We start from the raw sequence: 243,793 nt of genomic DNA, 5'->3' as shown, positions 1-243,793 counted from the left end.
TCAGGGTCAAGTACGTCACCAAATAGCTGCGGGACATCCTGAGCTGGGAGGGCAAATGGTCAGAAATTGTGGTTCACATTGGGATCAATGACTTCAGCAGAAAGAGGATAAGGTTCTGCAACAAGAATCCAGGGAACTAGGATCAATTTCCCTTCTTCAATTACCTGCAACAAAGTTAATTTGAAAGGAGATCCTTTACCTTGTGAATACCTTCCTCCCAGACAAAGTGAATTCATGTTTTGAAAAAGGAGCTAATTTAACCAGGCTTTCTTGATTTCATAAAAGAGTGAACTTTTTAGTTACTGACTGTGAGAAGACATTATAACACAATATACACAGATTAGGAATAAGAAATTTGTCCAAAAAAGATAAGAAGTTTAAGATCAGTCTCTGAGACATTTGTGAAGAGCAGAAATTGAACTATTTTTTCACAAATTTCTCGGTTAAAAAACATGTTTATTTGCTTGTATTTCCTTTGTGAAGATATAGAGTGAGGATATTGGAAGTAGCCTTTCAAAGACAGGTTTGCTGTGCTCAATCTAAGTTCTGTAATTACAATAGATCATCATTTTTGCTCTGCTGGACAAAGAATTACTGGATGGAATTGGCATCTCAGAGCAACTCTGTAACTAAATATACAGACAAAGGACAAACACTTTACTTGAGAAGTGCCTGGCTTTGGTATTTGGTGATCTGAGACATTCTGGGAGAGGATAGTCTACTATAGAATGTTCCTGAAATTCATGCACAATAGAATAACTGAGAAACCGCTACTTTAGCCAATTAAACTCATGTGCTGTTCCAGGCTTTTTCTCAAATAATGTGTTCTTTGTTTCTCTGTAGATACCTAATGTACATTTTGATCTATGATCATCTTGAGGCTAAGTGCAGAGACCATGACGTAGCTGCAAAAAATGAACAACTACATTGCTGATAAAATTCAAGATCGAAACAAGAAGCCATGTTCTAAAAAGGCAGATTAAGTGGGCAGTACGGTGGCTCAGTGGTTAGCACTGCTCCCTCACAGTGCCAGGGACCTGTATTCAATTCCAACCTCGGGTGACTGTCTGTGCACATTCTTCCTGTGTCTACCTGGGTTTTCTCCGGGTGTTCTGGTTTCCTCCAACTGTCCAAAGATGTGCAGGTCAGGTGAATTGATAATGCTAAATTGCCCATAGTGTTCAGGGATGCGTAGGTGTATTAGTCAGGGGTAAATAGAGGATAATAGAGTAGGGGAATGAGTCTGGGTGGGTCACTTATTAGAGGATCAGTGTGGATTTGTTGGGCTGAAGAGCCTGTTTCCACATTGTAGGAATTCTAATTCTAAAACTAACATTTTGTGTTAATTTGTATGCTATTTGTGCATCATCACTTATATTCATATTTTGAGATTCTTTTACCAATAAAAGTTTAAAGCTGAATGTCTCCTTTGTTCCTTCCAATTCTAAGCAGGAGAACAATAATTCACGGACCTAAATATAACTAGCATGATACCAATCCCAACTGCTCCCAACCTGGGGAGAGATCTGCTCCAGTCACTGGGATCAACCATTGCCAGGTGGTCCCACTAACTGGAAGTGTTAGAAAGAGGTTCCAATGGCAAAGGGTTAAACGCAGAGAAATTGTTTCCTCTTGTGTGAGAACCTAGGACAATTTTAGAGTAACAGGATATCCATTTAAGACAGGGATAAGAAGGAGCTTTTTCTTCTCAGTGAATCTGTAGAATTCTTTACCACAGAGGGCTGTCGAGGCTGGGCCTTTCAATATCTTAATGGCTGAGATAGACAGATTTCTAATGTTGATTTTGCTGCACAATCATGCTTATCTCACTGAGTTGTATGTTTTAGTTTAACAGTCAATTTTTTTTTAAAATCGGGTTTTTAGAGATTTTTACTTGAAGATTTGATTTTCTTCCACAAAGTTGCTACTATGAGTTATGCGTTTAGTAACAGACTTTAAAACCATGCCAACATTTTGAAGAGGTTGCGAGACAGGTTGACTTTGTTGTGTAAACCTGCTTATCTCGCTTTTCAGTTAAAAACACTTCTGATTTTAAGAATATGCTAGCACTTTGGAGGGGATTGCAAGGAAGGTTAATTTTAATGTGCAAATATTCTTATCTCACGAAGATATGCATTTTAGTCATATAAAGTGAATTCTAAGAACATGCCAGCATTTTTGACAGATTGCTAGAAATGTTGATTTTGTTGTGCAAAATCTTGCTTATCTCATGAGCTTTGCAGGTGAATAGTATATTACACAGATTTTAAGCAAGTGCCTGCATTTTGGAAATTCTTGCTGACTGTATGATTTTGTGATGCAATATTGTTTATCTAACTAGGTTATGCATTTTACCAACATAAAGCAGCAAATTTGAAGATTATATTCAGACTGGAGGCCTATGACCAGCATTGTGCTGCAGGGGTTGGTACTGAGTCCACTGTTGTTTGTCACAAAAAAAGGATTTGAATGAGAATATCGGACACATGATTGGTAAGTTTGTGGATGACACCAAAATTGGTGACATGATGCACAGTGAAGAAGGCTATCTAAGAGTACAATGGGATCTTGATCAACTGGACCAGTAGGCTGAAGAATGGCAGATGGAGTTTAATTTGAGGTGTTACGTTTTGGATAGACAAGGCAGGACTTACAAAATGAATGGTAAAGCCCTAGGGAGTGCTTTTGAACAGAGAAATCTAGGAGTGCAGGTACATAGTTCCTTGAAAATGGTGTCACAGGTAACAAAGTATTTGGAATGCTTGCCTTCAGCAGTCAGAACATTGGGGACAGGAGTTAGGATGTCATGTTACAGCTATATAAGACATTGGGAAGGCCACATTGAGAGTACAGTATACAATTCTGGTCATCTTGCTATAGGAAGGATGTTATTAAACTGGAAAGGGTGCAAAAAAGATTTACAAAGATGTTACCGAGATAAGAGGGTTTGAGTTATAAGGAGAGGCTGAGTAGGCTGGGATGTTTTTCCCTGGAGCATAGGATGTTGAGAATGACCTTATAGAGGTTTATAAAATCATGAGGGGCATAGATAAGGTGAATAGAACCTGTGCGATGACCTTTTCACACAGATGGTAGTGCGTGTATGGAATGAGCTGCCAGACAAAGTGGTAGAGACGAGTACAATTACAACATTTAAAAGACATTTGGACAGCACATAGAGAAGAAAAGTTTTGAGTGATATGGGCCAAGTGCAGATAATGGGACTAGTTCGGTTTAGGAAATCTGGTTCAGCATGGACGAGTTGGGCTGAAGGGCCTGTTTCTGTCTGTAATGACTCTATAGTCAGGAAGAGAATCAAGGTTATGGGAATAAGGCAGGAAGGTGGAACTGAAGGCTAACAGATCAGCCATGATCTCTTTGAATGATGGGGCAGACCTGATGGGCCGAGTGACCTACATCTGCTTGTACGTTTTATGGCCTCATCAGTTCCATTGTGGCACTTGCTTTGGGAGGCAGAAAGCATCAGAGTTGCCACTTCCAATTATGGTCCAGCAGTCCCTGCTGGAAGTCTATGTGTCTCAGTTTTTGTTTACATGTACTTTTAAGATCAGGTGAGGACAAGGTCAGAACATTTGAGAAAGCTAATGAACTCTGTTAACCTTCACGGAAGCCATAACTATAAATAGTAAGCTCCACATGACTGACATATAAAATTACGTCTGTAGTGCAAATTTCTGATAGTGTTTGTGTTGTCAGTGTATCTGAAGCTCACTTTCTCATTAGGATTACTATGAGTGTGGTAATTGGTGCTGCGATTGATAATGGAAGTAGAAAGTCCACGAACTCGTGCGGCCAGAATACTTAAAGCAACATTTTTACAAGCACTGCAGAATAATGACTGTAAATCCCTGAACGAAATCCTAGGGAAGAAGAAGATAGATGTTGATACCATTTTTGAAGTGGAAGATGAAACCATGATTTTGGCATCTTATAAACAAGGTACAATTCATCAGACTAAAACCTAACTAAAATCTAAAGGTAAACGAGCTGCGTGTTCTATGTAGGTCAAGGTCCATCAAGTTACAAACTGTATTTCAATCATAACATATAAATTAATGAGAACTTGATGTCAAAAATGGCAAATTTAATTTTAGATAGATATTTCAACAATTATTAACTGTTACATTAAATTTTCATAAAATGATCACATTTGTTTAACCATTCAAAAAAAAGTGCTGACCTACATATCTAATGGATTCTGATTTTAAACTGATAGAAACAAATGATTTTGTCTATGACTGTGTTGTCTGTCACAACTTCCCAATTTATCATAAAATTATGCTGATAGTAAATCTACAGAACTCAGATTTTACAAAGTTATTGTATAAACAGCAATTACGTTTCCTACAATCATTTAAATAATGATTAACAAAGTTATTAATGGGTAGACTTGAGTTCACCAAACAAATCTGCCATTTAAAGTTCTTGAGGACATAAAATAACTACATAGAGGCTGGTATCCCATCATCATGTCATCCTTTATTTGCAAGTGGACAATACACTGGCTAAGTCCAGCCAGCTCAGAGTCAGTCCCTGAAGTGAGATGATCCTGAATCTCCTGTTTATTTTTTTTAATAGCATAGAGTCAATTCCCTAAATTGAGGAGACTCTAAATCTCCTGTTTATTTATTTTATTAAACAAATTACAAAAACAGTTTACAACAAACAGTTACATTTACAGCAATTTTACAAGGGAGAGGAGCAGCAAAGCCAGGCCCCAAACCCTACCATTCAAACAGTTTACAGGGATATGAGGACAAACCTCAAATCTCAGTTTCACAAAGATACAAAGAGACAACAGCAATGACAGTTGTACATTAGACAGTACTGTTACATACAGAAGTGCAGACAATACAGACTCAGCAAGCCCCCGCCCCTCCCACCTTCCGACCACTCTAAGGCAGCCCGCCCCTACCCACCTTCCGGTTCTCGGTCCACCCCATGCCCCTTCCAGTTCTCGGTCCGCCCTGACACACTTTTCGACCACCTCTAGGACAGCCCGCCCCGGTACCCGCCTGGGGTGACAGCGGTCAGGACGGCCTACCCACCATCCGGCTTCACTAACCATTCTCAGCACCTTCCAACCACCTCTGGGGCAGCCCACCCTGGTACCTGCCCGGGGTGACAGCGCTGAGGATGGCTACCTGCCTTCTGGCTAATCTCCTGTTGGAATCTGTCAGCCAGGGCTCCCTGATTGGTCCAGGTTAGTAAACCCAATCACGGATTTCATAGTCAATAAGATCGACCTGGCTCCAATCACTACATTACTAATGTCCATTCATAAGGTACTTTTGAAGAAGCGCTTAGTAGTTCTTGCATTAGGGAAGAATTTCTTTGAGATCCAGTACATATGGTAGCAGTGTATCAACATGATGTAAAGTATTTCCTGTGTGGCTGTTTCTATCTAAAATACTTTTTACATTAACACTGTGGTTACACTTGGTACATTGGCTGGAAGGTACTTCGGGACAACCTGTAGTTGTGGAAGATTTTTTTTCAGTGCAAACGCTTTTTGGAAAAAAATAAGAATTTGCTTACATTAACTGATCAGATACTGCCTGCACACTAAGCTGCCTGAGGGAATCCTTGCATAATTGACAGGAATGTAAAGGCCCAAATTCTTATCTGCACACCAAGTGGAGGAGGCTGAAGCCATACTATCTCTGAAATTATACTACCTCTGACAAATGTGCGGAGAGAAGGGAAAAAATGTTATCTCCATATGAATAGTCGTTCTTCTAGAAATTAGATGAAGGCAAAGAGGAGTGGACTAATTTCTTTGGTATTGTCTCAAAAGGAATGTTCTCAGATGCCTGACAGGTGTTATCTAATGGGAATATATAGGTCATTGCACAAAAGCTTGCGTAATTCTAAATATTTTCCCGTAGTTCTTTTCCTGCTATCCCATCCAACTATTCATACAACTTAACACCTCTTTGAATAGCTACCATTTATGGCAATGCTGCACATGCTGAAGCCACACCAGTGTATTATAGCCACTTCACACGGGAATTATAAGGTAACTTGGCATGATGAAGGTTTCCACATAATCAAATGATGAGCAGCAGAGTGGGACATTTATTGTGTCAATGGATATTTTTATGAAACTTGCATTGTCTCAGGAGGCGACAGGCCTGAACTATAAATGGATCCTGAAATTTCAAGTCATAATTTGCTTCAAAAGTGAAGGGCCTCCTTCAACTTAGAACTTGTACCCATCCTGTACTTATTTAATATCCCTCCTCCCATCCATCCACAGATACATATACATATAGGGGAGGCAATGGCCTAGCGATATTATTGCTAATCTAGTAGTCTGGACACTCAGATACTGTTCTGGGGACCTGAGTTCTAATCCCACCACGGCAGAGTCTAATGATGTCAAAAGTCTAATGAGGCCTAAAGAGTCAAAAGTCTAATGATGACCACAGAACCATTGTTAATTGTCAGGAAAAACTTATCTGGTTCACTAATGTCCTTTAGGGAAGGCAATTGCCATCCTTACCTGGTCGGGCCTACATGTGACTCCAAGCCCATAGCAACGTGGTTCACTCTGGACAATTAATGATGGGTAATGAACGCTAGCCTAGCCAATGATGTAAACTTCCTGTGAATGACTAAAATAAAATGTGCTATTTCTGTATGTGAATGTTGCCTTTAATAGAGTTTGTCTCTAAAGATTCCATGTGTTGTGCATATATAATGCTCTGCCTGGTAGTTCATCTGCTGTGGTTTGGAAAATTCCTATTGAAAAGCAGTTTAAGTCACATGAGGAAAGCAGATGATCATGGTGTGTGCAGGGTCATTAGCAAGCAAGGGAGGCTCAAAGGCATATTCTCAGAATGTCCATAAAATTCTCTACATTAGACCTCCTAACAAAATATAAAGTATTTAAACAGTATTCAGAGCAATGGTTTCTAGATTCAGATATATCTCAATGCAGAAAAACAACCCATTAAGATTTGCTTATCAATTGAAATGAAGATTAACACAGACTTAACTCATCAAAATTAACAGCAAAAAGCCAAAAAAGATCCCCAAAAGGTTATGGACCAAATTAGAAGATCAATTCAGATTCAAAATATACTTCCATGTTCATCAGCCATAATTAATTCGGTTTAGGCAGAAGTTGTAGAACTCATGGAATATTTTGTGAGCAGACGCAGAGAAAACAGCTCATTATGTGGTCTTTCAGATGGTGAGCTAGTGAATAGAATTGTTGAATTAATGCTCATATCCAATCCTATGGAAGCTTTCCAGAAACATTTATTCGACAAACTGAAAAGCTTTAACATCAACAAGCTATAAGAGAATGGATGTTAGTACAGAAGGATCCTTACAGGTTAACACAGCTTACATGTTCTAAGTACAAACACAATTGTTAACATAATCAATAGAATACCCAAATATAAAAGATGTGTCAGAAAGGGTGACCTTCATCACGTACCAAGGAAATGTTCCGTTTTCAACCAATTTTGCAAGGCATATGGCAGAAAAGCCCTTTGGCAGAGGCAGTGCACAAGGGTGAAGCCGAATGTAGCTACAAAGAGCCATACACTGACCTAAACTTACCTCACACAAGGAGAACCTTAAAACTACACTAAAGACAATATGATATTCTTCCAGAGGCAGCTACATGAAGCATTCACCGAACTATAATCTGGTGATGTAAACCAGGAGACAAAGAATAGTGAACACATTTCACACAGTCAATCTAATGGAAAGCGTCAATGTCATCACATCATCTGAAGTCTTTGCAAAAAAATTTAGCTATCCATTCTCAGAAAACTGGCAACGATTTGTTATTGACTCAGATTGACAGGGCAAGTGTCTCAGAGAGTTCCAAACATTAGTACCCATAGACATGAGAAGTCTTGACAAAACTCACTGCATTCAACAGTTCACCAGTTCCACATTAAACCGGATTTTTGTTGAGATAGATGTTTTATAGTTTATCAACAACACAAACTTATGACCTTGCTATAATTTTGCAGATTTTACAATAATCTGAGTTCTGTGCTTGAAGATACAATACACATCCGTAACAGACTTACTGAGGAACCAAAATGATTGTATTTCACTAAGAGCCTGACTGTAGATGTGGCAGGCATCTTTAAGCAACTTACTTTTTAAGATAGGTACATGTCATGGTGTCATGTAACTATCTTAAAAAGTAAATTGCTTCTCTGGTCTGGAATCAATGCAATAACACAATGTCCTTTCTTATTATCCAGGTTACTGGCTGCCAAGTTACAAACTGGGGTCATCCTGGACAACAGGCCTACACTTAGCAGTGATGCTTGGTAACCTGGAGAGTATGGCAGTGCTACTAAATCATCAAGCTAGTGTAAATTATCAACCAAACGGGAAAGCACCTTTACATGTTGCCATTGATGTGAGAAACAGGGACTGCGTTAGCAAATTGTTACATCATGGAGCTAAAGTAAATTCTTTTTCACTGAGTGGATATACACCATTACATTTATGCAGAACGAAGGAGTCAGTTTCCTGTGCAAAACTACTGATCTGGAATGGTGAGCTGTGATAGCTTTTTTGTTAAAATGTTTCCAGGTTTCTTTCTAATATTAAAATATTAAGCAAATATACTTCCAGGAACAAGAAAATAATGCACAACTTTTGAATGTTATTGTCTCCTTTAGAATGCATTTTCAATTTCTCTTTAGGACCCATTAAGCATGCCGACTTCCCATCCTTACTAATATGGGTAGGTAAAAATGGGGAGCCATGGGCACCCATGTGGGCCACAGCTACGCCTGCCTCGTCATAGGATAGGTGGAACAGTCCATCATCCGCAGTTACACTGGCACCATCCCCCACCGCTTTGTCTGCTACATCGTTGACTGTATCGGCACTGTCTTGTGTTCCCACGAGGAGGTGAACAGTTCCTCAACTTCACTAACACCTTCCATCCTGACCTTAAGTCACGTGGACCATCTCGGACACGTGCACCCCTTCCTGGACCTCTCTATCTCCATCTCTGGTGACCAACTCAACACGGGTATCTATTTCAAACCCACTGACTCCCACAGCTACCTGCACCTCCTCCCACCCCACCCACCCTCTTAAAAACGCTATCCCTTACTCGCAATTCATCCAACTCCACCGTATCTGCTCTGAGGAAGAGGAATTCCACTTCAGATGTCCTCCTATTTCCAGGACTGCAATTTCCCCTCCCTTGTGATAAACAATGGCCTCCAGCACATCGCCTCCACTTCCTGCACATCTGCCCATGAATCCCACCCCTCCAACCTCAATAAGGACAGAACTTAACTTCCAACCCACTAATCTCCAGATACAGTGCATAATCCTCTGCCATTTCTGCCAATTACACAATCAGGCGCCACCACCAGAGATAAATATTTCCTCCCCACCACTATCTGCATTCTGCAGAGCCCATTCTCTCCGTGACTTCCTAGATAGGTCCACGCACCATGCCAACTCAACCTCCACACCCAGCACTTTCCCTTGTCACCACAAGAGTTGTAAAACCTGCACCCACACCTCCCCCCTCACCTCTGTCCACGACCCTAAAGGACCTTTTCACATCAGGCAGAGATGTTCCTGCACATCCATCCACCTCATCTACTGTGCCTGTTGCTCTTGATGTGGTCTCCCCTACATCAGAGAGGCAGGACTCTAACTCGTGGAGTGTGTCAGGGAACATTTCTGGGAAACACACACCAAACTATCCCACCACCCTGTGGCTGGCCACTTCCACTCCACCAAAGACATGCAAGTCCTGGGCCTCCTCAACCACCAAATCCAAGCACCGGACGACTAGAGGAAGAACGCCTCATCTTCCAGGTTGGGACCCTCTAACCACACAGGATAAACATCGCCTTCACTTGTTTACAAACCTCCCCTCCTCCCACCTCATCCCAGATCCAATCCTCCAATTTGGCACTTCTCTCTTGACCTGTTCTACCTGTCCATCTTCCTTCTCACCTATCTGCTCCACCCTCCCTACCGACCTATCACAATTACCCCCCTGCATCCTCCTATTGCCTTCCCAGCTAGCTTACCCCCAGCCTCACCCCCACCCTTCTATTTATCTCTCAGCCCCCTTCCTCACAGTGGATGAACTGTTCAACCTCCTTGTGGGAGCACGAGGCAGCGCCGATACAGTCATCGATGTAGCAGAGGAAAAGGTGGGGGATGGTGCCAATATAGCTTCAACCAACACCTTCCACCCCGACCTCAAATTTACCTGGACCGTCTCAGACTCCTCCCTCCCCTTCCTAGACCTTTCCATTTCTATCTCGGGCGATCGAATCAACACGGACATTTACTATAAACCGACTGACTCCCACAGCTACCTAGACTACACCTCTTCCCATCCTGCTCCCTGTAAAAATGCCATCTCATATTCCCAATTCCTTGGTCTCCGCCCCATCTGCTCCCATGAGGACCAGTTCCAATACCGTACAACCCAGATGGCCTCCTTCTTTAAAGACCGCAATTTCCCCCCAGACGTAATCTACGATGCTCTCCACCGCATCTCCTCCACTTCCCACTCCTCCGCCCTTGAGCCCCGACCCTCCAATCGCCACCAGGACAGAACCCCACTGGTCCTCACCTACCACCCCACCAACCTCCATCCGTCATCATTTCCACCACCTCCAAATGGACCCCACCACCAGGGATATATTTCCCTTCCCTCCCCATCAGCATTCCGAAAAGACCACTCCCTCCGTGACTCCCTCATCAGGTCCATACACCCCACCAACCCAACCTCCACTCCCGGCACCTTCCCCTGCAACAGCAAGAAATGCAAAACTTGCGCCCACACCTCCCCCCTTACTTCCCTCCAAGGCCCCAAGGGATCCTTCCATATCCGCCACAAATTCACCTGCACCTCCACACACATCATTTACTGCATCCGCTGCACCCGAGGTGGCCTCCTCTATATTGGGGAGACAGGCCGCCTACTTGCGGAACATTTCAGAGAACTCCTCTGGGACACCCGCACCAACCAACCCAACCACCCTGTGGCTCAACACTTCAACTCCCCCTCCCACTCCACCAAGGACATGCAGGTCCTTGGACTCCTCCATCGCCAGACCATAGCAGACGACGGCTGGAGGAAGAGCGCCTCATCTTCCACCTAGGAACCCTCCAACCACAAGGGATGATCTCTGATTTCTCCAGTTTCCTCATTTCCCCTCCCCCCACCTTGTCTCAGTCCCAACCCTCGAACTCAGCCCCACCTTCCTAACCTGCAATCTTCTTCCTGACCTCTCCGCCCCTACCCCCACTCCGGCCTATCACCCTCACCTTAACCTCCTTCCACCTATCGCATTTCCAACACCCCTTCCCCAAGTCCCTCCTCCCTACCTTTTATCTTAGCCTGCTTGGCACACTTTCCTCATTCCTGAAGAAGGGCTCATGCCCGAAATGTCGATTCTCCTGCTCCTTGGATGCTGCCTGATCTGCTGCGCTTTTCCAGCAACACATTTTTAGCTCTGATCTCCAGCATCTGCAGTCCTCACTTCCTCCTCGTGCTTTTCCAGCACCTCACTTTTCAATAGTGACATGGGTGGTGTATGATATTGGCCAAGGGTGGGTTAGCCTGTGGAGGAGTAGCCAGCTTTGGTTGTAGTTGGACTAAACGCACTATGAAACTAGCCATTGGGAAAACTTAACATGGAAACCAGAGCAGGTTCTTGATGGGTTCAATTCTCCACTTGCTCCCAAATACTTGTTTGTTGGACACCAGACACCAGCACAGAGGCATGGTGGCACAGTGGCAAGCTCTGCTGCCTCACATTGCTAGAAACTAGGGTTCGATTCCTATCATGGATGACTATCTGATTGCATGTTCTCCCCTTACCTGCATGGGTTTCTGCAGGGTGCTTTGGTTTGGTCCCATAATGCAAAGATGTACAGATTAAATGGACTTGCCAATACTGTACTCTTCAGGGATGTGTAGGCTTGGTGAGTTAGCCTAGTAAGAATAAAATGGGCAGGGTTGTGGCAATTGAGTGAGATGCTCTTTGGAGGATTAGTTCAGCCAAGATGGACCAAATGGCCTCCTTCTGCACTGTAGGAATCAATAAAATCTATGAAAATGGAAGTAGAAAGTCCACAAGTCTGAGCAGCCAGAATACTTAAAGCAACATTTTTACAAGCACTGCAGAACAATGACTGTAAAACCCTGAACAAAATCCAAGGGAAGAAGAAGATACCATTTTTGAAGTGGAAGATGAAATTATGATTTTGGTATCTTATAAACAAGGCACCATTCATCAGACTAAAACCTAATTAAAATAAAAAGGTGAACTGCGTGTGCTATGTAAGTCAAGGTCCATCAAGTTACAAGTCTGTACTTAATAGTAAAATATCAACTAATGAGAACATGATGTCAAAAATTCCAAATTTAATTTTAGATAGATATTTCAACAATTATTAACTGTTACATAAAGTATTCATATTTGTTTAAATGTTCAAAAAAGTGCTGACCTACAAATTTAATGGATTCCGATTTTAAACTGAGACTGAGGTAAGTATTACGAGACATGAAAGTGGGAGGTTCAGCTATTACTGTTGGTGCAGGTAGAGGGATTTCCCAAGTGAGTGCAGAGGGAGGTAGAGTTAGTGTTGTTGCAAATTAAGCTGGGTGAAGGCTAGTAGGGGAGTTATTGCAAGAAATGAGTCTTGGTGAAAGCTGAAAGGTAGGTACAGTAGCAGAGAAAGAGTGTTTGTGCAGTACCTGAGAGAAGATGGTGAAACTTAGGCTGAAAACTTGAAAAGGATGTTGACCTTCTTCTTTCAGTACTGGGCATTCCTCCAGATGGCTGGGACTGGATGACAAACTTGCGCTAGGCTGGCACGGAATGGTGTCATAACCCCCACAGCTGATCCTGAAGGAAGACAAAGTCCCACCTGTGTACCTGGATACCAAGTTGTCCGGTGGATCTCCAGGACCATACCCAGAGCATGAGGTGCTGATGTCCCTCTATCTGCAATGTCTGTGCAAATGTCAGGAACTTGCAGGGCACCTTCAGATGGTCAGTACTTGTCTGGGTGCGCAACGAGTTTACAAAGTGGTGCCAGAAATGTTAGTTAATTCCAGAATATCCATTAAATGGTGAATTGGTCCAGGAATAGCGCATAGTAATCGGACATTGTATTCATCATTAGGCAGCAACAACAGTTGTGGTGGTTGGTTTGGTAACATTCAATAAGGAAGCTCACTCCGTTTTACGGTGAGAATACATCACTGCACCAAACCTGACATGACATTCACTAACCCCCCCAAAAAATGTTTCAGTTCTCTATCAGAACTGAGAAAGTTAAAGATCAGTCCAGATGTAAAATGCATGTCAAAAGAGGAATTCCTTAAAATGTTTAAAGATTCCGAATAAATAAAACTAGTCTAATGTAGTAAGCTAAGCGAAGATAGCAGATTATAAAAGAAATTAATAGAGTATATAAAAGGAAAATGCATACACGTAAACCACCAGGATACACTTAACCAATATAAATTCTTCAGGAAGGTGCTAGTTCTGATGGAATGGGAAAATCACTGCTCCTGTCTCTGGATTAACCAGCCAGCATGGCCTTCCCAACAGAAAACAGAACTCAAGGAATTTAAATATGCAAACATTAGAAATCTGAAACCGAAACAAATACATGGGAAATATGTAGCAGATCTGTAGCAACCAAAAAGAAAAGGGACAGACTAACACTTCCATGTTTTTGAAGAATTTTACCTGAAACATTGAACTGTCACCATCTGACCTTATAACTGCTGGTTGATACAATCTGTTTTTCCAGCAGCCCTGTCTTAATTCAAGTTATTATATTTATTTGCTCAAACTTGATTTCTTTTTCTGTTGAACCAGTCAGAGTATTTTCATGAATTAGTCTGGAGCTATGTGGCTGTGTCTCACCCTTCCCTTTTAACAGGTGCCAACCTGAATCTACAGGCTAACAATGATTATCAAGATACTCCACTGCACACAGCCGCACGCTTTGGTGTACCTGAACTCGTGGCCCTTTACGTCAACCATGGAGCAGATGTTGATAGTCTTAATGTCTATAATGAAACACCACTTATTACAGCAATTTACTGGGCTTTAAACATGAAGGAACAACAATATAGCACAGACCATCATCTGATCTGTAGAATGCTTATAGACTATGGAGCTTCTGTGAATGCTCGAGATCGGGATTACAAATCTCCACTTCATAAAGCAGCATGGAATTGTGACCATCTGCTCCTGAAAATGTTGTTAGAATCAGGCGCCCATATTGGGTCAATGGATGTCAATGGCTGTGCCTCTCTACAGTACCTCCTGAAGGTCACAGGAGTGCGTCCTGCAGCACAACCAGAGAAATGCTATCAACTGCTGCTAAACCATGGAGCTGCAAGGGTTTACCCTCCGCAGTTTCACAAGGTAAGAATGCAAAATCAGATTTAGACAATAATATTTTCAACCTATTATTGATTGTTGCATACTATTTCCAGAAATTGGTGTTTGAAATATTTACATGCAGAACACCTCATGTATGCTCATCCTTTGTCTTCCATTTATTACCAAGTCTATTTCAAACCAGCTTCTCCTCTGTTAAAATAACTAATTAAAGATCCTTCTTCAGTGCCAAGAAGTCACAAATATTCCTGTCATTTCCAAGCGGCAGTTCCTTCTTTAGGTTTTGATTTTTTCTTCATCAGCTGAAGGAAAATTAAGAGAAAAAGCGCTGTTTACACTTTTAACATTAGAATTCTACAATAAATACCATATATACTGGTGTAAAAGTTGAATTTTGTTTACACTATTTTATCAGATTAAATTTATGGGGTCGAATATTATATAGATAGTACTTTTGAAGGGCTGAAATTCGTGCTACATTCCAAACTATCGCATTGTAAGCAGAAGCCCAATGGATCTCGAAACAAATAAAGAAAGAAAACACAACAAATTACGGTAATTACCAGATAAAGACAATAAAAACAAAAATTAATTAATAAGCTTTTGTTTATACATACAAAAAGTGAAGTAGAAATATAATATGGCTTTAAATTATAATTGTATGCTGCATCTTAAATGAAACATATCAACTACAAACGTTCATTAAAATCCTGCTAAATCATACTGTTCGACATCTTCAGCACCGAATAAAGATTCTCCATCCACCTTCATCCATCCAGCCTTGTGGGTGTATGTGGAAGACAATTTCTTGTGGAAATTCCTCATTTGCCAAAATTTTTCACTTAAAACAGCCATCAGCTTTAACTTACTGCCCTCAGCCATACAAGCGTTTCTCATGGCCAGTGGTTTTCACCAATATTGCTTTTTCTCCTTTTTGGTTCACAGTTCGATTCTCCAGCATGTCATTTCATCCATGTTTCCAATCCATGATAACTTGTAGCCTTCCTTCTGCTGATTTCTGATAACATACTGGTGAAGCTGTAATATCTTATCTTCTAGTTCAGCAAGCAGCTTTAATTCTCTGCTGAAGTACTAAGTCATGCCTTCTCAAGAACCTCGTGCACCATCCATTTTAAGGCACTTACCTTAAAATCCAAAATTCCATTCCTTTTTGATTTGTGTCGTGCATGAATTTGGATGGCTTCACGACTAACACATTTTCCATTGTGACGATTTTTAAGTACCCACTCAGCAACATTTTTCTCCAGTTGTGGCCACTTGCTTGGGTTACCTCTATTGGCACACTTTTGTTTTGGCATTGTTTGAAGGTGGTTCTATATTTTTCTCCAGTCTCTCACAGGTTTCTCTGAATCACAAAATCCTCTTGCTGCTGCACAGTTATCCGTCTTCTCTCCAACTTCAATAACTTTCAGTTTAAAAGCTGCTGTATATTTTTTGTTTCATCTGGATGGCATTTTTACACAAAGTGATTAAGAAATTTCAAAACCTGAACTAGGTACATGACTGCATTCGACGAATAACATGGTAACTGAGCTCAGCTGAGCTGCACACAAAGGGAGGTTATCACCTGACTCTGATCTTAAACCTTCATGCCAAATTGGTATGAATTGTACATCAAAACACATAATAGCACAAAAAATTCCTCATCATGATATTTATGTACCAGATTATACCTTAACTCACAAATGTTGATCTGTTATCTGTGAAGAACTAGGGTCGATGTTTCCACGAGATATAAGGAGAATGCCAGATTTTTCGGCCAAAAATAGGGGGTCAACTTTTACATGAGATCAACTTTTACTCAAGTATATATTCAGTGCACCTAAGATTTGGAAAGCTACCTGGTCCAGATGGAATGAATTCTAGGTTGCGAAATGAAACAATAACAGAATAAGTAGATATACTGATCACAATCGATTGGATATAGGAATAGTGTCAAAGGTTTCCAAGAATGTGAATGCTATACCACAACTCAAGAAGGAGGAGAGGTATGAGCAAAGAAACTACAGGCAAATCAGCTTAACATCAGGAAATCATGGAAAATTATCTTGATTGAATGATAAGGGAAACATGGAAAGTTGATTGTGGTAGTACAGTAGATGTATATATGGATTTATGGAAGATATTGTATTAATGACACTCTGAGGCTTGTGAATACAATGTAAGTCCATGGAATTAAGGTAAAAGTGGCAGTATAGATACAAATTAGGCTCAATGACAGGGAACAAAGAGTAATGGTATTGAATGTTTTTCAGATTTGAAGATAGTTTGTAATGCTATTATTAAAAGTCAGTTTTGGTTCCTTGCACTTTTGTTTATAAGCAATCTTCATCCAGGTGTAGGAGCAGCATTATGAAGTTTATACAAAATTTGTCAAAGTACCAAATAGTGCTGAACGTTGTTATAGACTCCAGGATAAGATGATGAAATGTAAAAAAAAATGATAGATGGAGTTCAAAGCAGAGAAATGTGAAATGTCCAGTGGGAGGACCTCGTACATTAGACAGTACGTCATTAATTGCAAAATATGGTATCCTGGAAGACATTGGTAATGATTTATAAAAATCCCTGGTAGGATGCAGGTGGTTACTTAAGTTTGCAATAAGAGGATATGCTTCTGTGCATATATGTCTGTTGCCATATTTAAAGTCCAGTCACGTGCAATTTTAAATACTCGGAGTCAGGAACTGGCCAGCATGCTGTGGTGCTAGAACATAGAACATAGAACAATACAGCACAGAACAGGCCCTTCGGCCCACGAACATTTGTCCTAGCTTAAGCACCCATCCATGTACCTATCCAATTGCTGCTTAAAGGTCATCAATGATTCTGACTCTGCCACTCCCTCAGGCAGCGCATTCCATGCCCCCACCACTCTCTGGGTAAAGAACCTACCCCTGACATCCCCCCTATACCTTCCACCCTTCACCTTAAATTTATGTCCCCTTGTAACACTCTGACTGTCTACTCTATCTATTCCCCTGATCATCTTATAAACCTCTATCAAGTCACCCCTCATCCTTCGCCGTTCCAATGAGAAAAGACCTAGCACTCTCAACCTATCCTCGTATGACCTATTCTCCATTCCAGGCAACATCCTGGTAAATCTCCTCTGCACCCTCTCCAAAGCTTCCACATCTTTCTTAAAATGAGGTGACCAGAACTGCACAAAGTACTCCAAATGTGGCCTTACCAAGGTCCTATACAGCTGCAACATCACCTCACGACTCTTGAATTCAATCCCTCTGCTAATGAACGCTAATATGCCATAGGCCTTCTTACAAGTTCTATCCACCTGAGTGGCAACTTTCAAAGATCTATGAACATAGACCCCAAGATCCCTCTGCTCCTCCACCTTACTAAGAACCCTACTGTTAACCCTGTATTCCGCATTCTTATTTGTCCTTCCAAAATGGACAACCTCACACTTGACAGGGTTGAACTCCATCTGCCACTCCTCAGCCCAGCTCTGCATCATATCTAAGTCCCTTTGCAGCCGACAACAGCCCTCCTCACTATCCACAACTCCACCAACCTTCGTATCGTCTGCAAATTTACTGACCCACCCTTCGACTCCCTCTTCCAAGTCATTAATAAAAATTACAAACAGCAGAGGACCCAGAACTGATTCCTGCGGAACTCCACTTGTAACTGGGCTCCTTGCTGAATATTTACCATCTACCACCACTCTCTGACTTCGACCGGTTAGCCAGTTCTCTATCCAACTGGCCAAATTTCCCACTATCCCATGCCTCCTGACTTTCCGCATAAGCCTACCATTTGGAACCTTATCAAATGCCTTACTCAAATCCATGTACACTACATCCACTGCTCTACCCTCATCCACATGCTTGGTCACCTCCTCAAAGAATTCAATAAGACTTGTAAGGCAAGACCTACCCCTCACAAATCCGTGCTGGCTGTCCCTAATCAAGCAGTGTCTTTCCAGATACTCATAAATCCTATCCCTCAGTACCCTTTCCATTACTTTGCCTACCACCGAAGTAAGACTAACTGGCCAGTAAGTCCCAGGATGATCCCTATTCCCTTTTTTGAACAGGGGCACAACATTCGCCACTCTCCAGTCCCCTGGCACCACCCCCATTGACAGTGAAGACGAAAAGATCATTGCCAACGGTTCTGCAATTTCCTCTCTTGCTTCCCACATAATCCTAGGATATATCCCGTCAGGCCCGGGGGATTTGTCTATCCTCAAGTTTTTCAAAATGCCCAACATATCTTCCTTCCTAACAAGTATCTCCTCTAGCTTACCAGTCTGTTTCATACTCTCCTCTTCAACAATACGGTCCCTCTCATTTGTAAATACTGAAGAAAAGTACTCATTCAAGACCTCTCCTATCTCTTCCGACTCAATACACAGTCTCCCACTACTGTCCTTGATTGGACCTACTCTCGTTCTCGTCATTCTCATATTTCTCACATACGCATAAAAGGCCTTGGGGTTTTCCTTGATCCTACCCACCAAAGATTTTTCATGCCCTCTCTTAGCTCTCCTAATCCCTTTCTTCAGCTCCCTCTTGGCAATCCTGTCACCCTCCAAAGCTCTGTCTGAACCTTGTTTCCCCAACCTTATGTACGCCTCCTTCTTCCTCCTTACAAGACATTCAACTTCCCTCGTCAACCAAGGTTCCCTCACACAACCATCTCTTTTCTGCCTGACAGGCACATACATATCAAGGACACGTCGTATCTGTTCCTTGAAAAAGTTCCACATTTCAACGACATCCTTCTCTGACAGCCTGTGCTCCCAATTTATGCTCCTCAGATCCTGTCTTGCAGCATCGTATTTACCCTTCCCCCAATTGTAAAACCTACCCTGTTACACGCACCTATCTCTCTCCATAACCAAGGTGAAAGTCATAGAATTGTGGTCACCATCACCAAAATGCTCACGCACTAACAAGCCCATCACTTGTCCCGGTTCGTTACCAAGTACCAAATCCAATATGGCCTCCCCTCTGGTCGGACAATCTACATACTGAGTTAGAAAAGCTTCCTGGACACACTGCACAAACACCGCCCCGTCCAATCTACTTGATCTAAAGAGCTTTCAATCAATATTTGGGAAGTTGAAATCGCCCATGACTACTACCCTGTGGCTTCTGCACCTTTCCAAAATCTGTTTCCCAATCTGTTTCTCCACATCTCTGCTGCTATTGGGGGGCCCATAGTAAACACCCAACAAGGTGACTGCTCCTTTCCTATTTCTGACTTCAGCCCATACTACCTCCAAAGGCAGATCCCTCTCGAACTGCCTTTCTGCAGCCGTTATACCATTTCTAATTAGCTACGCCACCCCCCCTCCTTTTTTACCACCCCCCCCCCAATCTTACTAAAACATCTGTAACCAGGAACCTCCAACAACCATTCCTGTCCCTCTTTTATCCATGTTTCCGTGATGGCCACAACATCGTAGTCCCAAGTACCAATCCATGCCTTAAGTTCACCCACCTTATTTCTGATACTCCTTGCGTTGAAGTATACACACTTGAGCCCATCTCTGTGTCCGCAAGTATTCCCTGTCAGTGCTACCTTCTCCACAGCCTCCCTACATTCTTGGACATCCTGAAAAACAGCTAACCTACTTGCTGGACTACAAGTCCGGATCCCATCCCCCTGCCAAGTTAGTTTAAACCCCCCCCGAAGAGTGCTAGCAAACCTACCTCTCAGGATATTGGTGCCCTTCTGGTTCAGGTGCAACCCGTCCTGCTTGTACAGGTCCCACCTTCCCCAGAATGTAGTCCAATTGTCCAAATACCTGAAGCCCTCCCTCCTACACCATCCTTGCAGCCATGTGTTCAACTGCACTCTCTCCCTATTCCTTGCCTCACTGTCACGTGGCACCGGCAACAACCCAAAAATGACGACTCTGTCCATCCTAGCTTTTAGCTTCCAGCCTAACTCCCTGAGCTCCTGAATGACCTCCCCACCCCTCTTCCTACCTATATCGTTGGTGCCAATGTGCACCACAACTTCTGGCTGCACACCCTCCCCCTTAAGGATTCTGAAGACACGGTCCGAGACGTCTCGGACTCTGACACCCGGGAGGCAGCAAACCATCCGAAAGTCTCGCCCATGTCCACAGAACCACCTGTCTGTCCCTCTAACTATAGAGTCTCCTATAACTACTGCTCTCCACCTCTCCCCCTTTCCCTTCTGGGTCTCAGAGCCGGACCTCGTGCCAGAGACCTGGTCACTGCAGCTTACCCCTGCTAGGCCGTCCCCCCCAACAGTATCCAAAGCGGTATACTTATTGTTGAGGGGAACAACAACAGGGGATCCCTGCACTGCCTGCTTCCTCCCCTGCCCACCTCTAATTTTTACCCAGCTACCTCTGTTCTCTGGCGTAACTATGTCCTTGTAGCTTCTATCTATCACCCTCCCAGCCTCTCGAATAATCCTCAGTTCATCCAACTCCAGCTCCAGTTCCCTAACGCGGTGCTCAACAGTTCTCAGGGAAGAAATGGTCCCCACTTCTGAGACAGGGATCTGGAGGTATTGATAGGTGGAGTGGTGGAGAGGAGAGCAAATTTGTCTCAGGGAACTGCCACAACAGGCCATGCCACGAGACACAGCCAACGTGGAGACAGATTGCAGCATGGGCTGGTACTGTGTCCCAGATGAAAGAGGATGTCTAGCAATGCAGGAAGAATCCTCTTCACTCCACTCGGGGCAAATGCCACCATCATCTCTCTGTAATCTCACAACCACAGGGCCAACATTCGCTCTCATTCTGCCAATGAACACACATCTCACCCAGACCTGTGAACTATAATACTCACTATTGCTTGCATTGTGTTCGCTCAACAGATCTCATCCACCTCATCCTCTCAAATTACCAACCCTTCCACCCCTCTTTTGCTTTCTCCTCCCTCACTCGGGACAGCTTACCAACTCTCCTGCTAATGCATTAACACCAGTTAGTTTGTCACTCATTTCCATCAAACTCTGCAATAATCTTTGCTGGGGCACTTTAGTAAATGCCTTCTTAGTACAGTATGTACATTGGTTCCACTTAATCCACCGCATGTTACTTCCACAAAAAAATTTAAATGATTTTCCCTTTACAAAGCCATGTTGACTCTGCTTGATTACCTTGAACCTACCATGGTTCTAACTTCCTCCCAATGGCAGAGGTGAAGCTATTTGGCCTGTACTTTCATATCACTCCCTTTTTGAATAAAGGAGTTACATTTGCTATAATCCAAACTTTCCTCAAATTTAGTGAGCTTTGGAAATTTTAAACCAATACACCATCTAGCTCACTGGCCACTTCTTTTAAGATATTAGGGTGAAGTCCTTTAGGATCTAGGAACTTATCAGCTACCAGTACCAACAGTTTACCACTTCTCTGGTAATTGTAAATTTCCTGAGTTCCTCCCTTCCTTCCATTACCTGATTTATAGCTGCTTCTAGGATTTCATATGTATCTTTTGTTATGAAGACTGATCCAATATACCGACTCAATTCAATCTTCCATCTCTTCATTTCCATTATTAACTCACCAGACTCACTTCCTATGAGATGAAAAGTTCACTTTGTTAACTCCTTTCTTTCTTAATTTATTGTTAAAAGTCTTATTATCTGTTTTAATATTTTGTGCTAGCTTTCCTCATACTTCGATTTTCTCTGCTTAGTAAAATTTTTACTTATTCCTTATTTTTTTTATGTGCCCTCCTATCTATCTTTGGACGATAATGTGCTTTTTCTTTAAATTTGATGCTATCTTGAACATTTCTAGAAAACCATAAATGGTGGGTCCATTCTTTGGCATTTTTCTTACTCATTAGATTGTATCTATTTTATACTTTCTGAAATATCCTCTTAATCTAATTTCTAATTTGCTTCAGCCAACCCAGCTTTCATGCTCTCATAAGTGCCCTTATTAACTTGTTTAAAAATAGTTTTGGACCCATTCCTTTCATACTCAAGCTATTGTTGCTACCATAAGACCATAAGACATAGGAGTGGAAGCAAGGCCATTCGACCCATTGAGTCCACTCCGCCATTTAATGGGCATTTTGATTCCACTTACCCGCACTCTCTGTGGCCCTTAATTCCTTGCAGATCAAGAGTTTATCAATCTTAATGACACCCAATGTTCCAGCCTCCACTGCGCTCCGTGACAATGAATTCTACAGGCCCACCACTCTCTGGCTGAAGAAATGTCTCCTCATTTCCATTCTAAATTGACCCCTCTAATTTTAAAGTGGTGCCAATGGGGCCTAGTCTCCCCACCTATCACAAACAACTTCCCAGTGTCCATCCTTTCTAAGTCATGCATTGTCTTATAAGTTTCTATTAGATCTCCCCTCAACGTTCTAAACTCTAATGAATACAATCCCAGGATCCTCGGCCGGTCATCATATGTCAGGCTAATCTTTCCAGGGATCATCCGTGTGAATCTCCGCTGGACACGCACCAGTGCCAGTATGTCCATCCTGAGGAGTGAGGCCCAAAATTGGACACAGTATTCTAAATGGGGCCTAACTAGAGCTTTATAAAGTCTCAGAAGCACATCACTGTTTTTATATTCCAACTCTCTTGAGATAAATGACAACATTACATTTGCTTTCTTAATCATGGACTCAACCTGCAAATCAACCTTCAGAGAATCCTGAACTAGCATTCCCAGATCCCTTTGTACTTTGGCTTTATGAATTTTCTCACCGTTTAAAAAATAGTCCATGCCTCTATTCTTTTTTCCAAAGTGCAAGACCTTGCACTTGCTCACATCGAATTTCATCAGCCAATTCCTGGACCACTCTCCTAAACTGTCTAAATCTTTCTGCAGCCTCCCCACCTCCTCAGTACTACCTTCCTGTCCATCTAACTTCATATCATCAGTCTCCTTCTCCAGAATGCCCCCAGTCCCTTCATCCCGATCATTAATATATAAAGTGAACAGCTGGGACCCCAACACTGTACCCTGCGGGTTGCCACTTGTTACTAGCTGCCATTCCAAAAAAGAAGCATTTATCCCAACTCTCTGCCTTCTGTCAGACAGCCAATCCTCAATCCATGCCAGTAGCTCACCTCAAACATCATGGGCCCTCACCTTACTCAGCAGCCTCCTGTGAGGCACCTTATCAAAGGCCTTTTGGAACTCCAGGTAGATAGCATCCACTGAGTTTCCCTGGTCCAACCTACTTGTTACCTCTTCAAAGAATTCTAATTGGTTTGTCAGGCATGACCTCTCCTTACTAAATCCATGCTGACTTGTTCTAGTATGACCCTGCACTTCCAAGAATTTAGAAATTTCATCCTTAATATTGGATTCTAGAATTTTACCTACAACCAAGATCAGGCTAATCGGCCTATAATTTTCCATCTTTTGTCTTGATCCTTTCTTGAACAAGGGGGTTACAACAGCGATTTTCCAATCATCTGGGACTTTCCCTGACTCCAGTGATTTTTGAAAGATCACAGTCAGTGCTTCTGCTATATCCTCAGCCACCTCTCTCAGAACTCTAGGATGTAGCCCATCAGGGCCAAGAGATTTATCTATTTTTAGACCCTTTAACATTTCTAGCACTTTCTCTTTTGTAATGGCTACCATATTCAACTCTGCCCCCTGTCTCTCCTTAATTGTTAGGATATTATTCATGTCTTCCACTGTGAAGACTGATGCAAAGTACTTATTAAGTTCTTCAGCTATTTCCTTATGTCCCAGCACTAGCCTTCCTGCATCAATTTGGAGCAGCCCAATGTCTGCTTTCGCCTCTTGTTTGTTTCTTATGTATTGAAAGAAACTTTTACTATCATTCCTAACATACTGGCTAGCCTACCTTCATATTTGATCCTCTCCTTCCTTATTTCTCTCTTAGTTATCATCTGTTTGTTTTTGTAGTCTTCCCAATCTACTTCCAGTCAATTTTTGTCAGTTCCTCTCTCATGCCCTTGTAACTACCTTTATTTAACTGTAACACCATTACATCCAATTTGCCTTCTCGCTTTCAAACTGCAGACTGAAATCTACATATTATGATTGCTGCCTCCTTAGTGTTCCCTTACTTTAAGATCTTTTATAAAATCTGGCTCATTACATGGCACTAAGTCCAGAATAGCCTGCCCCCTTGTGGACTCCATCACAAGCTGTTCCAAAAGGCCATCCTGAAAGTATTCCATGAATTCCCTTTCTTTGGATCCACCAGCAACCTTATTCACAAAGTCCATTTGCAAATTGAAGACCCCACGATCACTGTGACCTTGCCTTTCTGACATGTCCTATCAATTTTCCCTATATCTTGCATCCCTGGTCCTGACCACTGTTAGGAGGTCTGTACATAACTCCCATTATGGTCTTTTTGCCTTTGTGGTTCCTCAACTCCACCCACACAGACTCCACATCATCTCACCCTATGTCATTCAGTGCCATAGATTAAATCTCATTCTTAACTAACAAGGCCACCCCGCCCCCTCTATCCACGTCCCTGTCTTTTCGATAAGTTGTAAATCTTTGGATGTTTAACTGCCCGTCCTGAACCCCCTGCAACCACGTCTCTGTGATGCCTACCACAATGATTTGTGCCGTTAATTCATCTGCTTTGTTACGAATACTACGAGCATTCAGATAAAGAGCCTTCATGCTAATTTTCTTATCCTCACGATTTCCAGCATCTCTAGTAATATGTCCTAAGTTATCATTCCTTTTTGCTTCATTCCTAGCCTGCCTTGAACTTAAACCCTGCAAGGTACCAGGGGCACTTTCATTATGAGTTTGTTAATTAATTCTATCTTGTTGCATTATACCAGGCCTAATATAGACTGCTCACTGGTCAATTCCAGGACATGCTGTTCTAAGAACTGTCCAATCACATCCTATGATGTCCTCATCTAGCTATCTTGGCCCATCTGACTTTTCCAATTGATCCCATGATTATCACTGTGTCTTTAAGCTCCACTCTACCCCATCCCTTTGCCCGAGGTATTGTGTCCTGCAGATTAAGCCACCACCAGTTGTGTCTCTCTCATGAGCAAACAGCTTTATGTCCTCTGGGACTATGACAACTATACTTACTTACTGTTTGGTTACTGTGAGACATCCTATACACCATTCCTACAAGTGACTTTTAGGTGGTAGGCCTTTTATCATCTCTCATCTCTCACCCAAATCGTTCCACATCCTGGTTTCCATAACTTAGGGCATCCTTCTCTCTTGTGCTAACATCATTATTAATTAACAAAACCATCCTTCCATAATTTGTTAGCTTCCTGCCATTCCTAATTGAAATATTGCCTTCAGATTCAGTTGCCAATGTTGCAGCCATGTTTCTAGAATGGATATCAGATCAAACCTATTTATTTCTATTTGCATGCTCTGTTCATCTGTTTCGAATGCTACATGCATTCAAATACTGACCCTTTAGATTTAATCTTTTTTCAAATTTCAATAATATCCATTGGCTAACTCTTAAATTTTCACTCGCTTTCCATCCTATCACAATAGGTTGCTCATTTCCTGTATGAAAACCGTATTCTTTTGTGTCTCCTCTTTGGTTTCCCATATGGTCCCAAATTTGATCTCTTGCCCTGAATATTTAGTTTAAGGCCTTTTCTAATTCCCTCGTTATGTGGCTTGCAAGAACATTGGTCTCAGCACATTCAGCGACATCCAGTTTCCCCAGTACTGGTGCCATTTCCCTACAAAGTAGAACCCACTTCTTCCATTGCAGTCCCTGAGCCAAGGCATTCATCTGTTGAAGCTGATGTGTCCAGTGCCAGTCTGCATGGCTTCCCTTTCATACCTCACCTAGAGTCACACTCTCCAGTCCCTGGACACTGATCAAATCAGATGACTCAATCCTAAAAAAGGTGCAATTATCTAATAATACAAAGAAAGAGTCTAGCAGCTTTCCCCAGACCTGATGCTACTCAGTGTTGATCAATCCCCCAGGACTGAGTGAGGGCCATGCACCAGATTGATTTGGCTAACTAACCACAGACTAAGCCCCCAGACAGACAACAACACTCCAACTGACCTACCTGTAATCCCTGGTGTCCTTGCACCTGACCTGCAGGATTGACCATGCTCAAACCTGGATTGCAAGGCCACACATCTGAAGACTCGAGTGGGGGCCACATGCCTGACTGATTGTAGCGAATGCCCTGTTGGGTTATCGGATGAGATCCTTAGTTGATTGTGGTGGTCACCCTTGACTAATTGTAGCTAATGCCCTGTTGGGTTCTCAGAAAAGGGTTACTAGGAACAGAATACAGCCCCTCAAAGGTCAGCATGGCGACCTTTGTGTGAAGCCACAGAAAATGGGGGAGATACTAAATGAGTATTTTGCATCAGTATTTACTGTGGAAAAGGATATGGAAGATATAGAAAGTAGCAAAATAGATGGTGACACCTTCCAAAATGTGCATATTACAGAGGAGGAAGTGCTGGATGTCTTGAAAAGCATAAAGGTGGATAAATCCCCAGGACTTGATCAGGTATACCTTAGAACTCTGTGGGAAGCTAGGGAAGTGATTGCTGGGCCTCTTGCTGAGGCCCCCCGCCGGTCTCCCGCCCCCCCGCCGGTCTCCATCACCATGTCCAACTCCGCCCCCACGCCGACCTCTGTCCCCGCCCCCTGGCCTAACCCCGCCCCCACATCCAGCTCCAGTCCCACACCAGGTCCTAGCTCCCCGCCCTGCCGTGTGTTCACCATCCCTCCAGACTTGCCCCTCTCTGAGGATGAAAGATCAGTCCTCAGCAGAGGTCTCACCTTCGTTCCCACACGTTCTCGGGTCAATGAATTCAATACACGGAGTGACACCGAACAATTCTTCCGCCGCCTTCGCCTCCGTGCCTTCTTCTTCAATCAAGACTCTCGCCCACCCTCTGACGACCCCTTCTCCCACCTCCAACACACCCCGTCCACCTGGACACCCCGTGCTGGCCTCCTACCTGCCCTCGACCTCTTCATAGCAAACTGCCGCCGCGATATTAACCGCTACCTGAACTCCCCCACCCCTCCCACCCACTCCAACCTCTCACCCTCGGAACGCGCAGCCCTCCACTCCCTCCGTTCCAACCCCAACCTCACCATCAAACCAGCTGACAAGTAGTAGTTTGGCGCACTGACCTTTACACCGCTGAGGCCAAACGCCAGCTCGCAGATACCTCCTCCTACCGTCCCCTTGACCATGATCCCACACCCCACCACCAAACCATCATCTCCCAGACCATCCATAACCTCATCACCTCAGGGGACCTCCCATCCACCGCCTCCAACCTCATAGTCCCACAACCCCGCACCGCCTGTTTCTACCTCCTGCCCAAAATCCACAAACCTGACTGCCCCGGACGACCCATCGTCTCAGCCTGCTCCTGCCCAACCGAACTCATCTCGGCATACCTCGACACGGTCCTGTCCCCATTAGTCCAAGAACTCCCCACCTACGTTCGTGACACCACCCACGCCCTCCACCTCCTCCAGGATTTCCGCTTCCCCGGTCCCCAACGCCTCATCTTCACCATGGACATCCAGTCCCTGTACACCTCCATCCCCCATCACGAAGGACTCAAAGCACTCCGCTTCTTCCTTCCCCACCGTACCACCCAGTACCCTTCCACCGACACCCTCCTTCGACTGACCGAACTGGTCCTCACCCTGAACAACTTTTCTTTCCAATCCTCCCACTTTCTCCAAACAAAAGGAGTAGACATGGGCACCCGCATGGGCCCCAGCTATGCCTGCCTCTTCGTAGGGTATGTGGAACAATCCATCTTCCGCAACTACACTGGCCCCACCCCCCATCTTTTCCTTCGCTACATTGATGACTGTATCGGCGCTACCTCGTGCTCCCAAGAGGAGGTTGAACAGTTCATCCACTACACTAACACCTTCCACCCCAACCTCAAATTCACCTGGACAGTCTCGGACTCCTCCCTCCCCTTCCTAGACCTTTCTGTTTCTATCTCAGGCGACCGAATCAACACGGACATCTACTACAAACCAACCGACTCCCACAGCTACCTGGACTACACCTCCTCCCATCCTGCCCCCTGTAAAAGCGCCATCCCATTCTCCCAATTCCTTCGTCTCCGCCGCATCTGCTCCCAGGAGGACCAGTTCAAAATACGTACAACACAGATGGCCTCCTTCTTCAAGGACCGCAATTTCCCCCCCGACGTGGTCGACGGTGCCCTCCACCGCATCTCCTCCACTTCCCGCTCCTCCGCCCTTGAGCCCCGCCCCTCCAACCGCCACCAGGACAGAACCCCACTGGTCCTCACCTACCACCCCACCAATCTCCATGTACAGCGCATCATCCGCTGTCACTTCCGCCACCTCCAAACAGACCCCAGCACCAAGGATATATTTCCCTCCCCTCCCCTATCAGCTTTCCGTAGAGACCACTCCCTCCGCGACTCCCTTGTCAGATCCACACCCCCCACCGACCCAACCTCCACTCCCGGCACCTTCCCTTGCAACCGCAGGAGGTGCAACACTTGCGCCCACACCTCCCCCCTCACTTCTCTCCAAGGCCCCAAAGGAAACTTCCATATCCGCCACAGATTCACCTGCACCTCCACCCACATCATCTACTGCATCCGCTGCAGCCGGTGTGGCCTCCTCTATATTGGGGAGACAGGCCGCCTACTTGCGGAGCGATTCAGAGAGCACCTCTGGGCCACCCGGACGAACCAACCCAACCAACCTGTAGCACAGCATTTCAACTCCCCCTCCCACTCCACCGAGGATATGCAGGTCATTGGACTCATCCACCGCCAAACCACAACAACCCGACGGTCGGAGGAGGAGCGTCTTATCTTCCGACTGGGAACCCTCCAACCGCAGGGGATGAACTTGGACTTCACCAGTTTCTTCATCCCCCCTCCCCCCACCTTGTCTCAGACGGATCCCTCCAGCCCGGCACCGCCTTCCTGACCTGCAGTCTTCTTCTTGACCTCTCCGCCTCCATCCTACTCCGACCTATCACCCTCACCTTGACCTCTTTCTACCTATCACATTTCCAACGCCCCTCCTCCAAGTCCCTCCTCCCTACCTTTTATCTTCTCCTGCTGAACACTCTCCGCTCATTCCTGAAGAAGGGCCTGTGCCCGAAACGTCGAATCTCCTGTTCCCTGGATGCTGCCTGACCTGCTGTGCTGTTCCAGCAATAAAGTTTCAACTTTGATCTCCAGCATCTGCAAACCTCACTTTCTCCTCTTGCTGAGATATTTGTATCATCGATAGTCACAGGTGAGGTGCCGGAAGACTGGAGGTTGGCTAACGCGGTGTCACTCTTTAAGTAGTAAGGACAAGCCAGGGAACTATAGACCAGTGAGCCTGACATCAGTGGTGGGCAAGTTGTTGGAGGGAATCCTGAGGGACAGGGTGTACATGTATTTGGAAAGGCAAGGACTGATTAGGGATGGTCAACATGACTTTGTGCGTGGGAAATCATGTCTCATGAACTTGATTGAGTTTTTTGAAGAAGTAACAAAGAAGATTGATGAGGGCAGAGTGGTAGATGTGATCTATATGGACTCCAGTAAGGCGTTCGACAAGGTTCCCCATGGGAGACTAGTTAGCAAGGTTAGATATCACGGAATATAGGGAGAACTAGCCATTTGGATACAGAACTGGCTCAAAGGTAGAAGACAGAGGGTGGTGGCGGTGGGTTGATTTTCAGCCTGGAGAACTGTGACCAGTGGAGTGCCACAAGGATCGGTGCTGCATCCTCTACTTTTTGTCATTTATATAAATGATTTGGATGCAAGCATAAGAGGTATAGTTAGTAAGTTTGCAGATGACACCAAAATTGGAGGTGTAGTGGACAGCGAAGAGGGTTACCTCAGATTACAACAGGATCTTGATCAGATGGGCCAATGGGCGACAAGTGGCAGATGGAGTTTAATTCAGATATATGTGAAGTGCTGCATTTTGGGAAAGCAAATCTTAGCAGGACTTATACACTTAATGGTAAGATCCTAAGGAGTGTTGCTGAACAAAGAGACCTTGGAGTGTAAGTTCATAGCTCCTTGAAAGTGGAGTCGCAGATAGATAGGATAGTGAAGAAGGTGTTTGGTATGCTTTCCTTTATTGGTCAGAGTATTGAGTACAGGAGTTGGGAGGTCATGTTGCAGCTGTACAGGACATTGGTTAGGCCACTATTGGAATATTGCGTGTAATTCTGGCCTCCTTCCTATCGGAAAGATGTTGTGAAACTTGAAAGTGTTCGGAAAAGATTTACAAGGAAGTTGCCAAGGTTGGAGGATTTGAGCTATAGGGAGAGGCTGAACAGGCTGGGGCTGTTTTCCCTGGAACGTCGCAGGCTGAGGGGTGACCTTATCGAGGTTTACAAAATTATGAGGGACATGGATAGGATAAATAGGCAAAGTCTTTTCCCTGGGGTCGGGGAATCCCGAACTAGAGAGCATAGATTTAGGGTGAGAGGAGAAAGATATAAAAGAGACCTAAGGGGCAACTTTTTCATGCAGAGGGTGGCACGTGTATGGAATGAGCTGCCAGAGGATGTGGTGGAGGCTGGTACAATTGCAACATTTAAGAGGCATTTGGATGGGTATATGAATAGGAAGGGTTTGGAGGGATATGGGCCATGTGCTGGCAGATGGGACTAGATTTGGTTGGGATATCTGTTCAGCATGGACAGGTTGGACGGAAGGGTCTGTTTCCATGCTGTACATCTCTATGACTCTATGACTCTATGTGCTCCTTGGCTGATTGTGGTGGTCACCCTTGACTGATTGAAGTTCTACTTCACCCCACCATGGACTGCTCCCTTTGACATTTATGCTTCGCCATTTGCTCCAAGTGCATGTTGTGTTTTCGCTACATAAAATGCCGACTCGTGCTGATGTTGACATAGCACAGTGCTAGACAGTGACATGTAACTACTGACTGATAGATTGACTGCTCAATATTCCCCACTCTCATGAGCAGCTGCTGGTTGGCAGACTGTAACCGAACCCTAAACAGCCTGTAATGTGATGTGATCCTGATAGAGACTGGCAACCCATACGTCAGTGCTGAGTCAACGCATGTGAAGAAAACAATGTGAATTGGACAGAGGCTGGAGCCTCCAGCTGAAGTGAGAGAAGCTAAGAGTCAAGCTGCATGAGTCAATGACAGAACAGCAACATCTTCTGTAATGAATGAGGTGCTTGTCTGTTCTTGCCTGCAAAGTACGCAAAGCAAAGGTGCCCTGATTCCAAAGTAAAGTGTTAAAAGACTGAAGTGGTGTCTGAGCTGGTCTGAGAGCGGGCATGATGATGTAGTGAGGGTGGCCTTTTGTTAATGTCAACTTGCCTGGATGAAGGGTTGAGAAGGATAGTGGTCGAGAGCATGGAGGGACATTGTTCTGAGGAAGAAGGTTCATGATGATCGAGTAAAGAAGGTCACTGCTCTCATTTACATATTGGGAATTTGCACTGAATTGTTTCTTAGTGGATGGGAGAAGAATTGAAAATGGCATATAAATAAGGCTTCAATGAAAATGCAACTGCATGGAATTAATGTAGTTGCCAGATAGTGGCAAGATTCTAAAGTTACCATTTAAGCCTTGTAGGTAAATCAGGAAAAGTTTTCTTCATGTCAAGATTCTGATTTTTTTTCATTCCCTTGGCTTTGTCCTCACCAGTTGACCTGTAGCAGATCCATCTGTCCTTGCCTATATTGATAGGAGTCACTGATGCACAATCCTTTGGAGAAGATATTTCATCTTCACATTGATGGTACCCTCCATCATATTGTGTAGTACTAACACCATGTGAATGGGTAGATCTGCAATACATCTGGCAAGGGCTCTCTGAGATTAGAGGATAGAATAACTAAATTAAAGAGCTGGAATGCTAAGATCGGTATTCAGTATAATTGTAAGCAAACAAAATAGGAATCAGTTAACAGTCACTCTTAGATAAGGCAGAGACAGAGATACAGCAAGCAGTTTAGGGATAGTATAGCCTGAGAGTAGCCTTCAGCTGGACTAAACATCAGTAGCTAGAATCCATAGAGAGAGATCAACTCAGGTATGTAACCATGGAGATGGATCAGTCTATCATGTCAGCTTAAACATGATGGCAGCTAGGAAAATTTCAATTCTGTCAGGGGAGTTAGAGACCAAAATGAATGAGGTTAAAAGCAGAAGTTGACAAAATAAAAATATCAGAAGAGCTACTTAGGTCGGAGCTGTACTGAAGCCTGTGGGTGGCAGCCCTGGTTAAGACATTGACTTTACCTGTAGCAGTTTGAGAATGCAGAGACCAATAGAAAGGCTTACATTGGGAAATGTGGAAGGATCGTTCCAATGAAGTGTATGCTTCCGGTTTGCATGCCAAGTTCCAGAAGTATCAGGTACTGTATGCAAATAGACCGATAACCAATGATGATCTTATGAGATGGGGGTCAAAGAAACCGCTGCAGATTTTGAGTCCATCCTAAAAGTATTTAACACATATTTCAGCTCAAAAAACCTTGTAACTGAGTGAGTGTGATTTCACCAAAGGTGTCAGAGGCAAGGGGAATCAATCAACCCCTGTACAGAGGTTCATCCCCAAGAAGAGAAAGATTATCCGGGGAGGGATTAGACAGCTATGGCTGAAAAAGGAACTCAGATAATCTATCAAAGAAAAAGTGAGATCCTATAAAGTGGCCAAGAGCACTGGGAAATCAGAAGATTGGGAAGGCTACAAAAACAAACAGAGGATAACAAAGAGAGAAATAAGGAAGGAGAGGATCAAATATGAAGGTAGGCTAGCCAGTAATATTAGAAATGATAGTAAAGGTTTCTTTCAATACATAAGAAACAAACGACAGGCAAGAGTAGACATTGGGCCACTTCAAACTGATGCTGGAAGCCTAGTGATGGGAGATAAGGAAATAGCAGGAGAACTTAATAAGTACTTTGCATCAGTCTTCACAGTGGAAGACAAGAGTAATATCTCAACAATTAAAGGGAGTCAGGGGGCTGAGTTGAGTATGGTTGCCATTACAGAAGAGAAAGTGCTAGAAAAGCTAAATGGTCTTAAAATTGATAAATCTCCTGGCCCCGATTGACTACATCCTAGAGTTCCGAGGGAGGTGGCTGAGGAAATAGCGGAGGCGTTGGTTGAGATCTTTCAAAAGTCACTGGAGTCAGGGAAAGTCCCGGATGATTGGAAGATCGCTGTTGTAACCCCCTTGTTCAAGAAAGGATCAAGCCAAAAGATGGAAAATTGTAGGTCAATTAGCCTAACCTTGGTGTTGGTAAAATTCTAGAATCCATCATTAAGGATGAGGTTTCTAAATTCTTGGAAGATCAGGGTCGGATTAGAACAAGTCAACATGGATTTAGTAAGGGGAGGTCGTGCCTGACAAACCTGTTGGAGTTCTTTGAAGAGGTGACAAGTAGGTTAGACTGGGGAAACCCAGTGGATGTGGTCTACCTAGACATCCAAAAGGCCTTTGATAAGGTGCCACACGGGAGGCTGCTGAGCAAGGTGAGGGCCCATGGTGTTCGAGGTGAGCTACTGGTATGGATTGAGGATTGGCTGTCTGACAGAAGGCAGAGAGTTGGGATAAAAGGTTCTTTTTCGGAATGGTAGCCGGTGACAAGCGATGTCCCGCAGGGTTCAGTGTTGGGGCCGCAGCTGTTCACATTATATATTAATGATCTGGATGAAGGGACTGGGGGCATTCTAGCGAAGTTTGCCAATGATACAAAGTTAGGTGGACAGGCAGGTAGTACTGAGGACGTGGGGAGACTGCAGAAGGATCTAGACAGTTTGGAGGAGTGGTCCAGGAAGTGGCTGATGGAGTTCAATGTGAGCAAGTGCGAGGTCTTGCACTTTGGAAAAAAGAATACAAGCATGGACTACTTTCTAAACGGTGAGAAAATTCGTAAAGCCAAAGTACAGAGGGATCTGGGAGTGCTAGTTGAGGATTCTCTCAAGGTAAACATGCAGGTTGAGTCCGTGATTAAGAAAGCGAATGCAATGTTGTCAATTATCTCAAGAGGGTTGGAATATAAAAGCACTGTTGTGCTACTGGGACTTTATCAAGCTCTGGTTAGGCCCCATTTGGAGTACTGTGTCCAGTTTTGGTCCCCACACCTCAGGAAGGACATACTGGCACTGGAGCGTGTCCAGCGGAGATTCACACGGATGATCCCTGGAATGGTAGGTCTAAAATATGAGGAATGGCTGAGGATCCTGGGATTGTATTCATTGGAGTTTAGAAGATTAAGGGGAGATCTAATAGAAACTTACAAGATAATACATGGCTTGGAGAGGGTGGACGCTAGGAAATTGTTTCCGTTAGGCAAGGAGACTAGGACCCGTGGACACAGCCTTAGAATTAGAGGGGGTAAATTCAGAACAGAAATTTCTTCAGCCAGAGAGTGGTGGGCCTGTGGAATTCATTGCCGCAGAGTGCAGTGGAGGCTGGGACGCTAAATGTCTTCAAGGCAGAAATTGATAAATTCTTGATGTTACAAGGAATTAAGGGCTACGGGGAGAATGCGGGTAAGTGGAGTTGAAATGTCCATCAGCCATGATTGAATGGCAGAGTGGACTCAATGGGCCGAATGGCCTTACTTCCGCTCCTATGTCTTATGGTCTTATGGTCTTAAATCATTTCTAATAAATATTTATGGGTTAGGGTGGGTTATTTGTTGTGGATATTGAGCTCTAAAATATGAACTTATTTGTGATTGGGTCATCATTAGGTTCCCACAATGAGTAGTTATCAAATTTCTTACAGTCGAGAGTGTGGTGCTGGAAAAGCACAGCCGATCGGGCAGCATCCAAGGAGCAGGAAAATCAACGTTACGACATAAGCCTTTCATCAGGAATGAGGCTTGTGGGTCGGGCTGAGAGATAAATGAGAGGGGTATGGGGTTGGGGGGGGAGGTAGCTGGAAAAGCGATTGCTGGATGAAGGTGAGGGTGAAGGTAATAGGTCAGAGAGGGCAGTGATGGACGGGTCCGGAGGGTGATGCTGAGTTGGAGGCTTGGGACTGGGATAATGTGAGGGGAAGGGAAATGAGGAAGCTGTTGAAATCCACATTTATCCCGTGTGGTTGCAGGGTCCCAAGGGAGAATATGAGAATATGAAATCTTCAGCTGACACAATATGATTCTACAACAGTCTAGATTAGAGTGATGCTGGAAAAGCAGGTCAGGCAGCATCCGAGGAGCAGGAAAATCGACGTTTTGGGCAAAAGCCCTTCATCAGGAATAGAGCAATCTACATACCCGTGATAATGTCACTGACAGCTAATGCACTGTCTGGGCTAAGTTGATCATGCTGACTTAGAGCGTTTACCCCTTCTGAAGAGTTGAAACATTTTCATCAGCCATAATAAATTCTCTAGCAGCTTCTGAGAAGAGATTACAGGAAATTTGAGAAGCTCAGAAGGCAGATGTAGAATGCACATACCTCTGGAGGCACTGTCTGGACAGTTGGTCCAAATATAGCCCAACTAAAATTCCTTTACACTAACATGAACAAAGCAAACATTCCTGATATTCATGATATTCACGTTTTCAGTCACAGTTCGACAACTGCAAAATCTATGAGGGAAGAAATTTTTTGTAGACTTCACTGACAACACTTAGGAATAACCATGTGTCGAGCACATGCACAGCAGTCTGTATGGTGGCCAGACATTCTAAAAGAAAGAGGAATTCCTTTTCCACTGTCATACATGTGCAATGGATAGTTAGTCATAAATGGAGCCCTCATTATTTTCTCATCTCCTTAACAGGTCTTGGAAAGTGTTGATACTAGACTTATATAATGTTCAAGGGAAAGCACACTTGATAGAAATGGATTACTATTCCAAGTGGATAGAGGTTACTAGTTTGCACACAACCACAGATAAGACAGTAATCACAGCACTGAAGAAAATCTTTTGTATATATGAGTTTCCAGATGAAATTGTTTCAGACAACAGTTGACAATTCATGAATGGTGTTTTTTATAATTCACAGCAGAATCAGGAATAAATCATATCATGATTTCTCCTCTTTATCTGTGGGCTATTGGAGAAGCCGAAAAAGCGATAAAAACTAAGGTGTTAGAAACAATGATTTGAATTTAGTTTTACTGAATGGATTTTTACTGGCAGAAGTTTTGATGGGTAATAGATTGAGAACAGAAATTCCATTACTATAGCAAAATCCTAAAACCAATTATCACAACTCAAGAACACAAATAAGGGAGAGAAATTGAGAACAACTGCAAAATGAAACAAATTTATTGAATTCCAGGCACAGAGTGTACTATATCAGTTTGGTAGCAGGCCAAAAGGTTTTGATAAGTGATAGGAAATGAGAAGTTGCAATTCTCCGAAAGTGTACAGCCATGATCTTACATTGTTCAAAGGCGAGCTCAAAGATTCAGAAGAAACAGAAACGCATTGTTTTCCCTGAAGCAGCTGGAACAAATCAATATGATTAACATATAAAATTTGGGGTAATGAGAATAGAATGGCCACCAACTATCACAAATAATGATATGATGGAAGAGTATGACCCTCATTCAGCAATGATGCAAAAAAGATCACAATGAGCTATCTAAGTTTCACAAAGACAAAAGTCAAATTTTATGGGAGCGTGAATGAAATGAGCTATGGTGGAATTGGTGCCAGAATCTTGCAAGAAGCCAACAAGTCTATCTTGATGTTGGGAACAACTCACTGCATCTTTTATGCATTTGCCAAGTGGCAAGCTGAGTTTCTCACTAGGCAGCAGCAATTTCCCAATTTATGGAGACTTACTCTTGTTAAATGCACTATTCAGGGTGCAACTCCCCTCATTAATATTCAGTTTCCTATCTTAGCAAACATGCCAAGAAAGCTAGACATTGTGAATTCTTACTATGGAAACCACAGCAAGTAACTGCTATCTTCAGCTTACCACTTGCTCCAAAGGACATCCATGTTCGACACCAAGTGTCAACATCTCAGGGCACTCTCACTCAGCACCATCCACATGCATTACATCTCCATGGGGATTGACACCTGACCTGTGTCAGCTTCTAAGAATCCTCATGACACATAGTCAATCTGGATCAGTGCTGCACCCTGGGCTATACTGCAAACTTGTCACGCTGCAGCAAGGATTTTATATGTTCAGAGATATACTCCTCTACACTCATCGCATGGAGCAGGCTGCGTCACCAGCCTGTTTACTTGCTGTCATAATGCTGAATCTTCTTGGATGCTCCCACCTTGCCTTGCATTGCCCTGTCTTCCCTTTTTGAGTTTTGCCTCCAGCCAGAGATACCAGACTCAAAGCACTGGTTGCCACATCATTTAGTGTGGACCAAAAATCAAGAAGCTTGACATGTTGGTAGGCAAGCAGGCCTCAATCAAGTCAAGGGAAGTAGCCTTCACTGTGGGGGTCTCAGCACAGTACGTCAAGGACAACCTCTATCAGCAGTGCAGGAACTTGGAGATGAGCAGGGTTGAAAGTGTGGTCCTGGAAAAGCACAGCAGGTCAGACAGCATCTGAGGAGCAAGAGAATCGATGTTTCAGACAAGAACCTTTCATCATTCCTCATGAAGGGCTCCAGAAAACCCAACACTACTGTCACTTTGCCAAAAAAAATGAGTCAGCTCAAAACCTCTGATGTTTGAAATTTGAGTGCAGGGAGATAGTGGCAATGTAAATAGCTTCAAGAAATTGATGAAATGATAAGTTGAGAGAAACTGGAGCTGAGGTGGAATTGGAGTTGTTATATGATGAGAATGCATATGCAAATAAAATAGTGATCTTTTGATGAAAACATTGACATCAAGATATTGAGAAGAGTGGAAGGAATATCAATATTAGAGAGAGATTATGAAAAGATCAGTTTTCTGTGCAATAGTTTGTTAATAAGAACATTTATTGAAACTGTTGAAAATCAAAGACATTACTCTCTGTTAGATAAGGCAGAGGCAGAGAAGCTCTGTTGTCAGATTATGCAAACAGTATAATCTACAAAAGCAGCTTGTATAGTGTAGAATCAAACCCTGAAGCCAAATCTTCATATTACTCAGATCAAATAAAAGTTGTATCCAGGGAAGTAAATCAATCCATGGTGTCAACTCAAACAGCTTTGTAAATACTTCAAAGAGAAATTGGAAAGTGTCCCAAAAATGCATTTTGACCACCCTCCTCTAGCTTATCTCTCCACGCTTCAGGCTCTCTGCCTTTATTCCTGATGAAGGGCTTTTGCCCGAAACGTCGATTTTGCCTGTCCTCGGGTGCTGCCTGAATTGCTGTGCTCTTCCAGCACCACTGATCCAGAATCTGGTTTCCAGCATCTGCAGTCATTGTTTTTACCTCATAGAACAGATTATGCTTGCCTTGCATTAACAAACAGTTAAAGATCCATCATCAGAACTGAACACAGATATACACTAGCTCTTCATTACCCCACTTTAACCATAGTTTAAGCAGAGAAGGACAAATGTGCAAAAGTCATGCTCCCAGTATACAGCTTACCCCATGGGTGTGCACGAGGTAATTTAGATGTTCCCACCTAATCATGTTCTGTCAATTATTTTTAATAGACAGAAAAGAAAGCAGAGGGCTCAACTGAATCCTTGATATGTTCTGGTGCTTTGCAGGACCTGATACTGGGAGTATGATTTGATAAAATGATCATAAATGGAACAAATTAAGCCCATTTACTAGACAGAATTAACTGCTGTGGTCCAAACTTTATATTTACATCCACCGAAAATTTCCTGGGTCTTTGATGCTGTTAAAGTGTTAGGATCTGGAGAATGTTTCCTAATTTAAATAAAAATGGAATGTGCCTGCATTGCCATATTTTGTGCTCCTGCCATTTGTAGTTAGAAATATGGGATGGATGAGGAAAAGCACTGATCTTCCCCTTCCTACAGTAGCAGAATCCTGATGAGAAGCCAGATAGTGAGGGTAAGAGTTTGTTGAATGTTCCAGAAGCCCAGAAGAAGACACAGAGCTTAGCTTATATTAATTCCCTTCAAAACTAGGCAAAAGTATTGTCAGACTGAGTGTTCAGTCTGCAAGCTAAATATTGTGGGCTTAAATTAAGTTATGATAGTATTCCCATCATTACTTCATGAAGCAGCCTCATGGATCATGAGAATTGATGAGATCTTTTGTCTTTGTTACCTAACTATTAATCACTGATGTAGATGACAGTGTTCGGAGTGTGTGGAACCCAGGCAGGTAAGTGGAGTTGAAATGCCCATCAGCCATGATTGAATGGCGGAGTGAACTCAATGGGCCGAATGGCCTTACTTCCGCTCCTATGTCTTATGGGCTTATGGTCTTATTTACAATCTGTTTCGCAGACCCTCAACTAGAATCCTGACAGGACTACACAAGGGGGTGATGGAGATTTGAGATTCATATCTTCAAATTGTGAGACCAGTAAATTACCCCTTAGAAAAGTTTACATGTTTACCCAGCTAATCGTATGCATCCATGTTTCAGATTCATTCTTCATTTAAACAAAAGAAAAAGTAAAATTTACTTCTTGTTTATATCCAGGTACTACAATCATGCTACAGCTGTCCAAAAGCAGTGGAGGTTATGATCAATTCATATGAATTCATTCAAGCCACGCCAAAGTGGAGGCAAGTTATACCAGATGAGATCCTAGAGGTAATTTTGTTCAACTTCTGTTTTCTTTGCTTGAGGATTCCAACCTTAACTGAACAAAATAAATCTTGTAAGACTGAATATTTTCTACAAACTAGTCATCACCAAACCCATGGCTCAAGCCAGAACAGGTCTGGAAGTTTAATATCCCAGATTATGAGGCTTGTGGAAACAGGATGGGTACAAGAGGAGCAAGTGTAGCAGTGTTGGTCAAAGATCGTATCTTTGCATTTGAACACGATACAGTTCCTGAATTAGAATCCATATGGTTGGAGGTAAGAAACAGGAAGGGTGGAGTAACCTTACTGGGTATTTATTCTCAACCTTCAAATAGTGGAAAGGAAGTAAAAGAGAGCATTTGTAGGCAGGTTGTGGAGATCTGCAGGACAAGTGATAGTTGTAATAGTTGGTAATTTTGATTACCCTGAGGTAGATTGAAAATAAAGGTAGACTGTAGGGCATGGAAGGGAAGAAGTACCTGCAAAGTGTGCAGGAGAACTTTCTGGAACAGTAAATTTCCAGTCCTACTAGGGAGAGGGCTGTGCTGGATCTGATCTTAGAAAATGAGACAGGCCATGTGGAGAATGTCAGAGTGGGGGAGCATTTGGGAAATAGCGATCATGACATACTAAGATCCAATATTAAGTTGGAAAATGATAAAAATCAGTCAATGATTAAGATCACAGACTGGAAAAGGGCAGATTTTAGGTATCTAAATGTTGAATTGGAACCTGTTGATTGGAAATACATTTTGGCACATAACACTATAGATGAAAATATGAGAATTTCAAAAGGGAGATGAATCGGGTACAAGCTACATACCCATGAGAAGTAAATATGGGGTATCCAAAGCTAGACTATCCTGAATGAGTAAGGATATTGATGAGAAAATAAGGAAGAAAAGTTATGATGCATACCAAAATAATAAAAGCAACAGAAATTAGGAAGAGTATCTCAAATGCAGCAGAGAGGCTGAGATTGGCAAGGAAGACTAAGAGGAAGTACGGGGAAAGGATGGCAGGTCACGCTAAAACAAATAGGTCTTCACGTATATGAGTAGTTAAAACGTTAGTGAAGGATAGAGTGGGGCCCATCAGGAAACATGCAGGGTAAGCTGCACACTGAAGCAAAGGGTATGTCAGAGATACTAGATGAATATTTTACTTATGTCTTTACCAAATTTGAAGATGATGATAATGGCTTAGTTGAAAACATGAGTGGCTAGCAACTGAGCAGTATAATGGTAGATAAAGAAGACACGATCAAAAGGCTGGCAGCACTCTGGATAGAGAAGATACCAGGCCTAGATGGGATACATTCTAGATTGCTGAGAGTGTTAAGTCAGCTAATTGTGGAGCCTTTGACAGAAATTTTCCAGGCCTTCCAGAACACAGGGACCTGGAAGATTGCAAATATGACACTTTTTTTTAAAGAAAAGGATAAAGGATAACCCAGGAAATCACAAATCTGTTAGCTTGATGTCACTAGTAAGAAAACTGATGGAGGCTATAATATGGGATAAGGTAAATATACACTTAGAGAAAAATAAGTTAATACTAGACAGTCAACGTGGCTTTTTCTAGGGCAGGTCATGCCTTACAAATCTAATTGAGTTCTTTTACAAGATGATACAGGCAGTGGATGAGGATAGTGACATGGATGTTGTATATTTGGACCTTCAGAAAGCATTTGGTACGGTGCTATAAGGCAGGTTGATTAGCAAATTGGAAACGTATGAGATTGATGAGTCCTTAGCAGCATTGATTAGGAGTTGGCTGAAGGATAGGAAACAAAGGGTAGATATAGATGAGCATTTCTCAGATTGGAGATGAGTTAGAAGTGCTGTTCCCCAGGGATTGGTGTTGGGACCCTTAATTTTTTGATTTATATAAACAATTGTGAGATGAGTGTTGAGGGCATAATCTCTAAATTTACAGATGATACTAAGCTAGGGAGTATAGTGAATTGTGAGAATGATGCTGAGCAACTTCAAAAGGACATTGGCAAGTTGGCTAAATGGCACCTGGCAGATGAAATTCAATACAGAGAAATGTGAGGTAATGCATTTTGGTAGAAGAAATATAGAGAGATAATACAGACTCAATGATATAACTTTGAGGGTAGTACAGGAGTAGAGGGCCCTTGGGGTTCACGTGTATGATTCTCTGAAGGAGGCCAGGCAAGTTGAAACCATTGTTAAGAAGGCTTATAGAATCGACTATAGGCTTATAGAAAGTGTTTATAAATAGAAACATAGAGCATAAAAGCAAGTAAATGATGCTACACTCAAACAAATCTTTGGTCAGACCATATTTGGGGTTTTGTGCTCAGTTCTGGGTATTTAAGAAATGATGTTAAAGCTCTGGAGAAAGCTCAAAGGAAATTTACTAGAAATATACCAAGAATGAAAGATTTTAGATACAAGGAAAGATTCAAGAGATTGGGCTTATAGTCTTTGTAGCAGAGAAGATTTAGAAATAAATTTATTAAAGGTGTTCAAAATTATTAACAGTTTTGACAGGCCAAAGAAGGATATTGTGTTTCCAGTAATTGGTAAATCAATAACTGGGGGTCACAATTTCAAGATTGTGAGTAAAAAAGTGAGGAGATGAGGAGAAATTTATTTACACACAAAATTGATAGGATTTAGAATTTGCTGCATGGGAGAATGGTGGAGGTGGATTCATAGGAGATTTCAAAAGAGAGTTGGATATATATTTGCAAGTAATGACCTTAGAGGGCTACGAAGATAGAACGGGAGGCTAGAGCATATTGACATGATGGGTCAAATGGCCTCCTTCCATACTGCAAAAATCTATGATTCTATAGTTCTATAAACTAAACTTGATTAAATTCAGATGGGTCAATGCACATGTATATGTGTGCACTTATGAGACCAACATTACTCAGTGATAATGATTTTTGCTATGTCTCTATTATTTTGAATTTTGAGCTCTGAATAATTTTTGAGCAAGTATGTTTGTGATGGGTATCCATCTTATGCTCCATTAAAGTCAGCAGAGTGTAAATCAACCCAAACACATTGCATACTTGGCAGGTACAGGTATGCTTAGATCAAGTCAGGATGGATATCCCTGGAGGACAACTAGGATGGTATATGAAGAAGACAGGAAAATCAGAGAGATGTGCAAGAATTTTGCAGATATGACACTTGGAACTTTGATTATCTAAATATCAGCTGTCATAATGTTAGAGTAAATGCCAAGGAAGATGAGAAATTTCTGAAGTGCACTCCTTGATGAATATGTTCTCAGTCCAGTTAGGAAGAAGACATTCATTTCTCAATTTGGTGCTGGGGAAATGAAGTGAGGCTAGTGTCTGTGGGGGACCACTTGGGACAGAGTAATCATCATATCACAGGGCTTAAGTTCATGTTTGAGAGCAGCAAGGAACAAGCTAAGTTTAAATTGGAAGAGGACTAATTTGAATAGGCTGAGTGAGGATCTAGCCAGGGTAGAACAGAACCAAAATTTGACAGGTAAACTGTAAAAGTACAATGGTGATCTTTAAGGGAGAGATGTTTCATGAGCAGGTTAAGTACTTTGAAATAAGATGGAAAGGCAGAGAATAAAAGTCAGGCTTCCTTGGATAACACAGGAGATAGAGAATATGATGAAACAAAGAAAAGAGTACGATGAGTGTCAAATTAATTTTTAAAGTGAGAATCCAGCCCAGTATGAGATTGCAAGTCTTGAAACTTCATATTCTCCAGAACTATAGAGATAATGAAATAATAAAGGGAACTAGTGACAACATGCAGGATGTAGGACAACTGAGGAGCATGCTCCAAGGTCTGTCCACCATAATTCCCCTCCACTCTGTTTGAGGCAAGGTCTATAATCATAGTCCATCCAGAAGCCTACAGTTGTGTGAATATACACTATGGTGCAACTGCAGTTGCCCACAATTTAGCACAATGGCTAGGTTTGTCCGTGCAGTTTGAAATGCCTAAATGATCACAGTATCAGTGTATTAAAACTAAGAAATTACCCTTTATTTAACAGTAGTGCAAAATGAAATGCTTCTCAATAAGTGATCTATTGATGCTAAAACCCATACCACTGCCCCTCAAACCCCTTCAACCCTTCACTTGCCTGACAGGAGCTTCTAGCCAGGACTCCAGCCCCGGTGAGACTGGACCTGCTCCCGTGAGACACCTTATAGATTGAATCTATCTCCCTTTCTCCATGACTGCATCATATTTAAGACATCATGAGATGGCAATCAGCTGACTGTACAGTATGACTCCATAACACGATGGGATTTCATTGGAATGTGATGTCATCAGCTCTGAAATTATAACTGGTTATTTAAGAATTGAACCCAATTAATCATGAATCTCCATCCACTGGGGTCATGATTAATAGGATATCTCTTCAGTCAATCCGAAATCTAAACCTTAATGACACTCACCCAAAAAACTCTCCTATTCCTACTTTGGGTGCAGTCTTTTGAAAGTGGAAGAAGTTTTGGTAAATTCTTCAAAATGATGAGATTTACTTTTATGGTTAGAATGAATTTGTTCAAACCTCCCCTTGTCACCCTCCAAGATCCCACCAGTCTTTACCTCACTGAATGCCTCAAAATCGCTGTCACCTTGGAAAGATAACACCCCATTAATAGTTCCACTGATCTCATTTATTCATTTGCCCATTTCTCCTCCTGAGCCATTAATAAAGCACATTCCAATGCTCCTCCTGACCTTCTACCCTCCTATCACCTGCATTTCTTGACACCACACCACACAAAACCATCTGATTTCTAAGCTTGACCTACTTATTCCTACCTAACCAGGTCCAACTCTCAAACCTTACCCCATGACTTCCGCTTCCCAGTACTGCTGCACACATCTTTGGACATGAGCTTCCCACAGCAAGGACCAAAACCTGGACCACCATCTCCCTGTGACTTTCCCATTCTCAATCCTCTCAGGACAGGTTGCTGTGAGGTCATACTTCTAACCTTTCTTAGACAATGCTGCATTCCTGGACAGCACTCACCTTTTCTCAATTGACTGCACTCCCCTTAGCTGTTTCAGCTTTAACCTGCCCTTCAGCCCCAAAGTCTGCCTCCCAGCTCTTAACCACTTGAGCTGTAACATGGCCTGTAGAGAGTCAGATTCCAACCTTTGACTGTACTTGATGAGTTTATGACATAAGTCTCCCAAGTACATGCAGGTCCTGGCCCTCTTCCATCACCAAACCCTTACCACCTGACGCCTGGAGGAAGAACGCCTCATCTCCTGCCTAAGGACCCTCCAACCGCATGGCATCAATGTGGATTTCATCAGTTTCCTCATTTCCTCTCCCCCCACCTTATCCCAGTTCCAACCTTCCAACACAGTACAGCACTCTGGAACTGTCCTACTTGTCCATCTTCCTTCCCACCTAGCCGCTCCATCTTCCTCTCTGACTTATCACCTTCACCCCCACCGTCATCTACCTATCGCACTCTTAGTTACCTTCCCCCAGCCCCATCCCCCTCTCATTTATCTCTAAGCCTCTTTGGCCCACAAGCCACATTCCTGATGAAGAGCTTATGCTCGAAATGTCGATTGTCCTGTTCCTCAGATGCTGCCTGACCAGCTGTGCTTTTCCAGCACCAAACCCTCGACCCTGATCTCCAGCATTGGCAGTCTTCACTTTCTCCGAGTTTATGACACAACTCAATGCAGCCATCATTTAAAGCTGTATTGTTATCAGGAATAGCAGTAAGTACTTACTTTGTAGTCCAGGATGAAGTGAAGGCTATCAGAAGCAAACCTTGTTTACGCTGTCATGTATTTAAAGCAAACAGTTTTCACAATTGGGTAGAAGGCCCACTTATTTCCAACAAATGGGATGCTTGTATATGCTTTTCAATATCTGCAGTAAGGATGATTGACCTGTCTTTTATAGTCAGATTACTTCACTGCAAAACTTTAGCCCAACTTGTGAGAATCTGATTTTTGGAGCTCTTGCCTAATTATGTTAACCCGCCCACCATTCATCTTACCTCCTACGACTGGAAGATTCCACCCTGCGACCCTAATCGGTAAAAAGGACATGATACATGCAAATTGTCACCAGTTTAATATATATCAGTTATATATTAATGTCAATATGCCAATGAGCCTTCACAAAAACAAAATACAGTGCTTGCTGGAAATCTGAAATAAAAATGAAACATGTTGGAAATTCTCAGCAGGTCAGCCACCTTCTTTGGAGAAAAAAAGAGTTAATATTTTAGGTTGCTGGCCTGTCATCAGAGCTTTCTCATTTTTGTTCCTTCACTCTTCAGACAGAACACAGACATTACATTTTTGTGTTACAATCTGTGCATTACAAATTGAATCATGAAGTGTAACTTGAATTTAGTAGTTTCAAAGGAGTAACAAATCAAATCTGAAACTATAGCATTGTTATTATTAGCAACAAAGTAACCCAGTAACCAAATCTATTAAATTTCGATTGGCTTGTTTGAACCATTTTCTTGAATTTGATCATTTCCTCAGCTTAAAGTTCACAAATAATAGCGGCTATCTGCAAATAAAATAATATGGCCAGAAGCTCATTCAAACTTTCAGGCCAGACTTAAATAACCTCGCCTTTCAGGCACTTCCTGTTCCTTCACAATACAGTCTTGACCTCAAAGCATGCTCAGACCCAATAAGATTACTTCTTGTTCCATTCTACTAATGCTTGTGGTGGACCAAAGGAAAATGCTTCAAATGAAATTAAATAAATAAAGCAAGTTTAAAGTTAAAATCACACTAAGTGTATTATCCCCAATAACTCTGTCATGCACCACTCACTCCCTCACCCAGTTTGTGAACCTTTGATTGAGAAAGTTAGTCTTTGATCAATATCGTTTTCTTGACTTTGCAGCAACACTGGGAATTTTATAAATCTCTGTTTGATGTCTGTGGAAGATCTCCACGCTCTCTGATGCACCTGGCTAGATGTGCTATTCGAGCAGTGTTACAGAAAAGGTGTTACAAAGCAGTGCCAAAACTTAACCTTCCACTTCGACTTAAAAAATATCTTCTATTAGAACCAGAGGGTGTGCTCTATTGAGTCTCAAAATTGATAAATGAGTTTCCACACATCACTGGATCTTATTCTTCTAGTTAAATCAACCATTGCACAAAGTTAATGGCCTGGATTTTGTGGTTAGTGATGCAGGAACAAAACTCACTATTCATTATTTATACAGCTACCCACAGACTTACTGTGGGTTTTTCAGCAACAGCTTAGAGTTACTAGAGGACCTTTTCAGTGTGGTGCCCTCTTTAGGAGAATGTGCGTTGTGAGCAGGAAAAGGTGCAGCACAACTCTTACAGAAGCAAGTATTCTCAACCAGGAAGCATAAATTAAAATATTAAATTCAATGTAAAGTCAGGAACAAAAGCAAAATGAAGTGATGTGAGAAACAAAAAAAACTTGAATTTACATACAGCTTTCCATGACCACGAGACATCTCAAACTGCTTTACATCTAATGATGTCCAAAGAAATGTAGTCACTAATATAAAGTGGCAGCCAATAGATACTGAACAAAATATGACTCACAATGTGATAATAAACAGAAAACCTGTTTATGTGACATTTTTTAAGGCATAAGTATTCACTGGTCACCAAGCAGCTTCTTGGAAATACTGCCATGGTTATTTTTACACTTTCCTAAGGAGTCACGTTTGGCCTCAGTTTAAAGTCCCTATTAATGCATCTGAGTGTCAGCTGTGAATGGATTCTAACCAAGCTGGCCAAACAAGAACTAAGAGACACAAATTTACTTTGTTTATTGACAATGTTAGTCCAAATATCTATTCCCCCTTTATATCTATATATCAATTCATTAATTCATAGACATCATCAGTTTCACTTCTAATCTTAACTGTGTTCAAGATGTAAGGTTAATGTCCAGGGATATGCAGGCTAGGTGGAGTGGCCATGCTAAATGTGGGGTTATAGGGCTATGGTGATGGTGGGGGATCTGTGTGGAATGTTCGTCAGAGGGTCGGCGCAGACTTAATGGACCGAACAGACTCTATTTGCACTGCAGAAATTCTATGATTCTATGAGTGCATTGTTGCTAACTTTGTGGATGACATAAAGATAGGTGAAGGGTCATGTAGTTTTTAGGAGGCAGGGAGTCTGCAGAAGGACTTAGTCAGGCTAGAAAGTGGGCAAAGAATGACAGAGGGAATATAATGTGGGAAATTGTGAGGTTCCACACTTTAGTGGGAAGACGAGGGGCACAGATTAGTTTCTAAATGGGGAAAGGCTTTGGAAATCTGAAGCACAAGGGGACTTAAGAGTACTAGGTCAGGATTGTCTTAAGGTTAACTTGCAGTTTCATTTGGCAGTTAGGAAAGCTATGTTTCAAGAGGGCTAGAATACAAGAGCAGGGATGTGCTGCTGAGGCTGTGTAAGGCTCTGGTCAGACTGCATTTGGAACATGGTAAGCAGTTTTAGGTCCTGTATCTAAGGGCAGATGTGCTGGTGGTAGAAGGGGTCCAGGGGAGGTTCACAAGGATGATCCTGGGGATGAAGAACTTGACACATGAGGAGTGGTTGAGAAATTCGGGTCTGCACTCCATGGAGTTCAGAAGAATGAGGGGGAATCTCAGCAAAACATGCAGAATACTGAGACGCCTGGATAGAGTAAGTAGGAGAACATCTTTTGACTAGTAGGAGAGATTAGGACCTTCATATAGCCTCAAAGTGAAGGGGCAATCCTTTATAAGGGAGAGGATGAAGAATGTCTTCAGCCAGAAGGTGATGAATTTCTGGAACACGTTGCCCAGAAGTCTGTGGAGATCAAGTCATCGAGTGTATTTAAGGCAGAGATTAGTAAGGTTTTTGATTAGTAAGGTGATCAAGGGATATGAGGAGAAGGCCGGAGACTGCGGTTGAGAAACGTATCAGCCATGATCGAATGGAAGAGCAGACTTAGTAGACTGAATGACTTAATTGTGCCTCTGTATCCTAATTATTTGTTATATTAATGTCAGCTTTGTCCTGTGAGTAAGCCCAGGAGTCAAACTTGATCTAGAACCTTGTGATCTAGTGATGAGATTTTTTTTAAAATGGATGGACTGAGAGAAACAAAACACAGAAAGTAAACATTACAAAAGATAACAGTTAATTTAAATCTCAATGAAAATTCAAGTCTGAAGAGTGAGACTCCGCACTTGTAAATGTAAAATTCAACACTAGAAAGGCTGTTTTGTTAGTAATCGCAATTTATTGCTGCATTAAAAATTCACTTACACTCAAATACATATGCCCTAACTTTTTTAAGTATGTTTAACAAATGCTACAGCTCTGTGCCTTGGTATTTTAATGCTGAATCTGTTGGTGAGGTACCATGTGGCAAAGCTGTGAAAGAACAGGGTACCTAGGACAACAACCCCTGGATTTTAACACTTAACTGTCCATATGTGGAAGTAGCGATCACTCTTCAATTTACTTTGTAAGAAACGTGAGCTTCAGTTATAATCCAAAATCCAGGCCATTGGATTTTCCTTCGATCTTTTCTGTGTATTAACTGCATGTGCTTATTTATTTTGAATCAAAACAATGTTCAAAGACAATGAGCAAATCTGATTGTGTCGAATATGAAATACACAAAATTAGAGTAAATTGTAAATTCTATTCTATTATTCTATTGTGTTTGTCAAGAAAATCATAATTTCAAAAATGTTTAAGTAACATTAAAAAAAGCGTGTAACTGTGAAATCTTCTTTGACCATCTAAGCTCACACATTTCATCTGTTTGTTAGTTGTTTTCTTTGACAAGTGATTCATCTATTTTAAAAAGTTCCAAGGGAGTCCAGGAACCACAGGTAATTGAAGTATATATTCCAAGATATTTCTCTAACATTGTTGAATTTGTATCTGTCTTACATTCAATATAAGATAACATGATATCAAACAATTAATGACCATTTCTATATGTAGTTCTACATGAGATTTGTTAAATTTATATTTGATTAAATTTATACTCTACCTGTAGTCATTGATGAACACGTAACCTCATACTTTAGTCCTTACGCTTACTTATTACCATCACCTCCTTAAGGTGCCACCCCCAAATGTTTTCATTATTCATTTATTCCATCCCAAATGCTTCCACTTAAAAATCATTCTTGTCTACTGCCTCCACATTCCTAACACCCACCAGTCCTTAGCAGATGGCTTCCTTTCTTTCCTCCTTCAGATCCTGTGTTGAGCAACTCCTCATCCTGGGTGATTTCATTTGCATTTCACCTTGAATCTCTCCTTTTATTTCCCTGCACTTTTGACTCCTTCCTTTATTTTGTTTATTTTTTCTGCCCTCTCTACTTCCATATGCTTGATCAAAGACAAGATGAACTCCTGGCATTCCTCACCCCCCACTTAATCCTTCCTTCTGTGTCCACTCATAGAATGACCCTTAAATGCCACTGCAACAGCACTTTTAAATTCCTAAACTTGGCTTTCTGTTTTTCACAACAACTCTGCGAGTGTCGATTTGTCAATCTCCTGCACATTTGCTTTTGTCCCTAATAAACCTTTAGACTTTCCAAGTGAAGTATTTCCACCTAATGTTATTTCCTTATATTAAGATTAGCCAAATTAGCTCTCAGATCTTAAAATATTAAACTTAATGTTCTCATGGCTCGCCTCTTCTTTGCTTTAAGAGAGGAGTTTGCATTCCTCTGACGCTGGCCAATTATATGCCACATCTTCCCTTTGCCTCACCACTTACAGCTGTACCCTCAGTCATTATGTCCCATTCTCTGAAATATCCCCTTTATACTTCTCTATCTACTGTTCCTTCTTTGAGATGTTCCTTAAAACACCTTTTACCAGGCTTATGAACGCCCCTTCCTAATATCTCTACTTCTTTTAATTTCAAAAATATACTTTATTCATAAAAAATCTCTTTGGTTATATTCATTGTCACAAATGCAGTTCAGTTCTGTACGGTTGCATATCAAGTAAATAAACAAAACATTGGACTCTATCCAAAAAACCATACACCTCTCATACACATATAATACTAATATTTACATATATTTGAGGCATTAAGAGAGTTTTACACAGCATCAAGCTTTATCTTATTTATCTTCACAGAAAGCACTTAGACATGTTTTGGCACATTAAAGACAGTACATGTATGTAAGTTTAAGTTCTTGCTATTGATGTTGCTTTATAATCATAGTTTATCTGCTTATCAATGGTAGCTGCAGAGAATGCTGTCTTCAGCAGGCCATTCCTTTTTTTTAACATTTCTGTTCATTCACTTGCAAGGAAGAAAATTCATGTCATGTTAATTATAATGCTACTGCAATTCCATGTATATCTTTGTTGTGACATTAAAGAAATACATCCTTTTAAAAATTCTAAATAAAATTTTCCGCTTTTTAACTTGTCATCTTTTTGTATTCTGTTTCTATGTTTGCTTTTAAATTTTTGTTCAGACTACTTCCTGTCATGCTATATATTTCATGATTTACTTTTTTTGTTGCTCATGTAGATTAGATTATTTACAGTGTGGAAACAGGCCCTTCGGCCCAACAAGTCCACACTGCCGACGCGTAACCCACCCATACCCCTACATTTACCCCTTACCTAACACTACGGGCAATTTAGCATGGCCAATTCACCTGACCTACACATCTTTGGACGGTAGGAGGAAACCGGAGCATCCGGAGGAAACCCACGCAGACACGGGGAGAACGTGCAAACTCCACACAGTCAGTTGCCTGAGGTGGGAAATGAACCCAGGTCTCTGGCGCTGTGGGGCAGCAGTGCTAACCACTTTGCCACCGTGTCGCCCACGGTGTAATCAGATGTATATATTTTTCTAGCTTCATTCTGAAGGTATCATTTATACCTCTAGACATTCCAATCCTGGCTGAATGAAAAATATCTCGCAGTCATTTGAGAGTACTTTACAACGTCAGATCATTGGAATTTGCAGTTCAGACTCTTATCTTGTTTTGCGATGCCCTTCACAATCAGTAGGTGCCTATTAATGCATTAACATCTCAAATGTGTGGGAGATCCAATGAATTATTTTCATTCAGTGTCCAAAATTGAATTTTAGAAGATTGTTGCTTACTTTTTCATGATTCATCTGTTAATCATCATGATCCTTTCTTCTCTAATGCAAAAGTAATTAATTCAGATTATCCTCACAAACTAGTGCACTGCATCCATTGTTCTTTTCTCTAAACTCTCCATCACACCATTTTTTAAAATAAAAAGGTAAAGAGGGATAGCGGTCTATATTTGGTGCACAATGCTTTGAGCAGTTGTGTGTCAGCAAGCAGATTGATACAATCCAAACATAACATTTATATTCAAATACTGGCAGCTAGCCAGATGCTGTCAGGTCAATACTGTGACCATAGTTATTTACAATCAATATTAATTGCTTAGATAAAGGTAATGAAATTAATATACACACGTTTACTGACAATGCAACGTTAGGTAAGATAGTAAGCTATGAGGCTAAAGGACAGGTTAAGCAAATGGGCAATGAAGTGTCAGATGGAGAATAGGGTGGAGAAATATGAAGCTTTTAACTTGGCTAAAATGAATAGAACATTAGAATAATATTTTAAATGGTGAGAAACTATTTAATGTTCATTTTCTGATATTTGCGTGTCCTTGTACAAAAAGGTTTCTAAGTAGCTACAGTAAATCAGTAGGAACAATTAACATTTTGACCTTTATTGCTAGAGGGCGGGAGTTCTAAAAATAAGGAAGTTTTGTTACAATTTATGCGGGGCTTTAATGAGAACACACCAAGAGTATTGAGAACAATGTTGCTCTCTTTACAATAAGGAAACATTTCTTTGCCTTGGAGGCAATGCAGTATGGGTTATCCACATCAATTCTTACGATAAGTAGGTTGTCCTGAGCATTGTTGGGAGTAAGTCTCTGGAATTTAGAAGAGTGAGATACAGGCCTAGTTTTTATGGGGAGCCATGGTTCCGCTCCCTATTCCCAGACGAAAGTCAAGGGGGTGGGTAACCTACCCATGATAATAATGGTCACCCTGCAGCAAGGTCACTCTGGGGACAGTGTTAATTGCTTTATCTCAGTAGGATGTCCAACTTAGAGAGCTGCTTGCCAAACAGGGGGCTGGCTGCTCTAGTACCAGCTACTCAGACTGGAGCTCACCACAATAATGCAGCCGGGTACATCTGGGGTGAATGGTCTCACCAAGGCCTGCCAAGCTGGCATTGACAAGATTGTGCCAGGGGTTGGAAGGCTGGATTAAAGAGGCTAGGGTGGAGGGATGGGGAGAAAATGACCTCAGCTGAGTGCCTCTGATGAATCCAGGAGGTCACTGGGATAGCTGTCCATTGAGATTGTTGATGCACGGTTTCTACTTTTCAAAAACACCCTTAATTCAGAGAAATTTCCATTTGATTGGAAAATGACAAACTTGGTGAATGTAGCAAATGTAACTCCTTCATTCAAAAAGGAAGGGAGCCAGAGATTGGGACAGTACAGGCCTGTTAAGTTAACGTCTGACCTTCAGGAGATGTTAGAAGTTATTTGTAAAGATGTTACAGCAGGTCGCTTAGGGACGTTCAGGATAATCAGGAAGTGTAAATTTGCTTTTGCGAAAGAGAAACCATGTTGAACCAATGTATTGGAGAACAATTCAGGGCATCTGTTGGATGTACTGCAGTTAACTTCCAGAAGACATGAATAAGGTGCCACAGGTTATTCTGAAAATTAAAAGCTGATGCTATTTTGGTAGTGTGGATTCGATGGGCCTATGTCTTCAACTCCTATGTCTTATGTCTTATGGATATAGAAACATAGAAATGGGAGCAGAAGGAGATGATTTGGCCCTTCAAGCCTGCTCCACCATTCAACATAATCACAGCTGATTGTCTAATTTAGTTCCCTGTTCCTGCCTACTCCCCACAACCTCGAATCCCCCCAGCTCCAAGAACTTGATCCAACTCCCTCTCAAAAACATTCAACGCAAACACTTTCTAAGGCAGAGACTTCCACAGGCTTACCACTCTCTGGATGAAGAAATTTCATCCATGTCATAAATGGCCACACCATATTCTTAGACTGTGACCCCTCGTGGTCCCCTAAGTCATAGGAAACATCGTATCTGTGTTCACCCTGTCTGGTGCTGTTAGAATTTTAGAGGTTTCTATGAGATCTGAACCTCCCACCCCATTCTTCTGAACTCCAGTGAATAGTACTGACCAATCTGGTCTCTCGCTATATGCTGGACCTGCCTTCCCAGGAATCAGTCTGGTAAACCTTCGTTGCATCCCCTCCACAGCCAGAACATCCCTCCTCAGAACACTGTACACATATTGTTCTGGACAGAAGGCTGGCTGAAAGGAAGCTGAGAGGTGGTATAAATGTATCTTTTCAGGTTATCAAGACATAATGAGTAGTGTAGGGAGAAAGTGAGGAACGCAGATACTGGAGAGTCAGAGTCGAAAAGTGTGGCACTGGAAATGCACAGCAGGTCAGGCAGCATCCAAGGAGCAGGAGAATCGATGTTTTGGGCATAAGCACTTCACCAGGAATGTAGAGGGGAAAGGGAGCTGAGAGATAAATATAGGGGTGGGTGTGGGGCTGGGTAGCTGGGAAGGTGACAGGTGGATGCAAGTCGGGGTAGTAGTGATAGGTCAGTGGGAGGGTGGAGCAGATCGTTGGGAAGGAAGATGGACAGGTAGTACAGGTCAAGAAGGCGATGCTGAGTTGGAGGATTGGATCTGAGATGAGATGGGACGCGGGGGAGTTTTGGAAACTAGTGATGTTGACGTTGATGCCGTGTGCTTGAAGGGATCCATAGGTGTTCTTCCTCCTGTCATTGGATAGTTTTGACTTGGTAATGGAGGAGGCCCAGGACTTACATGTGGAGTTAAAAGTGGCCAGCCACAGGGTGGTGGGGTTGTTTGATGCATGTGTCCCAGAGATGTTCCATGAACACTCTGTGAGTTGGTATTCTGTCACCCCAATGTAGAGGAAACCACATCAAGAGCAACAGACACATTAGATGAGGTTGGTGGATGTGCAAGAAAATCCCAGCTGGATGTGAAAAGATCCTTTGGGGCATTGAAGGGAGATAAGGGGGTAGGGGTGGACGCAGGTTTTACATCTTGTGCAGCAGCAAGGGAAGGTGGCTGGAATGGAGGGTGGGTTGGTGGGGGGTGCGTGGACCCAACAAGGGAGCCACAGAGGGAATGGTCACTATGGATGGAGTTGGGGAGGGAAACATGTCTTTGGTGGTGGGGTCTGATTGTAGGTGGTGGAAATGGCGGAGGATAATGCTCTGTATCTGAAGATTAGTGGGGTGGAAACTGAGGACTGGGGTGGGGGGTTCTATCCTTGTAGTATTTGGAGGGGTAGAGTTCAAGGGCAGAGGTGCAGGAAGTGGAGGAGATGCACTGGAGGGCATTGTTGATCACAAGGGAGAGGAAATTGTAATTCTTGAAATAGGAAGTCATCTGTGATGTTCTGGAGTGGAATTGCTCCTCCTGGGAGCAGATACAGCAAAGACGGATGAATTGGGAGTAAGGGATCGTGTTTTAATGGTTGGGGGTGGGGTGGCCAGAGGTGTAGTTCAGGTAGTTGTGGGAGTCGATGGGTTTGAAGTAGATGTCAGTGTTGAGTCAATTGCCAGAGATAGAGACAGAGACCTTTGGGACCCTTCAACCACATGGCATAAACATCGACTTCACTCGTTTCCAAAACTCCGCTCCCCCCCACATCATCCCAGATCCAACCCTCCAACTTGGCACCACCCTCTTGACCTGTCCTACTTGTCTACCTTCTTTCTCACCTACCCACTCCACCCTCCTCACGGACCTAACACAAGTAGCCTCCACCTGCATCCATTTATCACCTTACCAGCCACCTTTCCTCCCAGCCCCACCCCCTGATTTATCGGTCAGGTTTCTTCCCATTTCACATTCCTAATGAAGGGCTTATGCCCGAAACGTCAACTCTCCTGCTCCTTGGATGCTGCCTGACCTACTGTGCTTTTCCAGCGCCACACTTTTCAATAATGAGTAGTATACCACAGTGCCGGAGCCTCAATATTTACAATTTACAAGTGACTTGGTTGAAGGGTCAGAAAGTATGCTTGCTAAATTTACTAACAGCACAAATATGGGGAGCAATTGTAAAAAGAATGTAAGGAGACTACAAAGGGATATACTTGAAGTAAGTGGACAAAGATCTGGCAAATGAGTATGAATATGAATATTTTAACAGGAGAAATTTCAATCAAATACATATTATCGAAACACAGAGCTCTGGGATGTAGAATATTTTATGTGTCCTGATGCATGAATTTGTAAGGTTAGCAAGCAGAGAGTGAATAATTAGGAAAACTGATAGAATCTTATCTTTTATTGTGAAGGAAATTCAATACAAAAGCATTTTGAAAAGGGAGGTTATGCTTCAGCAATGCAGAGCATTGGTCAGACCACATTCAGATTACTGTGTATAGCATTTCTTACCTTACTTGAGGAAGGATGTTAGAAAGCAGCCCAGCGTATGTTTATTAGCATAATACCTGGAATGGTCTTATGAGGAAAGGTTAGACTGGTGAAACGTGTACCTACTGCAGTTTAAAAAAGTAAGAGGCAGCTTCATTGAAACTTATAAGATCATGAGGAAACATCACCAGGTAAATGTGGAAAGGGTGTTTCCTGATATGGGAAGTTCTGGGGCATCTTGGCCTAAAATGAAGAGTTGTACCTTCTAAGAAAAATGAATTTTCTTTTTACACAGAGGTATGGATTATTGGAACTCTATTTTCTCAAAAGGCAGTGAAAGCAGTGTCTGTGAATCTCTTTGAAGTAGAGGTAAACAGGCTCTTGGTAACCAAGGTAATGAAAGGTTATCCATGAAGCCCTACCTCCCCTTCCCTTTTGATGCTCGTATCATTCCTTGGAACTGGTAACTGGCTTCATGGCTGGTGATGGTGGTGGTGGTGGTAGTGGTGGTGGTGGTGGTGGTAGTTCAGAGTTAGAACCAAAAAAGGGTTCATTGTGATTTGTTGGTGGGAAAGCTGTCCGGTGGTGTATGAAAATATTTCTGGATACTTAAAAACAATGATAAACAAAATGAAAGTTTCTAAGGGTTCTTGTGGTGCAGAGGTAGTGTCCCTACTTCTGGACAAGGGGACCTCCAGAGGTGCATCGTAACATCTCTGACCAGGTTGATTTTGATTTGATTTGATTTGATTTGTTGTTGTCACATGTACCTAAATAGAGTGTTTTGCAGGCAGTACAGGCAGGTCATATCATACAAGGGCCTACAGATGGTAGGGGTTTTAGACAGAGCGAGGCAGACAAGGTTACAGCTGCACAGGTGATGCACAAAAGCAACATCAACATTAGATTTGAAATTAGTGAGGTCCACTCAAAAAATGGTTAGATTACTTACAGTTCTGCATGCTGTAAGGATGGTGTAGGAGGGAGGGCTTCAGGTATTTGGACAATTGGACTGCATTCTGGGGAAGGTGGGACCTGTACAAGCAGGTCGGGTTGCACCTGAACCAGAAGGGCACCAATATCCTGGGGGGTAGGTTTGCTAGCTATCTTCGGGGGGTTTTAAACTAATTTGGCAGGGGGTTGGGATCCGGACTTGTAGTCCAGCAAGTGGGCTAGCTGTTTGTCAGGATGTCCAAGTGTGTGGGGAGGCTGTGAAGAAGGTAGCACTGACAGGGAATACTTGTGGACACAGAGATGGGTTCAAGTGCGTATACTTCAACGCAAGGAGTATCAGAAATAAGGTCGGTGAACCTAAGGCGTGGATAGGTACCAGGGTCTACGATGTTGTGGCCATCATGGAAACGTGGATAGAAGAGGGACAGGAATGGTTGTTGGAGGTTCCTGGTTACAGATGTTTCAGTAGGATTAGGGTGGGGTGGTAAAAAAGGAGGGGGGGGTGGCATTGCTAATTAGAAATGGTATAACAGCTGCAGAAAGGCAGTTCGAGGGGGATCTGCCTTTAGAGGTAGTATGGGCTGAAGTCAGAAATAGGAAAGGTGCAGTCACCTTGTTGGGTGTTTACTATAGGCCACCCAATAGCAGCAGAGATGTGGAGAAACAGATTGGGAAACAGATTTTGGAAAGGTGCAGAAGCCACAGGGTAGTAGTCATGGGCGATTTCAACTTCCCAAATATTGATTGGAAGCTCTTTAGATCAAGTAGATTGGATGGGGCGGTGTTTGTGCAGTGTGTCCAGGAAGCTTTTCTAACACAGTATGTAGATTGACCGACCAGAGGGGAGGCCATTTTGGATTTGGTACTCGGTAATGAACCGGGACAAGTGATGGGCTTATTAGTGGGTGAACATTTTGGTGATGGTGACCACAATTCTGTGACTTTCACCTTGGTTATGGAGAGAGATAGGTGCCTGAAACAGGGTAGGTTTTACAATTGGGGGAAGGGTAATTACGATGCTGTAAGACAGGATCTGAGGAGCATAAGTTGGGAGCATAGGCTGTCGGGGAAGGATGTCGTGGAAATGTGGAACTTTTTCAAGGAACAGATACGACGTGTCCTTGATATGTATGTACCGGTCAGGCAGGAAAGAAATGGTTGTGTGAGGGAACCTTGGTTGACGAGGGAGGTTGAATGTCTTGTAAAGAGGAAGAAGGAGGCTTACATAAGGTTGAGGAAACAGGGTTCAGACAGAGCAGTGGAGGGATACAGGATAGCCAGAAGGGACCTGAAGAAATGGATTAGGAGAGCCAAGAGAGGGCATGAAAAATCTCTGGCGAATAGGATCAAGGATAACCCAAAGGCATTTTATGCGTATGTGAGAAACATGAGAATGACGAGAACGAGGGTAGGTCCAATCAAGGATAGTAGTGGGAGACTGTGTATTGAGTCGGAAGAGATAGGAGAGGTCTTGAATGAGTACTTTTCTTCAGTATTTGCGAATGAGAGGGACCGTATTGTTGAAGAGGAGAGTGTGAAATGGACTGGTAAGCTAGAGGAGATACATGTTAGGAAGGAAGATGTGTTGGACATTTTGAAAAACTTGAGGATAGACAAATCCCCCGGTCCTGATGGGATATATCCTAGGATTATGTGGGAAGCAAGAGAGGAAATTGCAGTACCGTTGGCAATGATCTTTTCATCTTCACTGTCAATGGGGGTGGTACCAGGGGACTGGAGAGTGGCGAATGTTGTGCCCCTGTTCAAAAAAGGGAATAGGGATAACCCCGGGAATTACAGGCCAGTTAGTCTTACTTCAGTGGCATGTAAAGTAATGGAAAGGGTACTGAGGGATAGGATTTATGAGTATCTGGAAAGGCACTGCTTGATTAGGGACAGCCAGCACGGATTTGTGAAGGGTAGGTCTTGCCTTACAAGCCTGATTGAATTCTTTGAGGAGGTGACCAAACATGTGGATGAGGGTAGAGCAGTGGATGTAGTATACATGGATTTTAGTAAGGCATTTGATAAGGTTCCCCATGGTAGGCTTATGCGGAAAGTCAGGAGGCATGGGATAGAGGGAAATTTGGCCAATTGGATAGAAAACTGGCTAACCGGTCGAAGTCAGAGAGTGGTGGTAGATGGTAAATATTCAGCCTGGAGCCCAGTTACAAGTGGAGTTCCGCAGGGATCAATTCTGGGTCCTCTGCTGTTCGTAATTTTTATTAATGACTTGGATGAGGGAGTCGAAGGGTGGGTCAGTAAATTTGCAGATGATACAAAGATTGGTGGAGTTGTGGATAGTGAGGAGGGCTGTTGTCGGCTGCAAAGGGACTTGGATATGATGCAGAGCTGGGCTGAGGAGTGGCAGATGGAGTTCAACCCTGTCAAGTGTGAGGTTGTCCATTTTGGAAAGACAAATAAGAATGCGGAATACAGGGTTAACGGTAGGGTTCTTAGTGAGGTGGAGGAACAGAGGGATCTTGGGGTCTATGTTCATAGGTCTTTGAAAGTTGCCACTCAGGTGGATAGAGCTTGTAAGAAGGCCTATGGTGTATTAGCATTCATTAGCAGAGGGATTGAATTCAAGAGTCGTGAAGTGATGTTGCAATTGTACAGGACTTTGGTTAGGCCACATTTGGAGTACTGTGTGCAGTTCTGGTCGCCTCACTTTAGGAAAGATGTGGAAGCTTTGGAGAGGGTGCAGAGAAGATTTACCAGGATGTTGCCTGGAAAGGAGAATAGGTCGTACGAGCTTAGGTTGAGAGTGCTAGGCCTTTTCTCATTGGAACGGCGAAGGATGAGGGGTGAATTGATAGAGGTTTATAAGATGATCAGAGGAATAGATAGAGTAGACAGTCAGAAACTTTTCCCCCGGGTACAACAGAGCGTTACAAGGGGACATAAATTTAAGGTGAAGGGTGGAAGGTGTAGGGGAGATGTCAGGGGTGGGTTCTTTACCCAGAGAGTGGTGGGGGCATGGAATGCGCTGCCTGTGGGAGTGGTAGAGTCAGAATCTTTGGTGAAATTTAAGCGGCAATTGGATAGGTACATGGATGGGTGCTTAAGCTCGGACAAATGTTCGGCACAACATCGTGGGCCGAAAGGCCTGCTCTGTGCTGTATTGTTCTATGTTCTATGTTCTATGTTCTATGCAAAACACTCTCCTTAGGCTGGTCTTGAACCTGTTGGTTCAAGCTTCTGCCTGATGGCAGAGGTTTGACGAGAGTATGATTGGGGTGGGAGGGGTCATTGATGATGCTGGCAGCCTTTTCCCAGCAACTGGAGGTGTAAATGGAGTCCATGGATGGGAGGCTGGCTTCCATGATGGTCTGGACTGTGCACACAACCTTCTGTAGTTTCTGATGATCCCGGGTAGAACACTTGCCGTCCCAGGCCATTATGCACCCGGATAGAATGCTTTTGTTGGTGCACCTGTAAACGTTGATGAGGATCCTTATAGGCATGTTGAATTTCTTAAGCCTCCTGAGGAAGAGGAGACATTGTTGTGCCTACCTGACCATCCCATCAATGAGGGAAATCCAGGACAGATTGTTGGTTATTGTCACTCCTTGGAACTAGACGCTCTCGACCCTCTCCATTTCAGCTCCATTGATGTAGAATAGGCTGTGTGTTTCTCCTTTCTTTCTGAAGTCAATAATCAGTTCTTTAGTTGTGCTAACATTGAGGGAGAGATTGTTATTTTTGAACCAAGACACTGAGTATTTTATGTCCTTCCTGTATTCTGACTCTCAATGCTTGATATCCACCCTACAATGGTGGTGTCATTAACCAACCTGCACCTGGAGCTCAGACGAAATTTGGTCACATAGTCATAAGCGTATAAGGAGGATAGTAGGGGGCTGAGTGTGCATCCTTGCAGGATGCCAATGTTGAGGCTTATCGTGAAGGAAGTGCTGTTGTCTATCTTCACTGATTGTGGTCTGTGCATCAGGAAGCTGAGAACCCAGTTGCAGGGGGCAGAGCTGAGACCTCGGTCTCAGAGTTTTGAGTTTAGTTCGGTTGAAGGTGGAGCTGTAGTCGATAAATAGGAGCCTGACATAGGTATTCTTATCCAGATGTTCCAGGGATGAATGTAGGGTTAGGGAAACAGCATCCGTTGTGGACCTGTTGCACTGGTAGGCAAATTACAAGGGATCGAGGCAGGCTGGGAGGTGATATGAGCCATGATTAACGTCTCAAAGCACTTTGTGATTATGGAGATCAGAGCCATCAGTGCAGTTGTTGTTGAGGTACGTTGCATGTGTTTTTTAGTACTGGGATGACAATGGTCTTCTTGAAGCAGGTGGGGACTTCAGATTGGAGCAAGAAGAGGTCAAAGTTGTCAGCAAATACTCCCGCCAGCTGGTCTGCACTTGATCTGAGTACACAGCTGGATTAAGCAAAATACTGAAAGATTATTAATTTGAGATAATTGGTTATGGAGTCAGGCCTTCCACATCTGGGTCTTGTCTGGCATTTATAAAAACCTCCAGAATCAACCTCAGTCCAGCATCATCAGGATGAGGATTGATAAGATCAAGCTGTGATGAGAAGAAATTTTTTCATTCGATGATTATCAATCTTTGGCATCCTTTACCTCAGAAATATTTGGATGTCCTCGTTTCATATATTCAGAGTTGAGATAGGCAGATCTTTATACCACATGAGTATCTGGAGATATGAGGTTAAGAAATAAAACTGAATTCAGGTCAAAGATCAACCAAGATCTCGTTGAATATTGGAGCAAGCAGAGGGAGGTATGTTTATAATTCTATTCCTATTTGGTAAGTCTTATTTTCATATACTTAATAGAAAGGGACAATTTTTTTTCAAATTTTTTAGGGCTGTCCCCATTTTGAGGTGATTATTCCATGGCATCAGTTGATTGCAGCAGGGATGTCAATGCTGTACATCTGACACACGGGCAATATGTACTCATGGAGCCTTCACACTGGTCTGCACCCAAAGTGTTGCAGGAACCCTGCTCACCACCTCCCGCCACTCCACTCCAATCCTTCAGGTTTGCTAGCACTGCAACCCCTTTCCCACAATTGCTGCAGCATTGCTGGTTGACCAGTAGCCACACCCTCTCTCCCACTGTATCTCAGATTCCCCCAGCACCATTATCCCTTCCTTCCCCTCCATTCTTGATGTTCATCAAAATATCCTTTAATTTATTCCTTGACTCACTTTGCTGTGAGTCTCAAGGGCAACTGGGGATGGCAACAATTCCTGCTCCAGCCAAGAGCGGCCACAACCTATGAATGAATTTTAAAAACTTCTCCATCATGATCTTAAGGTTAAAACTGAAAAAGGTTTTTGTTTTAGATGTATTCATGGACATGAAGATCGTTGGCTGAGCCAGGAATTATTGCCCATCCCTAGATATTTTTGGGAAACTGGTGGTGAGTTGCCTTCTTGAACCACTGCAGGCCTTTTGCTGCAGATAGCTCCACGATGCCATTAGGAAAGGAGTTCCAGAATTTTAACCCAGTGACGATGAAACACTGGTGACACATTTCCAATTCAGCATGGTCAGTGTCTCAGACCAGAATTTATAAATGGTGGTAATCCCATATATCTGTCGCCCTTGTGCTTGGACCAGGCCAGACCCCTTCAAAAAATTTTTAGAAGGTAGCCTAGACCCTAACTTTTCTTATTTTCAAGGCGGATGTGATGTGGATATTCCAGGTGTGATGCAGCTGATCAAACCACTCAGCTTTAAGCAAAACAGAATTTATTTAAGTTTACTGTTGAGACACGAACAAAAGAAAATGGAATTTAGAATAACTTAACTATTGGAAAACTTAACCGACCCAATAAAGCAACTTAACTAAGGAACTGATTCAATCCAGTAATATCTCATAAACGCGTCCCTTGGCAAAAAGGTAAATTGAAACACAGATTCTTACAGGCAGGAGATAATAACTTCCAAAGGGATTTCAGAGAGATAGTCAATCAGGAATCATTACTAAGCTTGCAACCTTTCCTGGACTCCAGCATTTTGTGACTGCCACAGCTAAATCAAACTAGAGAACTGGCCATTCTCTTGCCATTGCTAAACTAGGCTCTTCCTAGACCCCTCAGCACCTCTGCCTTTATGATCTCTCTTTAAAAAAAACACAAGGACAAAATAAATATGTTAAAGTGACAGCATTGTCACACTTGTCCTTCTAGATGGTAGCGGTTATAGATTTGAAAGGTGCTGTCTAAGTAGCCTTGATGAATTTCTGTGATGCATCTTATAAAAAGATATACACTGCTGCTCTTGAATGTTGTGGAGAGAACAAATATTTGTGGATGTGGTATCAGTCAAGTAGGCTGCTTTGAGCCGCATGGTATCAAGATTCTTAAGTGTTGTTGGAGCTGCACTCATCCTGGCAAGTGGGGAGTATTCCATTACAGTCCTGGCTTATGCCTGTAAATGGCAGTCAGGCTTTGGGGAGTCAGATGGTGAGTTACTCTCTCCAATATTCCTCACCATGTATTCCATTGTTAATACAGCTAGCTGAAAATGTTTTGCTGGAAAAGCTCAGCAGGTCAGGCAGCATCCAAGGAGCAGGAGAATCAACGTTTCGGGCATGAGCCCTTCTTCAGGAATGAGGAAAGTGTGCCAAGCAGGCTAAGATAAAAGGTAGGGAGGAGGGACTTGGGGGAGGGGCTTTGGAAATGCGATAGGTGGAAGGAGGTTAAGGCGAGGGTGATAAGGTGAGGGTGATAGGCCGGAGTGGGGGTGGGGCGGAGAGGTCAGGAAGAAGATTGCAGGTTAGGAAGGTGGTGCTGAGTTCAAGGGTTGGGACTGAGACAAGGTGGGGGGAGGGGAAATGAGGAAACTGGAGAAATCTGAGTTCATCCCTTGTGGTTGGAGAGTTCCTAGGCGGAAGATGAGGCGCTCTTCCTCCAGCCGTCGTGTTGCTATGGTCTGGCGATGGAGGAGTCCAAGGACCTGCATGTCCCTGGTGGAGTGGGAGGGGGAGTTGAAGTGTTGAGCAACGGGGTGGTTGGATTGGTTGGTCCGGGTGTCCCAGACGTGTTCCCTGAAATGTTCCGCAAGTAGGCGGCCTGTCTCCCCAATATAGAGGAGGCCACATCGGGTGCAGCGGATGCAGTAAATGATATGTGTGGAGGTGCAGGTGAATTTGTGGTGGATATGGAAGGATCCCTTGGGGTCTTGGAGGGAAGTAAGGGGGGAGGTGTGGGCGCAAGTTTTGCATTTCTTGCGGTTGCAGGGGAAGGTGCCAGGAGTAGAGGTTGGGTTGGTGGGGGATGTGGACCTGACAAGGGAGTCACAGAGGGAGTGGTCTTTTCGGAACGCTGATAGGGAAATATATACCTGGTGGTGGGGTCTGTTTGGAGGTGGCGGAAATGACGACGGATGACACGATGTATATGGAGGTTGGTGGGGTGATAGGTGAGGACCAGTGGGATTCTGTCCTGGTGGCGATTGGAGGGGCGGGGCTCAAGGGCAGAGGAGCGGGAAGTGGAGGAGATGCGGTGGAGAGCATCGTCGACCACGTCTGGGGGGAAATTGCGGTCCTTGAAGAAGGAGGCCATCTGGGTTGTTCGGTATTAGAACTGGTCTTCCTGGGAGCAGATGCGGTGGAGATGGAGGAATTGGGAATATGGGATGGCATTTTTACAGGGGGCAGGGTGGGAGGAGGTGTAGTCTAGGTAGCTGTGGGAGTCGGTCAGTTTATAGTAAATGTCCATGTTGATTCGGTCGCCCGAGATAGAAATGGAAAGGTCTGGGAAGGGGAGGGAGGAGTCTGAGACGGTCCAGGTAAATTTGAGGTCGGGGTGGAATGTGTTGGTAAAGTGGATGAACTGTTCAACCTCCTCGTGGGAGCATGAGGCAGCGCCGATACAGTCATCGATGTAGCGGAGGAAAAGGTTGGGGGTGGTGCCAGTGTAGCTGCGGAAGATGGACTGTTCCACATATCCTACGAAGAGGCAGACATAGCTGGGGCCCATGCGGGTGCCCATGGCTACTCCTTAGGTTTGGAGGAAGTGGGAGGATTGGAAAGAGAAGTTGTTCAGAGTGAGGACCAGTTCAGTCAGTCGAAGGAGAGTGTCAGTGGAAGGGTACTGGTTGGTACGGCGGGAAAGGAAGAAGCAGAGGGCTTTGAGTCCTTCGTGGTGGTGGATGGAGGTGTATAGGGACTGGATGTCCATGGTGAAGATAAGGCGTTGGGGACCGGGGAGGTGGAGGGTGTGGGTGGTGTCCTGAACGTAGGTGGGGAGTTCTTGGACTAAGGGGGACAGGACCGTGTCGAGGTATGCAGAGTTGAGTTCGGTGGAGCAGGAGCAGGCTGAGACAATGGGTCGGCCGGGGCAGTTAGGTTTGTGGATTTTGGGCAGGAGGTAGAAACGGGCGGTGTGGGGTTATGGGACTATGAGGTTGGAGGCGGTGGATGGGAGATCCCCTGAGGTGATGAGGTTATGGATGGTCTGGGAGATGATGGTTTGGTGGTGGGAGGTGGGGTCATGGTCAAGGAGGCAGTAGGAGGAGGTGTCCACAAGCTGGCGTTTAGCCTCAGCAGTGTGAAGATCGATACGCCAAACTACCACCGCGCCTCCCTTGTCTGCCGGTTTGATAGTGAGGTTGGGGTTGGAACGGAGCAAGTGGAGGGCTGCATGGGGTTAGGCGTAGGGGCAGGAATCGGGGCGGGGACGGAGGTCGGAGCGGGGGCGGGGTTACGCGTGGTGACAGAGATCGGCGTGGGGGCGGGGTTAGGCGTGGTGACGGATATCGGCGTGGGGGCGGAGTCGCATGCGGCGTGGTCGTTGTGCAGGTGAGTGATGTCACTGGGGGCGGAAGTGGCTGTGGCGACACTGTTAATACAGCTAGGAGAAAGTGAGAACTGCAGATGCTGGGGATCAGAGCTTAAAAATATGTTGCTGGAAAAGCGCAGCAGGTTAGGCAGCATCAAAGGAGCAGGAGAATCGACGTTTCGGGCATAAGCCCTTCTTTAGGAACATTCCTGAAGAAGGGCTTATGCCCGAAACTTCGATTCTCCTTCTCCTTTGATGCTGCCTGATCTGCTGCGCTTTTCCAGCAACACATTTTTAAGCTCTGTTAATACAGCTAGTCTAGTTCAGTTTCAGGTTAATGGGTTCTGAGGGGTTAAATCAAGGTTAAATCTGTAAAACTCCAAAAATGAATAATTGAGTAAAAAATGTCCTTCAAAGCATGGTGTATACATTTAAATAACGTTGAGGTTGAAGGATTGTTGTTAAACTTCATGCTTCCTTGAAACTTTCATTTGGTGCATTTTCCAATCAGTACTGTAGAGGGCAGCAAATCTCTACATTGTGCACCACTTAATGTTTCAATTTGAATTGTGGAAATCAAATATTTATATGATAAAATTCAAAAATTAAATTGATGAATCGAAATAAAAATATTTTTACTAGATACTTCACTAATTACTGCAGAGACATTCTGAAAAATAAGATGTCAAATAGATTGGCTAATGTATCCATAGAAAAGATGTCTAATTTTTTTTGTTTGGAAGCTAAGATTTTATTACTTTTTACATGATGGTACAATCTCTCTAAAACATTTTGTTTCTTAAAACTATCATGCGTTTTGCAAATCTAACTGCTTCTACTTCTCGCAAAATCGTCATCGTGTGCAGCACATTAAGGAACTGGGTGAAGCAAAAATGTTCAGATTTAATCTGATTGTTGGTCAGATTCCAGACAGGTAGCTGCCAAGAATGCTACTCTGCTTGAGGTCATTTGGTGAAGGAAACTAAATAAATATTTAATAAAAGAGATAATATTTAAAGGTTTATTTCATTACCATTGCAAAGTCTTTTATACAATTGAATGAATATTGAATTCCAATTACTATTTTTATGGAGACAGATGGACATTCAGTCTAGATGCCATATTATAACTATGGATTGGGTTAATTGCCAGTGTGATTGTATGAACACAGTACAGGATTTGGGACGAAAGTCTTTATAGTAGGTGCTTTGTTACAAATCGCCAATGGTTTATGATCTGTGCCAAAAAGCTATAGTAAGGGCAATCAATTTTAAAAGTACAAATATCAGTAACTTGGTTAAATTGGAGTATTGAGTCCTGTTTTGCATCCCTCACAACATGTTCCAGATTACAGTGTTTGAAAAGGTTTCTAACTCGGGTTGTGTGTCGTCATAGATTTGTTCGCAGAGCTGATATGTTCTTCAGCAAAAGATTCATCACCTCGCTAGGTAACACCGTCAGTGCACCTTTTGTGAAGTGTTAGTAGTCTGTTCCACCTGGTATTTATGTGCCACTGTTTTCTGGCATTTCTGGTTCCGTATCTGGTTGGGTTGTATGTGTTCAAAATGGCAGTGGAATAGCAACACAAAGTGCAGGCTCCTCAGGCCAGGAGATCGGAGTTCATCTACTTTGTCTGCTTTACTTTATTTTCTTTCTATGCTTTTTAAAAATGTTTCCATTTATTATGGTACCTTACCTTCTTTTAACAACTTCATGGAAGGAGTCTTCTCCTGGTCCAGGCCCAGCGACGAGCTGACTTCCAATGGCCCAGAATGGTGGTATAGGCCTATTGCCTAGTGGACCAGAATCCCAGTGTGGCAGTCTCAGCCAGCTATGTAGGTCTTCCTCGACAGCTTTTGGATCTTCCAACAGCCTTGGGTGGAGGTCTAGGCCTGGCAAGGAGGTCCTGTTTTGCTGTGGTGGGGTGGTCTCAGCCCAGCCCTGCGTGTCTGTTTTGGTCCAGTTTTCTAGGGCACCCCGAACCCAGGAACCACTCATTGAACTGTGATGAACCTTTACTGTTTTTTTACTTATTTATGACTTCTGTCATTAATTTAGCTGCTGTGGTATGGCGACTTTTAAACTTCTCACTGTCTTTTTGTAAAAATACAGGTAACAATAAATTGCTATTCTAATCTATTCTATGTTGAAGCAGAGGTCCTAACAAAGATCCTGAATAGGGCAATGGGATTAAAACCTCAGATGGCATCATACCAAGCTCTGAGTGGTGTGGGCTATGGCGAGATTAGTGGTAGAACCAGTGAGATGTTTGGAAAAGTCCTTCCTGACACTGAGATCACCTTGCCACATCTTGGAGCTTTTCCCAAGTGGCATGGTTAGATTCTCAGTAGGGAGCAACAAGTCCACAGTTGACATTCATTTTTGCTATCCAGTGCTATCAGTTCAACATGATGTGAATCCAGGTGCTGCCTCCCTGGTGTCTTTGGAAAGGATGTCACAGAACAGCTACAGGACATTTTTCTGGGGAGGCTGAACTACCAGAAGTTGTGCTCCATGTTGGTCGGAAACATCTCTGGGAGTTAGGAAGGAGATTGCAAAGCATAGCCTCCAAAGTATTAATCTTAGAATTCCTACCAGTCTCGTAATGTGAGCACAAAAACGGGAGAATGGAGTGTTTGAAACTGGGTTGGAAATCTAGTATAGGAGGGAGGGCTTTAGATTGCTGAGGTACTAGAACTAGTTCTGGTACAGGGGGGAATCTGTGCAAGATCAACAGCTTGCATCTTGACAGGCCAGTGCTAACATCCTCACTGGGAGATTTGCTAGCATTGTTTAGGAAAGTTTAAATTAGATTGGCAGGGAGTGGGAACCTAAAGAGAGCCTCCGTTTCAAAGAAAGACAAGCCAGGAAACAGAAGTATAAGGGTAAGCAGCAAAAATAAAGACCAGACAAAACGATGGTAAGCATTGAATGGGAGAATTTATCGGTTTAATTAAAGACACTCTGTCTGAATGCATTACAAAAAGGCTAATGATTTGAATCTATAACTGAAGGCAATAGATACAACTTAATTGCCAATATGACGATGTAGCCATAGGGTGAGTAGGATTGGAACTGAATATCCAAAAATAGTTGGCAATTAGGAGGCATATGCAATAAGGAAAAGGCAATGGGGAAAGCTTCCTAATAAGAGGTACATTAATCAGAGAGGAACTTAGATTGAAAGATCAAGAAGTGAAATTAATTTGGCTGGTGTTAAGAAAGAGCAAGGGGGTAGTGAACATTAATGGGAGATATTTACAGATGCAGCAAACTGTAGTGACAATGTTGGGCAGAGTATAAATCAAAAAGTTAGAGCTACATGTCGTGTGGGTAATAAAGGGCAACTTTAATTTACACGTCGGCTGAGTTGACTGGGTTAACCAAATCAGCAGTAATGCTGCAGTGGATAAAGTTCTGGAATGTTTTCGATAAGATTTTCTGGTTCAGAATGCTGAAGAATCAATTTGGATTCTGGCTATTTTTGACTTAGCGTGTCATGAAGAGGGATTAATTAATAACCTTGATTTGAAGGAGCCATTCTGCAATTTTGACAAGAATATGATGGAATTTCACATGAGGTTTGAATATGACTTAGTTCATTCAGAAATTAGAATTTTAAATCTGAAGAAAGGGAATTATGAAGATATGAGCAGAAAGTTTACTACGATGAATTGGAAAAATAAACTAAAAGCTTTAGTTATAAGCTTTAACACTAGAAAGACAATGACTAGTATTTAAAGAAATACATGATCCACAACAGATATACTTTCCTCTCGGCACAAACACCAAATGGGAAAAGTAAATCAAATGTGGCTAACAAAAGAATTTTAAAAATTGCTTTAAATCAAAGCAAGTGGCTTATAAAGATCTCTGAAAAAGTGGTATGCCTGAGGGTTGGGAGCAATTTAGAATCTAGCAAAGGAGGACTAAACAAAACCGATGAAGGGAGAAGTGAAGATGAATGCAAGCATGGAACATAAAGGCAGACTATTTAGTTATGCAAATTAACCTTATTAAGTAGTATTTCTTTACTTATACATTTTTACCAAAACAATTCCTCATTCTTCGAGCTACATAGCATAGAAACCAGCCCTTAGCCTACCATGTCAATACTGACTAACAAACACCAAACTATAATAATCCCTTTCAGTACAATGCCCTGGTATTTTAAGTGCTCATCCAGATGTCTCTTAAATTTTGCAAGCTCTTAGGCAGCAGGTTCTATACTTCCATCCCCCTCAGGATGAAATAATCTTTTCTCAGGTCTCTTCTAAACCAATTACTCTTCACCTAAAGCTTGTACCCTCTGGTCTTAGACACATCTGGCTCTGTCAATGCCACTCATAATTTTGTATACCTCAGCCAGATCACTCCCTTCAGCCTTGTCTGCTCCAGGGAAAACAAACCTAGCCCATATTGTCTCTTGTCATAACTGAGATTTTTCATCCCAGGCAACATTCTGATGGATCTCCTGTGCATCCTCTCCAGTGCAATCACATCCTTTTGGAAGTGTGGCAATCAGAACTGCAGTACTCTCCAGTATTGCACCTGAGGCCTAGCCAATGTTTTATAAAGTTTTGTAACAAAAGTCTCCTTGCTCATGTATTATACATTCCGGCTAATGAAGGCAAGCATTCCACATGACGTTTTCACTTACCCTGTCTACCTCTGTTGACAGCTTCAGGAATCTATTGACTTGTTTACCAAGGTCAATTTGTTCTTCAGTACTCCCCCCCAGAGACCTACTATTTATTGTGTAGATCCTTCCCTTATTAGACCTCCCATAAACGATCTCTCTGTTTGTTCCTTTGATCCCCATTGTTTATGGATTTTTTGTTGTATCTTCTACAAAGAAGGTAGATACAAACTGTGTTTAATGTCTCTACAATTCCTTTCTTTTCCATTATAATTTTACCAGCCTATGCCTCTAATAGACCAACTTTTATTTTCATTAATTCTTTCCAATGTACAAATGTATAGAAAGGTGTGCAACCTGTGTTGATCTCTTTCTCGTCTATTCTCATATCTTAGTCTGTTCCCTTATTTCATTGTATTGTTTTGCTGAATTCTAAAGTCTTCCAATACTCAGGCTGACTAACCTTTTTAACAATATTATAAGCCTCTTTGTTTTAGCAGTATCTTTAGCTCCACATTTCAGCAAGATGGGGAAGGAATTAATCATAGATGCTAAATACTGCACAGACTTAAACCACAGGTGAGGGAATTCTTTTGAAAATCCAATTAAAAATAAGACAAAAAAAAATCCAATAAAATAAAATACCAATAAATAATGTGTGATTGTGTGAAATATATCCTATAGATAAAGTAAAAAAATAAAATGTGCACCTGTCAATGATGATTTTAAGAAGCATTACTTCCAGGTCAGAGCCTATGACAATCTTGAATGCCAAGCATTTAAGTGAATTCAGCAGGTTCCATACATTTCATATGATTTAATTTTACATGAACTGATTTCTGGGCTTGATGTTCGATGTGCCAGGATGTATAATTCATAACATCTATGCCATATACAGACGGCAATACATTTTTATTTATTTATTCATTTGTGGGATGTGGGCATCGCTGTCTGGCCAGCATTTATTGTCCATTCCGAGTTGCCTTTGAGAAGGTGATGGTGAGGTGCCTTCTTGAACCATTACAGTCCACCTGCTGTGAGTTAAATGCTCTTAGGGAGGGAATTCCAGGATTTGGACCAAGCGACAATGAAGATATGGTCATATATTTTTTAGTCAGGCTGGACAGGAACTTGAAGGTGGTAGTGTTCCTTTGTATCTGCTGCCCTTATCCTTCTAGATGGAAATGATTTAGAAAGTGCTGTCTGAGGATCTTTGGTGAATTTCTGCAGTGCATCTTGTAGATAGTACACACTGTTGCTGCTATCAACAGTGGAGGGGGTGGATCCTTGTGGGGTACAGTGCCTATCAAACAGGCTGCTTTGTCCTGGATGGTGTCAAACTTCTTGAGTGTTGTTGGGGATACACTCAGCCAGGCAAGTGGGGAGTATTCCATCACACTCCTGACTTGTGCCTTATAGATAGTGGACTGGCTTTGGGAAGTCAGGAGGTGAGATACTTGCCACAATATTCCTAACCTCCGATCTGCTCTTAAAGCCACTGCATTTATGTGACAAGTCCAGTTGAGTTTTTTTCATCAATGATAACTCCCAAGATGTTGATAGTGGGGGATTCAGTGCTGATAATACCATTGAATGTCAAGGGGTGGTAGTTTGATTGTCTCTTGGTGGGGATGGTCATAGCCTGGCATTTGTGTGGCATGAATGTCACTTGCCACTTTTCAGCCCATGCCTGCATATTTCCCAGATCTTGTTGCATTTGGACATGGACTGCTTCAGTATCAGAGGAGTCACGCATGGTGCTGAACATTGTGCAATCATTGGCGAACATTCCCACTTCTGATCTTATGATGATGGGAAAGTCATTGATGAAGCAGCTGAAGATAGTTGGGACTAGGACACTACCCTGAGGAACTCCTACAGCGATGTCCAGGAGCTGAGATGACTGACCTCCAACAACCACGACTATCTTCCCAGCTCTGATGAAGAGCATCTGGACTTGAAATGTTAGAGTGCTCCCTCTTCATGGATGCTGTCTGATCTGTTGTGATTTCCAGCATTTGTTGTCTTCAGTACAGATCCCAACTTCTGCAGTAATTTGTTCCACCAACCTCCTATGTGTCAGGTATGACTATAACAACCGGAAATTTTACCCCTGTTATCCATTGATTCCAGGTTTGCTCGGGCTCCTTGATGCCACATTCAGTCAAATGCCACCTTGATGTCAAAGGCTGTCACTCTCACCTCACCTCTGGAACTCAGTTCTTTTGTCCATATTTGAACCAAGGCTGTATTAAGATCGGGAGCTGAGTGATCCTGGTGGAACCCAAACTGAGCGTTACTGAGCAGGTTTTTGCTGAGCAGGGGCTGCTTGATAGCACTGTTGATGACACCTTCCATCACTTTACTGATGATCAACAGTAGACTGTTGGGGTGGTAATTAGCTGGCTTGGATTTGTCCTGCTTTTGATGTACAGGACATACTTGGGCAAATTTTCACATTGTCGGGTACATGCCAGTGTTGTATCTGTACTGGAACAGCTTGGCTCGGGGAGCGGTAAGTTCTGGAACACAAGTGTTCAGTACTGTCGCCGGAATGTTGTCAGGGGCAATAGCCTTTACAGTATCCAGTCCCTCCTGCATTCTTCATTGAATCAGGCTTGATACCCCGGCTTGATGATAATGGTTGAGTGGAGGATTTGCTGGGCTGTGAGGTTACAGATTGTGCTGGAGTACAATTCTGCTGCTGTTGATGGCCCACAGAGCCACTTGGATGTCCAGTCTTGAGTTTGTGGATCTGTTCAAACTCTGTCCCATTTAGTACATTGATAGTGCCACACATGACGGAGGTTATTCTCAATGTGAAGGCTAGACTGTGTCTCAACAAGGACTATGCAGTGGTCGCTCTTACTGATACTGTCATGGACAGATGCATCTGCAGTCGGCAGATTGGTGAGGATGAGGTCAAGTATGTTTCTCCCTCATATTGGCTCTCTCCCCACCTACTGCAGACTCAGTCGAGCAATTATGTCTTTTGGGACCTGACCAGCTCAATCAGTAGTACTGCTGCAGAACCACTCTTGGTAATGGACATTGAAAACCCCAACCAAAGTATGTTTTGTCCCCTTGCCATCCTCAGTGCTTCCTCCAAGTGTTGTTCAACATGGAGGAGTACTGATTCATCAGCTGAGGAGGACAGTGCATGATAATCAGCCGGAGGTTTCCTTATCCATATTTAATCTGAAGCCATGAGACTTCATAAGGACTCCCAGAGCAACTCCTTCCTGACTATATACCACTGTGCCACCACCTCTGCTGAATCTATCCTACCGGTGACACAGGACATATCCAATGAGGGTGATGGTGATGTCAATCATACCATGGAGAGGGAGCACTCTAACATTTCAAGTCCAGATGCTCTTCATCAGAGCTGGGAAGATAGTCGTGGTTGTTGGAGGTCAGTCATCTCAGCTCCTGGACATCGCTGTAGGAGTTCCTCAGGGTAGTGTCCTAGTCCCAACTATCTTCAGCTGCTTCATCAATGACTTTCCCATCATCATAAGGTCAGAAGTGGGAATGTTCGCCAATGATTGCACAATGTTCAGTGCCTGGGCCATGGGAGGTGATGGCCTCATGGTATTATAACTAACTTATTAATCTAGAGGCCCAGGTAATGTCCTGAGGACTCAGGTCCTAATCTCACCACACAGATGACGGAATTTCAATCCAATTTAAAAAATTTGGAATTAAGAATCTACTGATGACTATGAAACTATTGTCGATTGTCAGGAAAATCCCATCTGTTTCACTAATATCCGTCAGGAAAGGAAATCTACCATCCTCACCTGGTCTGGTCTACATGTGACTCCAGACCCACAGCAATGTGGTTGACTCTGAACTGTCATTTGAAATGGCCTAGCAAGCCATTAACTGGTCCTGAACAGGGTTTATAAAAGGACACTAAGATGTCCCTAAGCATTGATGATAAACACTTTACTGACCCCAACCTTCTTCTTTGAATCATTTTATTTGCAAGTTTTAAGTGCGATTATGAAGCTATTTGGATGCACATACTAATAGCTTCTTTTAAAAAAATTACACTACTAAACAATGCACATAAAATCAGACACAAAGTCATAAAAGGTAACTTTGAATTAAAAGGTTGTTTCTAGAAAGCATTTTGGTATATTTTATCTGCCAGGGCATTCTATTTGTGGAATAGGAGTAACAATGTTCATCTGGGAAGGGCTGTAGAAACATTTTTATCAGCTCTTCAGCCCAATTTATGTTTTTGCAGATTATAAGTTATTCTGTTAGGACACTTGCCAAGTGTCAATTTGAATGGCACAGATCAGTTTCTGGTGACCAGGAATATGAAAGGATGTGCTGGAAAGGTCAAATAAATCACAGCCCGTACTGAAGGCATTAGCACTGATGTGACAATCCATTAGTAACAGCTTTACTGTTAACTTCCTTTACAAATCTTAAACATTAATCCATTTTCTGTTCCTGTAGGTACCTACTTACTATTTATTTTATTGCATTTAGAACATAGAACATAGAACAGTACTGCACAGAACAGGCCCTTCAGCCCACGATGTTGTGCCGACCACTGATCCTCATGTATGCACCCTCAAATTTCTGTGACCATATGTATGTCCAGCAGTCTCTTAAATGTCCCCAATGACCTTGCTTCCACAACTGTTGCTGGCAACGCATTCCATGCTCTCACAACTCTCTGTGTAAAGAACCCGCCTCTGAAATCCCCTCTATACTTTCCTCCAACCAGCTTAAAACTATGATCCCTCATGTTAGTCATTTCTGCCCTGGGAAATAGTCTCTGGCTATCGACTCTATCTACGCCTCTCATTATCTTGTATACCTCAATTAGGTCCCCTCTCCTCCTCCTTTTCTCCAATGAAAGAAGTCCGAGCTCAGTCAACCTCTCTTCATAAGATAAGCCCTCCAGTCCAGGCAGCATCCTGGTAAACCTCCTCTGAACCCTCTCCAAAGCATCCACATCTTTCCTATAATAGGGCGACCAGAACTGGACGCAGTATTCCAAGTGCGGTCTAACCAAAGTTTTATAGAGCTGCAACAAGATCTCATGGCTCTTAAAACTCAATCCCCCTGTTAATGAAAGCCAAAACACCATATGCTTTCTTAACAACCCTGTCCACTTGGGTGGCCATTTTAAGTATCTGCATTCTATGTACCTGCACACCAAGATCCCTCTGTTCCTCCACACTGCCAAGAATCCTATCCATAATCCTGTACTCAGCTTTCAAATTCGACCTTCCAAAATGCATCACCTCGCATTTATCCAGGTTGAACTCCATCTCAGCCCATCTTCGCATCCTGTCAATGTCACACTGCAGCTTACAACAGCCCTCTATACTGTCAACGACACCTCCAACCTTTGTGTCATCTGCAAACTTGCTGACCCATCCTTCAATCCCCTCATCCAAGTCATTAATAAAAATTACAAACAGTAGAGGCCCAAGGACAGAGCCCTGTGGAACACCACTCACCACAGACTTCCAGGCAGAATATTTTCCATCTAATACCACTCGTTGTCTTCTGTCGGCCAATTCTGTATCCAGACAGCTAAGTTCCCCTGTATCCCATTCCTCCTAACCTTCTGAATGAGCCTACATTGGGGAACCTTATCAAATGCCTTGCTGAAGTCCATATACACCACATCCACAGCTTGACCCTCATCAACTTTTCTAGTCACATCCTCAAAGAACTCAATAAGGTTTGTGAGGCATGACCTGCCCCTCACAAAGCCATGTTGACTGCATTTAATCAAGCCATGCTCATCCAGATGGTCATAAATCCTATCCCTCAGAATCCTTTGTGAGTCAAAGATGGTTAAATCACAGCTATGAGAAATTCTTGTGGAATTTGTTGGAATATTATGTGCAATTCTGGTCTCCTTCCTATCGGAAAGATGTTGTGAAGGGTTCAGAAAAGATTTACAAGGATGTTGCCAGGGTTGGAGGATTTGAGCTATAGGGAGAGGCTAAACAGACTGGGGCTGTTTTCCCTGGAGCGTCGGAGGCTGAGGGGTGACCTTATAGAGGTTTACAAAATTATGAGGGGCATGGATAGGATAAACAGACAAAGTCTTTTCCCTGGTGTCAGGGAGTCCAGAACTAGAGGGCATAGGTTTAGGGTGAGAGGGGAAAGATATGAAAGAGACCTAAGGGGCAACTTTTTCACGCAGAGGGTGGTACGTGTATGGAATGAGCTGCCAGAGGAAGTGGTGGAGGCTGGTACAATTGCAACATTTAAGAGGCATTTGGATGGGTACATGAATAAGAAGGGTTCGGAGGGATATGGGCCGTGTGCTGGCAGGTGGGACTAGATTGGGTTGGGATATCTGGTCGGCATAGACAGGTTGGACTGAAGGGTCTGTTTCCATGCTGGACATCTCTATGACTCTATAATTGATAAAACATAATGAATACAAAACAAATCTCAAAATGTACAAAATCTGGGAAAAATTGGCATTTTTAATCATTAGAAATGGATGATTGAAATTAAAACTTCAAACTTTAACAATAAGGTCGATTCCAATTGATGTCACCCCAAACTAAACTAAGTTGGACAATCATTTTTATGTGACATATAGTTAGGGTCTAGAATGCACTCCAACTGTGTGGTAGCGGGAGGTTTACTTGAGGTTACAAAAGCAAATTATGTTGTTATCTGAAAAAGAGCAGTGAGTGGAATCCTGCAGTCACCAAACGATATGTAAAATGGCTAGCAGATTGGAAAAATTATGCATCAGGAGTAAGGAGATCCCCAAAATTGAAACAAGATTCTCCATAGAGTGGTATTAAGCCAATTAGATGCACTAGTACTTATTTGTATTGTATTATTATGTCATCTTGCTTCATCAGGGAACTGTATAGTATTCCCCCACCCACTAGATAATTACACAACAGTTTCCAACATGAAAGTCAGAGTGCCAACCTGGAAACTCCAGCTTGCCATTTGCTCCACTGGCCCTCCATCTTGGACAGCAAGCACCTCAGGACACACTCCATGGACAGTGGCAGTGTGCACTCCCTGTCCTTCCAGTCCCGTATCAGAAAAGTTGGGTGTAAATTTCCCTCCCTCCAACAAATATGGGGCAATTGATCGGAACATGAAGGGCAACTGTGGACTTGACTAGGTGCATGACAAGCCTTTAAATATGGCGCCAATTCCAGGAATTCTGGGAAGTCCTGGCAGTGGCTGGTACTTCTGTTTGTGGTGAGTGAGAGAATGCAACAAGCAGGACACCATTGGGGCATAGTACATCAGTAATTAGGTAAGTTTGGGATATGGTGTGAAAAATCATGCTAGGCTTCATGGAGAGAAACCTTTCATGAAACTTGCCAAAAATGACACTTAGCTGATTTCTGGTAAGATTCAGCACAATATGGAGGATTATGAGGAGAAGGCAAGAGAATGGCATTCTGCAAAATATTTATTTGGAGAGGTGGCACAGACATGATGGACCACATAGATGCCTCCTGTGCTGTAACAATTCTCAGATTCTGCGATAAACATTTGTAGACAGCCTAAGTATTTGTAGAAAAAGAAATCCAGACAACCCAAGTAGTTATCAGGGGTTATTTTTTGGATTGCATGGCTCCTTTCTTCATAGTAATTTAAATCAATATGATTTAAGTAGGTTAAAGATTGAAATATCATGTGATAAATACTAGTTGTTGCCCAACAGAAAACTAACACTTCAATAGGGTACAAAAGTTTAGATCCACTTATTTGAATATTCAAAAATGAGATTTTTATTTCAGCACTCAAGTAAGTGCTTTTCTCCTGAAGATTATTCATTTTGATTGAACCTCAATTATCACATCTCAATAATTATGCACAGCTATCATAAATTTATTTGACATACAATAATAAAGTATGCAGTCAACTACATTTAAATTTCACAGTAGAGGCTTGATAAGTAGAGTCCAATCATTATTTGCACATAACTTCTCTGTTCCATTACATACAAGATATACTGGCAGATTGACACCTAGTGTTCAGTCTTTCACAGATCATTTAAGAAAACAGCTTAGTGTAACTTTATAACTATCCACAAGGCACTGCTGGTAACCAGTAATAAGCAGACATATACAAATACATACATATATACTTTGCTTCATGTCAAAAGAGGAGAATGAAAGTAAAAGCTAAATTCAACTGCAGGTAGAAAACGACATAAGCTGATAGTTTCCCTAATTCTGCCTTTCATTTCGGCTGCCCTAACCCAAGTCCAAAGGAAAAGTGATAAAACTATCTCATCTTCAAAACTCCTTTCATGCCAGAGGTCTCTAATTTACCCTCATTCAATCACACTTTTCTTGTCTCATTCAAAAAAAAGAGTCATGCCCGAGCCAAGTGTGACAGAGGGCTACGTACAGGAAAGCAAAGTTGACACCACTGAAATGGAAAAAAAATGCATTTATATTGCACTTATCCTAACTTGAGAATGTCCCAAAGTGGTTTACAGAAAATGGAGTGATTTTTGAAATGTATTTATTCTGTAGCCAATTTGCGTACAGCAAACATATACTGATCAATCCTTATTCTGAAAGAAAGAGAAATATTATCATCTGTAAAATCAATTAGTTCTAGTCCAGGCATTAGTTCAAGCTTGTAACTCCCACAATGGCAAGTAGTCAGGCACACAAAGAAAACACAATATCGCCACAGGATTGCATGTCTACATATGTTGGTCTTATTTCTCCCCCCTCGGACTCATTCCGTAAATACAGGATGCATTTCACAAATTGCTGTTTCTATTTGTCTAGAAAGTACTGGTCAATTAATGAACTTAACTGATGATAATTATATGAGGCACATTTCAATGTTTCATACAAGTCAGGACAGTTCATAGCATGCTGCCAACATTCATTTCTATACCATGGTAATTTTATTAGTGTGATTGTGAACATTGCTTGAATCTTCCTCTTCATAATATTTTTCTTCAAATGTGATTATTGAACTTGGCCAGGTTCTTGGGTTCACTGCTGGGAATACACCAATCATCTGCTTCATTCCTACTTTTGTAATGTTTCCAAGCAGATTTATTGAAGACAGGCAACCTTTCCACTGAATCAGTAGATAAAGCCTATTAAAATAATTGTAAAAGTTAAAAAAAAGAAAAATAATAAAGTCCGACTGCCGTTATTGCTGAAAAGGCCTGCATTTGTTACCAGTTTCTGACAGCCCTTGAACCAATGACTATCAAAGCATTTCAGAGGGCAGCTGAGAGTCTACCACATTGTTGTGGGTCTAAAGTGACAAGTCAATCAGATCATGTGACGTGATGGATTTCGTTCTTTAAAAGGAGGAAGGGACAATTGTGAACCAAATGAGTTTTTAAAAAATTATGATAGTTTCATGGTCACTACTACTCAGCCAAACATCCAATTTCAGACATATTAATTGAATTTAAATTCCATCAGCTGCCACGGTGGGATTTGAATCTCCCTCTCCAGGGCACTACCCTAGATCTCTAGATTACTCATAACATTGTCACTAAACCAACAACTATTTCTTTGAAATATAGCATGCATTCGTTAGAAATGGGCAGCTCATTTACACACAGCTGGTTCTCACAAACAGGAATGAGATAATGACTGGATTATTTGAGTAATGTTGGCTGCAGGGAACAAGGGAAGATTCCATTTGTTCGTCTTTAAAATAATTCATGGAGATTCTTACATCTACCTGACTTAGATGACCAGAGTCTTTATTTAATGTATCAACTGAAAGGAGGTACCCCCCAACAAGAAATCACTCTCTCAGTACTGCATTGGGGAGGCAGTATGTTTTCTAATCTACAGGATAGGAGTTTCTACAACATTGTTAATTAGTGTAAAATTTAGGGACAGTTTTGTGCTGAAAGATAGGGAGAAACTGGATTGAAAATATTTGAATTCCCATTACAAAAAATCCTTTTTGTCAGCAGAGGATCATAACTTATTATGTTAAAACACCTGCAAAATTTTCAGAACTTCCTGTATTTGCACACTTAGCTACAGAAAGGCAAGTCTAGGAAGCATGTTATTAATGACATGATCACTATTAATTACTGCCAATCTCTTTCACCCAGAAAATAAACAATCAAGGGATATGACGATTTTAGATGATTTACAAAATGTTATATTTTAAACATTTTGCCCTTCTGTTTATTTTTCTCTCTTAAAGCCAATCTTTGTTCTTTGTTTCTCTTTCTGTATCTGTTTTGATATTGAATTCATTGACTCTAATTCACTGTCCTTCATTCATTTCTGAAGTCTTGCCTGATTGATTGAGATATTGACTGAGTCCAGTTATTCAGTGAAGTTCCAGATGCCTTATTATCCTCACTGCGCTGTTCCAGTTCACACTTCACAGCGCAATTTCAAAACTAACCAAAAGGACTCACACCAAAAATATCTGATACAACATATTTACGATTTCCAGTTTCAATTTACTGCACACATGGAAGAGCTGTACATAAAACTGATCAATGAGGGTAAGGCCGTGGATGTTTTCTGAAGGATTTTAGCGAGGGTTTTAACAGGGTCCCTCATGGTAGGCTGGTCCAGAAGATCAAATCACATGGAATCCATGATGTGTGGCAAGTTGGATACAAAATCGGCTTGACCATAGAAGGCAGAGGGCATATGTGGAGGGGTGTTTTCCTGACTGGAGATCTGTGACCAGTGGTATTCTGTAAAGATCAGCACTGGAACTTCTGTTGTTTGTAATATATTTTAACAACTTGAATGAAAATATCACTGATCTAATTAGTAAGTTTGCAGATGACAAAAATTGGTGGAGCCGTGGACAGTGAGGAAGGGTATCAAAGGGTGCAGCTGGAAAGTTGGGTGGAGAAATGGCAGATTGAGTTTAATCCGGACAAGTGTGAGGTGATGCATTTTGGAAGGTCAAATGCAAGATGAAAGTATACAGTAAATGGCAGGACCCTTGGGAGCATTGATACAGGGGGATCTTGGGGTCCAAGTTTAACACAAATGGATAAGGTGGTAAAGGCATTCAACATGTGTGCTTTCCTCAGTCTAGGCATTGAGTACAAAAGTTGGCAATTCATATGCAACAGCAGAAGACTGTGATCAAGCCACATTTGGACTATTGGATGCAGTCCTGGTTGCCGCACTATAAGAAGGATATGGAGGCTTTGGGGAGAGTGCAGATTTTTAACAGGATTGAAGTGTATTAGCTATAAGGTGAAGTTGGACAAAATTGGATTGTTTTTGCTACAGCATCAGAAACTGAGGGGCAACCTGATAGGAACATATAAAATTATGAGGGGCATGGATAGGATGGATAGTCAGGGTGTCTTTCATAGAGTGAAAACGTCAAATACAAGGGGGCACAGGTTGAAGGTGAGAAGGGTAATGTTTAAAGGACATGTGCGAGGTAAGTTTTACACAAAGGGGAATAGGTGTTTGGAATGTGCTATCAGGGGAGATGATAGAAGCAGATACAATAGCAAAGTTTAAAACACATTTAGACAGACAAATACATAGGCAGAGAACAGAGGGATGCCGACCACGTGCAGGCACATAGTGTCACGGTTGACACATAGGCATGGTGGGCCAAAAGCCGTCTTCCTGTGCTGTACTGTTCTGTGTTCTAAGCAAAATTAACTTATCAAATATCATGTTATCTGGCTTCACATACAGCATCTTCCACTTCTTTAATGAACTGTACTCTGCCAAAATTAATTATTTTCTGTGTGTTTAAATTTTCTATAGGAAATTTAAAGGAATGGATAAATCTTCCATATTTACACATTCTTCGTATATATTTTGTATTACCTTTAAATAAATAACAGCATCGGTACCATATCCTTCCATTGAGTACAGGTTAAGGTCTCCTTGAAAATATTTAGCATAGAGGCGTGAGATAGGAAGACCATATCCAAAACCAGCCTGTTGACAAAGTAAAGCTGTTCATTCTTCCAACTTTCAATAAAAACACTTAAAATACAGTATCTTTCTGCAAGCTAGTATAAATTTCTATAACATTACAAAAAACAACTTTCAAATTTATTACTAAATACCAACACATTTAGATACAACGATTGCCTGGTGAGTAAAGACCTCTCAGACTCAATTGTGGAAGAACACATTTATTGTCTCAGGTCTCAGGGCAGAATTATCTGCTTCCTGACCTGTGTGGGCAATAAAAAATGGGAAAAGGCGGCAAAAGATCAGAATCTTGATATTGAGAAAAATACTTTTCAATATTTCTCTTAAAGTTTAAATGGCGAGTCCAGAGTCTTGCTGGTGAGCTGCAACTACCTTATTTCCAGACATTTACATCTCATTACAAGCTGAACTCACCTTATTTCCATACAGCTTTCAATTCCCCTCTCATTACTCAAGAAACTAAACTGCATAGTTCCCAACATGAAAGTCAATGTGGTTACCTTCTCCAGGCCTTCGTCCAACTATATCTGCATTATAACATTCTTGTATGCTCCAAGTCTTCCTCCACCCTTTATCCCTGTCAGTTGACATCAGTCCCAGACCAATTCACCTACCAATTATAGAGTCATAGAGTCATAGAGATGTACAGCATGGAAACAGACCCTTCTGTCTAACCTGTCCATGCTGACCAGATATCCCAGCCCAATCTAGTCCCACCTGACAGCACCTGGCCCATATCCCTCTGAACCCTTCCTATTCATGTACCCATCCAAATGCCTTTTAAATGTTGCAATTGTACCAGCCTCCACCACTTCCTTTGGCAGCTCATTCCATACACGTACCACCCTCTGTGAGAAAATGTTGCCCCTTAGGTCTCTTATATCTTTCCCCTCTCGCCCTAAACCTATGCCCTCTAGTTCTGGATTCCCCAACCCCAGGGAAAAGACTTTGTCTGTTTATCTTCTCCATGCCCCGCATGATTTTGTAAAGCTCTATAATGTCACCCCTCAACCTCCGACGGTCCTGGGGAAATAGCCCCAGCCTGTTCAGCCTCTCCCTTTGGTTCAAACCCTCCAACCCTGGCAACTTCCTCGTAAACCCTTTCAAGTTTCACAACATATTTCTGATAGGAAGGAGACCAGAACTGCATGCAAGATTCCAACAGTGGCCTAACCAATGTCCTGTACAGCCACAATATGACCTCCTAACTCCTGTACTCAATACTCTGACCAATAAAAGAAAGCATACCAAACGCCTTCTTCACTATCCTATCTACCTGCAACTCCACTTTCAAGGAGCTATGAACCTGCACTCCAAGGTCTCTTTGTTCAGCAACAGTCCCTAGGACCTTACCATTAAATGTATAAGTCCTGCTAAGATTTGCTTTCCCAAAATGCAGCACCTCGCATTTGTCCGAATCAAACTCCATCTGACATTTCTCAGCCCAATGGCTCATCTGGTCAAGATCGTGTTGTAATCTGAGGTAACCTTCTTCATTGTCCACTACACCTCCAATTTTGGTGTCATCTGCAAACTTACTAACTCTACCTCTTATGCTCACATCCAAATCATTTATGTAAATGACAAAATGTAGCACCGATCCTTGTGGGACTCCACTGGTCACAGGCCTCCAGTCTAAAAAACAACCTTCCACCACCATTCTCTGTCTTCTACCTTTGAGCCAGTTCTGAATCCAAATGGCTTGTTCTGTCTGTATTCCGTGAGATCTAACCTTGCTAATCAGTCTCCCATGGGGATCCTTGTCGAACGCCTTACTGAAGTCCATATAGATCACATCTACTGCTATGCCCTCATCAATCCTCTTTGTTACTTCTTCAAAAAACTCTACCAAGTTTGTGAGACATGACTATCCCGAATCAGTCCTTGCCTTTCCAAATACATGTACATCCTGTCCCTCAGGATTCCCTCCAACAACTTGCCCACCACCGAGGTCAGGCTCACTGGTCTATAGTTCCCTGGCTTCTCCTTACCACCTTTCTTAAACAGTGGCACCACGTTAGCCAACCTCCAGTCTTGCAACACCTCACCTGTGCCTATCGATGATACAAATATCTCAGCAAGAGGGCCAGCAATCACTTCTCTAGCTTCCCACAGATTTCTAGGGTAAACATGATAAGGTCCTGGGGGTTTATCCACTTTTATGCATTTCAAGACATCCAGCACTTACTTGTCTGTAATATGGACATTTTGCAAGGTGTCACCATCTATTTCCCTACATTCTATATCTTTCATATCCTTTTCCACAGTAAATACTTATGCAAAATACTCATTTAGTATCTCCCCCATTTTCTGTGGCTCCACACAAAGGTCATCTTTCTGATCTTTGAGGGGCCCTATTCTCTCCCTAGTTACCCTTTTGCCCTTAATGTATTTGTAAAAACCCTTTGGATTCTCCTTAATTCTATTTGCCAAAGCTATCTCATGTCCCCTTTTTGCCCTCCCAATTTCCCTCTTAAGTATACTCCTACTGCCTTTATATTCTTCTAAGGATTCACTCGATCTATCCTGTCTATACCTGACATATGCTTCCTTCTTTTTCTTAATCAAACCCTCAATTTCTTTAGTCACCCAGCATTCCCTATACCTACCAGCCTTTTCTTTCACCCTAACGGGAATATACTTTCTCTGGATTCTCGTAATCTCATTCCTGAAGGCTTCCCATTTTCCAGCCGTCCCTTTACCTGCAAACATCTGCCCCCAATCAGCTTTTGAAAGTTCTTGCCTAATACTGTCAAAATTAACCTTTCTCCAATTTAGAACTTCAACGTTTAGATCTGGTCTATCCTTTTCCATCACGATTTTAGATCTAATGGAATTATGGTCGTTGGCCCCAAAGTGCTCCCCCACTGACACCTCCGTCACCTGCCCTGCCTTACTTCCCAAGAGTAGGTCAAGTTTTGCTCCTTCTCTAATAGGTAACATCCACATACTGGATCAGAAAATGTTCTTGTATACACTTAAAAATCCCTCTCCATCTAAACCCTTAACACTATGGCAGTCCCAGTCTATGTTTGGAAAGTTAAAATCCCCTACCATAACTATCCTTACAGATAGCTGAGATCTCCTTACAAATTTTTTTCTCAATTTCCCTCTGACTATTAGGGGGTCTATTATACAATCCCAATAAGGTGACCATCCCTTTCTTATTTCTCAGTTCCACCCAAATAACTTCCATGGATGTATTTCCAGCAATATCCTCCCTCAGTACAGCTGTAATGCTATCCCTTATCAAAAACGCCACTCCCCCTCCTCTCTCGCCTCCATTTCTATTCTTCCTGTAGCATTTGTATCCTGGAACATTAAGCTGCCAGTCCTGCCCATTCCTGAGCCATGTTTCTGTAATTGCTACGGTATCTGAGTCCCATGTTCCTAACCATGCCCCGAGTTCATCTGCCTTCCCCGTTAGGTCCCTTGCATTGAAATAAATGCAGTTTGATTTATTAGTCCTACCTTGTCCCTGCCTGCCCTGACTGTTTGACTCTCTTCTGTTCTCAACTGTACCAGTCTCAGATTGATCCCTTTCCTCACTATCTCCCTGGGTCCCCCCGTCCCCCCTCCACCCCCCACCACCACCACCACTTACGAGTTTAAATCCTCACAAGCAGCTCTAGCAAATCTCCCTGCCAGTATATTAGGCCCCTTCCAATTTAGGTGCAATCCGTCCTTCTTGTACAGGTCACTTCTTCCCCAAAAGAGATTCCAATGATCCAAAAATGTGAATCCTTCTCCCATTCACCAGCTCCTCAGCCATGCATTCATCTTCTCTATCCTCCTATTCCTGCCCTCACTAGCTCATAGCACTGGGAGTAATCCAGATATTACTACTCTCGAGGACCTCCTTTTTAAATTCCTGCCTAACTCTCTGTAATCACCTGAAGAATCTCAACCTTTTCCCTTCTTATGTTGTTGGTTCCAATGTGGACAATGACCTCTTGCTGGCTCCTCTCCCCCTTCAGAACATTCTGCACCCTCTCTGAGACATCCTTGATCCTGGCCCCAGGAAAGCAGCACACCATTCTGATTTTTCGCTACTGGCCACAGAAACGTCTGTCTGTACCTCAGACGAGAGAATCCCCTAACACAATGATCTCTTGGAACCTGACATACCCCTCATTGCATTCGAGCCAGTCTCAATTCCAGAAACTTGGCTGTTTGTGCTACGCTCTCCTGAGAATCCATCACCCCCGCCATTTTCCAAAACAGCATACTTGTTTGAAATGGTTATTGCCACAGTACGCACCTGCATTACCTGCCTACCTCTCTTACCCTTCCTAGAGTTAACCCATCTATGTGACTGTATCTGAGACTTTCTCCCCTTCCTATAACTGCCATCCATCACATATTGTTGCTGTTGCAAATTCCTCATTGCTTCTAACTGTTTCTCCAACCAATCCATTCAATCTGATAAGATTCGCAACCAACAGCATTTATTGCAGATATAATCCGCAGTAACCCTTAAATTCTCTTTAAACTCCCACATCTGACAAGAAACACATATCACTCTACTAAAGGCCATTTTTGCTCCTTCACAATCTACAGACCCAGAAAATAACACCGTCTTATTCCTCTACAAAACACTGCCCAGGTTAGATTAATAGTTACGACTTATATTTTAAGTTTAATCAAGAGATATACTTCAAAAAACATATAATCAAGAAAGAACCCACTCTACTCACTACTGCAGACTTTCTGTAGGCCACTTAAAACAATTAACTTATCTGATTCTGTGCTGTGAATTTCGCCCAAACAGTTTCTCCAAGATCAGTTGTGAATTTCACTGTTGAATTGTTCATGATTTCAGTTTGGAGTTCAGGAATACCTATGACTTGTACTCTCTGTCATGCTGCTTTGCATGCAGGGACACACACAAATCTCATCTCACATAATATGCACCTTGCCACTTGGCTTATCAGATCCTTGAATTTATAAATAAAGGCATAGAGTGTAAAAGCAAGGAAGTGATGCTACACCTCTACAAATCATTAGTCAGACCATATTTGGAGGTTTGCGTTCAGTTCTGGGTATCTTATTTAAGGAACATTGTTAGGCCCTGGAGAGAACGCAGAGGAGATTTATTAGAATGATACGAGCAATGACTGTTTTAGATACAGAAAGGATTAGAGAAATTGGGCTTATTCCCCTTGGAGCAAAGAAGGTTAAGAGGTGATCCTATTGAGGTGTTCAAAATTATGAATAATTTTCACAGAGTAAAGAAGGATATTCTGTTTCCACTAGTTGGTGTGTCAGTAACTAGGGTTCTCAATTACAAATTGGCCAGCAACACAGCTAGGAGGGAGATGAGCAGAAACTTATTTACTTGGAAAGTTGTTAGGATTTGAATTGCACTGCCTGGGAGAGTGCTGGAAGCAGATTCCACAGGAGGCTTCAAAAGAGAGCGAGATGTATGTTTGAAAGTGATTAATTTAAAGGCTTATGGAGATAGGGCAAGAGAGTGGGACTAGCTGGATAGCTCTTTCAGGAGCCGGTACAACATGAGTTGATTGCCCTCCTCCATACATAAATTTCTATGATTGTTCTAACTTTGCTTCAAATTTCTGACACTTCAACACACCTATATCACTTGCTTTTTTTCCTCAGTTAAGGTTCACCCTTATATCTCTGACAAGTTGAAAATGCCCAACTAATAACGGTCATTGAAAAAGATGGAAAATGTGAGTTGTCTTATAGATAATAAGTGGCGAAGTAGAAAGTACACTGACAAGAAAGTTTAAGTACACATGTGCTATGAGTTATGTTAAACTGTGGGGTTATGATTTCTTTTTTTTCCTCAGTACAAAAGCAACATTGTTTAAACAGAAAATGCCTTAAAGACTTGAATGGTCACTGAATAAGAGTTAATAGTTTAAAAAAAGTGTTAAGTGCAAGAAGTATTGAAAAGTTTTCAGTAGCTTATTAGTACTTGAAAATAAAGTGGCATATAATTTTTAAAAATCCTGGAAATAAAGAAAACTACTACACATAAAAGAACCCACCAAAAATACAAAAATACAAAAATGTCAGCGTGGAATTTCTGGCCCGCATTGCTGATCTCAACTTTTCTTGATAATTTTTAAACTAACTCCATCAAAACTCCATCAAAAATGTCTTGGGTGTTCACATAGTCTGCTTACAGTAAAACTATCAATAATACTCAGAAAACAACTGCAGCTTACAACTGATAGATAAAAAGATGCATTCTTAGATTCACATAGAATGCCTTCATTCAGTTTTTTTTAGATTCATACTTAGAGACCTTTACAATCAGAGAAAAGTGATAGGGATTTGAAAACACAAACAAGGAACGATTACCATATATAGACCAGTTCGTCACACTGTGCTGCCAATGGCAGAAAGACTCTGCACCTCAAAGAACTTTTTTGGAATACAGCTACAAACTAAACAGCAAGGAACAGATCAAAGGATAAATCAGCCTCAGAAAAGGTGAAGTGGCTTTTTACAGTTCACCACATTTCAGGAGTATTCTCATGACCTGTAAAAAACTGATACACTGTTTGGCCAGCATGTTAAAACTGCTTCTGGGTTCTGTAGAAAGGTCACTGGACCCAAAAGGGTTAACTCTGATTTCTCTCCGCAGATGCTGCCCCAGATCTACTGAGTTTTTTCAACAATTTCTGTTTGGTTTCTGATTTCCAGCGTTCATAGTTCTTTTGTTTTTCTTCCATTAAAAAAACACTAGTACTCAGTGTAGCAACATCCAGGTGCACTCAACAGGAGTACACTGTACTAAGTTTTGTCAGTGGAGCACAGAGACCGATGGCCAAACTGTTTCGCACAATGTTGAAGCTGTTTTGCAATGGCACTGCAGGTCACGCAAGAGCACTCTGGAGCCAGTGATCAGCTCTCCAGTTTCTAAAGCATCATCCCCACTTACCAACTCAGAGAATTAACATACAAAGGTTTCTTAGGAATACAAGTTATGTTGAAATGTGCTTTCATGAAACAATTTTTAGAACTATTCTATAACTTAATGCATACATTTCTGCACATACAAATATATAGAAATGCTAAAGCTGAAGTATTTTCCACCACTGAACATATAAACTATAAAAAGAAAACAAAATACTGATGGGATTAAAATAAATTAATTAAATAGCTCTTTCAAAGAGCTGGCATATAGATGATGGGCCAAATGGTCTCCTTCTATACTGCATTATTCTATAATAATGCCTTGGACATACTCATTTTATAATAATTTACTTGATACTTTCCTATTTCCTTAAATTAAGTTTGTTTGTTTAGTTTTGCATCAAATAATTTTTCTCCCCTTTATGCCAGGAGCCAAGCTAAGTTCAAACTCATTTTAACATTGACCTACATATTTTCTTGAATGTAAATGTTTCAATTTCTTACAAAAGTATTGTTTTCCTGACTCACACTCTCTTTGATGGCCAGCGATCTAGGAGCAATAGATTACAAAATTTTCCTTATAATGCTTTGCCATTCCTGAGAAGCTCAGATTACATCTGACACCACCTCCATAATAACTATTTTACCATCAATTGAACATGTTTTGCTTTTAGACCTCCAACGTTACATGGTTTCCACCATACTTAGCTTCTATAATGGCCTCCGTAGGAAAATCCAACATGAATCCCACAGACTTCACATGGCTTTGATCCTTGTTTTCTATCTCTCAAAGCCTATGTACTTTACCTAAGTCTAGTAATCTTCTTCTTATTTGGTATGGGAAAGTTACAGACTTGGGAGTTTGGAAATGACTTGCTTTGCATGGTTGTCTGATGTTGAATAAATCTTAAATCAGAATATTTATCGGGTTCCACAAAGATTAGTACTGGGACCGGAACTGTTTTCAATACATGTAGGTGACTTGGAGGAAGAATGCGAATGTACTGTAGCCAAATTTGCAGACAACACAAAAACAGGTGGCAGGCAGGTTTGTGCAAAGGATACAGTACACACAGAGATATTGTTATGTTAAGTGGGCAAAAAGTTGACAATGGAATATAATGTGGAATTGTTCATTTTGGAAGGGAGAACAAAAGAACAGAATATTATTTCAATGGAGAAAGCTACAACAAAAATGAACTTGGGGGCAGTTGTGCTTGAAACACAGAAAGCTAGCACATAGGTGCAGCAGGCAATCAGGAAGGCTCATGGAACGTTTACCCTTATTTCAAGAGAATTGCAGTGTAAGAGTGGGGACGACTCACTGCAACTGTACAAGGTGCTGGCGAGGCCACATTTGCAGTACTGTTAGCAATTTTGGTCCACTTACTTAGGGGAAGATTTTATCTTATTGCAAGCAGTTCTGAGAGAATTCACAAGAATGATCCCTGATGTGGAGGGATTAAGCAGGTTGAGACTCTACTCACTGGAGTTTAAAAGAATGAGAGATGATCTCATTGAAACATACAGGATTCCTAAGGGGCTTGACAGGTAAATGCTGAGAAGGCACTTTTGCTCATGGGAGAGTCCAGGGGCATTCGACATTGTCTCTGAATAAAAGGGTGCCAGTTAAGACTGAGATGAGGAGGAATTTTTCCTCTCAGAGTTGTAGAACTCCTTGCCACAAACAGCTGTTGGAACCAATTTCTTGTGTTTATTTAAGGCTGAAATAGATAAATTATTGATCAGTCAGGGAATTAAGGGTTATGGGGAAAATGTAAGAAAATTTATATGAGGACTGTTGGATCAGCCATGATATGGCTGAACGGCACAGCAGGCTCAAGGGCCGAACATTTTATATCTGTTCCTAATTCTTATTCTTATCATATTCTATGTGCTGATATGTGCAATTTGAAATACGTGCATATTAATGGAACAAAGAATTAAATGAGTGCACAGTGCATTGAATGATAACAGAACTGGGTCATCCACAACTGAAGACTGGCATTCAATATTCAGGCATAAAATGGGTAAGGCTAAGAAGACTGGGGGCATCTATATATTGAAAAATGTGGTGCTGGAAAAACACAGCAGGCCAGGCAGCATCCGAGGAGCAGGAGAATCGACGTTTCGGACATAAGCCCTTCTTCAGGAATGAGGCTGGTGTGCCAAGCAGGCTGAGATAAAGGGTAGGAGGGAGGGAATTTCGGGGAGGGGCGCTAGGAATTCGATAGGTGGAAGGAGGTGAGGGTGAGGGTGATAGGCCGGAGACGGGGTGGGGGCGGAGAGGTCGGGAAGAAGATTGCAGGTCAAAAGGGCGGTGCTGAATCCGGGGGTTGGAACTGAGATAAGGTGGGAGGAGGGGAAATGAGGAAATGGAGAAATCTACATTCATCACGTGTGATTGGAGGGTTCCTAGGTGGAAGATGAAGCGCTCTTCCTCCAGGCATCGTGTTGCCATGATCTGGCAATGGAGGAAGCCAAGGAACTGCATGTCCTTGGCGAAGTGGGAGGGGGAGTTAAAGAGTTCAGCCACGGGGCGGTTGGGTTGGTTGGTGCGGGTGTCCCAGAGGTGTTCCCTGAAACGATCTGCAAGTAGACGGCATGTCTCCCCAATGTAGAGGAGACCACATCGGGTGCAACGAATACAGTAAATGATGTGTGTGGAGGTGCAGGTGAATTTGCAACGGATATGGAAGGATCCATTGGGGCCTTGGAGGTGAGGGGGGAGGTGTGGGCGCAAGTTTTGCACTTCTTGCGGTTGCAGGGGAAGGTGCCGGGAGTGGAGGTGAGGTTGGTGGGGGGTGTGGACCTGACGGGGGAGTCGTGGAGGGAGTGGTCTCTCCGGAATGCTGATAGGGGTGGGGAGGGAAATTTATCCCTGGTAGTGGGGTCTGTTTGGAGGTGGCGGAAATGACAGTGGATGGTACGATGTATCCGGAGGTTGGTGGGGTGGAAGGTGAGGACCAGTGGGGTTCTGTCCTGGTGGCGATTGGAGGGGCGGGGTTCAAGGGCGGAGGTGCGGGAAGTGGAGGAGATGCAGTGGAGAGCATCGTCAACCACGTCGGAGGGGAAATTGCAGTCTTTGACGAAGAAGGCCATTTGGGTTGTTCGGTAGTGGAATTGGTCCTCCTGGGAGCAGATGCGGCGGAGGCGAAGGAATTGGGAATACGGGATGGCATTTTTATAGGGGGCAGGGTGGGAGGAGGTGTAATCTAGTTAGCTGTGAGAGTCGGTCGGTTTGTAGTAAATGTCTGTGTTGAGGTCTAGGAAGGGGAGGGAGAAGTCTGAGACAGTCCAGGTAAATTTGAGGTCGGGGTCACAGGCTCCAGTCAACATCAACATTTTAAGGAAACAAGGAGAAAACTTTATGAGGGATGTGGAAGACAAAACCAGCAATGCAGATTTATATGTAATTATATATAAGGATTACTTACCAGAGGAGCTGTTTGGAGATTCTGTACTACTGGCTTGGGAGCTGTGGAATACATGTAACTGAACAGTCGATCAATTTTACGGAGAGGGACGCCACCACCCCTGTCAGAAATCTAAAAGCAAAGGTAATTTTGATCATCATAACTGCTGGTTCCATAAGAAAACCCAGAAGCAAGAATAAAAAACAAAGTACTAAAATCTATTTTTCCTTAATTGGAATACAAGTCAAAAGTATATTCTGCCAAATACACTCACAAGAATGGGGATTAGGAAGGCCATTTAGCCTATTGATTATTGTATTCAGAGATCCCAATCACACCCTTCATAACATCCAACTGCCTCATAAATGATTCAAGGGTACTTTCTAGACCGGATTATTTGTGTTTATTCCATACATTGATCACTGTACCTGGGTTAAAGAAAAGATTATGATACAACCTTATATGAGCCTTACTGAATACTTTAAGAGACTCAAATTTGCTTCCACCACTGGTTCCCCTTTATTTGTCATACTTGTTATCTCTTCAAAGAATCCTAATCAATTTTCCAGGCATGATTTCTCCTTGATGAAGCCATGTTGATTCTGTCTGATTATATTATGACTTAATACTATATCTTAATACTTAAGATCCTGAAGTGATTTGACAAGGTGGAGGCTAAGAAGACTTTTCCCTTGTGGGGATGTCTAGAACTAGGAGACATGGTTTAATCATTAGGGGCCTTTCAATCAAAACCGAAATAAGGAGAACTTATTTTCGCTCAGAGGGCTGTTAGTCTGTAGAATGATTGTCCCCAGAGACCAGTGCAAGTTTTGCCACTGAGTGCATTCAAGGCTGAGTTAGATAAATTTTTGATTGACAAAGGAGTCATGGGTTATAGGACACAGATGGTAGAGTGAAATTGAGGCCAGAATCAGATCAACCATGATTTCATCAAATGGTAGAGCAGGCTTCAGGGGCCAAATTATCTTCTCCTCCTCCCAACTTTATATATTCAAAGACTTCAATCTATTTATTTTAAAACTGTTAAGACCTTTGCGAGAAAAGAATGAATTTTGAAGAAAATGCAATGAACAATTGTGCTGTAATACCATATACTGGATTTGAAATGATTATAAAATTATATTCTCCTCTAGTTTAAATCTGTGTCTGCTAGCCTTGTTCTATTTGTGCCATTTAAAGTAAGGTGAAGATTATATTTTTCTTTACTATTTGTAATATGTACCTCTAGACAGCTACTATTCAGACACAATCCATGAATGCTACTCTACATTGGTTTCCATTAAGTTTCACCTGCAATTGTTCTGCTTACTTGATTATTTACTCCATCTTGCACTGTAACTCCTTAGTTGCTTCAGTCAATTTCAATTCCCTCCCTAGTGTCATCAGAAATTTTCTGAATCTAAGTCAAAAAAGTAAATTAGAAATACTGTTAAGCCCTGACTAAATGCTCATTCAGGAGAAAGTGAGGACTACAGATGTTGAAGATCAGAGTCGAAGATTATGGTGCTGGAAAAGCACAGCTGGTCAGGCAGCATCCAAGGAGCAGGAGAATCAATGTTTCGAGCATAAGCTCTTCATCAGGAATGAGGTTTGTGGCCCAAGGGCACTGAGAGCTAAATGGGAGGGGGGTGGGGCTGGGAGGGGGATTGTGGGGGTGGGGGAAGATAACTTGAAATGTAATAGGCAGATGAAGGTGGAGGTGAAGGTGATAGGTCGGAGCGGAGGGTGGAGCAGATATGTGGGAAGGAAGATCGACAGTTCAAGAGGGTGGTGCCAAGTTGGAAGGTTGGATCTGGGATAAGGTGGCAGGCAGGGAAATGAGGGAACTGGTGAAATTCACATTGATCCCGTGTGGTTGGAGGGTCCCAAGGTGGAAGATGAGGCATCCTTCCTTCAGGAGTTGGGTGGCTAGAGTTTGGCGGTGGAGGAAGCCCAAGACTTGCATGTCTTTGACAGAATAAGGGGGGGAGGGGGGGGCAGTTAAGGTGTTTGGCCAGGGTGGTGGGGTTGTTTGGTGCATGTGTCCCAGAGATGTTCTCTGAAACGTTCCGCAAATTGGCACCCTGTTTCCCCAATGTAGAGGAGACCACATCGAGAGCCACAGACACAGTAGATGAGGTGTGTGGAAGAACAGGTAAATCTCTGTCAGATGTGGAAGGATCCTACGGGGCTTTGGACAGAGGTGAGGGTGGAGATGCGGGCACAGGTCTTGCACTTCTTGTGTTGCAAGGGAAGGTGTCAGGAATGGAGGGTGGGTTAGGTGAGCATGGACCTAACAACGGAGTCACAGAGGGAATGGTCTTTCCAGAACACAAATAGGGATGGGGAGGGAAATATATCCCTGGTGGTGTGATCTGTTTGTAGGTAGCAGAAATGGCAAAGGATGATGCGATGTATCCAGCGGTTGGTGGGGTGAAATGTGAGGACCGGGGGGATTATGTCCTTGTTGTTATTGGAGTGGTGGGGTTCAATGGGCAGAGGTGTGGGAAGTGGAGGAGCACCGTCAACCACATGGGAGGAGAAATTGCGGTCTTTCAAGAAGAAGGCAATCTGGGATGTTCTGTGGTGGAATTGGTCTTCCTAGGAGCAGATGCAGCAGAGGCAAAGGAATTAGAAATAAGGGATAGTATTTTTACAGGAGGTTGGGTGGGAGTTGATGTAGTCCAGGTAGCTATGGGAGTCAGTGGGTTTGCAGTAGGTGTCTGTGTTGAGTCAGTCACCTGAAATGGAGATGGAGAGGTCCAGGAAGGTGAGGGAGGTGTCTGAGATGGTCCAGGTGAACTTGAGATCGGGGTGGATGGTGTTCATGATGTTGATGAACTGTTCATCCATCCCACTCAGTACTTCCCTTTTACTATTGATTTAAGGAATAAGGGACAATAAAGTTGGCAGGTACCAATGACTGCTGTCATGCCAATTTTGAATAAAAGCTTCATAGCAGCCTTTTTCTATTTACTTGTGTCTAATGTGTTGAATTATTTGCCATAATTAGTTTTGCTGTTGAACAAATCTGTTCTATCAGCTGTTTCAGCATTGTGATTAATGTCATCCATCTGTGGGGATACTTTTTAAATCAATCTCAAACTATTATCTCTTATAATAACATTAATCAGGTCTCTTTGATACTGTCTGAGCTGAATTAAACTTACTTTAATGGTAAGGTCTTCGTTTCCTAAAGCAACCATTACTTTAATAGGAGGGAGAGTAGTACTGGATTCATTATTCTCCACTGTAGCTCGCATTGCATTCTGAAATAGAACAGAAAACCAGACGCACAGCTTATAAAAATATTATATATTTGTTGGGTAATTTTCTGATTACACATATTTTCTAATCAAATTTCTGATAAGATTATCGCTCATTGTTGTCATTGTTCTCATCGCTCCCAGTTCAGATAAAAACCACAATGGTTGATAGTATCCACAATCTATAAAATTTAATTCTATAAAACCTATATTCAACAAGATTTTCTTCTTGCCAGATTAACTAGCCCCTAAGTGCTCATACATTTCCAATTAGTGGCCATTTCTATTTGAGAACATTCTTTAAAGTGGTTTTTGGTAAGATTTTCATAGCTGATGTGAATGAATTCCACACAAAAACAGAAAAACTAATCAATATTTCTTAACTACCAGGAATACTATACTAAATGTAAAAAGCATTTGAAATTCAAAGTTTGTGAGAAGATTTGTAGCTCGGGTGCTCGTTGTTGTGGTTCTGTTCGCTGAGCTGGGAATTTGTGTTGGAGACGTTTCGTCCCCTGTCAGATATGTGGATGACACCTTTGTAATCATTAAAAACACAGAAATAGAAAACACACACCGGATCATCAACGCCACACTCACAGGAATCAAATTCACTAGAGAGGAAGAAAAGGACAACCAATTCCCATTTCTAGGCGCGATGGTACAGAGAACACCGAACGGAGAATTCACCACAAAGGTATACAGGAAAGACTACACACACAGACCAAGTCCTTAACTACGAGAGCAACCACCCCAACGCACACAAAAGAAGTTGCATCAAGACACTGTTCAAAAGGGCCACAACACACTGCAGCACACCTGAACTGCAAAAAGAGGAAGAAGAACACCGCTACAATGTATTCGCCAAAAACGGATACCCCTGCAATTTCATCAACAGATGCCTAAGGGAAAGACAACGGAATGAGGACATGCCACAACCCAAAGGACTAGCCACGTTACCATACATCAAGAACATTTCTGAACTGACAGCCAGACTACTGCGACCACTAGGAATCATAACAGCTCACAAACCAACAGCCACTCTCAGACAACAACTCACCAGGACAAAGGACCCGATACCCAACATGGGCAAAACCAACGTAGTGTACAAAATCCCATGCAAGGACTGTACAAGACACTACATAGGACAAACAGGAAGACAGCTAACGATCCGCATCCATGAACACCAATTAGCCACGAAACGACACGACCAGCTATCCTTTGTAGCCACACACACAGATGACAAGCAACATGAGTTCGACTGGGAGAACATTACTATTATAGGACAAGCCAAACAGAGTACAGCCAGGAAATTTCTAGAGGCATGGCACTCATCCACAGATTCTATCAACAAACACATCGACCTGGACCCAATATACCGGCCACTGCAACGGACAGCTGGAACAGACAACCGGAAGTGGCAGAGACAAACCACTATAAATGCCGGAGGAAACAACACAGAAGCGCTTCACAGGAAGCTCCCAAGCACTGAGGATGTCACCTAGACAGGGGACGAAACATCTGCAACACAAATTCCCAGCTCGGCGAACAGAACCACAACAAGCATTTGAAATGTCTCAAAACTGCAGCAACATGAATTTCAAATTACAGAATTGAAGGGCATTCCCCATTCTCACTCTGCACAGCCATTTTAGATTTCAATTGTGACCACAGCATTATATTTCACTGAATTTTATTCATCAAACTCATGGCTAAACAACAGTACTAGACCTCTATGATTCTATAAACCACTGCCATGTTTCACACTTATCGTTACAGTAGACAGCAGCAGGTTGCCAATTCTTACCTTAAAAAGTTCAAAAAGCATGTGGTACAAATGGGAAGGAACATAGACAATTTGAATCGGGTGCCCTCGGGTTTTTCCTTTGGAAGAGAAGGGAAGAAAAATGTTTTGTTCTGCTCTACTTAAAAATTATTTCCATAATGTCAAGGTAAACAAATAGCAATGTTAACTGTGCTGCTAATTTGGTCACAGGCTTAATCACCTCCACTAAAAATCTCAGTGTTCAAAATTCACATATCATATTCAAAATAACAAGTTGGCTTTAGTAGATCTCTTAATTATAGAGCTTGATTAGAAAATACACACACAATTTTAGTTATAATTTACAGGGGAAGCAAGACAAATCAAATCTTTAACTTAAAAAGTTCTTAAATTCTAGTCATAATTTTGGTTTCGTGTAGGCTACATACACATTTCTAAAGCATAAACAGATTTTCAAATTAAGTTTTCTTATATATTTATATTAATCATGCATCTGTGGGTTCAATCCCAAATCAAAACATGAGACCATATACAAGGCGGATGTTTCAATGAAATACTGAACTTCTATTTGTTGAATACAGTAATCAAATGCCCTGATCCTTGTTCAGATGTTTGCATGAAATTTTTTAAAACAAAACTCGAATCATTCCTGTAGTTTAAACAACGGACCTATCTCAACCAACACAACTGCAACAGATTTAGTTCGGCATTCTGCTCACCATCCTGTATGCAGATTATGTTTCCGTATAAATTGTTGTGAAAGGGATTAAGACCCTGGAGCAACTTTGTGGGTGATGCCACAGAGCTATATATTATGGGTGTGAAATCCACAAATGGGTGGAGTCAGGACACTCTGGGAAAAGCTCACAATGAGACACACTTGAATATGTGACTCTGTGCAAATGGATTTGAATACTCAAAGAGCATTGATTAATTATTATCTCATGTAACTATTGGTCAAGGTCTGGTATGTATTGACTATGTATAGTAGTAGTAGTAAGTATGAGAGTATAATAAATGGTGCTACTTTCAAATATGAACTTAACGACAGTTCTTGACTTTGCCTTCTTCAAAACCAATCTGTCAGGAACTAATTGTGCCTCCCACACTCAAATACAAATCATTCATGTATACAACAAACAGCAGGGGTCCCATGCCAGGCCCTGTGGAACACCTTTTGAAACATCTTTCCATTCGCAACAGCAACCACTGACCATTACCTTTGAGTTTCCTGGTACTAAGCCAACTTTGGATCTAATTCAATGCATTACCCTTTATCTCATCAGCTTTTATTTTTTTTTAACCTGTCTGCCATGCCTTCTAAAATTCATGTAGACAACACCCACTACACTATCCCCATCGATAATCCTTGTCACTTCCTCAAAGAATTTAATTGAATTTGTAAGGCATAACCTCCCCTTAACAAAGCCATGCTGACTAACCCTTACTATACCATGTCTTTCTCAGTGACAGTTTATTCAATTTTACAGGACTGATTCTAACAATTTGCCCAAACTAAAGTAAGACTAACTGACCAAAATTGTTTAGTATTTCACTTATACCCTTTTCAAACAATGGAACCACATTTGCATTCTTCCTGTCCTCCAGCACCTCACCTATATCCAGTGAATGTGTTTAGGATGCCACCCACTGAACTGAAGAAGTGTCATATAACTTGAAACTTTAACTCTGTTTCTTTCTTCACAGAAGCTACCAGACCTGCTGAGTTTCTCCAGCACTTGCTGTTTTTACTTGAGATAGCCACCTCATCCGCTTAAAACAAAATGCAGATAGATGCCCCCAATGTTGAAATTCGCCTCAAAGGATTTCAGGCCCAGTGCTTCTATATAAATCTCACCAAGCCCTCTCAGATTCCAAACTAAGTTTATATTTACTTTTCTCGGTAGTATCTACATAATGTGTGCACTAAGCATTAAAACACTGGAGAGAGAAAAGCATACTTATTGCCTCAGGCTAACAAGAATCATCAAGTATTGCAGGCAAAAAAAGCACCGTCTTTCCTCTCAGTTCTGAATTCCCATATTGTCACCAAATTCCCCATCTTTGTGCTATATTTACATTGTTATTTTAAAAATTAAGTGCAATCAATCAGCAGATAGTTTTTGAAGTATGATTTTGTGAAGCTAAGCTGCACTGAAATACTAAAGAGATCCAATATTTTGAGTTCCTAAGAATGACTTAAGAGAAAAGCACTTATGGTTGAGTTTTTGGGGTTTAATGGAAACAAGGAAGAGGGTTCAGAGTGCCATTGTGGTATTGATGAAAGACAAGGACTCATCATGAGAAATGCTGGAACAACAGGGAAAAATTGGGTGTCATCCATTAGGTAATTTAAAGCACAAACCTGTTCATAGTGATTGAATAGACTGGAGCAAATAGAGGAAAATTATGTCAAAATTGGTTCGGAAAAATGTGAAACAATAAAAGGTCAATATTCTCTTCAGGAAAGTTAGCACTTTTCCATCAGAATGGTAGACAGATTGTGAACAGCAGTCACAGAAGTTACAGGAGAAAGCACCAGGGTGGTTGCTGAATGGGCAGGCAGATAGTAGTTAGTGTCTTTTGATTATTTCTCCATTTACCTGTTGGAAACAATTTTACAATACATGCCACCTCAGGAGCCTCCCCAACCAGTTGCTCAATTATCAGGAAATCACTGGACAGCACACTATATTCTGATGATTAACTTTAATGTGTGCACCATTTTTTGATATGGTTGCAGTGTAGTCAAGGGTCACCATCAAAAGAGTGCACTGATAAAAAATCAGCCTTGTAATTTTATATTATAGAATATCAGGACCACTGCAGTGCTACTGCTAGGCATAATGTACAATTGTGGGAAATATCACCCTGCAGACATAGGAGATTTTCATTTCTTTAGCAGACATGATTATAATTTCACAACTGCAATGAGTTATGTGTGGTAGCCTCAAAGGTTAAAACCTATTAAGAACTGTAAAATCTCATTTTGACACGATCACCTTCCACACTCATTTCAGAGGTTCATTTCAACTGTTCAAATTCTTGTTTCGAAGGCAGCTATAAACTGGGAGTTACTGTTTCTGCCTTCCTTCGTAAATAATAAAAATACACATTACTAAATGTGTTTACGCAGGTTTTCTTAATCAGGATTGAGGAAAATGTATCCTTGCTTCTCACTGCAATTACACATTAATATTATAACTCAGTACATAAAATTTGCAAATAGATAGAAGGCAGATCAAAATGCTATTATTCTGCAGAATACCACAAATGAGTTTAACTGTCTGTATATAGGACCATGAGAGGTAAAAGGAGTGGAGCATTGAGCCCGTCCAGTCTGCTTCACCATTCAATGAGATTGATAATTTTGTCTTTAAACATTCACAAGGTGTGGGCATCACCGGCTAGGTCAGCATTTATTTCTCATTCCTAATTGTCTATAAAGCAGTTAAGGGTCAAACACAATTAAAAATCTGTCTCTCTCAGCTTTAAATACTAAATGACCCCGCCTCCAAAGCTTTCTGCAAAGAATTAAAAATATTCACTACCCTCTGAGAGAAGAAATTCCTTTCCATCTCTGTTTTATATCTCAACTAATTTATACAATATTGATCTTGATGAAAGAACTGAGGGCATTCTGGCTAAATTTGCAGACGATACAAAGGTAGGTGGAGGGACAGGTAACATTGAGTAGGCTAGGAGGCTGCAGTAGGATTTGGACAGGTTAGGTGAGTGAGCAAAGAAGTGGCAAATGGAGTATAACATGGGAAAGTGTGAGGTCATGCACTTTGGTAGGAAGAATAGAGGCACAGATTATTTTCTAAACGGGGATAAAATTTAAAAAATCTGAATTGCATAGGGACTCCTAAGGTAAACTTGCAGGTTGAGTCTGTAGTTAGAAACGCAATTACAATGTTGGCATTTATTTTGCGAGGACTAGAATATAAAAGCAGGATGTACTTCTGAGGCTTTAAAAGGCTCTGTAAAGACCACATTGAGAGTATTGTGAGCAATTTTGGGCCCCATACTTCAGGAAGGATGCACAAGCCCTGAAGTGAGTCCAGAGCAGGTTCATGAGAATGAAATCAGGAATGAAAAGCTTAACATATAGGAACGTTTGAGGACTCTGGGTCTATACTCAATGGAGTTTAGAGGATGAGGGGGGATCTAATTGAAAATTACAGAATACTAAATGGCCTAAACAGAGTGGATGATGGGAAGATGTTTCCATTATTAGGAGAGACTAGGAGCCGAGGGCACAGCCTTAGAATAAAGGGAAGACCCTTTAGAACGGAGATGAGGATAAACTACTTCAGCCAGAGAGTGGGTGAATCTATGGAATTCATTGCCAAAGAAGGCTGTGGAGGCCAGATCATTGAGTATATTTAAGATAGAGATAGATAGGTTCTTGATTGTCAAGGGGATCAAAGGTTAGGGGGAGGAAGCAGGAGAATGGGGTTGAGAAACTTTCCAGTATCTGCAGTCCTCACTTTCTCCTCGAAGATTTTAACCTATTGCGAATCCTCTTACAAGGATGCCTTCCTTGAAGAAGCTCTCTTCCTCCCTCTACAAGGATTTCAGTGAGTCCCTCCCTACCTTTTATCTTAGCCTGCTGGACACACTTTCCTCATTCCTGAAGAAGGGCTTATGCCCGAAACGTCGATTCTCCTGTTTCTTGGATGCTGCCTGACCTGCTGCGCTTTTCCAGCAACACATTTTCAACAATTGAGAAACTTATTAGTCATGATTGAATGGCAGAGCAGACTCAATGGGCCAAATGGCCTAATCTCTGCTCTGATATCTTATGGTCTTATGATCTAAGATTATGCCCTCTCCCACAAGGGGAAACAACTTTTCCACATCTACCCTATTATGTCACCTAAGAATTTTATGTGTAACAATAAGGTCATCTTTCATTCTTCTAAACTGCAATGGTTACAGGCCCAACTTATTCAACCTATTCTCATGAGAAGGGATCAGCATATGAACCTTCTCCAAACTGCCTCCAATACCAATATTATCTTGCCTTAGATAAGGACTCAAAAACTGTTCACGCTATTTCTAATGTGGTCTGACAAGTGCCTTGTATTGTTTTAGCAAAATCACCCTATATTTTTACTTTATTCCCTTTGACATGAAGGCCAACATTTCATTTTCCTCCCCATACCTGAACAATATTGAAATTAACAGCAATGACTTAAAAAGAGACTAATGTTTGTAAAAGGCATTACAGGTTGCTATCGGAGGTGAAGGTGATCACTTCATCAACTGTCAATGTAAATTTATTGATGCTCAGTGCCAAATGCAATAAAAGTTGAATGATTGATCTGGAATAGAAAGGAAGTCAGAATGCAGCAGGCAATGTATTGTGCTGGTCACACAGTTAGCACAACACATTCACCAAATTGGTGTACATGCTGAGGGTGAAGAATGAACAGCATTGCTTTATGGTTTTTGTCATTACCCTACCAGTGAGAGGCAACAGCGGATTGCCAATGCTTGTCAGTGTACACGGCTGCCTTTTAAAGATGGCCTGGATGGAGGTGGTGCTGGTTTTCATCAAAAATCTTGTGAGTGGTGTGTCATTCTGGGAACTGTGCATGGTAAGGTGCACCGAGAATCAGATATAAGGGATGTCATAGCGAAGGGGTAGGTAGTTAGTGAGGATGTTTGATTAGGTACACCTTGAGGGGTTTTGTTGAGAGAATCCCTCCTAAAAATCTGACACGTGGTTAGCCAATAAAATGTAAGATTCAACCGAATGAAACTATTTTACCCAATGGCCCTGTTTCAGTTGCAGAAGCAACTGTTACAATACAATGGCTTTAAGAGGTGTATTTTGCCCTGGCCTTGGTTTTGAAGAGAGGTTTTGAACCATAGTTAGGGAGCTGTGTGGTCCAAGCCAATAAAGTAAACAGCTTATGAGGCCTTGGGTTTTTTTTAAATGTCAGAACAACAGAAGCAGGATGAATGGATGGAGCCAGGTTCCCACAGATCCAGAGTTTTCATTTAACTTTCAGCAGTTGCTGGGGTTTGAAGCTTGTTGTGGAAACTGCTGCATCTCTCCCTCTATTTCAGCTAAAAGCTTGGGGTCTCTTCCGGCTGCCAGAATTGCATGTGAGATGATCTGTTTTGCTGATTTTGCCTTTGCCAAGAATGTGTTTATTGGATGTTACTATATTGGAACAGTTATTGCTTAGAGGCTAAATAAATTTTCCAATAGAGTTAAAATTATACTGATTCTTCTTTTTTTGGTTTGTATTTTAACTGGAGTTAAGAATACAGTATGTTTTGCTTAAAGCCAAATCAAATTCCACCTGAAGTACAGCACCTTACACTTGCCTTTAAATAAGATAAAAGTTAGGGTCTAGACTATCTCCTTGATATAGTTGCAGGGGGTTTGATGTGGTCCGTAACACAAGACAATGTAAAAGTTATGCATATAAACTCACAGGGTGATTGTCCTATTCAAAATCGTTAGGGGAGGACACAAGACTGTTTTGTCAGGTGTATCGTGCCTTAAGGAGCACTTTGTGGTGCTATCTACTCTAAAAGTGGCCTGGACCATTAGTGTGGAACCCTATATGACACGACAGAAGTAGCCTGGGAAAGATCTAACAGAAACTCAACTTCAATTTAAAGAAGCTGTTGATCTATCTCTGTAAAGTAAGACTTATAAGATATTTTCATTCTCCACCCAGTGTTAACATGGGGGCCAGTTGGCAAGACAGATAGCATGTGAGTAAGATTTGTGCCAGCAGCATCGTGTCTGATCCTTGTTCAGGATGAGGCGGACTTAAAATCTATCAAGAGCAGTTTGAGGTATAGAAGATGCAGTCGCCAAATTTAGATTATTATGGTTATCCAGAGGCAATGATACAAAGTGGAAAGAAAAGCCATTGCTTAAAATAATTATACCATAATTGTATATTATTGCTGCATTAGTCATCCATTAATTCAGTGGACCTAAGTTAATGTCCAACCATGGCAGATGGTGAAATTTGAATTTTTAATAAATCTGGAAGTAAAAGTGTGATAATGATGATGAAACCACTGTTAATTATTGCTTGCTTTAAGGAAGGATATCTGTCAAACTTGCATGGTCTGGCCAAATTGAGACTCCAGACCTACAGCAATGCGGTTGACTCTTAAATAACTTCTGAAAATGGCATCTAACCGCTGAATTTTTTTTTTAAATTCTGAAATTGGACAGCTCATCTGGCATCAAATTAGGACCAGAAATGGCAAAGGCAAATTCAACCCTGTCAACTCTGCAAAGTCCTCCTTACTAACACTTGGGGGCTATTGTGAAAATTGAGGGAGCCATTTAACAGACTTAATCAAGTATCAATCTGACATTGTGATACTCATGGAATCATACTTTACAGCTAACTGTTCCAGACAACGCTATCACTATCGCGGGGCATGACTTGTCCCAATGGCAGTGCAGACCCATAAAGCTGGCAGCACAGTAGAATACAGTCAGAAGGGAGTTACCCTGGAGTTCTCAATATTGATTCTGCATCCCATGTTGTTTTGTGGCATCAGGTCAAATACAGACAAGGAAACCACCTGCTGATTACCATGTTCCAACCCTCCTTTAGCTGATGAATCGGACATATTCCATGTTGAACATCACTTGGAGGAAGCGGGAAGGGTGGAAAGCGTGCAGAATGTGCTCTGGGTGGGGAAATTCAACATCCATCAGCAAGACAAACTCAGCAGCAAAACCATAGACAGGTTGGTTGAGTAATTAAGGACATAATTACAAGACTGGATTTGCAGCAGGTGGTGAGGGAAGTAAGAAGAGGGAAAAATCTACTTGAACATGTTTTCATCAATCTGCCTGCTCCAGATGTATCTGTCTAGTACATAATGACAACCACACAGTCCTTGTGGAGACATAATCCCATGTTCACATTGAGGACACCCTCAATCATATTGTCATAGCATTGTAGAAGTCTACAACAAAGAAAAAGGTCCTTTGGTGTATTGAGACTGCACAAGTCAAAAGCAATCAATTCGCTATTCTAAAACTATTTTCCAGCATTTAGGTCATATCTTTGTATGCCTTGATATCGCTTGTATATATCTAAATACCTCTTAAATATTATGGGGTTATCTGCCACTACCATCTATCCAGGCACTGAGGTTCCCGTATCCAGCCCATATCCCTCCAAACCCTTTCTTTTCATATACTCATCCAGATACCTTTTAAATGTTGCAACTGTACGAGTCTTCACCACTTCCTCTGGCAGTTTATTCCATATATGCACCACCCTCTGTGTGAAAAAGTTGCCCCATAGGTCCCTTTTATATCTTTCCCCTCTTACCCTAAACCTATGCCCTCTAGTTCTGGTCTCCCCCACTCCAGGGAAAAGACCTTGTCTGTTTACCCTATCCATGCCCATCATGATTTTATAAACCTCTATAAGATCACCCCTCAGCCTCTGACACTCCAAGCAAAACAGCCCCAGCCTATTCAACCTCTCCCTGTAGCTCAAATCCGCCAATGCCGGCAACATGCTTGTAAATCTTTTCTGAACCCTTTCAAGTTTCACAACATCCTTCCAATAGGAAGGAGACCAGAATTGCACGCAATATTCCAACAGTGGCCTAACCAATATCATGTACAGCCGCAACATGACCCCTCACCTCCTGTACTCAATACTCTGACCAATAAAAGAAAACATACCAAATACCCTCTTCACGATCCTATCTACCTACTATTCTATTTTCAAGGAGCTATGAACCTGCTCTCCAAGGTCTTTTTGTTCAGCAACACTTGCTAGGTTGAGTAGATTAGGATTGTTTTCATTGGAAAGAAGGAGGTTGAGGGGGGACCTGATTGAGGCCTACAAAATAATGAAAGGTATAGACAGGGTGGATAGCAAGAAACTTTTTCTCACAGTGGAGGACTCAATACTAGGGGTCACAAGTTCAAAGTGAGAGGGGAAATGTTTAAGGGAGTTATACATGAAAAGTTCTTTATGCAGAGGGTAGTTGGTGCCTGGAAAATGTTGCCAGCAGACGTAGTAGGGGCAGGAACGAAGCGTCATTTAAGATGTATCTAGACAGATACATGAATGGGTGGGGAGCAGAGGGATACAGATCCTTAGAAAACAGACAACACGTTTAGATAAAGGATCTGGGTCAGCACAGGCCTGGAGGGCCGAAGGGCCTGTTCCTGTGTTCTAATGTTCTTTGTTCTTATGCACATCATAATTTTATACCTGTGAATCATGTCCCCACGCAATCTCCTCTGCTCCAGGGAAAACAACCCTGGTCTATGCAATCTCTCTTCATAACAAACTCTCCAGCCCAAGCAATATCCTGGTAAATCTCTTCTGCGCCATCTCCACTCCTCCTATAATGTGGATCCTAGAACTACAAACAACACTAGCCATGGCCTAATCAACTTTTATACAGTTCCAACAATACCTCCCTGCTCTTAAAGTCTATGCCTCGACAAATAAAAGAAAGTAGCTTAAATGTCTTCTTAGCCACTTTATCTACCTATCCTGTTATCTTTAGTGACTGGTGGACCTGCACATCAAGGTCCCTTTGATCTTTTTGCTTCCCAGGGTCCTACTGTTCATCAGGTATTCTCTTGCCTTGTTTGTCCTACCCAAGTGCATCATCTCACACTCGTCCAGATGGAATTCTACTTTCCACTGATCAGCCTATATAACTAGCCCATTTATATCTGTGGCTAGACTTTAAGCGGATCTAGCAACTCAAGACAGGGAAGTGAATGTACTACAGCCAGATTTGTAGAGGACACAAAAATAGATGGGAAGGCAAGTGGTAAGAATAACAGAAAATCTGCTGAAGGATATAGACAGATTAAGCGTATGGGTAACCACTTGGCAGGTGGAAAATAATGTGAGAAAATGTGACCTTTTTATATTTCGCAGGAAGAACAGAAGGGGTGAGCGTTATTTAAATTTAGACAGATTGCAGAAAACCACAGCCCATGGGGATTTAGGTGTCCTTGCTCACTCAGCAGGTCATAAAGGCAAATGGACTACTGGTCTTTATTTCAAAGAGAATAGCATCTAAAAATAAAGGGCTCACTAAAATTATACAAGGCACTCATGAGACTATAGCTGGAATTTGTGAACAGTTTTGGTCCCCTTAGAAAGATGTACTGGCATTGGAGGCTTTCCAGAGAAAGTTCACTTGGTTGATCCTGAGTAATGAGGAGGAAGTTTCTTCTGAGGAAAAGTTGAATATATCGGGCCTGTACTCATTGGAGTTTAGAAACATATACAATTCCTCGGGGGCTGACAAGAGATTGTTTTCCCTCGTGAAAGAGCTAAGGACCAGCATATACATAATCAAACATTATCTCAGAGTATGCGGTTGCCCATTTAAGACAGAAATGAGGAGAAAGTCCATCTCTTAGAGGGCAGTGAATGTGCAAAATCCTTTACTGCAAAGGGCTGCAGATACGGAGTCATTAAGTATATTCAAGACCAAGACTGACAGATTGTTAATCAGTAAGTTAATCAAGAATAATGGGGAAATGGCAAAAACGTGGAGTTGAGGATTATGATGTCAGCCATGGCAGAGTAGGCTTGATGGGCCGAATAGCCTTCTGCCTATGTGATCTTATCTCTGAACAGCACCTATTCCATCCATAATGATATTGTGCTAAAGAGTAAGCCAGAGGCCAAGAATCCTATAGCAAGTACCCTATCTCTTGACTGCCTAAAGTTTGTCCACCATCTACAAAGCATAAGGCAAAACTGTGATGGAATACACCTCGTTCCCTGGAATCTTGATACCCAGGATAAAGCAGCCCAATTGGTTGGCACAAGTATTCTCTCACTTTACCACCAACATAAAGTAACCCCCAGTGGTGTATACCATCTGCAAGAAACCACCATTTGGACAAACCCAGCAAAGATGGCGGCACAGCGGTATACAGTTGGGAGGGAGTTGCCCTGGGGACTCCTCAATATGACTGTGGACCCATGAAGTCTCATGGCTTCAGGTTAAACATGGACTAGGAAGCTTCCTGCTGATTACCATGTACCATCCACACTTGTCTGTTGAATCAATATATCTATGGAGAAGGCTCTGAGGATGCAAAGGGTGCAAACGTACTCTTGGTAGAAGATTTTAATGATCAACACCAAGGGTGGCTCGGCAGCAGCGCTACTGATCATGCTCGTCAGATCCTAAAGGACATAGCTGCTAAACTAGTGTGGAGATGGTGAGGGAACCAAGAGGGAAAAACATACGTGACCTCACCCTAATGAAACTGTCCGCTGCAGATGCATCCATACATGACAGTATCGATAACAGTGACCAGTATACAATTCTTGTGGACGAAGTCCCATCTTCACATTGAGAATACCCTCCATCATGTTGTGAGGCACAATCACTGTGCTAAATGCGATAGACTTTGGGCAGCTTTAGCAACCCAAGACTGGGCATCAATGAGGCACTGTGGGCCATTAACAGCAGCAAAGTTGTATTCCAACACAATCTGCAACCTCATGGCCCATCATATTCTCACTCAACCATTAACATCAAATTAACATCAGGGGATCAACTCTGGTTCAATGGAAAGTAAAGAGTGGGGCATGCCAGGAGCAGTACCCAAGAATACCTAAAAATGAGGTGTCAACCTGGTGAAACTACCAAATAGGATTACTTGCAGGCCCAACAGCATAAGCATCAAGTGATAGACTGAGATAAGTGATCCCACAACCAATAGATCAGATCTAAGCTTTGTAGTCCTGTCAGATCCTGTCATGAATGGTGGTGGACAGTTAAACAACTCACAGAGACAGAGGCTTCACAAAAATCCCCATCCTCAATATGGAAGAGTCCAGCACATCAGTGCAAAAGATAAGGTTAAAACATTCGTAGCAATCTTTAGCCAGAAACACCAAGTGGATGACACAATGGTCACTAGCATTTCAGATAATGATTTTGATTCTTTATTCACTCCATGTGATACCAAGAACTGTTGGAGACACTGAATACTGAAAAGGCTAAGGGCCCTGACAACATTCCAGCAAAAGTAGTGAAGAATTATGCTCCAGAATCTGCCGCTCCCCTGGCCAAGCTATTCTAGTCCTGTTACAATACTGGCATCTATCCAACAATGTGGAAAGTAGCCCAGGCATGTCCTGTAACACAAAGCAGGGCAAACCCAACCCGGCCAACTACCACCCCATTAGTTCACTCCTGATTATCAGTAAAGTGATGGAAGGTGTTTATCAACAGTGTAGCACATCAAGTAGCACATGCTCAGTGACACCCATTTGGGTTCTGCCAGGGCCACTCAGCTCCTAACCTCATTACAGCCATGGTTCAAACATAGACAAAAGACCTGTTTTCAAGGGGTGAGGGGAGAGGAATTGCTGTTAGCATCAAGGTCACATTTGACCAAGTGTGGCATCAGGAGCCATGGCAAAGCTGGAGTCATTGGGAATTGGGGGAAAAATCTCCACTGGTTGAAATATTACTTGCCTCTTGACAGCCCAAGCCTGGGTATTGTCCAGATCTTCTTACATTTGAACATAGACTGTTTCAGTATCTGAGAAATTGTGAATGGTGCTGAGCATTGTACAATCAAAGGTGAAGTCGTACCTGGCACATAGGAGGACGACATTGTTGGAGGTCAGTCAGTTCCGTTACAGAACATTGCTGCAGGAATTCCTCAGCATAGTGTCCTAGACTACTTTATCAATGACCTTTTCTCTAGAAGTGAGGATGTTCGCCCCTGATTGCACAATGTTCAGCACCATTCGCAATTCCTCAGATACAGAACTAGTCCATGTTCAAATGCAACAAGATCTGGACAATATCCAGGCTTGGGCTGTCAGTAGGCAAGTAACATTTGCATCACACAAATGTCAGGCAATTACCATCCCCAGTAAGAAACAATCAAACCACCACCCCTTGATATCAATGGAGTTATCGTCACTGAATTTCCCACTATCAACATCCTGAGAGTTACCATTGACCAGAACCTCAACTGGACTCACCTGGAAATGGGTCTGGGTGGGTTACTCTTCAGAGGGTCGGTGTGGACTGGTTGGGCCGACGGGCCTGTTTCCACACTGTAGGTAATCTAATCATATAAATACAGTGGCTTTAAGAGCAGGTCAGAGATTAGCAATACTGCAGTGAGTAATTCAACTCTGATTCCCCAAAGCCTGTCCATCATCAAAGCAGAAGTCAGGAGTATGATGGACAGGAGTATGATGTACCCAATTGGGTGCAGCAGTAATAACATTTAAGAAACTTGATGCCACTCAGGCAAAGAAGCCCACTTGATTGGCACTGCATGTACAAGCATCCATTCTCTCCACTACCAATGCTCTGTAGCAGCATTATGTACAATCTACAAGACCCACTATGGAAATTCACCAAGGCTACTCAGATAGCACCTTCCAAACTCATGTCGAAGGATAAGGGCAGCTAATACTTGGGAACACCACCACTTTCAAGTGGCTCTACAAGCCATTCATCATTCAGACTTGGAAATATATCACCATTCCTTGACTGCTGCTTGGTCTAAATCCTAGAATTCCCTCACTAAGGACATTATGGATAGCATGTGGACTACAACAGTGCGAGAAGGTAGCCCACCACCACCTTCTCAAGGACAACTAGGAATGGACAATAAATGCTAACCAGCCATCGATGTCCACATCCCACAAATGAATCAAAAAAAGATACACTACAGAAATTCACCAAGACTCCTGAAGACAACTTTCTAAATCCACAACTGCAGACATCCCGATGGACAAGGTCAGCAGATTCATGGAAACACCACCACCTGCAAGTTCACTGCCTAGCCACTCAACATCTTGACTTAAAAATGTGACAATTTTTTCACTGTTGCTGGGTTAAAATCGTGGAACTCCCTTGCTAGCAGCGCGATGATGCAACAACACAAAATGGACCGCAGCAGTTCAAGTAGGCAGCTCACCATCTTTTCAAAGGCATTAAATGCTAATCCAGCAGCAACACCCACATTCAATGAATAAACAAAAACAAACCTTTCAATCCAGAAATCTGAATTCACTAGTTGTTTGGAATTTGATCATCAGATCCCACAGCTCTCAGATCTACCACTCACAATGTTGCAATCATTCATTTTAGTAGCAGATTAGGGAGAGAAGGGATTAAGACAGAAAAATATAATAAAGGCTGTGATGTGGATAGGTAGATTTTAAAGACAATGCCTCCTGGAATTTAGAGTGGTGGTGAGGACACAGGTAAGAGGCAGCATTAATCCTGGAAATGAAGGGATCTGTATTTCTCTATCCTTGAGGATGATCCTGGAATAGGAGTACAAACTGACTATCTTGAGAGCAATACAAAAATGAAACAGGAAGACGACAACTGTAACTTACCATTGAATTGATTAATTAGCACCTCAGGAGAAGTCAAATAATATTGATCACAAAGCACTTTTGCACTTTCACAGGCATCTGTGAAACAACCAAACATAAGATCGTGTCACCTTCGACTTGATGAACTCTTAAAATCAGAACTAAGCTTACACTATAGATTTGGAATCCTTTATACAATAAAAAAATCAACACTATGAATATTGAAGCTTCAAAATACACATTCAGTATTACATTTCTCCTGAAGGATTAGGGTATGATTTTCAGATTGAACAGATTATTTTGTGTACTATTATTTACTTTACTTTCTTTATTTCATTTGGTTAAAGATCAACATTAGAAAATCATTGAGCTACAACAAACAGAATGGCTTTTGAAAACTTTCTAGTATATCTACAGTATAGCAGAAGACAGACAGCCCATTAGAATGACCCTGGAAAAACACAGCAAGTCAGGCAGCGTCAGGAGGTGGAGAAGTCAACGTTTCGACCTGACTCCACCACCTGATACTGCCTGGCTTGCTGTGTTTTTCCAGCCTCCTGCTTGTCTACCTTGGATTCCAACATCTGCAGGCTTTTTTTGTCTCTAACTAGTTAGAATCACCCTTACCTTCCAGTTGCTTGCAATTTCAATATCTTACTCTCATGCCAACATTTTATTATAGGCCTGCTGCAATATTCCAATGACGCTTAACTCAAGCTGGAGGAACAGCACCTCATTTTCCACAGGCATTTTTCAGCCTTCAGGATTCAGCATTGAATTCAGCAAAGCATGAACACTGTCCTTCAATGTGATAACCATATTTCCCCCATCCCCTCTCCCACTGTGTTTTGTTTATATCTTGTTGGCAAGAGCTGATCTATTTTGTCCTGTGCAAATCTACCATTCACATATACTCTACATCTCAGTATCTCCTTTACCACCATTAGCTCTCCCTTTCCTCTGGACACCCTCACCATGTTTCACTCGCATTACCTCTTTTGTCAGCAGCATTATAAAGATAATTTTCCAGGTCTCTTAACCGCCAAAGAAGAGTTTTTGGATTCAAATACTGTTTCTACCTCCAGAAATGTTGCCAGACCTACTGAGTTGCTCCAGCATTTTCTGTTTTTATTTCAGATTTCCAATATTCACAGTATTCTGCTTTTATTATCCAAGGTCTGGATGTGAATGCAAACAAACACAAGTGACAATATGTCGACTCAGTCTCATGCAGTGCTTTAATCCTGGTGAAGCCTGAGATAAAAAGTTTTATGTTAAATCTGAATGGAACAATGCAAAATATAGAATCTAGCTCGGAAAGAAATCATTTGCCATTTCAATCAGGATGTTGGCAGTGGAGGTGAGTTAAAACATTCTGAAAATTAGTGGCATGGAGAAAGATATGGGGACAGAATTTTCTCAGGCACTGAACAAGATGGTCAGAAGTCACATGACACCAAGTTATCGTCCAAGTGGTTTATTTGTAATCACAAGTTTTCAAAGCGCTGCTCCTTCATCAGATGAAGTGAACGACATGAGCATTGGCGAGAGAGTTGGGAAAATACTCCAAGAATGGAAAAATGAGAATTTTGACATTGAGAATAAAATGCCTAATTGTCCACATATAGTTTTATAACTAGCTAAGAATCTCACTAGTGAGTAATGAAGGTCCTATCTGCACGCATCTAAGTATTAACTAATCTCACTTTATTTCTATGGAGGTTGCTATTTTAGGCAGACACTGAAAGAAACTAGATGGTGACAATTCCTGACATGAATTGGTACCTGGCAGCAGCAGCTCATTGACATGTTCTCCTGACTTCCATTTTGGTGCATCTCGGGGCTCTAAACATGCTTTCTTAGCATTCATTCACTTTGCAACTATTTGATGCTCATAGCATCTCTGCCTTCCCTTACCTTTTTGAGCATTTGCACCTCTGTCAAACCATAAAGCTTCACATTACTTCTGTTTAGCGTTCCCTTTTAACTGCAGACATAAAGCCAGAATGCTTGTTTTATTTGTCAGTAATTATCCCTGAAATAGACATATATGCTGATGCATGAAACTGTGCTGTATTAATGTCATACCTTTAGTATATGCCATTAGATTATGCAGTAAACACATTGAATGGAGTCAGTTAGCTCAGTTGGCTCGTTTGTGACGTTTGCTGCAGGTTCAATTCCAATGCCGGCTGAGGTTACTATGAAGGCTTCACCTTCTCAACTTTGCCCCTTGCCTAAGTCTTGATGACCCTCAGGTTAGATCACCACTAGTTGTTTGGCTCTGACAAGAGCACAGTCCTCTGGGACTATGGTGACTTTACTTTCTTTTACTTAAACACATTGAATGTGCTTTAATCAAATGGTCACTCTCCCAAACGTCTAAAGGGAGTAATCCTTAGTTAAATCAAGGGGTTCGCTGTCAGACAGTAGGTCCCACATAGTAAGTCAAAGACATCATCCAAAATCTATCCAGGTTTTGGACATGGTCATTTGGTCACTCAGGGCATTCAGGGTCAGGGATTCTATATCATTCCAGGGAATGGACCACAGCCAGCCCTGCAGGTCCAATATAACCAGTCAGAGGGGCTGCAAAGAGATCAGTCAAAGGTCTAATCACTCATCAGTTAGGTCTGTCATTACTAGTTGGTAAGGGATTGGGCCACAGTCAGACCTGACAGTCTGTTCATTTCAAAGGTAAAATCACCATAGTCGTACTGCTCCAGAGCTGCTCTCTCATTAGAGAGATGACTGGTGGCAGTTTATCCTGAGGGACATCACTCATTGCACAAGAGGAGAGAATGGAAGCACAGTCCTTGATGTTACTCCCAAAGTCCACAGCTGGGATGGAGGGGGCCTGCTCTATAGTGATATCTGATGCCTTTGGAGTTTTGGGAGGATGACTTCGAGGGTACTGTGGCTAGACAGCCCTTCTGGGTGTGGAGGTGATTTCTGGGAGGACCGTATGTGCTCCTTTTTTGCCTGGTTGCCTACTGGTACCATCCTGTCTCCTTGCTGAGCACCAGTGTCCAGAACAATAGGGTGCAGGTCCGTGCACGTATCTGGCAGACAGTAAGTACGCAGGACATGGTTCTTCAAGGCAATCACTAACCTGTTCAGAGAAATAGCCAATACAGTATAAACACCATTGATGGATTCCTCCAACCTTCAATGCAGTTTGCTGAATGTCAATGACAAACCTGCCTATGTTAGCTTGTGCATTTTAATGAAGCTGTTAATGTCCAAAACAATGAGATCACCTTCCACCTAGGGATGAGCAGGAAACTGGTCTCAGGCAGTTCTCTGCGTAGGTTCTGGGGTATTTCTTCTTTAGACAACTGTGGCAACCTGGTATTGATGAGCTCACCAGAGAGTGTCCTGCAACTTTTGTTTAGCTAATATACCCAACATGGTGTCAATACTTGAGCTGATTAACAGTGCAAATGACATCCTTGCTAAAGCTTCCTCTGAGACTTCTGTAGCTTCTTCCTTAGAAATGGAGGAGTTGATGTCCAGAGGGACCGATCTCTTCAGGGTAGAGGCTGTGTGGATGCTGCTCATGCCTGCATGAGACGAGAGGGAGTTAATTGCTCCAGAAGGGTAGAAACTTGATTAAAAATACTTTTGATGGGGCAGCACAGTGGCTCAGTGAGTAGCACCGCTGCCTCACTGTTCCAGGGACTTGGGTTTGATTCCATTCTCAGGTGACAGTCTGTGCAGTTTACGCATTCTCCCTGTGTCGATGTGGGTTTCCTTCGTGTGCTCCGGATTCCTTCCACAGATCCAAAGATATGTAGGTTAGATGGATTGGCCACGCTAAATTGCTCATAGTTTCCAGGGATGTGGAGGCTAAGTAGATTAGTCATGGGTAATGCAGGGTTCAGGGATAGTGTAGAAGACTGGGTTGGACAGTCAGTGTGGTCTCAATGTGCTCAATGCCCTGCTTCCACAATGTAGAGATTCCATGATTCTATGGTGGTTAGGGAACAGCAGCACAACAGCAGCTTGAAGATAAATCTTACTTGGTTGCCAGAACACAGAGATCTCAATATTTGATTGCAGTCCTCTTCCACCAAATACTGGTCACAGTCCCCGTCCACTAAAGCAAGTATTCTCTCATCATAGTGGATGAACAGATGAATGGTGGGTATCCAACCACCAATGTTTACCCTCTCTGCCCTACTGTGAGCCGATTACACCTGGAATGAGACATGGTCAGCAATTGAATGGGGTGGCAATCTAGGTGTCCCTCGTAAGTGAGTAGGAAGTGCACAGGACAGGAAGAATTAAAAGACTAGAGGGAATGGGATGGATGAGAATGCCTGAGGAAAGATGCTGAATGCAACATTAGAAATTGTAGACCATGAATGTTGATGGAATTTGTGTGCAGTGGCAGTATTAGAGAGAGCATAAGGTGGAAGAAAGAAGACGGTGACGCTTATCCTTGCAGAAGATCATTCACTATTCCTCGGAAATGTGGACAGTACATTGCCCCCGTTAAAAACTTGGGATCAATCTGGCATGGTCTGATGCCATGGTCTTCTTTGGCGGACGTGAGGAAAGAAGATAGTTCTCCCATCCAACAGTCCATCCAACAAGACCACCAGGTCTTTTTAGGAAAGCAGGGTGCCAACTTGTCTCCATTGGCCATTGGTGGGAAAATTCTTCACATATTAAAGATGCGAGGGACATTTAAACTGGTAGCAGGAAACCCAGAAGGTCCCAGCAGGGGAGTGCACTTCCACTGATGCTGAGTACAAGAGAGCACAAGACCAGCACCTTGGGGGCGTGCTGCATAGATAACAAGGCAATCAATGTTAAATGTACAAGAAAACCTGCTAGAGCTTACAGGGAGAAACCCTTGCCCACTTAACCAAATGTTAGGAAATTCAGCTTGAGGTATTAAATTGAATTGAATTAAATTAAATTGAATTGAATTGGCTTTATTGCCATGTACTCAAATGAGTTAAAAGTTTATAAGTCACCATTTACAGCACCATCTGAGGTACAAAGATATGTAGGTACTGCTTCTTCAGTTACAAGATTAATTACAGTGTTAACAATGTCACCAACACACAGTGCCATCTTAGGTACAGAGTAACTAGGTACAATCCTTAGTTACATAACAGAGAAATGAAGTAAAAAAAACAGTTACATTACAGCTATGAACATAGTATAACCACAGGTCAGAAAACCAAGAGGCAAGTTAAAAAGACAGATATCACAGACTCTCTCTAAAAGCTCTCCTTAGCAGACTAGCGCAGGGGACCGCTATGTGGTCTGACCGCTGACAGTCGCCACACTCTGCACTGAGCCGCTGGTCGCTGGTGTCCTTACTTTGGGCTGCCGACCCCACTCCGTGGCCAGGAATCAGAGTCCATGGCAGGGCACCCGAAGCCAAAGAGAAGGGAGAGGATGGAGGAAAAGAGGGAGAAATAAAAGAAAAAGAATGGTCGAGCAAACAAGCTCCAGCTGGAGAGTCCTCTCTGCTGCCATCTTACCGGAAGAATTGGATATCAGAAGTGGACAGTGATGAATCATTAGCCTGTTTTACAACAATCCTGTTTTCTTATCCTATTTAATTTCATCCCCTCGTAGTAATTTATATATTTTGTGAAAAACAAATTTAATTATGGAGTATAGAGGAGATTCACGAAGATATTGCCTGGTTTAGAAGAGAGGCTGGATAGGCTTGGGTTGGTTTCTATAGAGCAGAGAAGGCTGCTCTATATAAGAGTTGAGGTGTAGTGGAACTGATTGAGCACATAAGATTATGAGGGGCATGGAAAATGTGAAAGCAGCTGTTTCTCTTGAAGGGTCAGTAATGAGGGGAGATAAATTGAAGGTGAAGGACAGGAAGTTTAAAGGGAGTTTGAGGAAATATCTTTTCACCCAGAAGGTGATGGGAATCTGGCATGTTTTAAATGGAAGGGTAGTAGAGGCAGGAAACCCCAGAACTCTTAAAAAGTGTCTGGATGAGCACCTAAAGTAAGGTTGATAACATTCAAAGCAGTGATACAAATGCTGAAAAGTGGAATTAATGTAGATAGGATGACACTGTGCCTGTATAACTCCATGACTGTCTGTATGACTCTTGATTTCTCCACAGAGTCACGCACTTGCTTTAATCAGATAAGATGGATTTGGTATTCTCAAAATGTCAGTGATCATCCACTGAATAAAGGTCGAAACATAAGAACAGAAGTAGGTTAGTCAAGCCATCTGGACCATTTCAGCATTCAATCAGATCATGGATGATCACCCACCTCAATGCCACTTTTGTATGATATCTTGATTCATCAATATCCAGGCACCTATCAGTTTCTGTCTTGAACATGCTCAATGTTTCAGTTTGTACTCACTTCTGGGGTACACCATTCCACAGATTCACCATCCTTCAAGTGAAGACATTTCTTCTCAATGCAGTCTGAAATGGATATCCGTTATGCTGAGATTATGTTACCTGATCCTAGACTCACCAGCCAGGGAAACACCCCATCCACATGCAAAATTCTTGAAGGATATGACAGGATATAAACTTCATTGAGATCTCCTTCTAGCGGATTTGTTGTGGACATGTAATAATGCTTTAAAATACTAGCACATTTGCAGTATCATTACAATTCCTTCAATAAAAAGTATGTCAGTGTGTAAATTTATATATCTTATAATGATGCAGTGCAAATGGTTTATTCTTAGAATATTTCTGATACTGGATTTCACGCAATGCATTGCCTACCTTTCACCACTTCTATCACATCACAGTTAGGGTCTATGCCTCCGATATGTTTGGGATGGGCTGGATTACTTCGTCCATCAAAAACAAGGGCTGATATGATAACAAAGTGAAACAAAAAAAAAAAAATCTATCAGATGGCTTCATTACATCACATACTAAGAGATTATCACTCCAAAGAAACTTTACGTAAACACTGCCTTTATTCAGATTTAAATTTTGCCAAGGTAATGTCCATGCTCTAAATTGTCTGATGCATTATTCAAGTTAGTGACAATGTTTACTCCCAAACTAGTATTCAGACAACTCATATTAATATTAGCATCTTCTATTTCTAAGGCAAGATACTAACTTTCAACTAATACTACTTGAAACATGAGTGCAGCACCATGTAACTTAGACACAAGATTAAGCTTTGAGATGTTACAACTGTTTTGGGAAAGTGTGCTGATACTCAAGCCTCGTTATTCTCAGGTTCATCACAAAAGTTAAAGATTTAATCAAAGTATTCTAAAGTCCCCAACTTACCTGACTAATAGACTCAGATTAGCAAAACACTGATCAGATTTCTGTACTTAACAAGAATTACTATTTAATACAATTACAGCAATATTAAAGACAAGTGAATTATGAATTATCAACATATAACTCAAATGGTTGAAACTCTAAACACTTTCAAACCTCTAGATATATATACAGACAGACAAATTAAAAAAAAATAGTATTATGGGTGGAGGAAAACAAAGCTAAGGAAACACAGTTCAGTCATACTAGACCACAGCAGTCAATGAAATGCTCCTTTTGCTCCCCAAAACGTTCAGCTGTTTCTGGATTCTTTCGCTTGCTTATAGGGACACAAAGCAAGCAGTACACTAATTGCAAAGTATTTGAGCTACAAACAACATCTGCAAGAGACTGACAGACAGCACTTACTCTTTCCACACTCTGGAGGCTTCTCTCCTTCGATTATACGCACCCTATTGTTTACCTGCTCAGCAATCAGAGAACTGTCAGCAAGCTGATAACATCCACAAGTGATCCACAAACCAATCAGCAATCTGTGCTAGATGAATGCATGCAGCCTGGTGACGTGATGGTTTATCTGTCCAATTAAAGTCACTTGTCAGGGATGTGGGAACCAAGAGAGAATAGTAGAAGAGATCAAGGTTCACAAAATACTGAGCATTGTTTATGGTTGTGCCAGTTGCAATGGCAAATTAGTAGGTGAAGTAAGAGTAAAGAAGATAAAAATGAAGCCTAAATTGGATTACTGTTCATGTAAATTAATGCATGGAGTATAGTAAATAAGACTGGGGAGTTACAGGCAGATTGCCATGTGGCACTATGATGTTGTGGCAGTAATAGACACTTGGCGCAAAGAAAGACAACACTGGCTGTTAAATGCTCCTGGGTGCATGGTTTTCAGAAAATATAGAAAAGGGGGATTGGTAGCAGTATTGGTTAAGTAGAGCATTGCAGCACTGGAGAAAGAAGATATCTCAGAGGGTTTAAGGATATAATTATATTGCTACATGTAGTCTATAGGCCACCAAAGTGAATGGAGGTAGAATCACACACTGTGGGGAAATTACAGAGAGATGTCAACATTATACTGCAGTTATAATGGGAGACTTTAATTACCTATACATAGGAGAAAGTGAGGACTGCAGATGCTGGAGATCAGAGCTGAAAATGTGTTGCTGGAAAAGCGCAGCATGTCAGGCAGCATCCAAGAAGTAGGACCCATACATAGACTGGGATACTTGTAATCTATGGGGTAGTGAGGTAGTGAGTTTCTGGATTGCATGCAGGAGAGCTTCCCACAGTGGTATGTTTTTAGTCCAACAAGAAAAAATGTCCTATTGGACCTGGTTATTGGAAATGAGATGGGCCATAAGATCAAGTGGCAGTTGGGTAACTTTTAGGAGACAGTGATCATTGCATCTTTAGGGGAGGATTGTGGTGGAAAATGCCATGCAAAATCCTAGGGAGAAAAATCTATTAACAGAAAGTGGACTTCAATGTGGCAAGAAAAGAGCTGGTCAGGAATGACTGGAAGAAGAAGTTGGCAGGAAAAATAGTAACTTAACAAGGGACTACATTCAAAGAGGAAATAGTTTGGATACAGTCAAGATATATTTCCTCAAATGAGGAAAGTTGAACAAATAAATACAGAGCTCCCTGGATGACAAAGGAGATAGAAATTAAGATAAAGAAAATAAATGTGTACTGTACTTATGACAAGTATCAGATAGAAATAAAATTGAGAACAGAAGATCAAAGGTTCAAAGAAGAATTATGAGAAAATACTGAAGAAATTCCTGAAGAAGAGCTCATGCCCGAAACGTCGATTTTCCTGCTCTTTGGATGCTGCCTGACCTGTTGCGCTTTTCCCGCAACACATTTTCAGCTGAGAAAATACTGAGCCAACGTAAAGAGCTATCCCAAAGTTTCTTTTTAAATGGCCATATAAATAATAAGAGGGTGGTGTGGGATTGTCTTCAATAATGACCAAAATTGGTGAATGTGAAAATAGCCTCTTATTGAACATCCACAATAGCACAGTTTGAGGAGGCAATGGAATCCGAAGTACAGTTCTTACAGTAGCCTCTTACATATATCAAAATGTTAGCACTACAGTGTTACATAGTTATATCTATTGTACACAAAAGTTTGTATGACATCAGTCCTGGGGAAGCAGGAGATTGTTTACATACTTGTTACTCCTGATGGGATTAGAATGTCGGTCCGGTTTGAGCTTACATAATTAAGAGGTGTTAGTCCTTTTGTCTTTAAAGTTAACAATGTTAGTAAAAATAATAAACTTATATGATCTAAATAAGTGAGAAATTATACATATACTAATAAAAGTATAGACGATATTAAACTGATCTCACGCAGCTGGGTCATGAAATTTCATTTCAATGCCGGTTTTGACATTCATTCTTGCAGTTTCATGGAAATGCTGCTTTGACAATAAGTTTTTAAAGGGGATAGCAGCCCATTTAATATGTATTTAAAAGATGCATACTAGTGGAGGAAATTGTTTGATGTCTGCAACCCATTGAGGTCCCAAGAGACCTCAAGGGCTAGTAAGGGCTGATTAATGTCATAATCTTTCCATAGTTTTGAGTGAGTTATGAAGAAATGAAGATGGGGATGGCATTGTTCTGAGTAGAATACACAATTAATACTTATTCAGGGGCAGCCTTTGATACAGAGACAGGTTTAAACACTGCTTGGAGCATGGGGCCACTAAGAATTGAAAGGTGAAAAGAAACAGTGATGGGTTGGAAGGGATGTTTTAATTTAGTTTGTCTTGTAATAGTAAAATGTACTACAAAAGTGCGGTTTAATGGATGAATGAATGGAAATGCGGTATAGTAAACATAGTTTGCCAGTGAATGAGTTTGTGAAGAGTTATGAATGAATGAATGGAAATGTGGTATAGTAAACATAGTATGAATTTGAGCAAAAGTGAGGACTGCAGATGCTGGAAACTAGAGTTTAGTGTGAATGTGAGTGAGTTGGTAAAGTGAACACAATATCTCTCAGTGGTAAAATGAGCAGAAGGGTTGAACAGACAACAAAAAGGGGATTTACACTTCGAGGCAGGGGGGAAGCTGAACTGTTAAATTAATAATTTGCATCTGTCTTTACCAAAGAAAGAAATGCTATCATAGTAACACAAGAGGGAACTGATTCACTGGAAGGATTCAAAATTCATAGAGCATAAATGTTGGATAGATTGTTGGTACTTAAATTTGACAAGACACTGGGAACGGATGAAATGTGTACAAGGACTTTGGAGGAAGAGAGAGAGAGACAGTGAGTGTAAATTACTGTGGCACTGGCTACAATCTTTCAGTCTTCCCTCTGCTCAGGGGGATTGCAATAAAACTGAAAAATTACAAACATTAGTCTTGTTTAGAAAGCTTAAAAGGATAAGCCTAGCAATTACGCAGAGAAATGCATGTTAGTTAGAAACAATCAGTATGGATTTCTAAAGGAGTAATTATGCTTAACTAAAATGTTGGAGTTTATCAAAGGCGTAATGGTAAGATTCAATGTGTGCAATGCTGTTGATATGGGGCACATGGACAGATCCCAAAACCTTAACTCTGCTTTCTCTCCAGATGCTGCCAGACCCTATTGAGTTATTCCAGCAATTTCTGTTTTTGTTTCTGATCCACTCTAGATCTTCTTTTCACAATAAGTTCTAGTGGCTTGCTTTTAAAAGTGCAGCAATTCACTCTGCTGTCCTTTTCCCATTTTAGTTCACAATCAAAAATAAAGAAAATTAAGAAGGCATAGTCTTTTACATTGGGCTCAAGCTTTCTATACCAGAAATATAAAAACACAAAAATGAGTAAAAAGTAAATATAAAAAGTATAGATGAATAAATAATTTCCAAATTAGTTTTAACGATAATTCAAGATCTGATTAAAAAGCAACAAAGGAATACAATGAAAGCATTCAGAAATGCAAAAAAAAAATAAAGGCAGACAAGTAGGAAATATAACAATAAAAAGAAGTGTGAATGGATTAACACTCACCACCCTTACAGCAGACATTGTTATATCACATTAATAGATAAAGCTAAAACATTTGCAACTATCATCATCCAGAATTCCTGAGTGGACGATCCATCTTGGCCTCTTTCAGAGGTTGAAGATCATGGAGCTACAAAGTCATAGCCAGTCAGGCAGCATCCAAGGAGCAGGAGAGTCGACATTTCGAGCATAAGCTCTTCACGAGAAGTCTCCAGCTTCACTGATGCCAGTCCTCAGCTAACCTGATTCATTATACGTGCTATCAAGAAATAGCTGGGGGCAGTAGATATTGCACAGGCTGACAATATTCTAGTAATAGCTGAAAATGTGTTGCTGGAAAAGCGCAGCAGGTCAGGCAGCATCCAAGGAGCAGGAGAATCGACGTTTCGGGCATAAGCCCTTCTTCAGGAATGAGGAAAGTGTGTCCAGCAAGCTAAGATAAAAGGTAGGGAGGAGGGACTTGGGGAAGGGGTGTTGGAAATGCGATAGGTGGAGGGAGGTCAAGGTGAGGGTGATAGGCCAGAGTGGGGTGGGGGCGGAGAGGTCAGGAAGAAGATTGCAGGTTAGGAAGGCGGTGCTGAGTTCGAGGGATTTGACTGAGACAAGGTGGGGGGAGGGGAAATGAGGAAACTGGAGAAATCTGAGTTCATCCCTTGTGGTTGGAGGGTTCCCAGGCAGAAGATGAGGCGCTCTTCCTCCAACCGTCGTGTTGCCATGGTCTGGCAATGGAGGAGTCCAAGGACCTGCATGTCCTTGGTGGAGTGGGAAGGGGAGTTAAAGTGTTGGGCTACGGGGTGGTTGGGTTGGTTGGTCCGGGTGTCCCAGAGGTGTTCTCTGAAATGTTCCGCAAGTAGGCGGCCTGTCTCCCCAATATAGAGGAGGCCACATCGGGTGCAGCGGATGCAATAGATGATGTGTGTGGAGGTGCAGGTGAATTTGTGACGGATATGGAAGTGTCCCTTGGGGCCTTGGAGGGAAGGGGGGAGGTGTGGGCGCAAGTTTTGCATTTCTTGTGGTTGCAGGGGAAGGTGCCGGGAGTGGAGGTTGGGTTGGTGGGGGGTGTGGACCTGATGAGGGAGTCGTCTTCTCGGAACGCTGATAGGGGAGGGGAGGGAAATATATCCCTGGTGGTGGGGTCCGTTTGGAGGTGGCGGAAATGACGGCGGATGATACGTTGTACATGGAGGTTGGTAGGGTGGTAGGTGAGGACCAGTGGGGTTCTGTCCTGGTGGCGGTTGGAGGGGCGGGGCTCAAGGACGGAGGAGCGGGAAGTGGAAGAGATGCGGTGGAGGGCATCGTCGACTACGTCTGGCGGGAAATTGCGGTCCTTGAAGAAGGAGGCCATCTGGGTTGTACAGTTTTGGAACTGGTCCTCCTGGGAGCAGATGCGGCGGAGACGAAGGAATTGGGAATATGGGATGGCGTTTTTACAGGGGGCAGGGTCACCTTGACCTCCCTCCACCTATCGCATTTCCAATGCCCCTCCCCCAAGTCCATCCTCCCTACCTTTTATCTTAGCCTGCTGGACACACTTTCCTCATTCCTGAAGAAGGGCTTATGCCCGAAACGTCGATTCTCCTGCTCCTTGGATGCTGCCTGACCTGCTGCGCTTTTCCAGTAACACATTTTCAGCTCTGATCTCTAGCATCTGCAGCCCTCACTTTCTCCTCGAATATTCTAGTAATAGTACTGATATGTACTCCAGAACATGCCACAATGCTAACTTTGATACTCCTAGACAGCTACACTACCAGTATCTACAATGTGCAAAGTTAAACAAGTATATCCCATACACAAAACCAACCTATGAGTTTACTCCTAATCATGAGTGAAGTGATGTAATAGTGTCATCAACAGTGTTACCAAGCAGACCGTGCTTCGCAATTAATTGGTCATTGATGCCCAGCTTTGGTTCTGGCAGGGCCACTCAGCTCCTGACGTCATTACAGCCTTGGTTCAAACGTGGACAAAACAGCTAAATTCCAGAGATGAGATGACAGGCACAGTCCTTGACATCAAGACTGCATCTGCCTGAGTGTGGCATCAAGGAGCCCTCGCAAAACTGGAGTCAATGGGAATCAGGGGAAAAATCTCCACTGCCTGGAGTCATACCTGACAGAAGGAAGATGGCTGCGTTGTTGGAGGTCAGTCACTCAGTTCCAGGACATCACTGCAGGAGTTCTTCATGATAATGTCCTGCGACCAGCCATTTTCAACTGTTTTATCGATGACATGTCCTCCCCTTCAAAAGATCAGCGGTGGAGATGTTCGCTAATGATTGTACAATATTCAACACTATTTGAAACTCCTTAGAACTGAAGTAGTTCATATCCAAATGCAGTAAGACCTAGACAATATCCAGGTTTGGGCTGAAAAGTGTCATGTAACATTTGTGTTACACATATGACAGGCAATGACCATCACCAACAAGAGAAAATGTAAACATCATCCCTTGGCATTCAATGGTAATACAATCACTAAAACCCTATTAGCAACATCAAGATTACCATTGACCAGATACTGAACTGGACGAGCCAAATAAACAGTGGCTACAAGAGCAGATCAGAGATGTGGACTCCTGACTCCCCCAATCCTGTTCACAACCCGCAAGGCACAAGTCAGGAGTGTAATGGAATACACCTACTTGCATGGGTGAGTGCGGTTCGCGCAACATTTAAGAAACTTGACACCATCCTGGTCAAAGTTCTCATTTAATTGACACCACATACACAAATATTCATTCCCTCCTTTATCGACACTTAGTTGCTGCAGTCTGTACTAACTACAAGATGCACTATAGAAATTCACCAAAGCTCCTTAGACAGCACCTTCCAAACTCACCACCACTTCCATGTAGGACAAACACAGCAGATACATGGGAACACCACTGCCCACAAATTTCCCTCCAGGATGCTCACCAAGCAGTGAAGCAAATTAGACTATAATTTATACATAGAATATAAAGAAGGTTGGAAATAAATATGGGTTCTTAAGTACTATGAGGAAATGTAGTATGAATAGAGTCATAGAGATGTACAGCATGGAAACAGACCCTTCGGTCCAACTCGTCCATGCCAACCAGATGTCCCAAGCCAATCTAGTCTCACTTGCCAGCACCTGGCTCATATCCCTCCAAACCCTTCCTATTCATAGACCCATCCAAATGCCTTTTAAATGTTGCAATTGTACCAGCCTTCACCACTTCCTCTGGCAGCTCATTCCATACACGTTCCACCCTCTGTGTGAAAAAGTTGCCCCTTAGGTCTCTTTTATAACTTTCCCCTCTCACCCTAAACCTGTACCCTCTAGTTCTGGACTCCCCGACCCCAGGGAAAAGACCTTGTCTATTTATCCTATCCATGCCCTTCATGATTTTATAAACCTCTAGAAGGTCAACCCTCATCGTCCGACGCACCAGGGAAAACAGCCCCAGCCTATTCAACCTCTCCCTATAGCTGAATTCCTCCAATTCTGGCAACATCCTTGTAAATCGTTTCTGAATCCTTTCAAGTTTCACAACATCTTTCTGATAGGAAGGAGACCAGAATTGCATGCAATATTCCAAAAGTGGCCTAACCAATGTCCTGTACAGCTGCAACATGACCTCCCAACTTCTATACTCAGTGCTGTGACCAATAAAAGAAAGCATACCAAACGCCTTCTTCACTATCCTATCTACCTGTGACTCCACTTTCAAGGAGCTATAAACCTGTAGTCCAAGGTCTTTTTGCTCAGCAACACTCCCTAGGACTTTACCATTCATACTTTTGCATTAATGACAGGATTTACCAAGGTTCTGTAGAGACATGCGATTTCTGGCAATTTTTCAACAGTAAGGTGAACAGTGACTCATCTGCTATTTACTGAGAAGTCATGTAACTTTGAAATAGAAGTAAGCAAAACCTTTTAAGAGAGATCACAGATTGTGTTTTAATTGAAGGACAAGTTTAGTTTGGGAGAGATGGGGCTTGTGTTTGAAAGCTGACTCATAACATTTTTCTGGAGCTGGTTTCTGATTTTCCAAGATACCTAGTTATGTCTGTAGGAGGAAAAGGAATAGGAAAACTCTCTCTCTTCTGAAAATGTAAGAAGAAAACTTATGACAGTTCAGTCCTCTTGTTACAAATTATTTTTGGGATCCTGAGAAAGTTCCCGAAGTATCAGTATCTCTGACTACCTCATAAACCCTCAAAATTAAACTTTTATTTCTATGCAAATACTTATGTATAACTGATTTTACATCTGAACTAAGGTCTAATCTGAAGATCTTCCTTCACTCTAAGGCAGTCAAGCATTTTGATTTTGTCAACAGGAAACTCAGGAACCATGGCAAATCTTCACATTTTATTCCTTTAAATGCATACTCTTGGTCACACAAGGAGGAATCTTCCCTTTGCTTTTTTTTAAAAGGCCATATCTTCTCTATAGAGATGTATTATCTTGATTGTTATTTGTAGAATTATAGAATCCCATAGTATGAAAAAGAGGCTATTCAGCCCATTGAGTTTGCACCAACTTTCTGAAGAGCATCACACACAGACCCAGTCCCTACCCTATCCTCATAATCCTCTGTTAACAATGGCTAATCTACCTAACCTGCATTCTACAGGGCAATTTAGCAGGACCAATCCACTTAACCTGCAAATCTTCAGACTATGGTAGAACACCAGAATACCTGGTGCATACCCACAAAGACATGAGGAGAACATGCAAGCTCCACAGTCACCCAAGATTTGAACTGAACCTTGGTCCCTTGTACTGTGAAAGGTAACCAGTGCTAACCATCATGCTGCCATGAACCAAAAATCCCAGATGGGATATTAATAATTTGATACTTTGAATATACTTAGTTGATAACATGTTTTTCCACTAGCTAAAAGAAAAAGTTTGGTTTATAATACAGGAGTTGTTTTGAATGTTATTAAGGAAACAAAGTGAAAGTCTCATTTATTATGGATAGTAGTAATAAAAGGAAATCATTTGGCTATTTTGGCAATTGGATTAAAAATCTGACACTAATATAATGACTTTTGGAATAGTGGGGTTTGATTATCAGCTCGCCCCTCTCATCAATCTTAACAAGGATGTTAAGGGTGTACTTGATGCCCATTCTCACAGCAGAAGGACAGGATAAAATACCAAAAGTTTACTGAAACCTAAAAAGTGATACTATTAAATTAAGAAAAGTAAAAATAATGAGGAAATCTTGTGACATAGTGGATAGTATATCTCCCTCAAGCCAGAAGCTCAGGCTTCAAGTTCTACTCCAATACTTGATGATCAAAGGAGGATGAATTCATAATGTGGCCAAATCAACTGTTCATCCTTCCAACATATGTCAATGACAGACTACAAAAGCAGGACAGATTCCTGGTTTGCCATGTGATGGAAAAAAATTGGATCCTTTACAATCACTAATCATAGCTGCAGTCTATAACATACATATAGAAGTGTATGCTGCCACACCATCTTGAAGCCTAAGGATGGCTGGTTGGCTTAGTCATCCTCCAACAGGAAGACTGCATTCTTTTTCAGATTTTCTATCTTGCCTCTGTTTTCTTTATTCTTTTTCTCTTTCTACAGAGATTAATGATGGTCAGCTTTTATGCTTTATTTTGTATACCCAGCATCTGCCATATTTTGTACCACCTTTTTGGTTTGACGTGGCAATAGATAGCATATTTCTAGTTAAAGTAGCATTACAGCAAGCAGTCAGTGTTCACTTCAAGGCTTTTTACTCATACTTACTGTGCTGGTTGATGAGCATACGAATAGAGATTCGGCTCAAATAGAATCGGTCTAAAAAGTATTGCACATTTTGATTAATTATGGGATCCACCCCAAATGTTTCTTTATATTCTATGACTCCCTGGGCCATAGTAGGGACAACGTCATTGTGCCGATTTCGAATGTTGATCAGCGCATCTGAAAAGCTAAAACACATAACTAACAAATCATTCATCTGTGGTAACTTACATAACTTAGTGTAGCCCCACTTAGCTGATGTTGAGGATAACTAAAATGGGAGGCACAAAATGTCTCAGTACTAAGTTAATTGGAATAGTGCATAACACCAGTTGGGCTCTCAATGAGTTACACATGGGGATTCACAACACTAACATTAAAACAGTTAAGCTGCTTGTAGATCAGTGGAATGATTGAACCCAGGCAGAAATGGCAGCAGGTGAAGGTAATGCAACAAGGAGAAAGACAGGGCACTTAAGAATGAGGAGAGGTTGGAAGGTGGGGCCAGCAGGCAGAAGGATGGACCGATAGACAGAAGCAGTGATTAGAGAACATTGAATATTTCATCCTTTAACATTTTTATTTGATATGATATTAAAGAAGATGGAGAATATATTTTGGTCAAATAAAAAAGTACCTTTGCAGTGGAACTGCATGCTGCCTCACTACAACAATATTTGGCACAGTTTGCTGACTCATATGCTCCAGCTATTTCAATATTTTCTGCTGTTCATTCTTAAATTTTATTGGAAAGATCCATGAATTTCTTGAATCAGATTGGAATTTGGAAAAAAAATACTAAAGACATAATGCAACTTACTCTGACAAAACTCTGTAATTATCAGGGCTTTTATCCAAAAATTCCAGAATGTCAGTAAGACTTTGCACATACCTAAACAGAAAAAAAACAAAAAATCAATGTAAATTTAGTCTAAAATTTACAAAAAGAGTAGTGAATGATAAAGTAAAATAAAGATTTGACAAACCCCTGAAATTTGAATAATTGCTGCTCAAAATAACATTGCTCGAACTCTTGATGGTTATGGAGTAATGCCCATCTTCTATTCCAGACTCCAGACCAGAAGGAGAATGCAAGTATCTGTTTAATTATTTTCTTTAATTACTTCATCCCTTCTAATTGCCAAGACGACATTGTGCACAGTGCAGGGAAGAGGTGTGAGACTCTCCTTATATTGTTATCTACTTTTATCTTGCTTATGTTAGTTTTGTTGAATTCCTGACCCTAATTCCATAAACTTCCTTGGAATGTCTGGTAGGCTGATATCTTTCTCTACTGCAAATACAAATGCAAAGTAATGATGAAGCATAGCTACCATTCTCTTAATTTCATTCATATCACAGTTATTAGCTTTTCAATGGGCCCACATTGCTTTTGACAATCTGGTCACTTTCTTATTCCAAACAGAATTGCAATTTGTGTTGATTTGGATATCCACATAATTGCTTTTCATACTCCACTTTTGTAGCTTCAACTATTTGCCATTCTGTGCACTGAATTTCCAAACTTATTTCTGAAATCCAAAAGCTGTTCCACAAATCTTTACCAATGTGAGATAATCTAAGATGTTTTGTAGTGCAAATAGGTCGACTGAATTTTTCGCTTCAGGCTCTGCAATTCACTTCCTTATCCTGAAGCCTGTGAGCCATTTGTTCAAAAAAAAGACTTCACCTAACAAAATAAAAGCTTTTTTTAAAAAGTGGTCTGTAATATTTCAAATACTAGTGAAAGCAGTCACATTAAAGAATTCCTGAATTTGAGAAATACCAGCCAGAGCAATTTAAAATTGAGTATCAATGCCCAACTGCACTATTTTATTTCAAAGCACCCTTTGACCTTTGCAGCTGAACAATCGAAGAAGAATGCTTCTGCTACAGCGAGACCATTTCAGGAACACATTCTGATCACTCTTCCCTTTGTGGGTAAAATGGAAATGACCACAAAAATGACAATTCATTCCAAGAAAGATGTTCTACTTCCGATAACTTGAAAAAAATACATACAGATAGCATACATATGGCATGATAAAAATATCTTTCCATTAATATTTGAATGTTTTTGGCATTATCAAACATTCAGAATGTGCATATGCAATAGAAAGATCATTTGTACAACAAGCAATTTATGATTACGCACAACATCAAAAGACATACCTTTGTATTTAAAAGTAGTTCTACATAAACTGGAATAGGGAGACATCTGTTTCCAATGGTTGAGATATTGGGAAAACTAAATTGCTAAGGAAAGCTAATGTCAAAATATGTCATGCTGGTGACTAAAGTTCAGCTAACCAGATTGTGCTATTTTAATATTAAATTTAGAACCATAAATTGGACTAAAACTAGCTACAGCTTCCTTAATTTTTTTAGTCTTCATGTTGCTTGCTTTGCTAGTTTCTTGTTCTGAAGTAAACATTTTACAACTATTCAAGAACTGTATTTTTTCCACACTACTATTTTAGAAATGACTGCAGAATATAGCAGAAATATTATAAAATATTTCAATACAATTTTTTTGTTTTCCTTATTATAGGCTAAAGCTTATTTGAGAAACATAAAAGACCACTGACAATCGCAGAATAACATTAGACCATAAACATGGCTTCCTGAGTGACCTGACCCCACCGCCTCCCCTGTAAAACATTTCCTCCTCTTAGATCAGCAACAGCTGGAAGAAAAAAAAACACAACTCCTGATTTTCACATCACATGAAGAGCATCAAGAAAGGTCAAGTCCAATGCAATCAATTCTGTTAAATTCTCCTCCTATTCTCCACTCACTGATTCCAAACAATAGGCAAAACAAATAGGTCTTTCCAGTACAGCAGAGCAGTAACTGTACAATTAAAACTTAATGTTAGACCTGTGCTACAAAGCAACAAACATCAAAGCAGAAGCAATTAATTAAAATGGATGAGGAAACGGGTGAGGGGAAGAAAGAGGAGGGGGCAAGAGAGAAAGAAGAAACAGAGAGGAGGGGGAACTGAGAGAGGAAGGGAATACAATGTACAAGAGGAGGAGGAAAGCGAAGAGGGGAGGGGGGAAAGAGAGGGAGGGAGGGGAGGGGGGAAAGAGAGGGAGGGGAGGGAGAGAGGAAAAGGGGGAAGAGGAGGGGAACCTGGGGGCTAAGAAACAGTGAAGAGGGGGAGTAAGAGAGGAGGGGAAGAGAAAAGGGTGAAATGCGAGGAGGGGGAAAGAGGGGAAGTAAAGGGGAGGGAGTGAAGAGAGAAGAGACAGTAAAGAGGAGGGAATGGGTGAGAGGAAGAGAGAAGGCAAAAGACAGGAAGATTAGTGGGAAGCAAAAAAAGAGAAACCAAGGGTAAGAAAAAGGAGAGAATACAGGGAACAGAGAGGAGGGGCACGAAAAGAGAAGGGAAGTAAAAGAAAGAAGGTGGAAGAGAAAGGGAAGAAAGTGGGAAGAGAGGGCAAGAGAGAGGGTGGAGTGGAGAGGGGAGGAGTAGCAGGAGGAGAAAGAGAGGAGGGGACAGGGATGAAGAGGGGGCTGAGGGAAGGGGTAAAACAGGGATTGGAAAAACAGGAAGAGTAGGGGAAAAGAAAAGAGAGAGAGGGGAGGGAAAGAGAGAGGAGTGGGATGAGAAAGAGGAAGACAAATAGGAGGGGGAGTGGAGAGTGGTAGGGGAAGAGAGTGGAGGAGAGGATGAGAAGGAAGGAAGGAGAGGACAGGTGAGGGAGATGGAAGAGCAGGGAACAGTGAGGCAAGGGGAGGGCATTGGAAAGAGGGGAGAGGGTGGGCAGACGTAACAAAGAGAAGGGTGCAAGAGTGGAAAGGGAAAAAGGGGGAGAAAGAATGAGGGGACTAGAGAGCTGAAACAAAGGGGGAAAGAGCAGGGAGGGAAAATGAGAGGGGGGGGACATGAGAGAGGAGGGGGGAATAAGAGAGGAGGGTGAATGGAGGGAATGAGAGAGGAGAGGAGTGAGATGGGATGGGGACAGAAGAGAGAAGGTTGAGGAAAGAGAGAGTCTCAAACTATTGAAAGTACTTTAAAGTTTGTAGACTCTGCAGCAAAACCATAAGGTTTATGCACAGAAGGCTAACATTTCATTCACTCACAAGGTTTAACCACAAAGCATCTAAAATTCATGCACAACAACATAGGTTTTAAAATGTTATACTCAGTATCATTTTTCTTGTCAGATAATTGAAAGATTTTGTTATTTTCCCCTATGTTCAATGCCAAGAGAATAAAGAATTCCGCACAATCCAGCAGGCTACTCATCAGTTTTATTTCTTTTTATATTTTTCAATATTTTGTGTAGCTGCTAAGGTCAAACTTTGCTTTAATACAAGAATAATATGTTTTTGAGCGATCTATATAAGTCAACTGAAACATTTTTCTTTAAAGTTTTATTAACTGTAGTACAAAGAACAAAGAATAGTACAGCACAGGAACACCTTCAGCCCACCAAACCTGTGCCAACACATGATGCTTTTGAAACAAAAAACCTTTTGCCTCCAGGTGGTCTGTATCCCTCTATTTCCTACCTATTCCTGTATCTGTCAAGATGCCTACCACCTCCTCTGGCGGTGCATTCCAGGCACTTATCATCCTCTGTGTAAAACACCTAACTCTCACATCTCCTCTAAACTTTTCCCTTTTTACTTTAAATCTATATCCCCTAGTAATTGGCATTTCTACCCTGGAAAAAAAGACTCAAAGTATTCTTTCTATTCATGCTTCTAACAATTTTGTAAAATTCTATTAAGTTATCCCTCAACCTCCAATGTTCAAGCGAATACTAATCAAGTTTAACCAATCTCTCCTCATAGCTGATACCCTCCAAGCCAGGCAACATCCTGGTAAACCATTTCTGTGCTCTTTCCAAAGCTGCAACATCATTTTGGTCGTGTCGCAACTAGAACTGTATACCAAATCCTAAATGTGACCAACCCAAAGTTCTATACAGGTGCACATGATTTGCCAACTTTTATACTCTATGCTCTGACTGATGAAAGCAAGCATGCCAAATGACTTCTTGACCACTTGTGTTATCACTTTCAGGGAACTGTGGACCTGTACACCAGGTCCTCTCCATACATTGATGCTTCGAAGGTTTGGCCATTTACTGTATACTTCTGTCCCGTAGTAGACCTATCAAAATGCAGAACCTTGCATTTGTCTGGATTAAATTGCATCTGCCATTTTTCCACCGAAATCTCCAGCCTATCTATATCTTGCTTTAACCTCCGGCAATCCTTCTCACTATCCACAGCTCCCAGATTCTTTGTACCAATCAATCTTTGTACTATAATTTTTTAGTAAATTATATTTTTACTATAAATTCTGTGTCCTATGATCCTGATGAAGGAGCAGCGCTCCAAAAGCTTGTATTTCCAAATAAACCTGTTGGACTATAACCTGGTGTTGTGTGATTTTTAATTCTGCGATCAAGCCAGTTCTGTATCCAGTTATTAACTCACTGTGGATCCCATGTGACTCCACCTTCTATATCAGCCTGCCATGAGGCACCTTGTCAAAGACTTTGCTAAAGTCCATGTAGACAACACCTATTGCCTTGCTCTCATCAATCATCTGTGTCACTTACTCAAAAACCTTTGTGAGACATGACTCTTCCACACAAAACCATGTTGCCCACTGCTAATAAGTCCATAGTTTTCAAACCTTAGTAAATCCTGTCCCTAAGAATCTTCTCCAATAATTTCCCTCCCATTGATGTAAGGCTCACTGGCCTGTAATTTCCTAGATTATTCCTGTTCCCCTTCTTAAACAAAGGAAGAACATTGGGTATTCTCCAACCCTCTAGGGCGTCTCCTGTGACTAAAGAGGATATAAAGATTTCACTCAAGGCACCAGCAATTTCCTCCCTTGCCTCAGTAGTCTGGGATAGATCTCATGTCCTGATGGCTTATCCACTTTAATGCTTTTCAAAACACCAACACCTCCTCCAATATCAACATATCTCTCTCTAGACTCACAGTCCTTCTCCTTGGTGAATACTGATGAAAAGTATTCATTAAAGAGCTCACTCACTTCTTCCAATTCCACCCTCCTTTGTCCTTGAGTGCACCTATCCTTTCTCTAGTTACCATCTTCCTCCTTATATACATATAAAGTGTTTTGAGATTTTCTTTAATCCTGTTTGCCAAAGACATTTATGGCCCCTTTTAGCTGTCCTTAAATCCTACTTTAAGTTCTTTCCAGCTTTCTTCTTATTCTTCAAAGGATCTGTCTTCAGTTTCCCCAGCCTAACATATGCCTCCTTTTTCTTGTTAAGTAAGCTCATGAATTTTCTTGTTATCCAAAATTCCTGAATTTTGCCATCCTTATCTTTAATGTTCACAGGAACATTCCGATCCTGTACTCGAATCAACTGACCTTTAAAAGATTCTCACATCACAGATGTGATTTGCCCTCAAACAGCCCCTCCAATCTACATTTCCCAGTTCCTGCCTAATGTTGCTATAGTTAGCCTTTCCCCCATTTAAAACTTTCACTCAAACGCTTTTCTTATCTCCATCCATAAATAACTTAAAACTTACAGAATTATGATCACAATTCCAAAAATGTTCCCCCTCTGAAACTTCAATCACTTGGCTGGGCTTACTCCCCAATGCCAGGTCCAATTTGGTCCCTTCCCTCCTTGATTATTATATATTGTTTCAAGAAAGCTTCATGGATGTATATAACAAATTCTGGATTCGAGTGGTGCTGGAAGAGCACAGCAATTCAGGCAGCAACCGAGGAGCAGTAAAATTGACGTTTTGGGCTAAAGCCCTTCATCAGGAATACAGGCAGACTACCTGAAGGGTGGAGACCCTTCAGCATTGTATTCCGCACGTATGTGATGTGCTCTCCCATCATTGAGGATGGGGATATTTGTAGACAACCTGTTGTTATTCAATTGTCCACCACCATTCATGATTTGATATGGTAGGAGGGCAGAGATTTGATTAATCTATTGGGAGGCAACACTACTCCACTGACTGCCATTTTACCCTCTATGCCTACTTAATTAAAAATAAATTTCTATTAAATTAATTTATAGCTAAGTAGATGGCCCCTAGTATTAGATTCTCATTAAAAATACTAAATACACAATTATATAAACAACAGTCTGGGTACGACTCTAAATCCCAGTATTGTACTCTGCCAGTAGCCTAAATCCCACAACTATAAAATCTTATGGATATCAACCATGTCTTTTTAAAAATTGGGAACTGAAAGGAGAAAGAACCTTTTTTTTAAACTTGAGGTTGCGTTGTTGATGATTTGGAGCCAAGGGAGATGCAGCCTTTGTTTGTAATGAGTAGTTGACTTGTCTGTGGACTAGTAACCAATTATCAATGACAGAGACCTTTTTGACTGCCGAAAACTATGCGAACAGTTTTCAGGTAATTAAACAGCTTGGAGCTAGAAACAAGTTGCAGCGTGAACAAAGTATTCAGTTCTTTCCTAGCTCAGAAGCAGTCATTCTGTTCTCTGCAGTCAAAGCTTAGTGTAAACCTGAAGAAAACAAGTTTATTTTTCCTGTACAGTTGTTGTCAGTTGTGACTTTTAATCGATAAGTCAAGGCTTTCTTTTTTATAACAAAATGAGCCACCTTCTGCCCCTTACCAGTTTATTGAAGGAACCAGAAATAACCAAAAGGCAATTAAAGTGTTGGCCAGCAGAGGGCCATAAGAATGGTCTCAAGAACAGCACCTGAGAACAAAGACTACTGAACCGTCTTTCTAGTTTATCTCTCCTCTGTCCATAATCTATTTTATCCTGTCTGTCTGTGTGCACATAAGGGGAAGTTTATAAACAGATTAGTTTCAATTATAAGTATCATATGTTGATATATATAACATTTTACCTGCAGCTAGAGTCTAATTACTTACAATAAATAGTGATTCTGGCTTAGTGCAGAAACCTGGTCCATACATTGTATCAATCAATGTACGAACGTCAGGTAACTTGGGGAACTTTGCAGATTTTCTAACTTATGTGACAACAGTGAATTACATGTTTCCTGCACTTTACTTGCCAACTTACTTCACAATGGTCTGTCCTCTTTTGCCTAATTCACTCGCCTGATCATTTTCTCGCCTGATCATTTTCTCAAATGGCAGGAAGATTGCCTTCGTTATCTGAAGATGGATGCAAAAACTTCAGCATTGTATTTCACACTTATGTGACGTGCTCTCCCATCATTGAGGATGGGGATATTTGTAGACAACCTGTTGTTATTCAATTGTCCACTACCATTCATGACTTGATATGGTAGGAGGGCAAAGATTTGATTGATCTATTGGTTGTGGGATTGTATATAACTGTTTATTGCATGCTGCTTCCACTGCTAGACATGAAAATAGTCCTGCAGTGTAGCATCACATGTTAATGTCTCATTTTTATGTATGTCTAATGCTACTCTAGGCATGCAATCTTGTACTGTTTATTGTAGTAAGGCTGATCACTCAGCCTGATGTTATTGGTAAAATGGAGGTTGTAAGGTTACAGATCGTGCTTGAATACACTTTTGCTAATGCTGACCCCCACACATCTCATGAATGACCAATCTTGAGATGTCTGTCCCAGTTAGCATGGTGGTAGAAGTTATTCTCAATATGAGAACAGGATTTTGTTTCTTCAAAGACTTTAGCATGCTCACTCCTGCTGATACTATCATGGACATTGGTGAAGAAAAGTTGAACTAGATTTTTCCTTCCTGATAGTTCCATCTCCATCTGGTGCATACCCAGTCCAGTAAGTATGCTCTATTGGACTCAACTAGCACGGTCAGTAATAAAACTACCAATTTACTCTTGGTAATTAGATTAGATTAGATTACATTACATTACATTATAGTGTGGAAACAGGCCCTTCGGCCCAACAAGTCCACACCGACCCGCCAAAGCGAAACCCACCCATACCCCTACATTTACCCCTTACCTAACACTGCGGGCAATTTAGCATGGCCATTTCACCTGACCCTGCACATCTTTGGACTGTGGGAGGAAACCGGAGCACCCGGAGGAAACCCACGCAGACACGGGGAGAACGTGCAAACTCCACACAGTCAGTCGCCTGAGGCGGGAATTGAACCCGGGTCTCAGGCGCTGTGTGGTAATGGACACTGAAACCTTTCATCCAGGGTACTTTCATTGCCACTCTCCATACTTCCTTCAAGTGCTATTCAACATAGAGTCAAAGAGTCATAGGGATGTATTGCACGGAAACAGACCCTTCAGCCTAACTCGTCCATGCCGACCAGATGTCCCAACCCAATCTAGTCCCATTTGCCAGCACCCAGCCCATATCCCTCCAAACCCTTCCTATTCATATACTCATCCAAATGCCTTTTAAATGTTGCAATTGTACCAGTCTCCACCACTTCCTCTGGCAGCCCATTTCATACACATACCATCCTCTGTGTGAAAAAGGTGCCCCTTAGGTCTCTTTTATATCTTACCCCTCTAGTTCTGGACTCTCACACCCCAGGGAAAAGACTTTGTCTATTTACCCTATCCACGCCCCTCATGATTTTATAAACCCCTATAAGGTCACCCCTCAGCCTCCAATGCTCCAGGCAAAACAGCCCCAGCCTATTCAACCTCTCCCTACGGCTCAAATCCTCCAACCCTGGCAACATTATTGGAAATCTTTTCTGAACCCTTTCAAGTTTCACAACATCCTTCCAATAGGAAGGAGACCAGAACTACATGCAATATTCCAAAAATGGCCAAACCAATGTCCTGTACTCAATAAAGAGGAACTTCTTCCCACACTTTCCTGGAGTTCTACAAAGGGGTGTACCCTAAACCCTCCTTCCACAGATAATCTCTCCAACATTGTCCTGTACAGGGCAAAGATGGAACATGTCAAAACGTTGCAGTAAAAAGTTGTGTGTGTAGCTGTGTGTGGACTGTTTTGAGACTCACCCACCAAAGAGAGCAGCAGTCTAACTGTTGATGTCCAGTCTGGCTGCCCTGACGTGGGGGGTGGGGGGGGTGGGGGGGGGAGGGTAGTGATCAGCAGGAGTGGACGGGGGGGAAGCGGACACTGGGTGGGGGCGCACGCGGGTCATAGGGGCAGATGGAGAGATGGGGGGGGCGAACGAGGTTGTAGGAGATCGGGGGTGGGGCACAGATGGGGGGGGCGAATGGTAGGAAGGAGCAGACAGCAGGAGGGGATGGGAGTGGAAGGGGGTGGCAGACAGGTGCGGGGGATTGTGCTCAGTGGACTGCTGCCTCGTCTCCTGAGGGGGGAGCAGATTTTGCAAGTGGTCACTGTGTCAATCCTATTAAACAGATGGGGGGGGCAGCGCGGTGCGGAGGCTTCAGCAATGCTGCAGGTCCTTTACACACAAGTGTAAAGTGCTCAGAAACAAACCCTGAGACAGAGACAGGGAGCAAGGCAGGCAGAGCAAGGAGAAAGGAAACTTCAGAAAACTCCGAGCCCCAGAGGAGAGAAGTTGAATCAATTAAGTGAATAATCAATTATCCAAACAAAATAGTGCCCGCCCATCTCGGTCGGATAATCGAGGTTCCTCTGTACTCTGACCAATAAAGGAAAGCATACCAAACACCTTCCTCACTAACCTATCTACCTGCAACTCTACTTTCAATGAGCTAAGAACCTGCACTCCAAGGTCTCTTTGTTCAGCAATACTCCCTAGGACTTTACCATTAAGTGTATAAATCCTGCTAAGATTTGCTTTCCTAAAATGCAGCACCTCACATTTATCTGAATTAAACTCCATCTGCCAATCCTCAGCCCATTGGCTCATTGGCCCATCTCATCAAGATCCCATTGTAATCTGAGTTAACTGAGGTCCACTACACCTCCAATTTTGGTATCAGCTGCAAACTTACTAACTACACCTCTTATGCTCACATCCAAATCATTTATATATATGACAAAAAGTAGTGGACCCAGCACCAATCTTTGTGGAATTCCACTAATCACAGACCTCCAGTCTGAAAAATAACCTTCCACCACCACCCTCTGTCTTCTATCTCTGACCCAGTTCTGTATCCAAATGGCCAGTTCTCCCTGTATTCCATGAGATCTAACCTTGCTAACCAGTCTCCCATGGGAAACCTTGTCAAACGCCTGACTAAAGTCCATATAGATCACGGCTACCGCTCTGCCCTCATCAATCCTCTTTGTTGAAGTAACAAAACTGAATCAAGTTTGTGAAACATGATTTCCAATGCACAAAGCCATGTTGACTATCCCTAATTAGTCCTTGCCTTTTCAGATGTCACCATCTATTTCCCTACATTCTTTATCTTCCACATCCTATTCCACAGTAAACACTAATGCAAAATACTCATTTCGTATCTCCCCCAAGTCCTGCAGCTCCACACAAAGGCCGCCTTACTGATCTTTGATAGGCCCTATTCTCTCCCTAGTTACCCTTTTGTCCTTAAAGCATTTGTAAAAACACTTTGGATTCTCCTTAACCCAATTTGCCAAAGCTAGCTCATGTCCCCTTTTTGCCCTCCTGATTTCCCTCTTAAGTCTACTCCTACTGCCTTTATACTCTAAGGATTCACTCGATCTATCCTGTCTATACCTAACATATGCTTCCTCCTTTTTCTTAACCAAACCCTCAATTTCTCTCGTCATCCAGCATGCCCTATACCTATCAGCCTTTGTTAACAGGAATATACTGTCTCTGGACTCTCATTATCTCATTTCTGAAGGCTTCCCATTTTCCAGCCATCTCTTTACCTGTGAACATCTGCCCCCAATCAGCTTTTGAAAGTTAGAGTCATAGAGTCATAAAGATGTACAGCATGGAAACAGACCCTTTGGTCCAACTCATTCATGCTGACCAGATATCCCAACCCAATCTAGACCCACCTGCCAGCACCCGGCCCATATCCCTCCAAACCGTTCCTACTCATATACCCATCCAAATGCCTTTTAAATGTTGCAATTGCACCAGCCTCCACCACTTCCTCTGGCAGCTCATTCCATACACGTACCATCCTTTGTGTGAACATGTTGCCTCTTAGGTCCCTTTTATATCTCTCCCCTCTCACCCTAAACCTATGCCCTCTAGTTCTGGACTCCCCGACCCCAGGAAAAGACTTTGTCTATTTATCCTATCAATGCCCCTCACAATTTTGTAAACCTCTATAAGATCACCCCTCAGCCTCTGACGCTCCAAGGAAAACATCCCCAGCCTGTTCAGCCTCTCCCTATAGCTCAAATCCTCCAACCCTGGCAACTTCCTTGTAAATCTTTTCTGAACCCTTTCAAGTTTCACAACATCTTTCCAATAGGAAGGGGACCAGAATTGCGTGCAATATTCCAACAGTGGCCTAACCAATGTCTCGTACAGCCGCAATATGACCTCCCAACTCCTGTACTCAATACTCTGACCAATAAAAGAAAGCATACCAAACGCTTACTTCACTATCCTATCTACCTGTGACTCCACTTTCAAGGAGCTATGAACCTGCACTCCAAGGTCTCTTTATTCAGCAACACTCCCTAGGACCCTACCATTAAGTGTATAAGTCCTGCTAAGATTTGCTTTCCCAAAATGCAGCACCTCGCATTTATCAGAATTAAACTCCATCTGCCACTTCTCTGCCCATTGGCCCATCTGGTCAAGAACCTGTTGTAATTTGAGGTAACCTTCTTTGCTGTCCACTACACCTCCAATTTTGGTGTCATCTGCAAACTTACTAACTGTACCTCTTATGCTCGCATCCAAATCATTTATGTAAATGACAAAATGTAGAGGACCCAGCACCGATCCTTGTGGCACTCCACTGGTCACAGGCCTCCAGTCTGAAAAACAATCCTCCACCACCACCCTCTGTCTTCTACCTTCGAGCCAGTTCTGTATCCAAATGGCTAGTTTAGATTAGATTAGATTACTTTAGATTACTTTACAGTGTGGAAACAGGCCCTTCGGCCCAACAAGTCCACACCGACCCGCCAAAGCGCAAACCACCCATACCCCTACATTTAACCCTTACCTAACACTACGGACAATTTAACATGGCTAATTCACCTGACCTGCACATCTTTGGACTGTGGGAGGAAACCGGAGCACCCGGAGGAAACCCACGCAGACACGGGGAGAATGAGCAAACTCCACACAGTCAGTCGCCTGAGGCGGGAATTGAGCCCGGGTCTCTGGCGCTGCGAGGCAGCAGTGCTAACCACTGTGCCACCATGCCGCCCACCGTGCGCCCGTGCCGCTCTCCTTGTTTTCCGTGAGATCTAACCTTGCTAACCAGTCTCCCATGGGGAACCTTGTCAAACACCTTACTGAAGTCCATATAGATCACATCTACCGTTCTGCCCTCATCAATCCTCTTTATTACTTCTTCAAAAAACTCAATCAAGTTTGTGAGACATGATTTCCCATGCACAATGCCATGTTGACTATCCGTAATCAGTCCTTGCCTTTCTAAATACATGTACAGTTCTTACCTGATACTGTCAAAATTAGCTTTTCTCCAATTTAGAACTTCAACTTTTAGATCAAGTCTGTCCTTTTCCATCACTATTTTAAAACTAATAGAATTATGGTCGCTGGCCCCAAAATGCTCCCCCACTGACACCTCAGTCACCTGCCCTGCCTTATTTCCCAAGAGTAAGTCATGTTTTGCACCTTCTCTAGTAGGTACATCCACATACTGAATCAGAAAATTGTCTTTCACACACTTAACAAATTCCTCTCCATCTCAACCCTTACCACTATGGCAGCCCCAGTCTAATTTTGGAAAGTTAAAATCCCCAACCATAACCACCCTATTATTCTTACAGATGACTGAGATCTCCTTACAAATTTGTTTCTCAATTTCCCGCTCATTATTCGGGGGTCTATAATGCAATCCCAATAAGGTGATCATCCCTTTCTTATTTTTCAGTTCCACCCAAATAACTTCCCTGGATGAAGAAACACTGATTCATCAGTCAAGGGAAAGCAGTGGGTCGTGATCAGCAAGAGGTTTCCTTGCCTATGTTTAGCTTGATATCATGAAACTTCATGAGGTCGGATTCAATGTTAAGAAATTCTAGTTTAATTCCTTCCCAACTGTATACCTCTGTGCTGCCATCTCAACTGTGCTTGTCTTACCAGTCCGGTATGAACACCCAAGAATGTTAATTGTGTTGCATAGCATCTATAAAGGCATAATTTTGTGATAATGACAATGGCAGACTGTTGCATGAGCAATCCCTGGGACAACTCTCCCAATTTTGGCATAAATCCCCTGTTGGGTTGACAGGGCTATTGCTATTATTGATTCCTAGCTGGATACTGGGTGGTCCATCTGGTTCATTCCTTCGTTTAGACTTTGTAGAATTTTGAAACAGTTAAGTGAGTTGCTACGCCATTTCAGAAGGCAGCTAAGAGTCACCTACACCTCTATTGGTCTGGAGTCACATGTAAGCCAGATCAGGTAAGGACAGTAGACTTCCTTAGTGGTAGACTTCCAGATTGGTTAGGCTAGATTTTCATTCCAGATATTTACTGAATTCAACTTCACCATCTACAATATAAGCCCATTTCCTGGATTACCAGTCCAGTGACATCTCTGCTATACAGAAAAATTAACATGTTGTGAAGAACCAATCAAAGTATAAGAAGCATACACAAAATCATAAATTGCTGGAAAAACTCAGCAGGTCTGGCAGCATCTGTGGAGAGAAAGCAGAGTTCACATTTCACATCCAGTGACCCTTTCTTCAGATATTGAGAAGCATAGTGCTGATTAACGTCAAATCTGTCCACAAAACAATGTCACTCAATTCACTCTCTTGAGTAGTAGTCAAATAAAAACCTATTTTTCTCATCACTCACCAACTTTGAACGGTTTGAACAGATGGAGTTCCCAGCAAATTATCTGGAAGTAGGTTGATTTCCTTCATGATATTTGAAAGCCGTACTGGAAGTTCTTGTCGTAGAAAGATGAAGGAGGTCTTTTCACAACCATTTCTGGTACCTAAGGTAAATAGCATTAGTCAAGTCTTCAGCAAAAGTGTTTTGATCAAGATTACTGTATAGATTGTCAAAGATCAAGTTATGCCTTCAATTACAAGATTGATAAGGGAAAATTGAAAAGAGATATCCTGTATAAAATACCCTCAATATTTACAAGATGGTGATCTACCAAGCATTCTTAATTTAATCTTACTTTATCAGGCACACAATGATGTGCAAAAGAATACACAGGTGATCAGGAGGCGATGACTTAATGGAATTGTCACTGGATTAATAATATAGAGACCCAGGTAATATTCTGTGGTCCTGCATTCAAATCCCACCAAGGCTGATGGTAGAATTGAAATTTTATAGAAATCTGCAAGTAAAAGTCTGATGATGACCATGGAACCAATGTCAATTGTCATTGTGCCCTTTAGGCCTAACCTGATCTGGCCTGCATGTGATTTCAGACCCACAGTAATGTGGTTTTCTTCACTGCCATCTCAAATAGCCTAGCAAGCCATTTAGCTTATTTGACCTCTAAAAAGTATTCAAGAAAAAAAAATGGGTTAAACCAGATGGATCTGGCAACAACTAAAGCATTGACTAAGGTACTGGAGACAACAATGACAAACACAATGACCCTGCAAAGTCCTCTTGAATAACTTCTGGGGGGCTTTTGCCAAAATTGGAAGAAGCTAACATTGAGAGAGCGGTCTCAAGCAACAGCCTAATATAGTCATACTCATTGAGTCATAACTTACAAAGTGTCCCACATCATCGGCATTCCTGGATATGTCCTGTCCCATTAGAAGGATAAACCCAGCAGAGGTGGTGGCATAGTAATAGAAAGGTGGGAAGAAGTTGCCCTCAGAGTCTTTAGCATTGTCTCCAGATCCCAGGACATCAGGTTAAACATTGGCATGGAAACCTTCTTGTGATCACCATGTGCCACTCTACCTCAGTTGTCCTTCATGTTGAATAGCATTGAAGAACCATGGGGGGATGACAAGGGTACAGAAAGTACTCTGGAGTACTCAAGATTTGCTCAACATCACCATTACTGAGTGAGTTGGTCAAGCCCTAAAGGACAGATTTCCTAGACTGGGTCTGCGGCAAATGGTGAGGGAACCAAGAACATGAAAAACATTCTTCTCTTCATCCTCACCAATCTTCCAGCCACAGATGTATCTGTCCAGAACTGTATTGGCAAGCGTGACCACTAAACAGTTCTTTGAAGACGATTCATGTCATCAAGTTGAGAACACTCTCAATCTTGTTGTAGAATCATAGAGTCAGACAGCACGGAAATAGATCCTTCAGTTCAACTCGCCCATGCCAACCAAGTTTCCCAAACTGAACTAATCCCACTTGCGTGAGGTTAGCCCACATCTCTCTAAACTTTTCCCATTTATGTACTTGTCCAAATGTCTTTTAAATGCAATTGTACCTGCATCTACCACATTCTCTGGCAGTTCATTCCACATATGAATCACCACCTGTGTGAAAATGTTGCCAGTCAGGTCTCTTTTAAATCTTTCTCGTCTTAAAAATATGCTGCCTAATTCTGAACTCCCCAACCTAATATGTATTACATAATAGGTTGCTGGTGCTTATCTGGCAATGTATCACTGCCTATCCCCTTCCCTCTCAAAAGATCCAGCACAAGGTATTTAAAGGCTTAAGGGTGGAACTGCAATTTTAGCAGGGTTCTCCCAATCTCCTCCCTTGGCTTTAGCGAAAATCCTGTGGTTCCACTGATTTCCCATAGGAGTTGCAGCAGGGAATTAGGAAAGTCTTTTAGAAAAGGAATTCCAGGTGAAGGTTTGTAAAGAGAAGTATATCTGCACACTTGAAAGTGCCAGAACCAGTATCCTCTTGCCTCAACACCATTCTACAAATTAAGCACCTCTCACTGTTCCGCACAGTTATCTCTCAGCCCCAGAGCTGTTTCTTATCATCTGATCAAATTGATATATATTGAGTTGCTACCTTAATTACAGACTGATCACTCAGTGTGCCAGTGAGAGTGTGCTACACAGGTGAAGGTTACATATTTCGGATGAGATCATGAAATAAAACCCTATCTGCTGTCTCAGATAGACATAAAAGATCCCATGTTAATATCTAAAGAAGAGCAAGAAAGTTGTCACCATGTTCTAGCCAATAACTGTCCCTCAATCAACATTAACAAAACTGAACATTTATTTATTCTGTGACAATCCATAACACAAAATGGCCTTCGTGTTGTATGGCCCTATCACCATGCTAAATGGAATGGATTTCAAACTGATCTGCTAACTCAAGACCAGGCATCCATGAGGCAATGTTGGCCATCACCAGCAGCAGAATTGAACTCCAACACAATCTGCAACTTCATGGCCCAGTACATCCCTTACTCAACCATCACCATCAAGCCAGGAGATCAACCCTGGTTCAATGAAATGTGCAGAAGGGCATGACAGGAGCAGCAGCAGACATACCTAAATATGATTAGATTAGATTAGATTACTTACAGTGTGGTAACAGGCTCTTCGGCCCAAGAAGTCCACACCGACCCGCCGAAGCGCAACCCATCCAGACCCATTCCCCTACATTCACCTAACACTACGAGCAATTTAGCATGGCCAATTCACCTAACCTGCACATTTTTGGAGTGTGGGAGGAAACCAGAGCACCTGGAGAAACCCCACGCAGACACAGGCAGAATGTGCAAACTCCACATAATGTCTGGGCCATAATGACAACAGAACACAGGGGGCTAATACCTTCAACATCTTATTTGGGCTGACACCAATTGTTACAGTTAACCTGAGAATATAACTTTTAAAAAAAAGTTTTGTAACAGACATTCTAACAGATGAGAGACTTAATAAACAATCAAGCTATTTTTCAATCTATAATTTCAGTTACATCACACTGTAAACTTTTGCTATGAATTCATTGGCTTACAATTGTGTACTCCACAACCATCTGATGAAAGAGCAGCACGCCGAAAGCTAGTGCTTCCAATTAAACCTGTTGGACTATAACATGGTGTTGTGTGATTTTAAACTTGGTTAGCGATGTAAGGGTGGCCTGAGTGTTGGGAAACAAAGCTGGTTCCCAGGAAATATCACTGGATCAAGTAACTGTCAAATAAAGCAATATCGTGTATTGACTGGTAACTGTTTGAATGTACTATGTGATCACGGCCTGTACCTTTCTTTAAGAAAAGTATAAAAATGTCTTTGTTTTAAGCCATGTATGCAGCTCCTCCTAGGAATACGGAAGTACACAACCTCTGTGTTTCCAGATGCTCTGTACCCCGCCATATAAAGAAATAAAGAATGAAGTCTTAAAGAACCAGACTGATTGTGAGTGTGTATTGACTGATCACGGAACAGAGAGACCACCCTCCATTGCCCCACCCCGGGTCCAGATCTTCACCTCCAGAGATCACCAACATCATGGATTTCAAGCTTCAGCCAATTCAATTCACTCTACACGGTATCAAGAAACAGCTAGAGGCACTGGATACTGCAAAGGCCATGGGTCCTGACAACATTCTGGCAATTGGACTGAACAGTTGTGCTCCAGAATTCACCACGCCACCCACCAAGCTGTTCCAGTATAGCTACAGCACTGGCATCTACCCGACAACATAGAAACTTTTCCATGAATGTTCTGTACACAAAAGCCAAGACAAATCCAATTACCATCGAAGGCTGTATACTGCAGATGTGGAAATCTGAAATAAACACAGAAAATGATTTTGAAATTCAACAATCTGGCAACATCTGTGGAGAGAGAAACAGGGATAATACTTTTGAGTTTGAAATTCTCTTCTTCAGAACAACAGAGTTTCTCCAGCATTCTCTGTAGTTGTTCCAAATATGTCTGTTCATCAGCAAAGTGATGGAAGGTGTCATCAGTGCTTGCTTAGCAATAACCTGCTCAGTGACAATAAGTTTGGTTTCCACCAGTGTCACTCAGCTCCTGACCTGATCACAGAGTTAGTTCTAACATAAACAAAAAAAAGGTGAATGCCAGAGATTTGGAGAGAGTGACTGCCTGTGACATCAAGGCCACAGCTGATCAAGTGTGGCATCATGGAGGTCTAGTAATGGGAATCAAAGGGATAATTCTCTGCTGGTAGGAGTCATGTCTGGCTCAAAGGAAGATGGTTGTGGTTGAAGGCCAGTTATTCTGGCTTAGGAATTTCTGCAGAATTTCCTCAGATTACTATCCTAGGCTCACACATATTCAGTTGCAATATCAAAGACCTTCCCTTCATTATAAGTGGGGTATTCACTGATACAGGTAGTTCTGGCAAAACACGCGTTTTGGCAGCGCAATTTAGCTATAACATCGCTGAAGAATTAGGGAACATTATTTTGAAGAACGCTTACCCATGTTGGCAATAGCGCAATTCCAGTGAGGGATCAGTTTACACGCTTCATTCTGGGCATGTGCCTATGTGCGTGCCAAAATCTCCATGCATGCACTGACGCTTTCATCATTCTGCGCACGCGCCGGTGTCCACACATCCACGCGGAAGATACGGTGGGAGGAGGAGGAGGTAAGGAGTAAACGATTGGTGGGGATAGAGCCCCAAGAGAGAAAAGAACAGTTGGACAGCCAAAGGAGCAGGTAATGATCTGGCTAGAAGGGTGAATAGCTGTTAATGGGGTCTGTTAGTGGCTAACAATAGGTTGTGTGTAATAGCAGACTGTGAGATAACAAGGCCTGGTGTTGAGGCTTGGAGTAAGGACATGGGAAAGCTGAAGCCCGAAGTTGTTGACCTTGATATTGAGTCCAGAAGGCTGAAGGGTCCCCAAGTAGAAAAATGAGGTGCTATTCTTTCAGCTTGCAGTGAACTTCACTGAAGCACTGCAACAAGCCTGAGACAGATGCTGACCAGGGAACAGTATTGTGTGTTGAAGTGGCAAGCAACTGGAAGCTCAGGGTCATTTTTGCAGACAGGATTTTGGTTTTGTAGTAACCTGATAAGATACGTTAGAAATAGACACATAATTCTTAAATACTTTTAACACTGTGGCATCAAATATAACAAACAAACATGTACTGCCTGTAAAGCCTGGCAGCAACTTTTGATGAGCACACAGTTCAGCTAAATATGGAGCCTGTCACAGCCAAGAATGCAAAGAACCCAAAGTTGCACGTCACTTTACAAAAGAACAGTAGATCATACCAAGGTCAGCATGTAAACATGAACAATATAATCTATATTACTGTTACAGTAAACTGCTTATTTTGCACATAGCAGTATCTTTGTACACTTTCAAGCACATCCATATATTGCAAAAGAAACTTTAGCTTGTTGTGAATTACATGGGCACTGGCTTCTGCCATGCAGCCTCAGTTGAGCTGCCAAGGTACTTGTACAGCAGCATGCTGAAAATGGAGCTAACTTGGTATTTGAAAATACCTTCATTAGCTGCTAGCCATTGCCAGACGGATAGGCAGTGGCATTTTATATTGTGCTATTTGCAAACAGTAGCAATAACAAAAAACCAAAACATCAACAAAAATGACCAAATTCAATCTTGGGCCTTTTCCATCACCAAACCCTAACCACCGACACCTTATCTTCTGCTTTGGGACCCTCCAAACACACGGGAACAATGTGGATTTAATCAGTTTCCTCATCTCCTGCGCCCCCACATTATCCCAGTCCCAACCTTCCAACTTGGCACTGCCCTTTTGAATGGTCCTACCTGTCCATCTTCCTTCCCACCTATCTGCTCCACCTTCCTCTCTGACTTATCACCTTCTCCCCCACCTTCATCTACCTATCACATTCCCAGCTACCTTCCCCCCAGCTCCACACCTCCTCCCATTCATCTCTAAGCCCCCTTGGCCCACAAACCTCATTCCTAATGAAGAGCTTATGCTCGAAACATCGATTCTCCTGCTCCTCAGATGCTGCCTGACCAGCTGTACTTTTCCAGCAGCATACCTTTTGGCATCTAAGTATACAGATGAGCAGTTGCAGATCTCAAAACTCATGGCACCCTCCCAACAGATGGTTTGTTAAAAAATGCACAGATTCTATATTAGATTAACAAATGTAGTAGCCTCACGTCTGAAGGGTGGGAGTAGACTGGGTCCTCCTCAGTTTGAATAGCAAGAGTGAATATGAAATTAGTAGAATGTGAAACAGATTCAGGGCACACAGAGAACTTCTTCTAAAGAAGAGAAATAAGATATTTTCCACAACTCAGCTAAATACTTCCCCAAGGAAATGAGGAATTTGGAACATTGTGAGCAATTTCGGGCCCTGTATCTAAGGAAGTATGTGCCAGCTTTAGATGAGGTATGGAGAATGTTTACAAGAATGACCCTGGGGTGAAGAGCTCAGGAGAAACTTCTTCACCCAGAGAGTGGTGGCTGTGTGGAATGCTCTGCCCCAGAGGGCAGTGGAGGCCCACTCTCTGGATTCATTTAAGAAAGAGTTGGATAGAGCTCTCAAAGATAGTGGAATCAAGGGTTATGGAGATAAGGCAGGAACAGGATACTGATTAGGAATGATCAGCCATGATTATATTGAATTGCAGTGCAGGCTCGAAGGGCTGAATGGCCTACTCCTGCACCTATTGTCTATTGTCTATTGAAAGACATGTCATATGAGGAGTGGTTAAGAACCTTGTGTCTGTACTCAATGGAGTTTAGAAGGTGAGGGGGAAAACGAACTGAAACTTACAGATTAGATTAGATTCTCTACAGTGTGGAAACAGGCTCTTCGGCCCAACAAGTCCACACCGCCCCTCTGAAGAGAAATCCACCCAAACCCATTCCCCTATCCTATATTGACCCCTGACTAAGGCACCTAACACTGTGGGCAATTTAGCATGGCCAATTCACCTGACCTGCACATCTTTAGATTGTGGGAGAAACCAGAACATCCGGAGGAAACCCACACAGACACGGGGAGAATGTGCAAACTCCACACAGACAGGCGGGAATTGAACCCAGGACCCTGGTGCTGTGAGGCAGCAGTGCTAACCACTGAGCCACCGTGCCACCCAAATTACCGAGAGGCCTGGATACAGTGGGCATGCAGAAGATGTTTCCACTAGTACAAGAGACTAAGTCCCGAGGGCACAGCCTCAGAATGAAGAGACATCCATTTAGAATGGAGATGAGCAGGAATGTCTTCAGCCAGAAGATGGTTAAGCTGTGCAATTCATTGCACAGAGGACTGTGGAAGCCAAGTCTTCAAGTGCATTTAAGACACTTCAGATAGATAGGTTCTTGATTGATAAGGGGAATAAGGATTATAGGGAGAAAGCAGGAGAATGGTTGAGAACTATATCAGGCATGATTAAATGGTGGAGCAAATTTGATCAGCGAAACGGCCTAATTCTGCTCTTACATCTTTTGGAGAGGATCACACCAGTGGACAGTTCCACAGATTGATGCACAGATTTCCAAATCCATGGTGAGAGGAGAAAATGCAAGGGATAGAGAAATGGGGATCACAGAAGATGGGGGAGAACTGTGTATGGGGAAATCACAGGAAAGGAGAGGAGACAGGACCTGGAGATTCTGGGGGTGCAGGAGGGAATGTAGCATCTGGAGATCCAGGGGGAGGAGGAGGAGGGAGTACAGGATTTGGAGATCCCTGGAGGAGGAGGAGGGAGTACAGGATCTGGAGATCCCAGGGGGAGGAAGAGGAGGGAGTACAGGATCTGGCGATCCAGGGGGAGGAGGAGGAGGGAGTACAGGATCTGGCGATCCCAGAGGGAGGAGGAGGAGGAGGAGGGAGTACAGGATCTGGTGATCCCAGGGGGAGGAGGAGGAGGAGGGAGTACAGGATTTGGAGATCCCTGGAGGAGGAGAGAGTACAGGATCTGGAGATCCGGGGGAGGAGGAGGAGGAGGGAGTACAGGATCTGAAGATCCAGGGGGAGGAGGAGGAGGAGGGAGTACAGGATCTGGAGATCCAGGGGGAGGAGGAGGAGGAGGGAGTACAGGATCTGGAGATCCAGGAGGAGGAGGAGGAGGAGGGAGTACAGGATCTGGAGATCCAGGGGGAGGAGGATGGAGTACAGGATCTGGAGATCCGGGGGAGGAGGAGGAGGAGGGAGTACAGGATCTGGTGATCCCAGGGGAAGGAGGAGGAGGAGGGAGTACAGGATCTGGTGATCCCAGGGGGAGGAGGAGGAGGAGGGAGTACAGGATCTGGCGATCCCAGGGGGAGGAGGAGGAGGAGGGAGTACAGGATCTGGCGATCCCAGGGGGAGGAGGAGGAGGAGGAGGAGGGAGTACAGGATCTGGCGATCCCAGGGGGAGGAGGAGGAGGAGGAGGGGGAGGGAGTACAGGATCTGGTGATCCGGGGGAGGAGGAGGAGGGAGTACAGGATCTGGAAATCCAGGGGGAGGAGGAGGAGGGAGTACAGGATCTGGAAATCCAGGGGGGGGGGGGGGAGGAGGAGGGAGTACAGGATCTGGTGATCCGGGGGGAGGAGGTGGAGGGAGTACAGGATCTGGAGATCCGGGGGGGGCGGGGGGGGGGGAGGAGGAGGGAGTACAGGATCTGGAGATCCAGGGGGTGGAGGAGGAGGAGGGAGTACAGGATCTGGTGATCCAGGGGGAGGAGGAGGAGGAGGGAGTACAGGATCTGGTGATCCGGGGGGAGGAGGAGGAGGAGGGAGTACAGGATCTGGTGATCCGGGGGGAGGAGGAGGAGGAGGAGGGGGAGGGAGTACAGGATCTGGTGATCGGGGGGGAGGAGGAGGAGGAGGAGGGGGAGGGAGTACAGGATCTGGAGATCCAGGGGGTGGAGGTGGAGGGAGTACAGGATCTGGTGATCCGGGGGGAGGAGGAGGAGGAGGGAGTACAGGATCTGGAGATCCAGGGGGTGGAGGAGGAGGAGGAGGGAGTACAGGATCTGGTTGGGTGCGAGGACTCAGCCAGACGCTGGACCAGGTTGCTCTTTGCCCACATCCCGGGAAGTGGAGTAAATGCAGGACCTTCCAGCGCTTCAACCTCTCTCTTACCGAAGTCCAGGAATTGTTTCATGGAGAGCGGCGATGGCGAGAACTTAGAGAAATGCTCGAGCTGTCTAGGGGCAGCGTCCGGAGCCGGGGTCGGGGTCGGGGTCGGGGCTGAACCCCGGCCCTTCAGGAGCCACCGGAGAATCTTCATCGCGAGCGGGGAGCCAACCGCCACCCTGACTGACATCGCTCACAGCGAACCATCACTCGGTGCTGGGAATCTCTGGATTTCTATTGGTTGGATCTTGACAGATGGGCGGGACAATGGCCTTGATTATGATGATTGGTCGCTGTTTAAGCTAATCACAATTGCCGTAGTCAGTACTGTTTCACCATTGGCCACTCACCCTGTTAACAGAAAGTCACGTGATAACAATTGGACATTGAAACAAGGTTTAAGTGACAAAAAGTAGCTGCCCCTTATTTATTAACTCTGCTTCCTCTCCATAAGTGATGCCAGACCCCGCTGAGTTTCTCCAGCGATTTCCGTTATTGTTCAGGTTTCCAGTATCCGCAGTTCTTTGTTTTATCTTTTTTTTTGGGCAGGAAGAGGCTATTGTTCTTCAATGCCATTTTATCATTAGTGAAATTATGGCAACTAGTGGTACATCCAAGTAAATAAAAAAATCATTCGATGAATGCTTCTGATGAAATCAATAACCTGTCAGCTTCATTTTAGAAATATATAAAAGGTTGCTGAAGATATTGTTAGTTGGTATTCATATGGACTTAGTATACAATGTTAACAAAATTGAAGCCCCCCAAGATGAAAAGGGCAGCTGAAAGAGGTTTACTTCCCCACATTTGATCTGATATAATGAGATGTTGTATATTCTAAAATCAGCACAGGGGACTTCTATTCCAACTGTACAATGCAGTGCTGCCACTACTGTTGCAGTGGGACAGGATATATCAATGAATGTGGTAGAGGAATCTGCAATATTGACTGAAATGCATAATTCTATGATATGTTAGACAGCTTCTCAACTCATCTCTATGACAGCTCTCTCAATTTTGGCACAAGTCTTCCAATGGTAAGGGCGTGGAATGCCACACCTGCCAATGAACTTAACTCAGCTACATTAGGGAGATTTAAACATCCCTTGGATAAGCACATGGATGATGATGGGATAGTGCAGGGAGATGAGCTTAGAATAGTTTACAGGTCGGCACAATATTGAGGGCCGAAGGACCTATTCTGCGCTGTATCGTTCTATGTTAGTGAGGAGGATTTTTCAGTATAAACTTGGCTGGGTGTGTCTTTGTTATTCTTGGAGATGACCCATCTGGTTCTCTTCAACCTTGTAGCAGTTCGATATAACTGTGTCATTATTTCTGCTGCTGACTTTCTATTCCAGATTTAGTTGAAACTGAGACTGGAAGCCAAAACTCCAGAGTTTCAAGTTCAGTAAATGGGAGTTCTGTGGTGCAGTACGGGCAGACTGAAAAAAGCAGAAGCTAGATCCAGAATCTGATCATAAACAAAGATATAAATGCTACAGATATTTCTTTACCCAAAGGTAATATTGGCATGGCAGGGTGGGCTCAGTGGTTAGCACTGCTGCCTCACAGCGCCACAGATCCAGGTTTGAATGCAGCCTCAGATGACTGTGTGGAGTTTGTAAATTCTCCCCGTGTCTGCATGGGTTTCCTCCCACAGTCAAAAGATGTGGCTAGGTGAATTGGCCATGCTATATTGCTCATAGTGTTCAGGGATGTATGGGTGAGGTCACATTAGTCAGGGGTAAATGTAGAGTAATTGGTTAGGGGAATGGGTTTGGGTGGATTGCTCTTTGGAGGGGTGTGAACTTGTTGGGCCTAATGGCCTGTTTCCACGCTGTAGGGAATTCTATGATAAGACAGATTGGTCATGAAGCTTTTTTTGATCAGTTGAATTTGTTGGGTGTTCAGTGTAGACCAGATGTCAGTTTTGATGTGTTGTAGCTGAGTACTATGATGAAACACTTTAAAGGGAAGCTTAAAGTGAAATTAAACATAAAAAAGCAATATTTTAAAAAAATGCACACTAATGTTCCCACAGTTAGGTGCCACAAAGAACAAGACCTGACCATTTTTAGCTATGCTCCGTGTGCTAATATTCTTAATGGGTATTTGGTGCTCCTAATTTCGTGGAGTAAGAATGGAAAACAATTTCCTTTAATTTGGGAAGCTAAGAAATTAAGAAAGAGCAGTTTAAAGTACTGGTGACTGAAATATTTGTAGAGACAGTGGATTTTGAATTTTATTTGCCAGGAATAAAGTGAGACTTAAACATTTAATCAAGATCCTGATAATAGAATGTCCAATGAATGTTATGTTGATATTCATTGATCTGGATAATGCACACCCTTACAAAATCATTGAGTAAATAAATATTATGGAATTACATTTCACTGGATATTCTGTGGAGAAAGGTCATCTCAAACATTTAATGGATGAATGCAAATCATCAAATGTGGCATTGTTTCTAAAAAGGAAATGCATATGTTAAGAAATTGTTAGGGCTGTTAACCAGCATGTGGGCCGAGATGACTGCACAAAGGTGATGCAGTTAACATACAGTTTTCAGTATTTTTTCAGAGTTAGCGGATAATAAATGTACTCATTTTTTAATTCAATGAAAGCTTTTGATTGGTTCCATACTGCTCCTGTTAAAAAAATTAGCTCCACTTAGATTAGATTATTTACAGTGTGGAAACAAGCCCTTCGGCCCAACAAGTCCACACCGACCCGCCAAAGCGCAACCCACCCAGACCCATTCCCCTTCACTTACCCCTTAACCTAACACTACGGGCAATTTAGCATGGCCAATTCACCTAACCTGCACATTTTTGGACTGTGGGAGGAAACCGGAGCACCCAGAGGAAACCCACACAGACACAGGGAGAATGTGCAAACTCCACACTGAGGCAGGAATTGAGCCCGGTCTCTGGCGCTGTGAGGCAGCAGTGCTAACCACTGTGCCACGTGCCGCCCGTAACTTCTGGTTGTTGGGAGGAATGTTATCATGCTAAAAAGAAATCATATCTTTGTTGTGACTGACTGAGAAGACTGGAAAGAAGGGAACTAGTTCATCCTTCTCAACTGGTTGTAACAAAATAATGTTCTCTGATTGAGGTACTCCAATGCCCATCAATAACAGTAGCTGATTACTGGCCAAGTTAGTTAAGACTCAGACAACACACCTAGAACAGGTGGTAAATGAATAAACAAAAGGAAGAACCTACTTTGTATCATTCTCCTTGATCTATGGTTATACGGTGTATAGTTGTAATGTAACTTTTTCTTCATTCCTCTATTCTGTAACTAAGGATTGTACCTAGGTACTCTGTACTTAAGATGGCACTGTAAGTGGTGACTTATAAACTTTGCACTAAACTCATTTGAGTACATGTGACAATAAAGCTCATTCAATTCAATCATCTGCACATTGCAGGTTTATTTGTCATGACTGTATTATAGGAAATCCACAACGTGGTCCTTCTGGAAATGATGCACCATTTTCATATTGAGAATATTCTCCATTGTGCTGTATGACACCACCACCATGCTAAATGTAATAGATTCCTCAGAACTCAAAGCTGGGGCATCTATGAGTCACCATAATCAGCCGCAGAATTATATCAACAGCAATCTGCAATTTCATGGTCTGCCTTCCCCTCTCTCCAACATTGTCATCAAACCAGAGGACTAACTCTCATTTGATGATGAGTGCAAAGAGCCTACGAGGCGCAGCATCTGAAAATGAAGTGTGAATCAGGTCAAGCTACAGAACAACGTGCATGTCTAACAATAGTAACAGTATGTAATAAACAGAGCTAAGGATCCCACATTCAATGGATCAGTTCAAAGTTTTGCAATTCAGCTAAATCCAGTTGTGAATGGTGGTGGACAATTGAACATCTTACCTGAAGAGGAGGCTTCACAAAAATTCCTCAATGATGGGGAAGTCCACCATACATTGTAAAATGTAAGGCTGGAGCACTTGTAACTAATTTCAGCAAGAGGTGCCAGTAGATGATCCATCCTCACCTCCTCATGAGGTTTCCAGTGTCACATGTACTAGTGCTTAAACAATCCAATTCATTCCATATGATATCATGAAATGGCTGAAGGCATTGGATGTTGTAGGGGCTATGTGCCCAATAATATTCCAGCAGCAGTAATGAAGACTTGGTTTCAGAACTGGCTACTCCTTTGCCAAACCATCTCAGACAACTACAACACTGGCATCTACTTGACAATGTGAAAATTTGTCTACTCTTTTCAGTCCACAAAAAGCAGGACAGATCTAATGCAACCAATTGCCATTGTAATTTACCCTCAGCCATCAACAATGTGTTGAATAATTTAATTGTCATATTGAATTGAATTGATGTATTGTCACATACATCTAGGAAGACACCGTGAGCTTTGAGTCTATCTGTTACCATTGGGAAATAGGACCAAATAATTTAAAAATTCTTAAAACATGTTTGAGGAGTGTGCCCTCTGGTGGTGAGAAATTCAATCCTTATACATACATTTTATTGATATCCACAGGAATTTGTGCTGTTTTAGATTAGATTAGATTCCCTACAGTGTGGAAACAGGCCCTTCGGCCCAATAAGTCCACACCAATCCTTCGAAGAGTAACCCACCCAGACCCATTTCCTTCTGACTAATGCACCTAACACTATGGGCAATTTAGCATGGCCAATTCATCTGACCTGTGCATCTTTGGACTATGAGAGGAAACTGGAGCTCTGGGAGGAAACTGGAGCACTCAGAGGAAGCATGTACACACGGGGAGAAAATGTGCAAACTCCACACAGACAGTTACCCAAAGCATGAATCGAACCCAGGTTCCTGGTGCTGTGAGGCAACAATGCTAACCTCTGAGCCACACCTTTTAAATTCAAATTCCACCTGTAGCAGGATTCGAACCTGGTTCCCCAGAATATTACCTAGGTCACTGGATTAACAGTCCATTGATAATACCATTAGGCCATCACCTCCCCTTTTTAGATTAAATTCCCTACAGTGTGGAAACAGGCCCTCGGCCAAACAAGTCCACACCGCCCCTCCAAAGAGCAACCCACCCAAACCCATTTTCCTCAGACTAATGCATCTCATACTGTGGGTAATTTAGCATGGCCAATTCACCTCATATCTTTGGATTGTGGGAGGAAACCCACACAGACATGGGGAGAATGTGCAAACTCCACACAGACAGTCGCCTGAGGCTGGAATGGAACCTGGTGCTATGAGGCAGCAGTGTTAACCACTGAGCCACTGTAAGTGAGTTGAGTTTCATCAATGTGGGTCCAGGTTTATAAGTATTGCCATACGTACTTGCCAATAAAGAGCTGTGACTCCGAATCTCTGAATTATTGCTGGATCACTGGTTTTCAAACAACATGCATATACCCACTTGACTGTCTCCTAATGTGTGCACATAAACAATGGATTTCTTTGCATATTTTCAGAAACGCTGACTGTGAAAATGATCCAACATCACCTAGCAGATGGTCGTAAGCCTTTTGGAAAATTATGCTGTTTCAAGTTTTACATTGTACTGTATACTGGACATAACACACATGCATTTTAAATCCTAATGCCTGTTGATAGTGATGCTGAGACGCTGTGAATCCCTATCTTATAATTAGCTGTGACAATAACATTTTGAGCAATGTCGAAGCATTTCCCATAGAAGTTGTGTGTGATATTACCAGTGTGCAAAATAGGATAGACATGGTCCAAGCAAGGACAAAAAAGCTGAACTTGAAGTGAGGTGGGCATCACTGTTCTTGACATCAAGGTAGTATTTGAGCATGTATAGCACTAAGAGCCTGAGCAAAACTAGAGTCAATGATAATTGGGAAAAAAACAATCCAGTGTTTAGAATTCTCTCCCTCAGTATCAGCAAAGCAAAGGAGCTGGTCATCAACTTCAGGAAGCAGAGGAGAGGACATGTCTCTATCTATATCAATGGTGCAGAAGTGGAGATGGTCAAGAGCTTCAAGTTTTTAAGAGTTAATATCACCAACAATCTGTCCTGCTCTACACATGTTGATGAAGTCAAGCAAGCACAACACCTCTACTTCTTCAGATAGCTGAGGAAATTTGGCATGTTCACAATAATCCTTACCTTTTTTTATAGATTGTAATCAAGGTGTAGGTGTGTACTGTGACTTTAAGAGAGAGAGGAAGCTAGCAAGGACTGACTCAAAGCACAGAGTGTGTTGACAAGGTAAAAATGTAACATTTGGTTGAAACAAGTAGCTGGAGTTTCATTGACATGGAACAAAAATAAATTCAAATTCAGCTAATCAGTTTAAATTATGCCCCAGTTACCAAAATCGAAACGAATTTGAATTTACTGTTTTTGATGACATTAAACCAATAAAATCATCCAATATTTTGGGTATAAAGCCTAACATTTTGAACAGTTAGAGGGGAGAACTGCAAAGCAGCAGCAAGTATAGACTGCTAGCCAAATAGCTCTCTGAAAGGTACCTGTCCATAAGAAAAGTTGTGCAGCAGAAGACTGAAGAAGAGACAGCCCAGGAAATCTCAGAGAAAATCTGCAGAGGAAGATCTACAGAGGAAAATCGTCAGAGCTGACTGAAACATGATTTTGTTTTGAAATTCCTAATCAGGTTTTCTTTTATCTGACCAGTATTATAGAATGAGAGGTAAAGGATAGTTTAAGAGAAAGGAGTTGTAAATAGTAGTTCTAATGTTCTCTTTTGGACTTAAAGAATAAAATTGTTAATTTTTACTTTAAATAGGGAAATCTGGGATAGTTCTTTGCCTCTCAAAATGTAACATATTACGGCACGAGGTGAGCTTTTCTGTGTGTTGGGTCATAATAGTTTGGTCGTAACAGCTCATCACCAGGATTTAAACAGTTTGGGTCTCGGATTCATGATTTGGACCGGTTTTGACAGATTCAGTCTGAGAGTTCGACAGATTTAAATTGATTTGGGGTACGACAAAAGCCCAGTAGATTTAAACACTTGCTGATTTGAGTCCTAGATCTTTAAATAAAACGTAAGTGCACTCATTTGTTTAATTTAGGTTACTTGTATTTGGTTAATTAAAAGTGAGAGAAATGGCTCTTGAAATGGCTAAAGAAGTTCTGGGGATTGAAGATGATTCCCAAATATGCCAAGAAAGCTTAGAAAGAAAAGAGCATACTCTTAGTATTAGCAAAGGGGTTAGAATTGGGTTTAACCAAGGACAAAAGTAAAGCCGAAATTGTAAGGGAATTACTCAAACACTTGGGTGTGTCAGAGAAACAGACAAGTGCAGTAGATTTAGAAAAACTTCAATTACAATTGAGGAAAATGGAGTTAGAAGATAAACAAAGGGAGAGAGAAGAGAGAGAGAGAGGAAAAAGAGAAAGAGCAAAGGTTCTTAGCTAAGCAAAGAGAGAAAGAAAAAATGGAGAAAAAGAGAGAAAGAAGAAAGGTACAGAGAAAGAGACAGAACATTCTTAACTGAGCAAAAAGAGAGAGAATTTGAACTTGAGAAGTTGCAACTTAGTCTGCAAAGTCAAGTTAACAAGATGGAGATTAAAAGAGAAGGTAGTGATACAAATATATCAAAACTCTGCCACATTTTGATGAGAAAGATGTCAAGGCCTTTTCTATTCCATTTGAAAAATTGGCTAGACAGATAGGGTGGTCTGAAGATTTATGGCTAATGCTAGTTCAGACTAAACTGGTAGGCAGAGCTAATGAGGTATTTGCCGCACTGTCTGTAGTGCATCTTGTAGATAGTACACACTGATGCTACTGAGCGTCAGTGGTGGAGGGAGTGTATGTTTGTGGATGTGGTGCCAATCAAGCAGGCTGTTTTGTCCTGGAAATAGTTTGTTCATATTCCTGATGAAGGGTTTATGCCTGAAATGTCGACTTGCCTGCTCCTCAGATGCTGCCTGACCTGCTGTGCTTTACCAGTGCTACACTTTTCATCTCTGACTCTCCAGTATTTGCAGATCTTATTTTCTCCTGGAAAGGATTATGTTTCTTGAGTGTCATCAGAGCTGCACCCATCCAGGCAAGTGGGGAGTATTCCATCACATTCTGGACTTGTGCTTTTATTATGAATTAGGCCAGATCACTCAAAACATTCTAGAGCAGGCAACCCAGACCATAACTTTGCAATTTATTTCGGTAAGTATACAGTGAAAATTACCCAAAGTAAATTAGCTAGGTTGACTACTAGGTTTTAAAACAGACAGAAATTTATTCACAAAATTACACAATGAAACACAAAGAACAGAATAAAGAACCCCTACTGAACTCAGTCTATTCAAACTAGACTTAATTATGCTGTTCCAAATATACACATCAGTTCCAATAAGCAAATCCCCTTAACACACAGTAAAAGAAAGTTACAAATGCTAACAGCTTGAAGTTAGAAGGGCAGAAGGAGAGAGAGCCCGTTCAAACAGTCCACTACTGAACTCCCAACTAGTTTGGGTCTGAACTGCTCAGCTAGAGAGCTGACCATTCCCCTTCAATATACAGGTCACTTCTAAAACATGACCACTTTGGCCTGAAGTCTCATCTGTTTACATATAAACAAAAAGGCCTCTCAATACCCTTTAATCTCTGTACCAAACTTGTCTAATCAGAACCGGGAGCTGGTTTACGACTGCTCTGAAAAAAAACAAGGACACAGTATCCTTGAGAAAAGGAACAGCTTTCAGAAAAAAGGGACCAGCATTATGACACTTTGTAGATGATGGATAGGCTTTGGGGAGTCAGAGGTGAGTTACTCACCACAGTAATCCAAGCCTCTGACCTGCTCTTGAAGTCAGTGTTTATGTCATGAGTCCAGTTGAGTTTCTGGTTAATGGTAACCCCAAGGATGTTGACAGTGGGGATTCAGTGATGGTAACACTATTGAATGTTGAGTTCCAGTGGTTAGATTGTCTCTTATTGGAGATGGTCATTGCCTGGTATTTGTGTGGCAGGAACCTTACTTGCCACTTGTCATCCCAAGCCTGGATATTATCCAGATGTTGTTGCATTTAAACATGGACTGCTTAGTATTTGTGGAGTCACAAATAGTGTTGAACATTTTTCAGTACTTAGCAAAAAGCCCCACTTCTGACCTTATGATGAAGGGAAGGTCATTGATGAAGCAGCTGAAGATGGCTAGGCCTAGGACACTATCCTGAGGAGCTCTTGCAAAGATATCCTGTAGCTGAGATCGCTGAAATCCAGCAATCACAACCATCTTCCTATGTACCAGCGGAATGTTTGCCTCCTGATACCCATTGATTCCAGTTTTGCTAGGGCTCCTTGATGCCACACTCGATTGAATGCAGCCTTAAAGTCAAGGGCTCTCACTCTTATCTCACCTGTGGAATTCAGTTATTTTGTCCATATTTTAACCAAGGCTGTAATGAGGTCAGGAGCTGAGTGCCCCTGGTGGATATACACCAAAACTCCTTAGCACCTTCAAAACCTACGACCATTGCCCTTTAGAAGGATAAGGGCAGCAAATACATGAAAACACTATAACCTACAAGTTTCCCTCCAAGCGACTTAACATCCTGATGTGGAAATATATGTTGCTGGGTCAAAATCCTGGAACTGGCTCCCAAAGAGTATTTTGGGCCAACCTACCGCACATAGACTGCAATGGCTGAAGAAGATGGCTCACCACCATCTTTTTGAGGACAACTAGGGGCAGACAATAAATGCTGGCCAGCCAGTGATGCCTATATCTCTTGAGTGAATAAACAAAAAATTGGAGGCATTCCAGGGGAAGTTCACTAATCTGATCCTGATTTGGAGGGATTCTTTTATGAGTAGAAGTTAAATAGGTTGGGCTACACATATTGGAGTTCAGAAGAAGAGGCAGCATTTTTGAAATGTATACGATTCTTGATGAGAATTTACGGCACAGATCCAGAAAGTTTGTTTCCCCTTCTGGAACAGTTAAGTACCGGAGGGCATTATGTCAGAGTAAGGGGTGACCCTTAGACTAACATAAGGAGGTATTGTTTTTCTCACGGAGACTAGTAAATTTCTACTACACAGGGCTGTTGCAGCTGGGTCATTAATTATAATCATGGCTGCAAAAGTCATATTTTTAATCAGTAAAGGAATAAAGGCTGATGGGGGAAAAGGCAAGAAAGTGGAGTTGAGGGCTAACAGCTCAGATTATCTAATTGCGCGGACTCAATGGGCTGAATGGCCCAATTCTGCTCCTGTGCCTTCCAGTCTTATGGTCTTCTTTGAGACTCCGCAGGCAATGTAGTTACATGTGTCCATATGTAGCAAGACCTGGTCAACATCCAGGCTTGAGCTTTTAAATGGCAAGTCATATTTACAACCGTCAGGCAATGAATTCTCCAAAAAGGAAGAGTCTAATAATTTCCTCTCAACATTCAGTGGCACAAATATCACTGAATTGATATCCTGTGGGTTAGCATTAATCACAAACTGAACTAGACTGAAGAATATTTTAGCCACAATGTCATGTCAGAGTCTCAGAATTCTTCAGTGAGTTACTTAATTCCTGTCTTCCCAGTGTCTGTCCACAAAGCATAAATCAGGAGTGTGATTGAATGTTTTCAACCTCTCATTGTCTTCAATGTGCACTCCCTTCACTACTGAAACATATTAGCAGCAGTGTGTATCTTCTACACTTTACACTGCAGCATTTAACCAAGGCTCATCCAACAGCACCTGTCAAACTTACAACCTTTACCACATAGGATGACAAGGGCAGCATTTGCATGGAAACACCACCAAATGCGTCACCTTCAAACCACACACCATTCTGACCTGGAGCCATACCTCCATTATTCCTTCACTGTTGCTGCATCAAAATCCTGAAATGCTTTCTCTAACAGCATTGTGTGTGTAGCTAAACCAAATGGACTGATTCAAGAATACAACTCACTACCACCTTCTCTGAGGCAATAAGAGATGAGCGATAAGTTCTGGCCCAGTCAGCAACATCTGCACCCTATGAACAAATGAAGACAAAATTGATCAATTTTGCTACTGAGATCAATTTGTTGTTTAGTGAGGTGCAATATTCCTAATATGGGTGTAATCAGCAGGAAACAATCAACAGTTTAAGCAGTGTACTTATTTCGCAATTCAGCTTTCCTTTCTCTTTTGGACAATGAATTACTGAATTACTTTTTCCATGCAGTGTAAAGTAGGCTGATTTGTAATAGCACATCTTGTACTATTGCGCAAGATATTGTTCTCTAATTTGCTCTTACTGATGGAAGGTACTATCTATGAAGAGAGGTTGAGTAGGTTAGGTTTATTTTCATTAGAAAAAAGGAGTTGAGGGGGGACCTGATTGAGGTTTACAAAATCATGAAGGGTATAGATAGGGTGGATAGAGACAAGCTTTTTCTCAGGGTGAAAGATTCAATAATGAGAGGTCACACTTTCAAGGTGAGAGGTGAAAAGTTTAAGGAGGATACATGCGGCAAGTACTTCATACAGAGGGCATTTGAAAAGCGTTGCCAGCAGAGGTGGTAGAGGCAGCTACAGTAAATTCATTTAAGATGCACCTGGACAGATGCATGAGTAGGTGGGGAGCAGAGGGATACAGATGCTTAGGAATTGACCGACAGGTTTAGACAGTACATTTGGATCGGCTCAGGCTTGGAGGACCGAAGGGCCTGTTCCTGGGCTGTACATTTTCTTTGTTCTTTCTTTGTTCTTTGATGTATGACCAGTCTCAAAGTCTTCTGAGACATTTTCAGAAATTAATCAGAATATTAAGTTTGATGATGTTGTATACTGCCTTTGAATCATTTGAAACTGATATTAATTATATTTTAACTTTTTGTTCAAAATAAATCTCTCTTTGTAAAGTGCTAGGATGGGATTTAAGCAACAATAAAGTGTAATCTTAGTTGTGTATATAGTATTATGTTCCATCTGTGTACTTCCATTTCATTGATCTTGATCTTTTCCATTGCACATTCACATTTAAATTCTTATGTATTGTTTTGTTGGCTGTGTTATCATCCCATATTTTGATTTAAAGGTTTTAGCACAAGGCAACTGAATTTAGAAACACCTGACAGTTGAGAGCTGCTTATCATCTTTCTCAGCAATGTTTGGCTTGTTAGTACAACTTATTGCTCATATTAAAAGAAAATATTTTACTTTTCCTCTTTGACCTTCTCATCATTTCCACATCTCGACTGTTTTGACTGCAAAAGTTGGGGAATGAAAGCACATCATGATGTACTGAGCTTGTATGACTTCAAAAGGCCAATAATATGATCTTTGCATTGTAATTAGATTCTAGGAACTTTAAAGGTGGGTTGAGCTTCCCAATGGGAAAGTCAGGGACCTCACAAATGCTTTTGCATGCCATGGATGCTTATTAAATCAATAGTTCACCAGACGAATTAAGTTCACTTTTGCAATTAAGTTTGCTATCAGTGTGCGATGATGATTTCAGCTTCCAGAATGCATATAAGACATACTTCTTATAATGAACCATCTGGGATGCCTTGAGTAGATTCATTGGCACCAATCCTTCTTCTTGGTGTTAATCTAAGTTGCTGGCACAAAATGGCAAAGGATGCCCACATAACATATTAGTTGTCAACTAGTTACGTTATATCTGAATACGTGATAGTCTCTTTGTGAGACAGCAGGCTCAACCTAAGAGTAAGTATGCACACTACAGTAGACAACTTCAAGACAAATGACCAACAAAAACTTTTGACAAGGACTGATAACTCTCTTGTTGGCTCCTCCTGGGAACAAAACTCAATGACTACTAAATAGCTTGTGATGTCAGTTAACTCTTTCAGATACTATCTGTCTTATGCAACTGATCTTTTTCTGGTTATTAATTTTAATACATTTGTTCAAAATAAGCATGATAAGTTTATCACTACAGCATTGCCCACAGTTCTCTGACTTTATAGATGATTGGTGGCTTGGTTGTGTTGAAAGACTGCTTTTTGAAGGTGAAGTAGTTGGGTACAATTCATTGCTAAACTGGAATCCTGAATGGATCTTTGATTTTCTGAACATCTTCTATAGAGGATGTTCTCTGTCATTGATGTCAAAAGTTTCTTTCTCTTATGGATTTTCCATTTCCTCATATTGCGCCAGAGAAGATAGTTGTATTACTGAAAGGAGGAATCTTCTTTTTATGTTGTAAAGAGATAAACTCGTACAAGGTCCTTCTATCCTCACACATCTGCTTTTAGGAGGATACCATTATTTTTTATCAGGCTCAATCAAAGACAGTAAAGCTGATTGTACTGTTTTGCTACATTCTGTAAACAACTGTATTGTCCACGTCAAGAATCTAACACCAATCTCTAGTGGCTGCAGTGTCAAAGAGATCCAATTATCAGATTTTGAAGTTTTGTCTACAGTTGGAAGACAATTGAATGATTCTTCCAAACTCGTGACTTAGTGGTAAGTTCTGATCTCTTTATCATGAAAATTTGTTGTACACCAATGTAGTTAATCTCAAGTGGTACATATTTCATTCCAGGTTCAGAAAACATTATTCTGAGATCTATGACGTCTTCCATTTGTTGAGTACACTTATACACCTCACTACTATTTGGATGATGCCTTTGTGATCTGCTCATATCTGGCACAGAGGGGTCACCTATTACCCCTAGGAATGGTTGATATGCACCTACCAAAGGTGGTATATCATTTATAAAGATGTATGTTCTAATGAAAATCTTTTTTGGTTGTCTGAGTTTATTTCCAAAGATGCATGTTGTAGGGTACTATTGTTATGAAGATGTAGAAGTGTACTGTATTTTTAAGAGAGTTAAAAGTTAACAGAACTACCTGACATCACCAAGTATTCTGAAAAAGATACAAGGTGGTCTTTTGGTCCAGCAGCTAGTGGAGCTGGCTGCCTGGAGATGACAAAACAAATTCGAATTCAGCCAATCAATTTAAATTATACCCCAAAATACCAACGTCCAATCAACTTTTTAGTATGTTGACAATATTAAAAACCAATGAAACAATCTGATGCTTTGGGGTATAAGACCAGGAAAAATTGAACAGTTGGGGGAGAATGCCAAGCCACAAGCATGTTCAAACTGCCGGTATAATAGCTCTCTTAAAGGTACTTTTATCGATTGGTGACCTGTGAAACAGAAATATCTAAGAAGAAGAAAAGAAGGCAGAGGAAGCTATAAAGAGAAGATTCGACAGCTGGCTGGTTTCAAAATTTGAATTTTTTCAGTAAATCCTAATCGGGGTTTTATCGCACTAGTATTATAGAAGGGAAAGTAAAAAACAGGTTAGAGGAAGGAATTCTAAATAGTTGTTTGTTAATTATTCTCTGTTATACTTTAAGAAATAAAGTTGTTACTTTTACTTTAACTAGTTCTTTGCCTCACAACTTTTCACAGATTACTGCATGGGATAAATCTTTACTGTGTTACTGGTTTAAATTAAGCAGGAGGATTTACTCCGTGACGTAACACTACCTCCTCAGTACAAGTATGCATTAATTCTATGATTTCTGAGATTTGTACATTATCTGAAAATATCCATTTCTTACAAAAGTTACACTACTGTGATAAAGCTGGACATTGTTTCTGTTTGTTTTTTTAAACTCCACATTAGGAACAGTGAGTTGCAGCATCAAAGGATTTGAAGACAATTTGTCGTGCATCATGTGATGGTTGTCATTTTTGTATTTAGAAAGTTGACGAGCTGATGAATATCTTGAGCTATGTTGGCTTTCTGATCCCATCATTCTGCTCGGCTGTTTCCCAATTTTAGCATCTACCACATCTAAAAAGATCTTTCCAATGTGAGATCCTATTTTGATTGTGACACATCTGTAAGAAATGAATCTTAGATTAAAACGGTAATTATGCCTGAAATTAGTTCTGGTTGTAAATTACTATTGTTACAAAATTCTGATTATGTATAAAAATTGTTAATGAAGTTGAAAACCAGTTCTCCTGAAAGCTGTATTCTATTGATTTTGCTGTCTCCATTACATGATTGGTGTTTAATATAAAATAATTGTCAAATGCTCTTACAATCTATTTTCTCTTTTGCTTCTGTGATGTTAAAGACACAATCTCCTACTAAACATACAGATTAAAGAAATGTGCTCACTTCTTCTTGGCTTCTTTAGTAAAGACCTGAAGCAATTCTCTATCACATGAATTGTCTCTTCCATATAGCTCAGTTTAAATTTGTGTGTGAAGGCTTTGTGGTTTTAAATCTGTTTGGAGAGGTAATATTTTTCTCTGTTGTCATTGTTTTTGACTGCAGTTGTTTCTTTTACTTAAAGTTTTACTTGAAAACAGAGGCAGGATTTCTTTAAATTATGCTTGCAATGGGTTTTGATCCTCTGTATTTTAAATTGTACTATCACTTTTAATTGTCTTAAATATTGAATCTTCTTCAGGAAGATATATTTTAAAATGTTTGCTATTATTTTTTACAGATTAGATTCCCCACAGTGTGGAAACAGGCCTTTTGGCACAATCAGTCCACACCGACCCTCCGAAGAGCAACCCACCCAAACCCATCTCCCTCTGACTAATGTACCTAACACTATGGGCAATTTAAGCATGGCCAATTCACCTGACCTGCACATCTTTGGACTGTGGGAGGAAATCCACGCAGACACGGGGAGAATGTGCAAACTCCACACAGACCATCATCCAAGGCTGGAATCAAACCTGATGCTATGAGACACCAGTGCTAACCACTGAGCCACCCTGCCACCTTAAACAAATAATGAACATGAATTGCTAATAAAGCAATTATTATCATTAAGAAGCTTAATTCTTTTAATGAAGGTTTAAACTTGAATATTATTTTCCATTTCAGAAATTTTATTTAATTTCTGTTAATCAAAGTTTAAAAACTTCTTTATATTTCAAAATTTTCTCTCTAGCTTCCCTGAAAAAGAATATTTTCAAGCACTTAAATATCATTGAAGTTCTTTTAAAATGAAGAAATACTCTACTTTTGATTTTCTCCCACACATAAGAAAGACAGTTAGCTTCCACCATTTAACCCATCTTTTTTAGTGGTTTCCACAAGCTTTTAACAACATGGTGACTCTCACTTTTTCTGCTTCCTCCATGAAGTAAATACAGCATTTTCAATTGGAGAAAATAATGTCACGTTGTTATCACATCTGAAAAATATCTTGGGTTGTACAATGCAAAATATTATTTCTTCAAAATGATGACTTTTAATAAATATTTCTTGCTCAGTGCATTGAGTTATAGAGGCTGGGAGGTCATGTTGTGGCTGTGGAGGACATTGGTTAGGCCACTTTTGGAATATTGTGTGCAATTCCGGTCTCTGCTATACAAAGGATGTTGTGAAACTTGAAAGGGTTCAGGAGATTTGCAATGATCTTGCCAGGGTGTTGGAGTGTTTGAACTATAGGGAGAGGCTGAAGAAGCTAAGGCTATTTTCTCTGTAGTGTTGAATGCTGAGGGGTGACCTAATAGAGGTTTATAAAATCATGAGAGGCATGGATAGGTTGAATAGTCAAGGTCTTTTCCCTGGGGTGGGGGAGTCCAAAACTAGCAGACAGAGGTTTAAGGTGAGAGGGGAAAGATTTAGACAAGACTTAAGGGGCAATGTTTTCATGCAGAGGAATAAGTGCAAAAGGAAGTGGTGGAGGCTAGAAAAAATACAACGTTCAAAAGACACCTGGATGGGTATATGAAGAGGAAGGACTTAGAGGGATATGGGCCAAATGCTGGCAAATATAATTAGATTTATTTGGGATATCTGGTTGGCATGGACAAGCTGGACCAAGGGGTCTGTTTCCATTGTGTACATCTCTATGACTTAATTTGATTTTTTAAAATTCTAATTTGTTGAATAATACTGCTGTTTGACCTTTTTTCCATAATGAATGTCCCTCCTTTTGAAATATTTGTTTCACAGGTTTTTCCTCAACATTTTAAATGATAATAACAATGTTTGTTTGCTAAATAGAATGACTTTAACATTTGTCTAGCTTCCCAATGTAGTCTTTTACCCTAAATATAAAAATGTTCACTCTTCCTCTAAGGAACTTTGCTTACTTTGGGTGCTTGTAATCGACCACAGTATCCCAGGTTCATGATTCAGAATTTTCCCCTTGTAACTCTGGTAAGAATCTTAAATGTTTATACTAGCTTTCACTATCTCTCTCTGTTTCATGCTTCTAGAGGTAGGCTTAGTATTATTATTAGTTTTGCAACATTTTAAACTGCTGACAACTGTATTCATAGAAGCTAAAAAAAACACAACACCAGGTAATAATCCAACAGATTTATTTGGAAGGACGAGCTTATGGAGCGCTGCTCCTTCATCAGGTACCACATAAACCTGTTGGACTATAACTCAGTGTTGTGTGATTTTTTTACTTTGTTACTTTGTCCACCCCAGTCCAACACCAGCACCTCCACATCGTTCATTAAAGCTGGCAGGTTCTGTGCTCTTGAGCTGCTGAATATTGAATAATACAATCACAGATTCCTTACTGGAATTTCTTTCCTTTCTTCCTTCTCCTCTATTGCTGTCAGTTTTGTACAGCTTGAAAGTTTCTTCAGAAGATTACCACTGCGAGCATATTACATGATGTAATGATGCCCATGACCACTTCCACCCAGTCATCCACCAGAACCATCTGGGAGGCCTTGGCTAGAATTACTGTCACCAATTCTTCTTCTTGGTAAATTGTTGATACCAGTTGAGGAATGATGCCAACACAATCTTTCAGCAGAAGAATGTTGATAAATAGATTTATTATATACTACTTGATAGCTAGTTACTTACAACTGAGATACATGGTAATCGTTTGTGAAACATCAGGATCACCTGAAAGTTAGTACATATTATGCTATATAAACATTCTGGGATATATTTCAAATGTGACTGAACACAAAACCCAGAAGATGTAGAAGCAGAAACAGGCCATTTGGCCAATGAATCTGCTCCACATTTCAATGAAATCATAGCAATCCTCAAAAAAACATTTCCCTACTTATCGCCATAACTCTTGATTCCTTTATTAATTAAAATCTGTCTATCCCAGCCTTGAAAACAACTAATGATCCAGCCTCAACCGACTCTGCAGTAAAATAAATCCACAGACTAACTACCCTCTGAGACAAGAACTTCCTTTTCGATGCCTTAAATGAGTAATCCCTTACTTTGAGATGCTGCCCTTCTGGTTTACCTCTCACCCACAAGGGGAAACAGCCTCTCCATATCTACCTTGTCAAATCCCTCAGAATCTTATATGATTGCTTTTCAGAGGAAAAGCAGCATCTGCTTATACCAAATCCAGCAAATGTACTACTTCACCTAATGCACAGTGTTATATAATGCAGTTCATGACTCACGGGGTTAACTAACATCACCAGATGAATTCCACTCAGCAGGAGGAGATAACAAAAAAGTTGTCAGTATCCTGTCTGATAGGACTGGATTTCAGGTCATGGGCAGTGGGGCCAGTACTGGCTTTCAATAAGGTATGGGACAAAAGGTTATTTGATAAGATACTATCCTATGGTATTACAGGTAGTATATTAGCACAGAGATAACTACAAGAAGTCAGAGAGTTAGGATAAAGAATACCTTTTCAGAATGGCAACCTGTAGGATCTCCTTTAATTCTTCTAAACTTCAGTGAGTACAAGCCTAACCTACTCAATCTTTCCTCAATAGAGAATTCCTCCATAGCTAGAATAAACTTAGTGAATCTACACTGGAGTGCTCCAATGCTAGGATATTTTACCTTACATAAGGGGACCAAAACTGTTCACAGTATTCCAGGTGTTGTGTGACTAGTAACTTGCATAGTTTTAACAAGACCTCCCAAAGTTTATATTCCATTCCCTTTGAAATAAAGGGTAATAGTCCATTTGCCTTCCATATTACTGGCTGAACTTGGATGTTAGCTTTTTTGAGATTCACGCCAAACGACCCCCAAATACCTTTGTGCTGCAGCTTTCAGCATTTTGCATATAATTAATATTCAGTTCTTCTATTACAGTCATAGAGTCATAGAGATGCACAGCAAGGAAACAGATCCTTCGGTCCAACCCATCCATACCAACCAAATGGCCCAACCCAATCTAGTCCCACCTGACAGCACCCGGCCCATATCCCTCCAAACCCTTCCTATTCATATACCCATCCAAATGCCTTTTAAATGTTGCAATTGTACCAGCCTCCACCACTTCCTCTGGCAGCTCATTCCATATATGTACCACCCTCTGTGTGAAAAAGATGCCCCTTAGGCCTCTTATATCTTTCCCCTCTCACCCTAAACCTACGCCCTCTAGTTCTGGACTCCCCGACCCCAGGGAAAAGACTTTGTCTATTTATCCTATACATGCCCCTCATGATTTTGTAAACCTCTATAAGATCACCCCTCAACTTCCGACGGTCCAGGGAAAGCAGCCCCAGCCTGTTCAGCCTCTCCCTATAGCTCAAATCCTCCAACCCTGGCAACATCCTTGTAAATCTTTTCTGAACCATTCTTCCTGCTAAATGTACAACCTCACATTTTTCCAGATTTTATTCCACCTACTCAGTATTTGCCTACTCAGCCTGTCTATGTACTTCTTTATGCTTTTTGTGTCATTGTCACTACTTGGCTTCCTAACTAACTTTGTGTCATCTGGAAACTTGATGATAGTACATTCACTTCCCTCATCCAAGTCATTAATATATATTATAAATAATTGTGATCTCAGCACTGGTCCGTGTGGCACTCCACTAGTTACAGATGGCCATTCTTAAAATGCCCTCTTATCCAAACTCTCTGTCTTCCATTCATTAGTCCCCATGCTCAAATGCTACCCCCAATAGTGTGGAATATTATCTTACTAAATACACTTATGTAAGATGCCTTATTAAACATTATTCTAAGTTGTACAAGGCACTGGGGATGATTGAGGGAGAGAGGTTTGAATATAAGGTGCATAGGCCAAGGAGGTTGGCCATGCGTAAAAATATGTCTTGGCAATAGAGATTCATTGATCAGAAATGCTCGAAAGACAGGTGTAGGCATCCACTCTGGAGCTCAAGTGATGCTTCTAGTTTGCAGGGAATGAATACCTGCCTGAGTGTTCTTTAACCATGTTGCCAAGACCTTTGACTCTAAAGTAACAGCAGGGACATTGAACTCCTGCCTGACCCATCGTAAGATTGCTTCTGTGCATGTATGTGTAATGAGTTGAGAACCAAGTAAGTGTGTGAGAAAAGCTCACCATCACCCAAACAGAAGTGAAGCTCATTTCCACATATACAAGCAAACTTGTACTACGTAACAGAAGACCCCAGCCATTGGAAGTCTTGAAAGCTTGTATTAGAGTTGTTTGAGTGATTAAAAAATACTAATATGCTGAATTACAAGGGCCTATGCGTATCCCTGTGCACTGGGAATACCCGAATCAGCAAATATTTGCGAGACAGGTGAATTTGTACTTCAGATCTTCTAGATGATGGGACTAGTCACAATTTATAGTCACAAATGTTTACAGGACTAGATTTTCCTGTATATGCCTAAAGGCAACACCATTCTTCATCTAAGATTTCAAAAGTACACCAAAGCAGAACTATGCATTCTCTGGCTGCTAGAATTAGAAACCTCTTCTTGGACAGGGGATGCTTAGTCATTGGTTATGAAGGTTTTAGCTGCATTGAGCTTTCATGCAACTGAGTAATTTCAAGCAACTCCAGGCGATTTCTATCTTATTAAATAGTGATTGTATCACATAGGTTAATTGTGCAGCATTTATCAGATCCTGTGCTTTCATCATTTTCTATTGAAAGCAGCCAGTAACATGAAAAGCAATTCACTTCTAACATGAGTACAGAACATTATTGATTGCATAGCCCTACTTCAAAGTTACTCCATTCATGAACAGAAGGAGTTACTACTCATCAAAGTTTAACTGGTCTATGACCATGGGAACAGAATTATATATGTATATGTTGACTATCCATATAACAATCATGACTCTGCAGCTCTCATTGCTGTCAGTGTTAACTGAAGAACTACAAAATATGCAACTAAGGCTGGGTGGAAAGTGTAGGGCCAAGAAATGTACAGGAGCTAAAGGTTGCATTGGTGGGAGGAAAAGGGGGCGGGGGGGGGGGGGGGGGGTGCAAGGTTTATCAATGCAGCTATGGTTGATGAAGCTATTGCTGAGTCCACAGATGAGATTTAAGGAAGGTGTACAATATAGCACACTTTTCCATGAGGGTCCAAAACAGGCACATTCTTAGAATCCATTAAGATACTTACGCAGTAATTCAAATGATAGATCAGAGAGTTCCATAATACATCCCAGGCAACATCTCAAAGATAATTATAACCTTTTTTTTAACTGTACAATTTTACTCTCTAAAGGGCATTGCCATGCCACAAGATAGAAGACTTGGCCAACCAACAGACAGCTCGATCAATGAAGTTAATTAGGCAAGGTCTAATCAACAAACTTATGAATAAAGTGCATTTTATCTCCAAAACACAAGTCATCTCCACTTGGGTGAAATAAAGCATTACTTTAAATTAGTCCAGTCATACATCAAGATTCATGGTGCCTTATTTTATAAACCCCATAATCATAATCTGCCTCTGTAATTTCAGTGCTTTTTTGATGCTTGACTTTAGGGAAACTTCTAATTGATTCCAGAATGGGAAGAATACGTGAGATGAATGACTACTGGATATTGGTGCCTGGAGTTAGTCATGGACATTGTCCATCATCTTCTTCTGCTGAATTAATATGTGGCTCATTGTAGTTAATGCTCCTGAGAAGGCCTTCCAATATTTTGCTCTATTAAAGGGGTTAGATAAATGCAAGTTATTGTGTTTATGATTCTGAGATTATCAACACTTTTTTCTAAACTCAATCAACAGTTTGCATCAAGACCTTTTTTAACATCAGTCTAGATATTTCTTTCTAAATATCATTAAGAGATGTGGGGGAGCTGAGAGAAAAGGCATCTGGTTGTAAAATCATAACTAATAACCAGAACAAATCGGAGAAAAACAATTTCAGCAATACGATGAATTGTACAGTGACTGTGGGCTCTACCTTACATTTCTTTGCCTAAGTCCAAATTGCATCATATTTTTTGTAAGGCTTATCACCTTGAAGCCTAGCAGGTTATTTTGCCCAATCTTACCAAACTCAGTTCATTAATTACCACCCTGTCCCTTTATCTCAAGCTTGATTACCACCCACTTTGCCACGTACTGTTCCTAGAACAACACGCTACTCTAGGATATTCCAAAATTCACTGGCATCACTTCCGATATTTAAAAGCCCATTGTGTACCCAGACAAACACTGTTAGCCTGAAACTGTCCTGCACAGTTGCTAACATTTGCTCCAGACATGGCAAATCAGGGGAAATTGGCACAATACTTTGTGGGCCGGAGCCTGGAGATCCTGCTGGACAGGATGGTGTAGAAGAAGGACTTCTTTCTCCCCCAGGACCAGCAAGGCAGGCCATGTCACCCAATCATGCCAGACTGTTCTAAGATTGCCAGCCAGGTTGGTGTAGTCTTAGCTGTTCTGGAGGAATGTTCAGCACTGTGGGAAGAAAGCTAATGTCCTTCAGCACTCCATTAGCATAAGCCATCTTTACTCTGAAACATCACACTTACTGTATCTCTACTACAGTATTCACCTCCCACTAAGGATCATGCTCCACCACTCTCACTATTCCTTGCAACTTCTTCCCCATTCATCAACCCTAACTCCCAACACCACTAAACCTGTATGCCTTCTACACTGCCAACTCACATCCCCTGGATGCCTCCCCACTTGAACCAATAGTAATGGCTGTGCTACTCACTTTTGTGTCCCTTAATATTGACCTCCTTCTCATTCCATGAGGATACTATCCCACAAGAGAGTAGAAAATGTGAAGGCGAGTGGTGTTCTGTCTATCATTCAGCTCCTCACTCCTTAACAGTAGATGATTTTGACATTATTAACATAATAATGATGGTTGCCATTGCATGTGGCCCATAGAGCATGCTATGAGACTTTGGAGCCCAGTTTCCAACCTGGATGTCAGTTGGAGCATGTCACGAGTTGAATCTTTCTGATGTTAGCTTTGCTTTACATGTTGAGTTTTCCCAGTGTTTAACTTGCTTTTAGAGTGTTACATCACGGGGTAAACCCTCCTGTTTAATTTAAACCAGCAACACAGAAAAGATTTATTCCGTGCAGTAATCTGTAAAAATTCGTGAGGCCAAGAACTATTTAAAGTAAAAATTAACAATTTTATTTCTTAAAGTGTAACAGAGAATAATTAACTAACAATTATTTACAACTCCTTCTTCTAATCTATCTTTTACTTTCCCTTCTATAATATTAGTCCGATAAAACCCCCAATTAAGATTTAATGAAACATTCAAATTTCAAAACTAGCCAGAGGTCAAATCTTCTCTTTATATCTGAGGAAGTTAAAATGCCACAGAAGAGTCAGTTCTACGTTTTGTTTCTCTTTCAGGACACATTGGGGACTCAAGGGTTAAACATTTCACTACCAAAGGACTTACTGCATTATCAACTGAAAGCCTGTACTCTTACAATACAGACAGAACACCTCAGTGTGGGGAGGCTGACTGTATCTCAGAAATGGAGCCTAGTAGAGCCACACAAGTGGATTCCCCCTGTAGCCTCAGACAGAGGTTTTTGCCCTTTCCAGACAAGACTGATAGTCTTGGCCACGACCCTGTTAAACTGCCTCCCACTTCCATTGTCTTACTTCCCCTCCGTATTAGCATAAGTATGTGAATCCCCCCTTTACAGCAGGCAAAACCCTTCTGCCTTAATCTCTTCCCATCAACACATAATCCATGAAGAATACAATAATCAGTTTCTGTCATCCATTCACACGTTATCACAGGACATCAACATTAATCAGGCTTTGTAAATTCATAATTACCTCCTTTAAACTATGTGATGACAATCGGCCATTGGTTGATAAACATTTTGTTTAATTCCTATAAAATATACTGTCTCTGTGTGTAGGGCAGAGATTCATGGAAAAGTGTCACCACAGTAGACACGGCTACTTTGGAGATATTTTGGAATCTCTCACCGGCTGTCCGATAATAAAGCATCTACCCTTGTACAGAAACTTGTGGCATCCGGATTTGTGGAACAAATAATACATAAACATACCTTCCTCGGTAAATTTGCTCTCCAGGTCGGAGTTGATCTTTTTCTCTGTGCAAACTCCTTCTCTAGACAGGTACCTCTCAGAGAGTTCTGACTAGTGGCCTATATCTATTGGTCTTTTGGCAATTCTCCTCCAACTGTTCAATTTTCCCTGGTCTTACACCCTCAAAGCATTGGATTGTGTCAAAAAGTAAAAGCAAATTACTGCGTATTGTGTCATTGGCTTTTAACATTGTTATTATACTAAATTCACATTTGATTGGAGTTTGATATTTTTCAGGGTACGATTTAAACTGATTGGCCTAATTTGAATTTGTTTTTTTTGTCTCTAGGCAACAGTTACTCGAGCTGCTGGACCAAACGGTTATATTGTATCTTATTCAGAACACTTGGTGCTGTCAGATAGTTTTGTTAACTTTTAACTTTCTTAAAGGTACAGAATACCCACATCTTCATAACACCTCCCCCCTTAAGAAAAATAAACCAACATAATGAAAAGATGGCTTTTTTTCTATTCTTTAAACACATTACTCTTACATACAGATAACTTTAATATGTGTTCACCTTAACTTCTTCCCATATACCTGTATATAAATAACATTAAATAAATACAAATCACATCTAAACTTTATCAGTTAAATCCATGATAGCGCTTCTGCAATTATGTTCTTAAGACCTGCAACACATACAATTTTCAAATTAAAAGTCGGTAACATGAGACTCCAATGATATAGTCTCATTCTCATCTTTAAAAGGATTTTAAGAGGATTGTAATCCATGTACATCATCATCTCTGACACACTATTCGTGACATACACATTAAAATGTTGTAAAGCCAGTATCAAACTCAATAGTTCTTTTTTGATCAGGGAGTATTTCCTCTGATGGATGTCGATCTTCTTCAAAAAGTAACCAACTGGCAGTTCAACTAGGCGAAAGTGAGGACAGCAGATGCTGGAGATGAGTTAAGAGTGTGGTGCTGGAAGAGCACAGCATGCCAGCCTTCCTGATGAAGGGCTTTTGCTCAAAACATCAATTTTCCTGCTCCTCGAATGCTGCCAGACCTGCTGTGCTTTTCCAGCACCAAGCTCTCAACTGGCAGTTCAATCTCATCCTCATTTTCCTGTAGGAGTACAGCACCAACTCCTATGTCTCTAGCATCGATTACAACTTTAAAAAGTTTTGAAAAGTTTGATGTAGCTAAACCTGGTTTGGTGGTTAATATTGATTTCAAATGGTCAAATGTCTCCTGGCATTGTTCTGTCCACCCAAACTTTGTGTTCTTCTTCAGGAAATCGGTTAACGGTGCCACTACACTGCTGAAGTTTGGAACAAACTTCCAATTGAATCTGCTGAGTCCTAAGAATCAAAGCACCTCTTTCTTCAAAGTTGGTCTTGGAAATTCCTCGATGGCCTTCGTCTTTGCGTTCCATGGGGTCAATCTTCCATGGCTGATGCTATATCCCAAGAACGTCACATCTGCTTCTGCAAATTCAGTTTTCTTTAGGTTTTTCACCAGTTTTGCTCCTCATAGTCATCCAAAGAGCTCTGCCAACTGTACCATGTGTTCTTTCCAGGACTTACTAAAGATCACTACATTGTCCAAATACACTGTGCAGTTTGTTAACCCAGCCACAACTCTGTTCATGAGGCTTTGGAATGTGGTGGGTGCATTCTTCATTCCAAAGGGCAGCACTTTAAACTGATATAGCCCATTCAGGGTTACAAAAGTAAAAATGTTTTTTGCCGTCTATAAAGGTACCTGACAGTAACCAGGCATTACGTCCAACTTGATGATGTAACTGGCTTGTGTAACTTTCTCCATACAGTCCTCCAATCTAGGAATTGGATATGAGTCCAGTTTTGTAATGGCGTTAACATTCCGATAATCCACGCAGAATCGTTGAGTCCCATTCGGTTTGGGAACTAAGATGATTGTGAACTCCACTCACTCTGGCTTGGTTCCATGATGTCCTCATCGAGCATGGCCTCCAACTCCATTTGGACCTGTCTGGCTTTGAAAGGATTAAGTCGATAGGGGTGTTATTTTACTGGAGCAGTATTCCCTATGTCTACTTCATGTACAATTGCATTAATCCTCCCCATCTGATTCTTACATATATCCTTATACTGCAGTAACAAATCTTTCAACTGCATTCTATGCTCCTGAGACAGATAGCTTACTAACCTATCCCACTCTTCCAGGACATCTTCATTTTTTAATCTATTTTGAGGCACATCAAAATCCACATCATCTGGATTTGATTCCCAACTCTGCAGGGCAGTAACTGACACCTGTTTCTCCAGTTCTTTCTCTCTTGTATAATATGGTTTCAACATGTTCACATGATATACCTGATATATTTTTGTTGTATCTGGCATCTTTACTAGATAGTTCACCTGACTCAACTTCTTCTCAATTTGATAGGGACTACTAAACCTGGCTTTGAAGGCATCTCCTATCAGTGGTAACAATACTAACACATCATCCCCTCGGGAAAACATCTCAGAGTTTTTATCTGCCAGCTGTTTCATTCTATACTGTGCCCTCTTTAGCTAACTCACCTATTCGATTTAATCTCTGTCACATCCAATGCATAATCTAAGTGTGACATCTCCAACCTCTCACTTCATGCCCAAATATTAACTTGAGGGAGTGAACTGAGTAGATTCATTTGGGGCATCTCTAATTGCAAACAATATGAATGGGATAACTTTATCCCAATCATTTGGGTAATCCTGACAGTCTGCTCTCAAAGTGGTCTTCAAGGTCTGAAGCCACCTTTCTAAAGCTCCCTGGGACGCAGGATGATATGCACTGGATTTAAAGTGCTATATACCTAAGCTATTCATAACCTCCTTAACCAGCCCTGCAGTAAAATTTGATCCTTGGTCTGACTGAATCTCTCTGAGTAGCCCATACCGTGTGAAGAAAGCTATTAACTTCTCTCCCACCTTTTTTGCCTTGATACTCCATAATGGAATTGCCTCCAGAAATCTGGTAGACACACCCGTTATGGTTAACAAGTACTGGTTCCCACTTTTAGTTCTCAAGAGGGGATCTACACAATCAATTATAACCCATGTGAAAGGTTCTTCAGATGGGGGCATTAACAACTAAGGTGCTGGTTTTATTGCCGCCTGTGGCTTACCTACCATTTTGCATGTGTGACACATTCAGCAAAGGTTAACTAATCTTTCTGCATTCCAAGCCAATAAAAATGTTTTTGTACCTTAGCCTGAATCTTTCGTACTCCTAGGTGACATCCTACAGGTAGTTCATGTGCTACCCCCAACAACTCCTGTCTATATGCTACCAGCAACACAATCTGGTGCATTTCTCGTCTGCACTAAGCTGCTGTGGTTTCCATTTCCATCTTAGGATTCTATCTTTCAGATAATAATCTTCCGGAATATTCTCTGCCTCCTTTTCAGAGTACACATCCACATATATATCTTTTATCATCTTGTTTGCTGTTGTAAGTCCATTAGCCTTTCAGGGCTAAACACTTCTGTCTGACACTCTGTCTGTTCAGGCTTTTCCTGCACCATTACATCAAACAGGGTATCTGCTAACTGAACCTCAACTCCTTCATCTTTCTCTTTATTTTTCAATTCATGATGTGACTTATGTTCATGGGATCTGGTTACCACACAGTCTGGGAAAATACCACGATATTTCTGTTTTAACTCCTCAGCTTCTTAGTCTTCCTTGGGCTTCTCCACAACAAGGGGTATCACTCCCACCTTGGATCCTACCAAATCATTCCCAAGAACAAACTGAATTCCTGGAAATGACACTCTGTCAATCACTCCCCCTGTAACTTCCCCAGTCTTGAATTCACACTCCAACCTGATCTTACATGGGGGAATGCTAAATTTCTGTCCATCTATCCCACAAATTACCCCACTCTTGGGTAACAGATAAGAAAGAGTGCATATTCACTCATCTCTTACTATCACTGACTGGTTAGATCCTGTATCTCTCAAAATTATAATTTCTTGTCCTTCTCCCCCTGTTCTTTCTGAGTAAACTTTACCCACAGAGGTGAATTCTTTGTAAAGATCAGGTACTAACTCCATACCCAGCCCCTGCCTAGGCTGTGCATTCTCCTGCAGCTCCTCGGCATTTCTTGGGGTCTCCTTTACTACCTCAACTGGCTTAGCTTCTATGACCACATCTTTTCCCATATTGCCCTTCTTTAACAACCAGTACTGTGACTTTACATATCCCACTTTACCACAGTGGAAACACTTGAGTCCTTTTACCTCCTTTCCACCCTCCTGCGCTTTTTCTTTAACTTGTGGTCAACTCTTACCAGTGTTCTCTACTCTTGGTTTTGTAGTGTAGGATTTCTCCTTCTCCCAACTTATATCCCTCACAGGACGAAATTCTGGCCAAAAGCTTGTCTTATGCACCAATATGTGTTCATCTGTTAATTCTGCTGCCCTTCTCACTTCCAAAACTTTATGTTCTTCCACGTGAATTCTTACCATCTCTGGAAGTAAGTTTTTAAACTCCTCCAGCAGAATAATCTCTTGTAGAGCCTCAAAAGGTCCTATCTATTTTCAAAGCACACATCCATCTATCAAAATGACTGTTTAATTCTTTTGAACCCAACATAAGTTTGACCTGGTTCCTTCTTTATGTTTCTGAACTGCTGTCTATATGCTTCTGGTACTAATTCATAAGCACTTGAAATAGCCTATTTAACATCTTCATAATCTCTTGACCCCTCATCTGACAGTGCGACAAATACCTCACTAGCTCTGCCAACCAGTTTAGTCTGCACTAGCATTACCCATAAATCCTCTGACCACTCCATCTGCCTAGCAAATTTTTCAAATGAAATAAATAAGGCTTCAACATCTTGCTCATCAAAGTGTGGCAGAATTTTGACATATTTGTATATATCACTACCTTCTCTTTTCATTTCCATTCTGTTAACTTGACTTTGCTGACTAAATCACAATTTCTCATATTCAAATTCTCTCTCTTTTTACTCAGCTGAGAACCTTCTCTCTCTTTCCTTCTCCTCTCTCTCTCTCTCTCTCTCTCTCCCTTTCTTCTCTTTCTTTGCTCAGCTAAGAACCTTCTCTCTCTCTCTTTCCTCTCTCTTCCCCCTCTCTTTTTCTCTTTCTCTCTCCCTCTCCCTTACCTCTCCCTCTCTTTGTTTATCTTCTAACTCCATTGTCCTCAATTGTAATTCACATTTTTCGGCTTCCACTGTACTTGTCTGTTTCTCTGACACACCTATATGTTTGAGTAATTTCCTTACAATTTCAGCTTTACCTTTGTTCTTGGTTAAACCCAGATCTAAATTATTTGCTAATTCTAAAATTTGCCCTTTTCTTTCCTTCTAAACCTTTTTGGAAAATTTGAGAATCATCTTCAAATCCCAGAAGCTCTTTAGCAATTTTAAGAACCATTTCTCTCACTTTTAAATTAATCAACCACAAGTCACCAAAATTAAACAAATTGCATCACCTATGTTTTATTTAAAGATCTAGGACACTAACCTGCAAGTGTTTAAATCTGCTGGGATTTTTCTTCCCCCAAAATCTATTCAAATCTGTCTAAACCAGTTCAAATCCTGTCGATGAACAGCCAAACCATTGCGACACAGGGTATACCTTCCTGCTTAATTTAAACCAGCAACACAGAAAAAAAATTATCCTATCCAATAATCTGTGAAACTTTGAGAGGCAACAGAACTATTTAAAGTAAAAATTAACAACTTTATTTCTTGAAGTATAACAGAGTATAATTAACTAACAACTATTTACAGCTCCTTCCTCTAGCCTATCTTTTACTTTCCGTTCTATAATACTAGTCCGATAAACCCCCCCTTAAGATTGACTGAAAAATTCAAATTTCAAAACCAGCCAGTGGTCGAATCTTATTTTTATATCTTCCTCTGTAGGTTTGCTCTCCAGGTCAGTATTGATGTTTTACTCTGTGCAAACTCCTCTAGACAGGTACCACTCAAAGAGATCTGACTGGCAGCCTACATCTATTGGCCTTTTGGCAGTTCTCCCCAACTATTCAATTTTTCCCTGGTTTTATATCCCCAAAGCATCGGATTATGTCATTGGCTTCTAATATTGTCAATATACTAAATTGAAACTTGATTGGAGTTTGGTATTTTTCAGGGTATAATTTAGACTGATTGGCCTAATTTGAATTTGTTTTTTTTTGTCTGCAGGCAACAGCTACCCTAGCTGCTGGACCAAAAGGTTACATTGTATCTTGTTCAGAATACTTGGTGCTGTCAAGTAGTTTTGCATCGCTTTTAACTTTCTGAAAGGTACAGTACACCCACATCTTTATAACAAGGGCTTGGCAAAATGGGAGGCTGAAGATTAATGAGGTGAGTTGTGATGTTAACAAGGTATATAACAAATGCTAATCCCTGTCAATTCACAGCTCGCTGCCGCCAAGTCAGAATCTCACCATGCCACTTGTGAGAAGTATAAAGATGGAGCAAGACAAACATAATGTTGAGATGGGCCTAGTCAGATTTCTTGGCCAATTCTACTATACATATTTTCATTACTCACCTCACTCAGACCCCTATAAGATTACACCCTGTTCCTGGTTCCTGGAAATTCCTGGTTTCCGACTCATAGACCTGAAAGAAAAAATAAATATAATTGGATGATTTTGTATGGGTTCGTAATTTGGGGATTGCATCTTCTCTCACCTGTCTATATCTAATTAAATAACATGTTAATAAATTTGTTTCAGTTGTATATGGTTGACAGGAGTTTACTGGTATGGCCTCTTGAAATGTGATATTTTCTTGTGTCTAATGCACTTTCTCATGCACTCAGTGCAGACTAGATACAAAATTCTTACAGGTAGCTTGAGACTGCAGCACTGCCATGAGGTTAGCTGCTAAAGTAAATTTATACTTTATCTAACTAGTGCCCCTCCTCACCCTCAAAGGTGAGCATTCACGTATTGTTAGAATACCGCAGTGACAGCAGTTAGAATTACAAAGAGGCCCGAGAAGAAGGAAGTTGTATACTAGACATTTAGGTAAAACTGGGGAGTTCGATCAGGTATGGAACATAATTCCTAGCAAAAGAAGAAGATAGGGTGAAAGGTAAGATTTTTGAGGCCTTGGAGGAGGCACAAAGGGGATAGAGCAGCTTCAAAATCGCCATTTCAGGCAAAAGCCCTTCATCAGGAATAAAGGCAGTGAGCCTGGAGCGTGGTGAGATAAGCTAGAGAAGGGTGGGGGTGGGGAGAAAGGAGCATAGAATACAATGGGTGAATGGGGGAGGGGATGAAGGTGATAGGGCAGGGAGGAGAGGGTGGAGTGGATAGGTGGAAAAGGAGATAGGCAGGTAGGACAAGTCCGGACAAGTCATGGGGACAGTGCTTAGCTGGAAGTTTGGAACTAGGGTGAGGTGGGGGAAGGGGAAATGAGGAAACTATTGAAGTCCACATTGATGCCCTGGGGTTGAAGTGTTCCGAGGCGGAAGATGAGGCGTTCTTCCTCATCTTCCTCATTTATTGTATCCGTTGCTCCCGATGCGGTCTCCTCTACGTTGGGGAGAGTGGGCGCCTCCTAGCAGAGCGCTTTAGGGAACATCTCCGGGACACCCGCACCAATCAACCACACTGCCCCGTGGCCCAACATTTCAACTCCCCCTCCCACTCTGCCGAGGACATGGAGGTCCTGGGCCTCCTTCACCGCCGCTCCCTCACCACCAGACACCTGGAGGAAGAACACCTCATCTTCCGCCTCGGAACACTTCAACCCCAGGGCATCAATGTGGACTTCAACAGTTTCCTCATTTCCCCTTCCCCCACCTCACCCTAGTTCCAAACTTCCAGCTCAGCACTGTCCCCATGACTTGTCCGGACTTGTCCTGCCTGCCTATCTCCTTTTCCACCTATCCACTCCACACTCTCCTCCCCTCCCCCACTCACCCATTGTACTCTATGCTACTTTCTCCCCACCCCCACCCTCCTCTAGCTTATCTCTCCAGGCTTCAGGCTCACTGCCTTTATTCCTGATGAAGGGCTTTTGCCCAAAACGTCAATTTCGAAGCTCCGTGGATGCTGCCTGAACTGCTGTGCTCTTCCAGCATTACTAATCCAGAATCTGGTTTCCAGCATCTGCAGTCATTGTTTTTACCACAAAGGGGATATACCATCTTGGATTGGCTGTCTAATATGCATTGTGCCTACCAACAGAGTAACCCCTTCTCTTTCCACGATTTAGCCTAAGCTGTTAAAGTGACTACATAATTAAGTTCACTCCACCTTTCCCATTGATGTTTTATGGTAGTAGAGGTGGAATTAAGTCCTTAAATTGCCATTAGCTGGTCCCTTAAGGGCCTTAGTTAATCTCAGAGCAGGTGGGCTCTTGGCAACTAATTGGGCCCTTCCCCCCCCCCCCCAATGGTATGGTGGACTGCTCAGAAGTGGGTAGAAAGGTGACTGGCTTGCTGTCTGCTTTATTTTATGGTGCACTACCTTCAAATATGTCATTGAGAGTTGTATAACAGTCCCCTCTGTCTCAACAAGTGAAGACAAAATTCCAGTTGTCCTTCTAATTTCAGGGATTCAAGGACATGTTCTCCATGATCCCTCTGTTTCTCTGTACCAGATTATTTTACCATTTATTATGTATTTTCTTGTCTTTTTTCCCTTCTCATTTACATTACATTACTCCATATTGAATATAATATGCTACTTTTCTATCCACCTAGTAAGTCCGCACTAATATATTCCTGCAGCTTCTCGCTTTCCTCCTCACCATCAACCAAACAGTTTTAGTACCATCTACAACGTTGCTTGGGGTAGTCAAGAAATTGTATACTGCTGAAAAGAGAGACATGTTACTGATGATTTCATCTTGCCTTCATCAGAACAAATGCAAGAATGTAAATTTCAAAACCACCACCACAATTTGCACTACAGGAGATTGGGATATTGAGCGGTTAGTAAGTTGACTCTGATTGGCTGAGGAGTTGTCATGAAGAAAGGAATGGGAATTGTAGACTCCACAATATCCTGCGTTATTCAGAGAAGATGCAAAGCTTAAATAAATTTCTTTTGTTTGCAAAAATGTAGCAAATCCAAGAAGGAACGGGTTTGTAATATTTGTTTGAAGAGAACTGTATATGATATTCTGTGCAATAAAAGAAAGAGGTCTTTTTCTTGTAGGCTTACTATATATCTTTTAAAAAGGTTCTTCTGAATCGACTTTAAGAATTCTGCATCTCCTTAATATTTTATACAATATATGATGCCTTTATCATATTGCTAATCAAAATATAAGCATAACTCCAGAGAGCAGGGCAAGTCTGCAAGCAAAATTGGTTTACGATCCACCCCAAATCTCTTAACGGCCTATGTTACCCTCCAATTCTTTCTATGTAATTGCTCCTCTGAGTCTGCTGTTCTGAATCACGGATTAACCATAGCTATCAACCTGATGACGTGTCAAGAGATTGCTGGATTTTGTCACAAACTGAGGTTAGGAAAAAAAATCACTTTTTCTCACCTTATTTTTTTCTTCTAATTGCTCATTTCTTACCTTCCCATATTTTGTCAAATTAACGCAAATACTGAAGGCAGTAGGCTGTCCGACATGAGATCAGCCATTTTAATAAAGAAATTGAATCGGCAATGAAACAAAATATATTTTGTGCAGAGTAATGAAAGGTGATGGGAAATATTACAAAAGTATGTTAAAACTGTATTTTTATGGATTGTACATGTTATAATTCTGATTATTATTTGGATGAACAATACGTAATAGCATTTAAATCAACTCAGATTGTACACACAGCTGTCATTCATTCTGTACAGCTATTACTCCATAGAAAATTAAAGTTAATTAAAGTGTTTGGAAGAAATTATAAAGGAAAATCATTTTTGTTAAGCAATGCATAAAAGGTATATAAGGTAAGGTAACTCAATGATTATTGATGTCAACACTCTCAAAGTATTCGGGACAAAATATATGAAAAGGAATGAAAGAAAACCTGCAGTATCAAGAAATGCAAAGTAACACAAAATGCAAAGTGAATCATGAGGAGCATGTTTTTACAAAAAATTAAGCAACTGCTAACTGAGTCCTTGAGATCTGCAAATTTTAGGAGTATCGATGCAGTTTTCTGTTGTTGATTAATGAAATTAATGCTTGCCCAGTTTACTTTAATATTTCACATATGTGCACTTCTATGGTTTAATCAAGCTGAGTCAATTTTGCTTTGGGGTAGAATTAGAATTAGAATTAGCTTTATTGTCACATGCACTCAAAATGAATACAGTGAAAAGTTTTCAAGTCACCATTCCTGGTGCCGTCTTAGGGGCAAAGTCCTTGGTACAGATTCTTAAAGTACAAATTCTTAGAGAAAAGAAAATTAGAAAAGTATAGAAATAAAAACCAAGCATTACAGATCATAGGAATAAATTAGAAAAATAAAGAAATATAAATTCAGAATAACAGTCCTTCCAACCCAGTTCACATTGGCACTTGGCCTCTCGACCGCAACAGGCTTCACCTTGAAACCAGAAGTCCACTTTTCGGCCACGCAGCCGAGAGACAGTGAGGTAGCTATGCTGGGTCACCAAGAGACTGCCACACTGGGCTGAGAGACCACCACACCAGGCTGAGAGACTGCTAGGCCATGAAAAGAGACCACAATGACAGGCTGACAGACCACCACACCAGGCCAAGAGACTGCCATGCCAGGCTGAGACACCACCGGGCCAAATCACCAGATTTTAGCCATGCTGGCTAAGAGGAAGCCATGCCAAGTCTGCACTAAGGCCAAGATTCTGAGTGTGCGCTAAAGTTGGAAGAAAGAAAGAAGAAAAAACACAAAAGAGAAAAAAAAGAGAAAATAAGAAATTAACGGAGTTCACAAACTCTGGCTGGAGAATCCAATTTTTCCACCATCTTGAAAGAATCGAAAGCAGAACATATCTTGGTGCAGAAACGTCTGTAGTCTTGTAGCCCCTGCCTGTTCGCCTTATTTACATCAAGCAGCCAAACTGCAGGGCACTAAAGAGATGGTAAAATACAGGTGGCCAATATTGGGCTGCCCACAAAGTAATGCTATCCTTGACTAACAATGCCACACCTTCCCTGATCTTAATGAAAGACCTAAACCCTGGGACCTGCAACATTCATTCCTGACCCTGCTCTATCCAAGTCTCCGAAAAAGCTACAACATCGAAGTCCCAGGTACCTCTCCATGCTGCATGCTCACCTACTTTATTCTGGATACTCCTGGTGTTGAAGTAGACACACTTCAAACCAGCTTGCTGTCTGCCAGCACACTCCTGTGACCCTGAAGTCCTGTCTATTGCCTGCCTACTCACATCCTCCTGAGCACTGGAACTACACCACAGGTTCCCATCCCTCTGCTGAGCTAGTTTAAACCTACCTGAATAGCACCAGCAAATTTCCCACCCAGAATATTAGTACCCTTCTGATTCAAATGAAGACCGACCTGTTTGTAGAGTTCCCACCTTCCCCAAAATGAGCCCCAATTATCCATATACCTGAAACCCTCCCTCCTACACCATCCCTGCAGCCACATGTTCAGATGATATCTCTCTCTGTTCCTCACCTCACTATCACACGGAACGGTTAACAACCAGAGATAACAACTCTGTTTATTCTAGCTCTCAGCTTCCACCCTAGCTCCCTGAAATCCTGCCTTACATCCCTATCCCTCTTTCTACCCATGTCATTGGTACCTACATGGACCACAACTTGGGGCTGGTCCCCCTCTTCCTTCAGAACCCCAAAGGTATGATCCAAGACATCACAGACCCTGGCACATGGGAGGCAACATACCAACCGTGAGTCTATTTTGTTCCCAACAAACCTTCTCTCTGACCCTCTAACTATTGAATCCCCAATGACTTTCCCTCCTTCCCTTCTGTGCAACAAGGACAGAATCTGTGCCAGAGACCTGCACCCCAATTCATGCCCCTGGTAAGTCATCCTCCCAGCAGAATCCAAAATGGTATACTTGTTTTTCAGGGGATCGACCGCAGGGGAGCGACCACAGGGGATCCCTGCACTGACTGTTTTCTCCCCCTTCTAACAGATACCCAGCTTTCTTTGTGTCTAGGAGTAACTACTTCCCTGTAACTCTTATCTATTACAAACTCTGCCTCGTGAATGATCTGAAGTTCATCCAGCTCCCACTCTGGTTCCCTAATGCGGTCTTGGAGGAGCAAGAGTTGGGTGCACTTACTGCAGATGTACTTGGATGGGACACTAATGGCTTCCCTCACCTCAAACATCATGCAGGAGGAACATTCCCCTCCCTGCACTGCCATCCCTGCTAGTCCCCTCATCAGAAAGTAAAGAAGAGGAGCTTACCTGATGTGTCCCTGGTGTTCAAGGTTAGAGGAGGTGGATGGGTGGGAGGCCCGACAAAGGTAGGGTTTTGGGTTTAGAAAACATTCACTTATATAGCTGAAGGGGGAAAAGTCCCTCCTTTCCCAGAAACCTCTGCTCACCAATGTCAAATGTAAATACTTAAATTAGTGACTCACCTTTCCCAGCAGGACCCTGGTCCAAGTTCCTTGATGTCACCTTTAGAGATCAGCGGTTTTGTCCATGTTTGAAGCAAGGATGTAATGGTTACAAGAGTTGAGCGGCCCTGGCAAAACCCAAACTGAGGATCTGTAAGGAGGTTATTGCTAAGGTGCTTGATACTGTGTTAATGAGTCCTTCATCACTTTACTGGTGATTGACAGTAGTTTGACTTTAGAACCAGCAATTGGCATGCAACACTGGTTAGTAACAAACACATGCTGGCACCATGGTCTTTGAACTTTTTAATTCCTTCCAGGCACAGTCCTTTATATCCTGATGAGCAGAGTTTATCCTGTGATGTCAGTTTGCCAAGTCAGCTATTAACTTACTTAGAGAGCAATGGAAACAAATAGTTCCCTTTATTTGCTGGATCTTTGACAGTTTGAGAGTTAAAAAATAACACAGAGCTTTGTATAAACAGGGTTTTTTTGGAATATCAACCAGAGAATATTGTACTTCCTTTCTTACATGTTACAAAAATGGCAAAATGCACTTGAGAAAGTTTCCATGAGCTTCTCTTGATCTGCAGCTGTAATTTCAATCGGAGATTTCTGGAAACCTTGAGAAATGTCTAATTTTAACCATTTTTAGTTATCTGCACTATTTCCTCCATGGTTCTACCAATCTTCTGTTGAAATTATAGTAATAACTTTCCAGGTGCCGATGTTTTACTCCAATAAATTACCGTGATCCCCTAAATCCAGACAATTTTTCTTATTTTCAGTTCAACATTTATGAGGCAATTTAAACATGCAAAATTGATAGAATGAATACTTATGGATAATTTGGAATATTATGACACCTGTTTATCTGGTTTAAGAGTTTGAATTATTTTTATCTGGCAAAGTATGCAAAATTAAAACCCGGACTTGAAAATGCTATCATGTGACATGACCATAAAACCATAAAATAGACGTTTGAAGCATTAATTTCTGTAAGCTGATCAGTGCTTACAAGATGACTTCAGCAGAAGTGTCTATGCACTGCAAAATATTATCAAGAGAAATATGGAGAAGGACTTTCTACAAATAGAAACATTTTTTGTTGAATGCAATGAGATGATGTGAACAAAATTCCCATCAGGTTCTGGCCAGAACAAAATGGATCATGCCACAAGTGTGGCTGGGAGTCTTCCCTTTGATTTTCCTTTCTCTCATTTTGCTGTGGAAGCTAATCTTCCCCCTTCTCTCTCTTTCTTCCTGAATAATTGATAAGTATAAAGATATCCTCCTCTGCTTTCTCCTTATTCATTGGAATGATACCTTGCTGTTACCGTTTTTCTAACAACTCTTGGAGGAATCATTGAGAAAGGCACTGTTAATGTGACCTTATTAACACAAGGTTTGACATTTACTAAAAAATCCTGAAATAACTCCACAGAGGTTGGTGTCCCATCTCCTTTTATCTACAAGTGGAGAGTCTGTAATGCTGATCCAGCTCCCTCAGAACCAGCTCTTAGAGTGAACAGAACTTTGGACACTGTTTGTATCTGTCAACCAGGGATACCTGAAAGAAACAGATTATCAGCATCAATCCGGAAACTCACATTTTATGAGGTCCCCCAGCTGACCTCATTACAATTACTATATCCCTCCCCCTTTGTGTCCAAGGACATAGGCTGTAACCTTTCTCTGTAGTTCCTCCTGGGGCGTTTTAGCACCGGGTCATGTTCCTGAACTCTGCCTCTAATATGGACGGTGTCTAACAGACAGTAACTCAGCTCTTGTGCCCAGCTCTTGGAAGAAATTCATTCTTCTCTTCAGGTAACAAAGGTGTTTAGGCGGCAACATTCGCTGTGTCCATCGCAGATTTCAAAGTATCTTCAAACCTCATGGAGAGGGTGAACCCATGGCTTCCAGAACAGTCGGAAAGGCTGTCGTTGAGCCAGACATGTATTTCTCCCACATGGTTTGTGAGTTGGCGGCTTTCATGTGGTCCACATGCTTGTTCAGGATCATCACACCGATCTGAAGTTTATGTCATTGAACCTGACTTCGTGTTGACTATGCCTCTTACCCATGATGGGCCATTCCTGTGGCTCCTGAAGTAAATTGTCTCTCTTGCGTCACAGAGTCTTATGTCTGGCATTGCCATTCCTGATGCCATTTCACCACTTCCCCTCTCCCACTCACCCCAGGTCCAACAAGATTAGTTTTAACCTGGGATGAGGAGTCTTGTCCACATGAGCAACTCTGTTGGAGTTATCCCTGAATGAGGGATAATCCTATAATCAAATAGGAACCGGGACAGTTTTGCATCTTGTAAAGCTGTAGACTGTTTCTTAAAGCCTGACTTCAAAGTTTGGACTGTTTCTTCTGGTAGACTGTTGGATGGTGGATGGTATGGCCCTTATATGATGAATACCATTCAACTTTAGGAAATACTCAAATTCCCTACTGGTAAATGATGACCCATTATCTGTGATCTGGGAGTCTGTGTGTTGCAAAAGGTGCACACAGTTTTTCTAGCGTCACCCTGTGTTTGATGAATGAACTGTATGCGTGGCCAGTCACTTTGAAGGGGTGCCCACAATGACTGAGAATATTGAGCTCGGGCAAGGGACTTCATAGTCAACGTGTAACTGCGGGTTAACCCAGCCATTCACACAAATGTGGGAGGAGCTGCTGGTGGTAAATTTTGCCCTTATTGGATCTCTGGGCACTGCCCCACCAACACAACTATGTCTGCATCCAATCCTGGTCACCTGACATAATTTCTCACCAACATCTTACTTTTTGGAAGCTCCTGGTTGACCTTGGTGAAGGTCAGCCAATATCTGGCAGTGATCTTTGCTCCGAACAACCACCCGTGCTTCTCTTAAACATATGCCATCCTCAAAGATGAGCTGGTCTCTCTGGGTCCAAAATCGTTTCAATTCTGGTTGTGGTGACCTTTTGGTTTCCCTCATCACCACCAGCTGTTTCAGTTTTGCCAGGACCGGATTTTTCTGCATCTGAAGTCTGATATTGTCAGCTCTAACTGACATTATGTCCAGAAAATCTAAAACCAGTGGCGGTACCACCGGTTGTGTATCTGCCAGTGGGAGTCAGCTCAATGCATCTGTATTTGCTACTTGTGCTCCCGGACTGTGTTCCAACTTGTAATTATGTGCACTTTGTATTAGAGCCCACAACCGAATTCAGCCTAAAAGTTTAGGCAGCATTGCCTTGTCTCCTTTAAGTTGATCTAACAGGAGTTTGTTGTCCATTATTATTACAAATTTATGGTTCATAAAGGTACTAGTTGAATTTCCTGACTCCAAATATGACAAGGAGAAAGTGAGGACTGCAGATGCTGGAGATCAGAGCTGAAAATGTGTTGCTGGAAAAGCGCAGCAGGTCAGGCAGCATCCAAGGAGCAGGAGAATCGACGTTTCGGGCATGAACCCGAAGAAGCCTGAAGAAGGGCTTATGTCTGAAACGTTGATTCTCCTGTTCCTTGGATGCTGCCTGACCTGCTGCGCTTTTCCAGCAACACATTTTCAGCTCCAAATATGACAGCCAAACCTTTGTTCTCTATCTAGGCATATTTATACTCCGCATTAGCCAAAGTCCTGAATGTGTTCGTTATTTGGCATTCCACACCATTGGGCCAACTGTGAGCTAATACAGTCCTGACACTGTATGGGGAGGCATCACATGTCAATACCAGATCTCGCTTGGGATCATTGCATGCCAACTCCTTAAGAATGATTGCTGTTTATTCACTTCCCTGAAAGCCATAGCTTGGCTAGGCACCATTTCCAAGGCTGACCCTTATTTAGGAGTTAATGCAAAGGTATCAGGATGGAGCTGAAAATGTGTTGCTGGAAAAGCGCAGCAGGTCAGGTAGCATCCAGGGAACAGGAGAATCGACGTTTCAGGCATAAGCCCATCAGGATGGAGGCCAGGTTATATATGAACCTTTTGTAATAATTCACCAACCCAAGAAAAGACCTAAGCTCTGGGATAGACATGGGAGCTGGGGCACCGTTGATCGCCCTCACTTTGTCTTCCAAAGGATGTAAACCGATCTTGTTGACTCTGCAGCCAAAGTAGGTCATTTGGGGTGCCTTGTGCACACATTTTTCCCTTCCAAGGTGTACGCCCATCTGAGAGAAATGTTTAAGGACTATGTCCAACTTCTCTAAGTGCTTATATTGGTCTTCCCTCTTATTAGCTCATCATCTGGATAAATTGCAATCTGGGAAAAACCTTGTAAAATGTTCTCATCACCCACTGAAAAAATGCAAGCTGACAATATCCCAAATGTATATTGGTACAAACCCTTATGGGTATTAATTGTAGCATTCTTCTGAGAATCCCCATCTAATCCCAACTGCACGAACATATGGCTTATGTCCGGCTTTGTGAAGTTTTGCATTTAGATCCTCTATGGTAGGGATTGGGTATCCAGCTGCGGGAAGCATTATTGTTTGTTTGAAATCCCCACGAAGGCAAACCAACTCTTCGGGCTTCATAATTGGTATGACCAGTACTGCCCATTCTGCTAACTGGACTGGTTTGATGATTCCTTCACTTTTCAACCTTCTGGTTTCTGCCTTTACCTTTTTCTGTAAGGGGCTTTGCACAATCCTGGTTAACATGCAAGGATGGCCTTGACTCCTTTAATAATCCCAAGACCTTCCTGAAAAACTTCAGGGTATTTAATAAGATCTTCACTCAGGTAACCATTTTCTAATCAAAATGATTGCCACACTTTCCAATGATGAACCCTGTTGTAGTCCCTGTTTGAAGTCCAATTGGGCTTCAGCTAGTTGGCACTTTTGCATGGTTACATCATTAATTCCAAATACCAATTGATCTGTCAATATTTCATTCAGAGTTGAAGCAAAGTCATGTGCCTCTGCCAGTTATCTTATATTAGTCAAAAATTCAGACACGGATTGCCCTGGTTCTCAAATTGTGACATAAAACCAATAGCATCTCAGAATTAGAGGAGGCTTGGGATCGGAATATTTCTTAACTAAATCCATGTACTCTGGAAAGTCTTTAGTATCTATTGCCTCAGGAAACATTAGATTCCTAACAACCAAAAAAGACGGATCTACAGCTGTCAGGGAGAATTATGCATTGCTTTTCATCTGCTCCAATGTCCTTTCCTCGGAAAGAATAATGATTTTTTTCCACATACTGAGCCCACTCTTCAACAGCAGGATTGAACAAGTCAAGCTTCCTACTCAATGGCATTATGCGAGAATTGCTTACCCTAACAAAATCAATACAAATCTTATCATTAAAGATAAGATGGAGGGGTGGGGGGGGTTTGTTCTGGACCTCTCCATTAGTTATGAGTCTAATCCACCAACTTTGTACTCTCAGAGTGAAACTGCCATATTTTCCAGTGCAAATACTTTTATCATTTCAGTGTTACTAATGACATAAAATAACCAAGCATGTAAGAACATATCCAACTGAAGGATTTTGACACACTGCTAGTGAATTTCTTATGTCTTTGACCACAATTACACATGGGAAGCTATACATTTTTAGATGGTTTTAAACTCTTATCACTAAAGTATGCAAGAATATTTGGAGTATTTCTAATGGACCAAATTGTTTGGCAATGCGCGTGCAAGATTAATAAGCTCATTGTTAGCCTTGTTTAAATTACGCAGCAATTAAAGAAGAGACATCATGTGACTTGTGATTCATTGTGGATTGCTGGATAGTATGTAATACTTCCCTGTGAATCTTGCAACCATGTGCATTTAGCATTTATTTTCACTAGAAAGTTAAATTAACAACATAAGCATTCTTTTAATGTTAAGTTCTATATTCCTGCAATTGCACTGAACTACTTTTGCCGAGAGAAGTCCAGAAATTGAATAAATTTAACTGTGGAGTTTTATCCTTACAGTCAGTTAATTGCTATTTGAGATGTTTAAAAATGTTAACTCATTATTTCTTTCTGGACCTGATTTGACTCTAATTGGCCTAATGACTTCTCCATCACTCCTCTATTTATTTCTCAATCCATAAATCTTTATGGTTAATGAGCTAGACTGTTAGGCCCAACTACCCCTTTGCCCTCGCTGTGCCATTATCAGCTTGGGCTTCTAGCAATTTGCAATGGAGAAGAAATTTTAGCTGATGGGTGATGAAAAATCTGACTGATGATGTGTGCTGCAAGATCCCTCCAGCAAATTCTGTGTTGAGAGGGAATGGTGCATTCATGTGGATCTAGTAAGATTAACAAGCATTACAAGTACAACATTGTTCCAAGTACGAGAAGTTTAAATTTATATAGTACATTTCATGCCTTCAGGATATCCCAAGGTATTTCACAGTCAATTACTTTACAAGTTGCTAATGTTAAGTGAACAAAACAGCAGCTAAATTGCAAATGGCACCTATTGATTTCAATGAACTGAAGGCATTACAGCAGTACCAGTGTAAAGATTTAAAATTTAACTGGGAATACAATAGTTCAAGTACTTTAGATGGGTCAGTTATTGTCCAATGTGTGCAGGAAGGTTTCCTGACACAGTATGCATACAGGCCAACAAGGGGTGAGGCCACATTAGATTTGGTACTGGGTAATGAACACAATTAGATTAACACAATTCGGTTATGTTTACTTTAGTGATGGAAGGGATGGGTATATACCACAGGGCAGGAGTTTTAGCTGGGGGAAAGGCAATAACAATGCAATTAGGCAAGATTTAGGATGCATGGGATAGGGAAGGAAACTGCAAGGGATGGGCACAGTTGAAATGTGGAGCTTATTTGAGACCCAGCTATTGCAGGTCCTTGATAAGTTGTACTGGCCAGGCAGGGAGGAAGTTGTCGAGCGCAGGAGCCATAGTTGACTAAGGAGGTTGACTCTCTTGTTAAGAGGAAGAAGAAGACTTATGTTAGGATGAGATGTGATGACTCAGTTAGGGTGCTTGAGAATTACAAGTTATCCAGGAAAGACCTAAAGAGAGAGCTAAGAAAAGTCAGGAGGGAACATGAGAAATCATTGGCAGATTGGATCAAGGAAAACCCTATAGCTTTCTATATAATATATCAGGGAATAAAAGAATGACTAGAGCAAGATTAGGGCCAATCAGACATAGTACTGGGAAGTTGTGTGTGGAGCCAGATGAGATAGGGGAAGCGCTAAATGAATACTTTTCGTCCGTATTCACACTAGAAAAATCCAATATGTTCAAGGAGAATACTGAGATACAGGCCACTAGACTGGATGGGTTTAAGGTGCATAAGAAGGAGGTGTTAGCAATTTTGGAAATTGTAAAACTAAATAAGTCTCCTGGGCCAGATGGGGTTTACCCTAGGATTCTCTGGGAAGCTGGGGAGGAGATTGCCGAGCATTTGGCTTTGACCTTTATGTTGTTATTGTCTACTGGCATTGTGCCAGAATATTGGAGGATAACAAATGTCATTCCCTTGTTCAATCAGGGGAGTAGCGACAACCCTGGAAATTATAGACCTGTGAGACTTACTTTGGTGTGGGTAAAGTGTTGGAAAGGGTTATAAGAGATAGGATTTATAACCACCTTGAAAGGAATAATTTGATTTGGGATAGTCAGCACAATTTTGTGAAGGGTAGGTCATGCCTCACAAAACTTATTGAGTTCTTTGAGAAGGTGACCAAACAGGTGGGTGAGGGTAAGGCAGTTGATGTGGTGTATATGGATTTCAGTAAGGCATTTGATAAGGTTCCCCACGATAGGCTACTGCACAAACTACGGAGGCATGGGATTGAGGGGGATTCACTGGTTTGAACCAGAAATTGGTAAGCTGAAAGAAGACAGAACGTGGTGGTTGATAGGAAATATTCAACCTGCAATTCACATACTAGTGGGGTAACTGCAAGGATCTGTTTTGGGTCCACTGTTGTTTGTCACTTTTATAAATTACCTGGATGAGGGCATAGAATGATGGGTTAGTAAATTTGCAGATGACACTACGGTCTGTAGAGTTGTGGATCGTGACAAAGGATATTGCAGGTTACAGAGAGACATAGATAAGCTACAGAGCTGGGCGGAGATGTGGCAAATGGAGTTTAATGCAGAAAAGTGTGAGGTGATTCACATTGGAAGGAGTAACAGGAACACAGAGTACTGGGCTAATGGTAAGATTCTTGGTAGTGTGGATGAGCAGAGAGATCTCAGTGTCCAGGTACATAGAAAGTTACCACCAAGGTTGATAGGATTGTTAAGAAGGCATATGGTGTGTTAGCTTTTATTGGTAGAAGGATTGAGTTTTGGAACCATGAGATCATGCTGCAGCTGTACAAAACTCTGGTGCCGCCATATTTGGAGTATTGCATACAGTTTTGTTCACCACATTATAGGAAGAATGTGGAAGCTTTGGAAAGGGTTCAGAGGAGATTTACTAGGATGTTGCATGGTATGGACGGAAGGTCTTACGAGTAAAGGCTGAGGGATTTAAGGCTGTTTTCATTAGAGAGAAGGTTGAGAGGTTACTTAATTGAGACATAAGATAATCAGCGGGTTAGATCGGTTGGACAGTGAGACCCTTTATCCTCAGATGGCGACAGCTAGCACGAGGGGACATAGTTTTAAATTGAGGGGTGATAGATATAGGACAGATGTCAGAGGTAGTTTCTTTACTCAGAGAGTAGTAGGGCGTGGAATACACTGCCTGAAACAGTAGCAGACTCACCAAATTTAAGGGCATTTAAACTGTCATTGGATAGGCATATGGACAAGAATGGAATAGTGTAAGTTAGATGGGCTTCAGATTGGTTCCACAGGTCGGTGCTATATCAAGAGCCGAAGGGCCTGTACTGTGCTGTAATGTTCTATGTTCAGTGTTCTAAATCTAGGTTTAATGAATCATAGGATGCAAAAACACAGGAGGAAATCATTCAGCCCATCATGCCTGTGTCTGCTAACTATTCCTCCCCCAAAGTACTGTAAATACTTCCATATTCATCCAATTTATTTTGACTGTTAGTATTTAATCTGTTTCCATCACCCAGATCATGATAAAGTCATTGTGTAAAGAAAAGGTTCCTTATTTTGCCTCTTGTTGTTTAATCAATTGCCTTAGATCCAGGATTTTTGGTCACCAACTGTTTTACTGATAGAAATTGTTTATTTAATTATTCAGATTTTATGCATTCTTTCATTTATTAAATCTCCTCCTAATGTTCTGTACTGTATTGACAACAGCTCCAACTTTTTAAGGCTTTCCACTTAACTGAAGTCTCTTATCTCAGATACCACTCTAATAAATCTCTACTTCAGCCTTTTCCTTATCTCTGAGCATTACTTCTAAAGTTTGTTATGTATCTTTGTCCTAGTGCTCCATCAGTAAATATTTACAGGGAATGTATAGTCAGCAGGCACATTAATTAAAAAATGTTCAACAGGTTTTCCTTAAATGAGTACTTAGAAGTATGGAGATTAAGGCTTCTGGAAGATCATGGAGCTCAGAATTTGACACAATATTCCAGCTGAGGCCTAACCAGTTACTTTAAAATTTTACTATAACTTTCTTGATCTTGTGCATTAATGATCTATTAATAATGCCAAGGATTCCATTTGATTTTTGAAACCGATTTCCCAACTTGTCCTGCCGCCTTAAATAATCTTTCTGTTGTTACATCATCTTTAAAGTTACATGATTTTGCTCAAATTGCCCCATATCTTTCTTCCAGCAAAATGTAACTCTCTGCATTAAATTTCATCTGTCATGTATCTGCCCAACTTATTGATCTCTGCCCTCTTGCAGTCTATTACAGTACTACCTTCCTCATTGTTGAAGGTACTTTTGAAATTTGTATCATCTGCAAACTTAGAAATTATGTCCCACATACCCAAATTCAGATCACAAATAGATATTGTTCTCTAAAACCCCTAAAACATCTACATTCCCATAATATGAAAAACAACTGCTCACAGGTATTCTCTCATTCTTGTACTTCAGCTGCTTTTCTATGTAACTTGTCACTGTCCATAAATACTACATGGCTTGATTTTGTTAACAAGTTTTGAAACTTTCTATACAGAATGTCAGCCACATCACTCTTATTAACACTCTCCTTTACTTGATCAAAAGGTTATCGGTTAGTTTTCCATTGACAGATTTCATTTATTTTTACTTGCAATGCCTCAGATAATGAAGCATTCTTTGTGTGCACAAAGCAACACCTGGCCAGTACTCGGGCATTAGCTGATGAGTGACAATTAATATTTGTTGACAGTGTGGTGCTGGAAAAGCACAACAGGTCAGCCAGCATCCGAGGAGCAGGAAAATCGACGTTTCGAGCAAAAGTGCCAGTCAATGACCATTTCTAAAAAGACATCTATTACATGAATACATATCAGAACCAACACAAGTTACAAATTAATTAATGGATAAATGATATTTAAACTAAAAGGTAAATTTTATTTTAAATAAAAAATGCAAAGCGATACTTATACAACCACAAACATCCAGATCATACCCCACCCAAATATAATTAGGCAAACTTCCATAATATGCTGTTCTTTATTCATGCAGGGTAGGTCAGAAGTTCCATCCAATAACAGCTTTCACCCTTGCATTTCATGGGTACAATTATCATCAGCAAGGCACACTTCTTCAATCTATCTCCATCTCAGGTCATGACAATCTTAGTGAAGTAGCAAACTAGACTTTCTTTACAACATAAAAACCAATAACACCCAGGTGTGGCCACTTCTGGGAAACCATCCAGCTCTTTAGTATCTGTTTGCGTGGCTTTCCAGGTTGTGGACCTGTTTAGCCTGTTCTCATAAAACCTCCAATTGTCCCTGTCACCCTTTCTGTCAAACAGAAAAATTGAGTGATTTACTTACATAGAACATAGAACAATACAGCACAGAACAGGCCCTTCGGCCCACAATGTTGTGCCGAACATTTGTCCTAGCTTAAGCACCCATCCATGTACCTATCCAATTGCCGCTTAAAGGTCACCAAAGATTCTGACTCTACCACTCCCACAGGCAGCGCATTCCATGCCCTCACCACTCTCTGGGTAAAGAACCCACCCCTGACATCTCCCCTATACCTTCCACACTTCACCTTAAATTTATGTCCCCTTGTAACACTCTCTTGTACCCGGGGAAAAAGTTTCTGACTGTCGACTCTATCTAGTCCTCTGATCATCTTATAAACCTCTATCAAGTCACCCCTCATCCTTCGCCGTTCCAATGAGAAAAGGCCTAGCACTCTCAACCTATCCTCGTACGACCTGTTCTCCATTCCAGGCAACATCCTGGTAAATCTTCTCTGCACCCTCTCCAAAGCTTCCACATCTTTCCTGAAGTGAGGCGACCAGAACTGCACACAGTACTCCAAATGTGGCCTAACCAAAGTCCTGTACAGTTGCAACATCACTTCACGACTCTTGAATTCAATCCCTCTGCTAATGAACGCTAATACACCATAGGCCTTCTTACAAGTTCTATCCACCTGAGTGGCAACTTTCAAAGACCTATGAACATAGACCCCAAGATCCCTCTGTTCCTCCACCACACTAAGAACCCTACCGTTAACCCTGTATTCCGCATTCTTATTTGTCCTTCCAAAATGGACAACCTCACACCTGGCAGGGTTGAACTCCATCTGCCACTCCTCAGACCAGCTCTGCATCATATCCAAGTCCCTTTGCAGCCGACAAGAGCCCTCCTCACTATCCACAACTCCACCAATCTTCGTATCATCTGCAAATTTACTGACCCACCCTTCGACTCCCTCATCCAAGTCATTAATAAAAATTACAAACAGCAGAGGACCCAGAACTGATCCCTGCGGAACTCCACTTGTAGCTGGACTCCAGGCTGAATATTTACCATCTACCACCACTCTCTGACTTTGACCGGTTAGCCAGTTTTCTATCCACTTGGCCAAATTTCCCTCTATCGCATGCCTCCTGACTTTCCGCATAAGCCTACCATGGGGAACCTTATCAAATGCCTTTCTAAAATCCATGTATACTACATCCACTGCTCTACCCTCATCCACATGCTTGGTCACCTCCTCAAAGAATTCAATCAGACTTGTAAGGCAAGACCGACCCTTCACAAATCCGTGCTGGCTGTCCCTAATCAAGCAGTGACTTTCCAGATACTCATAAATCCTATCCCTCAGTACCCTTTCCATTACTTTACCTACCACCGAAGTAAGACTAACTGGCCTGTAATTCCCGGGATTATCCCTATTCCCTTTTTTGAACAGGGGCACAACATTCGCCACTCTCCAGTCCCCTGGTACCACCCCCGTTGACAGTGAAGATGAAAAGATCATTGCCAACGGTACTGCAATTTCCTCTCTTGTTTCCCACATAATCCTAGGATATATCCCATCAGGCCCGGGGGACTTGTCTATCCTCAAGTTGTTCAAAATGTCCAACACATCTTCCTTCCTAACATGTATCTCCTCTAGCTTACCAGTCCATTTCACACTCACCTCTTCAACAATACGGTGCCTCTCATTCGTAAATACTGAAGAAAAGTACTCATTCAAGACCTCTCCTACCTCTTCCAACTCAATACACAGTCTCCCACTACTGTCCTTGATTGGACCTACCCTCGTTCTCATCATTCTCATGTTTCTCACATACGCATAAAATGCCTTTGGGTTATCCTTGATCCTATCCGCCAAAGATTTTTCATGCCCTCTCTTGGCTCTCCTAATCCCTTTCTTCAGGTCCGTTCTGGCTATCCTGTATCCCTCCACTGCTCTGTCTGAACCCTGTTTCCTCAACCTTATGTAAGCCTCCTTCTTCCTCTTTACAAGACATTCAACCTCCCTCATCAACCAAGGTTCCCTCACATGACCATTTCTTTCCTGCCTGACCGGTACATACATATCAAGGACACGTTGTATCTGTTCCTTGAAAAAGTTCCACATTTCCACGACATCCTTCCCCGACAGCCTATGCTCCCAACTTATGCTCCTCAGATCCTGTCTTACAGCATCGTAATTACCCTTCCCCCAATTGTAAAACCTACCCTGTTTCACGCACCTATCTCTCTCCATAACCAAGGTGAAAGTCACAGAATTGTGGTACCAAATCCAAAATGGCCTCCCCTCTGGTCGGACAATCTACATACCGTGTTAGAAAAGCTTCCTGGACACAATGCACAAACACCGCCCCATCCAATCTACTTGATCTAAAGAGCTTCCAATCAATATTTGGGAAGTTGAAATCGCCCATGACAACTATCCTGTGGCTTCTGCACCTTTCCAAAATCTGTTTCCCAATCTGTTTCTCCACATCTCTGCTGCTATTGGGGGGCCTATAGTAAACACCCAACAAGGTGACTGCACCTTTCCTACTTCTGACTTCAGCCCATACTATCTCTAAAGGCAGATCCCCCTCGAACTGCCTTTCTGCAGCTGTTATACCATTTCTATTTAGCAACGCCACCCCTCCTCCTTTTTTACCACCCTCCCTAATCCTACTGAAACATCTGTAACCAGGAACCTCCAACAACCGTTCCTGTCCCTCTTCTATCCACGTTTCCGTGATGGCCACAACATCGTAGTCCCAGGTACCTATCCACTTCTTCTCAGGAACTCTTCATTTTCTTCTTTTTGTCCCTGTCTGCTTTCTCTTTGTGTCTGTGTCTATGTATATGCTGATCATTGTCACCTTCTAAGGTTTATGCATATAACTTTCTTCTATGCCTTCAGTTCTCCTTGACTCTAGCCATCATATGTTTCTTTCTGAATTTCCTTCCCAATGGTATTGCTTCAGGGTGAAGAGTCACCATATCACATGAGATTGGAGGAATTGTGGGGGGGCGGGGGTGGGGAGTGGCCAGTGAGAGGTTCTGGAGTGGTAACGTTACTAGATTAACAGTTCAGAACCTGAAATGAATATTCTGAGATCATGGGTTTCAATTCCACCATGGCAGATAGTGAAATTGTAATTCAATAAAGATATGGAACAAAAAGCTAGCCTAATGCCATCCATGTAAAACCCATTTGGCTCACTAATGTCAGTAGAGAAGGAAATCTGCCACCATTTCCTTATCTGGCCTACATGTGACTCAACCCAACAATGTGGTTGACCCTTAAATGCCCTCTGGGCAATTATGGATGGGCAATAAATGTTCAGCTTGCTAATGATGCCCACATCCTATGAATAAATTGTAAAATATAGACCAGTCTTCTTATTATCCATGAAATTGCTTTAAATTTGCCGTTAAAATTAATGCAAAGTCTTACAATATTTTCAAACATTCTTAAAAATAATGGTAGACTTCACAGATTTCTTTACTCTACAATGTCCAAGTCAAAGGTCATCACACTTCACATGATCTACCAGTATCAACAGTCAGGGGCTCACTGTTGAGCAGAAACTTAACTGAACCAGTCACACTGGGGCTACAGAGCTGACCAGTGCTATCCATGATTCACCTTCAAAGGTTATGTGCAATGCACAAGGAAGAATTCTCACCAATTGTCTGGATAAGTGTAACTCCAACAATATTCAGGAAACTTGGCACTACCAGGGTAAAAACAATTTATTTCATTACCACTCCATCCACAGTCTTAAACATTTTGGTATTTTACAATTGGTGTCCAACGGCCACAGCATGTGCCATATTTAAGATGATAGCAAATCACTTGGTCTTCTTTGATAGTAATCCATGATCCCTATCATCTTGCAAAACAAGGATGCAGATATATGGGAACACTACTACATCCAATATGCCCTATAAATTATAAACTATCTTGACCATAAGTCCATAAGATCTAGGAACAAAAGTAGGTCACACAGACCAAGTCAGCTCTGCCATTGAATGAGATCATAGCTGATCTGATCATTCTCGATCTTTCCAGAATTAGTCTAAAAGCAATCACTTTTGTTAAATACTTTCCCATTGACTTCACTTACATTGTTTCATTCCTTTGAAGTAAATCTAGTCCTACATACTTTCTAGCTGCACTGGACACATATTCATCGACAAAGTTCTCTTACATATAGTCTCTTCACTCTCTTTGCCTTTTTCACTGAATAATAGTCTGGTTTAGGATAATTGAAATTCCCCATTGTCTATGTGCTTTTCTTCAATTTTCCTCCAAATCCACGACTCTTCTATCTCATTTGTGATACTGGGTGACCCATGTATACACATAGTGGTACATATATTTTTACATTCTAATCATTCAGATACTTTTGACACTCCAATGACATCATCAGTCTCCAGTGCAATTAATGACTTATTTGATTAAAATTATCACTCCCTCCTTTTTTCGTCTTCTGTATATTTTTTGAACACCTTCTGGTTAGGATATTATTAAGCTAGAGAGGGTTCAGAAAAGATTTACCAGGTTGTTACAGGTATGAAAGGTTTGAGTTATAAAGAAAGATTCGATAGGCTGGGACTTTTTTCACTGAAGTGTAGAAGGTTGCAAGGTGACCTTATAGAAATTTATAAAATCATGAGGGGTATATATATATATATATATATATATATATATGGTTTATGATGACTGTCTTTTCCCTAGGATGAGGGATTTCAAGTCTACGAGACATATTTTAAGCCGAGAGGAGAGAGATTTTAAAAAGACATGAAGGGCAAATTTTTTATGCAAAGGGTAATTCCCACATGGAATGAACTTCTGGAGGAAGTGATGGATGTGGGCACAATTACAACATTTAAAATATATTTGAATAAGTGTATGAATAGAAAAGGCTTGCATGGATATGGGCCAGAAGCAAGGAGGTGGGACTATTTAATTTGGGATAATGCTCAGCATGAACTGGTTGTACTTAAGGGTCTGTTTGCCTGCTATAAGACTCTATGACTCTATTAAGTTCCCAATCATACTCTTCTTTGAGTATAACCTCTGTTTTGCCAATCCAGATTGGCCTGAATACAGCTAGCAATGTGGCCTGTAGTCCAGCTTCATTATTTGTTACACCACATGCATGTCATTCTGAAGAAGGGGATCACTCAACTCAAGATGCTAACTCTGCTTTCTCTCTACAGATGCTGAGTTTCTCCAGCAATTTCTATGTCTGTGTATTTCAAGTGGTTTTTAATCTGTTTTATTCTAGTTCATAATTTTGTTCCATCTAATGTGAATCTTGAGATGTGTGAAGCTGTCTCCCTCTGAGTTGACCTGAGCAGCTAGATTGAGACTCCTGACTGAGTCCAATTGGAACTGTAATATTTGCAAAATGACAAAGTACATCATTGCAAAAGTATACCTGTAGCCTTGGATTATTCTGTCTGAAATTAAATCAAAATATGCTGTTATCTAGGTGCACAGCTAAGCAGCAGAACCTGTTATTATTGAACAAATACCTGTACACAGGCTTTAGCAGAACTGCTACCAGAAAGCCAGGGGGTAATTTTAACTCCAAAACAAGGGATAGGAGGTAGGAGTTAAATTTGAACTAAATTGTAAACAAGACCCTGACTCCCACCCTCTACTGATTCACCCATTTCCATTTTAACAGTGTCAGTTTAGGGTGTGATAAGTATTAAACTCTACATATTGATCCACATAGTTTTTAAAAACACAACATGTCTCAGACCCTGTCACGAACTTAAATTCGTTGTTAGCAGGCTGGATTACTTAAGTCTCAGGAAACCCACTAAATGGAAGCAGAAGCTGATTGCTGCAGCAGGTAAAGGATTATTCCTGTATCCCTGCTGGATAAGGAGGAATAAATTATCTCCCCATCCTACAGCCAGCTACCAGCATCCTAATTCACTCCCCACCTTCCTCTTCTACACACCTCTCCTTTCTACATGGCCATCCCAACCATTTCCCAATTTCTCTGCAATCTCTCTCCTTGTGATTTCTCTTCCCTTAAGATGTCCCTGCAATATGATTTGCCTGCAAGGTCTTCCTCCAGGTCGGAACTCCCACTTCAGTCTACAACTTATTCAACAATAACCTAACTTGAGTGAAGAGTAGAAAACATACAATTTATAAATAGAAGAAAATAGAGTGTGTATGTTAAGACAAGGAGTGTTCTTTGCATTAAGAACAAAGAATAAAGAACAAAGAAAATTTACAGCCCTGGAAAGGCCCTCCAAGCCTGAGCCGGTCCAAAGTTCTGTCTAAACCTGTCGGTCAATTCCTCAGCATCTGTATCCCTCTGCTCCCCACCTACTCATGCATCTCTCCAGACGCATCTTAAATGAATCTACCATGCCTGCCTCTACCACCTCTGCTGGCAATGCATTCCAGACACCTACCACCCTCGTGTGAAGTACTTGCCACGTGTATTCCACCTCTCACCTTGAAAGCGTGACCTCTCATTATGGAATCCTTAACCCTGCGAAAAAGCTTGTCTCTATCCACCCTGTCTATACCCTCATGATTTTGTAAATCTCAATTTTCTTTTTTCTAATGAAAATAAACCTAACCTACTCAACTTCTCTTCATAGCTAGCACCTTCCATACCAGGCAACATCTGCGTAAACCTTCTCTGCACCCTCCAAAGCATCCACATCATTTTGGTAATGTGGCGACCAGAACTGTACACAGTATTCCAAATGCGGCTGAACCAACGTCCTGTACAATTTTAACATGACTTGCCAGCTCTTATACTCAATACCCCGTCCGATGAAGGCAAGCATACTATATGCCTTCTTGACCACTCTATCCACCTGTGCAGCAACCTTCAGGGTACAATGGACCTGCACTCCCAGATCTCTCTGTCCATCAACTTTTCCCAAGGCTCTTCCGTTCATTGTATAATTCGCTCTAGAATTAGTCTTGCCTAAATGCATCACCTCATATTGAAAACCATCCGCCACTTTTCCACCCAACTCTCCAGTCTATCTATATCTTCCTGTATTCTTTGACAGTCCCTTATGCTTCTGCCATTAGAATATGCAAAGGCAATAATAATAATACAAAATAACTGTGAGCTTAACAGTTTTAGAAGTGCTTAAAGAATTGTTGGATAACTTTGATAAAATACAAATAGGAAACTACAAATTCATAAATTTTGTTTTGAATATTTTGAGCTCCAAATTATTATCAGTATAATCAGATAAAAAATTCTGTTTAATCAGTCTAAAGACATGAAAGAATGACCCAACGGTATGTTAAATTGAACACTTGTCAATTAGCTTCTTCCAGAATCTAACTTTTACACTGAGTAGAACTTCTATATAAAGCATTGTAAAAGGACAAAAAAAATCCTTCTTCATTTCTTTGCCATTCTCTCAGCTCCCAGGGTGCTGAGGCCTAATGTAAAGATATATACGGTGCATTCCAAAATTGTCGTTCTGAACAGGCGTCACCGGATTAGAAAGTTATTTTCTGTTTCTCTGGGGTGCTTTTTAACGTGCCGAGAAATTGTGTTGAGCATGTTGGAAGTGCCGGATATTCGTTGTATTTTGCTTTCTGTATTTTTAAATAGATAAATGGAACATACCGGGTATATTCAAAAGTGTCTTAATTCAGCAACTTGTAAAATCTTTCGCTGGTGAGACAAAACACAAGCCCGGAATCACACAATGAGAGAAATGGACAGTGTACTGCTATAGGCTTGCCGTTAAACAGACCTGCAAGCGTTTAAACTGCCGCCTTTAACAGATTTTTAAAGACGTGTGCGGTTCCCATTAGTATGTAAATTAGAACTTGCAGGAAACTGAAAAAAATAATGGATTCATTCCTTAAGCAAGGACAACGTCTTGGTCACTGAAACCTCTATATCAATTATTGTACACGTATTAATCCGTATAAATCTTCCACTGAAGTATCGGTTCCAGTTTAGTGACGATATTCTGCTACCTGAATATGCATCATATTCTCTTTTAATTCAAGAGAGTTTAAAACAGCTGTTGAAACAATTGAGGGGTTTTCTGAAAATCTGCGATCGAGTTTAAGAATCTTGCGCTGCTTTAAATGTTTTAATTGCACGGCGTACTTTGACCGGTGGGTCCTAGTGTTTTGACAATAACATTAATTTTAACCAGGAAGATAACGGACGAGCAGTTTTCCTTTAGGAAAACAAAGCTGCGGATGCTAGAAATAAAAAAAAAGAACTTGCTGGAAAAGCTCAGTAGGACTGGCAGCGTATTGGAAAGAAAGCAGAGTTAGCGTTTTGGGTCCAGACACCTTTCTTCAGCTAACCATCCATGAAATTGGTTCCTTAAACCGTGCATCAGTTATGAAGCAAAGTTAAGCAAATTAGTATCAAAATCTCAAATTAATGAAACAGTTTGAAGTACGTCCAGGTATAAGCGCATTGCGAAAAATTATACTTTTACAAAACAACTAATTTGCAAAAGACTTGGTTCATAAAATTTGTTGTATTAAAGGTGATCGATAGGTGCCGCTGTAATACCCAGTTACTGGTAAAATCTTGACAAATCTGCTACAACTCGCTGTGTTCAAATGGGAGGAAGCATTTATTTTGTTTTTGTCAATTTGTTCCAACAGATTTTAAATAAGCATGTGTCCAATTCGATTCTTTTGGTTTGCATTGTTAGAAAACGCGAGACATTCTTCTCGCTCATTTGAGTCTGTTTTTGAGTCCGGTTTATTTTTGTCTGGAGTGCCGTGCTCGTTTTTGGTCAATCAACATCAGTCGCCGTTTTCCAAAGGAAGACGCATGCATTTGGTGTGTTCTGTCCCAAACAAAATATGTTGCACTCATTTCCCTAAACTCAGTCTCCAATGAAAAGTGATAAGAATACAAAGCAGAAAGTGCTATAGAGTTAATGTTTTGAAAATGGTTGGATTCTAGATTACAAAACGTTGAATTATGGGAATTAATATACCATTAAATAGTACATAGAATTCTGAAGTAAAAGTTTGAAAAATCAGATGTTCATATGTTTGTATTAAACTTTCGGCTATGCATAAGATCGCTAACAGTAGAATTGTTATTGACAATTCCTATATGTTCTTATAAACCAGATATAAGCTGTTGGATGATAACGCACTGTTGGTAGGTTGATGTTTTTAAACGTTGTTTTACTTTCCACAATCCAGTACTATTACACTGTTATAGTAAAGTATGAAAACAGTATTAATAATTGTTTCTGCGAAATATTGGCATCCACGGTGTGTATGGCGTATTCGTTTTTACCAAATTTTCTGTAAAATTAGTCAGAACGTTTTGGTTCTTACCACATGAACTGTAACTGTATAGAAAGCAAACGCAAATTCTGACTTTAGACATCACCAAGGAAAGCCCCGGGGCAGCTTCGGCGCGGAAACTTCGTTCACGTTCTCTCCCAAAGCCAGACAGTGCCATTGAAAAGAAATTGATTGTCCTATTTTTTTTAAGTGGCCGGGTACTAAAAAACAGGACGATCAAGAGTCTGTGAACGTCAATCATTGCTTTAAAATGTTCTCTGACAGGCAATATGGTGAATTCAAGTCCTGGGAACAAGGAGAAATATGCAAGACGCTGAAAGCTGTTGTTGTTTTGATGCTGTTTATCAACAGGTACAATGCCGCCGTGCTTTTCTGTTTGAGTCATTTGTTGTTTTGTGTTTTCAGCATTTTGCCTAGGCATCTGTGAAAGGAGTTGAGCGAGTTAGGGTGTTACTGATGGCTGACTGCTCCATCCAATGGAACAGATCCACCCAGTGCGTAATAGCGCAATTAGGGACTTAACCAAGAGTTAGCTGAGCTACAACCACAGTCTGCCGGCGCCTGCAGCACATACAGCTATGTCTACATAGACTCCTGCAGCACACACACACACGCACACACACCATGTCCATGTAGACTCCTGCAGCACACACACACACACACACACACAAACATGTCCGCATAGACTTTTACTGCACAACACACACACACACCGACCGACCGACCGACCGCCATCACCTCCTCCAGCAACCCCGGGCTATGACTGGAGTTTTCGATCGCAAGGTTACTAACATCCGGACAGAGCTGCAGCCCACTTTCCAGCACAGCATGCACCATCCGTCGCAGGAATCGCCGACTCTCCCCGAGTCCACGGCTACCGACACAGGTTACTACAGCTCGGCCGGCTCCCACCACGGCTACTGCTCACCTTCGGCTTACGGCAAAGTGCTGAACCCTTACCAGTACCAGTACCACGGAGTGAACGCGTCGGCCGCCAATTACCCCGCCAAGTCTTACCACGAATACAGTTACCCCGGGCATTACCACCAATACGGACCGTACAGCAGGGCTCAGGCAACATGCAGCCAGCCTGGTAAGGAGGCAGGATATCCTCAACTCTCGGCTGGGGCAGCCACAGAAATGATCTCCCATTCACCCCACCCCAAATTAAAGAATGGCGGCTGTTTTGTTTTGAAGGCGAAGTTTGCGATATTAGTGCAGCCAGAGTTCGATGAAGCAGTTTTGTTTTTAATCCTGTAAGATGTTTTGTGCAAGACTTAGGAGCGAGTATTTCAAGCGGCGGCCTGTCGGGGAGAAAGAGAGAGGGGAGGAGGGGAAATTTGGCCCATATACTTGGGAATGTCTCTCCCCCCCCCACCCCCCCACCCCCGGCCGCTCCGTCCACCCTGCCCTGAGAGCACAGCCCTCTCCTTGTCGGCGGGACATTGTCCCCGCCAAACACCGTCTCACATCCCGTCTGGTTCAAACACGGATGGCCAAAACATCGACAGGGAGTGGGGTCGGCTGCTGCACATTCAGAGAGAGCCCCGGGGGTTAGCTGTCCTTCCTCCCAGGGGGGTTTGCCTCTATCCCTGGGAGCTGGGGGAAGGAGGGAGGGAGGGGGGAACTCCCACCCCAACATTCTGACAGTATCCATCCAGACGGTGAGGCCGTTTCCGTTCACATTTTCCAAACTAAAGTGTGGCTTTTTTTCTCTCCCTCCACCCCCTCCCATTTTCAGAGAAAGAACTTGTCGAGCCCGAAGTGCGGATGATAAACGGCAAACCGAAAAAGGTTCGCAAACCGCGCACAATCTACTCGAGTTTCCAGCTCGCAGCTTTACAGAGGCGCTTCCAAAAGACCCAATACCTGGCCCTGCCAGAGAGAGCCGAACTGGCCGCCTCGCTGGGACTCACCCAGACCCAGGTAAGAGCAACCAAGCCGGCAGCAAGCTCCACTATGGGGAGCCCCGCCGAGTCTCAGGGAGACACTCCACTCGACACATACACTCACACACCCAAGGGAAACACACACACTCACACACCCACAGGCACACACACACACACACACAACACACCCACAGGCACACACACACTCAACACACCCACAGGCACACACACACACACACACACTCAACACACCCACAGACACACACACACAGGCACACACACACACACCCACAGGCACACACGCACTCACACACCCACAGGCGCACACATGCCCCACAGACGCACACACACACACCCACAGGCACAGACACACTCACACACCCACAGGCACACACACGCCCCACAGACACACACACACACACACACACACACACACCACACAGATACACACACACCCCACAGGCATACACATGCCCCACAGACACACATACTCACACACCCACAGGCACACACCACACACACACACACACACACTCCACACACACGCCCCACAGACACATCCACACACACCCCACAGATACACACACTCACCCACACACACCCACAGACACACACATGCACGCAGGCACACACATACCCACAAGCACACACACACAGGCAAACACACTCACCCCCCTACACACACACAAACACAAGTCCCCAGACACACACACTCACACACCCACACACCCACAGTAACCCACACCCACACATCACACCTACACAAACCTCCACACAATCACACACACCCAAAGGCACACATCCACAGTAACCCACACCCACGCCACCCACATACCCCCCCAACAGACACCCACCCACACACACACAGGTACACACACACCCTCAGGTACCCACACATACACCCACAGATACTCACAAACACCAGTCCCCAAACATGCACACTCATCTACACACCCACCCACCTACAGATACCCACAAACACCAACCCCTACACACCCCCAGACAGAAACACAGCACCAACCCCTACACACACCATCCCCAACACATACCGCTGCACACACCCACATGCATACCTGCACACACACACATTTACACACACGCACACCACCCCCACAGACACCAGTCCCCACACCCCCAACCACAGACACACACACCACCCCTCCACACACACCACTCCTGCACCCCCCCCCCCCCAGCCCCCCCCACACACACACATTAACCCCTTGATACATTGGTGCAATTCGAGCTGCCCAGTACTGGTATTGATGACAACATTGACACATAGAATTAATCTGATCGGATCTCACTCAGCGCAGACACTAACCGCGGGGAGACAGACTCGCAAGCGATAATCGATCCGGGAATGCTTCGCTCCCCACGCTGCCCCTAATTTCTAACTCACTCAGGCACAAATCTCTCTATGGAGATCCTGAATGTACATTAATTGCATCACTACTTTGTTCTGCTCGGATTCCCTGCAGCCTGACCCTTCTCTTAAATACACTGTCCGTCTCCATTGATGGGATTAATATTCTGTCCTGTACTCGCAAACGGCTTCGGTTTTGTTTTATTAAATCGAACTTCATTTTCCATTAATTTCACTGAGAATGTAAGCCTTGGGCGAGTGCGCTTTGACAGTCGTGTGACACATCTAAGCGTAATATTTACAAAAATAAGATAACTTTTGCCGTACACAAGTTAATAGTTACAAAGATTTGTAACGAAGTGTTTCCCTGTTAAATCAAGAATATCGTCTTGTGTATCTTTTCAGAGAGTTTTAGGGGTTTGAAATAGTCAGCAAGCGTTTGGAAGCTGCGATACTTTATTTTTTTAAATTTGGGAACTTTACCATCTTTAATTTTTACCACTAATCTGTATATTGTACTATTACTGTTTAAAATATGTCTAAAAAGAAAGCACTGCCGTGATTTCAGCCACAGCTGAAATCACGGCAGTTTATTTGGATCGACAACACATTGCCCTCAGTTCTGGTGTAGAATAGACCGGGAGGTATTGCAGTGCATTTGCAGCAGAGATATACGTGTAACCCGAAGTGTGGGCGAGAGGGGGAGAACGAAATGGTGACGGTCGTCAGTACACCAGGAAATATCCATCAATTAGTTATTTTGTATGACAATCCTGAATTGGCAACTTATTCGGTGAATCGGATAATAAAACGACGAGATTTTGGAGATGGTTATTTATTCAACTCAGGACTACGGTTCCAGATCCATCCCTTTGTATTGTGTTATTTAGCGCTATCATGTAGTTAATTTCGGATTTAATGATTACCATTCGTTTTGCAGGTTAAAATATGGTTCCAGAACCGAAGGTCGAAGATTAAGAAAATCATCAAGAATGGGGAGATTCCTCCTGAGCACAGCCCCAGTTCCAGTGACCCTATGGCCTGCAATTCTCCTCAGTCCCCTGCCGTTTGGGACACTCACAATTCCTCAAGGGTTGTCCACAGTCATCAAACCCCCAGCCACAACCCACCCACTACAAGCTACCTGGAGAACGCCAGCTCCTGGTATTCCAATCCCACTTCCATCAATTCCCATCTGCAGTCGACAAGCTCATTACATCACCCATTAGCTTTGGGATCCGGGACTATTTATTAATCTGAAATACATTGCAAAGTGGATTGAGTAGGACCAATAAACAGTGAAGATATGCAAAGAAAAGCACGCTTTGTTCAGTCGGAATCAAGGGAAGCCAAATTGTCTGGCTCTGTACACTCGGTGCATGTAACTTTCCACATTTCAAAGAGGAAAATGGACTACTTTTCCAAAGGACGTCAGGACCGACTTGGACATGTCAAAGGTGCCTCTCTTTAATCGGCTATGACCGCTAACCTGGCGGGACTTTTCAGTAACATGTATCACTGTACATAGGTGTAGATAGTTGAATTGAACTGTATATTCTGTTTAAATAAACTTATTGACACTTCGGAAAAACTTCGTTGGGATTTTATTTGCTATAATTTATACAGTATACATGTTGGGCAATAAAGTGAAAGTTGAAATCTGTAATAGTTGGATGGCTAGCTATAAATGTTGGCGTTCAGTGACCATTGCTATGGAAACTCAAGGGAAGGCAAAGGGGAATTACTGGGTCGCCCTGCTTGGCTCCATTCTCTGTTTTTTGGGGGTGTTTTCTTTTTGTCTGGGTTCCTTCCGCCACTGTCATTATCTGAGTACAGTAGCGATCTTCGACCAATGTTATGAAGTTCTAATTATTTAATTTGCATGAGCACCATTCTTTTTGGACGGTAAATACGAAACTTGCTTTTTAATTTGATGACTGTAACTGCAATCTCTCACTGTACGTACGTCCAAAGTGCTCAGTCAGACTTTGAGCAAAAGTGTGGACCATATAAATTGGAACACACGAAACCCAAGGCAGTTAAATAGATGAATTAGACTCTGCAGGTTTTTTATCTTTAGTTCCTAAGTTAACAACAAAGAACGAAAACAGTGACTGACAAGCTCTGCTGTTTAGATACAGTTTTAGCTGATAATATTTTGAAAAGAGTCTTAATTTATTATTCATTTACTTAATTCAGCCTTTTTTTAAAAAAGTGCAAGGCAATTGTCAAATGCAGATAGGATTTAACACTTACACCGAGAAATCTCGCAGATCTATTGGGGTGTGTGTGGGGGGGAGGGGTGGGGAGGAGGAGATAGAACCAACAATCCCCACAAATAAGCATATGCTGCTATTAGAAAAAGAAAACACACGTTAAATTAAAACGGGGCCTTCTCATAAAACTTAGCGAATTAAATACAACTTTGTCTGTTTAAAATTAAGGGTTGTTTAAAATCACACTGAATGTGTGATGTTTTTTTAAAAGCAATGTATCGATTTGGGAAGAGATACAGACGGTAGGTGGCCAGAGGCGTTTTGATCTTTTTCGTGAGAATATTCTCTTCTTTTCTAAATCGCTTTCAATTTATCCAAAATGAGATAAATATTTCAATTGCACTTGTTTTAAAGTAGACAGCTTTAAATATTAAAAAATAGCGCGATTGCTCTTTCCAGTCTTAACGTAATCACAAAGACGTCATCGCCCTCATTCCTATGGTGATTCCATCCGTTCACAGCTGGTCCCTAACCAATGTGCCGGGTTTTGGTAGAAATTAATAACAAAACCTCTGGAACCACTTTCAATGACAAACAGTTCTTAATCCTCCACAATATTGGTTGTATGTATGCATGAAGGTTCCTATAAAAATACTTGAGGGCTTGACGGCTGCAGATATCGTCAAATCATACTGAAATAGTCTTGCATTGAAAATATCAGCGTTCTTAAATTTATTAAAATTGAATGTGAATTTTGTTAAATGTATTTGCAATCTTAGGTTATGCAGGCATCAATTTACATTATTAAAAGGTCGGAATCTTGCGACTAATTATGAGGAATGTTGCGTTGCAACTTATATGACAACCCACAGGGAGATTATTGAATCGTTATAGCAACAACAAGTAGATATAGTGGAAACGTATGTTCTAATTCAATCGCCGCTGGCTTTCTTTGCTTACCAGACCTGCATGCAGCCTCGTTCTAAGAGCGGGAGCAGAGTAAACTAGTGAGTGTACACGTTTCTTGAGTACGGAGAGAGGCGGAGAGTTAGGCAGACCCCTCTCGTACCTCACCCTCCGTGTTCATTCGCCGCTGCTCAGGAACTTTTGCGATATTTGGCGATTGTCAATGCACATTGTAAATGGCGCAGCCTCAAGGGGATGTCAACTGAATCGGCATGAAATGTAATCCCAGGGATGTACACAATAACAGGACACTGACCTTTGGAGGGACGTGGCAGAATGGATGGTGTTTAACGAGATGCGTGCTTATTAGCAATTTTATTGTTTGAATTGTATAATTAAATGGTGGAATTAAATAATGAAATGCAAGTAGCAAAGGGCGGGGAGAGTTGAAATGTACACAGAACCTGACTTTACACTCACAGGTATTTGTTTTCATTGCAGTCATGGAAAGTTGGCGCAACCTGGGATCTGACTGAATTTAGCCGCCGACGTGTATTTTCCGATTAAGTTATGGAGGTTTCCGATATGTGAATGACCACACTGATAAACAGAGGATGTAAATTCAGTTTGTATGAGCGCGGCAGAGGGAGGAGAAAATGTGCAAAGCCGTTCCCCCTGCCCGAGGGCACTTGGGGATGGGTTTTTGGCTGCAGGATGTATTTGGGAGTTGGGCTGTGTTCGTGTTTCTGGTAGCTGATCTCTCTTGCAGTCTGGCTCACAGACTTCCCGCAGACTTGCTTTCTCTTTGTGTTGCCCACAATTAGCAGCTTTGAATGGCAGACAGGAGCCGAGAGGGCGGCAGTTGAGATCATAGACAACCGCATTCCTGTGGGTGCAGAGCGGCTCCAGAGCTGCGCGACTCCCGGCCACGGCCCAGCTCAACTAACACACATTCTGCAGAAAATAAACTCCAAACATAATAAATGTGTCTGTATTCCCGCGCACAAAAAAAAAACATGTACTTACATATATACACACGCAGGCGAACATGTATATAGGCACAGTTACAGCGCAGCACGCATTTATGTGAACCTACACGCATACAAACATGTCTAAGACTTTAATGAAATGCAGACACACACTGGTGCAGACGGATTTATGCCAATCCGCGCACATGGCACCTGTATACGGAAGAGAGAGAAATCGAAAGAAGAAAGCATGTCGGTACCCCTATTCAAGAACTTGGACAACATTTAGCCCGCTTTAAACCGTACAATATACAAAGACGTGTATTATCTACTCCCGTTCGGATGTAATAATTCATTTAAATAGTACATAATTTATATTAGAATGTTTGCGTTAATTTTAATTAGAGTGGGGACAATCTGGGAAAGTTTCAGCGATTTTTCACTTTTCATAAACGCTGATCTATCAAAAAAAATCAACGTGATCCAAAATCCAATCGAAATGCACGTTAAAAATGGCAAAACATCCAGGCAACTAGACCGCAGAGAAACGATGTAGAGACAACGGGTGGAGTCTTTTGTTCGAGGTTATCTCCCTGGTTTTTGTGGCCTTCAGAAATTACTCGGGTTTTGGGATCGAATTTGCTGATGTTTTGCTGCTATAGTGTAGCCGAGGGAAAACGAGTAAAATACAATTTGTTGACGTTATTCTATCTGTCTAGTAATCGAAGCGTTAAAAGCTGTCACATCAGGAGCCAGTTTAATTGTTAAGATGCCCGCCTGACGACCCGCCTGCTTAGCTGTAATTTGATACAACAGGCAACAGCGGGTCGAGCCTGTTGACTGCAAGATTTAAATGTTGAAGAATTCGCACATCTTACAGTAGGAAACAGAGTTCCGTCTAATTATTTGCGCTATGCGTGATGCAACCACAATCCTCTCTGAACCAAGTTTTAGCATCTCGAATGTTTGGAGGGAAAAAGGCAGGGAGTGGGCTAGGGGGAGGTGGCGGGGAGACAGGCCTATGTGCCTTTTCCAACGCGCTGCACGGAATAAAGAGAATAATTGTCTAAATTCTGTTGCATTACTGAAGTATGTGGAGGCCAGCCGTTGGCATGTTGATGGCGTAAGCGTAATGTATTAGCCAGGGAGCTATTCAATCAAGCTTCTCTTTAAAATTTTATAATTAAATTGCCTTAAATAACGGCTAACGTGGATATTAATATCTGGGGCTCATAAAGTAGCGGTGTGCACGTTCAGGTAGCTTGTAACAGCTAGCAGCAGCAGCAAAGGGCTGAACATGGAGCTGATTTACTTTATTAAAACAAGATGAACCAAACTTTCACCGTTTAGGGAAGGAACATTGTTGGTCATGTTTTAAGACAATTTATTTTGGCTCGAGTTTTCTTTGTTTCCCCAGTTTCTTTCTATCTTATTCTCAATTCGTCCGATTGCCCTCTCGATCCTATGTTTACATTCATGAATATTTGATTACCTGGTGACCAAATAATATCGTGTATATTGCTTGTTGTTTGAATGTGCATTTAAAGACAGGTCTTAATGAGGTAGCTGAAGTATCTCTGAAAGTGAGGCAAGGGGCCTTCGTGTTTCAGAAGGTCTGAAGCATTTACAGTAGAAGTTGGCGTTCTCTCGGGCAACACTCTGCCTGAACAGTATTTTCTTTTCTCGGTTTTTACTATGTCGTCGTATTCGTGAAGAAGTGGGTGCTGTTGGGAAGCCCGCGATTGAAGGTGAAACTCGCAGATCTCTACCTTCAGAAAACCTGTGACTCCAGGTAAACTGGAATTCCCCCTCCCCCCCCCCCCCCCCCCCAATACATTAGACATGGGCTAACTGCTGAGAGTGGTTGGTGCTTACATTTTGACAAATGGCACTCCATCTTTCCACAAGATGCATGAACGGCGCTGCATCCAAACATCAGTTGTCAGAGCTGCTCCAGAGAAACCAGCGAAATCAGCTTGAGAAATATGAAACAAACTGCTTCTGCACTGTATTGCTTTAAATTATACATTGTACAAAATGTAGGTTGTAATTTCTATTTACATGTTCAATGGATTTGGATTTAAATATCTTTATTACAAACTTTATTGTATATTGGAGATGGATATACCATCTGATGTGAACAGTAGCAACAACAGTGACGCTTTTCTTAAAGTCTGCCAATTTTTAATTTAAACAAATGTAATTGTCAGAAGACAGGCTATGATTAGGATATTGACCCTCTTCCTGGCTCTATCCAGCAGCATTAACTTATTTTTTCTTCTCTAGCTCTGCGGTTTCTATTCGCCCTTTGACTCATGTGTTTCTTTCTGCTTTTTTGTTGCGATTTCACCCGCTGAGAACCTTCAGAATTAACATTGTGAGTTTTCCACTCAGCAGCCATCTGCTCTGTACAAATAATGGCGAAATTAGTCTAACTGGACAGTTGCAGCGATGTAATAACTCGCAGTAATTATCCCCCAGTCTGGATTAAGATGTTATTATTATAATCTGGACGTTTACAATTGCCTTAATTTACAAAGATGCGCTGGTTCTTGATTACCACAGTTTTATCAACCTCGCCGTCACCAAACACTGACAGTAATAACAGCTAATTTTGCTGGCAATATAAGAGGTGGCGGGGTGTGCAAACAATTTCACACCTGGATATGCTCACCCAACCGGAGGAGCTCACGCTTCTGCCCGGTTATACAATAAAACCGTTTCACCAGTCACCGTTGGTAATGTTTTCCATTAGACGGACGTGTGCTTGGAAACATCGTGTCAGGTATGTTTGAAACTCGATTTGTGTATAGATATAATTATATATTTATCCATTTTTATGAAAGTAGACATTTTCAGACCCGTCTCCTATTGGATGGCGAGAGTTTGTGCAGGAGTACAAGAGAGTCCGTTGATGAAGGTTGGAAATGGGACGTTTTGCTGAACGATGATCCTTTTTGGTCACATTTTTCCTTCGAACCATCAGTAACGACACTGATCACTTTGATGGGCGGGGTGGGGTAGACTGATTTTGAGAAAAAAGAGAGCTCAGTACAGATAGCTTCTGTAATGCCTGTCCTGCTATGTTCTGTGTTTTGCCTGTGGTGTTTTAATGAACATATTACAGGAACTCTTAGTGAAAGAATTGTGGTACCTCAATATGCCAATCCTTGACGTATCCGTCGTCTGCTTGATTGCCTATCTATCTATCGTGTCTTGTCTATCTAGCGTGGCAGATATATTTGTGTGTCAAATATGTTTAAGAACAAGATACAACCTATCGATAACTGAATACTGAGATATTCCGACAACATGCCACAGTAACCTATGTGTGGTCATCCTCATGCTTCTGGAAAGCATTCTGTACAATTCGGGCAGGTAATTTTGTAAATCATGATACTTATTTGATACATTGTATATTGTGAAATTATGCATTGGATTTTGTTACCATGCAGAGCGATGTAAATTATGACCAAGATTGCAGCATTTCCAACGCGAATTCTCCTTAAGCTTTTCCAGATGTTATTAATGTTTGATGATGTTTCGTTTCCGTTCATAGCGACAGGCCAACTACAATTCGGAGTAAAATGAAATGTTTATGATTATAACAACATTTTATTTTCAAGAGCCAGAGTTGCTAAAGGTTGCAGTTGAACTTAACGGCCTCCAGGTCTGGGCTTAGCTCGCAGGCCAAGCGGACTCAAGCTGCATGTTTCCGCTATCAGTGGAGGTTGTAAGTTATTTTTTATGAAAATGTGTGCATGCGTGTGTGAAAATGTTTAATATTTACCTCTCAAAGGCTATAAACTATCATCTCTGCATCTAGACGAAGTTAGGCGCAGCTGCTCACTGTACCGCCAGCTTTTCCCATATCAGTGGAGGGTTAGACGGAAGTGCAGTGCCGAAAGAAATACTGACAACAAGTAACGAAGCTGGACGCATTTGTTCCATACGAGCGCAAAAGATGGAGGTTGGATATAAAAACACGAGGAATAGGCTGACTCCATACATCCTTCAAACATCAGTAAAAACAGGCAGCTCCCCACGCCATCCACCCCCCCACCCCCCTTCCCCGCCCCACTTCCCCCATTCCCAAACCCCTGGCAGCCAGCATCACTCTCAGTCTCAGTCTCAGCAGGAGGGCACGATCAGTTATTGGTCAGGACAAAGCGGCTCCCTTATTCTGGAATGAAAATGTTGCTAGTTTAATTCATACTTTGTCCCAGAGTTGCTAGTAACAATGGGCACACCGATTCACAGCGGTGTGTATTTTTATATAGTAACTTTCGTGGCTTAATTCTGCACTAGAAAATACACCTCTGGCACACGACGATCACGGAATCTTTGGTATTAGCCATACATTGGGAAGGAGAGGTCCCTACATTGCACGCTTAGCACAAAGATTAAGAATTTTTCTACCTGCTGTATTTTTAATTTTGGCGCGAATGCGTTCGCCATGGAAATCATGAGCTGGAAGGAATCGACTAAAAATACATATTGTTTTTCATTGTTGAGCTGGAGGAACTGAAACATCTGCTGCAATGAAAGAAAATATCCTACATGGTTTATCGCAAAACATACATGTGCTAGGCTGAAAGTGACATTACACATAGGTTTGGGAAAGGCAGGGGCATGATCGTCCAACATGTTATATTAGCATGCAAATTCATGCAATGCTTAAAATACGTCATTTAAAATTTTACTTCTCAATACAAAACCAAGTTTACTTTACTTACATGTTATTGCATATATTGTATCTTACCAGCCACATGAAAGCTGCTGTGATTTCACAAGGGAGAAGACAAATTGTCATCTACTATTTTATTCACGAATAATGAATTTTATCGATTATAGTGGAGAACCCTGTAAACAGGACTTTTCTGTTTTCACTGTGTACATTTGTTTACCACCAGCTCGATATGCTTACCGTCTTATTTTGTTTACCACCAGTTCGATATGCTTACCGTCTTATTTTGTGGCAACAGCTTCTATACTAACATTATAAGATCTCCAAGTACCCCAAGTGAATTTAGAATAAATTATAATCTACTTTGCATTTCTACTCATAACGTTGATTGATACATAGTCATGGAGTCATACAGCACGGAAATAAACCTTTTGGTCCAACTCACCACGCTGACCAGACATCCCGATCTGATCTAGGCCCAATTGCCAGTATTTTGCTCACATCCCTCCAAACCCTTCCTATTCACACAACCTTCGCGTGCCTTTTAAATGTTGTAATTGTACCAGCCTCAACCATTTCCTCTGGCAGGTCGTTCCATACAAGCAGCACCCTCTTTGTTTCCCACTTACTGTTGCCTCGCAGAATCACATGGATGTTACGGCGCAGAGGGAGGCTATTCAACCCATCTTGCCTGCATTAGTTCTTCACGAAGGCAGCATTACCTAATGCCAATGTCCTCATACCCTTGCAGATTAAAAGGGAGTAAAGACCACCTATCACTTTATGAGAATCGCTAGAGTGCTCACATCACCTAAAAAGGCAAATTGTTAAATATATTGCTTAAATTGTACCTCAAATGGAAATAGTTAATGAGTTACTGACATAGATAAGAGGCAGCTGAAAAATATGTTGCTGGAAAAGCGCAGCAGGTCAGGCAGCATCCAAGGAGCAGGCGAATCGACGTTTCGGGCATAAACCCTTCTTCAGGAATGTTCCTAAAGAAGGGCTTATGCCCGAAACGTCGATTCTCCTGCTCCTTGGATGCTGCCTGACCTGCTGCGCTTTTCCAGCAACATATTTTTCAGCTCTGATCGCCAACATTTGCAGTCCTCACTTTCTCCATAGATAAGAGGCATTCTATCTCGTGGCAAAAAAAAACTTGCAATGACAGATTATTAGTAAGAAAATAGCTGGACTTGTTATTCAGCACAATAACAAATAGTCTTCCAAAAGATACGGGAGTGAGCTACTGATCAAGCAATAATCTCCGCTCTACGTCTTTAATGTAATGTTGAATGATTTAACACGCAGGTGGAAATATTTTCCTCAAATGTGTTAAAATGCAAAATAGTCGAGAGTGTGGTGCTGGAAAAGCACAGCAGGTCAGGCAGCAACCGAGGAGCAGGAGCAAGGGCTTATGCCCGAAACTCTCTTGCTCCTCCGATGCTGTCTGACCTGCTGTGCTTTTCCAGCACTACACTCTCGACCCTGATCTACAGCATCTGCAGTCCTCACTTTTAACGTGTTTGATAATTACAAGAATTCCAAATTAGACGCAATGTGTTAAAACTCGTATTTGGGTTTATTATTAGCAGAACAAGGTTGAGGTTTTAAATTTTTTTGGTACAAAGTGTATTAATATCGGTTCTACAGTTAATTCTGGATTCATCATGGTTACTTCTGTAAATTCTTAATCAAATTGATAATCTACTTCTGTTTGACGCATTCCACACATTTCAAGTTGTCTTTCAGCAATTCGATTCAGGCTTGCAATGAGACATGCATTAAAGTCATTCTAAACACCAGTGATGTGGCACTTGATTTAAATTATACAGGGGCTGTACATTTTGCAATCTTTCCTAAGAAGTATACGCAGACTGCTGTGTGGAAATCACTGTTTGAAGTTTAATTTTTTGCTTTGCAGTTGCGGACTTCATTTTGCTAAGCTTGGCACTTTTACTGGATGGGATTTAAGAAACTCCTTTAATTAGTTTATGAATAACTCAAAGTCCTATTCTTTCTCTTTTGTTTTACTCTTCTTCCTGAATTTAAATAAAGATAGCTGTTTAGTATTAAAAGTGGAAGAAAATTACATGTAATTACCTTTGACTGTAAAAACGCTGTAATCAGCGGGCTACAATAAAAATTACCCTAATTATAGTCGCTTTTATGATGGTCTAAGCCTTTTTCGTGAATAATACCGTAAATTGTACCAAATATCAGCTTTAAATTGGAAGGGACTGCAGCTGGAGGGTTTTGTTTAGTATTGATCGTGTTGGATTTTACATTAGATTTTCACAGCTCGAGAAAAGCAGTCAATATTGCCAGTGGAGTGGTGAGTCTATTAAATGAGATCAGAACTATGGCTGATAATAGAGCTCTGTAATTTACTTCCTTGGTTGTTCACTAGAACCAAAGAATGTTGGTAAGTAATGATGGTTTTTGTACGTACTGTTATTTATTGTGATTTTGAAATGGTGTGCATAACCTTTTTTTGTGATCAGTGGATTAATGTTAGTAGCTCTCAATTAGATGTGTACTGATTCATAGTAATAACTTTGCATTACATGTCGCAATTTTTAATGTTAACTTGTTCCTAGCTTATTCGATATAATCAATTTGCGTTTTATGTTTTGAGAACAAAGAAAATCTGCAGATTTGATTGCGTGAATTCATAACGTTATCTCGAGGCTTGTATTTACTCATTGCTGCCTCTGTTGTATAAGATTTTACGATTGTTCCAGTGGTCTTATTTTATACTAGATTATTTGCATATAAAACCATGGCAAGAAAATGCCAAACATACCTTTGAAATCATTTCTTTGGATTTTGGAAAAATTGGCATAGGAACACTTTCGATATTAACTTAGTACATGAGAGACGGAATCTGACATTCCCACCACTCTCACACACACCCATTCGAAAGAAAAATGCTAGCTTTACGGAGCGAGACCGATAGTTAGCAACTATTGTATCACTGAAGCGAAATTCTTTGAAGTAAGTGTAACTACAAGACACGTACGTTTGTGATTTTATGATTTATTACTCAGTATGAAAGAGACTTAAAACATATAAACTATGTACAACTGAAAATTAAACAATATATACATACAAGTTGTAATTTTATAAGCTTCCAGTGCGTCTCAGCATCACGAAACCATGCTGCTTTAAAATCAGCATCAAATCTCCCATTTTGCATTCGTATTTGTGGTCATTGGATATGCAGTGGCGACTCTTGTAATGTCTACAGTCACTGACCAGTTCTCCTTTTCCGCCTACTACCAGTTTGTTTTAACATAGCACTTAGCAACTGAAAATCGTTGCTAGATCTCCCATCCGAAATGGTCGCGGGGCACCTGGGCATTGCCAAACAACGGGCTCCCTCTTACCCCATTGTGTTCTGTCCAAAGTGAGTTACTGGCCTTGGACTGTCACATCATTTGCCTTTGCACTGTCTCCTGGTGGGTCGTGGAGTACCAGGGGGAATAACCAGCCATATAATTGTTCGGAGCCATGTTAACACCTTTGGCCGAAGCTGAGATGTCCCACACTGGTGGCATAGCCGGAGAACGAGGGGAGAGAGCAGCCGATCCTGGCACAGAATCATTCTCAAGTGGATTCCCGCCCTGCTTCATCAATTTCTTGAACTTTGAGCGTTTGTTCTGGAACCAGATCTTCACCTACAATAACAATAAAAAAACAGAAATTTATGGACTTTAAACGATGGTCAATTTCTTTGACTTGAGGTCACTAACATAGTCGGCATAGCTGACATTGAAAATATTGCAATGTGGTGGTGGATGGTAATCAGAAACGGAATTTTTAGGAAGTCTGTAAAAGCGTGGAAGTAGTATTCTAGAAAAGAAATTTGCATGCACTCTTTAGTTGTTTTCATTTCAATGTGGCCGAGGCATATTAAAAAACACTTCCATGGGCTAAAATGTCTTTACTACTTCTCACTGATGAGGAAATTCTATCCTGATCTGCCAAGTCATGATGTAGCAATAAAGATTTTAAACCTTGCGCTTGTTTTCCCCACAGACTGGTAAGTGCATAAAAATACACGAAAATAATCCAATCATTGGCATTTGAAGTTTCCACAATGCGTGGAGACATACTTTCCCCCTAGTTTCCGTTATAATTAGGAAGAGAATATTCTGATACTCAGATATTACATGTCATACAAGTTTCAAAATATTCACTTGCTTGAATATGTTAGAGTAAGTAAACTGAGTTTTTTGGTGTCTGCGCTTTCGGACTGATCAGGAAAACGAGAATATTCAAACCCCCTGAAATTTAATTAACGTTCAGACTAAAGGAATGGAAAAGCTCAGTTTCTGAATTTCAAAATTGAAAATCTCCTGAATTGGATATGAAAAAATCAGCAAAACAATAATGAACGCATATAATATGTGATATAGTATCGTAGAATTTTACTGTAGACTTAACTTCCAAACGTGTTAATTATCCTGATAATTCGAGACAACAGTCAACAATAGTATACTTAAATAATATTTTCAGCATTGCGATGGTTTTTAAAATGATTATATAGATACTGCTTCTCAATCGTGTTTATACGTTTCCTATTTTATAAATATGATCGCTTTATAGAAATATGCCTTGATCATTTTATTGATCGCATGGAGTTCTTCATTTCCCTCATTTACAAACCAAAGTTAAGCAACACATCATAAATTATTTTCTTGTCTCATCTCTTCCCACGCCATTCCAACCCCCACACTGCCACCCACGCCCAAAAAAAGGCGAAGATTGCTGGTGGTGAGGTAAAACAGGGTTTGACAAGTCGTTCAAAACAGACACCGGTAATCAAAGGTGTTGCATGAATTTGGATTATAAACTCTATGCGCAAATATAGAATGCCTCTAATCATTTATTAAATCAAACCGATATAACGACATTGTTTTCATATGTGCTCTTCCTTGGCAAGGTAAAAGAAAACCAAGGTAAAAATATTGAAAGAAAGGACAGTCACAATAAATCAGACGCGGGGTAGAATAACTATTGTTGAATTTTCATACCGTTTTGTACAATAATACCTGAAAATATCTCAGAAAGACCGACATCCTTAAACAAAAATCATAGACCTTGTTTTGCAATTTTGAAATTAAATTGGTCAACTCGTTTTATGACAATATGTCTATGTTCTTGGCTCTCAATAGATAATCCTTATGTGTTACTTTGTCTTGATTTTGAAAGCATTCGTCGATCCATCGTCACAGACACTTTTAGGTGAGGACTGCTTTTGAAGCGAACATGAATTATGTGGAACAAGAATATTTTAATTGGCTCCCATCGAAAAGTAATCTTGTAACTGATATGGGTGAAGCATTGCTTAAAGCTGTTATAGAGAGGGCGAAAGACTGGCCCAGAGTCAGTTAAGTCCTTAACAAACGGACAGCTCTATTCAGTTTCAGACCTCCCATTGTTCTGTATCACATCAGTGATGGGATTTGGGCCGAAAATGAATCAAGCCAGCAAATATTGACGTAATTATTTATTTGCAGCAGGTTTATCCAAAGCTGTTTATCCAAATTTTAAACACATTTTACATATTTGACCGCCAAGCCTTGCTAAGTTCATGTCTTCCGACCACTACCAGGCAAATTAAAAATTGCGCATCAAACCTAATGATCCCAAAGTGTTCAATGAGTGTGCTTGAAGCTTTTACATATGTGGGACCTTTCTTTTACTACACTCGTATTTCAAAGTGAATAGCTCTGAACTAAGTTCCGGAGAGGGATACAATAGATCTGGACCAAAACGTATGGTGCTTTTGTTAAAAAGAAGCATGTGTCTATTGTTAATAGCCCAAATTAGGAGAATCATCGAACTTCATAACAAGATTATCGTTAGCATGCCCAAACAGATTCTGAATAACTTGAGATTTATAACCTTAAGAAAATAAATACTTTAACGTGCTGTAAGCTGCTACTCAATTGCAAACAGATTGTACATGTGGCCAACTTCTGCTGAACAGATTTATTTTATTGTGGTTTCGCTGAGGTTACCCCCAAAAGATCCAATTTTCTTGCAGTTCTCCGTTTTAAATATAGGGTTAAAATTGTCCTGAAACAAACATCTATTAGTCCGATAATTGTACTCCAAATGTCAGTCATCCACAAGGATTAGGGTTGAAACTGTGTTATGTCTAATTATTCTCTCACAAAAAGTACCATGCTAAAGAAAAACAAAATAAAATGGTCATATTCATCACAGAATTAAGGCCACGCGGGACTCAGTTGCATTCTTGAGCGCCTCGGTTTTGATATAAACTGCAGCGCCAAATGAAAAAGAAGTCTCAAATTGAAAGGAAAAAATTGATTGCAACTTGAAGAATGAGATCAGACTGAGCATTTTATATTTCTGCACCATGTTTACCCAGCCTTTACAAACCACGTAACGTAATATATAGACCCTCGAGAATTTCAAAGTCGTCGTTACGCGCAATTTGACTTAAACAGTCACTAAATATAACTTGAAAAGCGAGCAGGTCACAAGAAGAGCGAACGCCAAAAGCTGATGTTCTTCCAGCTACCTGGTAAATCACTCTTTCCTGGGCACAGTACCTGTGTCTGTGTGAGCCCCAGCGACGCGGCCAGCTCAGCTCTCTCTGGTAAAGCCAGGTATTGAGTCTGCTGGAAACGATGATTTAACGCTTGCAGCTGCAGACTGGAATAAATAGTGCGAGGCTTGCGGATCTTTTTCCCTTTCCCATTAAAGCGGATCTCCCCATTTTCAATCACTGTTGTCTTTTGTTGTTCTGGAAAACAAACATATGGTAAACCATGTCGACATTTACTACGGCCCACTTCACAGCACTGTTCTAAACCAATTCAAATACTCATTCCCCTGGAAGTTTTTTTCCCCTCTGTCTCGGAGATATTAAAGAGATATGTTTCTTAGTATTACAAACTCCTAAATAATCTGACCTGGTGAAAATAATCAACAACGTTCTATTATCTCTCGCCCTTGGCAAGTTACAATGAGAAACATGCTGAGCACAACTGGCGACTTTGAAATAAGCATTTTAATAGTAAGATGTATTAGTTAATGAAACGTCAGTTGCTTGCAAATGTCTGTACATGGCACCACGTAATTGCCAGAGTCAACAGGGGTACACTGTTGTGGGGACAAGAAGTTATGTTGCATCAAATGAACAGTCAGGAATCGAAGTTCCGATTACTTATTGACCTAATGCTTGCCTCATTATCTCGCTGGTCACTTCTATTTCTTTGTCAAAAAAGTTACCAAATATATTCTCTTCAGATATCTGTGCTGACAGATATCCTTACTGATATATCCCAGACAAAAGGATCAAAGAGACAGCAGACTCGGCGAGTTTACATTATTAATAAGCACTTTCCATAGAGTTAAATTCAGAAGCAAAACAGAAATCGGTTACCGAACATAAAGAACAGGGGAAAGAAAGAGAAAATATGACATAAAACATTTGAAGTATATTTCTTACACGGCTTAAGTAATCTGCCGTGTGAACTGTTCAGAATATCGCTGTTGATTGCATCAGGAAGGCAAATGGAAAGGCCGATTGTGAATTACTCTGGGTCGGACCGAAGGAAGACTCACCTGTCTCGTCTAAACGTGTCTGGCTGCCAGTGGTGTTGCTGTGGTAGGACGGCAGGTAGGGACTATGATGAGAGTGACTCATGTAGGGATAAGGTAAAGATCTGTTGTAAGTGTTGGCGGCCGGATACGAGCTGTCGTGCTGGTGTGAGTGTCCTCCTGAGTGCAGGCAATGCACCGGGTAGTGACCGTGAGACATGACCGGAGAGCTCTGCTGGGATTGCTGGCCAAACTCCATGAAAGCAGATTTAGAGTCCGGGGCTTCCAAACCGTCAGCTATCGTAGTCATGGTCATTATAAAACTTCAACTGGGGGGAGCAAAACTCTTAAAGGCGAAATACTTGTCTTTTTCATGAAGAGGGTAAATCTTCCGAGCAGAAAGCGCGGGCGTGTTAACTCCTTTTTGTCAGTAAAAGGTTATTTTGTGCGTCCAAGTTGAATGGAGCAAGGATGGAGTTGAAGCAGTCTTTTAGTGGATTCTGCTAAAGTTAAGGCTCTGCTTTCAGACTTGATGCAGATGCTGGAGTGTGCTACAAGTCGAATGGTTTGTCTCCAAAGGGCAGCAGCTCCTGATTGGTCATCTCTTTGCTTCGTCATCCTTCTGCTACTTGGACTGGATTGAGTGGATCCAGTGAGCAGTGGGTTAACCCGGCTCACTTCAAACCAGGCCAAGCAGCCCTTTGCAACAACGCTCATAATTGCTCTCCTTTCTCTTCACAAAGATGCAAAGGAATGATAATCCTCAAAAGGCACTCTTATTTCGATAGTACAGGGCTGTAGAGTAGGTTGAAAACCTGGTGCCATAAGACTGATGTTTTAAACAGTTTAATTCTTAATAAAACCAAACGGCAAAAAGGAACTTACAAATAACAATATAACTAGTCAGATGCATACATTTAGCTTGCGCATGCGGAATATCACAAGGACCTGATCGATGAAAATGTTAATTTCATCCGCGGGAAAATGAAGACGGTTAACTCGTCATAAAAGCGAATAAAGAGACGAAGAAATCAGTTCCAGGTCTTCCTTCCAATAAGGAGTCCCCCAGAGCTGTCAGTTAACTCATCCTGTTTGATTGAAATCACAAAGCGTTCTACTGCTTGAAAGATATACACATTATGAATGTGGTTGGCGATTTGGCAAATTTGAGTTAATGCACAAAGTGCTGATTTAAAGTATATGCATGCGCCTTACTAAGAGGGTTAGATTTAAATTATGAATGACTTCATTGTGTTATCAATATAATTAAATAGGCAACCATGTGTTATATTTATTTTTGGATGATGTATGTAGAGATAATTATGGTCCTACTTAGAAATACATAAAACTTATCGTGATTATTTTCAAATTGCTGCAATGAATTTCCCCACAATTGTCTTGTAATGATTATGACCGCATTTGGAATAAAATAGTGGATATAGCATAAATTATCCTCTAATTATACGCTACTGTCGCATCAATTATCCTCTTATCAAAGTGGTTGTCTAACTGCAGCGTTTAGTTTCAATGCTTATCTCACTATAAAAAGAACTTTATAACTATTATTTACACGGCCCTTTAAATCTCAACTCACGGACGGTACTATTCTTTGCGTCCCACCATCAGCCGAGAGCGGAGATTCTGGGAAGATGTCCTTATGGATGAAATAAGTGAAGTCTGTATTGCAACAGTAAATGTTTTATATTACTACATTCAGGTGACACAAAAATCAGATGGATTCTGAAGCAGTATATGCATCCACCTGACAGAAAAGGTAAGGCCGATTTATATATTACTGGGGAGGAAAAATTAAACCTATCAAAGCAATATTGATTTTAGAGTGTCTCCCCTAACTGGAAGGACAAATTAATCAAACAATAGTCCACTGGTAAATGCAAGTGACCACAATCTGTTCAAACAATGCCTTAATAGTGTGAAAGGTCTGGCCGTGATATTTTGTTGCATGTATTCAGCTTGTCGATTGATCAGAATACAGTTTAGGGTTATTTTTTGGAACAATTTTAATGAGCGAGTGATTTTAACACATTTTGTCTATCTGGGATCCTTTAAGGTTTCTATTATGCGCTTTGGGTTTTTTTTTTGCATTTTCGGAAAAGCACCATTGTCTTTGAATAGATTTGCTGCCTTCTGCTTCTTTTTATTTCTGCTTTTCCAATAGCACCCGATAAGGAAATCTGACCACACAGACAACTCGAATTCGACTTCTAGACTGCTTGTATTTTTCAGTCAGTTGAGGGGATCCTTTTCAATTCTGTAGGTTACTTATCAGTTTCAGATCAGTTTCGCAAAGAGAAGGAAACGTTGATATGTGCCCAGACTTTCAGCGAGCCTGTGTTAATGCGATAGCGACTGAAATAGTCCAGAAAAAGCGTGGTCGGGGAGGAACAAAGCAAAGCTGCAAATCAAAATAATGTAATGTTTTTCTATTATATTCCCGCATACCTCAGGAAGGTAAAAAAAAACCTGTTAAAACATGTTGTAAGGTGGAGAGCAGCAGACGTCCAGATAAACCTAGCAATGATATGCGTTCCGTTATTCTGCTCAGCAAAACCTAGCAAAACAGGTCATTTGATAAATTGAGTAAAATCTGACCAAACTACAGACACAACATTTAAACGAAACAATATCCTGAACATTCTTAACTGGACAGCGTTATATTATCATATTATTATGAATAATATTTTAAAAGGTTTATTTAAAAATAAAATGGTACATTTTTGCATTCAGTCATTAAATACCGTTGCATTGAAGGAGTAAGTGATTGTTCAGATTGATTTCAATCATGGGACCACACCTTGGATTGTAAGACAGAGCCTTACAATAATGTGACCATTATTCCTGCACTCCATTATCGACAGCGATTTGTTCTTTCTGGTTTTTATTAAAGCTAGATATTGTTCGAAGGAGAATTTGTTGTATGGTGCTACTTATATTATATTTGTGACGATGGATGGGATTGGAGTAGCTCAGCACAGAGCGCGGCTGCATTTTGAAATCTGTCTGTTTGTTTCTCTGGCAGGTGTATTGACTAACCGCATCCCAACTAAACTGACTATTTAAAAAAAACCTACACACGGTTCAATCTGACGATGGATAAGACATGAAATGTTACCCTTAATGAATGTTACAATGAAGAGTTGCAATTTACTTACCCATATTCCTTCATAATTCTATGAGTATGAATATGTACCCAAGCAACATGTGCCGCTTTCACAGGTATTCAGCCATGTGTGTCTGTGGATAGGTGCGTGGCACATTTGTGCTTGGAAAGCTGCATGTAAACATTAGATACAGCACATCAGCGAATCTTTAATCTGTTTGTTAGGGCTGTTATAGCTAAACGACCATTCGTAAATCCCAAATTAAACCGCGTTATCCCTCTGGACCTTAATTGATCTGGCAGGATTTAATTTCGCGTAAGCGCACCTCTAAAAAAACAAATAGGCATCACGGGCAGCATCGTAATATGTGCGGCCTTTTATACCTGGGAACCTAGGAAAAAGTGAGGACTGCAGATGCTGGAGATCAGAGCTTAAAAATGGTGTTGCTGGAAAAGCGCAGCAGGTCAGGCAGCATCAAAGGAGCAGGAGACTCGACGTTCCTGAAGAAGGGCTTATGCCCGAAACGTCGATCCTCTACCTGGGGACCTACTCGATTTGATTGGAACTGGGTTGTGTTGGTGCTGGTAGACATTGTGAAGTATTATTATTGCCCCACTGCCACCATATTCCCTTTAACTCAGTTTGAAAGCAAAACAAGCAAATTGAAATGAAAATGAGATTAATGATCTCTCGACACTATACAAACCATTATATTCTTTATCGAAATGAAGGAAACGTATTCTTTTTAACGCACGCGCCTCAAAGAAGAATGTGGTTTGAACTCTTTAGCCTCTGGATCTAAATTAAATAGATGCAAATTTCATTTTTCAGAGGGAACATCTTCCAAACTGCACTGGATTGGTTTAAACCGTGCAGAATAGGGTTGTCCACAAACCCCAGAAGTAAAAGAAAATGGTTGCAACTGGCGGAGTGAGTAGATTGCTTTAAAACTGCACTGGGGATTTGTTTTTTTGGAAAGAAAACAAATCCGCAGATAAGCTGACTAGGAACCTGAAGGGAATCTTTCATCACTTCATTGATACAATATCGAGACAACAAACTGGACAACGGGCCTGAACACGAACCACTTGAGTATAATCTGTTTATGGACAGATGGTTAATCTGTGGAGAGAGAAATATATACCAATTGCTTACCAACACTACCAAATAAATGTTTCAGGCGGTTTTGTGGGCGAACTACTACGTTTAACTGAAATAGTTATACAATATAAGCATTTTTAGAAGACAGTTCATTAACGCAGTTAGGACTGCACTTAGCCATCTCAAAATTATTTACATTTTGTCGTGACTAGTTAACTGACAGCACCAGCAATCATACTACTTTGGTTGATGCTTAAGGCATTGCGGAGAGAGCGCAGGATTTTCTATTTTGCTAATTACACTTGGATCGCTTCCTGGGTGTTGCAGACATGTAGGAGTCAATGGTTTCCGTACCGATAGTGTCGGAGAAATTGCAACTAAAATGTTACATGAGGATTCTGAAACAGCACCAAGATCAATTCGATTTGACATCAGGAGATTCAACATACGCTCTGCCGTCTGCTGTACCATATTCATAAATAAACTACCCACACCTCTATACAATTTAATCCATAATGTAAACACATTGTAGTCATCATCAGAAGGGTATATTAGCACCTTTGTTAGCATTGTCTTTATTCCTGCTACAATGTGTCAAAACACCATTCTCTAAGTGCAATTCTTGCTTTTCTTAATCGAATAATTCTAAATGTACAAAAATAGGTCTTGTTTATGGTTTAACACAAATAAGATGGAAATTAAAACGGTCGTTTTCTTTTAATATAAAGCAAGGCTAACATATTTAAAAGCATGGCCATCGAATATAAACGGGCGATTTGCAAATACCATCCTTTCCAGTGAACTTGCTTCAGAATTTATTCATTGGGGAGAATTACATTTGGCAGCACAATAACAATTGCAGGATTACGAATTGCGGATGCTAAGCTATTCAGACAAAACAAACAAATAACAAAAATTGAACTTTTCCGCACATAGACGAAGATCCACCGGCCAAATTAAGTAACGCTTCTGTATACCAATAATTAAAGCGCAATTGTAAAACAATCATTTACAGGAAGCACGTTGCCACATCAAAATAGGTTAGTTATTTGAAACAATAATTTTCATAGTTTTGGGCTGTTCAATATTTCACATGGAACGCGGGAGTCGCACGATTCGGTTATTATTTGAACCATTTTGAATACTGTAAAAGATTACAACTCTCGGGTTTCAGTGGATGATTTATTTGGGCTATTTGCTACATTTTTGAGGTTTGGAGCGAAGTTTAGCGGTCACAAACTTCAAATGATCTCTTTCAGTGTCAGCGGATAACGATTTTGACTATTTGCAAAATATCGAGGAATCCAAAGACAGAGCTCGCAAACAGTGATCTCTCCCCCTAGCCTCTCACCGACACTGATTACCACTGCCGAGGTAGTGACAAAACAAGCGCAACATCTACTGTGAAAGCTACGGAATGGTCCAATATATTCCTGCGAATTGATGAACCTTACTAACTGTGCCAAATTATTCCTCTTTGATGGTGGAATTTAATCTGAGAAAGTTAATGTATTCAATTGCATTGCAAAGAAACGTTTCGCGGCGTGTCTCTGTGTGCTTGATGAGGTCCAAACAAAAGACAATGCAGGATTCCTGATAAAGAACTTCAGATCAGTCCAAGCAAAAACTACTGAACGGATCAGAACTAACATATAATTCTCCACCTTCTGGATTTGCACAGGATATTTCATTAGGAAGTGCTTCAAATATACTGTCCCCTCAGAACTGAACATTTATTTGGATTAATTTTTCAGTAACCGCAAAAGTCTTCCAGATTTATGCTGTTTATCTATTCTCATTTAAAGTACGCTGCTTACAATAGAGAATACCAAGGATGAGATTGTAGCATTTTAGAAGTATGCTTTTGTGGTTTGCTTGTCAACAACTGGCCCACTGATACCTCATTTTCAATGCTTGTCTTGTTCTGTTAATTTCAGGTGAATTCAAACAATTTATAAACCGTCCAGCATCGACCACAGATGCGTGTCTATTTGTGCATGAGTTTAAAACGCTACTGTTTGCAAATTGTTGTGTTGGTATAAAAGGAAATAAAGCCTACACAAAGACAAGAGACCCACTTACAATTCAGAACACCCAGACTATCATTTTCCATTCGTTTTAAAAATAGAGGTTTAACAAAAATATGCAAAATTAAATGCGCGGCTGCAACTTCATGACTATTTCTGCTCTTTGCACATCAGTCCAATGTTTGTCGTGTTTCAATTTGAAGTGCAGAATGTGCAAAGCCTTATCTCTCCCTATCCTGATTAATTGACTTGGCTTTAGAGACGCTCTAATTGTAGGAAATTATGACCATGCCTACTCTGTTTTGTCAGTGTAATTACCTTAGGTTTTATTTTTAGAATTTCCAACTACCTTCGAAAATAAAACGAGAATGCCTCTAAACATTCCGAGCACATTCGTAATTACATACCCCCTGTTCTTAACTCCAATTGTATTTTTCTGTCATTTATTAGCGTGGATTTCAGCTCCAAGGGAAACGGCTAGCAAGGCATTTTGTCAATAAAATGACACTAGTTGTAATGGCAATGAGCCTATTCTAGTTACGAGTGCAAAACACACACACACTGACACACGTACTTTCAAATTCACACACACTCAAATATACTCATATTTTGCACGTATGTACATACATGCAAACACCAGGCATACATGGGAAGTGTATGTGAGTGACAGTAAGGGCAATAATCATGGAGTCCTTTGGTAGGAGCATTTTTTTTTCCTTTTTCACATCAGAATGTACCGTTCAATGCCATTTATCCCTGATGATAGAAAATTGCTCTGTTGCCAGGACACTGCTGAAATAGAGGGCATAACGCCACATTTCCATTTGTAGCTTCAAAGCTATTCAAATTAATTTACCAAATGAAGACCCTGTGGAAAACAGAGTGATAGAAAGTGTTGTGCTGTTTTAGCTTCTTTCCAATATTGTATTTTGTACTTATTTATGCATATTTTATTATCTCATTGCCAATATCTGAAACACAACCAACTTTTCACAACCCCATTGAATATTTGAGAGCATTTTGTGGTTGGAACTTGTCCTTTCCTGACTACATACTGCTTAGACAAAACTACAAATAAACTGTCAAGATCATGACATTCCTTCTAACACCAGTGGGACCAGCAAGTCCAAATGTTAACATTGCAATCTTATCAATAACAAAGAACTGTGATTTCTGTTTAACTTTACTAGACACAGATCTTTCCAGAATACATTGAATGCTGCAGTCTGTCAGAGTGGGTTGGGTGGAGTTCAGCTTTCTTAGCTATTTCATCTGAAATTCCCCACAAAATTAAACTAACTAATAGTTGTTGCATTTTTTTGTGTGCAAATACATTGCAGAGCAAATTTACTTAATGTTTTGAAGAGTTTATGGAATATATATTTGTGTGATTGCATGATATCATTTCTAATAACATAACAATCCACCAACATGTATCCAAACACAAATTGGAGGAGTTGAGTGCTAATGGTGTTAGTTAGAATTGTCTTATTTATACACCATCAGAATACACTTTTTTACCTAGCTCCCAATGTACTGAAAAACATTGACACTATTTTGCTGATGAAAAATCTTAATGGAATCAATGTAATTTATCTAAGAGCAAAGAGACGTTGGACGTGAATTGCTTCAAAATTACAATAACCAACATGATAGTTGGTCTGAAAGAAAATCACTTGTAGAGACAATCCTAACAATTCACATAAATCTGAATCAAATAATCAGCATTTCTGTAAAATTGAGCTGTCATTTATCCAGACGCCCACTGCATGTGATTCTATGTTGTCCTTCCGATTATATTACAAACCAAGCTGATATTATTACTGGCTAATTCAGATCTCAGACTGAAATCCGGCTTGATAGACAATACGTTTTTGATGTTAACCAGGTAGACTGACTGAAACCATAAACACACCATATTGCCGATTTAGTTTTTAACAATAGAACAGAAGTTTATTTCTCAAAAGAAATAAAGATAATTAAAGCAAACCACACCATGGGCGGCACGGTGACACAGTGATTAGCACTGTTGCCTCATAGCACCAGAGACCCAGGTTCAATTCCCGCCTTAGGCAACTCTCTGTGTGGAGTTTGCATATTCTCCCCATGTCTGCGTGGGTTTCCTCCGGGTGCTCCAGTTTCCTCCTACAATCCAAAAATGTGCAGGTTAGGTGAATTGGCCATGCTAAATTATCTGTAGTGTTAGGTGAAGGGGTAAATATAAGGGAATGGGTCTGGGTGGGTGGCGGGTGGGTGTGGATTTGTTGGGCCGAAGGGCCTGTTTCCACACTGTAAGTAATCTAACCTAAACCAATTACAGACATCCCGCATTTAAAAATTTTGATATGCAGAGTAAGAATTCATTCATTTAATGCTGTCACATGTACCGATGCAAGAGGTCCACATGTACAGTGAAAATGTTGATTTGTATGTTATGCAGGCAGATTGTACAAAGTGCATCAGGGTAGCAGAACAGAGTGCAGAATTCAATGTTACAGCCACAGAGAAGGTGCAGAGAGAGACAAATCAGAGTTAACATTTGAGAGGTTTGTTCAAATGTCTGATGGCAGGGAAGAAGCTGGTCTTGAATTTGTTTGTACATGTATTCAAACTTTTATATCATCTGCCTGACAGGAAAGTGTGGAATACAATATAACCAGTGCGGGAGGGGCTTTTGATTATGTTGGTTGCTATCGCAAGGCAGAAAGAAGTATAGATGTGATCAATGGATGGAAGGCTGGTTTGTGTGATGAACTGGGCTGTGTTCAGGATTCTCTGTAATATCTTGTGGTCTTGGGAAGAACGGTTGCCATACAAAGCTGGGATGCATCCAGAAAGGATTCCTTCCAAGGTGCATCTATAAAAACTGTAAGAGTCCATGTGGATATGCTGAATTTCCTTAGCATTGCGAGGAATTAGAGATGTTGCTGTGCTTCTTGACCATCATGTTGATGTGGCTGGACCAGGACAGATTGATGGTGATCATCACTCCAAGGAACTTGACGCTTTCCACCATCACGATCATGAATGCAGATAGGGGATGTTCCACTTGCTGAAGTCAATGACCAGCTCCTTTGTTTTGCTGATGTTGATGGAGAGATGGTTGTATTTATTGCATGCTGTGAAGCATTCAATCTCCTTTCTGTATGGAGTTTTATCGTTGTTGAGATCTGAGCCTCAAAGGTGGTGTCATCAGCAAACTTGCAAATGGAGTTGGGGCAGAATTTGGCCACACAGTCGTGAGTGTGTAAGGAGTATAGTAAGGGGCTGAGTATGTAGCCTTGTGGGCATGGGGTGTTGAAGATAAAGGTGGAATAGATGCAGTCACCTATTCTTACTGATTACGGTCTATGCATCAGGAAATCGAGGATTCAGTTATTGAGGGGGGAGCCGAAACCTAGGCCTTAGAGCTTAAAGATGAGTTTGTTTGAAAATATGATGCTGAAGGCAGAACTGCAGTCAATATGTAGGAGCCTGATGGAGGCATCCTTGCTATCCAGATGTTCCAGGGATGAGTGTAGGACCATCTGCTGTGGACCTCTTGCATCGGTAGGTGAATTGCAAAGGATCAAGGCAATCTCGAAGTGTTTCATGATTATGGAGGTCAAAGTCACCAGGTAGTAGTCATCAAAGCACATTGCATAATTTGTCTTTGGCTCTGGAATGATGGTTGTCTTCTTGAAGCAGGTGGGAACTTCAGATCATAATAAGGAAAGGTGAAGATATCTGAGAATACTCCCACCAGCTGGTTTGCACTGGGTCTGAATGCACAGCCGGGGACTCCATGTGGATGGCCATTTTCCATGAGTTCACCCTCAAGAAGGCCAATCTCAATTAAAAAATTTAATCCCAAGAACATTCCTTTACAAATTCAAAAAAGCGCATATTTACAATACCCACATAAAAACAATTCTCCTTCTCTATCATTTCGCTTTAACTGGGACTTCAATGCCAGTCTGGAGAATTTGATAGTGCCTTCCTAGAGCCTTCATGCACCTGGGTTTATACTTTTTCAGTTTCAAATAACAGCTTCGGGGATTAACCCAAACACTTCTAGTCTGGAACTATTAGTAAACTACTTATGCTGAGGTTTTTTTTAACAAATAAAAACTAACATCTCCCTTTTGTAGGTACAAGTGCTTACACATCCATCTTTAGCCAAGACTTCTGCAGAACTGTCCTAAATTGAAACCAAAGTTGAAAGCATTCAGTCCAACTTATGGGTGTTTCCCCCAAACTTAAAACAAAAATGTCCAGAATCTCCCAACAGTACACTAAACCAGTGCACACTTTGTTCAGTTGTAAAAACTCTACTATAGAAAACAAATCAAACAGCATTCATTCTTGGATGCTAAATTTCTCAGAAATAAATCATCATGGTTATGGAAATACTTACAAATTAATCATTGAATCTTTCAGACACTTAGAAAATCCTGTATGCCACTGATCCAAAACTCAAATATCCTAACTCAAAAATAAATATTAAAATATATATAAATCATGAACTCCACATTACAATTATTCAAGGTATTATATTTAGTGCATGACACTAAGAATATTTTTAAAATAGCTTATCATGCACTAACTACAGGGGTGGATAACAATGCAAAGAATTTGGAAATAGAATCATAAAGTCATGGAGATGTACAACACAGAAGCAGACCCTTTGGTCCAACTTGTCCATGCTGACCAGATATTCTAAATTAATCTAGTCCCATTTGCCAACATTTGGCCCATATCAATCTAAATTCTTCCTATTTATATACCCATTCAGATGCCTTTTAAATGTTGTAATTGCACCAGCCTCCACCACTTCCTCTGGCAGTTCATTCCATATACGCACCATCCTTTGTGTGAAAGAGTTGCCCCTTAGGTCCCGCATAAATCTTTCTCCTCTCACCCTAAAGCTATGCCCTGTAGTATTGGACTCCCCCATCTGAGGGAAAAGTCCTTGTCTATTTATCCTATCCATGCCCCTCATGATTTTATAAAGCTCTATAAATTCATCCCTCAGCCTCTGACGCTCCAGGGAAAACAGCCCCAGCCTATTCAGCCTCTCCCTATAGCTTAAACCCTCCAACCCTGGCAACATCCTTGTAAGTATTTTCTGAACCCTTTCGAGTTTCACAACATCCTTCCTATATCACGGAGACCAGAGTTGCACACAGTATTCCGAAAGTGGCCTAACCAATATCCTGTACAATTGCAACATGACCTCCCAACTCCTGTACTCAATGCACTGACCAATAAAGAAAAGCATACTATATGCCTTCTTCGCTGTCCTATCCATATGCAACTCCACTTTCAAAGAACTATGAACCTATACTCTAAGGTCTCATTTGTTCAGCAACACCATCCACGACCTTACTATTAAATGTAGAAGTCCTACTCTGAGTTGCCTTTCCAAAATGCAGCACCTCACATTTATCTAAATTAAACTCCATCTGCCACTTCTCAGTGTATTGGCCCATCTGATCAAGATCCCGTTGTACTTTGAGGTAACCTTCTTCGCTGCCCAGTACACCTCCAATTTTGGTGTTACCTGTAAACTTACTAACCATACCTCCTATGTTCACATCCAAATCATTTATGTAAATGATGAAAAGTAGTGGATCCAGCACTGATCTTTGTGGCACACCACTGGTCACAGGCCTTCAGTCTAAAAAGCAACCCTCAAACACTATCCTCTGTCTTCTATCTTCAAGCCAGTTCTGCAGCCAAATGGCTAGTTCTCCCTGTGTTCCATGTGATCTAACTTGGTAACCAGTCTCCCATGAGGAACCTTGTGGAGTGCCTTACTAAAGTCCATTTGGATCATGTTCACCACTCTGCCCTCATTAATTCTCTTTGTTACTTCTTTAAAAAACTCAAGCAAGTTAGTGAAACATGATTTATCATGTACAAAGTCATGGTAACTATTCCTAATCAGTCCTCGCCTTTCCAAATACATGTAAATCCTGTCCCTCAGGATTCCTTCCAATGATCTGCCAACTACTGATGTCAGGAATTTTAGTTCTATAGTTCCCTGGCTTTAAATAGTGGCATTAAGTTAGCCAATCTTCAGCCTTCTGGAATCTCACCTGTAGCTATTGATGATACAAATATCTCAGCAATGGGCTCAGCAATTACTTCCCTAGCTTCCCACAGAGTTCTACCGTACACCTGATCAAGTCCTGAGGATTTATCCACCTTTATGCATTTTAAGCCACCCAGCACCTTGTCCTTTGTAATATAGACATTTTAAAAGATGTTTGATATCTTCCATACCCTTCTCCACTGTAAACACTGATGCAACATACTCATTTAGTATCTCCCCCATCTCCCATGGTTCCACATCTATGTGAACATGTTGTATTTTTTTCTGGAATCCTGATGTATTATGAAATGTGATATCTATCAAAACCTGAAGGTCAAACGAAGAGCTCAATCTCAACTAATTACTTTTTGAAGTGTTGTGAAGTGTTTTAAAGTTGTTTTACTGGCAGCTCAATAACCAATGTTAGGTGGAATGAACAACAATGAGACTACTGGATAAGTGCTTTGGTCATGTAGGTTGATGGATAATATTGACCACTGCATTGGGTAAACTTTTCTGCACTTCCATGAATAGCAACAAGGGATCTTGTGTACTTATCTGAACAGAACTAAATGCCTTAGCTTTCTTTATATTATTCTTTCAAGAAATGTGGGAGTCGCGGCACTGGTTGCCCAAACCCATTGCTCTTGAACTGGGGGATGCATTACTAGGCCACTTCAAATTAAACCACATTAAATTGGATTTGGAGAGCAAACCAGCTGGATTGATAATAGCAGAAGTCCTTCTTTTAAGGATGAACCTGATCAGGTTTAATGACAGTCAATGATGGCTTCATGGCACTTGAGAAGGCTTTTTGTTCCAGATTTTATTAATTGAATTTAATTTCCACCAGCTGTCATATACCTTGTGTATTGAGAACATTAGCCTTCTGCCTTTGGCTTATGAATCCAATGACATTGCCACTACTGTACGATCTACCCCTGTCTCATCTCCAACACTCCCTGAAGTGTCAACCTACTTTACAAGGTTACTTCCTGCATTACCTTCTGACTCAAAGACAGAGCCATATTGCTAACATGAAATACTTTAGAATTTAATATTTCAGTATTGTGCCTTTGTTGAGATTTCTGTATTGTACTGAAACACTATTGCGCCATTGGAATTGTCATTTTTGCATGAGATATTAAACCAGAGCCCTGCTTGCTTTTTCAGGTGGTTTCATAGTATGATCTTACAAAATAGAGTGAGGCTATCACCAGTATCTAACAGATTATTTGTTTTATTATCACATTTCTGTTTACGGGTATTGTGTGCAAATTGGCTACCATGGTTCCTACGCTGCAATATTGACTATACTTCAAATGTACTGCGCTGGCTGCAATGGACCTTGGACGTCCTGAAGTCATGAAAGCTATTACTTGAATGCAAGCTTATTTTTCTTTAGTTTCAACAAAATGTGGGTTGAGTGTTTTGATTTTGGATGAAGTACGGGTGCAAGTGCTAATGATAGAGATTGAAAACAATTTTATCATAAAACTACAGGAAATTCAATGCATAAATTAATTTTTATTTGCACTCCACGTATTTACATAATTAAATTTATTT

The 243,793-nt window shown here is 41.6% G+C and overlaps 4 protein-coding genes and 1 long non-coding RNA gene across 10 annotated transcripts; 2 read left to right on the top strand and 3 right to left on the bottom strand.

Moving 5' to 3' along the window:
- The first annotated feature begins 3,727 nt into the window (after positions 1 to 3,727).
- On the top strand, positions 3,728 to 143,636 carry asb4 (ankyrin repeat and SOCS box containing 4). 5 transcript variants are annotated; one of them, XM_087987137.1, is made up of 6 exons: positions 3,728 to 3,960; positions 8,256 to 8,555; positions 13,951 to 14,441; positions 39,930 to 40,043; positions 49,827 to 49,889; positions 51,163 to 51,455. In XM_087987137.1, the coding sequence occupies exons 1-6, from the start codon at positions 3,783 to 3,785 to the stop codon at positions 51,190 to 51,192; spliced, it is 1,176 nt and encodes a 391-aa protein (XP_087843263.1). In that variant the 5' UTR covers positions 3,728 to 3,782; the 3' UTR covers positions 51,193 to 51,455. The 5 variants fall into 5 exon arrangements, with proteins under 5 accessions (XP_087843263.1, XP_087843264.1, XP_043545847.2 ...); XM_087987138.1 differs by lacking the exons at positions 49,827 to 49,889; positions 51,163 to 51,455 and adding an exon at positions 143,443 to 143,636; XM_043689912.2 differs by having other exon boundaries at positions 49,827 to 51,455.
- On the bottom strand, positions 78,617 to 156,362 carry pdk4 (pyruvate dehydrogenase kinase, isozyme 4). 2 transcript variants are annotated; one of them, XM_087987135.1, is made up of 11 exons: positions 153,505 to 155,238; positions 144,378 to 144,519; positions 130,385 to 130,456; positions 129,568 to 129,752; positions 119,270 to 119,359; positions 112,552 to 112,629; positions 98,186 to 98,262; positions 96,283 to 96,381; positions 93,134 to 93,244; positions 82,695 to 82,808; positions 78,617 to 79,993 (listed from the first exon to the last, which is right to left on the bottom strand). In XM_087987135.1, exons 1-11 carry the CDS (start codon positions 153,686 to 153,688, stop codon positions 79,850 to 79,852), a joined length of 1,296 nt encoding a protein of 431 aa, XP_087843261.1. In that variant the 5' UTR covers positions 153,689 to 155,238; the 3' UTR covers positions 78,617 to 79,849. The 2 variants fall into 2 exon arrangements, with proteins under 2 accessions (XP_087843261.1, XP_087843262.1); XM_087987136.1 differs by lacking the exon at positions 112,552 to 112,629 and having other exon boundaries at positions 153,505 to 156,362.
- Positions 156,363 to 178,171: 21,809 nt separating this feature from the next.
- LOC148149919 (uncharacterized) lies at positions 178,172 to 210,743 on the bottom strand. Its single transcript, XR_015757181.1, has 3 exons — positions 210,319 to 210,743; positions 184,233 to 184,303; positions 178,172 to 179,686 (listed from the first exon to the last, which is right to left on the bottom strand). It is a non-coding gene; the product is annotated as an uncharacterized LOC148149919 (long non-coding RNA).
- A 164-nt stretch (positions 210,744 to 210,907) lies between these two features.
- On the top strand, positions 210,908 to 215,128 carry dlx5a (distal-less homeobox 5a). The gene is made up of 3 exons (XM_043689908.2): positions 210,908 to 211,381; positions 212,030 to 212,214; positions 214,484 to 215,128. The coding sequence occupies exons 1-3, from the start codon at positions 211,048 to 211,050 to the stop codon at positions 214,796 to 214,798; spliced, it is 834 nt and encodes a 277-aa protein (XP_043545843.1). The 5' UTR covers positions 210,908 to 211,047; the 3' UTR covers positions 214,799 to 215,128.
- Positions 215,129 to 225,343: 10,215 nt separating this feature from the next.
- Positions 225,344 to 230,418, bottom strand: dlx6a (distal-less homeobox 6a). Its single transcript, XM_043689907.2, has 3 exons — positions 229,926 to 230,418; positions 228,908 to 229,101; positions 225,344 to 226,000 (listed from the first exon to the last, which is right to left on the bottom strand). Exons 1-3 carry the CDS (start codon positions 230,215 to 230,217, stop codon positions 225,752 to 225,754), a joined length of 735 nt encoding a protein of 244 aa, XP_043545842.1. The 5' UTR covers positions 230,218 to 230,418; the 3' UTR covers positions 225,344 to 225,751.
- Positions 230,419 to 243,793: the final 13,375 nt, after the last annotated feature.

Source organism: Chiloscyllium plagiosum, unplaced genomic scaffold (assembly GCF_037043375.1).
Source record: "Chiloscyllium plagiosum isolate Xiang-an unplaced genomic scaffold, Cpla_swu_hap1 HiC_scaffold_5, whole genome shotgun sequence".
Lineage (NCBI taxonomy): Eukaryota > Metazoa > Chordata > Chondrichthyes > Orectolobiformes > Hemiscylliidae > Chiloscyllium > Chiloscyllium plagiosum.
This window is presented reverse-complemented; position numbering and strand designations above follow the sequence as displayed.

What these genes read in the sequence shown, in the direction of transcription:
- asb4 (XM_043689909.2), top strand. Translation starts at nt 3,783, where the DNA reads ATGGAAGTAGAAAGTCCACGAACTCGTGCGGCCAGAATACTTAAAGCA. An exon ending in AAAACTACTGATCTGGAATG is followed by an intron (nt 8,556 to 13,950) that starts GTGAGCTGTGAT and finishes CCCTTTTAACAG; the next exon opens with GTGCCAACCTGAATCTACAG. An exon ending in ACCCTCCGCAGTTTCACAAG is followed by an intron (nt 14,442 to 39,929) that starts GTAAGAATGCAA and finishes GTTTATATCCAG; the next exon opens with GTACTACAATCATGCTACAG.
- pdk4 (XM_087987135.1), bottom strand. Translation starts at nt 153,688, where the DNA reads ATGTCAGTCAGGGTGGCGGTTGGCTCCCCGCTCGCGATGAAGATTCTC. An exon ending in TGCTTTTTGAACTTTTTAAG is followed by an intron (nt 96,382 to 98,185) that starts GTAAGAATTGGC and finishes GTTCTATTTCAG; the next exon opens with AATGCAATGCGAGCTACAGT. An exon ending in ATCTCCAAACAGCTCCTCTG is followed by an intron (nt 82,809 to 93,133) that starts GTAAGTAATCCT and finishes CTTTGTCAACAG; the next exon opens with GCTGGTTTTGGATATGGTCT.
- dlx5a (XM_043689908.2), top strand. Translation starts at nt 211,048, where the DNA reads ATGACTGGAGTTTTCGATCGCAAGGTTACTAACATCCGGACAGAGCTG. An exon ending in GGCAACATGCAGCCAGCCTG is followed by an intron (nt 211,382 to 212,029) that starts GTAAGGAGGCAG and finishes TCCCATTTTCAG; the next exon opens with AGAAAGAACTTGTCGAGCCC. An exon ending in TGGGACTCACCCAGACCCAG is followed by an intron (nt 212,215 to 214,483) that starts GTAAGAGCAACC and finishes TTCGTTTTGCAG; the next exon opens with GTTAAAATATGGTTCCAGAA.
- dlx6a (XM_043689907.2), bottom strand. Translation starts at nt 230,217, where the DNA reads ATGACCATGACTACGATAGCTGACGGTTTGGAAGCCCCGGACTCTAAA. An exon ending in GACACGTTTAGACGAGACAG is followed by an intron (nt 229,102 to 229,925) that starts GTGAGTCTTCCT and finishes TTTGTTTTCCAG; the next exon opens with AACAACAAAAGACAACAGTG. An exon ending in TGGGGCTCACACAGACACAG is followed by an intron (nt 226,001 to 228,907) that starts GTACTGTGCCCA and finishes TTGTTATTGTAG; the next exon opens with GTGAAGATCTGGTTCCAGAA.